The sequence below is a fragment of the Rhineura floridana genome, chromosome 4 (assembly GCF_030035675.1).
Source record: "Rhineura floridana isolate rRhiFlo1 chromosome 4, rRhiFlo1.hap2, whole genome shotgun sequence".
In the NCBI taxonomy this organism is placed as follows: Eukaryota; Metazoa; Chordata; class Lepidosauria; order Squamata; family Rhineuridae; genus Rhineura; species Rhineura floridana.
In genome coordinates this window covers 130,306,942-130,595,299 of record NC_084483.1, presented here as the reverse complement: position 1 = coordinate 130,595,299, position 288,358 = coordinate 130,306,942, and the positions used below count along the sequence as shown (strand labels likewise).

The following is a 288,358-nucleotide window of genomic DNA, read 5'->3' as shown; positions in this document are numbered from 1 at the left end:
TAGGGAGATGCTGTAAAGGGGCAGTTTTTTTCTTTTTAATGAATCATGTGACCTGCAGAAGCAGCCTGCTAATTGCACATATCCATATGGCTCCCCATGACTCTTACGAATGTCTGCTTATAGCCGAGGGTTGAAATAAATACACAACACAAAATAGGTGGGTTGAACTGAGGGCCACTTTATTAAACTTTAAACAAAACCCTTTAAACTACCCTGCAGAGGTAAAACATAGGTGTGGGAGCTAGGCTACGATGGAACTACCTAATTACAGCTATAGGGCAACCACCCCTGCTGGGGCAAGGCAAGCCATTCTGCTTACCCTCTGCCCTGCCACACCCAGAAGGTGAGTAGGGGGTCCTTCCCACATCACCAACCCCCGGGCCCCTACAATTCTGGGAGGATGAGGTAAGTTGGCCCCAATGGCAGCCTAAATCCTAACCTGGGCTCTATAGCCCTGAACTACAGGCCTCTGGAGCTGCCAATCACTCCCAAAGGTGCCTAAGGGGGTCACTTAGCTGTCACCTGCTTTCCTTCCCGCACCTTCCTTCAACAAAAGGATGACAAATCTCTATTTAGTTGCCCTTTCTCCCACTGTCGAGAATGTCTCACAAGCACCTCTGCAGGTCTAACAAAAAAATGTTCTCTGCATCCGTCAGGTGAATGCCATCTGCCCTGTATAGCTCAACCCTGGAGTGCCGTATATCGGTGATGCAATACCCAACCCCCAGCGAGAAGAGTGACCCAAAGCTGTTGGTTGACATAAGAACATAAGAACAGAAGAAGAGCCTGCTGGAACAGGCCAGTGGCCCATCTAGTCCAGCATCCTGTTCTCACAGTGGCCAACCAGGTGCCTGGGGGAAGCCCGCAAGCAGGACCCAAGTGCAAGAACACTCTCCCCTCCTGAGGCTTCCAGCAACTGGTTTTCAGAAGCATGCTGCCTCTGACTAGGGTGGCACAGCACAGCCATCATGGCTAGTAGCCATTGATAGCCCTGTCCTCCATGAATTTGTCTAATCTTCTTTTAAAGCCATCCGAGCTGGTGGCCATTACTGCATCTTGTGGGAGCAAATTCCATAGTTTAACTATGCGCTGAGTAAAGAAGTACTTCCTTTTGTCTGTCCTGAATCTTCCAACATTCAGCTTCTTTGAATGTCCACGAGTTCTAGTATTATGAGAGAGGGAGAAGAACTTTTCTCTATCCACTTTCTCAATGCCATGCATAATTTTATACACTTCTATCATGTCTCCTCTGACCCGCCTTTTCTCTAAACTAAAAAGCCCCAAATGCTGCAACCTTTCCTCGTAAGGGAGTCGCTCCATCCCCTTGATCATTCTGGTTGCCCTCTTCTGAACCTTTTCCAACTCTAGAATATCCTTTTTGAGATGAGGCGACCAGAACTGTACACAGTATTCCAAATGCGGCCGCACCATAGATTTATACAACGGCATTATGATATCGGCTGTTTTATTTTCAATACCTTTCCTAATTATTGCTAGCATGGAATTTGCCTTTTTCACAGCTGCCGCACACTGGGTCGACATTTTCATCGTGCTGTCCACTACAACCCCGAGGTCTCTCTCCTGGTCGGTCACCGCCAGTTCAGACCCCATGAGCGTATATGTGAAATTCAGATTTTTTGCTCCAATATGCATAATTTTACACTTGTTTATATTGAATTGCATTTGCCATTTTTCCGCCCATTCACTCAGTTTGGAGAGGTCTTTTTGGAGCTCTTCGCAATCCCTTTTTGTTTTAACAACCCTGAACAATTTAGTGTCGTCAGCAAACTTGGCCACTTGACTGCTCACTCCTAATTCTAGGTCATTAATGAACAAGTTGAAAAGTACAGGTCCCAATACCGATCCTTGAGGGACTCCACTTTCTACAGCCCTCCATTGGGAGAACTGTCCGTTTATTCCTACTCTCTGCTTTCTGCTTCTTAACCAATTCCTTATCCACAAGAGGACCTCTCCTCTTATTCCATGACTGCTAAGCTTCCTCAGAAGCCTTTGGTGAGGTACCTTGTCAAACGCTTTTTGAAAGTCTAAGTACACTATGTCCACTGGATCACCTCTATCTATATGCTTGTTGACACTCTCAAAGAATTCTAATAGGTTACTGAGACAGGACTTTCCCTTGCAGAAGCCATGCTGGCTCTGCTTCAGCAAGGCTTGTTCTTCTATGTGCTTAGTTAATCTAGCTTTAATAATACTTTCTACCAGTTTTCCAGGGACAGAAGTTAAGCTAACTGGCCTGTAATTTCCGGGATCCCCTCTGGATCCCTTTTTGAAGATTGGCGTTACATTTGCCACTTTCCAGTCCTCAGGCATGGAGGAGGACCCGAGGGACAAGTTACATATTTTAGTTAGCAGATCAGCAATTTCACCTTTGAGTTGTTTGAGAACTCTCGGGTGGATGCCATCCGGGCCCGGTGATTTGTCAGTTTTTATATTGTCCATTAAGCTTAGAACTTCCTCTCTCGTTACCACTATTTGTCTCAGTTCCTCAGAATCCCTTCCTGCAAATGTTAGTTCAGGTTCAGGGATCTGCCCTATATCTTCCACTGTGAAGACAGATGCAAAGAATTTATTTAGCTTCTCTGCAATCTCCTTATCGTTCTTTAGTACACCTTTGACTCCCTTATCATCCAAGGGTCCAATTGTCTCCCTAGATGGTCTCCTGCTTTGAATGTATTTATAGAATTTTTTGTTGTTGGTTTTTATGTTCTTAGCAATGTGCTCCTCAAATTATTTTTTAGCATCCCTTATTGTCTTCTTGCATTTCTTTTGCCAGAGTTTGTGTTCTTTTTTATTTTCTTCATTCGGACAAGACTTCCATTTTCTGAAGGAAGACTTTTTGCCTCTAAGAGCTTCCTTGACTTTGCTCGTTAACCATGCTGGCATCTTCTTGGCCCTGGCGGTACCTTTTCTGATCTGCGGTATGCACTCCAGTTGAGCTTCTAATATAGTGTTTTTAAACAACTTCCAAGCATTTTCGAGTGATGTGACCCTCTGGACTTTGTTTTTCAGCTTTCTTTTTACCAATCCCCTCATTTTTGTGAAGTTTCCTCTTTTGAAGTCAAATGTGACCGTGTTGGATTTTCTTGGCAATTGGCAGGCCCTATCGATACCACTCAGGTCACCCAAATGACGCCACACCCTACGAGGGAGTATGTCTGACCATATTAAGCACACATGAGACCAACACTGCTTAATAATCTGCAGGACCTGGCCTGCCTGTAAACTGAGGGCCTTGCCAGGTGAATGACCACAATGTGCAAAACCACCCACACCAAACTCTGCTGGAATAACATGGGTAGTAGCCCATCCCAGCACATCCCCTGGTGGCCAAAGCACCCTACTGCTGGCCCAGAAGATCATGTTATGGCCGCAGAGTAGGATGCGCATTTGCTCCAGTCCCATCTAGCAACCTGTTAACAGAGAAAAGACAAATTACAAGTCAAACTTCCAGGTCCTGAGCTTACAGAAAGGCTGGGAAGACTTGTAAGCCCTAGACCTCCACCTTCCAATGGCCTGAAGTCACTCTTGTAAAAAAACCAAGGTGAGAAGCGGTGGAGAAGCCCCAATCTGGAAAGAGTGGGTCCCAAAACCCATGGGATCCATCCCAAACCCTGAAGAGCAGACTTTGTGAGGACTCAGAACTGAAACTTCACGAGAGGGGAGCCCCCTTCATGAAAGAACAGATAACCAGATCTCAATCCACGAGCCAATAAAAAATGTTCCAGCACCCTATCAGGGCAAATGTTCACCTGGGAAGAAAGTGACAAAACCAATGTTTGACTGCTACCCTGTTGGTCGGTCTTGAACCAGAGCAGTCTAATATTAGCCCACCACCAACAAAATTAACATCTGAAATGATGAGGGCGCAAAAGGAAGCATCCACTTTAGAACTGGCGACCACTTCACCAACCCGGAAAGCTGCAAAAAACAATGTAAGAGCAGCAGCATGAAACAGATGCATCTTAAAAGGGGAGAAGCATAGGGCCTTCCATTGACTTAATAAACCGAGGAGAAGGTCAGGAGCAAAAGGCAGCCAGGGATCAGGGGCAGAGGGGTGCTCCCTAGCCCAGCCATCAAGCATACTCCAGACCCTAAAGTCCTTTGTCGCATTGGCAGAACCCTGGGCCTTCGCCAGAAACCAAAGACCAGTTAGCTCACCTCGAAGTGTTATAACCAATAGACTCCTCTGTCTGTCTTCCATGAGAAATTCCAGCGAATGATCCACTGGAATAGGCCATGACTGAGAATAGCCCCTGCTGGCTCTAAAATCCAGAAGCTCCCTACTTGCTCTGTTATAACTGGCAAGTGTGGTGGGGGCAAGTCTATGGCCCTCTCTGACTCAGCTCTCCAATCTCTCAAAGTGTAGGCAGTACGACATCCGGCTGAGCCCTGGCCAACAGTGCCAGCTGGCAAAACCTCTCCATCTGGTTCCATGACAGAGCAGCAGCAATGCTATTGTCAATGCCAGGGACAAAAAAAGAACATTAAAACAGAGACACTGAAGAATGGAAACTTGAACTAGACACATGATGTTGGAGTTCTTGGAAGTGAGGTAGTTGATAACCTAGAGAGTGGAGATGTTATCACACCAAAAATGTGCAGTGGAATTTTGTAGCCTAACCGCCCATAAATGTACAGCCACCACAATAGGAAAAAGTTCAAGAAAGGTTAAGTCTCTGGTTAACCCCTTCCGAACCCATGTCTGTGGCCATCTACCGTTACACCAAGAAGTGCCAAAGAACCCAGATGCATCCGAATGGACCTGCAATTCAGCCTCTAGGAGCCGATCCTCCCACCAGAAGGAGACTCCATTAAAGGCCTGAAGGAAGGAGAACCACATCTCCAAATCAGCATGAAGGGCAGCAGTAACCCAAAACCTGTGATAAGTCTGCAAAAGCCCAGCCATGGCATCATAGACATGCTGCAGAAAGGCCCTGCCCAGTACAATAGCCCTGCATGCAAAATTTAAGTGTCCTCCCAGCTCCTGGAGGTTGGCCAGGGAGACCTTCCTGGCATGAGCCACAGCTAAGATCTTATCCTGCAGTACATCAAGCTTTGCTCTGGGAAGCAGGCAACACTGAGCCCCAGAGTCAAATTCAATGCCGAAGAAGGTAAGCACAGGGGAAGGCCTTTTGGTTTTCTCAGTGGCTAATAGAACATCCAGCTCCTCAGTTAGGCTATAAAATTGGGACATTAAATAATGGCACTTGCCCCAACTGACTCATCCAGCAGATAAAAAATTATCCAGGTAATGCACTACTGTATCTAGCCTTGTTCGCCTCCTGGTAGCCCGTTCAAAATATGACCTGAAACACTCAAACACTGGGCAAGAACTTGAGCAGTCCATTGGCAAAGCATGATCAACAGAAAATTGACCTAAAAAGGCAAAGCCCAACAGCTCAAACAGATTTAATGTTGCCTTTGCCCATGAGGGCACCTCTACCACAAGCGTGCACCATGCTCACAGCAGAATCAAAAGTGGTATAGTGAACAGTGCATAAATCTTCTGGGATAAAGTTATTAACAGATTGGCCCCTGAGATAGGAAAGGTGGTGAATAAGGTGAAATTCACCAGCTGCCTTCTTGGGAATGATGCCCAGGGGGAAAACCCAGAGAGAAGGGGTGGGGGCGACAGGAAGGTGTCAAGAACCCTGCCAGCCTGAACCTCCTTATCATTCTTCTCCCTAACCAAACCTTCCAGACCTGCAACTGATTTAAGATTACATGAAGGCTATGTGTGGGCCTAAATATGGGATATGAAAACCAAATGTAAAACCTTGCAACAAAAACTGAGCCTCCTTGACTGAAGGATGGCCCACCAATAGTGTCTTGAGAACCTGCAGCTTACATTGGGAGGGCCCTCTTTCCTTGAGCTGTTGCAGTGGGGGGCTGTTTTCCCCCCATGGGGCTCCCTAACCCACCCTTAAAGGGACAGTCATGGGGGCAGCTAGTGCAGGAGTGGGAGCCACCACAGATTGAGCACTTGTGCTGAAAATGGCATGGATTCCGAGAGCAGAAGCCCTGGGAGCTAAACTCCCAATAGAGCAGGCAGTGCCCTGCAGCTGAGCGGGAAGGATTGGGAGCTGGCTGCTTAAGCAAAAGATGGCCACCTTCACTTGGGTCCCCTGTTACAGGCCGAGCAGCCACCATAAACTGGAGCCATAAGTCCGACTCCTTCTTGTCCCAGGGCAAAACTGTATCAAAGGCTGCCCTCATACAGAAGACCTCATCATATGACAGCCATGCCAAACCCATAAACTCAGCATGACTCCTATAAATGATGTCTAAGTATTTTAGAAGCAATGACTCCCTTTGGGGCTGCTTCTGCAGAATAACACCCACATAAATCAGGTAGGCAGGCAGACAGTTAGACCAAGTCCTATTCACTTTTATGCGCTTGGGCTGATCATGGTCCCTATCATCCCCTTTCTCCTTGTCCTTTTCAGGAGGCTCCCGATAGAGAAGGGAGAACAAATCAATGCATGCGCCCCACCAAATTTGATTGATTCAACAGCTCTCTGATTAGATCTCTTACTAACATGCTCCTTACGCGCATTAGCCCACTTAGATGGAAGCCTAGCAGGCACCCATGAAGCCTTAGCCAGGGTGTTGCTTTGCTCGAGGGCCTTAACCTCCTCACTACAGGGCACTGGGACTGAAGGGAGATGTTAAGGGGAGGGGGCCTGAAGGCCTTATCTTTACCATTACCCCCCCCAATTCCCTTCTTGGGCAGCATAGCCAGCCAAGTACCACTGAGAGAGAGAGATGAAAAAGAAAAGAAAAAAACACAATAATCTGATAGGCCTAAATATCCCAGGCCTGGAGAAGAAAGGCCAGAAGCCTAGTGTGCAATGGCCTGCAGAAACCCAGAGGCCTAGCACCTGCCTGGCCAAAGAAGACTGGTTAACGTATAAGCAATGACAATGCTCAAAACAGGGCTAGAACACAGCCCTGAATACTGCCAATATAGGCCTACTAGCCAAACTGACTGCAGGCCTCAGGGCTCCTGCAGGCCAACTGCAGGCCAGGCCTACTAAACAGGCAGTGGTGGCATCCACAGGCTGCCCCCCCATCTCGTTGTCCAGGTGATGCCCGAACTTATAAATGAAACACCAGAACTGCAATCACAACCATGGCTCAAGCAATGCCAGTCACATTGCAAAATGGTGCAAAAAATGGTGCTGAAGGGCAAGGAGAGCCGATCGCGGCTGCAGCTGAAGTGCTCCAGTTGCATCACCAACTGGTGCCAAAACAAAATGGTGCCAAAGGGCAAGGAGGCCTGTGACAGGAGAGAGGCAGGCTAACAATCCCACCTCTCAGCCACAGCAGGTTGATGGCGACCTCGGCTAAAGTGAGCTGCTAATGGCGCTGAAAGCCAAGGAAATCTGTGAAAGCAAAGAGGTGGGCCAACGATCCTTCCTCTCAGCCATCACAGGCCAAAAGAGGAAGGAGACTGGGCAATGTGGGCTTAAATAAGCTCAGCCGCCACACCCCCTTTGCAGCCACTCTCCACACACTAGTGTGTGACATGATCATGCCTGCCTTGCGCCAAAATGGTGGCTGGGGCTTCAAATCACAGGCCGCAAACACACCCCACTCCCCGATGTTTCACCCAGAAGCATGGAGCGGGAATATCAATATAATAAATTCAGATTTTTAGGTTTGTTGACAAAGTTTTAACAAGACCTTGTACAGCTATTTCAAGATTTGAATCCAACTTTTTCTTTGAATAAAGCATTCAACAATATTCCTTCCCTCCACTGTAAGGTATGGGCAGTTCACTTTCTAGTTAGATTTATAGCACAATCCTATATATGATTACTTAGAATTGAGACACACTGAGTTTAACAGGCCTTACCCCTAGGGGTACAAATAGGACTACAGCCTTAATCATTCTTCTGCCACAGGAAGTGGTGTCTTTGGGTGGTACATTTTATTTTGCTACCTCCAGCCACTCTGTTTCAGGATATGAAGAATAAGATTCAGTCCAAAAGGAGGGGGGATCATTTTGATTTTTTTTATTAAGGTGCAAAGCTGATATTAAGTGAAACGATTTTATAATATCTTTTAAATTAGGGGTGTGGAATCTGTGGCCATTCAGTCCAGCTTTCTTTTAAAAAATAGTGTGTTGCTCAAGAATCAGATCAGTCAGGTGTACTCCATCTATTGTAGTGAAGGAGCTAAATGTTTACCCAAAGCTTAATATAAATAGAAACATGAATATAAAGCACTCATTAACTAAAAGAAAAAAGCTGTAGAGAGGAGAAAAGGGAACTTACTAATATCTGCCACTCAAAAGAAGGATAGCAAATTATTTTGGCAGATTGTCACGGGGGCCATGACATATCCCCATGGATTTTCTGCTTATTGTATTTCATCTTACGAGTGGGAAAGATATTTTTGTGCAATTCTACATTATTCCAATAACCCTTTTACGTGTAGTTTTCAACTATCTCCTGATGTTCCAGAATGGCAACCTGTAACTCCTGGTGAAATCCTCCATTTGATTTTAGAGCTTAAACCTGGGAAAGGCCCTGGGCCAGATTCTGTATCCCCAGACCTTTTAAAATCTAACCCTGATTGGTGGGCTCCATGACTCTCAACTCTTTTTACTTTTATTAATAGAACTGGAAAAACCCCAGAGATCTGGGGAAAAGCTATTATAGTTCCTGTTTTCAAAAAAGGTGACAGGACCAACCCAGCTAATTATCACCCCATCAGCCTTCTCTCAACAATTGGGAAACTTTATGCTAGGTATCTGGAGGAAAACAGCATAATTGGTGAGGAACAGATTAGGTTTAAAGCCAGTTGTTCAGCCTTAGACCACTATTGCGTATTAGCCCATTTAGCTGAGAAATTTACTTCAGTTCCTGGTGGTAAGCTTTTTGCTGCCTTCATTAATCTCAAGTCCACTTTCGATCTGGCTTCAAGAGATCGGCTATGGTTTAAATTACAGAATAGCAGTATGGACAAGCATTTATTTTCTTATTAAATCTCTATATAATCAGACCTCCAGTCAAGCTGTGGGGAGCAGGGTCAAATTACTAATCTAATTTCTGTTACTGGGGGGGGGGGGTAAAACAGGGTTGTATTTTGGCCCCTTTTCTATTTAATTTATTTTAAAATGATGTGGCCCCTTTTCTTCATAATGTTGACTCTCATGCTGCTAAATTGTCTAATGTTAAAATACTATTGCTTTTGTATGCTGATGATGCTGTATTGTTATCCTTGTCCAGAATAGGGTTAAATTGTTTATTATCCACTTTTGGCACCTATTGCTCTAATAATCTGATTATTAATTACTGTAAATCTAAAGTTTTAGTGTTTTCTAAAGCCTGGAAACAATACAAATAGATTTTAAATGGTAATATTATTGAGCAAGTTTCTCATATAAAAGACTTAGGGATTCAAATGCAAAGTTCTGGGATTTGGTCTGAACAACGTAGACAGGCAATTGATTCAGAGAGTTTTAGTGAGCAACTTATCTTAAGATTCTTTTTAATGCAGGTGGTCAATACATTTCCTCTGCTATTCAAACTTATAAAGCAAAGACCATGGCCCAGCTTACTTAGGGTATTCCATTCTGGATCCTGGGTTTTAACTCTCAAATGGAAAGAGTTCCGTCTGTATTTCTTAGGAAATTACTGGGTCTCCCTCCTTGTGTGGGTAACGCTGCTATTTACTTGGAAGTAGGTATTAATTCAGTTGCTTGTAAAGTTTGGATTAATGCCCTTAAACGGTGGTTATGTTTGCACTTCTTAGCAGCTCCTGGTAGTTATCTTTCCTTACTGCTCTCAGACTCCTTTGTGAGTTGTTGGATGCGCGAGATGGAGAAGAAAATAGCTAAGATGGGCCTTTCTCCTGAAGTATTGGGTAATTATGGGCTTAAGAAGGCCCAGATCCCTGTTGTTCAAAGACTAATAGACCTAGATTTGCAGCATTTGAGAACTGCTGCTAATAAACCTTGCTCTCCACTATTCTATAATAATTTTAACAATTATGGAATCATTTCAGCTTCATATTTGTATTCACTTACTATTCCAAAGTACAGGAGAACATTTACTCTTGCCCGCTTTAATGTGTTGCCACTGGCATTGTTGAGAGGATGATTTAATAAGATCCCAATCAGAGAACAGACATGTTTTTGCAGAGCTGGTGTAAAGGAATCTGTTGAACATGTTCTACTGTCTTGCAATTTGTACAGTGAATACAGAAAAAAGCTGATTTTCCCTCTATCAACTGGTTTGCCTGGGAGTATTTCTGCAAATTTGGTATTGATCCGTTTAAGGGATGTGTCACCTCCTGTTACCGAAAGTGTCGCAAAGGTTTTTTTTTATCACAATGAAAATGAGGAAAAAATGCTGCCAGCCTTCTGACTAAGGAACTACTTAATTTGTATTTATTTGGTTTGTAATAATTATCAGCAGTTGTGTTTTATATGTATTTTAATTCTTGTTACTTTTTATATTGATTGTAATCTTTTGGTCTGTGACCGTAATAAATAATTCATCCATCCAAAAAAAGAGAGTGCATTTCTAGCATTTGTAGAACCTGAGATATGAGGCAAAATAAGCAATTTTTGCTTTTTTGTTTTGTTTTGTGAGAAACTAGCCTGCTCCCCCTTTCAGTGTCTGGGACATAGTAGTTAATTGGCTGTGCCAGTTTTATGAGGACATGTATGACAGGAGCAAATACGAGGCATGATCCAGTTAAACATTTTAAAGTCCTTTGATTTCAGTATAAGAGTTGTGCATACACTTAAAAATGTCTTCATCCAACTGGTGAGCTTTCCTACTGATACTAGTGCTTGAATTTGCCTGGATCACACACACTGTTCCTTCATCATTCTTTGATGTCGCTTCAAGCTAAGGGTGGGGATCTTCAGGCCTGGAGGCTGAATGAGGACCTCCAGGCGTCTCTATCTGACTCTCTCCAGGCCACACCCCTCAAAAGTCCTTTTCTGTGCCCACCTGAGTGTTTTTAACCTGGCTGGAATGAGTCCTTGAATTATGATAATGCCTCTTGCTTGCCAGAATGGGGTGTGTGTGTGCATGTGTTTAATGCTCTGACTTCTTACATAGCTGGAATGTTCCCTAGTTTACAAATATAAGAATCATATCATATGCTCCATCTACGTATGCCTCTTGTTCCAGCCAAAACTGGCATGCAGCCCCAGAGGGAATATGGGCCTCAGGCTGAAAAAGCTTCCCCACCCTGATTTAAGCAGTAATAGCATGTTTAGCATGTTTAATTGAAAATTCTCTCCTTAGGCCCTGAGTAAAAGCAGTGTTGTTTTTTTAAACCCACTTACATTCATATGTTCAAACTACTGCACTCAGGAGCTACCATTTGTATACTGAATAACACTGAACATTAAAGAAAGATTGCCAGGAACAGCTTCCCAGCAAGCATAATAAATGCGTGTAAAAGTGGGTCATTATATAAAAAAGCGCTACAAGGCTGCATTATAGAACCATGCATTACATGTCGGAAAGAGAGAGGTTCACAGTGCTTCTTTCATTCTGCAGTACTATGAAAGGAAGTTTTGAAAGGCAACAATCAAAATTATTATGTGCTATACCAAATTTACATGAAGTTTGATTTCCAACGCAAAAAAGGTCTACCAAAGATGCAACCCCCCATTAAAACACACACACACACACACACACAACTTATCTGGCATTTCACATTAATGGTGACTGTTTTCCAATCATGGTGCCATGTAACCCTCCTATTGACTTAATTCTTGGGATGGACGAATCAATTTTGTTTCTCTAAGTTTCTCATTCTTCCAGTCTTCCAATCTTAAATTCAGTTCCACACACACACACACACACACACACACACACACACACACACACACACACACACACACACACACACACACACACCTTATCAAAATTCATCCACATTATAGCACAAATTTATCCTAATAAACAATTTTGTATGCAGTTTTGACAAATTTACACATTTTTGCAAAAAAAATTATAATAATGCATTTGGTATGTTGTTCTCACCAATATTTTGATTTTTATGCACATTTCCCCTGATATATGCATTTTGTATATACTGTTTGGTTGGAAAATGATACTAAAATTCAGAGAAGTGTGAATTTTGAAGGATAGCAGTGTTTTGGTTCACAAATTGGTTCAAGAAGTGCAGATTAGGTAGCTTCTCATTAAAATGCAAACAAAATAAAATTTATCCTCTATTCCTAGAGGGGGGAGGGACTATGTATGGTACTCACTGTTTTTTGCCAGCAGTTTCATTGCTTGTTGAGTGCTACATTGCCAGACTTTTGAGATAATCTAGCACTTGTCATGCATCATTATGTATCCAAATGTACATACCATTGTAACGGCAAATGCCTAGACTTTACCAAGCACAAGACTATTGAGTTTGAGATTTCAAGAGGACCATGAATACAGCTGATAACGGAGAAATTGAAGACTTTATTACAGCAAAGAGATACAAACAGCTAAAATGGAGATAAATTGCTGTTAGAGCAGGATTACTAACAGCTAAAATAAAACTAAGTAGCTAACATGTTATCACACACAGATTAACCCTCCAGGGGCTGAAGAGTCTCTAAGTGCTCTTATCTCATGTCTATTTCCCTGCATACTGGAAATCTCCTAACAGCACAATGATAAATCTTGCCTGGAGGGGTTGAGTCTTCAATCTTCCTGATGTTGCTTCTTGATGGTACTTGAAGGCTATGTCAGCCCCCTGGAGGCTTAATCTTGATGGTATCTTGGGGCTTCTTCAGCCCCTGGAGGCTTAATCTCATTGATCTATTGGCCAGGTATTTATCCTTCAAAGACCCCCTGGGAGGGGGCACTTTACACCTATTAGATCATTATCTTCCCATCATTCAGGTAGCTGGTTTCCCCCTCAGGTGATGTCTCCTGATCCTGTACTTGTGACATCTCCAGCTTGAGAATGCAGCTGCATTCTCAAGGTTGCTTGCTTGTTTTGATTACCAGGCTACTTGTTTACATTAGCCAAGTAAGAACGTTCATAAGCCAATTTGCTCATCATCTCTTCAAACCTTGAGAAAGCCATAAACAAACCCACCTGACAGAGCAATAGTGTGGGACAAACTGCGTTGTTTCAGTTACTATGCAAAAACTTCTCAGACCCTGCATTGTTTTGAGCACAGAGGCATGGGAAAACTTCCCAAATGCTGTGATTGTGTCAGGGAGCCTGCATTTTGAGCTTCCCAGACTCCAATTCTAATCAGTAACAGAGTACAAAAGCAATCAGCACCCCCATAAATCAGGGGGTTGGGCAGAGCCTGGAAGATTACTTTTAAAAAGTAATAAGTTACAGTTACATGGCCCCAAAAGTAGTAATTACTGTTACAATTGCAGTTGCCCTGAAAGTAACTAATTACTTTACTTTTATTCAGTAATCACTACAATTACATTTTAGTTACTTTTTTTTAAAAAAAACTTGCCTACAAGGTGCTGGCTGGCCTTGGCTGCTGCACATCTAAGTAGCCTAAAACAACATTAAAAATAAGCATGGACACACACAGAGGGTAGTAGAATAAAAAAAAAATATCTGTAAGATTAACAGAATGGCATAACAGAATCTCACATCCCCCACCCCACCTCTAGCAATTATGATACTCCAACACACATATAAGTCACTTGAAATCAAATTTAACACTTGAAATGCTGCTTTTACAATACATTTCTGTTATGCTTCAAGAGAACTGGATGCTCAAAGAGCATGCCAGACAAGGAATGTCTTTTTACAGATTAGGTTGCCACCAGTACTGAACAGGCATTCTGTTGCAGCGCTTGAAGGCATGCCTGTGTTGTGCTGCAAAAAACAACGCAACATTAAACACTTTCAACTAAAACACATTTTGATCAATATGGCAATCCCCTATCATCAATGAAAAATGCAGACTTTAGTACTTTACTAGTTGCCTTTTTATTTTTTTTTGTCAACAGTATAACTTAGAAGTAACTTAATCCTGTACATACTTACCAGGAAGTAAGTCCCACTGAACTCACTGGGTAGACATGTATGCACAATTGAACTGTCAGAAGCAAAACTTAAAAGACATAAAGTAGGTAAACAGAAAATGCACATATCAAAAGTAATCTACCAGCACAAACGTTATCCCTTCTCCTGCAATTAAAAATGTGGTCTTGCCAAGCATATAGTGAAACTATGGAATTTACTACCACAAGAAGCAGTGATAGTCACCAGCTTGGATGGTTTTAAAAGAGGATTAGACAAATTCATGGAAAATTCACTAACAGGCAAAAAACCTTGCGGTTTAAGAATATACCTATAGCCCACAGATATTTCTATCAAACTTTTAAAAGCAGCAAAATTGGGCAGCTATAGTGAATGCACTAGGGGAGCAGGAGACCTCACCTCCTCTCTGAGATATTGGACTGCCCTACACATTTGTCAAAATGCAAACACAATTTGGGTTGGTCTATCACAGTCCAATCCACTTGCTGTGGAACTTGGAAGAATTTGGTAACATGTGCCTCTGAGCATATGGTGAGTGGTGGCAATACCTGCCAGCTCCAAAGATGGAGAATTACAGTTTTGTATGTTTGTTGGTGTTCTTACTTTGCTTCTTTCCTGTGTTACTAATGTTTCTACAGAGAATCTAAACTAGATAATTTTATTTCTCTCATTATTCATCCTAGAAATCTGTCAAATTTATTTTTATTAATTTCAATGCCTTTTTATTGGGCAATGTCATATGATGGTGAAGACAGCCTTTTGTAAATTGTTGGCTATGTTCTATTTCTGTTTTGAGTGCATTAACAGTTGAATCTGAAACTGCAGTTTGATGTAAAATCAGACTGATTACAATATGTTGCTACTTCAGCAATAACTCTAGCTGTTGGAAAAAAGAGTATGCATGTTTTCAGCCTGCTATGGTTAAACCACTTCATTTAAGGCAAGGGTGAATCATTTTCTTTTGTTTCTGTTTCTGTGAATATGTGAAGTACAGCAAAATTTGCACTAAAAAAACTCCAGACATAATTGTGGAATAATGGCACTGACTTCTGCAGAATAGTCTCCAGTGGACCTCAGGAGTGTCTCAATTTGCACAAGTTAAAACAGTGGGAGGTGAAATATATTCTAGCAAAATTCTATGTGTGTTCTATGTTTTTAATTGACCGTGCCCACCTTGCCTTAAATGAAGTGGTTGCAACATAGCAGGCTGAAAACATGCATTCTCTTTTTCCCCACAGCTAAGAGTCATTGCTGAGGTAGCAACATATTGTAATCAGTCTGATTTTACATCAAACTGCAGTTTCAGATTCAACTGTTAATGCACCCAAAATAGAAATAGAACATAACCTCCAATTTGAAACACAAAAGGCTGTCTTCACCATCATATCACATTGACCAATAAAAAGGCTTTGAAATTAATAAAAATAAATTTGACACAGGTTTCTAGGATGAATAATGAGAGAAATAAAATTTTCTAGTTTAGATTCTCTGTAGAAACATTAGTAACACAGGAAAGAAGCAAAGTAAGAAGAACACCAACAAACATACACAAATATAACATCTTTGGAGATGGCAGGTGTTGTCACTGCTCACCATATGCTCAGAGGCACATGTTACCAAATTCTTGCAAGCTACACAGCAAGTGAATTGGACTGTGATAGACCAACCCAAATTGTGTTTGCATTTCCCTGCTTTTTAAAGTTTGATAGAAATATCTGTGGGCTATAGGTATGTTCTTAAACCGCAAGGTTTTTTTGCCTATTAGTGAATATGAATTGTAACTGTTTCAAGAAAATGATAGCAGGTGTGTTTTTTTCATTACAGTAATGGTGGGACTAATGTAAATGCGATGTCACACCATCATGTGTGAAACATCTTCATCCTTTAAAAGAAGTTGTTTTTCTCGGTTGACTTAAGTTTTCTCTTTTGTTCACTCACATGTCTATTCTTGTTTATCTACAGTCAGCAGGCAATCTTGAGTTTTTGATCCCTAGAATTGGGCTCGTTTAGTGGTGAGTACCCTAAAGGCCCTTGATAGCTATACCCTGCCATGCCCAGTCACAGCTGTTGAGGGGAGTGTTCCCCTGGTTGCACCTGTGATTGTGGTAATAGGAAGGAGGTTTTCAAGAATAATATATACAAGAATGTTTTGCCTTGACAGCATTTTGGAAGTGGAACTTTGGATAACACATTCAATAATCATTTCTTTAATTGATTGAAGCCAGGTGCAGGGCAGGTAAATTGGTTCAGACAGAACAAGAAACAGCCTGTGTGCAACTCAAATATCAGCCTGCCCTAACTAGGTCTGAAATTCCAAAAACTGCCAATAAAAGAAGCTTGAGCAATAAGAAATCTAATCAGTTAGACTGAAGTACCTCATGTACTTCAAAAATCTCTTTGCCAGTTCTTTGTTTTGTAGTAAATTTCCTTGTCATAATATTCCAGGGTTGTTGTTTTTTGTTTAAGCTTGTGTAGCCAGCCAGTAGCCACTCACATGTCACACCCTATGCTGGCTCCTGATCATGACATTCCTCTGATGTAGGTAGAAGAGTCCTGAGTACCTCTCAGTTGCCATGCTTCAGCCATTGCTGTTGTTTCTTCTTGTCTTCCCTCATGGTCTCTCACTGACACAAAGGAGTGTGAGGTGAGAAATCACTGTCAAAACCAAGAGCAGAGAAGCATATGTCATGAGGCCTAGGCACATGCCCTGTAACACCTCAGCAGTTTCTCTTTTCCACAGCTCATCAAGCCTCAGGGGAAGCTTTGTGGCGAGCTTTCTGTAGCTTGGCCATCTCAATCATGCTGCCTAGTTATAAAGAAAATCTTAACACATAATAGATGCAGGCCTGAGGTAAAATATGTGATTGATTACTTTTACCACACATTCTACCTCATAAAATTGGTTCAGGCTGCTAACTCTCACAAGTTAACTGCTCACATCTAGGGTGCCTCCAGACTGTCAGTATTTTTCAGGAGGAATTCAAGGGGATACTGGAACTTTAGGTTTGTGCAGTTAAAGTGGATGAAAGGGCTCTGTCATCTTAGTGCAACAAATCCACTTTTTAAAAAATGGACTTTTTGTGGTTGGAAAAGGATGGGGGAAATGCACTGAAAAGTGTGAAATGAACAAATGACTAACAGAAAGATGTGTAAACACCCTGCAAGCAAATCAAGATGGAATGCTCATTGCCATATAACCTCTCCACATAGAAATCAGAACAAATGCTCAATAAAGACTGGGCGTAGTCTAACCACCATGTAAGCTTTGTGCAAGCAAATCAGTATGAATGCTGAATAAACAGGTCATCTGGAGGAGCCCCTATTTGTGTGAGCTGTGTAATGTTGGAGGAGATTATTTGTGTCATCAGAACTCTTTTGTCATTAGAAAAATCACAATTGATCTCACAACAGCCCCCTTTTCTGATGCTGTGCTACTTTCAATTGTAGACTACTCACATGGCGGTTATTTTCAGGTGTTTAGACAGTTCATTATTGTCTGCATTGACTCACAAAAACAATGCAGACAACCAACTCATTTGGAATTAAATGCTGGTTGTATTTTCATTAAAGGCAAAATACCATTGGCTTTGAGATGTTGATGACAGGACTGGAGAATTCTGTGAATATTTGAGGACTGTCTTTTGATGGTTTTGTTCATGCTTGATCAGGGAAGAACCAGAGGAAGACAGGCAGCTGTTCTTCATCACCCCCAGATATTTCCTACTTGGTACCACTGCCCTCAAATCTGCTCTGTCTCCTGTTCAACATATATATGATATTGTTTCTTAATGTTGTTGGTGATATAGAAATGTTTGCAAATAAATAAATGCATATGAAGCCACTGAGCATCTTCACTCAAAGAGGTGGAGTACAACACTATCTATGCACTTCTGACACCCAACTCTAATTTTTTTTTGCATCTGGCACTTGTAAAAATAAATAAACCATCAAGCACTTGAACAGAAATACAGCTTTAGATGCTTTTTAGCCACTGAAAAGAATGCTTACTTCTGCTTTGTTATGGGGTAAATTAAATATATAAAAGCAGCTTTATGAAGTATTACCCAGAGAACTAATCTGACCTAGTGTAGCCACTGTCAGAAGACTCAATGGCAGCAGGAACTTAATGTGAGTGAAAGCTTTTCAAAGCAAAGGGGGCACTATAGATACATGATACTCTGAACTTCCAAATCTTGAAGCATATGCTTTCTGTTCCTTGATCCTGTCCCCCCTCCCTGATATTGAGCTGGATGTTTAAATATGAGTACTAAGAGAGCAATGTGCAACATGTGCAGGCTCCAGTAAACTCTGGATTCATCCTCATCCCCTTCCATGTCTTGAGAGCTCTACAAGAAGATGCTAAAGTGCACAGTCCTCTTCAAACAGAACATGTGAGAACCCAAACTGGGAAGAGGGAGTGGATGTACCCCTGGGTCTGCCCCAGTGTCCCAGCATTGAGTGGGCAGGTCTGAAGGAGGCCTCTAAGAGCATTTGGCTGAATCAGGGCCAGCTCCAGGCATGCCGGGGCCCTTGGGCACCAGCCTACCCCGGGCCCATCCGCTCCCCTTCCGCGCAGGACAGGAGCATCCGAGCCACCTGCCATCCTCCCACTTCACCTACCTTTATCTGCTGTTTTTTGCAGCTGCACGCACTATGCTCGCAAGGTTGCCATACATCAAGATGGCGGCTGAGGTTTCCATAAGGGGCGGAAGCCTCTGCCGCCATCTTGGTTGATGGCATGCATGCACGAGCATTGCTGCCATCAACCAAGATGGCGGCTGAGGCTTCAGCCCCTTACGGAAACCTCGGCCACCATCTTGATTGATGGCAACCCTGTGCGCACTGCAAAAAACAGCAGAGAGAAAGGTAGGTGAAGTGGGGGGATGGCAGGCAGCTCGGAATCTCCTCCTGTCCTGCGATCTGTGGCTCCTGCCACGGATCACAGAAGGGGAGCAGAGGTGCCCCTCGGGGGCCTCTATAGCTTCTGGGGCCCTCAGGCCAGTGCTCCACTTGGCCGCCCTTTAGAACCGGCCCTGGGCTGAATGTACTTAGAAGCGATGGAGACTGGTGACTGTTGGTAGGGCAGAAGGCAAAGAGACCAACAGTAGGGGGAGCCAGAGTAAAATGACTAGTGGAGAAAAGCCAATGATAGGTGGGGCCAACAAATTGTGTTTTTCTCCCTGCTGAGTTGTCTAAAGGCAACAATGAGACTCAGGAAGAGAAGGGTGAGAGGCAGTGCCACCCACTAGACTGGTTCTAAGTAAGGAGATAGGCAGATGAGGGCTGGCTGAGCACAGATAAGCTTGATGAAGTAGTGCCTCACTTGTCCTAATGGACTAGTTTCCACTGCTTAGAAGTCTTTCCTGCCCATAATCATAAGCTCTGTATTATCAGGGTTCCTGATCATGAGGAAGCTAGGCACCCTCTTCACTCAACATGTCAGGAGTGGTGCAGACATGACTCGTATATTCACACCCCATCCCCAGTTTGAGCCGCATGCATTCTTTTGAAATACTGAGAGCAGCTTGTGTGAGAGTTGCAGGTGCTAAATCTGGCATTAAAGTAACCGCTGGCACCACTGCCAGGACAACACAGGTAAAATGGGATCTCTCTCTCCAGACATAAGACGCTGAAGAAGCCAAGCAGGTCCCTGGCGTAGATTGAAATGGGCGTGCATACAAGTATTCCTGGTTTCTCAGTTTTGTGACAAGCATTATAATGTCTCCTGATTTCCTCACACAGGCATTTTCTTGAGGCACAAGCTAGCCAAACTCATTTGGAGAGCAAACAGTCATTTTCTCTTTTGCTGACTTCTTTCATTTCCTCTGAATCCCCTTATTTGTTTGTTTTCCATTGTTTTAAAATATGATGCGAGCTGAACTCCCTGTGCACTGTTTACATTCCACTGACAATTTGTTCTCTCTGATTACTGTTTTACAGAATGAACATTTTATTAAGATATGTCTGTGTTCAGAAGGTTCTGTTCCTTCAGTCCACTAAAGTCTATGGGTAAGTCTGCTGACAGAGCAGAGGAGAATGGGATGATGCTTGTTTCTATGGATATTTGTTGGCATTATCCATCAATCCACTAAAACTCACTTTGACCAATAACTCACTTGCTAAATTTGTTCTTAAGCTATGCTACTGAAAACTCTAGCCTTAGAAAATATCTCCAAATCCAAACTTCTTAGTTTGCAAAGTCAGAATTTCCACATCAGCTGTGGGAAAACTGGTAAGGTGATTGTCCTGTTCAATGTAAGCATTTGTAACTCCATTTGCTGTTTCCAATTGCCTTAACAGAGCGGTCAGACAGCTGCTGCTGTTGCCTGTGGTGGTTAAAAAGCATCTTTCGAGGTTTGCATTCTTTCTCTCTAGTTGGTGCCAGTGGGAATTTACAATGCCTTTCTCCTGTAGATTTTTTTCTTCAGTAAAGAAGGAAAGGCTCCTTGGATAACAATACCTTCCATTTTCCTTAAAATTTGTCTCTCATACCCTGATCTTCAGTTTCACATCTGCAAAAGGGCTCAATATTAAGCACAACAGTGTACTATTCAGTTGGACTCATTGTTCTGGGTTCTTTGGAAGGAAACCACAGCAGGCAAAGCAGACAGAAAAAAATACCATGTTAGTAGCAAAATGACAGAGTCCTGTGGCTCCTTAAAGACTGACACAGTCCTTGTTGTATGGGCTTGCCCACTACATCAGACACATGTAGACAATTTAATTGTTGGTTCTTATGTACAAATATGGGTTTAGTGCTTGAGAGTGTGTGTGTTCATTATGCAAGGTCAGATTAGATATATTATTTTATTTATTTATTTATTTTATTACACTTGTATACCGCCCCATAGCCGAAGCTCTCTGGGCGGTTTACAGTAACTAAAAACATTAAAACAAATACAATTTAAAACAGATCTTATAAAAACAAATTAAAACACCATTTAAAAATTTAAACAGTATAATAAAGGCACATGTCTTAACAGTAGTAGGGTTGCCATATTCCAGTTCCACAAATCTGGGCAGGTTAATTTGCATATTATGCAAATATTTGCATATGAATATTTGGATTGTCCAGTTGTTTTGTTTTTGTGCCTAGGAATTACCACCAAAAACTGGGGAAAGATGTGAGAAATCTTTTTTTTTAAAGCAACATTTTCAGCCTTAAATGCCTAGACTCTAGTTTCCAACACTATGGAGTATTTATTGATTGATTAAGAGAATTTATATCCTGCCCTTTTGCTGTTAAAAACAGAGCTCAGCACAGCTTACAAATATAATAAAAACAATAAAAATACACAATCAATACAAAAACATAATAAAAACACAAAATAGCAACAAACATAAAGTAAGTCAGGGCAGCAGCACGGTTAACCATAACATATACAATATATTTCAGAGATGTGGTGGGTGGAGAAAAACAAGCCAAAATGTTAGGAAAAGGAGTCTTTCACACCACATGCTCAGTTCTAAATACTGTTGCAGCAAGTTTTACAAGTTCCTCCAGTATTCCACTGGTGCAGGCACTCAGACATTCAAAGTATCTGTATGTTTCTTAGGTTTTATAAAAGCAGAGCTTTGCTTAACTCAAAATTTCTCAACCACATCTACACAGGTTCCACCTCCATACTCAAAATGAAACTGGGCCTGGAAGTGTGCAACAACCCCACACATACCCAGAGCTTGGAAAAGTTACTTTTTTGAACTACAACTCCCATCAGTCCAATCCAATGGCCATGCTGCCTGGGGCTGATGGGAGTTGTAGTTCAAAAAAGTAACTTTTCCAAGACATACCTTGCTAATTAGATTACCAATGCCAGGATGTCTGTCTTATCGACTACTCTCCTGCTCCCCCACACACACCGGGCATCATGAAAGACCCAGTCCTGGGCTCAGAAAGAAAATAAATATCTGGTCCTCTTCAAAGTATTGATAAGCCTCTTGTTTTAATTGAAATAATAATTATAAATTCTTGTTCTTATCACTAATGGGAGTTAATTATCTTGCATATGCTGCTGTTGCTTCTATGGCTGTAACGGAGTGAGGTTAAAGATAAGTGAAATGCAAATAGGAAAAAAAACACAGAAGGCAGTAACACTTTCCTAAATGTAATACCATACCAACCACAACAAGATTCCTATGAGTAAGGCAAAAAACTAAGCATCTCACAACCAGTCAGGATTCCTAACCAAAAACCAAAAATATGATAAATGAAGAAATATGTATATAAGCATGACTATCAAATATATTTATTATTTACACAAACTGTAAAGATATTTATAGTGCAATCTTAAGTTTATTTATTCAGAAGCAAGTCCCAGCGTATTCAGTGGGGCTTACTCAAACAGGGACAGAACTGCAACCTCAAGTGATAAGCAACTTCATTCACACAACCCAAAATTCCGAATCATGCCACTTTACGCTGTTTTGCAACTGTTTATACTTGTTTTATGGTCATTGGATTTTAAATGGCTTTATTTCTTGTTGTGAGCTGCATTGGTTTCCAACCCTACCTCACAGGGGTGTTGGAAAGACTCCATGCACGCACACGCACACACAGCAGATGTATAAATACATACAGCCCATATAATAGTTTATTGTCAAACCAGTTGGTCATTGGAGAAAAATCAGTATTAGTTTAAAAAAAATCAGTATTACTTTCCTACAGAATAAAAACTGTAATACCTAAGTAAGCCCTGCCTACTTGCTTTAAAATTGGACTGGAGACAGAAAGAGTTAGAACACAAACATAATTCTTTTTTACATTCACTCCAAAGTCCCATTGATTTTCAGCACATTCATAACCATGTCTACTCAAAGTAAATTCTATTGAATTAAATGGGATTTACTTTGGGCATATGGGATTAGCATTACTTTTACAAAAAGCAAGTATTGGGAAGGTTTTCAAAACACTGCCCAGGATCTGACTCCTGCACACAAGAGGAAAAAAAACTGAAATGTATATACTTACCCAATTTATGAGATTTTCAGATAAACGGGGGGGAAGGGGGTGAAACCACCATTTTGTTTTCTAGACACTGCCTCAGCTCAATGAAACTGAAACACAATCCCTGATTGGCTGCAATGCTGAACGGGCGGGGTTAAAGCTACAAAGTGCTATAGTACAGTACTGTTTAAAGAAAGATTTAACAGTCGAGGGGGTGGCTGACGTTTTTATGTATATCTCGAGAACCGGACCACCTAGAAACTTAATTTTTTTTTAAATTAAAGTTGAGAATCCGGGCCACATAAGGGGCTAGCTGGGTGCTGGGCGGCATGCATAGAATCCGGGTAAAACCCGGCTATCCGGGCAATATGGCAACCCTAAACAGTAGAGGCACCATATATATCTGAAAGCCACTCACATGTTCTCCTCCATGTCTCCAGTGAATGTGTGTAGGGGAAAGTGGTACCATGCCTACAGACCCACTTCCCACTTTGGTGTGCCCACAGCATACCCGCCTGAGCTGCACGCATTCAGCTGAACAATATGAAAAGGCCCTCATGCACATATAGCTGTATGTATGGAGGAACTCCCATACAGTCAGCAACTGTGGAACTTGTGCCACTGCCTATACACTTTCAACTGAACTGAATATATTAATGAAAATAGAATACAAAAATGCATTATATTAAGAGAAATTGCTTACAAGATGTGTACATTAGTCAAACTGCATACAAAATGTGTTTAGTGGAAGAAATTCACACTAAAATGCTGAAGAATTTTCTGAGCCTTTTTTTTTAAAATGGCAAATTACTGAAGAACTAAATTTAAGTTTGGAAAAATGAGAAATGAACAGAAACAACATTGCCAGATCTTTCCATCCCTAATACACATAGCCCCAAAAATATTTGGCTAGCATCTTAAGGTATATGTGTGTGTGGGGAGAGAATCTCGTTTCTTCATGGGCTGGACCTAGACTGGATTTTTTTTATTGACAGAAGAGAGAGGAGATTTGTGGTGGGAAACTACCCCAAAAATGGACTGTGCTTGACTGGACCTTTTAAATTTATTTTTATTTATTTAAATTATCTGAAAATTTGATATGGGCTTATGTAAGATAATTAACTCCCGTTACGGATAAGAGCAAGAATTTATTATAATTATTTTAATTAAAACAAGAGAGCCAGTGTGCCGTAGTGGTTAGAGGGTTGGACTACAACCTAGGAGACCAGGGTTTGAATCCCCACGCAGCCATGAAGCTCACTGGGTGACCTTGGGCCAGTCACTGCTTCTCAGCCTCAGAGGAAGGCAATGATAAACCACCTCTGAATAATGCTTATCATGAAAACCCTATTGATAGGGTGGCCATAAGTCGGGATCGACTTAAAGGCAGTCCCTTTCCATTTTTAATTAAAACAAAAATGCTTAGCAGTACTTTGAAGAGGACCAGAATTTTTTTTCTTAGCCCAGGAATGTGTCTTTCATGATGGGGAGTGGGGGAGAAAATAGCAGGAGAGCAGTTGATAACACAGATATCCTGGCATTGGTAATCCAATTAGTAGCGCACGTGTGGGACTGCTGCACACTTCCAGTCCCAATTTTACTTTGAGTGGGGCTGTGGAATCTGTGTAGATGTGGCTGATCAAAAGCAGAAGGAATTCTGAGTTAAGCAAATCCCTACTTTTATAAAAACCAAGAAATTTAAAGTTACTTTGCGTGAATGTCTGAGTCCCTGTATTAAAAGAATACTGGAGGAACTTGTGGAACTTCCTACTACAGTATGTAGAACTGATCATACGGTGTGGAAGACCCCTTTTTCTAACTTTAGCTTATTTTTTTCTCCATTTGCCATAGCTTTTATTCTGAACAATAGAAGTTTACAGTTACAGGAAACTCTGGAGATCTGTAGCCAATTACTATTATAAATGATACTTGAAATACACTGCTCCAGGTCAGAGAGGTTCTTTCTGCATACAAGAGAATAAGCTAGGCATAGCTTAAATAAAGCATAATATTCAAGTGTTGTATTTGCTGTTTTCTCCGTAGAAATGATATAGTTTCTCACATATGTAATAGTTAGTTACTATAGTTGTATAATTTAGCTGTAGTAATTAATATAATCCTATTCATTTTACTTAGAAGTAAGCCTCACTGTGTTCATTTAAGTGGGTGTAGAATTGAATCCTAGTCTTCCATGTCCTCGTCAAACCCTCTAACTGTAACATTTATACAATTACATATGCTCATTTTAAATATGTTTTAATTTAAAAATATATTATCAAGTTGCCCAAATAAGTATTTTCTTTACTTTTTATTCTTTGAGTTCTTTGCATGGTTTAGGGTTGGCATTGGAGGAGAACAGCACTCTTGTGCTGTGTAACAGACAGAAATCAATTTAGGATTGCCAGGTCAGAAGCATCCCAAAGCCTGAGATTTCAGGAGTAGGCCCTAGTGATGTCAGGGAGCGGGCCCTAGCAATGTCACCAGATGGGCCCTAATGGTGTCATTAAGCTTGATACATTAAGCATCAACCACAGTTGCTTGGAGCATACCATTCAAACAAAAACATTTCTCTGACTGGAAATTAAGACAGAAATCTTAGCTAAAAGATGATGTTCCCAGGTCCAGCTGAACTAATGGGATCATCCCTTCTCACCTCCTTTAGGGAGCCTGGGTAGGGAACATTTAATCTAGCCTACCTGTTTCTGGTAAGAAGGATTTAAATGCCCTCAGGTCAGGCCTGTCACCAAGAGGCCATTGCAGGAAGAAAGGAGCCTAGGTTGTGGAGATGTTAGATGGGAGCACTCAGGAATAAAGATGGATGTCCTTGAAGGCTGCAATTCTAAACACACTTACTAAGGGACTAACCCCACAGAACTCATCAGGACTTACTTCTAAGTAGATATGGTTTGGATTGTGCTATTGGTAAAGCTTGGCTAGGGATCCTCTGCAAAGATATCCATATCCAGGCAGGGTGGCAACCCTCTGCCTGGAATTCCCTGCCTTTTAACAAGGCTGCTCCAAACTTCTTTACAGACTTGATCCTTCACTTCAGAAAGAGGTTTGAGAAATGAGTAAGATCAATCAGGTTTTATTACAGTCAACAGACCACTGAATCATCAGATAGGAAGAGATATTATTATTATTACAACCTCATTTAAAATATATATAAATGGAATATATATAAATAGGTGAAATAATACCAGCTGCCATTGTCCACCAGTGTTCCAAAGCATAAAGATATCTGGACTAATAAATAGTTATTTTAAAACTATTTATTCTACAAAGCCATTTTCAGGCCACAGGAGGTTGCTGGGGCATACCTAGACTTATAGCGAAATAAATTATTCAGCAAAGCAAGACCAGATGTTACAGTTACACACAGCAGACATTAGAAAGATAAGCACTCTTTAGACCTATTCACTTGTTTGCTGCAATTCATGGGAGAAGGCATGGATGAGCCTCTTCACCCCTCTTCCCTGTCACCTTTCCTGCTGCTCCCATGTTGTGGGCTGAATGTCTGCAGCAGAAGTCTGCTCTTCTTGGGAAGGCTTCCTGTATAATTAAGATCCTTTGGGAATGGTGACAGGAATGTGTGTGAGGGGGCAGGCCCAATGAGCTCATTCCTAGTCTCCCCGTTGGGGTGGGGGGAAGAATGAGTGAACAGGGTTTTTGTCACTAGCCAGTGTCACTTTTCTGATGGTGATCAGTTATATCCCATCACATTAATCCATGCTACCACCTACAGGAGTAAAAATAGGAGGTTGTGTCATTACAGCTAAAGCTGGATCCTGTGAATGGCAAGTGAAACAATGGCAACTGGTTTTTCAAACCTCCACCTCCATACTCCTACTTTTGGAAAAACCAGGCAGCCAATTGTGTTTCAGATCACAGCAGATGTCTTTTGTCATGGGAAGAAGAGATAAATGCCAGTAAGAGTTCAAATGGATGTTACTGCTCCTGCAATGGCACCAGTTATGACCTTGCTCCAGAGCCAATAACTATCTAATGGCTGGATCCTCTGGCTTAGTTCTGGCCAATAGGATCCAGCTATTTATGAAAGATATGGGAAAGGGTTACCCTAAAATGTTTTTTGCCGTAACACGCATTCATAGTAGGTGTTCCATTTCATAACTTATGTTTAAATGTTAAAAAGAATAAAAAGGGTTTGTCCATTAACTCCACCCCCATGCTCATCAAATCAAGGGTACGATAGCAATCAAACTTCAAGGTCCTGCCTGCCAATCTTTCTACTCTGTCTCTTGAACAAAGGGCCTTTCACCTCTGCCTGAATACTTTGCACAGTTGGAATGTAAATTATTGTTTTGGGTTTTGTCTGTATAATGTATTTTGATGGCATACAGAAACAAAAAGCATTTTTTTTAAAAAAAACAACACAAGCTAATATTCTCCTGGTTATTTTTATTGCTCTCCATTTCCTCTCCCCCCCCCCAATTTCTGATATTTGTAGCTCAGCAGTTGTGATGCTTGGGTCATTTGCTTTTTTCACTGCTTTACAGCCCCCCTCCCCAAGATAGCTGTCAGTGCACAAGAAACAAGAAACTGCAAATGCCTGTTCTGTGAATGATCCGATGTTACCAGCATGTGGTTCTCATTTGGCAGGACTGAGAAGCAGCAGTGTTCTCATAATACTTCCAAATAAAAACCATCTCCTTGAAAATGAAGGAGTCCAATGAGAGGTGATGTCCTCAGGATGTCTTTCAGCCAACACTGCTACAAAAAGATGCATTCATTTGCAGGCTTCACTGCCTTTGCTGGATAGAGCAGAAGAAGGCCCATTGCTCCTGATTTCTAAAGCACCACTTAAGATTCTGTGCATGAGAATGAGAGCATTTACATCAGGGAGTCGCTGGGGTCATGTTGAATCAGGACGATAAGTGAAGCTAAAGTGCATTTAAAACTTCAGTAATTCCAAAGGACTAATAAAGTGTAATAGTCTCCCAGATTTGCTGTCATGAACTGGGAAACTGTGCTCTGTTAATATAGAGATCTGAAGCCAAAAATCAAGTTACAACCTTTCCTAGGTTGTGGGTGAGGCTGTGAAATCTTAATTTATGTTGTCATCCCAGTATGAAGAGAGTGTTTTCTTCTCATCCTTGGCTCGGCTAGATGAATACTGGAAGCAGTCATAGTTCTTAACCCTAGCCAGCAGTTATCCTTTTCAGTAGGGTAGTTGTTCTGGAGTGTTTAAAATGTGAATTTCATGCACTTCTAGTGCATATAATTCTTTTTTCAGCATATGCACTTTGAAGTTGAGCCAGTTAATTTGTCAGTAGATATGCCACTTGGATATTTGATTCTGCTTCTAAAAGTTCAATTCTCAAAGTCAGCTAAATGTTTCTATTGTAGTGCTGATAGGATTGTTAAGGTGAGCTTCAGTTTCTTCTGACTTCTTGTTTTGAAAGAGTTCCCTCTTCAATCACCTTACAAAACATCTAGAAGACTCAAGTTGCAAATTCCTTTCCATTGTCCGGGGGATGTCAAGAAATGCACTGGAAAAATCTGTACCTATTTTTTGGTGTGTGTGTGTGTGTGTGTCCCTATTCTGCCCACCCATCTGTTCTTTCTCTTATACCTTCATCACTAATGGTAGGTCAACAAGCCAATAACAGTCATTCCTCTAATGACTGGATTTTGTTTGGCCATTGAGCACTGTTTGTGCCACTGCATCTAAAATAACACTTTAGGATCTAGAAGACTCAATCTGGGCCAAACAGAAGAGCTCTCACTTAGCCATTGGACATGAGAAAACTCCAATTCAGGCTAAACAAAAATCCCCAAACAATGTTCTGTGGCTTTCATATACGCAGGGAGGGGGGCACACTAATGCATCACAACAAGTGGGGCTGAAATGTGGACTGGAAAATTAAGCCACCATGTTGAATGTATTTACTATGCCTGTAGTAGCAGGGAGGCCTGTGATGCCCCTGTAAATGTTGTACAGTAATTTATGGTGTCAGTTTTGTAGGGTAAATGTGGTAAGTAGAGTGAGTGAGAGGGGGGGAGTACATGGGTTGGAATGATGAGGAATGCAGAGTTGTGATTGGCTGAGTGTCTGGGTGATTGAAGGTATAAATGAGAGAATGACATTGGAGAGTGGTTGGTTAGTTGGTTCTGGGTTTTGGGTTTTGGAGGGGTGGATTTGTGTTTAGGCGGGTAGTGAGGCAGGTTTTAGGACTGAGATATATAAAGAAAAAACTATTGTATGTAACCACACACATGTAGACTGAACTTAAAGTAATCTCGTTTATTCCTTGTGTTAATAAATAAATAGCTTTGGTTTAACAACACGCTTGATCCTTGGCTGGCATATTACAGACCAGAAGGGTAGGCAGAACAAATACCATAGCTGGGAACAGTATCAATGGTGGCAGCAGTGAAGGGATAGTGTAACAGCAGCAGGTATCCAAAGCAACCCAGGGCTGTAACCTTTAAAGTCAGAAAGATACAGGGGGGTTGTGGCCTGTAACTGCACCCAGACACTACATAGCAATCTGTGGAGGAGACTAAGGCACAGTCTCAGGGCAGTACTGCATTACAGAGTGTCAGGTGGTGGTGGCTAGTAGTGGGATCATGAGAGACCTGTGCTGGGGCCAGTGTGAGAGATCCATTACAAGACCAGACCCTGAGTAGGGGTCTGACAAGGCCCATGGAGAATTAATTGCCTCTCTCTCTCTCTCTCTTTCTGCCAATATATGGCTAGGAACATTATCCTAAAGGAAGGAACAAAGTCACACTGGGATTCCCTGATGTAGCCTGTGGTGTTATTGTTGCTGCCTGTGGTGTGTTGTTGTTGGTTTAATTTATTACCAGCCCTTTACCCTGAGGTGCCAGGGTGGGTTACAACAGTTTCAAATACATCATTAAAAACAATTAACAACAACAAAATCAGGGTGGGTCCCCAAAAAAATACATCTCAGATGTCAAAGATTGCAGTAAAGAGGTGCATTTTCAATATTCACCAAAACCTGTACGGTGAAGTTGCCAGACACACCTCTGTGTGGAGGGAGTTCCACAACTTAGGGGCTGCAACAGAAAATGCCCTCTCCTGGGCTACCACTCCCAGAGCTTCTGAGGGCAGCGGGACTATCAAGATGGCCCTTCTGCTGATGTCAACTCTTGAGAGGGCCTGGAGGGAAGGGTGTGGCCTTTCAGATATTTGGGACCTAAGTCATTTAGGGCTTTAAACGAGCATCTTGAATTAGGCTTGGAAATGGATTGGCATCCAATGCTACTGTTCTAAAATGGGTTATATGAGATCTACATGGAACTCCAGCCTGAAATCTAGCTGCTGGACCAAGCTGATGTTTCTAAATCGTCTTCAATGACAGCCCAATGTAGAGTGCCTTGCAATAATCCAGTCTGGTGGTTACCTGAGTATGTTGTACCATGGCTAAGTCATATCTGCCCCAAAGAGGCCATAGCTGGAAACCAGCCGTAGATGGAAAAATGACAGGAGTGGGGGAATTCCAGATGCATCGCCATTGCCCAAGAAGTATGGCCCCACCCTGACTGACTGGGTAAAGGAGATGGTGGGACACTAATGCTAATTGGATTACTGTGAAGTTACAGGGGAGATATCTGCCCATTGTTCTGAGACTGTGAAGTACCTCCAGTGTTAATCCTGGCCTAGCAGAAGCTCTTCTGCATACTCTTGTTGCTCCAGGTCTCCTAAATATAAATTAAACCCTGCTCTTCCTTTTCAGCCATGCTCCCAGGAGTAGCCCAAGGCATTTTGTTGCCTGAGGCAGAGCAGCAAATGGTGCCCCACCCTCATTGCCTATAGTACCCAAGACAGGTCAAGTTATTTTGCCACCTGAGGCACAGAATCTCACAAACACTTTCCCCTTCCCTGGAAGTAAAACAGGGCATTTTTAAAGGAATTGTAACTTGTTGTCCAGCTTTTCATTCAAATGGCTTGCACATGAAAGCCTCTCTACCATGCACAATCCTTGACATTTGGATTGAGGCAAAAGTGGCTCAAACTAAAAAAAAAAAGAGGGGGACTGGATACAGCCTTGCAAATGCATTTACACAAGTTTCTAGCCTTCCACAATTCTTACTAGCCTGCCCACCCACCAGTAAATATCTAGGAATGCAAGACTGTTTGTTTCACTGAATGGCATCAGAACTGCTGCTTATGATTCAGAATTCTTATTAAAAAAAGAGCAAAGATACAGAAAACCAGACATCACAGCATACAGGAAAAGAGATTTTGTTAAGTTTTTCAGAAAGACTGGTGGTTTGTAAGAACCCTAAGATTGTGTAATGTGCCCCTTTGTTATACTGTTTCTATTCAATTTCACTGAAATTTCATACCTCTAGAGTCTAATCAGTGTTTCTGTGGCTTCCAATCTGATTTAATGTTCTTGGACCATTGATTAAGTTTATGTGTCCATTTGTAGGGACACATAAGCTAGGACTGGGCATCCATTTGGACACACAACTATTATTTAAAAAATGCCTTGCCGTAAAAATACAAGAATAACAAAAAATAGGAGAAGAAAGTGCTGATGTTCACTTACTTGTCCCATGTCAGCAATGGAAATTGATCCACTGAATACAGTTCCTGACCTTTCATGACATGCAAACTTAGCTGCCTACGAGTACCTCCTCTTCCCTTCCCTCAGAGTAAAAACAATGGTGATAATAAATTAGCAGCACCATCTTTTGGGTGTTCATTCAGAAGCAAGGCTCACTGTGTTTCCTGGGCTTACTCCCAGGAAAGTGTGCATAGGATTTCGACATAAATAACTAACAATCTGCTATCCTTTCATGATACCTCACTATGCTCTGAGAGGAAATGATTAGCCATGCAATTTATTGACAAGGCAGTGCCATGTGCTGAGAAATAGGTGTGAGGAGCAGCGTGAGGGAGTGAAAAGAACAAGAAACAGGGTGGGGACTCTTGCTGTCACTATTAAGCTACCAGTAATCCCTACTTCCTGAAACTTCCAAAGACTAATTCACCAACATATAAATAAACATAACATTCTGCACACTCTCAAACTATCCACCAGTTCCTCGTTCCTTTAAAAGTCTATGTTGTTTTGCTAATAAGTACACTCTTGCGGCCCTGCTGTGTAGAATCCTATATGACAGTGTGAAGGAGTGGGTCTTGGGCTCACCTAAATATGTCACATGCCTGGGCCCTGCCCATGTGATCCATTTTGTACTTTTAGTAACATTGAACAAAACAACACAAGTGACTTCTGTGTTGCCATTGGGGATGGGGTTCCCTCGCCGGTTCCTATCTGTTTTAATTCCAATAGTCTGGCTTTCAGTACCAATCCGCCATTTTTTTGTTCCCGTTTATTTTCACAATTGCCAATCCACTGGTTTCTAATGAAAATGCTTATGAAAATTCTTAATCTGTAGGAGCTTGATCCACTTTTTTTCTATTTACATATCAATTAGGCAGATAATCACCTGGAACCCTTCAAATGTCATGCTTGTGTGACCTCTTGAATTACTTTATCAGTAGCACCACTACCTTGCATTTGTGTTTCTTTGATTGCTTATAAGATCCTAAATAAAACTATACATTAGCCACTCACAAGAAGACGCAACACTTCACGTGCCATATTAGATCAGCTTGGCTTGGGCCTTGGGCAGAGTAGGGGATATAGAAGTAAATCACTCGCTCATCCACAACACAATCTCTCTCTCTCTCTCTCTCTCTCTCTCTCTCTCACACACACACACACACACACACACACAGAGAGAGAGAGAGAGAGAGAGAGAGAGAGAGAGAGAGAGAGAGAGAGAGAGATTAAAAAGCCTGGGAGGGAAAAATCCTGTCCATGTCTGCTCTGTACTACAATTGAATGGGCAGGACAAAACAAAAGGATGGGTTGTTGGCCATTTCTGAGAATTAACATAACAAAGAGAAAATTGGAGTGATGTTAATGGATGTAAATAGGGGTCATTATCACCTAAAGAATTTTAAGAATGCATCAGCATAGAGGAAAGCCAGCTAGGAAGAGAATAATGTGAAATTCAGAGCAGATTTTTTTTTTAAAAGAAAAAAATCATGCTTATGACAGCCGCAACCCTCTGCAAGAAATCAATGCCAGTCGGAAAACACAGTGGATTGCCAGATTATGTCAAAATCCAGTAATAAATCCAATTTAGCGGATATGGTTCCCATCTCTAGGTGCCATTGAAACATCCATTGTGCATGAACTGGATGACAGAGCTATGGAAGCTGAAGAATTCTATCAGAAATGGGAGTGGAAATTGCTGATGTTCACTTATTTGTCTCATGTCTGGAATGAAAATCAATCCACTGAGTACAATCAGAATTTGCTTCTGCTGTTGTTTTCAGTTAGCAAATGATACAGAATTGATTAACTTCTTCCCCATATGCATTATGTTTCCTTTGCATTGAAATTAACGATGTGGAATAACATAACGATAATGTAATCAGTTATGTAAAATTCCACCACAGCGGAGAGCAAGGTGAATAATGTTTTTGAAGCTGAACAGTATCAGAAAGAAAGAGCGCTGTAAGCCACCAACACAGGTTGGAATGGAAACTGATGCTTTCTTACATCCCTAATTAGAGCACAGCTCTCCTTTCAAATGCATTTTGGGTACTTACTTTTAGTAGCATTGAACAAAACAACACAAGTGACTTCAGTGTTGCCATTGAAACATACATTGTGCATGCAGTTGGATGTTAGAGCTATGGATGTTGGAGAATTCCGACAGAAAGAGAAACGGAAGTGGAAATTTAATTATTAATAACCCAAAGCATGACTGATTGTTGACCATAATTTGGACTCATCTGAGAGTGCAGGAGTGTGTATAATTGATGGTGCATATTATCATCCTTGAAACTATAGGGAAGAAACCATGTGTTTCAGCTGGAAGGCAATTTGAAAAGTTGATTGCAAACATATGCTTACTTGCACACTCCTGCCTATTCATATTTGTGATGCAGTTGCAGGAGATCAGTAATTAGTATCTTTAAACATGGAGGCTTGGTCAGGTTAGATGTTGTATTAATGCTGACCTGATTTTACTTCTGGATACTCAAGGCATCCAAATCAGGGCCCTAAATTCAGGATAATAACAGTAATGGTGGATGATAATTAAGGGTCAGTGCAGTGCAGATGTTATCTGTGCTACAGGGATGCTGCTGAAAACAGTCTCCCTCTAGAAATGACTCCTACCCCATTCATAACCCATAGAAGTATTTAACATCAGGACCATCTTGACATCCAATGATGTCTGCCTGCTAGTGCAATAGAAATCTGTCTGCTCAATGGAACGTCTAGTTTTACTTCTCCCCCTCTCCAGCCCCCCTCATGCCTCCAAACCTGCTCCAGAAGTTCCTCAAACCCTCCACAGCAGATTGGGGGGGTATGTGCAGGGGTAGGAGAGGAAGGAGAACCCCCAGTTTTGGTAATACTGCTGGTTTTGGCAGTAGTGGCTGCTCAGCTCCAAATTTTCCTGGATGAACTGGATTATCTAGACCAGCCTTTCCCAACCAGTGTGCCTCCAGATGTTGTTGGACTACAATTCCCATCTTTCCATATCCACAATGTTGTGTTCTAAGCTGCACTGCACATTTGGAAAGTCAGGGTCAAATTTTAATAAACTCAATGAAAAGAATGAAAGACAGAATAAACGTAGGTCACTCTTTCCAGTCTGAACATCAGAGTTTTTATAGCTGTTGAAACATTCCTTCCATTCTTTGAAGTCCCATTCTTCTAATATTTAAAAAAATCCAAAAGAGTCTTGATGATGGTGGGGCTTTTTTGATACCATGAAATGTCAACAAGATACAATGAAAATGTTTTGTATGTCTCAGAAATCAAAAGAATTATATGTCTACATTTCCTTTTGAGAAGCCACAATCTAAGCAACGTGAGTTATGTCCAGCTATTCATTCAGCAATCCTAAATCCATTTACCTGGAAATAAGTTTTCATTGGTTTCAAAAATACTTCCAAGTGAATTTCTTTAGGATTACTACCATAGCAATACAGTTCCCACCATCGTCAGACCCCAGGGCTGTGGCAATGGTGGGCCTTTGCAGTCATGCTGGGGAAGATCTGGCATGGCTTCAAAAGCCCCTTACTTTTGGCGCAATGTGGCCACACACGCCTGTTGCGTAGGGGGTGGAGCAGGGTGGCTATTTAAGCCCTGCTCTGTCTCCCCTTGGCCTCTTTTCGGCCTCACGCGACAGCTAAGCGGGTCATTACCCACCTTCGGGTTTTCGGCCTGATCAGCTGGAGTGCAGGGTTTCAAAGGTCTGAGGTGCCAAGGCTGTGATCAGCTGGAGCTCAGGGCTTCAAAGGGCTGAATTGGCGAGGCTGCAATCAGCTGGAGCGCGGTCCAGCAGCCAGGCTGCAATCAGCTGGAGTGTGGGCTGTGACAGTGAGGCGAAGCTGAGTGGCAGTGGTGCGGCAGCAAGACTGGCAGCTGCTGTGTGTACGGAGTAGCAGCAGCAGCAGCAGCGAAGTGTTGGTGCGGGACTCCTTGTGGGTCTTCGGGCCTGGGTAGTTTGCAGACAGTGGTTGGGCCTAGGCCTGGGGGTTGCTGAGGGCAGTTGGGGCTTACCCGCATTCCTGAGGGGGCTAAGGGTGGTATTTGGCCCCTGTTAAGGGCTGGGGATTATTGGAGGTTGTCTTCTGCTACTCCTGGCAGGGTTGCAAGTTGCTATTTAGGCTATTCGGCTATTTCCCGCCAATTTGGGAAAGGGGAGTTGTCCTATCCTTGGAGGTGGCAGCCATTTTGGTTACATTTTGGAGCACATTTTGCTCCTTCATGAGTAGTCATTTTGAACATATTTTGTGTGGTGGCCATTTTGGAGCACATTTTGCTGCTTTGTGTGGGCAGCCATTTTGAACACATTTTGTGTGGTGGCCATTTTGGGACGCTATATTGATTTACCTAATATGCCTCCCAAGAAGGGCGCCAGGAGCTCGAAAGGGAAGGGGAAAGCTGTGAGTGGCCAGCTCCGAGGTCACCGATGCCACCTCAGGAATCCTCATCCTTGGAGGATGAGGGGCCTGATATGGCTTCCTTATTGGCTCGCATTGAGTCGCTGGAGAGGTGGAATAGGCGGCCTCAGGAAGTTAGTGGGGCTAGGGTTAAAGCAGCTAAGGGGCCTCAGAATAAGAAAAGTCAGAATGGCACTGATTGGGATTCTGTCTTAGGCTTATTGGTGGCACTGGAGGGTTTAGGAGCATAACTAGGCAGGCAGTGGAGCGCTGGCAAATGGGTGCTTCCCAGGCTTGTGTCAGGCCAGTCGAGGGCCCATGTGGATCGTTGCGCTAAAGAGCGTACTGTTAATTGTTGTTTCTGTTTTAACAGGTTGGAGGGTGCTGGAGAGAGTCAAGGTACTCCTGTGTGGCCACAGATGGAGTTCTGGGCCAAGAAGAGGGCATCGCAGATCAGGCTCGAAACCCAGTTGGGGCTCAGCCATTGCTCTTTGGTCCAGTGGCTGGGTAGACATGGTATGCTGTGGGAATGCCTCCTACCAATGCTGATGCATCGTTGGTGCAGCACCCTCCACAGGTTTTGGTTATCCGTTAGGGAGGCAATGACCTGGGAGTGTTGAAGGGGAAGAGCCCTTATCATTCAGGTTTGCCTGGACTTTAAGGCCATACATAGAGGGTGGCCTGGGCCTGGGACTGTTTGGTCTGATATCTTCCCCGGGAGGATTTGGTGGGGTAGGATTGACCCCAGGAGCCTGAACAAGGCTAGCTGAAAGGTAAATAGGGAAGTCTGGCTCGCCCTTGCTGAAAAGCAGGATGAGGTAATACACCATCCAGAGGTGAAGGGTGGCAGGGTTGATCTTTGCCAGCCAGCCAGGGTTCGTATGTCTGATCTGATCTGTTCTTTCTGATTTGCAGAGTGCCCTGTGTGAAATAATTTGCTGCAGGTGGGGGAAGAGAGACTAAGCTGAGGCTTTTCTGTGGTGGATATGTGCAGAATTTCACAAGGTAGGGTTTGGTGACCACCTTTAAGGTGATCGGTGGGTTCTGAGGCCTGCCTTCCAGGTTGTGCGGCCGGTTGTCAGGATAAGGCTCATCTTTGGGGCTAACCTTTAACACCCACTCAGAGTTGTGCAGCCCTGAGGGGGATGAAGCAGGAAGGCCTCTCTAACCACCCTGCAGGGATGGAACCCAGAGAAGGGGCTTGGACCACCCCCTTTCCCATGGCAGGGTGTCCTCGCCCAATTGGGTATGAGTTAGGTTCCGCACTTGTCTCTGCAGATCATTTTATTATGCAATCAAGCATGTAATTGGCTTTATTCCAATAAACGTGGTCCTTGATTTACCCACACTTCATCTTGTCTTGCCTCTTCATTTCCCGGCTATGTGCTGCAATAAGTGAGATCTAAATCACTATGCATAGCAAAGAATAAATCCAATCTCAGCAAGTGAGGTTACTGTTGTATTTGAAAGAATTGAATAGAAGCACCCTAAAATTAACTATTTAGTATTTTTATTAAATGTGCCATAATCCCTCAGCAGCATATTAGTAAAGCCTGATTAACTCTTTCATGCTCTGAACTGCATCCTTCATAAAAGCGAGGCACTGGACATTTGGAGATCCAGTGGGGAAAGCACAAAGTATGACTTGGGATCAATCAGAATTTAACTGGACTGAAATAGGACCGCAAGAGGAGCTTAGCTAAATAATTTTTTGTAGTGCAGAAGTTATGTAAAGTGGTAGTATTCACAAACGTCTAAGGCATCCAGGGATTATGCCAATAATGCCCAAATTACTTTTATTGCTGTGGCTTACATTTAATACATAAATAAATATTCCATAGTGTTGGAAACTAGAGCCTAGGCATTTAAGGCTGAAAATGTACATTAAAAATATTTTTTCTCACATCTTCCTTCAGTTTTTGTTGGCAATTTCTAGGTACAAAAACAAAACAACTGGATAATGCAACTATTAATATGCTTAATTTGCAAATTAGCAAATAATTTGCATAATATGCAAATTAGCCTGCTCAGATTTGTGTTACTGGAAAATGGCAACCCTAGGAATATCCCACCCCAAGAAGCCCGCTCTGCTCCCTCCCTGATGGTGTTCCGGAGACTTTTCAAAGCCATCTTGTTCTGGACAGCCTTTGGGAGGAACTGAAGGTTGAGCCTGAAACTGATTTTATTCCCCACCCCCTTTTTAGTTTTACCTCTTTAGTCCCCTTTTAATATCAGTACCCTAGATTTCTTAACTATTTTTATGTATTTTTATTTTAATGCTTTTTGTGTGTTTTTTATTGTGTATGATTTTATTGTGAGCTGCCCTGAGTGTCCTATTTTAGGGTAGAAGGGCAGGAGAGAAATATTTTAATTAATTAATTAAATAAATAATTAAATAATATCTGCAGAATTATCATGTTTCTACTTGGACCTCAACTATTATATAAAATTAAGACCCTGACAAAAATCTTTTTTTTAAAAAAATGAAACTGAATCAACTCTAACATGGCTGAAGAGAACATGCAATATGAAGAGAGAGGAACAGCATTGCTAGGAAATAATGGGTTTGATAAATCTGACAAATTGACCAGGATTGTTAATGTTTGACAAGCTTGACATTACTAGGTTTCTTCTTTCAAGGGGCCAAACTCCATTTTGATAGCCAGCAAAACAGACAGTCCTAACTTGTTTGGTAAATTTCCTGTGTTTATTTATTTATTTATTATTTGATTTATATCCCGCCCTTCCTCCCAGCAGGAGCCCAGTGTTGAGCCTCCTCTTTCACCCAATGGGCGCATGTTTGTGTTTTCAGTCTGCCTTCATAAGATTTTCAATTTAAAACAATTTAAAGTATGCTACTAACAAAAGTGTGGTTTCTCAGTTCTGATACATGATGTCGTTCATAACTTGTTCAGCTAGAATAGGCCCAAGGCCCTGGGTACATGGATCCTATGATCTTGTTGCACATATGAGGCAGTTTTAACTGAGTGAATTGCAGCAACAGCAGCAACAACCAATATATTTTTTTTACTTTTTAAAGTAATAATCTCTCTCTCTCTCTCTCTCTCTCTCTCTCTCTCTCTCTCTCTCTGGTATTTCAACAGTACATTTCCAGTTTTGTTTATGTAAAAATATGCCAAGAGCACAAACTGGCTTACACCTGATTCCGTATTGAGATTCTAAATGACAGTTCTTTGATTCACTAATAGGCAAATAACTTTGTGGTTTAAGAACATACCTATAGCCCACAGATATTTCTATCAAACTTTAAAAAGCAGAGAAATTGGGCAGCTATAGTGAATACACCAGGGGAGCAGGAGAGCTGATCTCCTCTTTGAGATATTGTACCCTACAAATCTGTAAAAATGCAAACACAATTTGCTCAGAGGCACATTACCAAATTCTTCCAAGCTACATAGGAAGCAGATTGGACTGTGAAAGAGGAAGAAGGGAGCAGGAAAGGAGAGGAGAGGGGAAGGAGGGGAAAGGCAGATCTGATCATTCGCATGCTTATTGAGTTCAGTGGGATTTACTATTGTGCAGTCATGGCTAGGATAGATAAAACTGACCATGGGGGGGAGGGGAAGGGGAAGGGGAAGGGGAGAGTAGACGGAAGGAGGAAGGGGGAGAGGGGAGCAGAAGGAGGGGGATGGGGAAGGAGGGATTGGAAGGGGAGGGGTGAAGGAAGGGGGAGAGGAGGGGCAAGAGGAAGGGGAAGAGAGGGAGGAGGAGAGATTTACTCCTGTGCAATCATGCTTAAGATAGGTAAAACTGACCTGAGGAGGAGAAGGGAGGGGAGGAGTTTGGATGTGTGGGCACTGGACAGAAGGGAAGCAACTTTCCTTTCCAAAAGGAAACTATTGTGAGCCATATCATTCTTTTTCAGGGTTTCCCCCGCCTTTTTCTTCTACAGCAGGCACATGTAGCCTCCCACCCAAATTTAAACCAAAGTTGTTCGTGGCCACATTTATTTATTTATTATATTTCTATACCGCCCAATAGCCGAAGCTCTCTGGGCGGTTTACAGCATAAAAACATCCAGTAGACAATTAAAAACATATATCAAACACATTGAAACAATATAACAAAATAACTAAACATAGTTAAACGCATGGACACGACAGACACAATCCTAAAATGTTAAGTATAAAAATGTATTAAATCAGTTAAAATATGAAGCTGTTTAAGATGTTAATGTTAAAATTACTAAAATTAAGATTGTGAGTGATAGATGTAGGTGTTAAAAGTAGATATTAAAATGTTAAAATGCCTGGGAGAACAAGAAGGTTTTTACCTGGTGCCAAAAGGATAACAATGTTGGCGCCAGGCGTACCTCATCAGGGAGAGAATTCCATAATTCAGGGGTCACCACAGAGAAAGCCCTTTTCCTTGTTGTCACCTTCCGGGCTTCTCTCTGGGTGGGTCCCCGAAGGAGAGCCTTTGATGTTGAACGTAGTGTACGGGTAGGTTCATATCGGGAGAGGTGCTCCATCAGGTATTGTGGTCCCAAGCCGTGTAAGGCTTTATAAGTCAAAACCAGCACTTTGAGTTGAGCCCGGAAGCGTATAGGCAGCCAGTGCAAGCGGGCCAGAATCGGTGTTATATGTTCACATCTCCGAGTTCCTGTTAACAATCTGGCCGCCGCGTTTTGCACGAGCTGCAGCTTCCGAACCGTCTTCAAAGGCAGCCCCATGTAGAGAGCATTGCAGTAGTCAATACTAGACCTTTATTTCACTTTAGACAGTCATGGCTTCTCCCAAAGAATCCTGAGAAGTGTAGTTAGCGAAGGGTGTTGAGAGTTGCTAGAAGTTCCCCTGTTCCCCTCACAGAGCTTCAATCAGAATGGCTAACTGTTAAACCAGTCTGGCCACTGGAGCTCTGTCAGTGGAATATGAGTCTCCTCTCAGCACCCTTCACAAACTACACTTTCTAGGATTCTTTGAGGGAAGCCATGTCTAAAGTGAAATAAAGGTCTGGTGTGTGTGTGGCCGCCTGATTAGACAAGCCCAGCAGCTGTGAGTCTGGCTTTTAGAACACTGACAGTTGGTTCTTACTGAGCATGCCCAGCCTTATCATTGAGTTCAATGCTAATTTTTAAAAATTAAAAATCAGCCAGGCATTTTTAAAAAACTTTTAAACGGCAGAAAATGATGGTCAGAGTATGGGGCAAGGTCAGTAATAGGATTACAGGTACTCTGTGAACATGGCTGATTTTTAATTAATTTCTACGGTTCTGACTTCTGGCTTGCTCCTCAGCCTCTTCAGTCCATACTGCTGTTCCTGCTCCAGCCCTGACAATGATCTTCCTGATTCTCTCATCTTTCTCTTCCATTCATCCTGATGAGAGAACCTGTAAAGAAATGGTGCATTTATACTAGGCAGATGCCTTCGTTGTATTGTTTGCCGCACTTGCTAAAAGCTTATTTATTTCGGCAAGCCTACCCAGACATGTAATTTTGACATGTATTAAAATTATGTATATTATATATATATATTAAAAGATAATCCATTTCACAATATATATATATATGTATATTTTATACAGTTTTGTGAAAACTCTTTAGCGATTTTGATGATTAAGCAGTATATAAATCTCTAAATAAATAAAATAAATAAAAATATCTCCCGGTCTGAGCCTGCTGTTTTCAACAGCTTGTTTCAACATCACTTTACCCCATGTGCGGGCTGCAGGACAGCCTTCACCCTGTTCTAGATGGGATCACACTCCCCTTGAAGGAACAGGTTCGTAGTCTGGGAGTTCTTTTCGATCCTTCCTTGTCTCTTGAGGCGCAAGTGGCCTCGGTGGCAAGGAATGCGTTCTACCACCTTCGGTTGGTAGCCCAGCTACGCCCCTATCTGGACAGGGATGACTTCGCCTCAATTGTTCATGCTCTGGTAACTTCTAGGCTGGATTACTGTAATGCGCTCTACGTAGGGCTGCCCTTGAAGACAGTTTGGAAGCTTCAGCTAGTGCAAAACGCAGCAGCCAGACTGCTAACAAGGACCAGCCGGTCAGCACATATAACACCTGTTCTGGCCCATTTGCACTGGCTACCTATTTGTTTCCGAGCCAGATTCAAGGTGCTGGTTTTGACCTATAAAGCCTTACACGGCGTGGGACCGCAATATCTTGTGGAACGCCTCTCCCGCTATGAACCTACCCGGTCACTTCGCTCAGCATCTAAGGCCCTCCTCCGGGTACCAACCCATCGAGAAGCCCAGAGGACAGTTACTCGATCTAGGGCCTTTTCTGTAGTGGCCCCCGAACTGTGGAACAGCCTCCCTGAAGAAGTACGCCTGGTGCCTACGCTTCTATCTTTTCGGCGCCAGGTTAAGACCTGGCTATGCTCCCAGGCATTTGAAGCGTTTATGTTTTAATTTAATTTTTTTATTTTTTATTTTTTTCTTTTGTTGCTGCTTGTGTTTATTGTTTGTTGTCTGATTTTATTGTTGATATTTTGTATTTTAACCTTTTTGTACACCGCCCAGAGAGCTATGGGCGGTCTATAAATGAAACAAATAAAATAAATAAAATAAATAAATTATTCTGAAGTTACACATTGGAAATTTAAGTTAATGGGTACATTAATACAGCAAAAAAAAAAAAGTATATCTGATAACCAGGTTTCTTGGAGAGAAACAATATCATACCGCAAAAGAAATTTACTAAACTTTTGGTCTACAGACTTATTCTGCCACCCAGCAATATTTCATGATAACACAGAAAGGGAAGAGTGTGGCTCCATCCTATCTAGTCAGGGAGATTGCCAAAATAGACATTGGTTGTTGACAGGGGGGACTCGAATTTTCTCCCTGCTTTTCTGAAACCCATGTCCATCGCCTGGATCTGAGAGGTTACTTGATCTTTTACTTATGTCATATCTAGCTCTGTCCAAGTTATAATTAGCTTGGGTACTCCTAACATAATTTCTGAGAGAACTAGACACAGGCCATCCCCATGACTCCGCCATGAAACAGGGATGTTATTTGGATAAGTTACATATGAAGGAAGACCTTTCTTAGATATCCTAAACTTATAGAAAAGCTTTTAAAGAGAATGAGCCCTTTTGTGTTGGTTGGAGAAAAGACAAGGGGCCTTCCTCTGTTGAACAGCTTCTTGGAGTGAATACATAAATATGGATCTTTGTCCCAATGTGTGCTTACCCCACTTAAAAGACACATTACTATTTTTAAAATAAGAGAGAAGAGTCCAAAAGGCTTGGCAATGCTCCAAGCAGGTGAAAGTCAGTTCAATTATATCCCTTATTCTCCCATGTTCCTGGGGGTACAGACATGTACAAGTCATTTCCCCTAAATCTTCCCTTAAGGTCCCAGCTGCAGGTAATAATTCTGACAACAGCTCTGCACCTTTTTTCCATGAACCATCCATCTGCTTCAGTGGCCAATTAAATATAGAAATTCAGAAATTGTACTTAACCTGAGGCTCTTTTATCTGAAAGGCCCTTGTTAGATCATTATCTGCCTGATTCGGCTTCTTCCTCAATTCCTCCCACTCATCTTCAAAATCATTCTGCCCCATAACATTGTCTAACCTATCAAATTCCATTACTGAGTTCCATTAATTTATGAATCCAAAACTAATTTTATATTATCAGTATTGGTAAGAGGGTATGTTACTGCTGAGCCCAAATGGGGAGGTGATAGTTTTACAAAAAAAAATTGTGAGACTTAAATCCTCACAAACACACACTTTTGGCAGCTTTTCAGGAATCACTGTGAAAGGGCTGTGAAACGGTTACAGTTTTGGAGTGAACACTGGTCAGCCATGTGACCAGTATATGAAGCATTGCTCTAGTTGGTTTCCACTAAATTTGATTGGCTACATAGAATTGTGACATCATCACACACAGTACATGATCCCTGATTGGCTGGGATCACTTGAGGAGGAATGAAATGGGGGGTGGGGATGAGCGGCCACCAAAGCAACAGCACATCAGCTAGCTGCATCAGAGACAGATCTCTACTTCTTCTTTTTGCTTTCAGTGATCCTTTGCTAAAGCTCAGATGCATGCCACAGGCAAAGGAGACAATGCCATGGCTCACAGCTGTGGTAGATTAAACACCTGGCATTCTTTACAGATGATGTGCTATCTTGTGGTGCTGTCAAAAGAGAGTAACTGTGATTTTCTGGTATGCAAGTTGATAGTAGGTGCTGGAAAATCAGGACTCCTGTTGGCATCCAACTCCCAAGCACATCTCTCTGTTTTTTATCCTCATTCCTCTTAGCTCAGGCACTTTTGTTTTGAACTGACATACAGAAAGATGCCACAGAGGTTTAAAATGGTTATGTAAGCATAGCTTTGAAAGTAGATCAGGAAAAAATATTTCCTGAAAAATCAATGTGATTTCAGTCCTTTCCCTTCAGCTTCCAAATCGGGGGTGGGGTTGAACTCATGAGTTACTTTGTTCTTGCTTTATTTATCTATTTATTAGCCTGCTATGTCTCAAAGGCTCAGGAAGATAAAAGGAGCTTAACCAAAATGGAGACAATAGTCAAGAAATCAGAAGAAGGCTAGGACTGGGGAGGACAGCTATGAGAGAACTAGAAAAGGTCCTCCAATGCAAAGATGTATCACTGAACACTAAAGTCAGGATCATTCAGACCATGGTATTCCCGATCTCTATGTATGGATGTGAAAGTTGGACAGTGAAAAAAACAGATAAGAGAAAAAACAACTCATTTGAAATGTGGTGATGGAGGAGAGCTTTGCACATGCTATGGACTGCAAAAAAGACAAATAATTGGGTGTTAGAACAAATTAAACCAGAACTATCACTGGAAGCTAAAATTATGAAATTGAGGTTATACTTTGGACACATCATGAGAAGACAGGATTCCCTAGAAAAGACAATAATGCTGGGAAAAACAGAAGGGAGTAGAAAAAGGGGAAGACCAAACAAGAGACAGATTGATTCCATAAAGGAAGCCACAGACCTGAACTTACAAGATCTGAACAGGGTGGTTTATAAAAAATGCTCTTGGAGGTCACTGATTCATAGGGTCGCCATAAGGCATAATAGACTTGAAGGCATAGAACAACAAAAGAACACATAAAGGGGAGAAAGGAAGTAGGACCTGGAAATAATATATAGAAACATATAAAGCCACAACAACCAAGTACAGAGTTTTGTGTACAAGTGTCATTGAAATAACTGACAGCTGAACCACCCCTAAAACTAGTGATGGTTTTATAATTTTATGATATCTAATGCTTTTATGCTACATTGCTATGTATGACTTGGCAGTTTAGAAATATTCTTATAAATAAAAATAGCACACCCTTATTGTGCTGCTGTTATGCTGCTCACTATATGATTAATCAGAAGGAAGAGAAACATTTTTTTGTCAAGGGTGGCAGACCCTGTGCAGCTCTGAGCATCAGTGAGCTGAGAGGAGGAGGAAAGAATATGCTCTTGAATCACATAGCCCAGGACACAGCAATCAGAAGATGCTTCTAGTCCACTGGCAATTGTTGATACTTATTTAGGGAGGCCTGCATCATGCAGATCTGCCACACAGCAGCCTTTTGATCGAGGAAGAAAAAAAGTTGTTCTGTTTGTTGAATGCTTTCCACATGTGCTTTTGCTTAATGGAAATGCAATAAAATAGTTAGGACAGCGTGCACAGTTTGCATCAGTCATTTACTGTAATCAGTCGAACATTTCAGGCATCAATAAAATTAACTGATTTGTATTTAATGTCAAAGTAATTACCCCCTAATTACATCAATTTGCCTTAAAAAGTAAATCCAAAGCAATAAACCTTTCATTCCCTCCATTAAAGGGGCTTTTTTGACACTGGTTTCTAATATAGGGAAACTAGTTACATAAAACCTTAGTGTAAATATGTCAGGTGTATATCTGAATCATCTTTGTCAAGGAAGTGTGTAATAACCTCAACTAATCCACTTTTTTTTTTTAGTTATGCCAAGCTGTGAGATCTCATCTGATTTAGCCATCTTTAAGAGATTTGCTTTTTTCCCCATTTTCCTATACAATAAATCTTAATTCAACATTGGCAATGGCACAGTGTTCTCCACTGTACCCGAAGGCAGCAGGCTAGCTTAGAGGGCATAGGGCAGGTCACATGGTACACACAGGTCTGTCCTCCAACATCTTGCCACAGCCACTCAGTGTCTTCTGCCTTAGGTGGCTGCCTCACTCAGTCTAATAGTAGGGGCAAACCTGGTTGCATCCCCTATTGCTTGCCAACTGGCCATTCCTTCTCTGTATTCCTCCAAACTCATTTCATTCATTTGCTTTTGCTCATATTTACAGTCTTCTAGCTGTACATCATCCAACAACTGTCTATAGCTAGGAATACAATATCTGATTTGCAGTGAGCCGATTTCAGACAGAGATCAAAGCTAGAATGTGATTATCATCACAGTCTATTCCATCATGTGTCTCATTTTCAATGGTGTAGTCATCCAGGGTTGTGGGGGGTTGTAGATCCATTACTTTTTTGGGAGCAGGGTCCCAGCCAGGTCTTGATGTATATATCAACATGAAAAGGGAGTGTGTTAGCCACGGAGAACAGTCCTTGTCCTATTGTGCTGATTGGAGCCAATCAGAGTAAAAGGAGGTGAGTCAGCCACTGAGAAGACTCTTCTCAGTAGCTATCCCACAGCCTCCCCTTTCATGCTGATTGGCTCCTAGGTATGTCTGTTGCAGTGGAGGATGGACTTGCAAGAGGACGGGGAGAACAAGGAAGACGAGGGAAAGTGGAGAAGGGGGCATGGCTGGAACAGAAGCATGGCATGACTATCATGAAGGGACTCTGCACTTCTGAATTTGCCACTACACTACTGCTGATTTTAATGAGCTGAAGAGATTGTTGCACTTTGTTCATACTGCCACATGTGACAACTGTGACAGCTTGGTGGTGTGAAATAACTTGTCAGCTAGCCTTGGTATGGTGTGAGTGTGAGACTGGTAAATGGAAGCAAGTTTATTATACAACTACGAGAGTGGCTGTATACAATAGCTACTGTGGATTTTTCACATTCCGCAATGTTAAGTTGAAAATATCCCCATGCCATTCTGATGCTTCTCATAAGCTCATTTGAAAACAAAACCTTACAAAACTTAAGAGTCCTGAACTCAGAAATGCTTGCTTAACAACCCTCTCAATTTTCATGACAATACACAAAACAGTCAGAGAGAATCGAGAGTTCAAAGTGTAAAAAGAGAGAGAGAGAAAACCCAGACCCCTTTTGGACATTTTTCTGTCAGAGTTCTCATAATTTGTTGAAATTAATTAAAAACTGGCCATGTTCACAGAGTACCTATAATCCTGTGACTGACCTTGCCCCATACTCTGACCTTCATCTTCTACAGTTTAAAAGTTAAAAAAATGCCTGGCTGATTTTTAATTAATTTAATAAATTTTGCATTGAACTGAATGATAGTGTCAGGCATGCTTAGTAAGAACCAACTTTCAGTGTTCTAAAACCCAGACACACAGCTGTTTGGCTTGGCTAATCAGAGGGCCAAACCCTCACCAGACTTTGAAATAATCCTGGGAAGTGTAGTTTCTGAAGGGTGCTGAGACTGGTTTAATAATCAGCCATTCTGATTGAAGCTCTGTCAGGGGAACAGGGCGTCTCCTAGCAACTCTCAGTACCCTTCACTAACTACACTTCCCAGGATTATTTAAGAGAAGCCATGACTGTCCAAAGTGAAATAAAGGCTGGTGTGGATGTGGCCGGAGACAGCTTTGGTTTAAATATGGGTGGGAGGCTACATGTGGCTGCTGTAGAATAAAAATGTGGGGAAAATGCTGAAAAGCAGTGATGCTGTTCACAATGTTTTCCTTTTGGAAAGGAAAGTTGCTTCCCCTCTGCCCAGTGCCCAGCCACCCAATCTCCTCCTTCACCCTACCTCTCTGCCCCTCCCCCAGGTTAGTGTTGGACTACGACCTGGGAGACCAGGGTTCAAATCCCCACACAGCCATGAAGCCTCTCAGCCTCAGAGGAAGGCATTGGTAAAACCACATCTGAATACCGTTTACCATGCAAACTCTATTCATAGGGTTGCCATAACTCGGGATCAACTTGAACGCAGTCAATTTCCATTTTCAAACATGATTGCACAGAAATAAATCCCACTGAACTAAAAAAGTATGCAAATGATCAAACCCACCCTCCCTTCTTCTCCCTCCTATCCCCACCCTCTTGCCCCTTCCCTCCCCCTTCCTTTGCCCCTCTCTCCCCATCCCCATCCCCTTCCAATCCCCTCCTTACCCCTCCCTTTCCTCCTCCCCATGGTCAGTTTTACCTATCTTAAACTGGATTGCACAGGAGTAAATACCATTGAACTCGATAAGCATGCAAATGATCAAACCTGCCCTCCTCTCCCCCTTTGTTCGCCCCCCTCCAATCTGCTCCTCCCCCTTCCCCCCTCCTCCCCCAAGGTCAGTTTTAGCTATCCTAACCATGATTGCATAGGAGTAAATCCCATTGAGCTCAATAAGCATGCAAATGATCAGACCTGCCTTTCCCCTCCTTCCCCTCTCCGGTCCCTTCATTCTTCCTCCTCCCCTGCCCACTCCAGGCCTCCCTTCCTCCCCCTGGTCAGTTTACCTATCCTAAGCATGATTGCTCAGGATTAAATTGCACTGAACTCAATAAACATGCAAATGATCAAACCTGTCCTTCTCTTCCTCTTCCCCTCCCCCTTCTGCCCGCCCCATCCCTTTCCTTCCCTCTGCTCCTCCTCCCCTTCCTCCCCTTCCCATGCCCTGTGGTCAGTTTCACCTACCCTAAGCATGATTGCAGGGGAGTAAATTCCACTGAACTCAATAAGCATGGAAATGATCAATCCATTCTCAGCAAACTTGCACAGGTTCCCATTTCTTACCTCCCAGATTAAAAAGCAGAGAAATTCACTAATAGGCAAAAAACCTTGCGGTTTAAGGATGTACCTATAGCCCACAGATATTTCTACAAACTTGAAAAAGCAGGGAAATTGGGCAGCTATAGAGAATGCACCAAGGGAGCAGGAGACCTCACCTCCTCTCTGAGATATTGTACTGCTCTGCACATTTGTCAAAATGCAAACACAATTTGGGTTGGTCTTTCACAGTCCAATCCACTTTCTGTGGAGCCTGGAAGAATTTGGTAAAATGTGCCTCTGAGCATATGGTGAGCGGTGGCAACACCTGCGATCAGCCCAAATAATATAAAGAAGACGTGCTGTGCTGATCTTGTTTTAGCAGGGAGGAAGCAACATTATTAAGACAGTTGATATAGTTCAGATGGTCACTTTAAATATGTCTGCAATTTTAGTGAAGTTTCCTATAGGAAATCATTTTCTTTTGTTTCTATTTCTGTGAATATGTGAAGTACAGCAACACACTGTAAAATTTACACTAAGAAAACTCCAAACATAATTGTGGAATAATGGCACTGACTATTCTACAGAATAGTCTCCAGTGGACATCAGGAGTGTCTCAGTTTGCACAAGATAAAACAGTTGGCAGTAAAATATATTCTAGCAAAATTCTAGGTGTGCTCTATGATTTTAACTGACCGTGCTCACCTTGCCTTAAATGAAGTGGTTTAAACATAGCAGGCTGAAAACATGCATCCTCTTTTTTCCAACAGCTAGAGTCACTGCTGAAGTAGCAACATACTGTAATCCGTCTTATTTTACATCAAACTGCAGTTTCAGATTCAGCTGTTAACGCACCCAAAATAGAAATAGAACATAACCTCCAATTTGAAACACAAAAGGCTGTCTTCACCCTCATATGACATTGCCCAATAAAAAGGCTTTGAAATTAATAAAAATAAATTTGACACAGATTTCTAGGATGAATAATGAGGGAAATAAAATTTTCTATATTAGATTCTCTTTAGAAACAATAGCAACCCAGGAATGAAGCAAAGTAAGAAGAACACCAACAAACATACAAAACTGTAATTCTCCATCTTAGGAGATGGCAGGTATTGCTACCACTCACCATATTCTCAGAGGCACATTTTACCAAATTCTTCCAAGCTACACAGGAAGTGGATTGGACTTTGAAAGACCAACCCAAATTGTGTTTGCATTTTGACAAATTTGTAGGGCAGTACAATAGCTCAGAGAGGAGGTCAGGTCTCCGGCTCCCCTGGTGCATTCACGATAGCTGCCCAGTTTCCCTGCTTTTTGAAGTTTGATAGAAATATCTGTGGGCTATAGGTACGTTCTTAAACTGCAAGGTTTTTTGCCTATTAGTGAATTACACAATAGGCTTCTCAGTGGGTTTAACATCTCTTCAGTCAATAGCATGATGTGTCCCTTAGTATGCACCTGTTCTCTTTCACTGGGTCTTGAGAATTCTGTGATTGTTTGTGGATAGGTATGAGGAACAAAAGTGTGAACTTACTAATCTGAAAGAACCAACAAATGTTGTGGCTATTTCTGTTCCACAGGGTAATAAACAAACAGATAAAGTTTCAGAGCATACTACATTTTTAATCTAAACAGATTAAATTCAAAGTTTAGCATTAATAAAAAAGATAGATAAATTTTGAGTAAAAATGTTTGTTTTTTAACACAAAGATAAGCATTTTTGTTCCTTTTTCCTTCCTCCTCATGCCTTTGGCCATAAGATTCATTTTCTTTTTCCCAAATCCAATGTGTACAAAATCATCCAGCAGTATATTATCATGCAGCTATAGATGCAGATATAAATGTGACAGAGACTGAGTCAGAACAGGATTAACCAAGTTATTCCATATACTGTTCAACATTATCTTGTTTTAAAGAACTAAAGAGATTTCTTCTCATTGTTAAAATCCCAACTGTCCACTTCACATTTTTTCCTCATGATGCACACACTTTGTCCATCATACCTGTTGATCTCTCTGGCTGCTTAGAATTTATCACTGTCCAGGGTGTGAATATCTATTATTATTATTGTTATTGTGATTATTATTATTTCAAATCTTTTGCCACGAAGTTCACATCTGTTCTTGTTCCCTTAAAGCATTCCAGGAAAGGGGTGAAAGAAAACACCCCTCCCTCCAAATGACAGGAAAGGTATGAAAACTTGTAAGAACATCTCCCATATGGCAAGAACAATGCCCTGAGGGAGAGTTGGGCTGATTGCACCTCTCTACCATAACTGTTCATAATTTGTTCAAGTGATAGTTTTACCTTTTGGTAGATCCTGGGGCACCACAAGTTGCATATCACGGTTCAGTCAAGTGTAAGGAAAAGAAAAAGACTGACAAGCCTGTTCTGCCTTCTTTGTCTTCTTATAATTAGATTTACAATACTGAACAAATGTGCCCCTTTATTGCCTTATTATGTGTATTCTAGGACTTGGCAGAATCCACTGTGAGTGATACAATAAACTTCTTGTCAGTTTGTTGGCTGACTAAACCAAAGCAAAAGCAAAGAAAAAAATAGAAAAAAAATATAAACATACACTGATGTCCTCTAAGAAAGAAAAGGATAGAAACAAATCTACAAAAGTTTTTTTATATATATAAATTAGTGGTTGCATTCTTGATGTACAATTGTGTTCTATAGAAAGTCAACACAATTTTTAAAACAACACCCTGAATGCAACAGAGAAAACTTCCCTCTGCTTATAAAAGGTACACAAGAAGTCACCATCAATCTCCAATTCTTGGTTTAGACTTAGGAACATGCAATCTCAAGCACATATTAAGTAACACTGTGAGCACAGTAGACTTCAAATTGAGCAGGTTTTCAGTATAACTTGATAAAAATTAATAGTTACGCAGAAAGCAAGCAAAGTTACTGAGAAGAAAAAACTACCAGACTAGTTTCTATGTTAATATCCAACAGCACATTTTTCTTTCAAAAAAGATTAAATGCAAACTTTTACACCTCCAACAAGTACAGATTTCAGACAACAATAAAAGACACATACATTGTATGTGATAATTGTTTAAAAACAAGCTGTTACTACATTTTCACAGATTTTCTTAAATGTCTGTTTAAATATCTCATTTCTACAAAGTGAATTTACATTTAAAGTACAAAGTGCAAATACTACAATTGTTTATTTATTTATTTATTAAAAATAGCCTTTTGGGGAGTGAGTCTCCCACATCTCCAAGAGGTCTGTCTTGGATATGAAGTGTTCAGCCTTGCTTCTTTGAAGTTTGCTGCCAAAGAAATTTTGAAAAATAGGATTACATATGCATTAATACAGTATGTGTGACTATATTACAGCAATAAACAACTTATATACTTTTACCATACACACAAACATACTGCTATCAACCTAGACCTGGGGTGCAGAACCTTTCCCTCTCCAGATATTGCTGAACTACAACTCCCTTCATCCCTGGCCATTGACTATGCTTGCTAGGGCTGATGGAAGTTGTAGTACAGCAACATATGGAAGTTCCCCACTCCTGACCTAGAACATGTTCAGTGGTATAGTCCTCCTGAGATCATTTCTGAACACAGGTGGGATACCACATGTTTGAATGCTCCTCTGTGTAAAACAAGGATGGGGAACATGTGAACCTTTTGATGTTGTTGGACTTGCAGCTCCCTTCAAACCCAGCCAGTAGGGTCAGGGATGATGAGAGCTGTAGTCCAACAACATATGAAGAGCCACAGGTCCAGTATATCTGCCTTTTTTTAAAAAAGCAAACCCCACCAAAACTCTTTATGCAATATACTAGGCTAAAGGCATAGCACATCAGAGTGAAGGGCTTAGCTTATTCCTCTCCAATGTGCTGCTTTACCACATGCAGTGAGCTTTTTCCATGTGGGAGCATTCAAAAAGCTGATTGTTCTCTTTGAGGTGGGTAGTTCCTTTTAAAACCCTTTCTTGTCAGGCATATTCCTTTCCAATGTCTTCCTTTCAAGTGTGAGCCCTTGTGATGAAAGCCACCTTTGGCATCTGTGAGGAACCTTTATAGCCTCACATTGCTACAGCAGTTAACTGCCAGCAGATGGTTCACACAACTAGGACCATTTCAAGGCTATCATCTCACAGCACCAGCTTTTAAAATAACTGAAACTGAGTCAGCAAAAAATATTGAAACAAATCATTTTTTTTAAAAAAAAGCACAAACCCAGAAATGATAGAACTGTTTCACTATATAAATTACATGTTGTTATCAGATTACAGGAAAGCAGGGGGAAGACAGAGGGAGAAAGAGAAAGGTATATGTTATGCTCTGAGTGCTGCATACAGCACATGCGGCAGCAATAGCTATTATATAATTAAAATTACCTTTTGAGAGGTTTTGGGTTCTACTGGAGTAATTGTTTTCAGACTGCCTTGTTTAAAATGTAAGTGATGTGCAGGGATTAAGCTTCACTTTCTTCAGCGGAGGAGAAACAGTTACTGAGCTATGAGATTCTACCAAAGGTGTGAAAATCTACACTATATTAACTGCTGGCTGTAGAAAGTGTAAGTGTAACATCAAGCAAATAAAGGCAGTAAATAAAGAATAAAGGCAGTAAATAATAAAGGCAGTAAATAAAGGCAGTAAATAAAGAATGGCTTCACATGGCTGTGTGGGATTTTTTTTTAATCCCTTTGAGAGGTGTTTTTTCTGTAGAAATGTGGCTAGAGCCAAAATAACCCCGAATACTATGTTCCTTTACTTCAGGTGGGAAAGGCCCCTAGGCTGTTCCAAATCAGGTAGCAGAATGTTTTGGGCTAGTCCTGCAAGCCATGCAGACTAGGTAAGGCTAGACAACAGCATTGAGAGAATGGAAAGGTTTCTTCCCTGCACTTACCTGCCTGTTGGAAGGAGTACTTTCACCATTATTTTTTGGAGCTGTCGGGGAAGAAAATAGATGGTATGTTAGTTGACATTAAGAATTATTGCTGTGCAAGGCCTTAAATAAATCTTTAAAATTGCCATGCAGTAAATGAGATAATAATTTTAAAATAACAAGAGTTACATATACAACCAATTTGATGGGCCCTTTCCCCCTAAATCCCCAGACGATTGCAAAGCTGAAAAAGGATAGCAGCAGCACCTATTTGTTTCAATCTGGATCTGTCAAATTACATATAAATGGGGGTGGAAGAGACACTAGAATGTATCCCAAGTGACAGAAAGGTGTTTGCAGTAATTGACTTGGGAGATAAGATACAGGATTGTGTCACCTGTGTGTCTCCTTTTGTTCCTTAAACCCCTCCCTTCCATCTCCACATGACTGGGGCAAACAAACTGATTTAAACAAACAGTTCTGCCACCTTCCTATCTAGCTTGATCCTAAGTTACCAGACTAAGTGACCCAAAGACACCTTCCTCATGCCTTGATTCAGAATTCTATGTCAATATTTTGTCACAGATGGGATTATTCCTGCTTTACAGAGGACAATCCTCTATTTGAAGGAGTTCTCTATTTTAAGGGCTGTGAAAAACAGTTTAGTTGAAGCTGTTTTCTGTTTGAAGGGCTGTTTGGTCCAAGACCAGCTTAAAGGGTTGTATTCAACATAGCACTATATCAAACTTTTTCTCAGCATGAGGATTATTCCTTGCACAATTAAGTGATCTCCCCCTTGCCTCATTATTATTATTATTACATTTATATACCACCTTTCCTCCAAGGAGTTCAGAGTGGTGTACATGTTTTTCCCCTCTCCATTTTATCCTCTCAACAACCTTATGAGGTAGGTTAGGCTGATAGGCAGTGACTGGCCCAAGGTCACCCAGTGAGCTTCATAGCTGAGTGGGAATTTGAACCCTGGTCTCCCAGGTCCCAGCCCAACTCTCTAACCACTACACCACACTGGTCCTGCATGCCCCGTAAATCTGTTCTGGGATTTCCCCCAACCCTCCAAAGCAGATTTGGGGAAATATAGGATGTGTGTGGGGGAAGGAGAAGGGGAAATCTACTTGCACTTGTTGTCATTATTGTTTAAATATATTACCTCCCATCCATCCTGAGGTCCCAGGGTGGGTTATAACAATTTTAAAGTAGTTGAAGTTGTTTTGCTCCTGCAAGGATTTACTTGAATACTGCCCAAAGAACCATAAGAAGGAAGAGGAGAAGTTGCCCATCAACAGTTAGTGCCTGGACAGCAGCTTGAGATCACCTACTCACAGTATTCCCCACTATGATATATAGGAATACAATGCATCTATGTAAACAATAGTAATTATTTCTAAATATACACCTATATACTATTGTAATAGTTACTGTCTAGAAATAGAAGAGGACAACAAAAAGGGAAGAACAAGAGCCCTATTCCAAAAGATTAGAGAAATGAAAGGGAAATTTAAAACAAGAGTAGGGATGTTGAATAATCAATAGGGGAACACACTGACTGACCGAGATGAAATAATAGGAAGATGGAAGCAGTACACTGAAGAACTCTATAAAAGAGATGCCCGGATGACAGATTCATTCATGGAGGAACTGTATGATGAAGAACCAGAAATTTTAGAACGTGAGTTGAAAGCTGCTATTAAAATACTTGGAAGAAACAAATCACCAGGAATAGATGGCATATCAATAGAACTGCTACAAGCTACTGAGACTGAATCTGTCCAAATTTTGACAAAAATCTGTCAAGAAATATGGAAAACTAAACAGTGGCCCACAGACTGGAAGCGTTCCATATACATCCCAATTCCAAAGAAAGGGGATCCCAGGGAATGCAGTAATTATTGAACTATTGCCTTAATATCCCATGCAAGTAAAGTAATGCTCAAAATTCTACAACAAAGGCTCTTACCATATATGGAGCAAGAAATGCCAGACGTCCAAGCTGGATTTAGAAAGGGAAGAGGCACCAGAGATCATATTGCAAACATACACTGGATAATGGAACGGACCAAGGAATTTCAGAAGAAAATCACCTTGTGCTTTATAGATTACAGCAAAGCCTTTGACTATGTAGATCACGAAAAACTATGGAATGCTTTAAAAGAAATGGAGGTGCCACAGCATCTGATTGTCCTGATGCGCACTCTGGAGAAGAGGCTACTGTAAGGACAGAATATGGAGAAACCGATTGGTTCCCAATCGGAAAGGATGTGAGACAGGGGTGTATTTTATCACCCTATTTGTTTAATCTATACACAGAACATATCATATGGAAAGCAGGATTGGACCAAGATGAAGGAGGTGTGAAAATTGGAGGGAGAAATATCAATAATTTAAGATATGCAGACGATGCCATACTACTAGCAGAAACCAGTAATGATTTGAAATGAATGCTGATTAAAGTTAAAGAGGAAAGCACAAAAGCAGGACTACAGCTGAACATCAAGAAGACTAAAGTAATGACAACAGAAGATTTATGCAACTTTAAAGTTGACAACGAGGACATTGAACTTGTCAAGGATTATCAATACCACGGCACAGTCATTAACCAAAATGGAGACAATAGTCAAGAAATCAGAAGAAGGCTAGGACTGGGGAGGGCAGCTGTGAGAGAACTAGAAAAGGTCCTCAAATGGAAAGATGTATCACTGAACACTAAAGTCAGGATCATTCAGACCATGGTATTCCCAATCTCTATGTATGGATGTGAAAGTTGGACAGTGAAAAACGCAGATAAGAGAAAAAACAACTCATTTGAAATGTGGTGATGGAGGAGAGCTTTGCACACGCTATGGACTGCGAAAAAGACAAATAATTGGGTCATAGAACAAATTAAACCAGAACTATCATTGGAAGCTAAAATTATGAAATTGAGGTTATACTTTGGACACATCATGAGAAGACAGGATTCCCTAGAAAAGACAATAATGCTGGGAAAAACAGAAGGGAGTAGAAAAAGGAAGGCCAAACAAGAGATGGATTGATTCCACAAAGGAAGCCAAAGACTTGGACTTACAAGATCTGAACAGGGTGGTTCATGACAGATGCTCTTGGAGGTCACTGATTCATAGGGTCACCATAAGGGGTAATCGACCTGAAGGCACATAACAACAACAACATACACCTATACATAGACATCTTATGCAGGCTGATGCCTTTTTGTGTGTGTCATGCATTTCCTTTTTTGGTTTTGGCAATGGAAAGGGCCCCTGTGATGTTCCTGTATTAATGTATATATGGTAAGTGCTGTTTGTATAGAAGATACATGGTAAGTAGAATGAAAGAGGAGGGGGGAGTAAATGAGCAGTAGAATGCTGGATGATTGGCTGAGTGTTTGGATGGCTGAGAGTATAAATGGAAGGATGACAGTTGAATCTGGGTGGACGTTAGTGGGTTGTTTGAGGTGTTTGGCGGACGTGAGTGGGTTGTTTGAGAGGTGTTTGGTGGACGTGAGTGGGTTGTTTGAGAGGTGTTAGGTGGACGTGAGTGGGTTGTTTTGGTGGAGTTTGGAGGTGGGTGTGAGTTGGTGTATGTCAGGAGAGTGTGGAGAAAGAGGGAGGTGGAGTTCGGATTAGTAATAAGTCAAATATCACAGTAATAGATGAAACCATAAGCTTGTAGATCATTATCAAAGTTATCTTGTTATTAATGTTATTTAATAAATACTATTTTGGTTTACCGAAGGCCTGATCCTTGGCTGGGGTTTCACAGACCAGAAGGGAGGGTAAGGTAATAACCAAGGCTGAAGGGAAACAGTAACAAATGGTGGCAGCGGTGAAGAGGAGAAGATAACATTATAAGTATCCAGAGCAACCCCGAGTTATGAGTTATCTGCATTGATACAAGGGGGTTGGGAACAGCATAGGCACGCAGTCACGAATGTAACCGGATAGAGAGACTCAGGCAAGGTCTCTGGGAACATTGGTTGTAGAACGTGACTGGTGGTGCTGCCTAGCAGGGGGATCTATTGAGATCTGTGCTAGAGCGGAGAGAGAAACCATAAAAAGGACAGTCCGGACTGGTGGAGTCCCTGGTGGTGCCTAGTGAAAGGCAGTAGCCACGAGCAGGTAGGAACCTGACAGGGAGAGCCAGGGAAGGGGGTCACAGGTGGTGGCTGTAGCGGTGGGATACGAACAAAAGAGAGTCCAGATACGAATACTAGAGAATCCCTAACAGTGGTGTGGCAAACAGATATAACAAATAAAGATTACTTGTGAGAGTGACTGGCAAAGAGTGTGTGGCAAAGAGTGAGTGAACTCCAACACCATGGCTGAATATATAAAGATGAAAAGAGAGGAGCTGGTGGAGAAGTGCATAACGTTCAATTTACCTCACGAGCGTAAAGGAGTAGACGAATTGAGGGTAGCACTAATAGGATTTACAACTGTCCAGCAAAAACAACCTGTCAGGGAAGAGACCCCAGAAGGATACTTAAGCAATCCCGCTTATATAGAGTATTTGAGAGAGAAGTTAAGATGGGAGGCTGATGAGAAAGACAAGCAGAGGGAGTTGGAAACTGAGAGATTGAGGAGGGAGGCGGATGAGAAAGAAAAGCAGAGGGAGTTGGAAATTGAGAGATTGAGGAGGGAAACGGATGAGAAAGACAAACAGGGGGAGTTGGAAATTGAGAGAATGAGAATGGGGTTTGAGGAGAGGGAGAAGCAACGAACATTGGATGCGGAGATACAGGTGGAAAAGTTAAAATTTGAAAGAGAGAAGTTTCATTCTGATGAAACAAGAAAGGACAGAAATGAAACAAAGATAAAGGTTGCACCAAAAGACTTTGCAGTGTTTGAGCCTGGACAAGATCCACAGATTTACCTCAGCACTTTTGAAAAGGCAGCTCAATTGTGGGGGCTACCGGAGGATAAATATATGCAATATTTATCAAACCTGATCAAAGGGGAATTGGCTGAGGTATACCTGTATTTCCCCTCAGACAGGCCCGTCACATATGCCGAGTTTAAAGAGGCAGTGTACAAGAGATTCAGACTGGGACCTCACTATTTTAGAAAATTATTCCGAAACTGTCAGATCCAAGCAGGGAGGTCTTTTGTGGAACTGGGAGCAAAGTTGATGGATATATTTGGAAAGTGGATGAGTAGTGCCAAAGCTCAGTCAGTGGAAGAGGTGAAAAGCCTCATGATACTGGATCAATTATTCCATCAGTTACCACCAGAAATAAGGCTCCTTGTCAAAGACCGTTCCCCTACATCGGTGCAGGAGGCCGCAGAGATGGCGGATCACTTTGCCTCCAACAGAACTGGCTGGGTGGGGAAAACATCAAGAGAGTTTAAACCCAGACCATATAATGGTGGCAAAAAGGATGTGGTGCCACAACGAGTGAGCCCTCCAATAAAATCTGAAGGGCACAGGACACCCCAGAGTGGATCTGTGTACCCTAAAATGGAGGAGAAGTTATGCTATAAATGTGGTAGACTGGGGCATCTACGTTTTCAATGTGAGGTTGCCAACCCCATTAGTAATCCTGCTCAGGCAAGGGCAGTAAAGACAGAACCAAAAGATCTAACAACGAAAAAGGTTCAGTTCTGCCAGATAAACTGGACGGAAGTAAAGACTTGGATTCGAGTCTGAGAGAGGAAGTGAGTGTACAAGGGGCAAATTATTGGGCATTGCTTGATACTGGTGCCGCTCAGACGTTACTGAGGCCAGATTTAATAAAATCTGAGGAAATATTACCTCAGGAGACGGTGACTATCCAAGGAGTGAGGGGTAAACCAGAAAGCTTACCCATGGCCCTAGTGAAAATGCAGTGGAGAGGCAGAGAGGGAAAATATAAAGTGGGTATTAATGCCCAACAACAAGAGCCAGTGATACTGGGAAGAGATGTAATGGGGGCACAAGGAAAGATATATGTGGTAACCAGACAACAACTTGGCAGAGAAACAGAAGCCATGTTAAAAGGGGCTGAAGGAAACAGGGTGGAACCTGTTTTTGAGCCTACGGTCACCATAGCAACCCCTGGAAGGCCTGCTGAAAGAAACAACTTGTATCAAATGGTCTCTAGTGAAGAGGCAGAGCAGTTCAGAGAAGAACTGAATAGGGATACAAGTTTGAAGCAAATAAAGGAGCAAGCCCTGACACAAAAGATTCCCTTTACTGACAATCTGAGGAATCAAATTGTGTGTGAGAATGGGATTTTATATAGACTGTGGATGCCTGCTGAGAGAAAGGATGAATGTGAACCAGTGAAGCAATTGATAGTACTTAGCAAATACAGAACCAGATTGCTAGAGGTAGCCCACGATGTCCCATGTGCAGGACATCTGGGAATAAAAAAGACCAAGAGGAGATTGGCTGCACACTATTATTGGCCAAATATCTCCAAAGATGTAAAACAACATTGTCTATCTTGTGGTATATGCCAAAAGGTGGGAAAAAGTGGAGTAAAGACTAAGGCACCCTTAAAGTCCCTTCCTATAATTGGACAACCCTTTTATAGAGTGGGAGTAGATTTGGTGGGCCCTTTTTCCAAACCCACAAGACATGGCAAGAAATATCTATTGGTGGTGGTGGATTTTGCCACCAGGTACCCAGACGCGGAAGCATCAAGATCCGTAGAAGCCCCTGTAGTGGCAGAGGCTTTGTTAAAAATCTTTATGAGGCTGGGTTTCCCTCATGAAGTGCTGACGGATCAAGGCAGTGTATTCATGGGAGAAGTGATCACAGCTTGGAAAAGTTACTTTCTTGAACTACAACTCCCATCAGCCCAATCTAGTGGCCATGCTGGCTGGGGCTGATGGGAGTTGTAGTTCAAAAAAGTAACTTTTCCAAGCTCTGGAAGTGATGCAATGTATGTGGAAGTGTTGTGGTCTAAAACATCTAAAGACCACCACTTACCATCCAGCCACTAACGGATTGACTAAGAGATTTAATGGGGTTCTGAAGGGCATGATAAGAAGTTATGTTCAAGATCACCCACAAGACTGGGATGAACGTTTGGGGTGCTTCTTATTCGCGTACAGAGAAGTCCCTCAGGAGTCAACAGGCTTCTCACCCTTTGAACTGATGTTCACTAGAAAAGTGAGGGGACCTTTGGAACTGTTAAAAAATTCATGGGAAGGAACCCTGGGAGAGTACAAAACATCTGTAGTTGATTTTGTATTAGACTTCCGCAGCAAATTAACATCGATGATGGAAGCTGTACAAAAGAATTTGAGTCAAGCTCAGGAGAAGCAAAGTTGCTGGTATGACAGAACAGCCAGGGAACGTGTGTATGATGTGGGAGATATGGTTATGGCATTCATACCCAGGAAACATGATAAATTACAGGCTAACTGGGAGGGACCATATACCATAAGGGAAAAGCTTGACACAGTGACGTATGTAATTACCACAAACCAATTAAACAAACACAAAGTGGTTCATGTAAATATGTTGAAACCTTACCATACCAGGGATGCAAAGGTGTTGCAAGTTACCTTATTCCCTGAGGGAAGTGGGCCTGAACTTCCAGATTTGGTACAGGAAAGCAAAGACAAAGGAGGGGTAGATCAAGTGGAATGGTCGGAGGAGGTGAAAGAAGAAGGAAGAGATTCTGAGAGTTTTGAAAAACTATGGAGATCTCTTTAGTAATAAACCTGGCCAAACCAGTATAGCCAGACATTCCATTGATACTGGAAATCATGCCCCAATCAGATCTGTTCCGTACCCTGTGAATGGGAAAGTTTTGAGTGAAATTAAAAAGGAGGTCGAAGAGATGCTGGAATTAGGAGTGATCAGGGAATCCATCAGTCCCTGGGCCTCAAGTATTGTCCTAGTTCCGAAAAAAGATGGAACTACAGGATTTTGTATTGATTATCGGTTAATCAATAAAATTACGGTCCCAGATGCGTATCCTATGCCTAGGGTGGACGCAATGTTAGAGTTATTGGGGGCAGCAACCATTATCTCTACGATAGAACTCTGTAAAGGATTTTGGCAGATGGAACTAGACGAACAATCCAGAGCCAAAACTGCCTTCAGTACACCAGATGGGTTATATGAGTTTGTGACTTTACCCATGGGACTAAGGAACTCACCAAGTTCGTTTCAGAGGCTAATCAATACTGTGTTGCGAGGCATGTCAGATTTTGCAGTGGCCTATATCGATGACGTGGCCATTTTTAGCAAGTCAGTGCCTGAGCATGTCCAACACCTGACCACAGTATTAGAGGCATTAAGAAAAGCCGGCCGCACAATAAAATCTAAGAAATGCCAGTTTGGGCTGAAGGAAGTAATCTATTTAGGACATAAGGTGGGGAGTGGGAAAATCACCCCCTTATGGAGCAAGGTGGAGGCAATACAATCGTGTCCTATCCCCTTAACTAAAAAACAAGTTAGGGCATTTCTAGGTGTGGCTGGTTTTTATAGAAAGTTTGTGAAAGATTTTGGGGAAATAACAACCCCCTTGCATGAGTTGACAAAGAAAAAGTGTTCTGAGCGTGTGGTATGGACGGATGAATGTCAGAAGGCTTTTGATCTGCTGCAGTAAGCCTTGTGCCAAGGACCCATATTAATAGCACCAGACTATGAACAACCATTCATCGTGGCTACGGATGTGTCGGACCTTGCGCTGGGAGTCGTCTTGCTGCAGGAGAGAGAAGGCACCAGACATCCAGTGGCGTATCTGAGTCGCAAGCTGACGTCGAGGGAGAAAAACTATTCATCGGTCCAAAAGGAGTGCCTAGCGGTCGTGTGGGGACTGAACAAGTTGCGCCCATATGTGTGGGGACGAAGATTTACGGTGACGACTGACCATCGGGCCTTGTTATGGTTACAGACTGTGAAAAACCATAACACTATGCTGCAGAGATGGTCCTGGGCCCTACAGGACTATCAAGTGGACTTCCAGTTCATAAAAGGCAAGGACAATGTATTGGCCGATGGACTGTCAAGGCAGGTGGCTGGGACTGCAGTGACGTGACGCAGACGTAGGAACAAAAAAGACATTTTCCCCATAAAGACTTGGCTTTATTGTTAACGCGGCGTATGAATCCTAGAGCAGGAATAATACTCTGCCATTATTTTTAAGGGGGGGGGAAATGTGATGTTCCTGTATTAATGTATATATGGTAAGTGCTGTTTGTATAGAAGATACATGGTAAGTAGAATGAAAGAGGAGGGGGAGTAAATGAGCAGTAGAATGCTGGATGATTGGCTGAGTGTTTGGATGGCTGAGAGTATAAATGGAAGGATGACAGTTGAATCTGGGTGGACGTTAGTGGGTTGTTTGAGGTGTTTGGCGGACGTGAGTGGGTTGTTTGAGAGGTGTTTGGTGGATGTGAGTGGGTTGTTTGAGAGGTGTTAGGTGGACGTGAGTGGGTTGTTTTGGTGGAGTTTGGAGGTGGGTGTGAGTTGGTGTATGTCAGGAGAGTGTGGAGAAAGAGGGAGGTGGAGTTCGGATTAGTAATAAGTCAAATATCACAGTAATAGATGAAACCATAAGCTTGTAGATCATTATCAAAGTTATCTTGTTATTAATGTTATTTAATAAATACTATTTTGGTTTACTGAAGGCCTGATCCTTGGCTGGGGTTTCACAGACCAGAAGGGAGGGTAAGGTAATAACCAAGGCTGAAGGGAAACAGTAACAAATGGTGGCAGCGGTGAAGAGGAGAAGATAACATAGCAAGTGTGAATACAGGATGGGAAGAGCCGACAGAATGTAGAAGAGACAAGTCCTTGGGAGTCCAAAATCAGGCTGACGTACTCCACTGTACCAACACTAGTTGGCGTCTCCTCTTTGCTGGGATTGGAATAACTTCTTGGTTGTTCTCTGAATCTGATAGGATGGCTCCGGCAGGATCTACTCCTCATCTGAGGATGAAGGGTTTTGAGCTGCCTCTCTGCTCATCCCTTTCCTTGGGTCTGAACTCTCCCATCCCTCTTCATCCTCGGATAAGTCCTCCAAGGAAGGCATGACAGTGACTACCCTACCAATTATGCTTTTTCCTTTGCTTATAGTTTACCCTTCTTGTTGTGAATATGTTGCCAATCACTTAACATGAGTACAAACTGTAGTAACCTTTACCTGTTGTTTTAGTTTTATTGCTGTTTTGATGTTGTGATACTTATATATTATGACTTTGTACATCGCTCAGAGTGGCTCGGTTTCCAGCCAGATGGGCGATAAATAAATCGCAGAAATAAATAAATAAACATTATAAGTATCCAGAGCAACCCCGAGTTATGAGTTATCTGCATTGATACAAGGGGGTTAGGAACAGCATAGGCACGCAGTCACGAATGTAACCAGATAGAGAGACTCAGGCAAAGTCTCTGGGAACATTGGTTATAGAACGTGACTGGTGGTGCTGCCTAGCAGGGGGATCTATTGAGATCTGTGCTAGAGTGGAGAGAGAAACCATAAAAAGGACAGTCCGGACTGGTGGAGTCCCTGGTGGTGCCTAGTGAAAGGCAGTAGCCACGAGCAGGTAGGAACCTGACAGGGAGAGCCAGGGAAGGGCGTCACAGCCCCCCATTCTGCTTCTGCAAGGTTTGTCTAATACAAGCAGTCAGTTCCATGACAGATCTGAGCTGCGAGGTCCCATGGACAGTGAAGTCCCTTCTAGAATGCAGAATAGTAAATCCAGCCATCTGCATTATTTTACATTAAAACAGCATATTTTGCATGTGTACATGCCTGCACAAAAGGAAAACAGAACCGGGTCTCTCTTTTCCTCTGCCCTCTTTTATTTCTTTCTCCATCCTAACTGCTGCCAGGTTTAGCTTTGATGTTTCCTCCCCTGAAACCTACTACTGTGAGATTTTTGTTGTTATCCAAAATCTGGTTTTGGTATCTGGCTTTAACATTATACCTCTATTTCTGATGATCAGGCTATAAATGCTACTTCTTATGTAGCCAAAGCAAGCACACCCCTACATAAAAAGAAGATATCAGCAAGAATGGGAGAGCCCTGAGATTTGTAGAAGTACAAAAAAAAAATATTCAGGGACGATGGGAAATACTGTTAATGGGAGTGGAAACCCACCCCCAAACAGTCTACTGAGAGTGACATGGAATGCATGTTGGGGGTGGGGTAGGATGGAAAACTGGAGGGAATGGTGTGGTCCTGAACAGGCTGCCCTTCACACTACAACATTTTGTTGCAGGTCTCATTTGTCACTTCGAAAGAAGCATTACTGGAAGTCTTTCATATAAGTCACAAACATATTATGAAAATCCAGGTGCAGTATCCTTTTCATAAAGATCCAACAACAATGACATGATAAAAGAGTTACTTAGGAAATCCTCTTACTATGGCGTTTTTTTGTGTCTGCCTTGTTATCTTCTTTTGTAACACCCAGACAACCCATTAGTTCTGGAACTGTTAAAGATTTGTCATTATTCACATCACAGTATTCCACAAACTTTTTCACACATTTCTTGGGCTTGGACTTTTTTCTCAGGAATCTCTTAAAAGGTTTGATTTCTTTTTTGCCAATATCACCACTAGCATTTTTATCCAGCTGTTTAAAATACCAGTGGACAACTCTTTCCTCCAGAGTGTGGTTGGGGTCTGGTTCTGAAAGCCTGCAAAAGACATAGATCATTCGGTGAGCATAAACCCTTGACTATCAATTTCCCCTCTTGAACTCTCTCAACTCCTCCATCATACAGTATTAGCTTATTCATAGCACTAGTTTTAATAAATCAACAAGGGCTATCACCAAAAAAATAATTACTGGGCACGAGGAATTATTCTGGAGTTCCCCAGAATCCTCAAATGTGTGTGTTATAAAACCACATCCACACAACTTATTCTGCACCAGCTCCTCCTTGTCATTGTCTCTCTAGTATCAGCCAGTCAGCATGCCTCTGAAGGCCAGTTGCTAGGAACAACAGTGGGAGAGGACTACTATCTTTGTGTCCTTCTAGTGAGCTTCCCATACACATCTGTTTGGCCATTGTGGGAAACAGGATGCTGAATTAAATAAGTCTTTGGTCTCAGCCAGTGGTGCCCAAACCTTTTCCCTCACGGACCACGGGAAAATTGCTGAGGATCTTGGTGGACCACTTAATTATTCTTCTGCCTCTTCTAGCAACTGTAACATGCTGTGATAGATGCTATATGAATTTTAATTGTATTTTTATGGCTTTTATTTCTTATATATTGTATTTTATTGTACTCCACAGAATTCAATTTGTAATATAATAAAATACAATATAAGAAATAAAAGAAGCAATAGAAATACAATTAAAAATCAATATGAATATTTAATGTGATGGATGTGTCATCTTTCATCTTCAGTCACAAATACACAGATGCATCACAGGCCACCTGAATGAACTCACAGACCACTGGGCTCCTGCTGGGAGGAAGGGCAGGATATAAATCAAATAATAAATAAATAATAATAAATAAATAGTCCACGGACCATAGTTTGGGAACCCCTGGTGTAAGCTATCCAGCAGCGCTCTTTTTATGTTCCATGCCAAGTGGGAGCACACCTCAGAAATTTACCTTCCTACCAATTATCTCATGAGCTACTGAGATAACAACAATCTCAAGTTCCCATCTCCCCAATTATCCCATTCAGGAAAAAGTGATGGCATATACAGTGAAATTGTCTCTTGTCCTCTGATCTGCCTCCATCTTCCTCATTGTAATTATAGTTCATTTATCATTCTGTCAGTATTAGGATATTAACAGCTAAGCTATGCTGGCCAGACCACAGGTTCAGCCTGTATGTGTTTGATAGGATGACCGTGAAATTCACTGTGTAACTGAGAGTGTAATGCCCATCTGTTAACAAAGCAGGCTACACATTTACCCAAGAGCAAGCCCCATTGAACTGAATGAGACTTAAGTTGGAGAAGATATGCATAAGACTGTATCATGAGTGTTATGAAAGCAAATGAGTGACAGATACATCCGTGCAGTGGATTTACACAGCGGAGGCATGTTCAGAACTAAATCAGATTTCTCAGTTAGGTCAGAACTCTGCTTCTTCATGTCTAAAATGCATCATTTTAATTAAATAACTTGGCACAATCCAGTCACAGTTGTGAATGTTAAATCCCTTTGGTTTTAATGGAAAAAAAACATTTAAGTGGACTTAAACATGCTTCATTTTGGGTGGAACATGGCCTTATTACTGCTAAAGAGCGAGGCTTTTTGAAAAACATTTTCCCAGTGTGATCCAAGCAGAGACAGGTAAGGAAAACAAATGTCTAGTGACTGAGCTGTAGCAACATAAGGCTGAAAACTTTAATGTATCTGAAATAGCTCTGGCTTTCCCAGTGGCAGAAGTAAATGTCACAGGACGAGCAAAGTGTGTTGCTGAAAATTATAACTTAGCTTTTACAGCGCCACGTTGCATTAGAAGAAAGGAAAGAGCGTTTCGCTTGGTACAAAATAAGCAACTTCCAGTGTCTCAATTGTAGCATGTAATATATTTGTATACATTTTATAGTGAGAAACAGAGGCTGTTTTCTTTTCCATGGGATATTTAAAATTGACCACTGCAGAAAAACAAATGAAATGCTTTATTGGATGGCTTTACTACCTTTGACTAACACCTTGGTGTTTTCTTTCCGTATGCAGGCTTTCATACAGCTAAAGTTAGTTATGTCTAAGTCCCAAGTTAGTCATGACCAGCTTAAGCCCCATTGCTTTCAATGGAATTTAGTTACAAACTAACTTTAGCTATTTTGGGGCTACTATCTGCTACAATTTCAAGAAGAAAACAGGTTCTTAACAACTGTTGTCGGGTAGGATTTAGCCACATACCAGCAAATTCAGGTTACACAATTAAAATTAATCCTAAATTCAGTTCACAACATTTTACAACAGTTCGAGTTTTTTCAAAAATAAGTCCTCATGAAAATGTATCAGCACTTTAGTGTACAGGTCTCCTAATATTTTCCCTAATATAATGAATATTTATATATTATTTTCATTAACATACCATTTTTGAACCCTGTTTTGCTGGCGAGCAGCACTGCAACATTCAGAGATTTTGTGTGGATTTTGCTGCATTTTGGTTCGTGTGCTGTTTTGGGAAGTGCAAATTAAAATGTGAACCAAACCAAATTCCCATCTCTTGTCCACATCTCCTAGTGTGGCAGCATCAGATGCTCTCACAACACTCACTGCACACTTTAACCCTCTTTTAAAAATATTGTGGATGCATTACAACTTGTTACTTTTATAAAAAGAGACACTTAAAAACAGTGAGTGATTAATTTCTAAGGAGGAAGAAAATTACTTGGCTCAAGCCTACCTACAGACGTTACGCCCTTCTCTTAATCCCCGATATGTGGGAACAGGTAATAGTTACTAGAAGTGGGGGAATTCACTCTGCACATATTCTTCAAGATCTTTTTTTCATTTAAAAGATCAGGACTGAGTTGTAGTTTAAATTATACTTGATAACAGCCATTAAGCTGTAGCTATCTTCCACAGAATTAAAAGAGTAAAGTGTTAAATCCAGATTGATTTCCTAAACAAGGTGATTTAATACCACTGGATCTAAACTAACCCACCTGCTGGAAGGATCAGAGACAGCATGCACCATATCTGTGGAAAGTGCATCCAGAACACTTGTCAGGAACTCATTCTTCTTAGGTCCTGGACAACCTAAAATAAAAACAGATTGTTTGCATTATTTAACTTCATGTTGCTAGGGGGAAACATCTGAATTAGAACTTGGGATACAAAATCACTTTTGCATTTCAGGAATGTTTGGGATCAAATATAGGCTAAATCATGCAGTGTCCAGAGCTATCTTCATAAGATAGAGCACAAGTTCTAAGCCAAATTTTATACATGTTTGAATTCCGGATATCAAGAATCCAGCAAAAGTTAAGCACTTGTAAGTTCCACTGATTTCAGTGGAAGATTATATACAATTCCTGAGTTCATACTAATTCCCAGCTCATTCAGCTGTTATGCCTGAACAGGAGATAGAAGCATGAATAAGGGGTATGCATTCCTGCCCTATCCCCAACATCCCTATGTGCCAACCCCCACATACGTCACCCCTGACCTTCCTGAATTGAGCAGATAGGCTGTGCTTTGCATTGCCAATTGATCCATGTGATCAGGAACCCTGTGATATTAATGCAGAAAGATAGGGGTGGAGTGTGTGGTGGCGGCTGGCACATACAGTGATATTGTGGGTAGGACTTACATACATGTCCCTGTGACCCCTACTTGTGTTTACATTCCATGACAGCGGAAATGGGGGGGCACAGGGTTATGCACGTGAGTCCCACCAACAATATCACTGCATAATGCCTGAATAGGGGTAGAATCTATGTTCTGGCTATTTGGAACATTCATCTGATTCTTTCTAATCTTGGAGAAGCTCAGCCTTTACATTTATTTATTTATTGCACTTGTATAACGCCCCATAGCCGAAGCTCTCTGGGTGGTTTACAGTAATCAAAAACATTAAAACAAATATACAATTTAAAACACATATTTTAAAAACAATTGAAAACACAATTTTAAAATTTAAATCAATATAAAAACAATTTAAAGCACATGCTAAAATGCCTGGGAGAAGAGGAAAGTCTTGACCTGGCGCAGAAAAGACGACAGTGTTGGCGCCAGGCACACCTTGTCAAGGAGATCATTCCATAACTTGGGGGCCACCACTGAGAAGGCCCTCCCTTGTTGCCACCCTCCGAGCTTCCCTTGGAGTAGGCACCCGGAGGAGGGCCTTTGATCTTGAACATAGTGTACAGGTGGGTTAGTATCAGGAGAGACATTCCATCAGGTATCAAGGTCCCAAGCCGTATAAGGCTTTATAGGTCAAAACCAGCACCTTGAATTGAGCTCGGAAACATACAGGCAGCCAATGCAAGCGGGTCAGAATCAGTTTTATATGTTCGAACCATCTGGTCCGTTACCAATCTGGCTGCTGCACTTTGCACAAGCTGCAGTTTCCGAACCATCTTCAAAGGCAGCCCCACGTAGAGCGCATTGCAGTAACCTAATTTGGAGGTTACCAGAGTATGGACAACTGAAGCCAGGTTATCCCTGTCCAGATAGGGACGTAGTTGGGCCATCAACCGAAGTTGGTAGAAGGCACTCCGTGCCACTGAGGCTACCTAAGTCTCAAGTGACAAAGATGGTTCTAGGAGAACCCCCAAGCTACAAACCTGCTCCTTCAGGGGAGTGCAACCCTATTCAGGACAAGTTGGACATCCACCACCCACTAGCAGCATCTCAGTCTTGTCTGGATTGAGCCTCAGTTTATTAGCCCTCATCCAGTCCATTGTCGCAGCCAGGCACCAGTTCAGCACATTGACAGCCTCACCTGAAGAAGATGAAAAGGACAAATAGAACTGCGTGTCATCAGCATACTGATGGCAACGCACTCCAAAGCTCCGGATGACCGCACCCAATTGCCAATTTATGCTCTAGGCTGTAGATATTTACAGTCTTTGCCCCTTTTTAAATAATGCAGTTAAGTGGCTAAGTGATTAATATAATAATTGGGAGGAATACGGCTCCAGAGCTAAGCAAGGGAACAGCTGCAGCACTGAGGGATTGGAGAAGACTTGCCCTGGGAGTGAGTACTTGAGCATCTGGGTGCTTGTTTGCTTACTCCTCTAGGTTGCTGTCTCTCAAGACAGCTGAGGTCCCTGGTACGTGCTGCCAGGACTGAGACCCCCTGCCTGACCCTGAATCCGGTCAAACTGGATTTGAACTTGTGGCCTCTTGCACCAGCTCTTAGCTGAGACAGGGAGCAAAAAAGCCCGGCTACCCTTCAGGCACCAAAAGGGGTTGTCCCTTGGGGACCCCCTTAGGGAGTCCCAAGGACGAGGGCGCTATCCCTTCTACTTTTTTAAACCAATCTAGAGGGGATTGGTAGTGGGGAGGGCATATGGCGCATGTGTAGTTTCTTAGCAGGGTTAGACCCTGTGCAGTGAACTGAATGATAGGAGAAAGTTGCCAGATGCCTTCAGAGTGAGAGTCTGCAACTGGCAGTCCCTGGATGTGAGATGGGGGGGGGAGTAGATTTTATTTATTTATTTATTATCATTATTTTTACCCCGCCCTTTTTCCAAAACTGGAACTCACAGTGGCTTCCAGATAAAAGAACACATATAATTAAAAACATACAAAATCTAGATTAAAACAGAATTAAACTATTTACAGTATTAAATTGGTCATAGATGTGCCCTATGTGAAAGATATAGAGTCGGTCTGACTGTTACCAATTCTCTCAGAGGCCTACTGATATAACTGGTTCAGACAGGTTTTGTTGGTGGGCTCCTGTGCCCATATCAGGTGTTCAGGAGGAGTCTTAGTAAGGAGGGACAGGGGTGATGCTATCCCAGTTTCAGTGATCATGGGTAGAGGAAGGTATAGCCATAGGGAGGTAGTGAGCTACCATAGAAGATGAAGGCAAGGCTATTTACACCTTGTTCCTTGCTTCCACTGCTCCCATGGATGGGTTCCTTGTTGCTCATTTGCTATGTCCACTGGTCTGATTTGATAATGGATGAGGGTGTGATTTGGTGTGCATTACTGAGAGCTGGGTGGGTGAGTTGGGAGGAGTTGATCTGACCTAACTTTGCCCATCTGGATACTCAGTGCAACACCAGCACAGGCAGCAGGGACAGGGTTGCTATGATCTACAGAACTTCCATCTCTGCCACCAGGAAACCACTCTGTCTTGGAGCTGGTTGTGAAGGCCTGCACCTGGTGGCGGGCCAAGGAGACAGTAAACTAGGGTTGCTACTGGTGTACCATCCACCCTGCTGCCCGGCAGCTTCTCTGACTGAGCTGGTAGAGGCCGTCTTGGGGCAGGGTATCACCAACATGTTACCCCGCTACTGAGAACTGCACTGGTTGCCCATCAGCTACCATGCCAAGGTCAAGGTTCTAGTTCTAGTTTCGATGTACAAAGCCCTATGCAGCTTGGGACCAAGTTACTTAAAAGATCATATTGCCCCTTATATACCCAGTCGATCACTGAGCTCTGCACATGAAGACCTCTTACAGATACAATTTTAACAGGAGGTCTGTTCTGCACAACATAGAAAGGGGATCTTTAGTGTTGTGGCACCTACCCTTTGGAATTCCTTCCCTTTAAATATTAGACACGTGGCATCTCTGTTATCTTTTCAGCACCTATTGAAGACCTTCATCTTTCATCAAGCCTTTTAAGTAGAGACCTTATCCCAGTCTGTGTTCGTGTTTTTAAGATGGTTTTCAAGTTGTTTTTTAAATACGTTTTCAAGATGTTTGATTTTTATATGTTTTTAAAGATGTTTGGCTTTAATATGTTTTAAAGTCTTCTGTTTTTAAGATTTTAAAAGTGCTTTTAGTGTTTTTGTTTGCCGCCCTGGGCTCCTTCTGGGAGGAAGGCTGGGATATAAAATAAATAAATATCTACCTAAACCCCAACCAAAGACACAACTCAACATTTATAATCTAAAAATAGAGCATAGTTCTCATATAAAAATTATTCGCTTTCCGGTTCCGGCTCTGACGAAGCAGGGTGAGATTCTTTCTGCGTCTTGGACTTTTTACTCCCTTTTACTCCCTTTTAACAAATAACCTCCAACCAGTAATAATAGCTTATTATCATCATGTTCTTAACATTATAGACGCTAATCAAGCTGTTAGATGTTTACAGCTTACTGCTGGTAATGTCCTTGAAAACTCTGGAAACCGCAGAAACTATCAGCTAGATTAACAACAAACAATCTCACTGCAAACACTACTGAACGTCTTGAGCCAGATGGTGTTAACTATGAAAGAGAGGAAAACTTTAGAATTTCCTCCCCCATTAGAGAGCCTACCTAATAAAAAAGGAAAAAAGGGAAAAAAGAGAAGACGAGATCCTCAACAGTCGGAATTGCCGTTAACATCTGGGCAGATTGAAAGCCCACTTAAAGATATCAAAGGGCAGCTGAAAATAACGAACTTTTTTTCCCCACTAACACATCAATGTGATGAATGGGATTCTCGACAAGCTGCCTCTACCCCACTGGAGTGGTCCCTCCCTATAAAGGCTTACCAACATAGCCTTAGGAATGATCCCCAGGAGATGGACCTGGCTACTGAATTAACATTGGCAGGTTACCAAAATCTACCTCACCTCCCATCTTCAAAAAGTCCCGACAATCAGGGGGCAGTGCAAGTCCAACAAGAAGCTTTATTGGATAATCATCTTCCTGAGACTTCTAACTTGCTTTTTAGATCCTCCCTGGAGCAAAACACTCAAACGTTTGAGCCCCCAGTGGTGAGTCTTAATACAGAAAATTCCTTGACTGAAACAAGAAAATCTGCTCAGGTTGAAGGCGTTTATGCACACCTGTCTAGAGATGAGTCTTTATTCGGTCTGATTTCTATGCTGGCGACAGATTTGGAGCATATTAAAACCTTCCTAACTGAATGCAACCTCCTTCTATCAACTCTAGTTGCCTTACATCGCAATATTCAAACTCTGCAACCAACCTATACTCAGACTCTTCCGACAATCCCTTCAAAAACTTCTAAAACTCTCAACCAAAAGAAAAGATGTAACAAGAAAAAAAGACCTCCGATCATTCAACAAAAAAAGTCAAAAAATATATAGTCCTCTAAGTATACCCCGAAATCCAGGATGAACTTTAAAAGACTCTTTCATTTATTGGACAATATAACAAAGGAGGGAGATAAAAAGACCAGCTCGATAAAAGGAAATAATACAAAGAAGGGAAATACCACAGTAGCCACCGATGTTGGCATATCCTCCTCTTTTCCTCGACCTACTGCCAAGGAAATTAATACAACTCACCTTATGAGCCCTATAAGAAATATTCCTTTCCAGGACCCGTGGCAGGATGTACTTGTGGGTATACATCCATCACAAAACTCACAATCCTTAGCATTAACGAATAAGTGGAATCTAATACTGAAAAGATGTAAATTGGTATTCGGAAATTTTCCAAAACCGTGGGGTCATATTTTTCCATCACATAGGAAACAACATTTTATTGACACCATAAATAAAGCTTTGGCATTCCCCTTACTCCCAGGTCAAATACAACACATGGAATATCTTTACTATAATAATATCAAAGCTCGTGCGGTGGTCACTTTTTGTTCCCTGGATGTAACGAAACAGGTGTGGTTACATAAGGACTCTTTGGCTAGGGCGGGTATTTTTATTTCAAGACTCTTTGAAAACTCAGCCCCTCCTATGAGTCTAGCCCCCTCCATCTCATACAGAACTGATTATCCCTCTCTTTTGCTAAATAACAAACCTTTGATAGAGCTAGACTCTCAAGACCACTTAAGAAGAGACCCTCCTGTAGTCCATGAACTCCTGGATCCGATGATTACTTTCAGTAATAATCCTAATCCTAAATCTGGTTTAACAATTACTAAGCCCTTTATTAATATGAACAACCCATTGTGTTGTCAGAATTCGAATAGGACCCCTTTTTTCACTTCAGAGGATGACTACATTTTAAGTCCCCCCCCCTTGTGTCAGGTCCACTCATCGGCTGGAGATGAAAATTGCCATGAACCCTGGAAGCTAGATTTGCCACTGGAGGAGGAACAAACTCTATTGCAGTCCTTCAATCTTCTGCCAGCCCCCGAAAGGAACAAAATCATTGACAGATTTCTGCAACTTATTTTGAGACTCTCTACTTCTCATGAACAATTAGTCAGAGACTTTCCTTCCGACAAAGTCGAAATCCAAGAGGAGAATACTGATTCAAACTTCCCTCTTCCAAAAGTCCAGCCTACCTACCAAATGAGGTCAATTCCTCAATTATCGATCGACCTTCCTACAGTCCCGCCGAGGACGTCTCCAACTACATTAAGCCGGAATCGTCATAGTAACCTCCGCCTTGATTCGGAAGTAATGAACTCCAACTGACAGTTGCAGCTTTTGTCATGGAATATAATGGGCTGGTTTAACAAATTTGCAGAGGACGATCCCTCTCTCTTCCTCCAGCAATTTAAGATTATATGCCTGCAGGAAACCTGGACGACATCAGATTCTCTAGTCTTTTTAAATGGTTATCGAGTTTTCACTCTTCCAGTGGCCAACGTCAATAATAGAGGGAGAGGTAGTGGGGGTCTTTGTATTTTTGTTTCTGTTGATCTCCCGGTTGATATACAGGTTCTCAATCCAAACTGTGGTCACTATATTCAAGGCATTCGATTACATGGCCCCATTTTGGGGGATCTTATTGTTATAAATGTTTATTTTCCCCCTCATATGGCCAAAAGGTTAGATTCAGGTTGTGTCTGGGATCATCTCTCGGAATACATAACATCGCTAGAACTTCGATTCCCCTCTCATAGAATTATACTATGTGGGGATTTCAATGCTAGACTGGGTTCTGGTCTTGTAGAAGGGCCTGAATCTAATCATGGTCAATTATTACTACCTGCTCAAATGGCCAGGGTCTCCCAAGATAAGGTTATTAACAAACAAGGTAGGAGACTTATTGAGCTCTCCCATAAACACCTCTTGGATTGCCTACATGGTTCAGTTATTGAGCAATCAAATGGAGCATATACTTACCTCTCCTCTAGGGGAGCCAGTGTGATAGACTACACACTGGTTTCAAGTACTTTAACTAAAGAGGTATGTAGATTCAACGTCTTAGATAGAATTGATAGTGACCATTTTCCTACCTCAATGACTTTGAATTTGCGCTCCCCCCTCCCTTCTCCTGTACTCCCTGATATGGATAGTCTCCAAATTGCAGACTGTAGAATACGATGGACCCCAAACTTACAAACGGAACTAATGCAATTATTAAACGACAGTACCTTGCATTCTGTTAATAATATTAATTATGAGATTGATGCACTTAATGCATATCAGAATATTATCTCTTTCTTTAAACCCTTGCTGTCTCGGAAGAATTCTTCTAAGTCTGCTCGATTAAGATCTAAGAGGTGGTATGATTATGAATGCAAAGCAGCTAAGAGAGTATTAGTAAATTATGCCCGCAGATCTAGAAGGGGATCATCTGCATTCTGTCATGAACATCTAGTACATCTTCATTCTTCATACAGATCCATGTTGAGGCAAAAAAAGGACAGGTTTGCGAGAGCTCAATGGGAACGACTCAGTCAAGCGCTACATGAGGGTAATGAACGATTATTTTGGGATTTGGTTGCTGGTGGTACGGGTGCGAACAGGTACCCTATTAACAACCAAATTTCTGCCAGGATATGGTATGAACACTTCTCTAAACTTTATGCAGCCCCATCTGTAAGTTCTGTGCTTTGGCCTATTAAAGAGTTAGATTTGCCCCCCTGGCCCCGGTTACAAAAACCCAAATTAAGTCCCTCATCTCCTCGTTAAAAAGGGGTAAGGCGCCAGGGGGTGATATGATTCCAGCTGAACTTTTTATCAACTTTCCAGATTGGTGGGCCCCCATTCTGGCTAATCTGTTTACTCAGATTAATGAAAGGGGCATTATGCCCGAGGGATGGAAACAAAGCACTGTCATCCCCATTTTTAAAAAAGGAGAGAGACAAGATCCTAATAATTATCAGCCCATTAGTTTACTTAACGTAGGTGCCAAATTATATAGCAAATTTCTCCTGCTCAAGTTAGAGGAGTGGGAAGCGGACAACCTACTCATTCACCCAGAACAAGCGGGTTTTCGGAAAGGGCAGAGCACTATCGATCATTGCGCCACTCTACATTTTATAGCTAGGCAGTCAATGATAGGCCCCACAAAACATCTTTATGCCGCCTTTATTGATCTGGCGGCAGCTTTTGACTCTATCGACAGAGACCGTCCATGGGCCAAGCTCGCTAACACCAATATAGACAAACGTCTATTACACCTAATCAGAGAAATCTACTCTGATAATTTCCTTCGAATTAGAATGGGTAACAATTTGTCGGATCCAATTATGGCAAATAAGGGTGTAAAGCAGGGTTGCCCTTTGGCTCCGGCTTTATTTAATCTGTATCTAAATGACATAGTTGTTGAACTGATGGGACCAAAAATTTTTCCACCTTCAATAGGTGGGAGAAAACTCTCAATCCTATTATATGCAGATGACATGATTCTCATGTCTCTTACTCCCATAGGCCTAAGGAGGCTTTTGTCCAAGCTGGACGATTTCTGTAAAAAAGAATCACTACAGATCAATTACCATAAAACAAAGACAATGGTCTTCGGGAAAAGATCTATTAAACATAGATGGGCCATAGGAGAACATCCAATAGCCCAGTGTCGCTCGTTTAAGTATTTAGGGATTTTATTCCAAGATTCTCTCTCTTGGAAAGAACATATTGCGGCCGTTAAACTTACAGCTTTAAAATCCCTTGGGATGATTCTTAGATTTTATAGAACTGAGGGGGGGTCACCTGATTGCTCCCGCCCTAAAAATATTCCAGAATAAAGTTCTTTCACAGATTACATATGGGGCTGCCATTTGGGGTTGGTCGATCCCTCTTTTCTCCACATTAGAAGCGGTCCAAAATAACTTTTTAAGACGGCTCTTGAGTTTACCTCCTGGCACTCCTTCAGCATTGATGAGAGCAGAAGTGGGCTTACTCCCTGTTAGCGCCCGTATACATGAAACTCTGCTGATATACTGGTCCTCCCTAACTAACGCAACTTCTAGGATACTAGTCAAGGCGTGCCATGAAATTGCTGTTAAGGATAGGTTTTGGAGCTCAAAACTTCAAGCGATTCAGCTCCATTATCATATCTCTAATCACTCAAATTTACTACTAGATAAGTCTGAACTTCGTAAACAGATACAAAACCACTGTATATGGATGGATAACCTGACAATTTTGAATTCCAACTTTTCGTCATGGTTTGGGGTATATAAAAAAGACCACTCCATTGCAAATTATCTCTTACTCCCCCTTCCGGTCCATTTACAACATGCCTTCACATCTCTGAGATTTCAGATGATGCCAAATGCCTTTATGTTTGGCCGTTATCTTCAGATTCCGAGAGATCAGAGGAAATGTGTATGCTGCTCCCAAAAGGTGGAAGATCTCTTGCATTACATATTGGACTGCCCCATTTATGCTCAACCAAGATCCCAGTTTCTTAATCCCCTTCCCAATTTCCAAGGGCCTGACCGGGCATCCCAAACTATTTTTTATCTTTTGTCCGATATGGACTATAGGGTTACTTACAGGGTGGCTCACTTTGCCCTCGCGGCTCAAAAAATGAGGGCTAAATATATTATTGACCAAGGTTTTTAAATCTTATATAGGCTCTATTGAAGAACGTATATTTAGTTTTATTATAGTTATATTGACTAAAGCTTTTAAATCTTGTATAGGCTCTCTCACTGAATGTTTTTCTTTCCTCCTTTTAACTTTTGTTTTAATTGGTCTTACATGATTTTATACTTTGTTATTATATATGTATGTTGTGATGGCCTATGGCCTGGCAATAAATTCTTGGATTGGTACTATAAAAATTATTCAAAATGGAGCATTTTGGATTTGCGGTGAGAGAAACAAGACACACAGTATTCAGTGAAGGACTGATATTGCAGGAAAAAGTTCAATTCTTAAAAATAAGAACAACGTAAGGCCTGTCTACGTTAGATATTGTACGGTTCAGAGAGCATGTTATGCTTATACTATGGAATAACTGGTGCAATCACACAAGCACTACTACAACAATATCCCTATGACTAATTCAGAAACAAGAAGTAACTTGACTGTATCTGCTGTTTCTCACTGGGCAGTTGCATCAGGCACTTACATGGTATTATACAAGAAACTCTATCCTGCACTGTGGAAAATCAATGACTGCAATCATAGTTGCCTACAGTGGTGGCACCACCAAGATGGCTGGACAGGGATTTTTGTTGCAGCTTCTGACAGCCTCCCTGCTTTCTAGGTTCAAGTGTGAGCAAGCAGGTTCTCAACCTTAAAGTGAAAAGTCAGCTCTTTAGAATCAACTTAGAGTCAAACAACGTTTGTTGACATTTGGCATTGGTATAGATGACATTTGAGGTCTATTCCAACTCTATGATTCTACTATTTTTGAGGTATGCAAATGACAAATTATTATTACTGTTATTTCTTGCCCTTCAAAAAGGGCAAGTAATGTTCAAAAAGGCTAAAGTAATGTTCTTTATTAATATACGGGCACACACCCATTCAAATAAAATAGTCAATAAAATGTCAGAATAGTTAAGATACAGAAATATAAAAGTACAACATAAAAGAAATAGCAGTTAAAAGAGAAGAATCCTCTTGCAACTCCTTTGTGCAGAGAAGAGGAACTTAGCCACTGACTCTGTTGCAGACTTATTAATATCAGCTAGAAAATATTTCAAAAACCAGACCAATAGCCTGCCAGGAAAGTTCCTCATAATTGGGCCAAGTAGTCTATCGCGATCCTCCCTATAAAAATTACATACAAAAAAGACGTGAGTCAGTGTTTCAACTTTGTCACCATAAGGACACAGCAGGTCCGCATAAGGGGTACCTTGGTATCGCCCTTCCAAGAGAGCGGAAGGGAGACAATTAAACCTGGCTCTGGAGAATACATGTTGATATGTATGTGAGAGAACTAGAAAAGGTCCTCAAATGCAAAGAGTTATCACTGAACACTAAAGTCAGGATCACTGAGACCATGGTATTCCTGATCGCTATGTATGGATGTGAAAGTTGGACAGTGAAAAAAGCGGATAAGAGAAAAATCAACTCATTTGGAATGTGGTGTTGAAGGAGAGCTTTGTGCATACCATGGACCGCGAAAAAGACAAATAATTTGGTGTCAGAACAAATTAAACCAGAACTAACACTGGAAGCTACAATGATGAAACTGAGGTTATCATACTTTGGACACATAATGAAAAAACATGATTCACTAGAAAAGACAATAATGCTGGGGAAAACAGAAGGGAGTAGAAAAAGGGGAAAACCGAACAAGAGATGGATTGATTCCATAAAGGAAGCCACAGACCTGAACTTACAAGATCTGAACAGGGTGGATTATAATTGATGCTATTGGAGGTCGCTGATTCATAGGATCGCCACAAGTCATAATTGACTTGAAGACATATAACAACAACAAAAAGCTGCTTCAGAACAAATGTTATGTGTGCTCGCTTTTACACAATGATGAAAGATGAATTCTTTCTTGCAACAACAGATAGTACATGAGAATTTGCAGTCTGCCAAGTTACAAATGAATAAGACAGATATTATGTTAATAGAAATAAGACAGATGAACTTAACCAAGATAAGAAGAGATCTAAGATAATGTCAAAGTGGATAATGATTAGATAAACCTGTCCAGGTTGCACCTAAATAACTAGAAAGAGGTTTAAGTTTCATATTTTAAGATGTTAGATCTTGCCTGAGTTGGCTATACTGAGATAGGTGCAATTTTCAGCTTCCTTCCATTATGGATGATCCAGGGAGTAACTTATCACAATGGCTACCTGCCCAGTGTTTGGACCCTTATATTTATTGGTCAGGATCTTAAAGGTAAACGTGTCCCCGCACTTATAGTACGAGTCGTTTCCGACTCTTAGGGTGACGTCTTGCGACGTTTACTAGGCAGACTGTATATATGGGGTGGGATTGCCAGTTCCTTCCCCGGCCTTTCTTTACCCCCCATTCTTCCCAGTCCTTGTGACGTGTAACCCATCACTTGCCAGCAGTCCATCTTCCAGGAAGCATAGCCCGTGGTCCTAGAATCCAAATCTTTTGCTCCGGCACCACCTTCGTAGGCATTGATTCACCTGGAATATTTTTCTTTCCCTTTCTACTCCTCTTCTACGTACTGGAAGGATGGATGAGAAAACTATCTGGGCCCCAAAGTCCTTGAGTTTCCTTCCTAGAGCTTCAAAGTCTGATGTGATTTCTTCGTAGCGCTGCCTGGCGGTATCATTAGTTCCCACACGGATGAGAAGAAAGGGATACATGTCAGTGGGCTTTTTGAGTGATGGCAACCCTTCAGTCCCATCTGTAATCCATCCTCCAGGAAGACAGCATGCCTGGCAAGTCCATGGGTCTTCTCGGCATACTTGAGTTTCAATGCCACACAAAAGGGAGTCTCCCACTACTACTTCTCTTCTTCTTGTCATGGGGCATGGTTTCATTGCCTCTGCTTGACTGAGCTTCAGCCCTCTCGCTTGATGTCATCTGGGGTGTCTCCTGTAATTCTTCCCCTGCAGTCCTCTAGTCTCATCCTCAAGTGCCTGGGAACGGTTCCATAGTTCCACCAGTGAAGCTGTCTTCTGGCTCTTCTACTCCTTACTGTCACCCTTTTCCATGGAGTTTCCTCCATTTCGTTGTTGCTCTCCACAACAATCTTCTCTTCTGCTTCAACTTGCTGCTGTTCTTCCACCTCCTGTACTTCTGTTTGCTGTTGTTCCAGCGTTCTATCTGAGAACTCTTTATCTTTGTTTATACTCTTCAGTGTGGCCACCCAGCATTCCAGGCCCCTCACTTTTTCTTTCAATACCGCAACCAGCTTGCACTTGTTGCATGTGTATGCCATGTTGTTCTCAGGCAAGAAAACAAACATTGCACATACCCTGCAGGTCACCACCACTGGAGTGTCCTTCCCGTCCATAGTCTTTACTGCCTTTTGTTTTTTTCTTTCTACTTGTATTGGAATGACCTGTGCTTTGTCCTGTCCACCTGTAGTTTGTTCTATCCCGCCTCCCCCCCCGGTCTGTATCAGGGCGGTGTGCCACAGTAAAACATAAAGCACCATTCAAAACAACTTTTTTAAAAGTATGTCGTGATTGTTCCAAGAGGTCAAGAGGTACATCAATATACAGGATTGTTTAGTAGCATCTCACAAGTGAAGAGGTCCTAGTAGTTGTATCTCATCAACAGAAATTCAGCTACTTGGAACTTGGAGTAGGACTTTTTCAGAAGTGAGATCCCAGCTATGGATTGAGCTTCCCCTTGAGATCAGGCAGGCAACTACAGTGGGTTCCGGTGACAGTTGGAAACGTATCGGTTTGGCCAGGCCTCCAGGCTTTGGTACTAACTATCCTTCATATGTAAGAAATAATGTGTTATGTTGGATTAATGTGACTGTTGGATTTAATGGATTAAGGGCGCAATCCAACTCGCATTTACACTGGGCTGAGGCAAGTTGTTATGGTGGACCTCCGGGCTATGCCAGGCTACCCTAGCATAAGTTCCTCATCCCAGCTCAGATGAAGGTCCACCAGGGAAGCCCAGCCTAGCATAAGAGGAACTGGTGGAAGCTGACGGAAGGTCTTCAAAAGGGATATTCTGGGGGCATGTCAGAGGAGGAGCCAAGGGGGGCACATACACGATATCCAGGTCTGATTTAGATCCCTCCATGGCCGTCCGTTATGGTAGCCAGAATGCCGGGAAAAGGGGTGGTGGAAGGAAACATGTATTTTGTTTCCTTCCGCTGTGCCCTGCCACCTTAGCCAGGTCCTCCCCCCTCATGAGGCCTCTGAGTGGCAGCTGGATGTGGTGGACCCTTCCGCCAGCTCCATCTCTGCCAGTGTTGTTCCCGCCAGCCTCCAGCAAGTTGGATTGCTCTGTTAGACATTTTAGGGATTTAGTTTGTGACTAATTATTGCCGTTTATGCCACATGGTGTTTTAACCCACCCTGTGATTTTAGGATGAAGGGCAGAATATTTATTTTAAAATATTCTAAAATATTCTAGAATATTTTATATAAAGAAATAGTTGGCCTGGGTAATATGTCAGCCATTTGTGGATATGGTCTTGAAACACATGTTTTATAAGGGCCTTGCTAACTGGCCTGAAGAGAGATTGGACTGAATAGAGCAAAGAACTTTAAAATCTTCACTATTAAAACCCACACATATGGAAAGAAAAACCTAAGTCAGATACCAAAGGGTGATGATATCACCAAGTTATGGTTCCAGTTTTCAGTAAGAACATAAGAAGAGCCTGCTGGATCAGGCCAGTGGCCCATCTAGTCCAGCATCCTGTTCTCACAGTGGCCAACCAGGTGCCTGGGGAAACCCGCAAGCAGGACCCGAGTGCAAGGACACTCTCCCCTCCTGAGGCTTCCGGCAACTGGTTTTCAGAAGCATGCTGCCTCTGACTAGGCTGGCAGAGCACAGCCATCATGGCTAGTAGCCATTGATAGCCCTGTTCTCCATGAATTTGTCTAATCTTTTAAAGCCACCCGAGCTGGTGGCCATTACTGCATCTTGTGGGAGCAATTTCCATAGTTTAACTATGCGCCGAGTAAAGAAGTACTTCCTTTTGTCTGTCCTGAATCTTCCAACATTCAGCTTCTTTGAATGTCCACGAGTTCTAGTATTATGAGAGAGGGAGAAGAACTTTTCTCTATCCACTTTCTCAATGCCATGCATAATTTTATACACTTCTATCATGTCTCCTCTGACCCGCCTTTTCTCTAAACTAAAAAGCCCCAAATGCTGCAACCTTTCCTCGTAAGGGAGTCGCTCCATCCCCTTGATCATTCTGGTTGCCCTCTTCTGAACCTTTTCCAACTCTAGAATATCCTTTTTGAGATGAGGCAACCAGAACTGTACACGGTATTCCAAATGCGGCCGCACCATAGATTTATACAATGGCATTATGATATCGGCTGTTTTATTTTCAATACCTTTCCTAATTATCGCTAGCATGGAATTTGCCTTTTTCACAGCTGCTGCACACTGGGTCGACATTTTCATTGTGCTGTCCACTACAACCCCGAGGTCTCTCTCCTGGTCGGTCACCGCCAGTTCAGACCCCATGAGCGTATATGTGAAATTAAGATTGTTTGCTCCAATATGCATAATTTTACACTTGTTTACATTGAATTGCATTTGCCATTTTTCCGCCCATTCACTCAGTTTGGAGAGGTCTTTTTGGAGCTCTTCGCAATCCCTTTTTGTTTCAACAACCCTGAACAATTTAGTGTCGTCAGCAAACTTGGCCACTTGACTGCTCACTCCTAATTCTAGGTCATTAATGAACAAGTTGAAAAGTACAGGTCCCAATACCGATCCTTGAGGGACTCCACTTTCTACAGCCCTCCATTGGGAGAACTGTCCGTTTATTCCTACTCTCTGCTTTCTGCTTCTTAACCAATTCCTTATCCACAAGAGGTCCTCTCCTCTTATTCCATGACTGCTAAGCTTCCTCAGAAGTCTTTGGTGAGGTACCTTGTCAAACGCTTTTTGAAAGTCTAAGTACACTATGTCCACTGGATCACCTCTATCTATATGCTTGTTGACACTCTCAAAGAATTCTAATAGGTTACTGAGACAGGACTTTCCCTTGCCGAAGCCATGCTGGCTCTGCTTTAGCAAGGCTTGTTCTTCTATGTGCTTAGTTAATCTAGCTTTAATAATACTTTCTACCGGTTTTCCAGGGACAGAAGTTAAGCTAACTGGCCTATAATTTCCGGGATCCCCTCTGGATCCCTTTTTGAAGATTGGCGTTACATTTGCCACTGTCCAGTCCTCAGGCACGGAGGAGGACCCGAGGGACAAGTTACATATTTTAGTTAGCAGATCAGCAATTACACATCTGAGTTCTTTGAGAACTCTCGGGTGGATGCCATCTGGGCCCGGTGATTTGTCAGTTTTTATATTGTCCATTAAGCCTAGAACTTCCTCTCTCGTTACCACTATTTGTCTCAGTTCCTCAGAATCCCTTCCTGCAAATGTTAGTTCAGGTTCAGGGATCTGCCCTATATCTTCCACTGTGAAGACAGATGCAAAGAATTTATTTAGCTTCTCTGCAATCTCCTTATCGTTCTTTAGGACACCTTTGACTCCCTTATCATCCAAGGGTCCAATCACCTCCCTAGATGGTCTCCTGCTTTGAATGTATTTACAGAATTTTTTGTTGTTGGTTTTTATGTTCTTAGCAATGTGCTCCTCAAATTATTTTTTAGCATCCCTTATTGTCTTCTTGCATTTCTTTTGCCAGAGTTTGTGTTCCTTTTTATTTTCTTCATTCGGACAAGACTTCCATTTTCTGAAGGAAGACTTTTTGCCTCTAAGAGCTTCCTTGACTTTGCTCGTTAACCATGCTGGCATCTTCTTGGCCCTGGCGGTACCTTTTCTCATCTGCGGTATGCACTCCAGTTGAGCTTCTAATATAGTGTTTTTAAACAACTTCCAAGCATTTTCGAGTGATGTGACCCTCTGGACTTTGTTTTTCAGCTTTCTTTTTACCAATCCCCTCATTTTTGTGAAGTTTCCTCTTTTGAAGTCAAATGTGACCGTGTTGGATTTTCTTGGCAATTGGCAGGCCCTATCGATACCACTCAGGTCACCCAAATGACGCCACACCCTACGAGGGAGTATGTCTGACCATATTAAGTCCAGGGTTGCCGTCCCTCTGGTCGGTTCCATGACCAACTGGTCTAGGGAATAGTCATTTAGTAATGGGGGACTTCAATTACCCCAATATTGGTTGGGAGATATTCTGCCAAACATGGCCCCACCAAGAAATTCCTGACTTATGATGCAGATAACTTTATCCTACAGAAAGCGGAGGAAGGAATTAGAGGATCAACTATCCTTGACTTAGTTCTAACCAATAAGGATGATTTGGTGGATGAAGTGACAGTTACAGGAACTCTGGGAGAAAGTGACCATGTTATACCTGAGTTCTTGATTTTAAAGGAAGCAAAAGCTGAGAACAGCCATACACGCACCCTGGACTTCAGGAAAACTGATTTTTATAAACACACAATGATAGTAAGTAAGATTCTGTGGCAAGCGACCCTAATGAGAAAAAGAGTCCAAGATGGGTGGGAGTTTCTAAAAAAGGAAATTCTAAAAGCACAATGGCAAACAATTTCATCAAGGAAACCAGGGGGAGGACAGCAGAAGAAGCTAATGTGGCTTCACAGAAAACTTAGAGATGACCTGAAAATAAAAAAGGACACATACAGGAAGTGGAATGAAGGCCAGGCCACAAAGGAAGAGTACAGACAGGTAGCATGGAATTGCAGGGATGGTGTCAGGAAGGCTAAAGCTGACAATGAGCTGTTAGTGAGAGATACCAAAAGCAACAAAAAGCTTTCTTCATGTATATCCATAGTAAAAGACAGAGAAAAGAAATGGTGGTACAGTTACTTATTGAGGATGGCAAAATAACAAAGAAAAGGCAGAAGGGCTCAGTTCCGACTTTGGCTCAGTCTTCTTCCAAAAGAAGGTCTATGACCCTCTTGGGAAACATGAAGTTGAAGGGGCAGGATTGCAGCTTGAAACGGATAGACAAATGGTCAAGGAATACCTAATCACTTTGAACCAGTTCAGATCTCCACTGCCTGATGAACCGCATCCTAGAGTATTGAAGGAACTGGCTGAAGAACTCGGAACCACTGTTTATTATCTTTACCAGCACTTACCAATGGTTCCTTCTCAAACTGGGGGGACGACGACAAAAAGCACAAACATAACCTGGGCTCGGTCCTGGGCCCAGTGCTCTTCAACATTTTTATTTAAGACTTGGTTGAGGAGGTGCAGGAAATGCTTATGAGATTTGCAGATGATACAAAATTGGGAGGAATAGCTAATACCTTGGAAGACAGAATAAAAATTCAAAGGGATCTTGATAGGCTGGGGAACTGGGCTTAAAACAACAGTATGAAATTTAACAGGGACAAGTGCAAAGTTCTACACCTAGGAAAAAGAAACGAAATGCACAGCTATAATATGGGAGATACATGGCTCAGCAATACGACACATGAGAAGGATCTTGGGATTGCTGATCACAAGCTGAATATGAGTGAATAGTTGATGTGGCTGCAAAAAAGGCAAATGCTATTTTAGGCTGCATTAACAGAAGTATAGTTTCCAAATGGTGTTAAGTATTGGTGAAATATTCAGCACTGGTTAGGCTTCATCTTGAGTACTGCATCCAGTTCTGGACACTGCACTTAAAGAAGGATGTAGACAAACTGGAACAGGTTCAGAGGAGGGCAATGAGGATGATCAGGGGACTAGATACAAAGCCCTATGAGGAGAAACTGAAAGAACTGGGCATGTTTAGCCTGGAGAAAAGAAGACTGAGGGGAGATAGGATAGCACTGTTCCAAGTACTTGAAAGGCTGCCACACAGAGGAGGGCTAAGATCTCTTCTCAATCGTCCTAGAGTGCAGGACACAGAATAATGGGCTCAAGCTGCAGGAAGCAAGATTTAAACTAAACTTCAGGGAAAAAAATCCTAGCTGTTAGTACAGTACGACAATGGAAACAATTACCTAGGGAGATGGTGGGCTCTCCAGTACTGGAGGCATTCAAGAGGCAGCTAGACAGCCACCTGTGAGGTATGCTTTAATTTGGATTCCTGCACTGAGCAGGGGGTTGGACTTGATGGCCTTATAGGCCGCTTCCAACTCTATGATTCTGTGATATGTATGATATGAAGGTATAGAAATACTTTTATAAATTAAAAAGCAAATAAATAAATAGCGTAGAACCTCCAGCCCGCAGGCCAAATTAGGCATAGCAGGTGTAATAATTTAGCCTGTGAGGCCATTTCCATCAAACCACACCCATTTGCCCCATTTGACACCAGCTGTGATGACAGGTGCGGGGTAGGTAAATGCATGGCTGCAAAGTAACAATCAGGAGCCTTAAGTGCACTCCTGACTGTTCACTGGCAGATGGGGATGGGGTTTGGTAGGTACTTCCTATCCATTTGAATTTTGACAGATCAGCGTTTCAGTACTGATCTGCCATCTTTTTGTTCTTGATTGATTTCACAGTTGCCGATTCACGGGGTTCTTTTCCAGAGAAAGAATAACATAATTGCTAATGAAAATGCTTATTCTGTAGGCACTTGTTCCACCAATTTGCATCACCACAGCCGGGAAAGAGCAGTGGTTCTTAACCTGGGATCCACGCACCCCTGGGGGTGCAAGACACTTTTTCTAGCAGTGCAACGCGTTGTTCAAAAGAACAACCAAAGATTTTGGAAAACTGTCATTTATCTTAGCTAAGTTAGGCTAAAACACACATTAAAATAAAATAAAATTAACATAAAATAAAAAATGAACAGTATTTTTTCAGGGGGTGTGAGGGCATATTTTTGAAATCCAAGGGGTACTGGCAGTGGAAAAGGTTAAGAACCACTGCCTTAGAGGGAAGCCGATTATGAAGACAATAACATAAAATTTGGAATGGATTTTTTTAAATAAAAAAACCATGCTGATGACAGTTATGAATTGTCAAATTATGTCAAAATATGGTAATAAATCCAATTTAGCGAACATTCTCCCCTATCCCTACTGGCAGTGCCTTTTAAATTAGATGCTAAATACAAGTATTTGGAATTAGTTCAGAGCTCACTGGAATTAGTTCAGAGCTCCTGAGTGCAGCCAATTCCTGCCGAAAGCCAGGGTTACAATCAGCTCTGATCAGCTGATTGATGCTGATTGAACCCCTACTGGGAAACCATTCAGTATAGTTGTCTGCCGGTCTCAGGGAGGAGCTCATTCCAGAGCTGGGGTGTCACTCTTGTGAAAGTCCTGCTCTGGGTTCCAATTAGCCAAACGGCCTTTGATTAGCTACAACTGGTAGGACTTTCACAGCTGTGGGATGCTACTAAATAACCCTGCCTACTAATGTATCTATTGGCACAATCTAAGTCATCATGGTATATACTACAGGATGCTAATGTCATCTGGTGGTGTAGCCCTGCTGCTCTGGTAGATTGGAAGAGGGCAAATGTGGAACATAAATATCCTTTGCCAATGCTGTGGGATCTGAGAAATGGGAGAAAACCCACAGACTGGGTGGGGTGAGACTGAGGAAAACAAAATGCTAGGAGGCGACATCGGAGTTCTGATACCTCATCTTTGTGGGATCAGCCAGTTCTGGGAACTACTATGGCAGGGATCCAGCCTGATCTACAGTACACAGTCCTCCAAGTCCCTTGCTAAGATCTCTGCACAGACGGAATCCATGGCGCCAAACATTTCTTCTCTACAATAGAAACTTGACAAATTTCTAGAATAGAAGCTTCAAAGGCATGGTGAATGTTTTTTGGCAAGTAGGGTGGAGGCAGTCATCTCTGCCCAACTTGCCAGAAACAGGACTGGAACTGGAGTACAATGGCACAAGTAACTGCATGCACCGTTGAACCTAAAGGAAAATCCATAGTATTCTATTGCCAAGTTCTCATAAATATTACAGCTCATGTAATGATCACCTATAGAATATAGTTGGGTTTTTCCCAACTTCTTTGGCTAGAGGCTCAGGTGATACCTGGATCCAACTCTTTCACCTGGAAATTTGCTGTTACTTTGTGCAGTATACGCTGCTGCCCACACAGCCAGGATTTAGTCAGGCTGTATAATTATTTACTAAAAATTCAGATATACGCATTGGGTACCAACCCTGAAGTTTCAGGGAGAAAACTATGAAATTGGCATATATCCTTTAATATATTAAAGTCCTCTTTCTTCCTTTTTTCTTTTGCCTGTCACAGCAGAGAGAGAGAGAGAGAGAGAGTCAGGCAAACTCTAGTTTCCCACAAGCCGTCCCTGTTTCTCTGGGACTGTCACCCAAGCTTCTTATGTCTGCCATTCCACTCTCCCTCTATAAGTCTCACAGAGTTCCCTTAAGGCAGGCTTCACCAACCTGATATCTGCTAGATGTTTTGTACTGCAAATCCCATCAGCCCTAGCCAGCACAAGGCATGCTTGCTGGAGCATGTGTAAGTTGTAGTCCAAAGCATCTGGAGGGCATGAAGTTGGTGAAGGCTGCCTTGGAGTTGACAATGACAGGCTGAAAATATCCTACAGAAATCAATATGTGAAAAGGCAGGTATGTAAAAAATACAACAGCACTTACAGAATTACTTAGAGTCTCAAGCAAATTGCTATGTTAGAAAAATACAAAAGTGAATACCGTTCCCTCCCCCCATTCTATCCTTTTCAAAATCTGGAAAGGTTTTTTTTCTTTTTGCCTAAAGTAAATCTATTATTTTCTCTCTGCTCTTCTTCTGAGTTCATGACGCCTCATTAACCTAACACGTGTGACTCCTGACATTTCTGTGAACACAACTGAAACTATAGATTTTTGATATCACAGGCATAAATGTAAATCAGACAAGGCTAGCTCCTAATCATCTTACATCTGGAAATATGCTAGATACAAAATATGGGAATGAGCCAGAACTTTCTAATGTTTGGTCAAGCTTTGGAAAGTCTTGCTAATATTCCCCTCCCCCAATATATATATATAATTTTAAAAGAGAACAGAAGGATATTGTTTCCTTCCTTCTGCTCTCTGGTGTTTACTGAGTCTTAGGGCAATTTAAGTCTTTCCAGATTCTGTAGATTAGGAATTATTGAGAGAGGAATCTATGAAACTACAGTAGGGTGTGGCAGTGGAAATTAGAGTTTATCATTCCAGTGCACTTACTGTGACACCCTAGTCCAGGCAAAGGGAGCCAAGCTATCCAGCTACCTTTCAGCCAGGAAAAGGCTTACAAAATACTTTATTTTTCACATGAGGCTGATACCAGATTGCATTCCATCCTCAACAAATTCATTGGATCTGAAAGGTCATGCCCTCTCTCCACAATGCCTTACTATACAATGTCAGAGGATGGGGCTGGACGACCATAACGGAAGGAGCTCCAATAGAGGCTGTAGGTCAGTGCCAGCCTATGCCATAAACATAAACTGTTGCACTGTACCAGCCCACAACCATTGAGTCCAGTCCTAGGAACAAAAGAGTGGCAATTTGGGTAGTTCACTTTGAATCATGGATTGCACCTAAAGTGTCTATCAGCAGCAACTGTAGTCTTCTCAGGGGTATGAGCAAAACATGAAATGTCTTGCCCCACTATCGATTTACCCATGGAGGGAGTAAATGGGCCTGGAGTAGTAGCTTATTTTTTATCATATACCAGGGATAGAACTATGGCTTTGAGGGGAAGTGGCTTTGAGGTCAATGGGCTTCAGTGTAACTACAGAAATATCTTTGAAGCTATAGCTGCAGTCTATAGGAAGTACAGAAGGGGCAATAAACTGGCATGAGCATCTAAGCGCAAACAATCACCGTGTATTTCTTTAGCATGGCAATTCTTAGATCATTGCCTATATAGGGCAGAGCATAGAAATGAAGAGCCCAGCCTTTCACTTCTCCTTTTATCACTTGCTGCTACCGGAAAGCTCAGAGGCTGCTGTGGTGAAAAGCCCCAGTGAGGTAAAAAGCCCCAGTCAACTGACTACAACCAGCTCCTTTTAGTTTCTGGAAGGGCATAGGTGAGTGGTCAAGTGGGCTAACTGGAGACCTCTGATTACTTACCACTGGCCTGTGGCGATGGTGGCGGAGGTGGTGGGGCCCGGTAAGGCTGTCAGTTACACAACATATTACAGAAAATAAATTTTAACTGATTAACCACTTTTGACAGTGAGTTTGACAGGCGAAAAAGAATGTTAAAGGGCAAATGAGGCAGTCTGCCTCTGAATACCAGTTTCATTGCTCTCCTGTCCTACTTGCGGGCTTCCCATAGGCAGTTGGCTGGCCAGTGGGGGAAACAGGATGCTGGACTTGGTGGTCCTCTGGTGTGATCCAGCAGAACTCTTCTAATGTTCCCATGACTCTACATTAAGTTATTTTCCAGATAATTGGCAAAATCTGGACCCATATTTTAGGTTATTTCATATTCCAGTTCATCCAAAATCTAAGTCTCAAGGACAATACTATAAACTTAAACACATTGTATATCACTGGATAGACCTTTGTGGGTACAGCATGTATTTGCATAATACTTTATGGCATGAGGCACATGCTGGTGAACAGGTCTGTGTAACTGAAGACTGCATGTTCCTGGCCTACAAGAGTTGATCCAATGAAAAATCTTTATTATTTATTTATTAATAAAATTTCTATCCCACCCTTCTACTCTATAATAGGGCACTCAGGGCAGCTTACAATAAAATTGAGCATGTACACAATAAAATTGTACAAAATAAAAATAACAAAAACATTAAAATAAATTAAAATATATAAAATGCAATTAAAATACATAAAATACACACACACACACACACATATATAGGGAGTGGTATAGGTATATTGGTCCAAGGCAGTTTAGGGCTTTAAAGGTCAGAACCAGCACTTTGAATTGGGCCCAGAAACAAATTGGGAGCCAGTGGCGTCAATCAAGCACAGGGGTGATATGCTCCCTGCGCCGTGCTCCAGTTAACATTCTGGCTGCTGCATTTTGAACCAACTGTAATTTCTGAACCGTTTTCAAAGGCAGCCCCACATAGAGTGCTTTACAGTAATCAAGCCTTGATGTCACCAATGCATGTGTCACTGTGGCCAAGTCAACTGCTTCCAGGAATGGATGCAGCTGGTAGACCAGTTTGAGTTGGCCAAAAGCACTCCTGGCTATTGCAGCCACCTGATATTCAAGCAGCAGGGCAGGATCCAGGAGGACTCCCAAACTGCGGACCTGCTCCTTCAAGGGGAGTGCAACCCCATCCAAAATAGGTTGCAACCCTATCCCTGTCTCAGTTTTCCCCTTGACCAGCAATACTTCGGTCTTGTCTGGATTAAGTTTCAGTTTGTTAGCCCACATCCAGCCCTTCCCAGCCTCCAGGCACCGGTTTAGGATGAGCACTCCATCCCTGCAATCAGGTGGTAGGGAGAGATAGAGCTGAGTGTCATCAGCATATTGATGACATTGTACTCCAAATCTCCTGATGACCTCTCCCAGTGGTTTCATATAAATGTTAAAGAGCATGGGAGACAGAATTGAACCCTGTGGTACCCTGTAGACCAATGGCCAGGGGGTCGAGCAGTAGTCTCCCAGCACCACTTTCTGGGTCTTGTCCATCAGGTAGGACTGGAGCCACTGTAAAACAGTGCCTCCCAATCCCATCCCAGCTAGACGGCCCAGAAGGATACCATGGTCGATCGTATCGAAGGCTGCTGAGAGGTCCAGCAGCACCAACAGGGATGCACTCCCCCTGTCTGATGCCTGGCATAGGTCATCAAGCAGGGTGACCAAGGCAGTCTCTGTCCCATGACCAGGCCTGAAGCCCAATTGAAAAGGGTCTAGATAGTCTGATTCATCCAGGAAAACTTGGAGCTCAGCAGATATTTACGTTATATTTACAAACTATGGGAGAAAACTATCTAATTTTTTCATAATAAGTAATAAAAATGCATAGTGGGGAAAATATTTGGTTATTAAAGTTCCATAAATACAATCATGTTACTATACTGAAGACTGAAATGTGATCTTGCTGGCATATGCATGTAGAAATTACCTTGCATCAGCCTTTCCCAACCTTTGGGTCCCCAGGTGTTGCTCGACTACAATTCCCATCATTCCTGGCCATGCTGGCTGAGCTGATGGGAGTTGTAGTCCAGCAACATCTGGGGATCCAAAGGTTGGGAAAGGCTGCCTTATATAATCACAAAGATGTATTTTTATTATTTAGCGCTACAAAGAACAGGAAAGCCACTGCTATTTTTCCATACATTGGGCTAAACCTAGATTAGATTTTAGGAAACGAACAAAAACTAAGCTAAAATTTCACAAGCTATGGGATCATTCTTTTACTGCTCTTTACCCCCTTGATTATAGAAGGAATCAATCCATGCAGGTGATCTGAGTTTCTGCCCCAGCATCACACTACAGACTGTGCTATGCCACAGACACAAGATTGCACCCTCATGCATTACATTAATCAAACCCAAACAGCCACTGTGTTCTGCACCAGCTGCAGCCTTCAGACCAACCTCAAGGGTAGTCCCACACACAGCGCATTGCTATAATCCAGTCTTGAGGTTATCAATGCATGGACAACTATCCCAACCCAGGAATGGCTGTAGCTGTCTCACTAGCTGAAGCTGGTAAAAGGCAGTCCTAGCCACGTAGGACACCTGTGCCTCCAGTGACAGAACTGGATCCAGGAGCTTCCCCAAACTACTGTACCTGCTCCTTAAGAAAAAGTGCAACTCCACTCAGGGCAGGCAACTTACTGACTTTCCAGACCCAGGAACCACTTATCCTGTCTTGCCAGGATTCAGACTCAGTTTATTGGCCCTCATTAAACCCAGACACAAAGGCCCACTCAATCATTCCAGATTCAGATTTTACAGAGAAATAGATGATACTGATGATGCCTCGCTCCAAATCTCCTAATTATCACTTCCAACAGCTTCATATAGATGCTAAGTAGTATTGGAGACAGTATAGTGCCCTGCGGCACCCCACAGCTCAAGAACCAGGAGGCTGGGAAATACTCATCGACTGCTACCTTCTGGCATCTGGAGATAAGATTGGAGCCACTGCAGAACAGTGCTCTCTATATCCATTTCCCATAGATGGTCCAGGAGGACACCATGGCTGATGTTATCAAAAGCTGATGAAAGATCTAGAAGAGCAATAGGATCACACTCCCCCACTCCTCTCCTGATAGAGGTTATCCATCAAGGCAACCAAGGTAGATTCAGGTGATGCTTCCCTTTTCAGAACCCTGATCTGTCTCGCTCCCATCTGCCCTTTAGCTGATGGGCCATTCAGAGGACATCTTCAATCCCTTCCGCACTTCTCCACAATGGGGGGGGGCATTTGAAGGAAATTGCGGAGGTGTGGAAGGGATTGAAGGTGTCCCCTGAATGGCCCATCAGCTGAAGGGCAGATGGCAGCGCACCTTCAAATGGTCCTCTCTATGCTACTCCTTCAGACCACAAAGGAGAAGGGTAGAGGGGATTGAAGGCATGCTCCCATCATGCCCCCCCCACCTCTGTGGTCTGATGAAAAAGCACAGAGGGGGTTTATTTATTTATTTTATTTATTGATTACATTTATATACCACCCCATAGCTGAAGCTCTCTGGGCAGTTTACAGCAATTAAAAACATTAAAAACAAATATACAAATTTTAAAACACAACAATTTAAAAACACAATTAAAAAAAATTAAAAACAATTTTAAAACAGATGCTAAAATGCCTGGGAGAAGAGGAAAGTCTTGACCTGGCGCCGAAAAGATAACAGGGTTGAAGGTGCAATCTGATCTGCCGATCTGCTGATGGGTGGGTGGGTGTGGTTTGGAGAAAATGGCCTTAGGGACCAAAGAGGACTCCTTGGGGGGGGCAAGATTGGGCTGGATGTTTCCCATCCCTGGTCTAGATAATCAGTTTTCTCCAGGAATGCCTGCAGCTGTGTCACCACACCTTGTGCAGTAGTATAGTGGCAAATTCAGAAGTGCAGGGTCCCTTCATGTTAGTCATAGCCATACCCCTCCCTTTTTTGCTGTGAGGTTGAGAATAAGATCCTTGTTAATGCCTTCTCCCACGACAGATGTCCCTAGGAGCCAATAAGCATGAAATGGGAGAGTGTTAGTTACAGAAAAGACTCTTCTCAGTGGCTGACATCTTTCACTCTGATTGCCTCCAATCAGCAGGAAAGGTCAAGGAAGCATGTTAGAAGATTCTTCTCAGTGGCTAGGACACTCCCCTTTCATGATGATTGGCTCACAGGATGCTGCAGGCACAGGGACCTTGCTGAGACCCTGCTCCTAAAAAAGTAAAGGATCTAAGACCCTGGACGACTACACCCCTGCTCTCGAGTACCTTTCCCAGAAAGGGGGTGTTTGCAACTGGACAGTAGTTGTTAAAAAAGATTGGATTTTTTTTATGAGCAGCTGCACTATCACCTTCTTCAAGGCAGAAGACATCACCCCCTCATGCAAAGTTGCATTCAACATATCCTGAACCCATCCAGCTTTGCCCCCCTCCGCCAGCTAGTTTTAACCACCCATGAACAGCAAGGGTCCAGAGGGCACATCCTTGGGTGCATACTCACAAACACTCTGTCAGTGTCATCAGGCTTCAAGAAGTTAAACTGATTCCACAAAACATGGCTTGATGGAGCACTGGAAATCTCACTCGGAGCTGCATCAATTGTGGCATCTAGTTCACTAAGGAGATGAATGACTTTGTCCTCAAAGTGCCCAGCAAACTGCTCACAGAGGGTTTCTGAGGTGTCCCAGGCTACACTCACCGATACAAATGTCAACAGCTTACAGACTACCTTGAAGAGCTCAGCTTGGTGATTACTCAAGGACATGATGGAAAATTTGCATTTAAATGTGTATTCCCCCCCACAAGATATGTATTTAAATGCATATTTTGATAATTTAAACAGCTGAGAACTGCATCACAACTTTAGGAAAAGTGTGAAATTCTGTAAATCCTTAGTGTAAGACTTGCAAATTGGCTTATTCCATATGGGAATTCATTAATGATCAAATTCCTCAAGAATCCCTAAATAGCTATCTCTGGGTGAATGTGTCATACCAGCATAGAAAGCCTGCCTGTGGTATTAAGATCAGTCTCCCATATGGCAGTCTTTATAATTTTGTAACAAATTAATAAATAAAATACATCTTAGAATGAATGGGAACTTTCCACTAAATTATCTATGGTTTCTGAAAATGCATGTCACATAAAACTGAAATAGTATTTAAGTAACAGAACTCTCTTTATGATAAAAAAATCTTGATATTTAAGCAAAACTCTGAACTTGTCACTGTGAATTTTATAACTCTGTTGCTTAACCTGATGTGAAATCACAGAAAGGCCAAACTCTAGAGCAAACACAAGGCAAATTTTCAACTTGCTCAGCTTCCAGTGTTGGTGAGTGAGTGTGCTTTAACATTTGCACAGAGGAATCACTGTTCTACACAGGTGTTATCAACACGGAAAAATTCTCCTGAGCTTCATGCTGCATTTAATTTCAGCAGGTTTAGGAATAAAATGGTTGACCTGAGGAAGGTTTAGCTGGATGTCATGACTAATTCACCTTCAGTGAATTCTTCTATACAGACAAGAAAAGGGCGGGTAGAGAACTTGACAAGAAACATTCCTAGCACAACTTAGTGCCTTGGTTTCTTTTCTTTTTTACTCAGCCACCTACATTGTGTGGCTTTGACAGATTACATTAATAATTTCTTGTTAACGGGTTGAAGTTGAAACCACATAATGTCACACTACAGGTTCAAAGACATAACACAGAATTAAGTGTTTACTTTAGAAATAGTTTTGCCCAGAAGTATGTTTTCTATTCAAACACAAATGAACCATGGGGATATTATGCCAATGAATGCATACCTCATGTGACAAGAATATACACAAACACTTCACCTTAGCTAGGAATTAAATACTATAAAGTTGTCCAGTATTAAACAGACTGTGTAACCCATAGGCCATTGGCTACATATCGGTTCCAAAGTGTGTGTGTACTCTTACTCATGTGAGAAACTCACAACACAGGAGACACATGCAAGGCCTGCCATGTGGGCCACTGTGGATACTCAAGTGGGCCATTTGGCGGGCTGTGGGAGTACTGTAGCTCAGTGGTTGAGCATCTGCCTTGCATGCAGAAGGTCCCAAGTTCAATCCCCATCATCTCCAATAAGGCTGGAGAGACTCCCTGCCGGAAACCCTGGAGAGCTGCTGCCAGTCAGTGCAGACAGCACTGAGCTAGACGGACCAATGGCCTGATTCAGTATAGGGCGGTTACCTATGTTCCTACTTACAATGGGGAAGAGGGCACAGCAAGAAAGTCATCCCTGCATGCTTTCCTCCACATTGCAATAGTGCTTCACTCAGCTGACCAAAAAGCTGTTTAGTCCACAGAGGAGAATTTGACTGCGACGGGAAGGAAAGTGCACAAGGCAAGTAATCCCTGTGCATCTTCTTCCCCATGTAAACCTCTCAGCCTGCCAAACTGCTGCATGATCTCTCCTATTGAGGAGCAGAGGGACTTCTTTGCTCCAGAGGGTGAGGATTGTTCAGATTGCAGGTGCAGCCACACTGACTGAATGTTTTTCTACAACAGCAAAAGGAACAAAAATAAACGAGGTTTACTTCTAAGTAAGCATGCAAAGGTTGGTGCTGTTAAAAGCTTAACAGCACAATCCTATGCATGTCTATTCAGAAGTTAGTTCCATTAGGTTCAATGAAGCTTCCTCCCAGGTACGTGTATATAACACTGCAGCCTCAAATAGCCCCCCCCAAAGTTCATATTATGGATAAAACGAACCAGTTTCTTACAAAACCTATAAAAGCCACCTGAGAATGTTTAATACTTACAAACCCATATAGCTGTTTAACTAGAAAAAGTTTCAGTTTAAAGATTAGAGGCTGAGAAGGTTTAAAAAGGCTCAAGAAAAGCAATGCATTTTCAGAAAATGTTTAAAAAACGTTATAGGGAAAGTGAGGTGCAGAGACAGTGAACATCAAGCAAATGGGGCAGCAGGAGACAAGGGATAATGCTCTGCTGAATGAAGTAGAGCTTACTTCTGAGTAAGCACCCATAGGACTGAGTAATAAAATTAAAGGTAGGGAACCATTTCTCTTTGCCTCCTTTGTCAATGCAGTGGGGACATGTTAAACATGTCCCACATCTGGTTTAAGGGTAGTGAAGAACTATATTATCTTTTATTGAATGATGATGATGATAGCTGTGCTGCTTTAACGCTGCAATCCTGTATCCATTTCCATGAGAGTAAGCCTCATTGAACTCAATGCGATTTCTGAGTAAACATGTATAGGATAACACTGTAAGTGTTCACAATTTGCTGTACAAATGGCTAGGATAAAGAACAAATTTGTAGGATGTAAAATTACAAGGATGATGAAGTAGCATGATTTGGCATGGGCCAGATAATTTGTATTATTGTTTTCCTGATACATGCCCTTGAAAACGTTTCTTTTAATTTCTCTGAATATGTAACATTATGTAACACAACTTGGTAACGCAACTTGATTGATACTGCAAAAAAATGGAGGAAGTTTTATAAAATGTCTCATTATCACTCTGTCACCGTGAATATCTCAGTGTCTCTGTAATGAGAATTTGTTTTGAACTCATGGAACATCTAGAATTGGTGGATACCTGGAGATATATAAATGATAATGCAAAGGAATTTACTTATTTTTCAGAAAGACATAAAACATTTTCGAGGATTGATATGATTTGGATGTCAAAAATTTTAGCGAAGGATATTTTTAAAATGGATATATTACCAAAAACTTTTTCGGACCATAATCCTGTGATATTAACTTTAAAAAAAAAAAATCTTGGATTTAGATGGAGACTAAATGAATCTTTATTACAGAATGATAAAGTAGTACAAGAATGTAAGAAGAAATTAAAGGAGTTCTTTGAATATAATTTACATAAAGGAACAAGTGAAAATATTGTTTGGGATACAAGTAAGGCATTTATGAGGGGATACTTTATTAAATGTAATTCTGAATTAAAAAAAAAGAAACAACAGAAAATGCAATTAATTTTGGAAGAAATAAAACAAAAAGAGGAAGAATTGAAAAAGAATCCAGCTAAAGTTTCTATTGTAAATCAAATTAAAATGTTACAGAAGCAAGTATCAATGTTGACAGTTAGAGAAATTGAAAGGAAATTAAATTTTGCTAAACAAAGGACTTTTGAATTTGCAAATAAACCTGGGAAATGGTTAGCATATAAATTAAGAAAAGAACGTCAAAAAAATATTATTTTAAAGATACAAGAAGGAGATGAGACGCTGACAGACAATGTAAAAATCAAAAAGATTTTTCATCAATATTACTCAACATTGTATAAGTGTCAAGAAATTCCATCTGAAAAAATAGAAGAGTATTTATTTAAACAGAATTTGCCTAAAATTACAGATTTTCAGAGACAAGTTATTAATGGCCCTATTACGTCAAGAGAGATATCTGAAGCTATAAATAAAATTAAATTAGGAAAGGCACCAGGACCAGATGGGCTATCTGCAATGTATTATAAATGTTTGGAGGAAGAACTCCTGCTACCTTTACAGTCTACAATGAATTCTATTTTGCAAGAGGGAAAGATACCGGATAGTTGGAAAAATGCTAATATAACATTAATACCTAAAGAGGACCAAGATTTAACTAAAACAAAAAATTATCGGCCAATATCTCTACTGAACAATGACTATAAAATTTTTACAATGATTTTGGCTGAAAGATTGAAAATAATATTGCAACAATTTATTCAGGAAGATCAATCAGGGTTTTTACCTAAAAGACAATTACGTGACAACGTCAGGAATGTTTTGAATGTGTTGGAATATTTAGAACAACGAAATGATAAACAAGCAGCTCTGATTTTTTTAGATGCTGAAAAAGCATTTGATAATTTGAATTGGAAATTTATGTTCCAGGTTTTGGAGCAAATGGATTTTGGAGACAACTTTATAAAATGGATCAGATCGATTTATACATCACAGAAGGCCCAGATAATTGTTAATGGAGACTTAACGGATTCATGTGAAATACAAAAGGGTACAAGACAGGGATGTCCATTATCTCCCCTTTTATTTATTCTGGTTTTAGAAGTGCTGCTTAGAGATATAAGGCAAGATAAAAGGATTTCGGGATTAAAAATAAAAAAAGAAGAATATAAATTGAGAGCATTTGCTGATGATTTGATAATTGTACTAGAAAACCCTTTGGAAGGAATTCATATACTGATGGACAAATTAAAAGAATTTGGACCTTTAGCAGGATTTAAGATCAACAATCAAAAAACAAAGATGTTGGTGAAAAATTTAACTTTAAGGGAACAGAAAGAGTTAATGGACAAGACAGATTTTACAATAGAAAAAAAGTTGAAATATCTAGGCATCATCATGACAAATAAAAACTCAAAGTTGTTTCACAATAATTACGAAAAATTATGGACAGAGATTAAGAAAGATTTGCTAAGATGGGATAAACTACAACTGTCATTAATGGGTAGAATATCTGTGATAAAAATGAATGTATTACCGAGAATGATGTTTTTGTTTCAAACAATACCTGTAATATCCTCTGATTTACCTTTTAAACAATGGCAAAAAGATATTTCTAAATTTGTATGGCAAGGAAAAAAACCAAGAGTTAAATTTAAATTACTTCAAGACGCTAAAGAAAGAGGAGGACTGGGATTACCAAATTTGAGACTTTATTTTGCTGCCTGCTGTTTAGTCTGGATAAAGGAATGGATCTTATTGAGGAATAAAAGACTATTGGATTTGGAGGGCCACAATTTGAAGTGGGGATGGCATGGATATCTATGGTATGACAAAGTAAAAGTAAATGTAGACTTTAATAATCATTTTATAAGACGTCCTCTGTTGAAAATATGGAATAGATACAAACCAAGGTTTTATTCGAAAATACCATTATGTGTCTCAAGTCAAGAAGCGTTTTATAGAAGAGAAATGTCTGGAAAAGAGAAATGGTTAACTTATCAAGAACTATTAGAAAATGTACATGGAGAACACATAATGAAAGAGAGAGAACAATTGATAAAGGAAGGATATAGTTTTCATTGGTTTGCCTATTTACAATTGTTAGAAAGATATAAAATGGACAAGAAAATGTATGGGTTTGAAATAAATAAATCTGATTTTGAAATAGGTTTGTGTACAAATGATGAAAACATAATTGCAAAAATGTATAAACTTTTATTGAAAATGGATATGGAGGAAGAACAAGTAAAAGAGTGCATGGTAAAGTGGGCAAAAAATTTTGGTCATAACATACAAATGGATCAATGGGAAAATATGTGGAAAAAAGGTTTGAAATTTACATTATGTTATAATCTTAAAGAAAACTTTTATAAAATGATGTACCGTTGGTACATGACTCCAGAAAAGCTGTCAAAAATGTATAGTAATGTCTCTAATGTTTGTTGGAAATGTAAACAACAAGAAGGATCTTTTTATCATATGTGGTGGTCATGTAAAAAGGCAAAATTATTCTGGGCACAGATAGGCAGGAAGATGCAAAAAATTTTAAAAATAAATATTCAGTCAAAACCAGAATTTTTTTTATTGGGCTTTATGGATAAACAAATAGAAAAGAAATATGGAAGAATAATATTATATATGATTACGGCAGCAAGATTATTATATGCACAAAAGTGGAAAATGGATTCAATACCAACAATGGAAGAATGGCTATTGAAATTAATGGACTTAGTAGAAATGGATAAATTGACGTGTTTACTTAGAGAAAAATCGACAGATACATTCCTTAAGGATTGGAAGCCTCTCTTAGACTTTTTGTCGAAAGATCAAAATAAAATGATGATACTGGGATTTGATGATTAATTAAGACAGCTTATGGAGAAAAGGGATTTTGTATGTATATATATTAAGGGACAGGTTTGATGTATATTATATACTTATAGCTGATCTGTGACAAATCGGAAGTCAACCATTTTATTTTCATTTTTTGTTGTAATATTGTTATGTTTTTTCTTACTTTGTTTTGTTTGTTTTTGGAAAAATTTGAATAAAAATTATATAAAAAAAAAAAAAAAAAAAAAAGAAAACGTTTCTTTTAATTTCTCTGAATATGTAACATTATGTAACACAACTTGGTAACGCAACTTGATTGATACTGCAAAAAAATGGAGGAAGTTTTATAAAATGTCTCATTATCACTCTGTCACCGTGAATATCTCAGTGTCTCTGTAATGAGAATTTACCCAAGTTTACATTTTATGTGTGAACTCTGCTTAAGAGAAGACATACTAATATTTGATAAGAATGTTGTCCCTGTTAAATTTGCATGTTTTTCTTAAAAAATATTTTAAATAAGTTACAAATATTGGATTTAACATGCCATTAATTTAAGCATATGACTAGTTAAGCATATGGTTAACTCTCCCATTGGAATCAATGAGACTTAGAAGTAATTTACACTGGTTGGATCCAGTAGCGGCCAATGGGGCTACATTGCTCTTCTGGCTTCCCAATACCATGCACTGCTGTCACTTACCAAGAGAGGGAGGCACAAGGAGCTCAGTGCAGTCACAGGAGCACGAGATTGGCTCTGCTGCTGCATGCCAAACTCCCCGCGCTTTGCTCCTCCATCTCTTGATCACTGGATCCTGCTCATACTTCCTTCTCTTTGACCTTGCATCACAGAGAAAGGGTCTAAGCATGAAGAAAACCTGCTGGATTGCACAGTTTTTGAAATATGTAATCTGAAGCATTGCTTTGTGGATGTATTTGTAGTAAGACATTTTCCTATGTGGTGCATAATCAAGAAAAATGTAAGCTACATGTGAAATTTAAACAATTTTACTGGGATCTAAAGATCTACTTTCTGCAGACCCAATAGCCACCTTCAGGTGTTACTAAACAGTGACAGTAAACATGTGAAGGACTATGTGGACAAGCACATTAGCTTTCTTCTCCAGTGCTATTTCTGTCACCTTCCAATAGGGATGGAAGAAATTCAATTGAATTTGTATTTAACTTACCTAATTTTCACTTTCCAAAACAGGAAGTGAACTGAAATGCAGTCAGCCTTTTAAATTCATACTTCTCTGAGTTTGGCTATGCAGTTCTCCAGCCAAGTAAGTAATGGGTACCAATATGTATATACTAAAGTGTGCATATAAATGCATATATTGGTGAAAATAACATACAAAAATGCATGCTGTTAGGGAAGATCACTTTGCAAAAATGTGTAGATTAGGAGAAATTTGCCCTAAAATGCTGATGAATTTTCATGAGGAATTTGAAGCAGGGAGTTTTTTTATATCCGTGGGGGCTCCCCACATGTTTTAGAACACTGCATAATCAGGAAGTACTAAAATGCATGGAGAGCCTTCATGTTTCAGGCTGTTGTCTTCCATGAGTTGGAAGGCAATAAGATTGGTGATGGGGAGGGGTGGATCTTGGGCACTCATTCATGCCCCACCCTTCACGTGTTTACTGTATTTAGTAACACCTGTAGAGGGCTAAAGGGTTGTGAAAATCCAGTAGGTTCCCCCCCACTCCAGCTGCAGAGTGTGGTCCTGCTCCCATGCTATATCACAAACTGCAGTTTGCTATGTGGCATAGGGTGAGGATGGGCACAGTGGTGGTCTTCAAGAAATACCACCTCAAAGCATGTCAAATGAGTAGGGCAGTTCTTTGGATCTGGGCCGTAACTTGCAAATGCTAAAATTAGGAACGCAGCATTTGCCCATATCTTCATAGGAGTTTAAAATAATAACAACAACCCTGGAAGTGGGCAAATATATTATGGACTCAATTTGAACCCAAAGTATGCTTTTACAACTTTGCTTAAAATAGGAGTTTATAAATGGAAATGCTGAAAGAAACTGTACTACAGTGATAGTTAGAGGGGATTACTAAAACATTACTTTACCACCATGGAATGGACTTAGCATGATAAAAAAATGTATCCTAATATAGGCTGGCTCTGGATTACTGTTGACATTACTTTTCCACGGCTGCATTCAGACATGGCATTTCTTTTCTTTGTTTTACTGATTATAATGGTATTGCTTCCATCCTGATTTCTAACACCCCTTTCATACTGCAGTACTTGTTGTGTTATGGAACTATGGCTTTTTGACCTATCACATGTTACGCTAAATTTCAATCACACCAGCGGGTGTGGTGTGACACAACAGTGAATGTCATTGGACATTCTCCTACTCACATACCTTTTCCGCACATGCACACTTCTGTTCCCCCATGAATCCGCAATGAAAATGGTAGGAAAGAACTGTAATGCCGGTATACAGCCCCAAATTCTGTCACTTTGCTCCCATGATCTTCTGGGGTAATGGGGTTGCAAACAGATTTTTTTCTGAAAGCAATTAACATGGAAATGACTGCTAAACTTCCACTATTTTCTGCTACATTTGCAGAAGTGGCTTTTACATCATGTGAAAGATCAACTAACATGCAGAAATTATTAGGTGAGGAAACGGGGAAATAGAATGTCTTCCACAAAAAGTGAGAGGCTAACATTGTAAACACGGTTATGACTGTTGTCCTCATTGGACAGTTGATAAGAAACTGCAAAATGCCTATCACTAAGGAGATAAAGAAAATGAAAAAAATGGACTGCCTTCAAGTCGATTCAGACTTATGGCGACCCTATGAATAGGGTTTTCATGGTAAGCGGTATTCAGAGGGGGTTTACCATTGCCCTCCTCTGAGGCTGAGAGGCAGTGACTGGTCCAAGGTCACCCAGTGACCTTCATGACTGTGTGGGGATTCGAACCCTAGTCTCCCAGGTCGTAGTCCAACACTAACCACTACACCACACTGGCTCTCTAAAGAGATAAAGAATTCACCTATAATTCTTGAGTGAAATGTCTTTATGTTTTCTCCCCTCCCTCCCCCTGCTCTAAGTGGAGAAAGTATGCAGAATACCTAATATCCTGATTCCTTTGGGAAGGCTTTGTGGAATTTTTTGCTGAGGGCACTTCAGCACCTTGTTCAAGTGGGGCCATAATTACCAGGCAGGAGTTATTTTTATTAAAACTGTCGATCCACCCGCATCTGAATCACTCCTCTAAGCCACTAATAGAGAGGTCTGTGTAACTGGGCTGTGCTTTCAAACCTACCTTTGGAAATTGGCATCAGCGTGGAATGGGTCCCTTGAGCCAAATATAATATAGTGTACTTTATTAAACCACAATAAGCTAATGCTCAAGTAGCTTTAAGAGTCTCTGTTAAACCCACAAGAAGTTGGGAAATTGAGACGTACATCTGACACTGTTCTTAATTTGTGCACTGCACAGTAAGTATCTAGGAAATGAGCAGTCCCTCCTTAGCTTCTAGAATATCCTGCAATGACAGATGCACAATGAGCTGTATTAAAGAGAAAGATGAAGGTAATTATGGTTCTAAAATGTCTGCCAGAAAGGATGGAGCGCAGCTGACTTCATATAAACTACTTTACTGAGTGCAGTTTGATTACTAATAGTCTCAGGTCCAGTTACAGTGTGGATATCCAGTTACATGACAGCAATCCATTATGGATTATTTGGTTGGTTTCTCCAGAAAGCCACAATGTTGGATGTTAGGTTAATTGAGCACAAGGTTGTTAGTGTCTCATATTCACTGATGCTGCTTATATGATCTTAGCAAGCAACGTAGATTTCTATAAGGGGAGTTTGCTTTTTGTCAACACTTTTATTGTCTTCTCTCAAAATATCCTAGAAGAGTTTCTTTTTAAGCATTTTTAATTGTAAATGAACCACCAGATATAAACCCTAGAACCATCTGCTGATGTGTGTGATGGAAAGCTTCCACTCCACTCCACAGTACATGGATCCATGGCAGCTTCAGATTCATCCCTTACCTCCTCCCCCACACTCCAACTTTAGAAGGAAGTACAGTCACATGCCCTACTTCATATCTTCTGGTCTATCATAGTGCCATTTATCTCACATTTCTGAGTGTATTTCTTCTAGAACATTCTCTATAGGACTTTCTGTAAGAGGAATTTCAAATAGAGCAGGATTAACCTAGCTTAGTTGTAATATCTGAATAGTAAATAGGGAAAGAAATACTGGACAGATACAACAACAAATCATGTTCAGGTAAAGGAATGGGTCAGCTAAATACAAGTAAGAAAGAGTGGATATGAGTTTATAGACACATACCTATGAGTCACCTTGTGCACCATCACTGAATTATGTCCAGAGAAGGGAATGATAGGGCACAGATATATTCCAAGTCACATAAGCTGCATCTAAAAGAGCCAAAACCATTCTATAACCCCTGTAAGGACTTCCATATCAGGTCTGCTTTCTTGGTCTTTAAGCAACAAAGGGATTCCCCCACATATGACACAACCTGTGATCTGAAGTGTATATCTGATCCACACAATCCTTCCACCTTCCCATCATATGCACAGTGGGGTGTAGGGTAACATATGGAATCACTAGAATTGTTAAGTATATGAGGCAGGCCTCCGTCTCACAGACATAAGCTTTATGAGGTGTTCTTAGCATTGCTTAGGTGAGAGCATTATGAGGCAATGGAAAAATGGGATGGGGAGGAATGGAAAGAAAAGAAATGCAATGGGCAACAGGAAGAGTACATAGAGCTGAACAAGAAAAACATAGAGGAAGGAAGCTTTCCTTTCAGGTGGACTGTCCCAGAAGAAACAAATCCTTTCGGAATTGAACCACAAGACATAAATCCCAGCAATCTGTGAAGAGACAATCTACCAGTTATTTAGCCCTGTAAGGTACAGCAGATTATCCCACGTGAGAGCCAGAAAACCCTAAGAAGAAATGTCTGCATTGTTAGGTATAAGCTCATCCACAGGGCCAGGTGGTTTTCTGGAACAGATAGTAGCATAGTCACCTATAAAACTAAAGCATCCTCAGTCCACAACCTTCCCCTTGTCTCCCCCAGCCTTCAATCATTTTGTTCATGTTTGTAAGGCTAGATCCAAAGCATCACAGTTTTGAAAATGAGTGTCCTTGGCTCAATTAAAAAAAGAAAAGAAAAGAAAAACATACATTTCTTATGGGCATATTCATTTAAATCAAAATATTATGGGAAGAAAAATATTTTTCTGTTTCGTTTTTTAAAAAAGAACTTTGGGTTTTTATCCTCTGATTTGCAGGAGTGTTTTGCAGGGGCTACATGTTCTCTGTCTGGCTGTAGCTAATTTGACCAATGGGCATCTGCTTGAGTTTTCTCTCCAGTCCTTAAAAAGAAGTGATTATTAAGTGAAGTCTGCCTCATGACACCCCACAGTTACAGATGAACGAGAGCTAGCAACAATGAAGCATTCACCCAAGTGCCTGCAGAAATCTCTGAGGCCAGAGCCCAGGCAGCTAAGGAATTCTACAAAACAAGGTTTTCACTGTGGAGTAAGTGGTGAGTTTTTAATCTCCCAAATGACCTTGGTTTCATCAATCTATCTGTCTGTCTCTGGGAAATTAATGACCTTCAAAAGTAAACATGACTTTAGACCAACAGCAAGTTTTGGTTTTATAAATGCTAGAAATGCTAGCTCCACAATTGAGCATTTTCCCCCCAAAAGAAGCAGCTTCAAAATCTTACAAGGCCTGCTCTTGTGAAGCATAGTATCTTTTGAATCAATCCAGAAATTCGAGCTGTACACCTGTTTAAGAGAGTCAGCTAATCAGCTTGAATGCTACACAAATGAGAGCGCTGTTTGAATGGAAGAGTCAAACACTGCTACACCTATTAAGGAGCATTTAGGATGGGGCTCAGTGACTGCTGTACTTATGCAACATCATGATGGGTTATTTATTTGGTGTATAAATAAATAAATAGAAAAGAAGAGTGATGGGAGCTGCACAGAAGCAGGAATGGGAACAACTCATACATCATCCTAATGATTTTGGCCATCATGAAGTCCTCTTTGGCTGCACACATGATTTGTGTGGTAGTAACCCAGTTATAAATGGGTTGTTATATTTATTCATCTCTGTGAGGAAAGATACTGATTTGAGCAAACATTTCAATGTTAAAATTAATGTTTTTGCATGGAAATGCTGAGTATTCATCAGCCTTCATGGTCAGTAAAAGGATGCCATATATTCCTAGTCCTTTATTGTTACACTGAGGTGACAGATGACATGAAGTGGAAAGCTCTGTTAATGTCCAGCAACTTGTGTATATAGTCCATGCAGAGACTAAGGACAGAGCCATGCACTTACTTTCGACATACAACACAAACTTATACTGGGTCTCACTCACAGTGACTCACCAAGGTATCAGTCACAGGTCTTTCCCTGGCAATACCAGCAATGGAACTCGAAGGCTTCTGCATGCAAGTATGTGCACTATTACTATACATGAGCTATAGCTGATGTATAGAACCAGTGATTTAATGGAGAGGGAGCATGGAGGAGCACTGTTTGGGGGCTTTTTTTCAGAGCAGCATAATGATGTCATCTCCTAGAGTGCCAGAATAATTGATGGAGCAGCCTTGCTCTGGCAAGTGAATGAGGTGATAATGAGGCTTTCAGGTTTGCTTGTGGGGATCTCTCAGTTTCACTTCATTTTTCCAATCTTAAATGCAGTCCTCCACATTTCCAAAGCAATTTGCGTTTTTTTTTAAAAAAACCAACTTTTTAATGCAAATTTCTCCTAAAACACACATTTTATGCAGTTTTGACTAATATACATGTTTTGCAAGGTCCCCTAATAGAATGCATTTTCTGTATGTTATTTTCATGGATGTATGCATTTTTATGCACACTTCCCTATAATATGTGCATTCTTGCACAAATAATTTTATAGAGAAATTGTATTGCAAAATTTGGAGAAGTGCCAGTTTTGATGGATAATGGTTTTGATTTGATTTAATAAAGGTTTTGATTTGCATATTGGTTTGAGAAGTGTGAATAAGGTAGCTTCTCATTAAAATGCAAACAAAATCGAATTTATCCTCCATCCCTATTTGCTTGATAGTAGCCTAGAGGAAATCAGAGAATGAGGAAAATAATCAAGCAGGAGCTGGATATTTCTTTTCTTTCTTCAACGGGGTTCCTACTTCATGCTAGCAGTTTAAAAGCTAAGACTTCTCTGCAAGATTGTTTGCATTTCTAATTAAAAGTTGAGTGTGTCACTTCAGCTGGAAGTTTTTTTTTATTAAAGCTCAATGCGGTTTACACGTTAAATTTATTCTTTACACACATCTATTTTGTGACTGTCAGCTGATCATAGGAAGTTGCCCTATACTGAGTCAGTCCATTGGTCCATTTAGCCCAGTATACACTGACTGGCAGTAACTCCCCAACAATTCAGACATTGGTTTCTCCCAGTCCTACCTTGAAATGGCAAGAAAACCAGTTTAGCTCTTTTGTCAAAAAGATAAATAAAGATAGGAAAAGCATCTCTCTGCATGGAGATGTTTCTGTAACGCTTGTTGCACCAGTTCCTGATAAAGAAATGAATGTAGTAAAAAATGCAGCAGATTGAATTCAGTCCAATAAAACAAAACAAAAAAGCCATTCTTTACTGACTTGATTCAGTCTGTGGATTTTCAAAATATGTATAGGATTCCAAAAATCTTCCCACGTTTGTGTGAACTGGGAAATACAACATGCTGTGTATATATGCATGGACAGAGGGGTACAAAACAATATGTAGATGATGTGATATGGGGGGCTTGAATATGTGAGCATCTCTGCTCAAATTAGCCCCAATTCAAGGTAAGGAGGAAGCCCTTCAAACTGGGGAATGGGGTAGCAATATGGAGGCAGCAGAAGCAAAAACTGGCAACAGACATGTCTACCTGCCTGATCTCTATGTTCCACTGAAGAATCACTATTAAGGATGCCACATGATGTGTGCCTTGCTTCTACAAGATAGACGGCATTTAGTGTGTCTGAACTTAGGGGATGGGGAACTCCTTGCCTACCCCTATTAAGCAAGTACCATCAGTGCTTAGAATTCTTCTGTTTACACAGGCCTTTTCCATTTACACAGTCCATCAGTTATTATGTATCACTGTTCAGATGCTGCTTAAGTATTTTTATTACTGTTTTATGGATGTGTTATGTTCACCACCTAGATAACTTTGTTTATTATGCTGCATTTCAGTCTATACAGAAATAAACTATCAATCACTCAAAATTGCCCTTTTAGAGTCTTTTTGAATGTTTCTCATAATGAGAAATGGCCAAAATCCTAAGTATCCTGGTACCAAAGAACTTGCTTCTTTTCTAAACATCTACAGTGTGCAATGAGTTTGCAAAGAAAGGATTGACAAGATTACCTAGCTGAAAACTCTCTACCTCTCCCAAGTCCACAGAATACAGAAGGATTTTTTATTTATTTACTTTTACTATAAGCAGGATGGGAAAAAATTAACTAGAAATGCTGATGTTCTTGCCAAAGTACAGAGAAACATTCCTGATTTTTTCTGATGTTTCCATATCAAGCTTCTCTTCCCTCAGGGCTCCCTAACGTGGAGTTTTCACATAATATTTTGATAAAGTGAAACACTGTACTGTCACTACCAAGTACCCCCCATACTGCCAGGATCTCTCCTCTTCTCTGGTGGCAGTCAGACAGTGCTTTCAGCCCCACGCTAACACTCCCTTCCATTGTGAGTGTCCTTCGTGTCCTTTTAAGCAGAGGATCAAACATGGAGAGGGAGAGTATGTGAGTCTTCAGAATATGGTGTCACCAGAAATGATGATGCTACCCAGCCCGGCACTACCTCACTAAATCCAAGTATGCAAAATAATCTGCATGCTTGGAATGCTTGGAATGATATGGCTCAAAGCCAATTGGCTTCAGTTTTTGCTAGGATAAAACAAAGGTGACAGTTATTGGCAAGAAAGAACATTTCAAAGAACTGGCAGAAACTCATTACAAATTAAGGCAAAGGTACCTCTACACTAAACAGTGGGTTTCTGCTAATGTAGATTTCTTCAATCTTTGGGACATTGCAAGTTGCATGGCAATAAGTTCTACATGGTAACTAATCTACAGCACAATCATGTGTATTTTCTTTCATAAGTAAGTCTCACTGTGTTCATTGGGACTTACTCCCAAATACCTGGCATAGGGTTGCAGCCTTAGTTTGGCATTCTAAAAGGAATATTGGGTGCTTGTGGTGGGAATCATGAACATTTGCAAAAACCAGAGCTTATTATTTTGTATTTTTGATAAATCATTATGTATGTGCTTGCAGAGAAATCCCGAGTGCTTGTGTCACCAGAGTGGTGCATAGGATTGGACAGTAACTTCACTGAGGAATGCAGTGCGACATTCCATCAAACCACAAACTGAGCAGCAGAACAGCACTGCCTTTGTATCTGCAGTGCCCTCAAGGGCCACATCAGGAGCTTCACGAAGGACACTCACAATGGAAGGGAGTGTTAGTGTGGGGCTGAAAGCACTGTCTGACTGCCACCAGAGAAGAGGAGAGATCCTGGCAGTATGGGGGGTACTTGGTAGTGACAGTACAGTGTTTCACTAGGGACTTGTGCATTCTTGTCTGTTCCATGGGGAAAGGGTAGAATATAAATGCAATAATTAAATCTTTAGGACACATGAATTTATCTAACAGGTCCCACAGACTGTTCTTGATTATTTATGTTTGTTTTAAATAAAAATGAAGTTTTAAATCTAGCTATATTTTTTATTAAATCTATATATGTTTTTGATTATTTATATTTATGTTTTATATAAAATGAAGTTTTAAATATATTTATCTGCCTACCCACCTGTCTAGATGAGCTGTCATTTTTTCCTTACAAAGATCCAATGGAAGCATTAACATTCTATACAGACAGACGGTTCCGTTACAGCTATGAAATCTACTTTGAGTATTCCTAACCTTTTCTTGAAGACATCCAACGGCAAAGATTTTATCATAATCTAAAATTGCTTGATCCTCTGTTTAACCATCTTTGTGACATCAGACTTGATTTCATTTTTCCCTCTTGTGGAACATATCCTTAAACTTATTCATTTGGAAAGAGAACATTAGCATTTTGTTCAGTATGGAGAACTATGTTAATTTTCTTTTGATCCCTATGTGATCAGCAGTTCATTCTAATGGCAGTTGGATTTTGCTTTCAGTTTGGGTGAAAACAGCAACAGGAAGAGTTTGGTATTCACAAGAAAAGGTTTACATGATACTTTCACTCCCACAGGCTTGCTGAGGAAAGGAGTGGTGGGTTGGGTGTTGGAGCCAATTTTTGCTGTCTCACGTTTTCATATGCATAACCACTTTCTATAAGCCGCCCTGAGTGCCCTATTATAAGGTAGAAGGGTGGGATAGAAATATTTTAAATAAATAAATAAACAAATAAATAAGTGCTTACAACACTTGTAGAATACCCACAATACCAGGGCTTTCCCAAGACATATTACTGCCTGCGGGGAAGGACAACACAGCCCCTTTTCCACTGCATGCAGAAGCTGAATGGACAGACAGTCTTGCTTCAACACTGGTGATGGGATAGCATACTTCACCACACCTGAAGGCAGCAGGCTAGGCGTGAGAACACACAACAGAGGAGAATGTCTGGTGGGTGGTTGCTGCCTCCATCCCCTGTCTGCTACCTAAGGTACCCTCTTCCTGATACTGTTAAATCAGGCTTGCAAATACCCATTTGTCTGGTCCCCTCTGGCAAGCAAGAATTGCAATCACACACAGAACCTTTCATAAAATGGAAGAGGATTTGTTCTTTTTCTTCTTCTTCTATGATATCAAGGCTTTATACACCCAAATGACTAATATGTATTGGGGTGTGTGTCTTGTAATATTTTTAAACACACACACACACAAACACACACACACCTTTGACAAAATGAAAAACAAACAAAATATTATTGCTGTTACTTTATACAGTGCCTAACATTTTCTATGTGGTACACACAGATTAAAAAATGACACAGGCCCTGAATCTTGAAAGACGTGACACACACACACAAAGTATGGGGAGGAAAACAAGCAGCTAGGTACCAAGACTTCCCAGTTATATAATGCCAGATTTTTTTCTAAACATACACACACAGATTTCATAGAATTGTAGCATTGGAAGGGGCTTATAAGGCCATTGTGTCCTTTTTAGCTTCCAGAGGTTTTTTAATTTCTCTATAGAAACACTCTTTGCAACTTTATGTCCATTTTTAATGCAACTGTGAACAAATGTAGTGCTCAGAAAAAAGGGATGTTTGTTGCCTTGAATTTTTAGATTCTGTCTCTTTAAAAACCACCAGTGAAAGCGAAATACAGCAGGCCTTCAGGAATCTGACACCCAAGGATCTCTGGCAGTCTTTGGTCATTCTTCATGAACCGAGGCACAGTAGTGCTCACTGGAAAACCATGCCAAGACCATGGAAGAGCGGAATCCAAGACTTCATTATATTAAATGGTACCTCTGGAGTCATTTCTCACTATTTCCTCTCCTATCCCTAGTTTTGGAAAAAATGACCTTTTAAAAATGTGTAGGTACCTTTTGTATTTCAGACAGACATCATTACAGGTCCTTTATGGTTATGGGATTCGTAAGCCACTACAAGCACTGAATTAAACAGCTGCATTTATATAGCCCTTCATGTAAGTTAGGTTCCTCTGGACCTTGCTCCTTATAGTCAGTGAGAAAGTCCTGACAATAATGCTTTTCTCATCTCAAGGAACTTGCCTTGGGGGGGAAAATCCACACATACAACTAATTCTGACAGAACGTTGCTGAAAAGCAGGGATGAATTTTGAAGCCCTCATCACTCCAGTTTGAGTACTTGATAATTACCTTAGTTCCCATCACTAATGAACTTTCCGAACCAATCATAGCCTACTTTCTTGCTACTGATGTTATTTGTTAGACTTGATCAACATGTCATTGTTAATGTTGTTGTTGGTGAATTGACTTGCTTTAAGTTGTCAATTTATCTGATGTAAGCTGCTATGAGCAAAAATCCTGGAAAGGTGCGATATGAATATTATTCATTCATTTCTTCAGTTAGGTTCTGTCTGTGGGCTTCCCACAGGCATCTGGTTGGCCACAGTGCGAACAGCCTTTGGTCTGATTCAGCAGAGCTCTCCTTATATCCTTATGGGTGTTTTATTTATATATGATGGAGAATAAATAACACTTGGATATGCTCCTTTAAGCAATTTCTTCATCAGACATTAACTATAGACACAGTCTAACCAAAAATAAGTGCTCTTTGAGTCCCCCAATTTCAGTAAGAGAGTTAAGTATATGTGTACTTATTTCCCATTGAAATCAATGAAGATGCATAGAGCTAAAGAAACATGTTTTACTGGTATTCTATGCTGTCGTCCAGCCTGTTTGTGATTCTATGCAGATCTCTTCTAACCTTGAAATATATTAATGTAAACATGGGGATAACATGAACAAAACCATGATTTATGGATTAGGGTGTTTTTTCAGAATCACAGTCTTTTGAGGAGAGTGGGAAAATTAACCCTTTTTAAAAGTCCACTTTTTCTCAAGTGATTATCCTGTAAATATAGAACAAGAAGACATTCATCCTTTTTCTCCCTTCCATTTCTCAGAGTAATTCATAAAATAATGCAGCTCTAGAGAAACTTCTGCAAACCATTTTTATTAGGGTATTAGTTTAATCTGATGCATTCCATTGTGTTCGCTCTGAGAAAAACTGGCATGTCTGTTGGAACAATGCTTGTTCTTCCCTACCCCCACTCTTACAGCCTAAATTTGCTTTTGTTTTTGCCCTTGTTTTCTTAAACCAAATATAAAAATAATTTCACCCAAGTACTCATGCAAAGCCAATCCTTAAGCTCTCTAATCTCTGAAATTAATATTGTACATAATATTTCCAAAAAAGGTCATCTCAGACTTAAAGGGCAACTTTAAGGCCCCCAGGATTTGCATAGTCACCTAAAACTGCAAAACTGTTTTTCCCTTCAAAAATATGAAGAGTAATATCTAAAACTCAGTAACATCAAAAATAATTTAAACATGTGATCATTCACTGATTGTAGTTAATTGGGTACACTGTAAAATATGTAATCCTCTTACTTTCACACATCTAAGCAGAGAGAAAAAATGTATGATGTGACAATGAGGCAATCGCTCTGACGTTCAAAGGCTCAAGGAAATACACTATTACGCTTGGACATATTCACATAATTAATGCCTTTAAAGTAGATGAAATATTAAAAAAGATTCTGTGGGTTTTAAGTTTGGCTGCCATTCAGGGACTCAAGTTCCTGCTATGCAAACAACACTAGCCTGTCCATCTGAAATAGGATGAAAATTGTAACATGTAAAATGAATACATTCTTAACTATGTTAGGCCTGCAACTAGGAAGCAACGGCTAAATTCTGTAATTTGGTGAGCTAACATCTTCAAAATTTCATAACTCATAATACAGTTTTTATGCATTTTCCTCCTTTGCTAGAACCTAAATATCTAGTCACAAAATATATATTTATCCATCCCTATCCAACCACGTTCTGCATAGAATTGTCTTATGAGGGTTAGGAAAAAAGTTCCCATTGCTGCCATTGGAAACAGTGGAAGAAAAGGGGGACGGAGAGATTAACAGCATACTCCTAACCATGTCTACTTAAGGTTGGATTCAGTCCTATTGAATATAGTGGGACTTACTACCAGGTAAGTAGGGTTAGGACTGTAGCCTTAGACACTCAGGAGCATGTCTAATTTCTCCACAGTTTGTGGGCAAGTTTGAGGACTGGACATACTCCCATGCTGCACCAACATGACGTCCCCCTTGGTTGTCATGCCTAGCCCTGACCTAGTACCACACAAGGAGTCCTAAGTGAACAAACCAGAAACTCCACAGGTCAAGGACCTTGAGGAGCAGGCAGAGTTCTCTGTAACTAGTGCTGAGGATCCCCTTGTGGTGGGGAGAGACCTACTGAAATAACCCTTGGAGCTGTCAGAATAGGAGGTGAAGCTGTGGTCAGGATATGGTCTAGGAGGCCAGAGTATATAAATCCTCTCTCCTGAGCCTTCCAGTTGCTGGAAACAACACAGGTCTCTGGCTTCATGTGGACTGGGAGACCAGGGTTCAAATCCCCACTTAGCCACAAAGTGCACTAGGTGACCTTGGGCCAGTCACTGTCTCTAAGCCTAACCTAACTCATAAGGTTATTGTGAGGATAAAATCGGGAGAACCATGCTTGTACACCACTTTGAGCTTCTTGTTGGGAAAGGTGGTATATATATATATATAAAGCTCCCTTCCTTGCTGTGTTGTACCTTGTCTGTTATACAGACCTACAACTATTGTCTGACTTGCTTCTGGGTCATGTCTTGAACCTGGAGTAATTCTCTGTGTTTGACCTTGCTTTGTTTGGACTGTGTTGCACTTGCAACCGCATCCTCATTGGTGAGTATTTTGGGAAGAGGCTTATACCTTCTGGGACTGGGACCCTATCCTCTGATGGCACCCACTGGAGTTTATTTAATCTATTTTGTATCTCTTAACGTTTTGCTCATTTCTCTAGTAAGTAACATGATGATGTATACTTTTTAAAAGTATGCAAATACTTTCATCAGTGGCTAAATGTAGAATTATTACCTCATTGGAAACATTTCATGTGGTCAGTGCATAGGTGTTCCTTGTAAATTATGGGGAATGGAGCACTGGTATCAGGCCTGTAAAGTCCTCTGTGTGGACTTACCCTGAGAAAAGTAAACTGTAAAATTGGCCTGTTCAAAGACTCACTGCAAATGTGAAGATTTGAAACTGCCCAGAGAGAAGGACTTAGAGTTTGTGTGTGTGTGTGTTTTAAGTCAGGAGAAAGAATATCATAATGATAATATCCTAGTATTAGATAGTTAATGAGAGGAAGAGGAGGAAAGGATGATCTTTCATAATTCAGTTTTCAAAACTATTATGCCATTGCAAGTTCAGTTGACTTGACCAAGCTTTGTACTGGTGAAACAATGAGGTTAACAAATTTTGGTGGCAGCCAGAAGTTATTTATTCAAGTGACCTCTTTTATGCAGCTTACCCTGGAACAAATGATTTCATGTTTGTGGCTTTTGAAGATAGCCAACAAACCACTCAGGGATGGAAGAACAATTAGGAACATGGCACATCTTATAATTTACTCAGGAAAATTTAAAGGTGTCTCTGTCTAAGAGAGAAAATGCCCACAGCCTCAGTTTATAAAAGGTTATATATAAATTTAAAGTATGTAACTCCTGGGCTTATTGCCCTACAATAACATGAAGAATGAAGTACTTGCAAGCCAGAGGTTGCTAAGGATAAGCAATGTAATTGAAGGAGAACTCAGATCCATGTTCCATTCACCACTTCATAGCAATTATAAGTTCATGTTGCAGCAGTGGTTAGGGAATGGTCTGATAATAATTGTAGTGCAAGCCCAGAAGGGAATAAGCACTGTCCTTCAAAAATTTAAAATTGAAACCCCCCAAAAATTACCAGGTAGGAACAGAGACCTTGGAAAACATTTGTTAATCATGCCTTTGGCAAAATATTTTCTGAATGTGGTTCCGCTATTACTGCTGCTCTAATAGAAGAATGCTTCTGGTGAAGTAGTATCAGGATGAGTGAAAAGAAGTGTGAAATATGGCAGCTTCTCAAGGCATTCTAAAAAAAGTCAGCATCAATATACTTAAGATGACGTTGGGACAGTGGAGGGTATTCTCCTATGAATGTCAGTCCAAGCCTGTTGGCCAATGATGTTTCATTGAACTCATTCATAGAACAACCCAAATGCCGGAAAGCCAGTGGAGGGGGGAGGCTGCAGAAAGCTCTGTGGGATGCATCAGGAGTTGTGTGCATGAGCCAGCCAGGAAGCACTGGCTCCGACAAACAGGCCTCCTGGGGAGTAAGCACTCCCTGTAGGCCATAATGGAGAATAAATAAAATTATTTTACTGCACCTGCCTTTCGGCCGATGGAGTCTGTCCTCCTCTGTGGGAGGGCTCAGAATGTGACAAGGATCTCATGTAAGTCCCTCCCACAAGCCCTCCCTGTCACATCCCCAGAACACCCCATTTTCAGGGCTTCCGCCAGACCTCCATGCACCGGGCTGATAGTTCCTGATGGACTCCAGGTGGTGCCGGCAGATTCCTAGTGGTGCCACAGCTCAACTGCAGCAGAAGGCTGCTGCCAGCTGAGGTGATTAGAGCCCGGTGCAGCTGGAGATCCGCGTTATCCAACTCACCCCAGCCCAACGGAAAGGTGAGTTGGATTGTGCCCTCAAGGACTTAAACACTTAAAGGTGTTGATAGCACTGAACTAGATGGAACAATGGTCTGACTTGGTATAATGTAGTTTCCTATGTTCCTAGATTAAGAATAGAGCCAATTTTTAAACATTACTCTTCAGAGTAGGACCTGTATACCAGCACAATTATTAGAGAGTTTTCTTATGTGAAGCGCCCAATATGAAGCTCCTTTTAAAGTGTCATTTCCTAGTTTGGAAGAGGCTAGTCCGGCCTCTCTTTTCACTGCTGAGTTCTTCCCATTGCAGCTGGGTGCTCCCTTCCAATTCTCAAATGGAAGGCCTTTTGTTTGGGAAGGGAGATCTGACAGGGAAAAGGGGGAGCATTCTAAGTCATTTGCTCCCCCACCCTCTTGGTTTCCTTCTGAATACTTGAAAAAACCTTTACTTTTCCCTCCCAGTGTTTTCAATGAAAACTAAAAAAAAAAAACCACCCGTCAAATGAAGTTCAAGGCAAACACATCTAATAACATAAAATAAGGTGAAGTATGCAATTTGTTCAAAATAAGTTTCACAGAAGATACATTTTTAAAAACACCCAAAGTTTGGTCATATACTGGTCTTCTTGGCAACAATAAATGCAGAGATTTTCTCACCTTCCTTTGAGTATGAACCAAGTTTGTTTGGCATTGTAATGTTGGTGCAAATCATTTTCTATGCTTGAAAAAACAAGAAGGCGTGCATTATTCTATGAAAAGTTTAGTTTTGCATAGATATGTGTAACATCCAAGCATATTGTTTATGTTCATGGAATCTCTGCTCTAGATGTTGTTATACATGTTCAATAAAATTCAGATTATGCTGTATTGCTATTAATTGCAAATTTCCATCTGATTTTCATGACAGTAGAATCAAGTTCCAGCACAGCCAATGTCAGTACACTTTCTCTTACATGCACCTTAATAAATGATGCCTGAACTGAAAATCAGCATAGCAATTATTCCAAATGTTTTTGCTTTGGGACTCTAGATAATGAAGTCTCTCCCCAGGTTAATTCAATGAACAAACACCCTAGCTAAACACCATTTATTATACACTGACCTTGAAGCTGGCGTCCTTTGAACAAATCTTTTGTTTTGCTTGGATGAGCTCTGGCACTGTTATCACACTTGGGTTGTTCATATCTGAAGGGAGAACAGGAAGAGGAAAAACAACAAGGTAAAATCAATTTAATTTGTAAAATCTATCACTTCAAAAATGATGTGATCACACTGACGCTTGGCAGAGCGCTGGGACACAGGCGTTCCTTTAAAATCATAGCCACACATGTGCACAAATGCCAAATAAAGCACATACTAGAAAACCATTAATTAAGACTCATGCCATTCCCTGAGATAAACATTGCTGAGCATTTTCAGAAAACTCTTTTCAAAAATGGGTTCAGAAAATGTTTGTGCTTGATCTCATAAGACTTTACAACAGTTTCCTCTTACTTAGGAAAATCTATGGTACAACCATATTTCCTTGTGGGTCCATAAGAAACTGTGGACTCACAGTTTGTCATTCATTCGCTGCTCTGTCCCTTTTAAAACTATCCTTTCCTGCTCTGCTTAAGGAAAGTTAACATGTCTGGTTCCTTCATGATTCTCAGCAACTCCCTTTTCAGATGTAAGGCTTTAATATAAGTGTACTCTTTGCTTGTCTTGAAGATGCCACAAAACCTTTTGTTGTCTACTACTCTGGATTTTGTTTTATTAGTTATCATACAGATCATATTAACATACAAACCCTGCATCTTTACAGGTATAAATGGCCATGCAAAAGAGATCCAGATATCCAGAATCTGGAACTCTACCATTGTATCATGGGATTTAATTTGTGTTACTCACGGATAAAAGTTGAGATAGAAGAGTTGAAAAGATACCTGAAGAGCTTGTGGAATATAAGAAATTCAGCCAATGAACAGAAATGGGAATTTAATCCAGCTATTGGCTGCAATTTGAGTATCGGTGTTATAGCTGAGCCACTTGCTGTGAGATTTACTTCTCCTTTGAAAATGTGTTAAGAAATAAGATTTGCAAAGAGAGTAACAGATGCTTTAACCATCAACTGATTATTAATTGATTAACTGGAAAGAAAGATGCCAAGCAACAAAGAGCAAAGCAATCCCTCAAAGGGAACAAGGTCACTGCAAATATTTTTTAAAAGAACCACTTCTCTCAAATACATAGTGAGTGCAGTGAGGAAAATACTTCACCTTCAGTATGGGGTTACAGAGCCTGTTGTTAAAACAAACACCAACTATATGGCGATGGAATTATAATAGTTTGGTGACCCATATTAGCTACACTGATGGCAAAAAGAAGTTCAAAGATACCTTGGGCATTAGAAAATCACCCATAAACAGCTCTATTGATTTTTATATTTATTGGTGGTGAACTTTCTTGGCAGATTCCTCCCAATTTTCAAGTGTAATATAGTATTTCAGATGTAATAATTATGGGAAAGGGAGATGGAAGATGTACTATGGATTTAGACAAACACCTTTTCCTATTGTGTAGTGACTTCTGGAGACACCACAAGATGAACTGTAGATGGAGCAATCTTTTCCACTGCTTTGGAACCACTGTATGATGGACTCCTTCTGGGCAAGGATTTTGCAGATGGATATGGCAATAAAAAGATTTGAGGTAGGTGTGTGTGTGCATGGGTGTGTGTGCTTTTCCCTGGCTTGGCTACATTTTCAGTGCTATTGAACTCAATAATATAAAGAACCTAGCACGTGAACATGATTAATCCGGTTTCTCCATTCTTTGATTTGGTACCACCCAGGTAATTGAGCTTTTTACCTTGTCATTTAATGGAGAGTGTAACTAACTGCTACATCCAAATTAAAAACTCATTTCAAAGCCATAATAACAAATCATAGAGTGCTTGAGTGCTAGCCCTGAGAATAGACTAGCTGGAATAAAATAAACAGTCCCTGCCTCCATTGTTTAATTTATCTTCTCACTGTCAGAGGAAATCTAGCATTTCTGGAACTGGACAGTAGCCCATCAGATACAGGTTGCTTCATGAAGGTGCAATGCAATTTCATGCTCAGATGAGTGTGTGTTCTATGGGTGAAAGAGACACCTTTAAAGTAAGAAGAACAGAAGCTGTTTTGATGGCAAGCTTTGGATGGAGTGGATAGTAATTGCTGATACACAACCTCTTTTAACCAGCCAAGTACAGAATGAAAGAGAAATCTTTGAACTGGATGCACTAATGTAGCATTTGGCAACTGGCCTGAACTCAGATTAATCTGATACCCCATCCTACATTCTTCCCTCCCTCCCACCTCCAGATTCCCCACTGCAACCAGCATTCCATGCTCAGACTTTCTGCGCTTTTTTACCCAATCCAGAGTTATGAGGAATTGCACTGTGTAGCACAGTAATTGTCCATGTCTTATACAAAATAGCACACTGCCACCAACCAGCTAGAAGAGGAGAAAGAAGTATGAGTTTTACTTATTTATTATAATCCCATCCCACTGTTTCTTCCCCTCTGGAAGCTCGGAGTGGCATTCATGTAGTTCCCATCCGGCAATGCTCAGAGCCAGACCCACTTCACATCAGCAGTGGAACCATATTGTGTGTCTTCAGATCATTCTCTGGGCCTTCTATGCATTCTGTTTGTGAGTAGGAGTCATGGTAGCTTCATCAGCAACTGTAGCAGGAGAACAAACTGCAGTGTATATTATGGCAGCTCGTCACAACCAGGGGAGCTAGAGATGTATTTTTAAAAAGCAAAGCTGATATAATCAAAATTCAGACAAGAGTGCAAAGGTATACACAAAAACATGCAGAAGGGAGGGAAAGAAGGCCAAGAAAATAAGAAGAGGGAGATTAGGGCTACTTTTTCTATGTTATGTTTAAGACAGCAGTCCTATGGCCCATGGGAGGGTGTTGTAGGGACCACAGAATACGCTTGATCTACCTCCCTGACAATGGAGAGGGAGATTTGATATCAGATCCCTTCTCACCACTGTTTTGGAACCAACGGCCCTGCCCCTACCAACTTCAGAGCTCCTAAGGACTGTACCCTATTCATAAGTATGAATTCCAGAGCAGTAGTCATATAAATTTGTTACAACAAAGCCATCCAAGAATTTTGTAGTACCTCAATTTAAAAAAAAAAGGTTTTGTGGTGCTACAAGACTCTTTATTGTTCACTCATGACTTGTAGACTTTCATACGCAGAAAGAAACTGCACTTTAAGGAAAGAACGCAGGAAGTTGCCTTATCCCAAGTCAGACCGTTGTCCATTCAGCTCAGTAGTGAGTACAATGCCTGGCTGTTCTCCAGGTTTTCGGACAGCGATCTTTTCCAGCCCTTTCTGGAGATGGCAGGAATCGAACCTGTGACCTCTTGCATGCAAAGTATGTGCTCTACCGCTCAGCAATGACCCCTCCCTTGATTGAAAGTTTGAAATTTGTCTCAAATAATGAATGCTTTTTCTGGCTTTCTAAGATTTATTCTCCCAAAACATTGTTTTGTATGGGAAAAAAATGATCGGTCTCAAACCACTTGTGCTTGAATCAAATGAAACACTCTGTCTTGGCTTTTGGTGAACTTCCACAGGAGCATTCCTAAAGAAGCCAAAGCCCACATTATTTCCTTTGGAAAGTGATACTTTGCCTGCCTGCATCTGTGAAACATGGCTCACAACTCTTTATTGTGTTTCTGGCACTGCTAAAATTCATGAAGTTCAACTTATTATTTAACAACATGTTAAAAATACATTTCTTCTTTCTAGTGATTCCAGCACTGTAGCATGTGAAATCATGTGAAAACGGGGTTCTGGGAAATAATGGAAACCTTTCTGAGGCTGCATTTCTTTTCTTACATGGATGTTGGCAGGTCTGATCCCCTCACCCTTTATTGCCAGGCAGCAAGCTAATGCGATTTCTCATTTATATGTCATGTTTTGCTACACACAATGCTTTACAATCTTATCTTATCATTTACAGAGAACGTTTTTGCTACCCAAATTACTTTATGATCTCGTGACTTCTTGCATTAACCCTGCGAAGTTTGTGAATGTTGATTCAGAAGGCCACACCCAGAGTCCAGGAGCAAGCTGACATTTTAAAATAAATATCCAAGTTGAAGTTTTCGTCACCACGGCATACACCACTGACATTGATACATACACTGGGAGGGCCTCTTGTTATGTTATTGCTATATCAAGATTTAATCCCTGCTGCCATTTTTCCATTTAATTTAAAGAGAAATGAATGAAAATAGTGGTTAAAATTAGGGAAAGCAATGAAAAGAATGACGATTCAATCAGAATCTGCAATTGGGCAGTAAGAGTGGAATGTCAGGGGCAATGTGGCCATTGATTTGAATGGTTCAATATTGTACCTTTAAATCTTAACCTCTTACCAATTTACACCAGTATAACCAAAATGATTTTGTTACATAAAAAAAATCTGCACTTCCAAATTTGAATTCAACTTTTCTAAAATTCCAGATTGCAATGTTAAGATTTAGTTCAGATGCTGTGAACATTTGAATGCACCAATTAAATTTTGAACCCTCGTAGTTTGGATGTGTGTTAAATGGTTATAGTGCTGGTTTGAGGCAGAATATTTATAGTGTATGCTATGTGGTGCTACTGTAATTTTGATAGTGCAAGCCAAACAAGTCTACTCAGAATTAAGCCCCACTGAGTTCAAAGAAAATTACATCCAGGCAAGTGTATGTAAGATAGCAGCACAGGAATCCCTTTTGTCATTCTATTGTAAGGCAATTAAATTGACAGTTGTTTGAAAGTTATGGTTTCTTAACATGATGACTTCTCAATACATTGTGCTACAATACTGTTAGTAAACCATGAAGTTCATGATTTACACATAGTTTACCATACCTTTTACAATCTTACCTCCCTCCCTCCTTCCCCCCCTTCTCTCTATTCCCTAGGAAATAAGACAATGAATGTTTACCTCCCTGGGCTCCTGCTGGGAGGAAGGGCAGGATATAAATCAAATAATAAATAAATAAATAAATGTTTTCAAATACCAATTACTTTCTACCTCCAAAATCCCTTACCTTGTTGATGTACCAGGGATGGGGCGTCCTGTATCCACGAGGACACACCAGCAGTATCCTGTGGAAGGATGGCACTGCACTGGCTTGTAAAGGCCACCACTGGCACACTCTGGAATGAACACATTGTCTTTTTGGGGTTGCTTAGCTTCTTCTAAAGCTGACTGAAGTTCTTGGTCACATGATGCTGCTGCTAGGAAGAAAAGAGCAACAAAGTGTGGAATCACCTACGGACGATTCAACTGACTGGTAGATTAGCCATGAAGCCAAAGTCAAATAATGTTTAAGGTGTGATAGTACCATTACACCTTCCTTCCATTGGTGTCCATCTATATAAGCATTCACTACTGCCATTAGAGGAGAATGTTTTCCCATTCTCTGCATGAAGATACAGAGATCCATCAGGGAGAAATGTTTGAGCATAACCTTCTCCCTGACATACTAGTTTCCTAAAGCTGGGGATATTTCTTTTTGCATGCCAGGACACTCAGTCATATGAACCTCCACCTGCAGTTTGATAAGGTACAACCTATTCAAAAGTCCTTATGAATTTAAAATATTTATTTACCACTTTTCCTTAAAACAATCACAAGGGATTTCATAATAATGTTATTTATTAAAAGTCTATCACCTCATCAGCTCTTTGTGAGGAATAGGCTTTCATCTGAGGTAGAAATGTTTTCCTTTCGCTTCACTGTAAAAGACTGAACATCCATATTTGTAGAGACAGTGGAGACTGATGGCTCCAATGTCAGTGGGGCAGTGAATCTGCTCTGGATTTCAGTCTGAACTGTCAAAGAGCTGTGCAAGGTGCTTTCAGCACCTTGGACGTATCCTTGAAAGTTCAGACTAAACTCTGGAGCACATTCACTGCCCCAATGAGATTGGGGCCACCAATCTCCACTGCATAGAGATTAGTATCCTTCGCAATAAATGCAATCCTACACAATTAGTAGTACGTCCCACCTAGTTCAACAGGACTTACTCCCAGTTAAGTGGGTATAGGATTATAGCCTAACGCTGCAGAAAATGACAAAGGCATCTGTGTGCTCCTTTAACATTTTCTACAACTATACCAATATTTCCTCTCATTTGCCCAAACCCCAGTAATGTGCACATGACAAACATGTTCAGAAGAAGGAAGAAATCCACTTGCTGTTAGTTCTCTTTTTTAATTAATATAATGGGCCATGAATGGACAATTAGAAAATGCTATTTTCTGCAACCAAAGAGCTTTAATTGAGCTTTGACATTCAACTCACTCATTCCACAAAAAGCCAGTAACAAGATACCAGGACTGTAAAGAAAAAAGTCCTGCAAAGTGGGACATGTCAACCACTCTCAATTAATGTAGTTTAAATATGTCCATTGTTTAAAAAAAATCAAAACAAAAATCTCCTGTAGGCTTCTTAGGACAAACTGATTATTAAATTCACCTCACAAATTATCATTTAATTGACATTCTTCCTTGTGACCCTTCTGTTTCAAGAAATTTCAGTTTCGTATCTTAAGCCTCCCAATCTTGTCTTAAAGCAAAATGTCTGATTACCTGTTCTATAAATCAAAGGGGAAAAATGGCTAGTGAATTGTTCAGCAGACAGATGGATGGACTTAGATGAAGAACTGGCTGGCTAGTTCAAATATTTGACATAGGCGCACGCAGCTGCTTAAGCCCCATTGCCCCCCAGAGACACTAGAAGGGACAACTGGCAGAATTCCTATGCCAAATTCTAAATGAGTGCACAAGCCTTGAGTGCAACCATGAGAGCATAAGCCTTGGTATTTGGTCCTGGTGGTAAAACATACTGCCTCTGTGCATGTACACATGCTGTACCAGGAATTTCAGGCCTGGGGCCAAAGGTGGCCAAACCTCTCTATGTGACCTTCTGAACTCTCCCCAGGACAGACCTCTCACTGGCCCAGCTTCACACCCCAAGTGTTTTGCCTGCTTAGAATCCACCTTGAGCATCTTTGCTGGGCTGGAATGTGTCCTTGAACTCTGATAATGCCTTTTGCTTACCTAGATAGAGAGAGGGCTGTGAGTGTGTGTAGAAACCAGCCTACTCTACTAAGGTAAAAATTACATTATTTGCTCTGCCCATTTTGGCCTCTGACTCTACCCACCACTAGGGATGGGTGAGAATTTTGACTCAGTTCACATTTCAAGCAGAATTTATCAAATTCGCACTTTCCGAAACAATATGAGAACCGAAACACAGCCGTCCTTCAAAATTCGCATTTATTAGAATTTCAGGTTGCAGTTCACCAACTATACAATATTTACAAAAGTGCATATATTAGGGGAAAGTGAGCATAAAAATGAATATAAGAGTGAAAATAATAAGCAAAAAGGCATGATGTGATGAGAAATGGCTTGCAAAAATGTGTACCTTTGTCAAAACTGCCTACAAAACTGTGTTTATTTGGAGAAATTCACAATAAAATAGTGGGGAATTCAAGAGGATTTTTTTAAAAAAACACACACACACAGATTGCAGCAGAAATGTAAAGGCTGAATTTAATATTAGAAAAGTGAGAAACTGAGAGAACCAAAATTGACAGATCTTTCCATCCCTACCAACCACTGGGTTGTAGTTCTTAGAAGGTTGCCCAGAAGGGAAAGTGGCCCTAAGGAAGAAAAAGGTCCCTCATCTCTGACATACACGATGGAAAGTGACATCAAAAAACTTTTTAAAAATTTGTGGTTTCTATAGGTCAACCATATGAATTGATATTATAAAATAGACATTACTACCTTAAGGCCTTTTTGCTGCTATCCTAAAAGACTACAGATTAGATCCTACAATGTATAGAATCATAGTACAGTAGAGTTGGAAGGGGCCTATAAGGCCATCAAGTCCGACCCCCTGCTCAATGCAGGAATCCAAATCAAAGCATTCCTGACAGATGGCTGTCCAGCTGCCTCTTGAATGCCTCCAGTGTCGGAGAGCCCACTACCTCTCTAGGTAATTGATTCCATTGTTGTATGACTCTAACAGCTAGGAAGTTTTTCCTGATGTTCAGTCGAAATCTGGCTTCCTGCAACTTGAGCCCATTATTCCGTGTCCTACACCCTGGAACAATTCAGAAGAGATCCCAGCCCTCCTCTGTGTGGCAGCCTTTCAGGTACTTGAAGAGTGCTATCATATCTCCCCTCAGTCTTCTCTTCTCCAGGCTAAACATGCCCAGTTCTTTCAGTCTCTCCTCATAGGGCTTGGTTTCCAGTGCCCTGATCATCCTTGTTGCCCTCCTCTGAAACTGTTTCTGTTTGTATGCATCCTTCTTGAAGTGCGGAGACCAGAACTGGATGCAGTACTCAAGATGAGGCCTAACCAGTGCTGAATAGAGGGGAACTAACACTTCACATGATTTGGAAATTATACTTCTGTTAATGCAGCCTAAAATAGCATTTGTCTTTTTTGCAGCCACATCACACTGTTGGCTCATATTCAGCTTGTGATCACCGACAATTCCAAGATCCTTCTCACATGTCGTATTGCTGAGCCAAGTATCCCCCATCTTATAACTGTGTGTTTTTTTTCCCTAGGTGTAGAACTTTGCATTTATCCCTGTTGAATTTCATTCTGTTGTCTTCAGCCCAATGCTCCAGCCTACCAAGGTCCCTTTGAAGTTTGTTTCTGTCTTCCATGGTATTAGCTGTGCCCCCAATTTTGCATCATCTGCAAATGTATAAATTAACTGACAGACGTACACAAAATACAGGTTTCCTATCCCTCCTACCCCTGACCCCCCCCAAAGCTTCTCTAGGGAGTCAGACCCTCCACTTGAACAATGTGGGATGAGGCATTGGGAAGTAAAGAATCACCCAATATTGGGTGGGCCTCTTCATCAGAAATAGATTTCAATTCAAGCCTGGAGCACAATAGATACTTTCCTATATCCATGCTTATTATCGTGTGTCAAAACATACAGGTATCAGAGAACCAAGAGGTTTTATTTCTTTGAGCTTGCAGAGAATGCCTAAAGTACAGCTGATCATCCAGTATTTAGCACTCTGGGGGTTTGGATACATTCTTGTGGCCTAACAAAATTATCATGACTCTAATGTACCTTCATTTACATATAATTTCTTGCTCAGCTGAATGAAAGAGGCTGTATTTATCAGATGTAATCATTTCTGCTATCATTCAGGCCTATGGGACTATAATGCTGTTCATAACAGTTGATCCTCTGGAAATGCATTATGAACAAAAAAAAAATACTAGAAACTGAATACTCCAAACCCAGGTTTACTTCTTCATTGAATTTTGGGGGGCATCTAAAATATTTGCAATTTTTTTTTGCAGTGTAATTTTTAAGTTCTCTCCACAAGCTGTCACCATAGTTATAAAACACAATTCACAATAAATGAATATATTAGTGTGGTTGATTTTTTTTTTTTTAAAGGGTATAGGTCTGATTTCACTATTGGGCATATTTAGTTTTAATAGAACTTTTTTCTGCAAATGCAATGTGTAATTTAAGTGAGCTTGCACCTGGGCTCATTCCCAGAAATATTTTCAGTTTCACACTTGATCCCAGAACATGCGAAGTCTCAAAAGCTAATACCACTGACAAGATGCATAGTGCTTTCCCCCTCATTAGTATATATCTACAACCAACTCCCACTTCACCATGACAAAGAGGGGGGGGGACAAAAAGTCTCATGGCACCTGAACGCAGGGGTAGTTGAGTGAGAGCCCTCCAGACGTTGTTGGATTACAACTCCCAGTCATCCCTGATTCTGACCACTGCGGCTGGAGCTCAAGGGTCTGCCACCCTTTCCTTAACCACTAACTAATATCTATTACTTTTATTTATATTTGTTATATGTTACATTTGTCGAAGGTGCCACAAGACTCTTGGTTGCTTTTGCTAGAAGAGACTAACATGGCTGCCCCCTAGTAGCTGACATCTGCTGAATTACTTCTCCTGTTAGGAAATGTTTCCTTGAGGCCATACACCTCTTGCACTGGCTGCAAGTTTGTTTCTGATATTCAGGGTCCTACAGCAGTCATATGGGATTACACTACAGGGAGGCAGCTTCAACGCTGTTATGGGTGCCCAGCAGCAATGCAGACAGGCTATTTATTTATTTGGAAATATTTTCAACCTGCCCTTTATTACCAGGTGATTCCAGGGCAGGTTACGGTAAAATAATGAAAAGACACATCAACAACATTAACAAAACAGGGCAGCTAAAACAATAACACTGACTGCCAATATAAGAACAAACCAATATGAGATAAGCCAATATAGCAACCAGTGCAGGACTAAAACTGTACAAAACACTGTGTGTACACGTGTGTAGGGATGTTGGAGAATTCCAACAAAAATTGCAACATGAGTGGAAATTGCAGATGTTCACTTGTTTGTCCTATTCTGTTCTACACCACAAACCAATCCAGTGAATACGATCGGATTTGTTGTTGTTGTTGCTTTTAGTCCACAAACAATACATAATTGATTACATTCTCCCCTGCCCCATTTGCATCATATTTCCTTTGCACTGAAATGAATGGGGTGGAATAATGTATTAATTGTGCAAATAATGCAAGTTATGTAATTTCACCACAGTGGACAGTGAGACAAATAACATAATTTTTGGAAGAAGATGAACTGCAGTGGAATGGAAACAGTACTGCATGTGACAAATATAGAGCAGAACAGAAAATGATGCCTCCTTACATCCCTACATGTGTGTACATCTCTTTACTTGGTGATTAAAGCTCAGACGTGCTGGCAACCACCCTATCTCTAAACAGAGGGCATTCCATAAGTGGGACACTGCTGCAGAGAATAAATATATAAATACACATACACCACACATGTACATTATCTACAGTATATCTATATACAGTAGGGCCCCGCTTTACAGCGCTTCGCTTTACAGCGTTCCGCTAATACAGCGATTGTGAATTGTAGAAAGGCCCCGCTTTACAGCGCTTGTTCCGCTTTTACGGTGGTTTTTTGCCGCCAGGCGCCATTTTGGTCAATGTAAGTCAATGGGATCTGCTTTACAGCGGTTTTCGTTTTACAGCGGGGGTCCGGAACATAACCCGCTGTATGAGCGGGGCCCTACTGTAATAATGAATGGATCACAGCTGCACAGATTCACAATTTCAATTTTACAAAGGAAGGCATTCTCTTTTGTATTGTCTACACCCCCCCCTTGAACATGCAGCTGTGGCTTCAGTCCTATTCAATCTACCTGGGAGAAAGTCTTAATTATCACAGTGGGACTCACTTCTGAATAAACATGCACAGAATCATGCTGTATGTCAGACAAATTCTTAGCAGACAATGGTTTGAAACAAATGTTATTCAAACTTAGACCCTAATAGAGATTTAGGCATTGACAGAAGTGGATCAGTTTTCTGAGACATGCCACAGCAAACATCTGCTGAAACAAGACTTCTGAGTATTTATTAAGAGAGCATGAAAATCACCATCTATTGATACTGATGTCTTTAGCACAAAGCAATATAGTGAGAAAAAGCAGTTCCCTTATTACTGAAGAAGGTACATGAAGTGTTGAAAGCTGTATTGTCAGACAAGGAGCCTACCTGAAGAACTCACCACTGTGTGATTGCCCATATCTGATAAATATAAACATAGCCCAATATACTGGTGGTGGTGGTAGCATGAAGAAGTTGACTATAGTTGACAGTTGGAAAACGTTCTGTATTTCCCAGGTCTCTAAAACTTGTGAATGCCCTTCCTTTTAAGAAGCCCTATACAGAAGTTACCTTACATGCACTCCCAATCACTCCGGCTCCCAGTTGCATGGAGGAGCCTGCACATGTTCAACCAAACATATGCAGGTTCCATCTTCAGACCTTCCACCCAGAAGTCTGGGGGTGGAGCTGGGGGGAATGAGAACATTGGGGACCAGTGCACGTGTCTCATTCACATTCTTGGACCACGTGCGTAGGTCTACAGTACTAGGCTGAGTACTCCATATCAGCTGCCTATGATTAAAAGTGAAAAAGCTCTGTGGAACTGAATGCAATTATTTGGGGTTTCCCTTGATGATCTCAATTGGTCATTCTGCCCTAGTAACTATTAAGACTTATGGTCACAAGGTTGAGAAATCTGGCCTTAGTTATTTTACTATCAGAAGTGCCAAGAAACATTAACTGTAATGGATGCTGTAATACGTCCATCACTGCACACTGCTAAAGTTTCTGGCACAGTTCATTCCCCCCCCAAGGTGTCTTGAGCATGAGATGCCTTCAGTTCTAGAAGGTGGCATTCTGTGTACCACTAACTGTTGTAAACCAGAAGATACAAATGTCTACATGGCTCTTCTGGACAACTAGCTTTTCTCTGAGTTGGATTCTTGCAAAGTTAAAAAACAATACTGAGTAAGGCTATCAATTGTGAATAAGCCTATCAATGTAGCTACGGATGGAAGGATCTGTCCATTTCAGTTCTCTCAGATTCTAATTTTTCCAATCTTAAATTCAGTTCTCCACATTTCTGCAGCAAATTGCGATTTTTTTTTAAAAAAAATCCTCATGAAAATTCTCCAGCATTTCAGTGTGATTTTCTTCTAATAAACACATTTTGTAATCAGTTTTGATTAATGTACACATTTTTGCAAGCTGTTTCTCATCATACAATGCATTATTACAGCCTTTCCCAACCAGTGTGCCTCCATATGCTGTTGGACCACAACTCCCATCTTCCTGACCTGATTGGCAATGCTGGCTGAGGCTGATGGGAGTTGTGGTCCAACGACATCTGGAGGCACACTGGTTGGGAAAGGCTGCATTATTATCACTCATATATTCATTTTTATGCACATTTCCCCCTAATACATGCATTTTTCTAAACATTGTTTGATTGGCCAATTGCATCAGAAAATTCAAATAAGTGCAAATTTTGAAGGATGGCCGTGTTTCGGTTCTCATATTGTTTCAGCAAGGGTGAATTTGATAGATTCTGCTCAAAATTTGAACTGAATAGAAATGCTTGTCCATCCCTAAATGGCTACTAGACTTGATGGCTATTCAAGATTAGACAGACTCCTTCCTTGTTGAACTTCAGGCACATGATGAAGACTTTCTTGTTCCAGCAGGCAGTTTAAGGTAGTGTTTGGTTTCGTGATAATTTTTTATTGTTTTATTGTTTCATTTTCTGTATGGTTTGTTTTTATGTACACTGCTTAGAAATGTGAACGATTAAGTGGTATATAAATGTATTAAATAAATGCATGTGCTACCTCTGGTGTTAAAAGCAACAAGCCGCTGAATACCAGCTGCTGGGAATCACAAGTTGGGGGAGTGCTGCTGCACTCAGGTTGCTGGCTTCCTGGGGCATTAGGTTAGCCACTGTGAGAACAGGATGCTGGTCTAGATGAGCCTTTGGCCCGATCCAGCAGGGCTCTTCTTATGTTCTTAATGGCATGGTGATGTCAGAGAGGACTTTACCGCATCAGAATCAAATTGTGAATTGGGCCTCAGAGGTAAAAAATCAATGAATGTGTCACAAGCAGTATTTCTGTTAAAAGAATGCTACTCTGCCATCTTGCTTTCTCTCCTTGCTTACACTTTCCAGCAGCAGAATGTTGCTGCACCTACTAGAAAGGGCTGTATAATACAAGTCTCAGTCTGAAGTCCAGCCTCAAGTGAATCATCTAAGCTAAAAGATTGCCTGCAGGGTACAGGCCGTGCAAGACTTCACTTGTTGTGGGCCACAAATGGTGGTCCAGAACCTGAAATAAATTAAATGGTGACCTCCATTATTAAAAGAAGGTTCTTCTGAGTCACTATACAGGGCTTTTGTTTGTTCCATGAGAGACACTATTAAGCAAGACGGATTTCAGTTTTTTGTTCAGGGTTAGCAAAAGACACTATTTTAGCTGTATTTTGAAAGAGTAAGACAGTGTACCACCCTTCTGCTGGCCCTCTCTACACCGAGATTTAACTATCCAGAACACACAGAATTGTCTTTCCTGAAGAAGCAGGGAAATTAATTTCAAAGAGCTGAAACCTCAGCTGATGGGTGGCTGGTTCTGGCACCATCCCCGATCCAGAAATAAGGATGAGCCAGGAAAGCAAAAGAAAGCCAATAAGAACACCATAGGATTATTTCCTTACAGCTCCAGCAAATTTTTAATATACTTCCATGAAGTTTACTTTTCATATGTTTATAGTCAGCTCCAGTGGCTCAGCTTTTATTTTGGCTCCCACAGCAAAGGCAGGCCCATGTCTTGGCTCTGTCATCAGCCTGTGAGCAAAACAAGGGCAATGTGAATGAAAAACACATCTACCCCACCTTCCCCTGTAACCCTGATAAAAAAAGAGAAACATTCTCTTATACTTTGGGTAATGTTTCACATGGTCTATCAATAAAAAATGACTCACATCCTGTTGAAGCAAGACAGGTCTTTGTGCTGTCAGTGACTTTGGCGCAAATCCTCTGATGATATATACTGATACAGCTCCTCTGAAAGGAATGCATCCCCAAGACTAACAAATATAACTTGTTATGTATTGGGGTGACCACAGAAGCCTTAAAATTACATACTAACGTTTTCATAAAGCCAAGGTGGCCATACATCTCTTTACATCCCTCACTTTCCATCCCTTGAGGCTCTCCCTCCACCCTTGTATTATGACATCTCTGTTCTCAGGGCCTCTCCAGACGTCCTTTTTATTGGGCTTTCCTAATGATTTGCATCCATGATGATATCAGAGTGGTTATATGCAATCCTGATTTCAACCCTGCTTGCACCTGCAAAAGTTTTGGAGTGGACATACTGCTTTGTTTGCAATCAGTGCTTGTCCCGTAACTTGCTGCAGAAATCTTATAACCTTTTATACCGCAAATGTTCCAGGTTGTTGTTGTTTGTCCTGCTTTTGTTTCTCTATAGTACAAAAGTGCCTCTCTAGATGGCAATAATCTGGTAACATTGGGGAAGCATCTCAGAACAACTAACGAAGTGGAATGATGTGTGGATGGTCCTGTACAAATCCACCACTAATGCAATATTATTGAGGTAATTAGTTGATGCAGAATACACCCTCCAAACCACTATCAGGAGACACCTTCAGTGTTCTACCGGAGTTCTCTTTCTCCCTCTCCACCCCCCCAGCAGCTCCTCACAGCTCTAACTCTGGTACCAAGACCATCCCTCCCACCTCAACAAGTCCTCCCCTTCCAACAACATCTCAAACAACTGGAGCATCTCCCTCTGTTTTTGCTGGCGGGATCCCCGGGCTAAGGTATGATGTAGTCTAGTATATGGTAAGGGAAGGTGGAAAGGTAGCTGGAGATTTTGGAAATCATGGCCAGCATACTGCCTTCCTTGACCATTGGCTGAGTTATTTATTATCTCTCTTCCCCCCCCCGATATACCACCTTTATAAAAAGAACACTACACAGTTCACAACAATCAGCATTCTTAAAAATTACAATTCAAAAATAAACCTTAAACGGAGTTTTAAAAAAACCCACTTCTTCCTTCTCTAGTAGTTTCCTATTCAAAGGATGAAACTCTTTCCTCATTCTAGCATATCCCCAACATTCCTCACAGAGAAGCACTGTTTAGACCATCCTGGGGGAGAGGGATCAACCTTGCTTACAATCAGTGGCGCTATCCCCATCCCCCATGCACACTTGGCAGAGCATCAAAAGAACCTATGTGCATATGAACTGCATGTGGTTTGTTTCTGTGTGATCACACAGATGGCAGGGCTGTGGAGTCGGTACGCCAGACCTTTGATTCCGACTCCTCTATTTTTCTACTGGCCGACTCCGACTCCTTCATAAATGGCAAATGTATATTAACTAGTAATAACAAATTTACTGTAGTAAAATGGTAGCACAAGGCATTTCATCACCACCACGTGAATCCAGAGCTTGGAAAAGTTACTTTTTAAAACTACAACTCCCATCAGCCCCAGGGATTGGGCTCGTGGGAGTTGTAGTTCAAAAAAGTAACTTTTCCAAGCTCTGGATTCACGTGGTGGTGATGAAATGCTTTGTGCTACCATTTTACTACAGTAAATTTGTTATTACTAGTTAATATACATTTGCCATTTATGAAGGAGTCAGAGTCGGAGTTGGAACATTTCTACCGACTCCGACTCCCCCCAAAATTGCTCCCGACTCCGACTCCACGACTCCGACTCCACAGCCCTGACAGATGGATCTTATACAAATACAGTTTGAAGCCTAGGCTACTTTAGACCTTCTCCCAAACACATGTATGGGGCAGGGGCAGCGCCCATAAGTGGTCATGATCCAACTCTACCCTGTACACATCTGAATTGGGGGTTGTGGAATCTTCTTCAGTTGCAATCCTACTTCAGTGGGAGCAGATTAGAGACTAGATGGCCCAGTATGCTGCTCCTACTGCTCTGGCCTCATGTGCTCTGATGGTACATGGGGTCCCCTTCTGCCAGACACAGCAATTATTTTTCTAGCCCCTGAGCAAGGATTAGCTGGTCTTCGTTTCAGCGGAAGTGACATAATGCTTTCTCCATAGGCCAACCCACAACTCTCAGAAAGATATTAAATCTGGTGGTCCTGCACATCATACAGGCACCCTCTCCCTTTCCTTCCTGACTTCTGTGCTCTGACTCCCAAGTTGTGGCTGTGACTTCAAAGTGGAAAGAGACAACAGGTCCATATGTCTCCATTGTAGTCCCAAGTCTCAAGATTCTTTCCTAACTTCCATCTGCTTCCCTGAACTGATGGGGACCCATGCTCACAAACTGCATGTAGCCCACAAACTAAGGTTTGGCCATCCCTTCTTATAGATAAAGAGCATTTCTTTATATTGGAGACATCAGAATCTGGCTTCATTTAAATCCTAAACTATTTCTATGCTTACTGATTTCACTCCAGCTACAGCAAGGCAAAACAAAGGGTTGTTTTTGTTGTTGGTTAAATCACATTATATAAAGTAGAACTGCTTCCCTTTATGCTTATAGCCCAAGTATCTGACATGATTCCATTATCTAACTTGGAACCAACACAGACACTTTTACATGTTTCGCTGGCCACAAAAACAATTTATACCAATGGAAATCACCCTACCTAAATAAACACTAATAGATCCATTGTGCTGAATGCTATGGCATAATGCTATGGAATTATGTTTTCCTAAGCTTTTTTTTTTTTTTTGCTTTTGCAATACATTTTAGCAATTCACTACAAATATTTGTCTATTCTGGCTCTCATCTTGTCTTGCCGTTAGGCTAACACGTTTAGTTTGAAGACTTTGGTGAGAAGGAGGAAAAATCCAAAGGCCTGTTTTTTTGGCAGGATGGTTCAAATAAAACAGATTCTAAATGTTTAACTTCTTCAGACAAGCAGTGTTGCAAGAAATAGTGGTGCTGGCATTCAGTCACCTAATAAGGCAATATTTTTTATTACAGTTTACATGAATTCAGCCCTGATGCTCTGCCTAGACACTTCTTTTTCTTCCTCTTTTTGTTATTTGAGCTGATGGAAGTTTCCCCCCATTATTTTTGGATGAAGAAAAAAGAAACATGGTATGCTGGGCCTTTAGCATATCGGGGGTGGGTGGGTTGTATTTTAATATTGAGGAGTCAGGCCAGAATTACAAGTCACTAATAAACTGCAACATATTTTAGCAATAGAAGCACACAGATTGATCAGAGATAAGAAAGTTGCTCAATAGCTGGCTATAATCTGGGCTTCTTGGGAAATCTGGAGGGTGGAGGTGAGGGCAAAATTAGATTGCTAATTTTTTTACTATAGATGATAGCATCTAAGGATCATCTCACACATTGTGCAGCAACAAATGTGGCCTGCTACCGAATATATTCTTGATAGGGCCATAGCTTAATGCTAGAGCATCTTCTCTGTATGCCAAATATCCTTGGTTCAATCCTTGGTGTCTCCAAGTAGGGCTGGGAGCGACCCTGGTCTGAAATCTTGAGGAGCTGCTGCCAGTCAGTGTAGACAGTTTTGAGCTGTATAACTCAATGGTCTGACTCAGTATAAGGCAGCTTCTTATGTTCCTATGACAGGGAGCTGCAACCAATCCTGGTTCCCTCAATGGCATGATACACATGGTTACAAATCCCACAGGAAAATTAATAGTACAAATTAGGCAACAATTCTATAGACACTTATTTGCGGCTGGGATTACAGCTGAACTCAGCAGGATTTACTTCTGAGTAGACACTGCGTGTCAGACTAATACATGCTATATAAGAGACACCTACCATTAGGATTGGAGAGAATTCTGATTTGCTCTGCATTTTGGAATGAACCTTCCTATTTCACCCCCCTCAGACCCATGTGTGGATCACCACATTGATCTGTGGATTAAGCTGCACCATAAGTGGACCAGATGGCACATGCCCCCATACTGTATATATGAGGTGGTCCGAGGTACGTGGGGGCAGCTATCGGGCATGGTGGGGTGGGACTGCACTACTTACCCTGCTTCCCAATGTGGGAGCCATTGCCAATTACCAAGAGGGGGAGGTGGGAGGCAGCAAGTTACAGGCACAAATTTGTTTATTTATTTATTAAATTTATATCCCGTCCTTTAATAATTTATTTATTAAATTTATATCCCGTCCTTTAATAATTTATTTATTAAATTTATATCCCGTCCTTTAATAATTTATTTATTAAATTTATATCCCGTCCTTTAATAATTTATTTATTAAATTTATATCCCGTCCTTTAATAATTTATTTATTAAATTTATATCCCAGGAAGGGACTGTGCAATTCGATGTAGGCCCCATCTGCACTACACATTGAAAGCAGTATCATGCCAAGGCCCGCCCTTAGCATGTGCGGGGCCCGGGGCAAAAGCATAGTTGCCCCCCCACACATTCTTTCTCTCTCTCTATTATATATATATTGAGAGAGAGAGAGAGAGAGAGAGAGAGAGAGAGAGAGAGAGAGAGAGAGAGAGAGAGAGACTTAATGTTTGTATAATGGCCTGTTTCCCAGCTCAGCTACAGCCAAGTCTCAGAAGAACCCTTCCCCAATACCAAAGCACCTTGACTCTTACACATTTTAAACAGAGCTTGGAAGATTACTTTTAAAAAGTAATAAATTACAGTTACATGGCCCAAAAAAGTAGTAATTACCGTGACAATTACAATTGCTCTGAAAGTAACTGATTACTTTACTTTTTCTCAAAAGTAATCACTACAATTACATTTCAGTTACTTTTTTAAAAAAATGCCTACAAGGTGCTGGCCTTGGCTGCTGCACATCTAAGTAGCCTAAAACAATATTAAAAATAAACAAACACATACAGAGGTAGTAGAATAATTATTTTTATTTATAAGATAGCAATGGTGGTCCCTCCGCTGGTAAGGGTGGTAGGGAGGGAGGCTGAGGCCACTACTCAGATCTTTGCACGTCATACCAAGTGCAACCCCACCCTCCACTCAGCCAGCCAGCATAATCTCTCTCACTTAAACACCTCACAGACCCTGCCCCCCCACCAACTAAGGGTCACTCACTCAAGCAAACATTTTCCCCTGAGATGCAAAACAGTTAAAATACTGCAAATGCAGCGCAGTAGCCACAGAGGGTGATGGAGGCCACTTTCTGTGCCAAGGGCAAACACAGTATATATTTTTTCTCTCTCTCTCCCTCTCCCTCCCTCCCTCTCCCCCCCCTCTCTCTCCCCCCCCCCATTCTTCACTACCACTATCTGGTTTTGTACATAATTGTTTTCTCCACTCCACCCCATCTCACTCTCCGCCTCCTCCCTCGTTGCCTCCTCCCCATCCACAAGGCATGAGGAAAGAGCGACGCTGCACAGAAGCCCAGTTTGAGGCGCATGATCTTCATCCACAAATCAAAGGAGCAGAAGACTTCCCCTGCTTCCCCCCCAAGTAATGCCCAAAGGTAATGCTGGAAACATTACAATTACTCCACAAAAGTAGTAAAATTACTCCTAGTTCTATTACAATCAAAATGTAAAGGAATTACCCACTTGTTACTCAAAAAAGTAATGAATTACAAGTAATTCGTTACTTGTAACTAGTTACTTCCAAGCTCTGATTTTAAACATAAAGATCCTGGTCCAACATCTTGTTACTTAGAAATAATTCCCACTGAGTATAATTTGTCTTACTTCCAGGTAAGTGTGATTAGGACTGCAGACATTGTTAACAACTGGCCAACACTTGGACTACCTGGCTGCTCCCTTCTCTGTCACATCTCTTCCCACCATCGGGACAAAGCCTCATCTGTCCCTAGGCCTTGTGCAGTTGACAGGGTTTCCCCCCCCAAAAAAACCTTCTGAGCAGTGAGAATGTTTACCCCTGAACAGCTGAACCAATGACTAGGAAGTGCTCATTTTAAAACACTAAATATAGCAGAGCTCTTCCAGCCAATCTCTATCAACATGTCAAAGACTCAAGCTTATTTTTTCTTTCTTTTGTTATGCTTATGCTTATTGGATTTGTTGGATAACTGGCAAACCATTATTTTTTTGCACAAATATAGTCAAGATCCAAGCCAGCATGCTAGAGCAATGGCTTGTAAGCAATCCTACTTCAAGTGGCAGCTTCCCTCATTTTGCAATAAGCTGTCTCAAAAGGTTGGGAAACCCAGGGGAGCAGCACCCCATAAAGCATGACGGGCAGCTGTTAGAATGAATGTCTGACCCTCCCACTTTCTGCTTCCCCCACACACATTGGGTGTTGTAGTCCCCACATATTAGTAACCGCCCCCAAATCTGTCGTTTAGAGCTATACACGATCTTGATAGGCGAGGTTTTCCCACTCCTTCATTTTCTAATGCAAAGCAATGAAGGCTTTCGCCATAGAGATGCCAAAAAGGCTAGAGCGGCAGATGTTTCAGCATCCACAGAGAACCACGGCCAAGAGCGACTTCCAATTGAATACGGGAAGTTCAGGCTGTGCGGCTCACAGAGAGACAAGGACCAGAAAGCGCCACTCATGATATGATGCCCAAGGACCACGATGCCACCTCCCCGGCCGCCTCTTTCACACCACCTCACAGGATTCCCGCACTCGCCCACCTGCCTGCTTGCACATCTTAAACAGAATCAGATCACCAAGTGCGGGTCCCCCAAAGCGTGGGCTCCCCAAAGTGTGGGGCTCCCCGAAGTGCAGGGCCCCCCAAAGCACGGGGCCGGGGACAACTGCCCTGCTTCCCAGTGCCTAGGGGCGGTACTGATCATGCCACTTTAAACAGTCAAGGATTCCCCCCAAAGAATCCTAGGAACTGTAGTTTATTAAAGGTGCTGAGAGTTGTTAGAGGATACCGATTCCCTTCATAGAGCTATAATTCCCAGACTTCCCTGGGAAGAGGGATTGACTGTTAAACCACTCTGAGAATTGTAGCTCTGTAGGGGAATGGGGGTCTCATCAGGGGTGTAGCGATGGAGGTAAAATAAGGGCCTCAAATGATAATTCTGTCCCCTCCAAATGAAATTTTCCTTCAGTCCCCAAATTTCTAGCACTGCAGTAGTTTAAAACTTCACTTGAGCTTTTCGAAATACAGTTTAGGCATCCAAAGAGAGGGGCAGGGCAAAGTAACCAAGGGAATGTGAAGATAGCAAATATAAGAGTTAAAAGTGTGCATGTAGTGAATATAAATCTTGATGCATGTGGGAGGGAGATGGCAAACCTAAGGATTTGCAATTGGAGAAAGGAAAGGTGGGAAGGACAGTGTTATGCACTGCAGAGCATCTCCCTCTGCCCTGTGGTGGTCAACCAGCCTCTGTAGGTGGTGGGTGTGATTAGTGCATCTGGTGCATCTGCCTACGCTTTTCGGCCTGGATTTTGCAGCAGCCTAGTCTAGCCCTGGTTAGGACCTGAGAAGAAGTAGGGAGATGAGTGAGCTGGCTCTCCAAGGCTCAGGAAGCCTAATGAAACCTTACTAACTTAGCCCAGGCAATGGGGAGCTGGAATATTGTTTGTGTGTGCGTATCTGGGGAGCATTTCTTCCCTAGTTTGTTTTAAAAGTTGAAAAAATATATCCTTTCAATCCTTTCAAGCTGGTTCCATTTCAAAATGGTTTTGAAGAGAATAATGCGGCTAGATCCTTAGTTGCGGTTTTAAATCTCCACGGCTATACGAATGATTATTATAAATAATTCACCTTATTTAAATTTTCTCATGCACACTTATGTACTACCAAAATATGTGAGATTTGCTGGTAGAGCCATCAGAAGCCATGTTAGCTGGCTGGCCCACAGCCTTTCTGTAGATGTCGTTCAGAGACACATATAGTTCCTATGTGATATGCGGTCAAACATTTCCTTATGAAAAGTGATGTTTATAAGTATTAATTTAATTTTTAAAGTGAAACTTCTCTTAATTGCTTTCCTGGCATGACAAAGGAGACTAGGCTAGTTAGTTCTGGGAAGCAGCTGCTTCAGGAGAACTGAACTCACAGATCACGAGCTTACTTTACTAAAACATTGTGCATGTACAAGGAAGCATTTCCATGCATGTACACTTTGTATGCTGCAGGAGTGGTGCAAATTCACTCTCAACTTTGACACATGCTGACACCATATTGGCGTTCAATGCTTCATTAATAACCTTGGCTTTTGAAAGAAACATATTGGAAGGAATTTCAAGTGAACAGTTCCTCTGCAAGTTTGTAGAGAAATCACGGCACACTAGACTTTATTGACAGTTCAGGTCATTTTGGTAGGATGAATTGCACAATATACATTCACTTCCTAGTCACTATTACTTAGCTTACACAACTAATTTGCATGTGGAAAATATTGTATTTTAAATTATTTGCTTTTTTGCAAACGTCACAAGCCATTGTCCCTTTCCTCCCAGAAGCCTCTTTTATAGTGACCAATGCCCCAACCCTTCTGCCTCTCCTTCAATTTTTGTCTGCCCACCCAATGAAAATTGTCTTGCTACACTCTTGGTTCTCCTAACAGCAAACAGCATTCTTAAAAAACTGAAAGTTCCTAGGATTCTTTGGGGTTTTGTTTAAAGTGGTATGATACCGCTTTAAATGTATAGTACAGATGGGACTGTGCAGTCACTTCCTGAAAGCATTTTAAAAGGGATTTTTTTTTACTGTATGACTATGGAACTGCCTTAAATTGTTTTTTTTAAAAAGTTTTTTAAAAAGTCAGCCCTCAGACCACCTTGTTACTACTACTTGTTTATATCAGTGGGCAGATTTTTTAGGATTTTTAGGGATGAAACAGGGGGGGCGGCACAGGAAATATGGCGACCCATCCATTGCTGCCTACCATACAAACCTTTTTCATTCAAATGCATACTAGTAATTTGGAGAAGCATTTGGACACATTTGGTGTTTATAGGTGTTGGCCTCATAGATCAAGGAGGGGAAGAACTACGGACAGAGCACAAATTTTGATGTGAACCAACCTAACTTACATGTGGATTGGAAACAGCTATCCATTAAATTACACACTTCTTGGATTTTTGTGATGTAGTTTCAGTGCAAAAAGTGCACACAAAAAATGTAGTTTACCTAAAAAGTATACAAACATATCTATTATGAAAATGCATACCAAAATGTGGATTTTAGAGAAAGAATGCACCTAAAGAGCATACACAATGCAAACAATTTAAATGTGATTTTGTTCATTTTTGGAAAAAGAAATCAGTAAAAGGCAGTATATCTGATGTATGATTAAGTGCACACAAAAATGGCATGGAACAGAAATAAGCTGATCTATTTATATCCATCTGGAAGAGCATATTTCCCATTTACATGAATTAGTGGCAAGACTGACAAGCGTAGTTGGGTGCCAACATAACTGACATTTAAATTTCCTCCTCCAACTTCTAGTAAATAAGGCATAGAATACAGTAGTAAAAGTGCTTTGGTTTCAACAGAAGGATAACTCCATGGATCATATGAAGCTGCAACTATGTCAACTTTATAAAGATCTGAGAGGAAACAATTTAGCATTTACTGGAGCAAACACTGGAGAATACTAATAAAGCTGGCAAGAACAGAGGTTGTCAAATTTATATGAGCCCTTTTCACCCTTACATGGCTGACACAGAATCGTTGCATGGGAAAGGTTGCTAATGACAGATAATGTCTTTGGGGGCAACATGTCTGCCATTAGCCATCTTTTCATGAAAGAACCCCTGATAAGCTTGCAAGGAACCCCCAGTGTTCTGCAGAAGAATGTTTGAAATCTACTGTGATAAAGCACAAATAACACGGGCCATGTTGCATTGCAACGCGAGTCCTTTCTTTCAAGATTTATTCAAAAAGAATAATGTGTTTGGTAGGACCAGACACCTTCTCCCATCATAGTGCATTGCATTTCAATGCGATTAAATCAGAGAAAACTGGGATTAATACTTGCATGGGCATCCAAAAGAGAGATGCCAATACTGCATACCAGTGAGTACCACCACACACAAAAAGCCTTGTTCATTATACCATAATAATGGAAGTTGCCTTATACTGAGTCAAACCACTATTCATCTCTCTCTGTACTGTGTACCCTGACTGGCAACAGCTCTGCAGGGTTTCAGACAGGAGTCTTTCCCAGCCCGCCCTGGGAGATGCAAGGGATTAAACCTGGGACCTTCTGTATGCAAAGCAGCTGCTCTAACATTGCCTCTTCCCAAAATCACATGACTGATTTGAGGCAGATTTCTGGAAATAGCTCTCTGGAGAAAGCTGATACTGATGTCAGAAAAACCCAGAATAAATCAGCCTCAAGAAATCTGTATTGTCCCCTTTAAGATTTAGTCATGGTTGCTTTATTAAATGATTTATTTTAAGACCATAAACAAAAGGGATGTGTGATTACTGAAATAGGCATCATTCATCCCTGTTAACTTTCAAACAAACATGAATGTGTTATTCAATGGGTATTCCCTACCGCATGGCACACACAGACATTTTTGCATCTTCCAACTTATTCACACAACTGACTTGCTCACAGTGCAATCCTATACCTGTCAACGCAGAAGTAATTCACATTTAATTCAATGGTACTTACTCCCATTGCAACCTGAAGGGGAGTAGCAAAAATACATATCAATCCCAATTCCAACCTCAATAAAACATAACAAGCCAAAACCACAAAAATAAATTTCTAAAACAACCATCAGGACTAAAATTTCAGAGATAAACCAGAACACGAAAAATAATTAACCGAAGGCCTTGCTGAACAGCGATGTCTTTGTCAGCCACCTAAAACAATACAGTGATGGGGCTTGAAGCACCTTCCTTGTCAAGGCATTCCACAGGGCAGGCACCACTCTAGAAAAGGCCCTTGCCCTGGTTATTACCAACTGTGCCTCATGGTGTGTGTGTGTATGGGAATCTGGAATGGGGCTTCAGATGATGACTGGAACAGACAGGAAGCAACAGTAGCAGAGGGCATGGTGTATGGTCGCATTCGACTTCCCAACAACTGAGTCACTGCTGCTTCTTGGAAGGGAAACGCAAGGTGGTAGGTGGAGGTGGGGATGGGGGTCAGTGCAGTACAAAACGCATTGGCAGAGTCAATCCAATGCTCCTGCCATTGCATGTGTCAACCTCCCCGCCATATCGGCCCTCCCCTACTTGATAAGCAGCATTGACTCAGCTGTTGGGAGCTCAGGTGGGTGCTGCCACTGCACAATGCTGTCCACTACTGGAGAGCAATATTTGGAGGAAAGCAGTCCTCAAGGTATTTAGGTATCAAGTTATTTAGAAATTTGAAGGTTAACAGCAGCATCTTGAACTGAGGTCAGGAAGAAACTAGCTACCAGTGCAGATCACAGGAAACTGGTACAATGGAGTGAAAATGCCTAGCATCCATCAGCACCTTGACTGCCACGTTTTGCACTAGTTTATTTATTTATTTATTAAACTCTTTCTAAGACACACTTGTCATAAAAGTGTATCAAGGTGGCATTACAACTTACTAAAATATAGTAGGATTAAAAACCAATAAAAGCATAGTTCAATAAAAAGAGCATCCGTAAGTGCTGCATTGGTTGGAAAAGAAAATTCATATTAAAAGGCCTGTTTTAAAAGTTCAATTTTCGGGAGATGCTTGAAAGAAAGAAGGGATGGTTCCTGCCGAACCTCTATTGGTAGGGAGTTTCACTGAGCAGGATCTGCCACACTAAAGGCTCGGTCCTTGGTGGCCAATCGAATCTCAGGGGCGTGAGGAACCACTAAGAGTGCCCCATCAGAAGATCTCAGTGACTGAGATGGAATTTAGCAAGTCAAGCAGTCCTTGAGGTACTTTGGGCCCAAGTCATTTAGGACTTTGAATTAACACAAGTACCTTGAATCTGACCCAGTAGGAAATTGGCAACCAGTGCAGCTCATTCAGCAGTGGGCTGACGTTACCAGTAATCTGCTCCTGTAAGCAGTCTGGCCAATGCTTTCTGCACTAGTTGCAGCTTCTGGACCAGATACAGGGGCAGCCTCACATAAAACAATTACAGTAATAGAGTCTTGAGGTTACCAATGCATGGGCCGCTGCAATCAGGTGATCACGGTTCAGGAACAGTCGCAGTTGGTGTACCAGCCGAAGCTAGCAGAAAGCACTCCTGGCCACAGAGCTTACCTGCGACTCTACTGACAAAGATGGATCGAGGAGTACCCCCAAACTGCATACATGCTCCTTCAGAGGGAGCGCAACCCCAACCAGGACAGGCAATTGACCTATCTCCTGGATATGGAACCACTACCCACAAGGCCTCTGTCTTTCCAGGATTCAGGGTCAGTTTATTGACCTTCATCCAGTTGTAGTTTTGGAACACTTTTCAAGGTCAACCCCACATACAGCACATTATAGAAGTCTAATCTGAAGGTTACTAGGGCATGAGTAACTGTGGCAAAGTCTGACTTTGTCAAGAAGGATTGTAGCTGGTGACTTAGGCTGCAATTCTAACCCCATTTACCTGGGAGTAAGCCTTACTGAAACAATAGTATTTACTTCTAAGTAGACATGGTTAGGATTGCACTAGAAGTTAGGAACGTTTTATTCAAGGAAACAACATACGTTTTATGTAGGTGCATTTATCTTTATGAATTTAACTTCCAAATGGGAGATCACCTTATATTATACTGATAGATGAATTTCTTTGGATATGATTGCATTTGTACATCATTTATCATTCATGTTCTTTGAACCATTGAAATGCAAACCTTTTCTCTGATTTGCCTCCGATTTACGATGCTTTCCTGGTTATTCAGTTTGCTGGCTTAATAAACTGTGGAGGACAAGCAGAGCCTCCTTATGAAAATTAAAAACGACTGTACTTTCATTCTGGAGTTGCAGAGATGTCATATAATGTAATTAAAAATACTTCAGTGAAGATTACTATCTTTTGGCATCAAATTAACATGTGCTATAAAATAAAATGACCAGCCTTGCAAAAAAAAAAAAAAGGCAGGCAAATGTTTCCACTGTGGGGGTTCCATAAAACAGTGGAACATCCTGAACACAAACGGTATCTCTTAGATGTTAAACAGAGCACTTTAAAAAAATGTTGTAAGGTGGGAGGGTCTTTAACCCTGGTGCGAGGCAGAGGCTAGAGATGCCGGAAGCCAGAGCTTATAAGTATTTTGAAGTAATATGTAAAATTAAAAGATAAATGAAAATGATCGTAAAATGGGATTTTTGAAGATAGGGTAAATACTGCAATATATATAGTCCAGCAGATTTGCAATGTAAGAAGCAATATATACAAGTGCTCCAGGGAGGTCTGCAAAGGCTTATCTCCTTAGGAAAGGCAAGGAGAGCAAGACATAAAGAACACCGCTTTTATTTTACCAAGTTCACGTTTAAAAGAACAAAATGAACCAGAGCAACCCACAAACTGTTGCCTACCTGGGCTAGGACAGTGAAGGATGCTTTTTTTAAATTTTCCATAGGAGAAACTGTGTGAAAGGAGACTGAAAGTGCAATCCTATACATACCTAATCTGAGTTCAATGGGACATAGTCCTATGAAAGTGGGTATCTTAGGCTGCAATCTTATGCACGCTTATCTGGGACTAAATCCCACTGAACACAATGAGATCTAGAGTAAAATCCTAAGTGGGGTGGGATGGACAACCTGCCCTTTCTAAACCCTTACCAGCATGTGCCCACTAGGGCAGGAGATGGGGGCAGCCTTACCTCCTACCCCAACAGAGTTCTTTTTAAAAAAATTCTCATTGGGAGGATTTAGTTATGCCAGCTCCAATCTACTGTGGATGGGGGAGTGCTTCTGGACCTCCCTGTTGATTAAAAGAGCCTCCACCCCTTTCCCAATCCACTCCGGAACACCCTGTTTTGGGGTCTAATGCTGGTTACTGCTGGCACGAATACTACCAGTGGTAGATCTATGCCCAAGGAGATTTCTGTCAGGGTTCCCCTTGCCAGTGAAGCTCTTTGGTGGATCTGTGGGTTAGGATTGCTCTGTTGTTTCTTTTTTATCTATATAAATTTTATTTTCAAAATAAACAAAATATAAACATAACCAACAAAATAAGCCCCAAATATTATTATTTATTTTATTTGTTTATTTATTATGTGATTTATATCCCGCCCTTCCTCCCAGCAGGAGCCCAGGGCGGCAACAAAAGCACTAAAAACATTAAAACATCATAAAAACAAACTTTAAAACACATTAAAACAAAACATCTTCAAAAACGTTTCTTAAAAAAAGCTTTCAAAACATCTTCTAAGATTAAAAACATTTTAAAATAAGGTTTAAGAACATATTAAAAAGCAATTCCAACACAGACGCAGACTGGGATAGGTCTCAACTTAAAAGGCTTGTTGAAAGAGGAAAGTCTTCAATAGATACAAAAAAGATAACAGAAATTAATATTATTCTATGTAGATCATAATCATATTGCTTGTGAAGATTACATTTTTATTATCCATAGCGATTAACACAATTATAATTCATACATTAATACTGTTCCCTTTCTTTTCCTTTCCTGCAGGATTTTTGAATATCATTCCTATCCTTTCATTTATTGGACCATTTAATAATAGTGCCATATCCATGTGTATGCCATTGGCATCAGGATCCTTATATCTTGTAGATTTATATAATTGATAAAATCATACCATACTGAAATGAAATTAGTCCCTTTACTTTGTCCTCTTGCTCTCTTTAAATTATGTTTTTTCGAGTAGAGCTATAACTCAAACTGTTTTATACCAAGAATCTATATTTGCTCCTTTAAGGTCTTTCCAAGATTGTACAACAGTAATCCTTGCTGCTGCTAACAAAAAACTTACCAACTTCTTATTTTTAATATCAAGATCTTAATTCAGAAATAAATTCAATATTGCTAATTGTGGTGTCAATGTAATTTTTGTTGGATTATCTGTTCAATCTCCTTAATCACAGATACCCAAAATCTGTGGGTTTTTTGACACTCCCACAACATATGTATATACATACCGATTCTTTGACACCCCCTCCAGCACATTGAAGATGCTCCTGGATTCATCAATGCTATCTTTCTAGGTGTCAGATACCACTGATATATGATTTTCAAAAACAATTCTCTGTGTTTAGCTGATATTGTTCGGTGTAGTGGCTTATTCCATTGTGTTACCACTCTTCCTTATCTATTTCAATTCCAAGTTCCCTTTCCCACCACAATTTTAGTTCTGATGTATCTCCTCCTATGTAATCCACCAAGATTTTATATGTATTGGATGTCAGGCCCTTTGAATCCCCTGAATATACTAATATTAATTTCTCAAATCTGATAAATCTGCATGTCACAGCTTCTTTTATTTCTGGATTATTCAAAAAAATTGATTTGCTCCCATAATAACCACAGGAATGGGATTTCCTGCTGTCGATTTTTTAACTTATCTTCTCCAGTGGGCATTCTGTTCTGATAAAAATCACAGGGATGATACAATCCCTTGGCACACCAGCCCTTAACATCATACATGCAATTTTTATTGAAACACATAGGGTGGTATGCCAAAGGAGTCAGAGGAGGTACTGTAGGGAGTAAAACTGTTACCTTTTCCTTCTAGACCTTAAACATTGTCCGTGTGAACCTATTTTCCATTTCATTCAAAGATTGGAGTTTATTTTTAAGAAAGGGGAAGGCATTTATTGGGATCCCATCTTTTGCATCATTTCTATTTGCACCCATTGCTTACTTGTATCTCCTAATATAAATGGGATAATATGGCCTATCTGATTTGCCAAATAATACATTTCTAAATTTGGAATTCGCCATCCTCCCACTTTGGAGCTAAAATATAAACCTTTTTTACTAACCCGTATTCTTTTTTGCCCCAAAATAAATTGATTTATCTGTTGCTGCCATAAATGTAATTGCTTTAAAGGAACCTTAATTGGAAGACTTTGAAATAAAAAGGTTTTGGTGTTATACTCATTTTTATCAGAGCCAATTTATCCATCAAAGTAAAGTTGGATTTTTCCATCTTTTCACATCTTTGTTAATACTCTGCCAGATATGACCATAATTTTCCTCATACATTTTGTTCAAATTTCTAGTGATCTGTACTCCCAAGTATTTCAGCTTGCTATGGCAAACTGGGATACTTAGGAGTCTTGAAAATGATTTTTGAACATTAGGAGGGACATTAAAGCATAGGGCCTCTGATTTTTGGAAATTCACTTGGAGGCCTGTAACTAGTTCAAAGGATTCAAATTCTCTTTTTAAAGCCATGGCTGTTTTCCAATGATCGGAAGTTGTAATTACAGTGTCATCTGCATAAAGCCCTATCACATACTTTCAATCTTTTATGTTTACCCCTACCACATCTCTGGCATGTCACAATCTAATTGCTAGGGGTTCTAATGCTAAAATAAACAAAAAACCGGACAAAGGACAGCCCTGCTTTGTCCCCGTTGAATTTCAAACAACTCTGAATCCAGATTATTTACCCTTATTTTAGCCTTAGAAATCAAGTATATATGTTCTATCAACCCTTTAAATTTCGGGCCAAACCCCATTCTTGTGATCACCTCAATCAGAACCCCCATTCCAGACAATCAAAGGCTTTAAATACATCTAGGGCTAATACTGCCAGTGGGGAGTAGGACATTTTGCTTTAATGAATAATATTTAACATTTTACTAATAGAACCTGCCATTTGTCTACAAGGGACAAAACCCATTTGGTCTAAGCCGATCATCTCTGTTAATAACTTCTTTAACCTATTAGCCATTACTGCGGCAAATATCTTATGGTCTTGATTAATTAATGAGATGAGATTAATGATCTCATTAATTTGTGAATAAAGTTACATATACTGTGAAACATTGTTTTGCAAAAGTGGGCATCAGGGATGTTTGATGTGACCAGCCACTGAACAGATTCCCCATGTACTGTACAAAACAATGGGATATATTTGCTCTGTTACGGACAACAGAAAGGGCTGCAATTGGGAAAACAGCTGAGGAGTCTTCCTCTGTCTTCCCCAACAACTTCTCATGACCCTGTGCTTTCACATTATCTCACACACAAGTCAGTGGGGTACATCCACTCCTTTAACTAGAATAGGACAGAAACGACTACCACAAGAAAAGTTAATGAAGGTAAGAAACACTTGTCTCTCCTCCTTCTTCATATCCTGGGATAAAAGGAACACTGTTGGCTCCTGGACTGGCTGGGCAGCTTTCAACTTGTCACATTGCAAGGTTATTTTGTAAGGGGAAAGGAAAGAGGAATTCTCAGGTGCACAGGGAAGTGATTTATTAGGCCCAGAGCTTTTTCAACAAAGGTCTTCAAGGGCCCTGTGAGAAAAGATTGCATCCACGCCATGCATTTAAAGCACATAGCTTCTCCCAAAAGAATCCTGAGAACTATAATTTACCCCTCCTCACAGAACTACAATTCCCAGCACCCTTAACAAACTACAGTTCTGAGGATTCTTTGGAGGAAGCCATGCGCTTTAAGTGTAAATTTGACAAAAATTGCAGATACAGCCAAACTACTGTGCTTTCCGCATGCTCCACTTTCAAGTGAGTACTTACAGTGCCCTTGAAGAAGTCCATTGTCAAAACACATTGGGTGAGGTGCAGTGGTAACCCTTAAAGTGTAGGAGCTCCTGACATCTCCCATAGCCACACACCCAAGGAGAGTCCAAACATGCAGGTAGCTGTGTCACTCTATTAAGTCTAATTGATTGCTTCCCTATGCACCTGAAGTTTCCTCTACTTTTTCATTAGAGGTAGATTTTTATGAACCCCCAAAGATTGCATTTAAACATGCCTCTAAAGAATGTCACTGGCATCTCTCAAAATCAGCAGTGACTGAATTTTGTGGTGCAATTTCCTCAAATCTGAATCCAACTTAGAAAAGAAATTCTGGCTTCCTCAACGTACCTGAACCCATACTTAACAAAAGACTGTCCTCTATTTGAATGTCTATCAGAGGACAGTCCTTTATTTGAAAGAGTCCTCTGTTTGAAGAGCTGCCTGGTCCAACTCCAGTTTAAAGAACCCAAAGAAGGGAGGGCAACTATCTTGAAGCTGCCCATCAACAATTAAAACCTATACAGCAGACTAAGCAGGCACACAGGTCACTTGGTCACAGTCTTCTCCACTATTGGTGAGATATATTGCATTTCTATTTAAATCATAATAATTATTTTAAAACAAATATAAATTAGCATATACAAATTTTATGCAAATCTGTGCCCTATTTTGTTTTGTAGTTTGGTGATTAATTTTTTTTATTTGGGACAATGTGGCCACTCTGAGAACAAATGTGAGTACCAAGGTTGGGGGAGCAGATATGCAAGCCAAGCCCCATGGTAACCTATACCCAAGAAGAACACAGTCACATCCATTACCAAGTATTAAAGTAGACAGAAACCTACAAAAATGATGTCCTGGTGAGGTTTACTTTCATTATACAAGGCCATGCTGGTGACTAAGGTTGCCATGTTCCTGGCCTGAGACTGATCCTGTATCTTTAGGAGAAGAGAAAGTCAGCCAAGTGCAGGTGTTATTGCAACACTGTAATGAGAAAAACCACAAGCTGGAATTCTCCCTTCCCCCTGCACAACTTTTAAAGATCCAGAAGACCACTTGGAGGCCGGGCCTGGCAACATATTTTACTGCTTGCAAAAGATACACACACCACGTAAAAGCACTCAATTTTGTCATAATTTTTGGACTAACTTTAAAGGATCATAAAAGTAGGTAATACCTAAGTATGAAACTTAGCTGATATTGTTTTATTTTTAGATTTATTAACTGCTTCAAAGTAATTATGCTTCACCAACTTACCAGAATTTTTATTGGTCTTATTCTGTCTGCTTTTTACTTGTTCAGTCCATAACGTAGGGTAACGAGAAGCTATATCTAGAGAATTAAGAAAAACAAAATGTTATCATTATAACGGAAAATATAACTGATGACAGACTAGATTTACCACAAGAAAATATTAAGTGATATGGAGTCCAGGAATATGTTTAGAAGAGGTGGCATAAGAGAATTTAAGATGAGATGAAATGCATATAACAAACAGAAATCATATCCACATGAAATGACCCTATATCACAATAATGGCAAATAGTGCTCCTGAAATCCACACTCACATTTCTTAGTACAAGTTTTAGGAATGTTCTAATTGAAAATGGAAATGAACTGCCTTCAAGTCGATCCTGACTTATGGTGACCCTATGAATAGGATTTTCATGGTAAGTGGTATTCAGAGGGGGTTTACCATTGCCTTCCTCTGAGGCTGAGAGGCAGTGACTGGCCCAAGGTCACCCAGTGAGCTTTGTGGCTGTGTGGGGATTCGAATCCTGGTCTCCCAGGTCGTAGTCCAACACGTTAACCACTACACCACACTGGCTCTCTGTGCTAATTACACAGTGTAAATAATTAACAGAGCAATCTTACCAGGTCAGGGTGGGCCCCTGGGGCAGATGAGCCACTAAAGCCACAACCCAGGGGTGGAAAGTGTTTTTCGTTTTTCTTTGCCTTTCATTGATCCCAATGGGAGGGAAAATGAGCACCCCAGACCCAAGGCTGTCATATTTTCTCTCTCCTACCCCACACTAATTCTAAGGGTGTAAGTGGAAGGCTTTGGATTCAGTGGATCCAAAGCCTCCCTTGATCTTCCACAACATGCAAATGTCTCTCTTCACTCCTGGAGTATTGATGATGGAGGATGGAAAGCCACAGAGCTTTCAGGAGGAAGCCTTTGTGGGCAAACCTCTTGCTCTGCACACGCACACAGAGAGAGAGAGAGGGAGGGAGGAAGAGAGAGAAAGATCCCCCAAATTCTATGACCTTTGAGATGTCCTCCTTGGAACCATAGGACTGCACCTTAAATTTCTGGCTGAATCAATTACTTCATTTGGCTCAGATTGCACCCAAATGCACACTAGACAGTGTTGCCCAAGACACTGATAAATGAGAAGATTCCAGGTAAGGAGTGAGGTGGACAAACAGTACCGTCCTATGCATGATTACTCAGAAGTGGGGATGGACAAATCTGTCAGTTTTGGTTCTCAGTTTCTCATTTTTTCAATCCTAAATTCAGTTCTCCACATTTCTGCAGCAGTTTGCAATTCTTTTTTTAAAAATCCTCATGAAAATTCTCCAGCATTTAAATGCAAATTTCTTCTGATAAAACACAATTTTACAGGCAGTTTTGACTAATGTACACATTTATCAAGCCATTTCTCATCATATAAAGCATTTTGTGTGTTATTATCACTCATGTGTTCATTTTATGCACACTTCCCCCTAACATATGCACTTTTGTAAACATTGTTTGGTTAACAACTGCACTGCAAAATTTGAATGTGTGAATTTTGAAGGCTGGCTATATTTAAGTTCTCATATTGTTTTGGAAAGTAAGAATTTGATAGATTTGGCTGGTAATGTGAACTGAATCAAATTTCTCACTCATCCCCGCTCAGAAGTAATCCCCACTGTGTTCAATAGGGCTTACTTCCAGGTATGTGCACTTAGAGATGCAGCTTTAGACTAAGATATAACTCTGTTGGTGGTATCTATAATATTTTTTAAAAAACCAACCAACAGGGAACCCAAGTAACGGAATCTATCTATCTATCTATCGATCGATCGATCGATCGATAATACATTTATATGTCATCTGATCTCTCTATCTATGTATTAAAACATTTATATGCCATCTTTATGTCAAATGATCCTTAAGATAGTTCACAACATCAAATATGGCTGCAGGCCTGGATTCAGGCGGCGTTAACTAGGTATTTCACTTTTCATTAACTCTTTTCCAGTGTGTTGGAGGTCGACTTATGGGCAAAGAGGCTTCAGAACTCTCCTGTCCATTTTAACATGATAACATGGCCATGGGCCAGGTTCGTAATTCCCTTATATCTAGGACCACTAGGGTTATGGCCCTTGTCTGTTCCTTTGTTCTCCAGTGCCTATGTTTAATGTTGGGGCATGGTATGTGCAGGGTATTGACAATAGTGTTATTGATGCGCTGTCATAGAATCAGTTGGAGAGGTTTCGGCAGTGCTGTGCAAACCGCACATTGGGAGATTGGGCAGCGGAGTCAGAGATGGCCATAAGCCTATCTGTCACCCCAGCATGCTCACCAGCTATCAGAATGCAGAAAGGGATTCCCAGGAATCCTGGGCCAGCAAGGGCTATGCAAAGGTGTGGCCTATTCCTGTGCATCGCGTGCTGGAATTCCTCGTGGATGGTAGGAGTGGAAGCCTGTCTGCCAGTGTGCTACGTGGTAAGTTGGCAGGGCTATCTTTTAAGGCCAAGGCAGGGGGCTTTCAGGACCACTCAAACAACTTTGGGATATGTCATGTGCTGGCCGGCTGGACTGGGAAACCCCCACATGCCCCTGATCCTCATCCCCCTTTTTCACTTGACCCACCTGGGATTATTAGTCAGGGGGTGCCCTGTGGTCATCACCTTTTGAAGCTCAGTAGCTGCATGCAGCAGCCCCGACCCTAATTTGAAGACTTTTGGATGGGGGCGGGGGTTGCTAGGTCCAGGTCAGACTCTTCCCTACGAGCCTTCCTGTGGTTCGAGGTTAGTTTTCAGGCAAACCTGTGATGCAATGGTCACACCATCATTTTATCCTGCCTAGGAGAGATCTCCCCTCACAAAGTTTCAGTTTATTACTGCAAGGCCTGGGAGTGGACCCCATGGGGGTTTGGGACATGCTCCTCCAGAATTTGAGTTGCCTATAAGGCAGTGGAGATGCCTACCCGGCACAGTGTATCTTGGGTTTTTGTAAATGCAGGTGCAGACCATCGGAAGGTGGTATTATGGGGCATATAGAATACATTCACCCCTGGGGCAAGTCTGGAGGTCCAGGACCCAACTGTTCACAACTGTTTGTTTTTGGCAGGTGGCTGGATGGGGAGCACACGTGCAGCCTACTCTGCAGCCATGGCATGATCTTATGGTCTGGTCTTGGGGCTGCAAACTCACATTGGTTCGCAGCTGGGCCTCAGATGGTGGGCCACGGTTAGGCGGCTGGGTTGACAGAGTATGTGCTGGGATGGACTCCTACCCGCATTGTTCCAGCAAGGTTTAGTGCGGGCAGTTCCGCAGGTTCTGGTCATCCACCTGGGGGAGAATGACCTTGGTCTGATGAAGGGCAAGGCCCTTAGTGTTCAGCCATGTAAGGACATGCAGTTGATAAGGCAACATTGGCCTTTGGTACGTCTGCTGTGGTCAGACATTCTTCCACGCAGGGTTTGGTGTGGTGTATGGGACCTGAAGGGGATAGACTGGGCATGGAAGAAGGTCAACCGGCAGATTCAGTTGGCTCTTCTTGAGCACGGGGGGTTGGCTATTCCACATCCCCACATACAGCATTTGAGGGTTGAGCTTTATAGGGCCGATAGTGTTTCACCTGTCAGATACAGGAAACGACAAATTTTTGGGAGACCTGCAGAAGTGTCTGCGAGAGGTGCTTCCCGGCAGTGGGATAAAGGGGGACTAAATAGAGACTTGTTCCCTTTTGTGGCACTAAGGTGGGGGAAGGGAAGTAGATAAGGACAGCTAGGTGGCCCCCTTAGGCACCTTTGGAGGTGATTGGTGGTTCCAGAGGCCTGTCTTTCAGGGCTTTACAGTCTGAGGGCAGGATATGGGCTGCTTCTGGGGCCAACTTACTCATCCACCCGGAGTTGAATGGCCTGGGGGGGTGATGTTGGAAGGCCCCCCTACTCACCTACAGGGTAAGTAGATGGGCTTGCCCTTGCCCTAGCAGGGGCTGGTCGCCCGAGAGCTGTATGCAAGCTGCTTGCTTATAGACAGTTCCCACACCTAGGTTTTCCCTCTGCAGGTCACTTTAAAAGGGGTTTTGTTATAGTTTAATAAAGTGGCCCTTTGTTCAACCCAAACTGCTATGTCTGTGTATTATTTTGCCCCTAAGCACCAACTCCCTATCTACGTATCAAAACATTTAATTGCCATCTTTAGTTCAATCAAATAAAAATGATCAATACAAACAAATTAGATAAAGTACAACCAACAAGAACAGAATTAAATGTTCAACAAGATTATTCCAGCCCAAATAAGGCCAAGGTTTGCTTTTTCTGTGAAGAGCAAGCAGCAAACGAGCCAACCAGGCCTTTCTAGGGAAGACATTCTACACCAGCCTTTCTCAACTAGTGGGCCACCAGATGTTGTTGAACCACAACTCCCACCAGCCTCAGCCAGCATTGCCAATGAAAGATGGGAATTGTGGTCCAACAACATCTGGTGGCCCATTAGTTGGGAAAGGCTGTTCTACACAGTCTCAAAAGCCCTATCTCATATCACCACCTCAGGCATATACGGCTTCAGTTCTAGAACAAAGGCACAAAGGTTTGTATGGAGAGATCCTGGTACACTTAAGGCAATTAAGGTTAAGACTAGCACTTGAACTGAAGTTGTGGGATAACTAACAAATAAAATAAATATGTCTGCAAATGGGAAAAAATAATAAATAGTATGATTTGGTAGAGCAACACTATCACCTTCCAATGTACTGTTGGACCCCACTTCCCAGCAAATCATTGGGGCTTTGAGATAAAGAAGCACATTTTTAAAATTTAAGATTTAGTTTTATCTTCCATCTCAATTTACCTTCTGAAAACATGTGGAAACCCACTATCTCCCCTACTTCTTTGTACAAACAGCAAAGAAGGCAGAGGGCTCAGGCGATATGCGTATACGATATGCGTATACCAAATACACATGGCAGCCCCAGACCATTATTTGATGTGAGATGTTTGGATCATATTGTTCCAGTGTTATTCTAAGGGTTTTTTTTTTTAAATGCAATTTCATTAAGAGAAAAAGAAAAGGAAAAAAAGAGAAAAACAAACAAAAACAAAAACCCTGTCAGCAAAAGTCCTGTCAGTCTTATTCAAAGTTGGCTGGCTGTTTCCAATCCCAGTTCAAAGCTTACTAAATTTAAGATTTAATGGCATAGTCAGTACAGTTCATACACTTCAGTCAAAAGGCCTGCTGTGCTTATCAGCTCTATCACTGTTCCTTATTGAGCTGTGTAACCCCAGTTAGCTTCAGAAACCAACAAAGATTTCTGTTTTGTCTTAAAGACTAATTAATGTGTTATACATTATGTTGACTATGTAAGACTATAGGAAAAGCCCTGCTGGATCAGACCAGCATCCAGTGGCAGCTGGTGGCTTCATGTCAGTGGGGCAGTGGAATCCGCTCCGGGTTTTAGTCTGAATTTTCAAGCAGCTGGCCAAAGTGCTGACGCAGATTCTACTCGGAGCGAATTCCACTCCCCCTCTGACATGGAGACAGCAGCCATCACCGCCAGCTTCCTGTTCTCGCTGCCAGCATCCTGTTTGTCAACCAGATAGATGCCCATGGGAAGTGTGCAAGCAGCACCAGAGTGCAACAGCATTCTTTCTATTTGTGATTCTCAGCAGCTGATATTCAGTGGCATACTGCCTTTGTCGTTGGAGGAAAAACACAGCCATTGTGGTGAGGAGCAACTGACAGTGCTATCCTCCATGAAAGATTCCGTTTCATCGGATGCAGGACATTATTTCCATCAAACATGTAAAAGTGCTATGTTCTTCTAGGAAGGTATTTCACAGTAATACAGCAAAATCAGGCATCCTTTTTATAATATATACTGTGGACAAATCTTTTATATAACATACAGCTATTGTTTCCATGGTCTTCATATCCCATTTCCAGAAATGCTCACCTTCTTCATCGCCTTGGGGCTGAGTCTCCAGTGCAGGAGCTGAAGCATCATCTGAATTCAGAATGGAAAAGGTTTGCAAGGAGACTACAATTATGAGAGTAAGCTAAATAAGTGCACATACTTGATTGAGACTAACAATTTGCCCATAGCCCCAGCCATTCAATAAATAAGCAAATAATATCGCTGTAATGATACACTATAAAAACTAAAATTTTACACATTTGAATGGTACAAGTGGGACAGGCAACAAAATGTTGCAGCACAGAGTGCTGCCTGTTCAGGATTCCAGTCACTCCATTCCATTCCCTCTTCCCCCATTGGCACTGTCCCTCCCACCAAACAGTCAGCATTCTGAGGCCCTGAGTGCACTCAGTCCTCTCTTGGGCTATTTGGAGGCTTTCTTCCCTTACTTTGGGGAGGGCAGGGTCCTGAAGGCTGCTGATACCTCCCTCTTGTGCATGGGTGGTACTAATTTGGCTATTGAAGCAATGGCAGTCATAGCCTGAAGATCAGGAATAGAGGGAATGAATTTTTATGCTCTCTCCAGTACATTCATTAAATCCAAAAGCACACACACACACACGCTATTGCAAGGCAATAAAGAAAGGCACCAGCACAGGCAAGAGGAACCCATGTTGTATATATATGTTCACAGGCCAACTGGGCCAATGAAATCAGCAGGATACATGTGGGCAAACAGGATGTCTGAATTATCTATCATGAGCACAAACTGCATTTTTTGAAATCACAAGCATTAGGGAGATATACGTATTCAGCTTGTACTCAGACCACATTATACAGACAAACCAGTCTCCCTGTACACAATCTGAAAGGAACACAGCAGGAAAAACCTGAAACAAACATGGATTCTGGCACAGCAAAATTCTTCTGCAGATTACATTAACAAGTTTTCAGGGCAAGTTTTGATTTGCTTTCTTTCTGCATATTTCTTATATTCAGTCTATCCAATAAAGAGAGATGTAGTAAAAATACAAAAAGATTGAGTCCTGTTGTTGTTGTTGTTATGTGCCTTCAAGTTGATTACGACTTATGGTGACCCTATGAATCAGCGACGTCCAATAGCATCTGTCATAAACCACCCTATTCAGATCTTGTAAGTTCAGGTCTGTGACTAAAACTCTCAAAGTAACCTAAGTGGGATTGCATCCACAATATAACAAGCTGAGAAACAGAATAGAGAATGAAGGAGAAATATAGAAAGAGGGAGGAGAGAGGAAGGAAAAAAGAAACAGAGAAAGTACAAAGGAAAGATAGCATGTCCAATAAGAGATTAAAGATAAACCCTATGCTGCAAGATGTATTTAAAAGAGGCTTCTGGGCCTGCACAGTTTGAAGGTCATTTGGAATAATGTAAGTCTAATTGTCTACATGTTTTACATAATAACACCTGTACAAGGTTTTATGCCAAGGCATATTCCGTAGGGACAAAGGAAGCACCCTTATACTGAGTCAAATCATTGGTCAATCTAGCTCAGTAATGTCAATGCTGACTGGCAGAATTTCTCCAGGATTTCATACAAGGTTCTCCCTTAGACCCACTTAGAGATGCTGGGCACTGGACCTGGGACCCTCAGCATACAAAGCAAATGCTCTGCCACTGAGCTACGGCCCTTCCGCAAAACATATTTTGCATGTTGATTCTCCCTGCCCCCATTCCCCAGTATAATATTGGGTCCTGTTGTTAGTTGCTGTTGCATATAATGACTTTTATGCTCAATAGTATGTTGGTGATGCAAGCCCATTCTGCAGTGCTGCCTCTTGGCTATACTGATGATGCACTACAAACAAGGAGGCTGCTGCATCAATGCATTTTGGCTAAGTATTGATCAAAATGCCTTCACGATATAGAGCAGGTGAGTCACCCCAGGACTCTGCCATCATCAAGTCCCAATTCTGTATAGTGATATTACACACTGCAACTAGGCTAGTTTGTCATCAGCAGTGGTCACTGCCAGAAAACATTCATAAGATGCCATGGGAATATTGACAGCCATCTGGGTGACGCCAGCTTGCTGAACTCAAGTAACAGCTTAAGAAACAGCTATCTCTGCATTTCATTCTAATAGCTTCTAATGGCTGGAAGTGTGTATGTGTGTGATTTTCTCTGAAAATCTTTAAGCAATGTTGCACAAGATGAGAGGATCATAGCATCTGGCAGATGAGAGAGGAAAAAGCAAGAAGCTGACAAGAGAAAGCCAAAATGTTTTGGAAAGAGGACAGCTACTCTTTTTTGTGCAAGATGGCTATGCTGCTGAGAAACTTGTTTGAATTTATTGAAACAAATAGCCTTCTGTATGCAATGGATTCCCAAAATGGTGCCATCGGGCCTTTTACAGCATACAAGCAACTTCATAAATCATCTCATGGCTGGTTTCAGATATTTAACTTAATTGATATCAATGCTGGAATCTGGTTGCCTGCAAATATTTCCCAAGTAAGAATCACAGAGGTGTTTGCTAGGATTAATGCTCATCAGAGAGAACATCATTATTATTATTATTATTATTATTATTATTATTATTGAAGCCAGTGAATGGAAGGAAACTAGAATATACTCAGCTTCAACCCTTGCACTCTGAACAGATTATCAGCGCTAACAGAGCTACTACTCTTCTCAGTTGTGTCGGTTACCCCTATTGCTGTGCATGTGGTGAGGTGCAACCACCCTACTATGTCACGCCTGCTTACCTAGGCAGGATTAGGATAGGGTAGGTCAAGGTTATCCAGTTGCACCAGCAGGAGCCCCTGACTGGCAGTAGCAGTCCTGCTGGTAAACTATCAAGTCCCAACCTGGCCTCTGCCTTATCCCAGCCCCATCCAGATAAACAGCAGCAACACTGGTGTCAGGAGGGTGTCTCTGCCTCACTACACGTGCCATTACTGGCTGTGCATATGTTAGCATCCACAGTAGCACATTAGCCATGGCCCATGGCTAAAGGAACATGGAAGTACACAAAAAGGGACTCTTGACCTGCCGTCCCCAAACACAGATGCACACATAGCATGAACATGTACATTTTTAAAATGGAGGCAACAGCAAAAGCATCAAGAACAGCAGGCAGTGGAAGAAGAAATATTGATATTTGTGTTCTCCAACGTGAGGATGGGGAGGTTGCAGGAGGAGGAGACCCACAAAATCCTAAATGCAAATAGCATCCATCTGAGTACTAATCTTAGCTACTATGTTCAACTTTAGTTTGACATTATAAAAAAAGTTCCTTTTTCCTTTTTTATTTTTTACTGAATGCCTTTTTCAAGGTCTGATAACATGACATGGAATACATATAGCTGTTCCCGCAAAACCTTTCAGTATAAAACATGCTGATCATACAAAACACATGTTGGCTCTGACCGGCAATTGGGATCCCAAGATACCCCTTAAGTATTATTCAAGACACCTACGTCATGAAGTATTAAAGCTTACAGCAATTTTGGCATGTTTATGAAAATAGGTTCTGGCAGCTGGTTGGCCTCAGAAGCAAATAGCAAGACACAGGAGTTTGCTTTATAAAGGATCCAGATTCACACCTGGTTTTGTTCCATGTACATCAGGCCTGGTCTGTAGCTGGAGGCAGGTGATAAAACTTATTCACTGCTGCACAGCCTCAAAATCCAGGGAACTTTTAAAGATGGGCAGCTATACAAAGTGACAAAACAACAAAATTTATGGTCTGTATAGAGTTTCTTCAGAAATATATGGACACCTGAAGCCTACACATTTGCCTGGCAAATGTATGAAAGAAAGATTGCCCTCAAGTAACATATATACATCTCATATTACCCAAGTTTAAACAGCTACTGATTCTTTTCATAGAAGTAAAATATAAAATGCGTATGATTGCTAAGGTTCCTGCAGGATGATAAATCAAGGATAGTTACATGATTTCCCCATCTGTCACATTTCCTTAGCTTGGGCACTTAGAGGGAAAAAGATAAACATATTAAATAAAGTTGAATATGCGTCTCCATTAATCTTGAAGCTAATTCCAATGACTACAGTGGGAGATAGTGGTCCAGACATATGAATGATTTTAGCACAGGCATACAAAAAGCTATAAGGATATATCATTAATAATAAGAGCAGCTGCTTGGCTCTGAATATGATCCATCAGTTTAACTCATTACAATAACTCATGGTAAGAGAATTTAACCTCAGTTGCCACAGGGATGGATGAAATAATGACACTGACTAGATCTCTACATTTTGGTCCTGAACAGAAAATGGCTTGCTATAAAAATATGCAGAATGGTCCAAGGAACCAGAATAAGGATTATTAGACACATTTTTAAAAAAATAATGCAACAACTTAATGGAGACTCTACTTCTGACAAGACTGATATTTGAAACTAGAAAAAAAATTAGTTGAAAATCCTGACCTTTAATATAGTTGTCCAGGCCCCAAAAGGGAAAACCACAGCTTTCAATGTACATAGCTGATGCAGGTGTACCAAATGTGCATGTGTGCACTCACATTTACATAGTAATACTCATTCAGGCTCCTCTGAACTGAGTTTAATGTGAACAGGAATATGCCACTAGTTGCTATGCAAGACCAGTTCTATGTGTCTAGAAAACTGCGACAATTGGGTTAGACATAAATCTCATGATTTCAAAGGAACAGTTAAATGTGGGAGTACTCAATATAAAGTTCACAAAGGGGAAATGTGAAAGTACAGGGTAATGCATTTTTGAACTGTGGTATGAGTCATGCCATCAGGAGTCTAGACCAAGAGGACAGACTCCTGGCACGGGCACCCAAGGTGGAATGGTCAAAGCTGATACACCAGACGAAGATGCATCCAAACTCAGAGGAAGGCAGTGGTAAACTACCTCTGAATACCTCTTACCACAAAAATCCTATGAACAGAGTATCCAAAATGCAACATGAGATAGTGCTGGAAGATGAGACCCCCAGGTCAGAAGGCACTCAACGAGCTACTGGGGAAGAACAAAGGACAAGTACAAATAGTGCTGTGACTAATGACACAGCTGGGTCAAAGCCAAAAGTAAGCCCAAAGGATAATGTGCACGGATGCGAGTCTGGAGTTGTATGACGCACACAACAGGAACATGGAATGTGAGAAGAATGAACCAGGGAGAGTTAGAAATTGTCAAGCAAAAAATGGAATGTATCAACATTACAATACTTGGCATGAGTGAATTAAAATGGACAGGAATGGGACATTTTGAATCAGGCTACTACAAAATATTTTATGCAGGAAATGAGAAATTAAGAAGAAACGGGGTTGCTTTAATAGTGAGATGTGATGTAGCAAAAACAATTAAGAGCTATAACACAAGGTCTGAGCGAGTTATATCAATGAGATTTAACGGGAAACCTATTGACATAACCATCATCCAAGTCTATGCTCCAACAGCAAATGCAGAAGAATTGGAGAGATTTTACACAGAAGTATAGGAAGAAATTGATCACACACCAAAACAAGATGTGCTGATAATCATGGGAGACTGGAATGCAAAAGCAGGGAACGGACAATAACTCGGAACTGTGGGAAAATGGGGCTTAGGAGATAGAAATGAAGCAGGAGAAAGACTTATCGAATTCTGTGAAGCCAATAATTTGTTTCTCACAAACACTTATTTTGAGCAACTGAAAATACGACTGTACATGTGGACATCACCAGATGGTCAATATAGGAACCAAATTGATTATATAATTGGTAGCAGAAGATGGAGAAGTTCCATACTTTCTGCGAAAACAAGACCAGGAGCAGACTGTGGTACAGATCATGAACTGGTCATATGGAAAATCAAAGTAAAGCTAAAGAAGAAGAACAAAGCAATCATAATGCCAAAATACAATTTAATAACATCCCGGGAGAATATAAATATCAAATAAGGAACAGATTTGAGGCTTTAAACTTAGCTGACAGAGAACCAGAAGAACTACGAAGTGAGGTCAGAGATATTATCAGGGAAGAATGCAAAAAGACAATACGTCTAGTTAAAAAGAGAGAAAGACCTCAATGGATCTGAAGAAACTCTTAAAATGGTTAAAAGAGAGAAGGAAAGCAAAAGGAGATAGAAACAAGGTTAGAACCCTAAATACAACTATACACTGACTAGTATGTAGGGACAAAGAGAATTATTACAATAGTTATTGTATAGAAATAGAAGAGGACAACAAAAAGGGTAGAACAAGAGCCCTATTCCAAAAAATTAGAGAAATTAAAGGGAAATTTAAACCAAGGGTAGGGATGTCGACGGCTAGATCGCAAGGGGAGAAAGACGTGCTGTGAGGCTGATTGGGCATGAGTAAAACATCATAACTGTGCCTACTGTGTGGTGGTGAGGGCGGCGAAGAAGGCCCACTTCTCTGCCTCCATCGCATCCTCAAGTAGCCATCCACTGGAACTTTTCCATATTGTCATGGGTCTGTTGATATCAACTCCAGGAAGTGGAGTCTTGGACCCTTCGGAGGCCCACTGTGAATTGTTTGCAAAGCACTTTGAGGGTAAAGTTGCTCGCCTCCGTAGCAGTCTTGATGCCCCATCCACATCTACTGTAGTCCCCAATGAGGTGTCCAGTGCAACGTTTGCTGCAATTTCTTGGGAACAATTTCAGTTGATGTGGCCTGATGATGTGGACAAGGTGCTTGCAACGATGCAGCCAGTAACGTGTCCTCTTGACCCTTGCCCTTCTTGGCTTATTAAAGCTTGCCGAGGGTTCTGACTGAGTGGATTCAGGGTGTGGTCAACGCATCATTGTGGGAGAGAGTGGTTCCAGCCACCTTGAAAGAGGCAGTGATCCGACCACTCCTGAAAAAGCCCACCCTGGACCCATTGGTTTGTGACAACTACCAACCAGTTGCAAATACCCCCTTCTTAGGGAAGGTGATTGAGAGGGTTGTGGTGCAGCAACTGCAAGTACTCTTGGATGAAACAGATTATCTTGACCCATCCCAGTCTGGGTTCAGGCCTGGTTATGGGACTGAATCGGCCTTGTTCGCCCTGACAGATGACCTTTATCAGGAGAAGGACAGAGGGAGTGCGACCCTGTTATTCTTACTTGATCTCTCAGCATGGTATCCTTCTGGGCCGACTTGGTGAGATGGGTATTGGAGGCACTGTCGCTCTCAGAGAATAGCATTGGGTGACTGTCTTTTGGCCCCCTGGCAGTTGTGCTGTGTGGTGCTGCAGGGTACCATCTTGTCCCCCATGCTGTTTAAAATCTATATGAAGCCCTTGGGAGCAGTCATCAGGAGATTTGAGGCAAGGTGTCAGAAGTATGCTGATGATACCCAGCTCTATTTCGCCGTCACATCTGAATCGGGAGAGGCCGTGCAAGCCATGGACCGTTGCCTGGACTTGGTGGTGGGCTGGATGAGGGCCAATAAACTGAGTCTGAATCCTAGCAAGACGGAGGCACTGTGGGTTGGTGGTTCCCGAGTTCGGATAATTGGTCAGTTGCCTGCTTTGGACAGGGTTGTACTCCCTCTGAAAGAGCAGGTCCGTAGTCTAGGGGTGCTCCTGGATCCATCTTTGTTGCTAGAGGCCCAAGTCACCTCAGTGGCTAGGAGTGTCTTTTACTAGCTTTGGCTGGTGGACTGGGATAGCCTGACCACTGTTGTCCACGCACTGGTAACCTCCAGGCTGGATTACTGTAATGCTCTCTATGTGGGGATGCCCTTGAGGTTGGTCCAGAAGCTGCAGCTGGTGAAAAATGCGGCAGCGAGACTGCTCACTGGGGCAGGGTATCACCAACATGTCACTCTGCTGCTGAAAGAATTGCACTGGCTGCCCATTTGCTACCGGGCCAAGTTCAAGGTTCTAGTTTTGGTGTACAAAGCCCTATACAGCTTGGGACCAGGATACCTGAAAGACCATCTTACCCCTTATACACCCAATCGATCACTGCACTCTGCAGGTGAGGGCCTCCTGCAGATACCATCTTATCAGGAGGTTCGTTCTGCACAATATAGGAAACGGACCTTCAGTGTGGCGGCACCTACCCTGTGGAATTCCCCCCCTTTGAATATTATGCAGGCGCCATCTCTGCTATCTTTTCGGTGCCTTTTGAAGACTTTCCTCTTTCAACAAGCCTTTTAGGTTGAGACCTATCCCAGTCTGTGTCTGTGTTAGAATTGCTTAATATGTTTTTTAATAATGTTTTTAACCCTTTTTAAAAGTTTTTTTAAAAAATGTTTTTAACGCTGTTTTGTTTTAACGTATTTTAAGATCTGTTTTTATGATGTTTTAAAGTGTTTTTAGCGCTTTGTTTGCTGCCCTGGGCTCCTGCTGGGAGGAAGGGTGGGATACAAATTAAATAATAAATAATAAAATAAATAAATAAATGTTGAATAATCAATAGGGGAACACACTGACTGACCGAGATGAAAGAAAAGGAAGATGGAAGCAATACACTGAAGAACTCTATATTATAGAGATGCAAGGATGACAGATTCATTCATGGAGGAACCGTATGATGAAGAACCAGAAATTTCAGAATGTGAGGTTAAAGCTGCTCTTAAAATACTTGGAAGAAACAAATCACCAGGAACAGATGGCATACCAATAGAGTTGCTTTGAGCTACTGAGACTGAATCTGTCCAAATTTTGACAAAAATGTGTCAACAAACTAAACAATGTCCCCCACACTGGAAGTGTTCAACATACATCCCAATTTCAAAGAAAGGGGATCCCAGGGGATGCAGTAATTTTGGCACTATTGCCTTAATATCCCATGCAAGTAAAATAATGCTCAAAATTCTACAATAAAGGCTCTTACCATATATGGAGCGAGAAATGCCAGATGTCCAAGCTGGATTTAGAAAGGGAAGAGGCACCAGAGATCATATCGCAAACATACTTTGGATAATGGAACGGAGCAAGGAATTTCAGAAGAAAATCACCCTGTGCTTTATAGATTACAGCAAAGCTTTTGATTGTGTAGATCATGAAAAACGATGGAATGCTTTAAAAGAAATGGGGGTGCCACAGCATCTGATTGTCCTGATGCACAACCTATACTCTGGACAAGAGGCTACTGTAAGGACACAATATGCAGAAACCGATTGGTTCCCCATTGGAAAGGGTGTGAGGCAGCGGTGTATTTTATCACCCTATTTGTTTAATCTATATGCAGAACATATCATACAGAAAGCAGGATTGGACCAAGATGAAGGAGGTGTGAAAACTGGAGGGAGAAATATCAACAATTTAAGACATGCAGATGATACCATACTACTAGCAGAAACCAGTAATGATTTGAAACAAATGTTGATGACAGTTAAAGAGGAAAGCACAAAAGCAGGACTACAGCTGAACATCAAGAAGAGTAAAGTAATGACAACAGAAGAGTTGACAACTTTAAAGTTGACAATGAGGACATTGAACTTGTCATCAATACCTTGGCAGTCATTAACCGAAATGGAGACAATAGTCAAGAAATCAGAAAAAGGCTACGACTGGGGAGGGCAGCTATGAGAGAACTAGAAAAGATCCTCAAATGCAAAGATGTATCACTGAACACTAAAGTCAGGATCATTCAGACCATGGTATTCCCAATCTCTATGTATGGATGTGAAAGTTGGACAGTGAAAAAAGCGGGTAAGAGAAAAATCAACTCATTTGAAATGTGGTGTTGGAGGAGAGCTTTGTTCATACAATGGACTGCAAAAAAAGACAACTAATTGGGTGTTGGAACAAATTAAACCAGACCTTTCACTTATCATATTTTGGACACACCATGAGAAGACATGATTCACTAGAAAAGACAATAATGCTGGGAAAAACAGAAGGGAGTAGAAAAAGAGGAAGACCGAACAAGAGATGGATTGATTCCATAAAGGAAGCCAGAGACCTGAACTAACAAGATCTGAAGAGGGTGGTTCATGAGAGATGCTTTTGGAGGTCGCTGATTCATAGGGTCAGCATAGGTCGTAATCGACTTGAAGACACATAACAACAACAACAAGGATGGGCAAATCTGTCAGCTTCAGTTTTCATTTCTCATTTTTTTCAATCTTAAATTCAGATTGCACATTTTCAAATCAATTTACATTTTTATGTAAATTCCTTGTGAAGATTCCATCAGCATTTTACTGCAATTTTTTTCAAATCTCACATTTTGTACGTAATTTTGCCGAATAGAATGCATTTTGTATGCTATTTTGTATGCTATATATGCATCGTTATGCATACTTTATCCTAGCATATGCATTGTTGTACACATTACTTAGCTGAAGAACTTCCTTGCAAAATTTGGTGAAGGGCACACTTGAAAGGACGGCTACGTTTCAGTTCATATATTGTTTTGAGAAGTGCGGATTAGGCAGGTTCATTTTTAAATGTGAATTGAACAGAATTTCTCGCCCATCATACTCACAAGTAAGCACTTGGCCTACCATGTCAAGAGAAAAGCAAAGGTAACAGTGGTCCCTTTTCATGCTTATCCAGACATGGCAAATAATATTGCAGGTAAATGAATCCCATTTTAATCAGGGAAGACTACCAGTTGTTTGTAGTGTGCGCATTCAGGATATATCTAGGAGAAAGCAGTTGATGCAGTGCCAGATATATCATTAAAGCAATGCCTCCATATTTTTCTAGGAATTAATGATTTCATGTCTAACAAAATCATTTCAGAGCCCCAGGCTTGACCTGGGCTGCTTTTATAAGGCAAAATAATAAAATAAAGGCTCATAGACAATGGAGAGGATATTCCATATTCCATTGTAAGATATTTACCTGTTTTTCCTGTACCTTCACGTTGTGGAAGTTTTTCATTTAGAGAACCTAAATGGTTAGGGGGAAAAAAGGTAAGTCAGAGTGGGAAAGCAGACCTGTGGGAAAGAGTCACATTTTGATAGGTTGCGGGATGGGGAGAGGGGACAAGCTACTTTGGTAAGGTTATTTTAATATATTAAAACTGAGAAGGAAAAGCCACTTAGTAATCACTACATAGATGTTAAATAGCATGCCTCAAAACAAATGATTATGTGAATCACCTACAGGATGCTGTTCACAACACTTAGAGTGCTAAGCACATAGTGGAGAAACTAAACAGAAGCAAAGAGTAATGCACAGAACTTAATGGGAAACATTAGTTAACAACAGTGTGTACATCACATTTCCCTGCAACAATTTAACACCTGTTTCTAAATTTCCGTTCCATCTCCCAAGGGTTCAGTGGCTCTGGAATTTCTTTTAACTTCCTAAATGTTGATATCTTGACTTAGGGAGCAGTAAAACTGTCGGTGTTGCATCTGGTACTTTTCAGAAGACAGTTTGTGGGGGATGGGAGCATTTATCTTTATGCTGTCAGGAGAGTACATATGATTTATTCTGTACCTCTCAAGTGGACCATTGCTCTCACAATATTAGGCTGATGGGGGCAAGCAGTGCACTGGAGAATGTACAAATTTTAATCATGCATGATGTCCATTATCTAAGACTGGGGCATACAAAGGTGATTTTAATGTTGGTAGGCTAACCTTTTTTTTTTTAAGGATCAATTACAGTAAACATAGTACAACCTCATTTATCCAAACAGCCTTGTCTGGAAAACAGTGGAAACATGCAGATAGCCAGAAGTTCAGATGCATAGGAATGTTGTTTCCATAGGATTATACTGTGTGATGTGAGCTCATATGGAAGGCACAGAGTAAGATAACAAATAATTGGAATGTCAGTCAATCTGAAGAATTCTGAACAGTGTTGGACTTGGACCAGAGAGATATGGGTTCAAATCTCCAATCAGCAGCTCTGAAGCTCACTGGGTGGCATAATGGACACAGACATGGGTGAGGATTCAGGTGGAACATCAGAAGGGTGTTCAGTTCAGCAAAAGACAATTTTAGGGCAATAGCCAAAGCCATAAAAACAACGGAAAGGCTAAGATATATGGGAAACCAGTCTAACATATCAGACCTAGTAATTAATTTATCTTCTAGGACACTTACACTGGAGAAATGTGAGATGTTAAATAAGTTTGCCACAAACCTGCATTAATAAACAGAGGTGAACATTTTAAACAAATTAAACTTGTAGGGTTTTTTTAATGGATCATGCCCCAGATTTATGAAAGAAACACAAAAAGGGGTGGGAAGGGAAGGATAAACCTCAAACTGATCTACTCTTTTTTGGTATACACACACAACCACCCAAGTAAAAAGTATGAGCTTCTATTATTTATTTATTAAATTTATATCCTGCCATTCCTCCTAGAAGGAACCTAGAGCAGCAAACAAAACACTAAAAGCACTTAAAAACATCTTAAAAACAAAAGACTTTAAAACATATTAAAACAAACCATCTTAAAAACATCTTTAAACAAGAACTTTAAAAACTTCTTTAACCACAGAAGCAGACTGGGATAAGGTCTCTACTTAAAAAAAGGTCTCTACTTATATACTAAATAATATATAAAACTGTTAGAATGAATTCCGTCTCATAAAAAGACCAACAGCAAATCCATCAGTCTGAGCTTTCTGTAAAGATTTTAGGCTTTGAGTTAGCTCCAAAGTTCAGTGCTCTCCACAGTTAAAAGCAGTGAACTTTAACTGGATTACATAAGGATTTAAATATAGTAATGTAAAATGCACTGAATTCACTGGAGTGCCATCATCCACATACATTTTTGTTGTTGTTGCCAGCTGTTAGATCTTGCAGTTATTTTCTGAGGGGGGGGGTTCAAATATGGAGAACAATTTTATTAAAAAATCAAAAGGAATGTTCTAGGTAACTTGTCTACTAGGGTGACCAAGGCAGTGTCTGCTCCCAAACCAAGCCAGAAACCCAACTAAAAGGGTTCTAGATAATAAAGAGACTATTTTATAATGGATTATAGCCATCAAAATCAGAGGGATCCCAGGATGGCTTTTTCTACCTCTTTCAATACCACTGGAACATGCCCCTCACTCAAAAATGTTCACCACCCCAGTTTCCAGGTATCCAGCCCCAGCAAGCTGACTTAGGAAGTCAAGACAGGCAAAGAGACAACCAACCACATGGTCAACTGTTGACACCTGTTCAAGAATCCTGTCCACATCTACAGGACAAACAAACTGAAAGGCATTTGACAAAACATGACAAGTACATTTGCCCTACTAGGCATTCTGGGGCTTCTAGTCAAGTTCCATTTCCTGGGAGAAAACTATGGGGGTCTATGGATTGCCTCACAATCTTCCTGTTCTTCAAGCTAAGGTTTGGGGTGGGTTTTTTTGGGTAAAGGGCAACAGCGGTTGATGGGGCAGGGCAGGGCATGGGTGGGTAGGCCACAGCAGTTTGCCATGGTCTCAAAAATGGAGGCCATTGCCAATTACCAAGAAGGGGAGGGTGGAGGCAGCAAGGTACAGGCCCAGCAGTGGTAGCATTGGATTTATTAAATTTATTTCTATCCCACCCTTCCTCCCAAATGCTCCACACTGCACCAATCTTCCAGAGGCCATACCCCCTCCCTCTCGGTGACTGGCAGAGCCCCCAGTGTTGGGCAGCCACGTAAGCAATGCACCACCACCCCTCCCTGCCCCATCGACTTCTACTGGGAGGGGGGGCACTCTACAGGTCTTTTTTGAGTGTTTGGGGTAATCAGGAGGGTAACCTCCCTCCCGCAGAATCTACTTGTGAGTCAGTTTTGAATTTGAATTCCAAAGTTTATGAACTTGAGTGTCGATCCATGAATGAACCATATCCCATTTAAGATTCCTTCTGAATGAACATTAAAAACAATGCCATTTGTTTGCAGCTCATCAGCTATACTCTGGCATTCTGCTCCTAGAGTTTATGTGTATAATCATCATTTTCTGATAGGATGTACAATGTAACATGATGTGCTTCTCTGAATACTTGAAAATCCCCATTGCCATTTCTAGTTTTTGAAATAACTGTTTTAAAGGATGCAATTTTTTTTTCTAAAGTGGCAATGCACATAATAGTAAAACACATATTGATTATTTTAGACTGTCTGCATGTGTGTTTAGGACCTACATGTATGTTTTCCCCCAGCTGGCAGAGTGAAAATGGTAGATGAGATTTGGAAATGCAACTTGGCTACGTAACGTACATCTGACATTACCCATCTCAGGTCTCATTCGTCTCAGGTCTCATTCATATAGACCCCTATGGGGTGTTTGCTGTTTCCATGTGGTCAGGATCCACACTACAGCGCTAACACCTAGAGCCAGGATGCACAAGGGGTAGGAAATGGCATGTTTCTGAGCAGAAACAACCTCCAAAATTGGGTCTCACATTATTTGAGAGAGATATTTTTATTCAGACATCAAGATTTGTTTTTATATAGGCAAGGTAGAAAGTCTTCCATAACACTTTGCAACTGGCACAAGAATTAAATGGGTGATAAATTTAACCGTGTGTTCATCCACTGCCTAGGAAGCACTATATATCTGGGGTATGTCACCCTATGACTAACAGCACATCGGTAAGGCAGGTTTTTGTGCTCCTGCCTCAGAACATCAGCACTAAAGTGGGAGCATTTCTTCACTCTCTCTCTTTTTTGTGAAGTAGAAATTTGGGCAAATTTCCATGCAGATGTTGTATAGAAAGTGTCTGTTTCTTGCCCATCACTTTTTTGTACAGTACATTAAAATTCAAACGTACTGCAAAATAGTAATACTGGAAAAGTCTGAAATTTACAAAACAGGTCACAATAAAATAAAGGACTCAATGGTATTTATTTATTTATTTACAGTATTTATAGCTTGTTTTTCATTACTAAAAAGACATCCTAAAGCAGGTTACAACAACATTAAATTCTTAAAACCAAACCTAAGAATACAAAAAAAAAAATTAGAGCAACTTATGAGCATCAGCTTTTAACAAAAATCTGAAATTAACTGCAGAATAACATTTCACACAAAGCAGGCCTTTCTTTCAGATATGATTGTGCATGTGTGTGAATGCATCCTTTGACCTTAACAGGGTTCATACAAGAGTGAATAGATAAGGATTACAGCCTGAATATCTGTCTGAGGTCTTTTGAGTTTTGCACTGACGATCTATAAAACTACACTCTTTTTAAATAATGTCAATAGGAGATTGGTTTATTGTTTAAAGTACTGTTGGCTATTACATTGGGACATGAGGTTCATCCAGTTCCAAAGTTCATAGCTCCACTCAAATGATAGCAAACCAAACCACACAGAATCCAAAAAGGAAAAAAGATCATCTAATCCAGTGTGAGGCTTAAAAGCCAACATTAGCAGAGAATTAGTGGAGAGCTCAGTTTTCCTGAAAAGCTGAATCTATGAGTATATCAAATTTCCATTTGTAGGTTCCTTAGCTGAACATGAAAACATCTGCTCATGGCCAGATTAAAACAGTCAGATAGATGGACATCAAGAGAAAAGTTGAACAGATTCTTTCAGTCATATATATGTTTTTACCTGGGCAACGTGGGGTTTTATGTGCAACTGCTGTACCACTGATTGGACGCCCATTAGAAGTGACACACCAACAGTATCCTGTGTAACTGTGGCACTGAACCTGTCAGAAAACAACACCAAGTATATGTAACTGAAGGACACATATTTTAGCATCTCAAATTTTCTTGAAATACATTGCATAGTTTTATTACCAATATATGTCAGGCCTAACTCCCAGAGTTTATCTAGTATCACATTAAAACACACATCCCTCATTTGTTTCTATAGGAAATATTAAATGGGATGATATCTAGGACTTACTTGAGAGGAGACACAACTTGATGCTTACCCCCAGACTCAACTGGAGTTGACTGGAAATCAACAAGGTCACGTTTAGTCCTTAACTAAGGGCAGCCCACCCAAAGAGCAATCATTTACTTTCTCCCATATGGAAACAGTGGAAGCTTCCAGACAGGAGCTTAATATTGCAAATGGGTCTTTGAGATATCATAAGTGGGCAGTTGGCAACATTTTTTCAACTTAAGAGACAATCCACAGTAAAGGGGAGGGATAAATACTATTATTTTTATGCCGACAATGTCGTGTGGACGTTGCAAAAAAAAAAGTGCATGCAGGCCAACTAACTACCAGTCCCACAATATAGACCCATCTGGAAGCACCCTGGATTCCAATTAGTGAGTTTTCCCCATCTTAGTTCAGAATTCAAGTCAAGTTGCAGCCTCTACAAAGTGGTATTTTATTGTGTACTGACATTAATTTGACTTGGAATAAAGAATACAACCCATAGTTTCTTGTTGATTTTGAGGAGCAGATGTGGTAAAAATACCTCCCCTCAATATAGTAATAATCATCAGGGGCTGAATGAAATCTAATAATTTGGGGAGGTGGGATGGCTCACATGAGCGAGGTGAGGTGCAGGAGTGAGCCTCACTCTCACACAGTCTCCTTCATGATGTAGAGCCTTTTAATGAGAGTGGGACCTTCTGCCTGTAAATGCTTTTGTGAGTGGACCTCAATTATGTGAGTCATGAAAAAACGGCTGTATCGTTGTGGGAATTAAAGTAATTGTGAAACACTTGATACATTCAAGTGCTATAGAAAAGTTAAGCACGTGTCTATTAATAAAAATTCATTCAAAGCTGGGATAAATGTTCTAATCTCTAAAGACAATGTTTTACATTATATTACACATGCATAATCTAACATTAGGTTTTGTTACTTGGTTTTAAAAAAACACTTGTAAGAAAGGAGGCAGGAAACAGCTGAAGACATGTAGCTTCATAATGTTGTTGGCTACAGTCAAACCAAGGGTGAGGCCTACACAGGGCCAGGGCCAGGCATGCGGGGGCATTAGTTTGCCCTGGCCCCCCGGTGGGTGGGTGTGCGCGCACGCTTATGCACGTGGCCCCCCGCGTGCCCCCCCACGGCCCCCCTACCTATCTAGTCTTTACCATTGCCCTTAATGAAGATGGCGGCCGCGGTTTCCCTAAGGGGAATGAAGCCTCCGCCGCCATCTCTGTTGATGGCACACGTGCGTGCTACACACACAAATCTCTGCCATCAACTAAGATGGCGGCAGCGGATTCAGTACCTTAGGGAAGCTGTGGCCGCCATCTTCATTAAGGGCAATGCTAAAAAGCCGGCTGACAGGTAAGTGGGGGGCGTGGATCGTGGAAGGGGAGCGGAGGGCCCCTCAGGGACTCCTGCAGCTCCAGGGCCTTTGGGCCAGTGCCCAACCTGGCCACCCTTTAGAACCGGCCCTGGGCCTACATCCCACTGAGCTCCCTGATCTGAGCTAAAAACTCAGCCTTGACTTTTCCAAGTTTATAAAGTTTGCTGTTTTAAAACATGAAGACTGAAATGTAACAACAGAACTAATTCAAGTTACTGAGTCAGACCTATTGCTACCAGATGCAACAAACACAAGTCTGAATTGATAGGTATGTCAAATAAAGAATCAAGAGTTTTCAGTCAACCTGGCTGTAAGTGCCGTCATCATTGCATTCAGGAATAAACACTTGCTGGAACTCCTTGCGAGCTTGTTCCTGGGTGTACTTCCTCTCTGCTACACATCTTGAAAGATCTAAAGAAAGGGAAAAGTGATAACATATTAATGCCTCTGTAAATTAGAATACTATAGAACAGAATAGATGTGAGTAACGTAGAGTCCATAGATTGGCTGAGCACATCTTGGGCCATCAGTTTTCCGCTATTATCTTGAGAGTGAGTTCTCCCAACTAGGGAATTTAGAAAATACCTACAAGAGATATTCTTTCCTATCCTACCTATCCCCTGGTCCAGAGGGCCACACAGTAAACTCTGGAAAAGGATCCTTACTCCACTCTTTCCCATGACAACAGCAGCACATGCTATGTGATTAATCTTTAGGTACAAGAAGATTCTGTTTTGTATGAACACAACTAAGCTACTAGAATATAGCTTTTTAAAAAACCTACCTTGCAGTTAATGTTTCCCTTTTACAAAATGTTTCATACATTTGGGGGGGGGGAATTTGAAATAGAAATTTGCAAATCTTGTAATACTCAGGCATACCTTGACTCAAGCACCATTCTTTCTCTTCCCATTGAGTTATTCTCTGTCTTGGATCTTAATTTTAATCAGCGAAGAACTCTCTGGCCCTGATTCCCCTCTCCACTTATCTGGCCTGGCCATGGCAGCTGCAGCAAGAACAGCAACAGAAAAAGCAACAGACAACCTAAAAAGCTTCTTTGCTATTGAAATATTAGCATCCCAAATGCCAGGGACACAGAGAAAAGCAATTTTCTAGGGTCACTAAGATACTAACATTCCAGACACCATGAAAGGGAGATCAGTTACTGAGGCCTCAGTATTTCTGCTGCTGCCTTTTCTGCAGCTGCCACCAGACCAGGGGAGTACCAAAAAAAATGGTCAAGGGGGACAGTATTTGGGGACTTGGGGGCATTCAGGACCCATGTTGTGCTCTTCTGATGCAATAAAAAGCACAACAAAATTCCTGAATGTTTAATGGGGCTTCAGAAAACCAAACTACGGTATATTTCCAGTTTTTCAGCAAAATAGCTGGCTTTACCATGACCGGGACTATAGGAGTTTGCCCAATGCTTAGACAGAAAATTTGTATGTAGTTCCAAATTCATTGTATTAAACAAACTCTTCTGTGGCCTGTTCTTGCTATAATCAGTATAACAAAAGTGTTACTATAATTATTCACTAATAGGCAAAAAAAACTTGCGATTTAAGAACGTACCTATAGCCAACAGATATTTCTATCAAACTTTAAAAAGCAGGGAAATTCGCCAGCTATAGTGCACCAGGGAAGCAGGAGACCTGACCTCCTCTCTGAGATATCATACTGCCCTACAAATTTGTCAAAATGCAAAAAATATCTCAGAAAGAAGGTCAGGTCTCTTGCTCCCCTGGTGCATTCACTATAGCTGCCCAATTTCCCTGCTTTTTCAAGTGTGATAGAAATATCTGTGGGCTATAGGTAGGTTCTTAAACTGCAAGGTTTTTTGCCTGTTAGTGAATTTCTCTGCTTTTTAATCTGGAGGTAAGAAATGGGATCCTGTGCAAGTTTGCTGAGAATAAATGGATCATTTGCATGCTTATTGAGTTCAGTGGGATTCACTCCCCTGCAATCATGCTTAGGATACGTAAAACTGACCATAGGGGATAGGGAGGGAAGGAGGGGGAAGGGAGCAGGCAGGAGGGGGAGGAGGAGGGCAGGTTTGATCATTTTCATGTTTATTAAATTCTGTGGGATTTACTCCCATGCTTAGGATAGGTAAAACTGACCATGGGGAGGGAGGCTTGGAGTGGGCAGGGGAGGAGGAAAAAGGAAGAGGGGAGAGGAGAAGGGAAGGAGGGGAAAGGCAGGTCTGATCACTTGCATGTTTATTGAGTTAAGTGGGATTTACTCCCATACAATCATGGCTAGGATAGGTAAAACTGACCATGGGGGAGGGGAGAGTAGAGGGAAGGAGGAAGGGGGAGGGGAAAGGAGGGGATTGGAAGGGGAGGGGGAGGGAAGGGGCAAAAGGGAGGTGATGGGAGGGTGGAGGAGGGGAGGGCAGGTTTGATCATTTGCATGCTTATTGAGTTCAATGGGATTTACTCCCATGCCATCATGCTTAGGATAGGTAAAACTGACCATGGGGGAGGGGAAGGGAGGGGTGAAGGAAGGGGGAAGAGGGAGGGGATAGGAAGGAGGAGGAGGGGAGGGCAGATTTGATCATTTGCATGCTTTTTGAGTTCAGTGGAATTTCCTCCTGTACAATCATGTTTAGGATAGGGGAAACTGACCTGGGGGAGGGGCAGGGAGGGGAGGAGGAGGGCAGGAATGGGAGGGAGAAAGTGGGAGGGGATGAGATTGGATGGATGGGCAGAGGTGAAGCCCCTTTCCTTTCTGAAAGGAAAACACTGTGCACAGTATCATTCTTTTTCAGAGTTCCCCCATTTCTTTATTCTACAGCACCCACATGTAGCCTCCCACCCAAATTTAAACCAAAGTTGTCCCTGGCCACATCCACACCAGACCTTTATTTCACTTTACAGAGTCATGGTTTCTCCCAAATAATCCTGGGAAGTGTAGTTAGTGTAGGGTGCTGAGACTTGCTAAGAGATGCCCCCTTCTCTTACATAGTTTTATCCAGAGTGGCTGTTAAACCACTCTGGTCACTGGAGCTCTGTCAGGAGAATAGGAGTCACCTCTCACCACCCTTCACAAATTACACTTCCCAGGATTCTTAGGGGGAAGCCATGACTGTCTCAAGTGAAATCAAGGTCCAGTGTAGGTGTGGCTCCCTAATTAGACAAGCCCAGCAGCTGTGAGTCTGGCTTTTAGAACACTGAAAGTTGGTTCTTACTGAGCATGCCCAGCCTTATCACTGAGTTCAATGCTAAATTTCTTAAATTAATTAAAAATCAGCCAAGCATTTTTTTTTAACTTTTAAACTGCAAAAGATGATGGTCAGAGCATGGGGCAAGGTCAGTAATAGGATTACAGGTACTCTGTGAACTTGGCTGATTTTTAATTAATTTCAACAGATTATCAGAACTTTGACAGAAGAAAGTCCACAAGGGGTCTGGGGTTTTTCTCTCTCTTTTTACACTCTGAACTCTCGATTCTCTCTGACTGTTTTGTGTATTGCCATGAAAATTTAGAGGGTTGTTAAGCAAGCATTTCTGAGTTCAGGACTATAGGTTTTGTAAGATTTTGTTTTGAAATGAGCTTAAGGGAAGCATCAGAATGGCATGGGGGTATTTTCAATTTAACATTGAGGAATGTGAAAAATCCATGCTGGCTATAGTATACAGCCACTCTTGTGGCTGTATAATACATAGAGATGTGAAGACCTGGAAAAAAACCCAGAAAAATTAGGGGGAAACCCAGTTTTTCCTGTTTTTTTCCAAAGCCTTTTTTATTTTTTTCCAAAAAAATTGAAAAATTGAAAAAAATGAAGAAACAATTGATTATGAAATGTTTTATTTTAGCATGATGAATAAAATGTTTCACTGAATCTTGGTTCCCCCCCCTTTTTCTCAGTTCTTTTTATGAGAATAGATGCTTTATGTCTGCTTGACACTGTGGAGGACTAGTGGAGACATACATAATTTTCTTTGTTTATTATTAATGTTATTATTAGATGGTTTCTTCTTTTTTTTTAGATTGTTTTTTGCCTGCTCCTCATAAACTGGCAATACTTAAGAGGTACCTTACAGTTCAGTATCTTGTAGATCCATTTGTTACAAAAAAAGTAAAAATTTAAAAAAGTAAATTCAATTTGTAACAATTGTTTGAATAAAATGTACCTCTAATATATCAAATGTGATAATTTTATGTCAAACCAACTTGTACATAACTATATTTGATGTTCCTGAAGGAACAAAGTGACTTTCAATGTGTAAAAAGTGCTAATATTGCATTTTTTCAATTTTTCTGAAAATTTTCGTTTTTTTCTGGACAAAAAACGGGTTTTTTCCATGGCTTCAAAATTTCTGGAAATTTTACATCTCTAAAAATACACTACCCTGTTAAAGTCCACTATGAATATCAAATCTGACCACAAAGTAGAAATCAGATAGATTCACAGATTCTAATCTAGCATCCATACTCAATTGATTCTGGAATAGGTTTTGAAAAGTATACGGCGTCTACCAAAAACAGCACACCTCTACTGAGTTCCCAGCTCGCCCCCCTACAATACAATACAATGCAACCTAACTTCATATCCTTATCCCAGCACATTAACTCTATGGGGCAGGGAAACGCTAGCATAAAATTCATCAGGACACAAGGTAAATTGAACTACACATGATGGAGGAGAAATTGAAAAGTTTGGATGTGGGGCTGCTATTTTCAGTAGCCGTGGTAGCCCTGTTCAATTATTAGTTACTCAAGGGTATTAAACTTGTGAAGAGGCTTCCAAAAGCACACTCAGCTAGCCCTGCCCACGAAACACCAGTGCATGTGCTGGCCATGCCCACCGGCCAAGCTGCAATCAGCATCAGTCCTGATGAAACTCACAAGTACAGAATACTGGCACCTCTTTTTGTTTGTGCTGCCCATGACAATGACTTGTGCTGGCACTCACAGCACAGTTTTATCAAGGTATGGGTACTGGTATCTCATTTTTTACAAAAAATAAAAAGCAGTGCATATGCTCATAGAACTCCATCAATGGTGATGCCAATCCTGTTCAAGTGTAGGGTTCCCTTCAGACTGATGCCAGTTGCACGTCAGCAGTGGGGGATGTGGCTAACACCTCTGTCCCTATCCAGAGGCAGGGCTAGCTAGGTGTGTCCTCAGAAACCTCTTCATTTGTTCAGGCCTCATGTTACAGATCACATGCAGTTACAGTATATGGTGTTTTCTTTCAATACTTGTTTATGTAAAATCTATACTTAGTTTTCTTTGGAATCTGCAGTCCTCATGGCTTCATACACATGACTTTTTTTAATGTGCACATATATGAAAGTTTTTACTCCTATGGCTGAAAACTGCAATGCTTTGGGGGAATTTGAAAAAAGTCAAATTTAAATATGGATAACATGTAATGACAATTTTCGGCTCTCCAAAAAGTAAAACTTCTTACTCACATTAGAAGTGCCTCTCGGTTTTTGGAGGGAACATATCCCTCATATATGAGGCATCTGATGAAGTGGGCTCTAGTCCGCCAAAGCATCTGCCTCAATAAATCCTTTAAGGTGCCACTAGGCTCCTTTTTGGTTTTGCTACAAAGGCCAGTTTCTTAAATTCACACCAAAGGCTCTTGCTGTAGTCAGGCTATGCTGTGGTAGTCAACTGCTAATGTTTTAAAAAGTAATAACAAACTACAACAGTTTCTTCCAGCTTTCATACCATATGCCTTATCCTAAGCTTATAAATTTGCTTATACTTTGTTTGCTAACATGTGGTTTTAATGTAGTAAGTGTTTTAACTGAAAATAAATCTGTCCTTTGGTATACTTCTGTCCTCATTTTTACTGCAGCATGTGGTTTAAATGTCAAAAGGAAAAGTGATCTAAATTCCAGCACATGAGGCTTCCAGTCCTCCACACACTTGTTCAGGAGTAAGCCTCATTAAGATGCATGGGACCTGGTCTCCCAAAGAATGAGTGAGGGATTGCATCCAATATCTCTCCTACAATTCTGATACTATTATAAATCAGTTCTTATATAGGAATTACCACTGAAGAATGCCAGAGAGATGGATTCCTATAGATTTCTTCTGACTGAAACATTCCTCTTTGCAGTATATCCAATATTCAGAGAGTTTATAGAAAGCTAAATCTGATGGAACATGACACCTGCAGTATTAAGTCTAATGTTTCTAAAGTTATTCAGGCACGGGAAGCTCATAATGTGCTTCTTTCTATGCCAAAAGTTATTGAAATGTATTTTTGACAGTTTAGGGCAGGGATGGGGGACCTGTGGCCCTCCAGATGCTGTTGGACAAAATTCCCATCATCCCTGACCATTGGCCATGCTGCCTGGACCTGGTGAAAGTTCAAGTCCATCAATGTCTAGCGAGCCACGGGTTCCCCAGTGGTTTTAAAATACAGGTGTCTCTTAGAGGTTTCTCAGAGAGAAGTTCAGTAATGGAAGACTAGCTTCCTGGAGATACAGCAGTTTGTCTACCGCCATTTATTTCCTACATATATATGCTGACCAATCACAACATTCTCTAGGTAACTTATGTTATCTTCCAGTGCAGTTAGGGTTGACAGTCTGGCAATCTGGATAACTTGTAGGAATTTAATTCTACCACCACTATGGATGGGAGGGAATTCTGCTGAAGCAGGATTTAGCACCAGAGTTTGCAATATTTTGCATATTTTCTGTCTTTGCATAGTGATCCCGTTTGCTCTGAACCTCAGCAGCTTTCTCCCAACCTTGGATTTAAAAAAAACCCTCAAACATCATCATCATCATCTTTATTGTTATGGTCAATGACCAGCATGAGGTAATCAGATAAAATTGTTAAAACACAATAATATAAAATAGAATTGTCAAAGACATAGTTATAAAATCCAAAAAAAACCCCAACCAACCAAGAATTACAAGGTAGCTAGAGTCAGTTCGTGGCAAATTTTGATTGCTACAGCACAAAATTTTCTGTCTTTGCACAGTGATCTTATTTGTGCTGAACCTCGGCAGCTTTCTCCCAACGCTGGATTTTAAAAAAAACCCTCAAACATAATGAAATTGGTCTTCGTTCTTGTATTGATTTTACTCACAGCATAGCAGTAATTTATGCAGGCTTCCCTCTCTTTCTCCCTCACTCTCCCTCTCTCTTTCTCTCTCCCTCTCTTTGCCACCCTCCCCTTCACACTCCAAATCAAGGCGTTTTTCAAGTAATAGTTGTGTGTCCACATGGACACCCAGTCCTAGCTTTTGGACATTCAGTGGACACATAAAATTGGATCAATAAACCAAGTGTCCAAGTCACTCAAATTTGAACGCTTCATATTGTCAGTGTTGTTCTTTAGATGCAGAATAAACCTGTAACCTTATCAGCTATGACTGCCTGGTGGATTCTTGGCAGGAAAGGGATGTTTATCCTAGAGGGGGAGATGGAAGAGTTTGAAGAGAAGAGTCAATACTTCTTTCATCCATAAGCAGCAGACTAGAGACAAAATCTTTATACTGTACAGCACAATATATCAACTAGCGCCATCTTTCAGCCGCTAGGGGAGCGCTCAGAAAACAGAAGACTTAACTTACTGGTTGAGCAGCAGCAGACTGGGCCTACAACTCTCTTGTAGTGGGTCTTTTGGTTGGATGTCTCTTTGATGGTCACCATCCCAAGCTGTAAGGTATTGTTTGTTTGATTAATGAGTGATTATCCGATCTGTGAAAAGTGGGCCAGAAAAAAATTATTCTACTCTACTCCCTGTGTTGTTGCTTTTTTCATTTTGGTTAGGGTTTCTTTCTGCCATGGTGGGAAGGAAATTCTGTATATGCTCAGAGACCAGGCCTTAATTCCTAAGAAAAGTGTTAGGGCTAAAAAATTTAAAGCTGCTATCATCACTGGAAACCCTGCTGCTTAATTTGATCTAATATGTAGGTCTACGGCTATTTAACTTGGAGGTGGAGAGGGACTGTCTTCCAAATATGCTTAGAGGGTCCAGAGGGAATTTATTACTAGTGACTCAATTTGGTATTGAAATTGCATTGCTCCAGGACTGAAATTTGACACAAATTAAGCCCATACATGTTCAGAGAAAAATAATATACACAGTATGTGTGTGTGCGCGCACGCACGCATGCGGGTATGTCCAGCTTCAAGTGCAAAGCCTTGCTCTTCTCAATAGCTGTTAGGGGCTGGGGCTGGGGAGAAAGAAAACCTCCTTTGCAGAGAGATAAAGCATTGCTCTTTTATTACAAGATATAAAAATGAAATAAATGTTTTGTGTTCAGTCCTGTCTAACCCCAGAACAATTCTTCTGGCATTAGAGGATTCAGTGTTTTCTGTTTTTATCGTGTGCTATGCAGTTTTTTAAATAACTTATTTAAGTTACTGCAAAACAAAAATAAAATTAATCCCCATATATATTTTGCAATGCCAGTAACAGTTGTAATTTAAGCAGTTTTTCTAAGTTCTGAAACTAGAGTTTTAGAGATTCTTCTTCTTTTTAATTCATGTATTTACTGGTGGGTGGGCAGGTTATTAAGAAATTTGCTAGCCTAGTAATTTGTGTAAATGAATTTGCTAGGGTGTATTAACGTCCTGGTTTTTTTTCCTTTTTAGTTTGAACCACTTTCTCCTCAATTTAAATGTTAGGGCTTTTACATGGAAGAGAGGTTTCTATGTAAAAACCATCTGAATTCTAAAAAATGGATACCCAGTAACAATTCCTTTGAAAATGCCCTGCTCCAAGTCCAAGTAGGAAAGGAGCAAGCCAAACATAGCCTCTCTATCTCTGCTTGGGGGGGGGGATCACCAACCCATCTGTCAGCTTGTAAAGGATTGATACTACAGACATAAAGAACATAAGAAGAGCCTGCTGGATCAGGCCAGTGGCATATCTAGTTCAGTATCCTGTTCTCACAGTAGCCAACCAGATGCCCATAGGAAGCCTGCAAGCATGACCTGAGCACAAGACCACTCTCCCCTCCTGCGATTTCCAACAACTGATAAAAGGCAAACCTAGAAAATCTCCTTTATGTGGGTGAGACTCTCTAGTCTTTCCTTTTAATTTCTAGTATGAACCCTTTTAATGTCTTGTTCCTTTCCCCTGCCCACTCATCTTATTTCAGATCTCTTGCCATGGGCTCAAGGAGAACCTTTGGCAAGATTGGGAGGATGAGGAGTGGGATGCAGATGTCGGGGAAAGGGCTGAGGAAATCCTGGGTAAGACACTTCCAAAACCCTCTGGCAGCTCCATTTCTAGTGAGGTTAATGTTGCCAGTCTCTTCCCCCCCCCAAATCTCTGATGACTGAGGAGGAATCCTCTCTGGCATGCATAGTTAGCCAATGAGCAAACAGAGCCAGGTCAGCGTGATAAGACAAATTCAGAGGGAGAGCTAATAATCTCGCCAAGGTAATGCCAGCTGGAGAAAAGAAGCTTACAGATAAACAGATTTATTTCTGCTCCTAGAAGGAGGTTCTGTCTTGCAGCACAAGCTACAAAGTGTCTGAGTAACTAGTGCCAAGTAGAGTGCCTGCCCACCTCTCTTATATTTAGAGTGGCTGTACATGATAAGGTCATTGTGACAAAGTCTGTTGTAGTCTCCACATGCCTAGTCTGTTCCTGTTCTGTATCCTGAATCATGCCGAGAGTGTGTGATGCTGTCGTCCTATACCAACTTCTGGAATGAAGCTTCTTGTGAAACCCAGTCTTCTGGTCCTGAGTATGCTTCTCTGGTTGGGAACAAGGACATCTCTCTCTCTCTCTCTCTCTCTCTCTCTCTCTCTCTCTCTCACACACACACACACACACACACACACACACACACACACACACACACACACACACACACACACACACACACTCTTAACATGGACCACATAAATGCAGAAGATAGCAGAAACAAATATAGAGAACGGCATTCCAGTTTGACAGAATGCAATTGGATTAGAATTAAAAAGTAGACTCCATCCCTAACCACCACTGAAACGAAAGCTGTGGCTGGGGAAGTGGGATGGGATGGGAAATAGTATACTCCTGTCTTTCTCAGTCATGGCTGAGGAACCTGTGGGCCTTCAGATGTTTTGGACTCCAATTCTCACAGCCCCAGACACCATGGCCAATGGTCAAGGATGACAGAAATTGCAGTTCAAGAATATATGGAGGGCCACAAGTTGCCCATTCTTGTTCTAAGCAATGACACAGAGAGATATGCCCTTATCAGTATCAAGACACCCAGTATTAAATACTAACCATATGCAAACTATACCTTTCGAAAAGGAGCAAGGTCAGGAGCAAGTTAGACTGGGCTGAATTGCTGAACCTGACCTTTACCAGTTTCTGCTGAAGACTAGCTTCAAAACATTACAATGTTAAAGGCTGTAATTCCAAACCTACTTGCCTGGGAACAAGCCCCATTGTACTCAGTGAGAATTTCTTGTGAATAGACATATAGAAGATTGCACATCAGTGTCATATTAAACTGACACACAAGGCAGAATTTGTGGGTGTTCAAAATGTGGATGGGGGCAGACGTGTACACACAAGCCCCATCCTCAAGATGCTCATGTTCATTGCCCTGCCTCTGACCCCAACCTTGCAAGGGGAATAAAAAGTATTCTTAAGGAAAAGACCACACAGAGGATATACAACAACAAGAACTTTACTATCACTAAAGATATGAAGAGAACAAAGGCCCACAGCATGGTGCTGCTTGTAGGCCAAACTCCAACTCAGAACTGAAACAAAACTGCCACAGCCCTGGGAAGACTCAGCAGTTCCTGATATGGCAAGCCTGGAGGGCCAATACACAACAGGGAAGGTTTGTGGAGGATTTCTACTCATATTTGCTTGAACGCAAGTAAACTCCTCCACGTGATCAGGAACCATGATTTATCATCATTCCCCATGACAAGGTGGGTTCTGCACACATTGTAACAAACACAACTAGAAGCCCCCTGCAGACCTGACCCATGCAACACAGAAAAGGCTGGGCACTGAGTAGGGGAGGGCATACAGGCACAGGACCGTTGCAGGGAGGAGACTTGCATGTGCTCCCCTGCCCTCATCCACACTTTGAGCATTTGTGTGTTCAGACAAACGCTTGAGCATGAACACAATGTAATCCTACACATGTTTATTCAGAAGTATGTTCCACTGTGTTCCACTGGGACTTACGCCATGGTAAATATGTATAAGACTGCAGCTCCAATTAATTTAATACATATGAAGAGAGAAATACTTGAAAGTCTGACATGTAGGCCATTGTACATGGAGGACATGTAGGTTAGTAGGCAGAGATATGGGTGCAGGCAGCACACTTCTGGCCTCCAGGGTTGTTTATGTTCATGGAAGACTGCACATCTTGTCCTCTTCATGAGCAAACAGTGGGCTGGATCATATGCCTTAGCTTTACAGTCCAGTATGGAGTTGGGCTTTTAACTCGTAAGTATGTCACTGAAAGGCAAATGTGTAAATACATATTTTTTAAATCCTCCTTTACACAACTGACTTGTTTTGAAGACAGTAGTATTTCTCCAATCCTTCAGCAACAAAATTCCTCATAGGACAGTCCTCATTTATATGGCGCAAAGCAAACTTACTTTGTTTAGCCCAGTGAATCTTCATGTGCAAAATATTGTACTCATTTGTGTGGTCATTTTTTATTTATTGTCTAAATGGAAACTCCTACTCAACAGATCAAAATAACATCACTTTGACAAGACAACTTAGAAAGTGATTAAATTGAACTATCTGAAGTAAAATCTACCCTCAGGGCAAGCCACAGATGCTTAGCTGTTCTTGAACCAAATGCAGAGCTTTCCTTAAATTCATAAAGATTTGAAGAGATGGGACTAATATTAAGTCACACAATCAGGATACTTCTAAGATTTCTCCCCACCACCTTGTCCCCACCTTGAATGGATGCTTTCCCCTTCTGGCTTCTGCAGTCTTTCTGGATGCTGCTCTGGTAATCTTACTGACATCTTTAAAAAGAATAGCCTGCTGGATCAGGCCAGTGGCCCATCTAGTCCAGCATTCTCTTCTCACAGTGGCCAACCAGTTGCCCATGGGAAGCCCGCAAGCAGGACCTGAATGCAAGAGCACTCTCCCCTCCAGCAGCTGGTATTCAGAAGCATACTGCTTCCAACTATGAAGGCAGAGCATAGCCATCATGACTAGCAGCCACTGATAGCTTTATCCCCCATTAATTTGTCTAATCCTCTTTTAAAGCCATCTAACTTGGTGGCCCTCACTGCCTCATGGGGGAGCAAATTCCATCGTTTAACTATGCGCTGCGTTAAGAAATACTTTCTTTTGCCTGTCCTGAATCTTTCAACATTCAGCTTTGTTGGATGTCAATGAGTTCTATGTTATGAGAGAGGAAGGAAAACAATTTCTGTCCGCTTTCTCCATGCTGTGCATACTTTTATACACTTCTATCATGTCACCTCTAACTCATCTTTTCTCTAAACTGAAAAGCCCCAAATGCTGCAACCTTTTTTTATTGGGAGTCGTTCCATCCCCTTGATCATTTTGGTTGTTCTTTTCTGAACATTTTCCAATTCTACAATCTGTTTTGAAGTGAGGCAACCAGTTCAGATCCCATTAACATATATGTGAAATTAAGATGTTTTTGCTCCAATATGCATATATTTACACTTGTTTACATTGAATTGCATTTGCTATTTTACCACCCATTCACTGAGTTTGGAGAGGTCCTTTTGAAGCTCTTTGCAATCCGTTTTTGTTTTATCAGCCCTGAACAACTTAGTATTATCAGCAAACTTGGCCACCCCACTGCTCACCCCTAACACTAGATCATTTATGAACATGTTAAAAAGCACAGGTCCCAATACAACCTTGGGGGACTCTACTTTCTATATCCCCCCATTAGGAGAACAGTCCATTTGTTCCTACTCTCTACTTTCTGTTTCATAGCCAGTTCCTGATCCACAAGAGAACCTCTCTTTTTATTCAATGACTGCTAAGCTTACTCAGGAGTCTTTGGTGAGGTACCTTCTCAAAAGCTTTTTGAAAGTCCAACTACACTATATCAACTGAATCAACTCTAGCTATATGTTTGTTGACACTCTCATATAACTCTACACTTGTGTAAGTATCTGCACAAACCTAGGTTGGTTTTATACCAGTTAAACTGGGAACAGGGAATCTGTGGCCCTCTGGATGCTGTTAAACTCCAGTTCCCATCAACCAGAAGGCCAATGGTCAGTGATTAGTGGAGCAGAAACTCAACCAACATCTAGAGGGCCACTGACCATCCCTGTGAGTTAAACTCTCTCTCACTCTCTCTGTCTCTCTCACACACACACTCCAAATCCTGAGAATTAAACTGAAATTAGAAACTGGTATGATGGAAAACTTTGTATTCAATTTTGCCTAACACATACATTTTTGCAATGCAATTTTACCTAATACAATGCATTTAAAAAGTTAGTTTTGCTAATACATGCATTTTATGCACATTATACTCTAGTATATGGTAAATTGAAACCTGCATTGCAAAATTTGGAGAAATTCCAAAGTATGGCTGTGTTTCAATTTGCATATTGTTTCAGAAAGCACGAATTAGGCATGTTTAAATGCCAACTGAATAGAATTTCTGTACATAAGGCCCTTTCTCTTGAAAAATGGCCACCAGGTGGGGTGACACACCCTGCGGGAGCAATCACACTCCCCTTGCTGAACACGTCCATAGCTCAAAGCCTTCCAACAACAATGTTTAACCTCAGACTTTCAGGCGTTTTTTTTTTTAACTGTTTCATATATAAAAACTAGCGGTGTTCAGCACTCAGCTAAAAGTACAGCATTTGCACACACGTGCATACCTACACAGAAGGGCTGTCGCCTAGCAGCAAGAAGCAGCTGATCATTTCTGTCTTTCTAAAAAACAAAATGCTGCCACAAAGAGAACAGTTATCTAAGCTGGAGCATTCTTCTGTTGGCATCTAAACAGAGCCTACCTCTGAGTAATTTCCATTTGCAACCACTCAGCAATTTAGATATTTACTAAATCTTTGTGATAAAATAAGGAATGTTCTACTGGAATCTTGCTTGGTGAGAAAATATTTTTCACCTTTTTTTGGCACCAGCATTAATTCTAGTGAGTCTTGACTCTTTTTGTTGTTTTAATGCTGTTTGAAAGCCATAGTTCCTCTTCTTTAATCCTCTGCTTTGTATTAGGGTCTCAATTCCATCAGAATCAGGAGAGGCTGTGCAAGTGTTGGGCCAGTGCCTAGAAATAGTGTTGGCTTGAGGGGGGCCAATAAACGGAACCTGAATCCTGAAAAGATGGCATTACTATGGACAGGTGTGGGTCCTGTGTCCGGGAATTAGGTGAACGGCCTGTTCTAAAAAGGGTTGCACTCCCCCTGAAGGAACAGGTTCATAGTCGGGGAGTGCTTCCAGATTCCAGTTTGTCACTTAAGTCCCAACTGGCTTCTGTGGCTAGGAGTGCTTATGCCCAGCTTGGGCTGATTTGCCAGCTATGGCCGTTCCTGGACCAAGATAGTCTGGCCTCCATTGTCTGTTCCTTAGTGACCTCCCAACTGGAACATTTCAGTGTTCTTTATGTGGGGCTGCCCTTGAAGATGGTCAGAAGGTGAGGCTAAGTGCAGAATGCAGTGGCTAGGCTGGAGAGGGTCACTGGTCCTGAAAGTACTGCACTGGCTGCCAAGTCCAATTCATGGTATAGGTACTAGTATACAAAGCCCTCAATGGCTTGGGATCCAAGCATCTAAGAGTGCTTCCCTCAACATCAATAATCTCGGGTCCTATGATTGTCATATGTATTGGTGCTACTTTAGGTGCTGCCTGGTACCCGTGACAGGACTTTCTTGGTAGCAGTTTATGAAACTTTTGGGAGGAAAGAGTGGGATGGAATAACTGCAATTATAATGATTAGGACTGTATATCCAACTGTCATATTCACCGTAAACCATTTAAATCAATGGACTTGAATTAGTTGTGTCTTCTCTGAGCATGACTAGGGCTGCATTCCACCACCCCCACACCGCTTTGTCCTAGGCTAGGGGAGATTCAGAGTGGGTGGAGGTCTCTGTCTGCCCAGCTCTGGCAGTCAATGCTGGCTTCCACCCATGGAATGATGTCAGCATCACTCTGCCAGTGCACAGCTCCTCATTCCGCCCATCAAACATGCAGGTGGAAGTACTTCTGGTGGTAACTCCACAGGCAAAAGTCTGCAGAAAGCATAAAAATGGAACGCTCTGCCACGGGAAGAGGTTGAGACGGTCTGGAATCTACTGGATCCAGAGCCATTTGGTTCACTTGACAACATTGGTCCTAATTTGGGTGCAGTGATTTGCCTTTCACCCAGCCTTCCACCTACCCAGTGTGAGTGACAGGGCTGTGGATGAGGTAGTGGCTCCGCTGCTCCATCATACCCTGCCAATGCCCAGTCAGAATTTGGATTGGCCTGTTAGTTGGATATGAATGAATGAATGAATGAATGAATGAATGAATGAGTCTTTATTTTTACCCCGCCCTTTTTCTAAAACTGGAACTCAGGGCGGCTTACAAATAAAAACTACACATAGGTAAAAAACATACAAAAATATACAATTAAAATAGAATTAAACTATTCGTAACATTAAAATCATGAAACATACACTTAAGATACTAAAACAATTTAAAACATTAAGAATAGGACCATAGATCAATACAACAGACCTTATGAGGCCCTATCTTAAACATCTTCTAGTCCAAAAGCCTGTCGGAATAAAAAAGTCTTTGCCTGCCGACGGAAGGATAGCAAGGAAGGGGCCATTCGTGCTTCCCTAGGAAGAGAGTTCCAGAACCTGGGGGCAGCCACCGAGAAGGCCCTATCTCGTGTCCCCACCAATCACGCTTGCGAAGGTGTTGGGACTGAGAGAAGGGCCTCTCCTGAAGATCTCAGGGCTCGGGCAGGCTCATATGGGGAGATACAGTCTGACAAATAGCCTGGACCTAGGCCGTATAGAGCTTTATAGGTCAAAACCAGCACTTTGAATTGTGACTGGAAACAAACTGGCAGCCAGTGGAGCTGTTGTAACAAGGGGGTTGTATGGTCCCTGTAACCAGCCCCAGTTAGCACTCTGGCTGCAGCTCTTTGTACCAGTTTAAGTTTCCGAACAGTCTTCAAAGGCAGCCCCACGTAGAGCACGTTACAGTAATCTAAATGGGATGTAACTAAGGCATGCATCACTGTAATCAAATCAGGCGTCTCCAGGAACGGGCACAGCTGGCGCACCAGTCTTAGCTGGGCAAAAGCACTCCTGGCCACTGCAGAGACCTGGGCCTCCAAGTTCAAAGCTGAGTCCAGGAGCACACCCAAACTGCGAACCTGTGTCTTCAGGGGGAGTGTAACCCCATCCAGCACAGGCTGAATCCCTATTCCCTGATTTGCCTTTCGACTAACCAGGAGCACCTCTGTCTTGTCTGGATTTAATTTCAATTTGTTCGCCCTCATCCAATCCATCACTGATGCCAGGCACCGGTTCAGGACCAGGACAGCTTCCTTGGCTTTAGGTGGAAAGGAAAAATAGAGTTGGGTGTCATCCGCATACTGATGACATCGAACCCCAAACCCCCGGACAACCTCACCCAGCGGTTTCATGTAGATGTTAAATAACATGGGGATATAACCCATAAGCTATAATGACAGGATGGCCTCTGCAGATCAACAGCGAGTCATAACAATACTGAACCCATTATATCTAATGCTGCAAAGAAATGAAGCAAACAGAACTAGTCTATATACCTACCATTCTGCTATCTTCTTTGACTAGTAATAGAAAGCATCCCTATCTTCCCCTTTCACCACATATGTAACGTAATGTGTAAGGCCCATATGCAGTTACACCCAATCCTTATGTGAAGAGTTGCGTGAATACAGCCCCACATAAAGCACCCAGGGCCAGCTCTAGATTTGAGGGGACCCTGAATGGTTAGTCAGGTTAGTCTGGTTAGTCCCCTCATCAGTTTGTGGACCCTAGGCTTACCTGGTGGTAGCAGGCAGCAGCTCTCTGAGCAGCACTAAAAGCAGGTGGCTGAAGCTAGCTACCATTTTATTTTCCCACAATGCTCCAAATGGTGGGGCATTGTGGGAAATTAATATGGCAGCTAGGTCTAGCACTGCTCAAAGTACTGGGCTAATTTTTTTTTAAAGGGGACTCAGACAGCTGATTAAAGATGCCTGGTTCTGATTATATATCTGTTGTGGACAGGGGTATTTACATGTCCTTCATTTAACACACTACAATGATTGTAGGCCCCGTAAGTGTATACTATACCAGCATGGATTTTTCACATTCTGCAATGTTACATTGAAAATACCCCCATGCCATTCTGATGCTTCCCATAAGCTCATTTCAAAACAAAACCTTACAAAACGTATATTCCTGAACTTAACAACCCTCTCAATTTTCATGGTAATACACAAAACAGAGAGAATAGAGAGTTCAAAGTCTAAAAAGAGAGAGAAAAAACCCCAGAGCCCTTTTAGACTTTTTTCTCTGAGAGTTCTCTGATGAAATTCATTAAAAATCAGCCATGTTCACAGAGTACCTGTAATCCTAATACTGACCTTGCCCCATACTCTGACTTTCATCTTCTGCAGTTTAAAAATTAAAAAAAAAATGCCTGTCTGATTTTTAATTAATTTAAGAAAGTTTGGCTGGAATCCTATGATAAGGCGGGGCATGCTCAGTAAGAACCAACTGTCAGAGTTCTAAAAGCCTCACAGCTGCTGGGCTTGCCTCATCAGGGGACCAAACCCACACCAGACTTTGATTTCAGGTAAGGCAGTCATGGCTTCCCTCAGAGAATCCTGGGAAGTGTAGTTTGTGAAGGGTGCTGAGAGGAGACTCCTACTCCACTGACAGAGCTCCAGTGGCCAGACTGGTTTAACAGTCAGCCACTCTGATTGAAGTCTGTGAGGGGAACAGGACATCTCCTAGCAACTCTCAGCACCCTTCACTGACTACACTTCCCAGGATTCTTTGAGAGAAGCCATGACTGTCCAAAGTGAAATAAAGGCCTGGTGTGGATGTAGCCAGGGACAGCTTTGGTTAAATTTGGTGGGGAGGTTACATGTGCCTGCTGTAGAATAAAAAGGCGAGGAAAACCCTGAAAAGCAATGATACTGTTCACAATGTTTTCCTTTTAGAAACGAAAGGGTTTTCTCCTCTGACCAGTGCCCACCCGCCCAATCTCCTCCTCTCCCCTTCCTCCTCCCCACCCCTGCCCCAGGTCAGTGTTGGACTAGGACCTGGGAGATCAGGGTTTGAATCCCCACACAGCCATGAAGCTCACTGGGTGACCTTGGGCCAGTCACTGCCTCTCAGCCTCATAGGAAGGCAATGATAAAACCACCTCTGAATACCATTTACCATAAAAATCTTATTCAAAGGGTTGCCATAATTTCGGTCGACTTGAAGGCAGTCCATTTCCATTTTCAAACATGATTGCACAGAAATAAATCCCATTGAACTCAAAACGTATGCAAATAATCAAACTAGAGTTGCCAGGCCCCGCCTCCAAAAGGTCTTTCTTCTGTATCTTTAAAAGTTGTGCAGGGGGAAGGGAGAATTTCACCTTGTGGTTTTTCCCATTACGGTGTTGCAAGAAAACCTGTACTTGGCTGAATTTTCTCTTCTCTTAAAGATACAGAATCATTCTCAGGCCCTGAGCCTGGCAACCCTAGGTCAAACCCACCCTCCCTTCTCCCTCCTATCCCCTCCCTCTTGCCCCTTCCATCCCCCTTCCTTTGCTCCTCCCTCCCCATCCCCTTCCAATCCCCCCTCCTCCTTCCCTTCCCCTTCCTCCTCCCCATGGTCAGTTTTACGTATCTTAAGTATGATTGTACGGACGTAAATACCATTGAACTCTATAAGCATGGAAATGATCAAACCTGCCCTCCCCCTTCCTTGGCCCCCTCCAATATGTCCCTTCTCCCTCCTCCACATGGTCACTTTTTCCTATCCTAACCATGATTGCATAGGAGTAAATCCCATTGAACTCAATAAGCATGCAAATGATCAGACCTGCTTTTCCCCTCCTTCCCCTCTCCTCTCCCTTCCTCCCCCCCTCTTCCTTCTTCCTCCTCCCCTGCCCACTCCAGCCCTCCGTCCCTTCCCCCCGGTCAGTTTTACCTATCCTAAGCATGATTGCACGGGAGTTAATTGCACTGAACTCAATAAACGTGCAAATGATCAAACCTGTCCTCCTCCCCTCGCCCTCCTGCCTGCTCCCATACCCCTCCTCCTCTCTGTCTTTCCTCCCCTCCATCCTCCTCCCCTCCCCATCTCCTGTGGTCAGTTTCACCTATCCCAAGCATGATTGCAGGGGAGTAAATCCCACTGAACTCAATAAGCATGGAAATGATCAATCCAGTCTCAGCAAGCTTTCACAGGATCCCATTTCTTACCTCCTGGATTAAAAAGCAGGGAAATTCACTAATAGGCAAAAAACCTTACGGTTTAAGAATGTACCTATAGCCCACAGATATTTCTAGCAAACTTTAAAAAGCAGGGAAATTGGGCAGCTATAGTGAATGCACCAGGGGAGCAGGAGACCTGACCTCCTCTCTGAGATATTGTACTGCCCTACAAATTTGTCAAAATGCAAACACCATTTGGGTTGGTCTTTCACAGTCCAATCCACTTCCTGTGGAGCTCGGAAGAATTTGGTAACATGTGCCTCTGAGCATTTGGTGAGTGGTGGCAACACCTGCAATCAGCCCAAATAATAGAAAGAAGAGATGTGCTGTGTGATCTTGTTTTAGCAGAGAGGAAGCAAGATTATTAAGACAGTTGATATAGTTCAGATGGTCACTTTAAATATGTCTGATTTACTTTAGTGAAGTTTCCTATAGGAAATCATTTTCTTTTGTTTCTATTTCTGTGAATATGTGAAGTACAGCAACACCATGCAAAATTTGCACTAAAAAAACTCCAAACATAATTGTGGAATAATGGCACTGACTTCTGCAGAATAGTCTCCAGTGGACCTCAGGAGTGTCTCAATTTGCACAAGATAAAACAGTGGGAGGTGAAATATATTCTAGCAAAATTCTAGGTGTGCTCTATGTTTTTAATTGACTGTGCCCACCTTGCCTTAAATGATGTAGTTTAAACATAGCAGGCTGAAAAATGCATCCTCTTTTTTCCAACAGCTAGATTCATTGCTGAAGTAGCAACATTTTGTAATCAGTCTGATTTTACATCAAACTGCAGTTTCAGATTCAACTGTTAATGCACTCAAGATAAAGATAGAACATAACCAACAATTTGAAATACAAAAGGCTGTCTTCACCATCATATGACATTGCCCAATAAAAAGGCTTTGAAATTAATAAAAATAAATTTGACACAGATTGCCATGATGAATAATGAGGGAAATAAAATTTTCTAGTTTAGATTCTCTGTAGAAACATTAGTAACACAGGAAAGAAGCAAAGTAAGAACACCAACAAACATACAAAACTGTAATTCTCCATCTTTGGAGATGGCAGGTATTGCCACCACTCACCATATGCTCAGAGGCACATGTTACCAAATTCTTCCAAGCTACACAGGAAGTGGATTGGACTGTGAAAGACCAACCCAAATGGTGTTTGCATTTTGACAAATTTGTAGGGCAGTACAATATCTCAGAGAGGAGGTCAGGTCTCCTGCTCCCCTGGTGCATTCACTACAGCTGCCCAATTTCCCTGCTTTTTAAAGTTTGATAGAAATATCTGTGGGCTATTGGTACATTCTTAAACCGCAAGGTTTTTTGCCTATTAGGGACTATATAGTTGTATGAATAGTTGATTCAAATACACAAATATTCCCATACATATGAAAGTATTTCTACAGCTAATCGTACCACAAAACACTTTTCAGGGTGTGATCAGAGTTCTCTCAGCACCACTGATGAAAAATCAAAACTGTAAGGATTGAAATTGCAGTACCACACGACTGAATTTAATAATATTTCAGAACAGAAACACACTGGCCAGTGTATACAATGAAGATCTCTTTTCAGTGGCCAACAGTGAACATTTTTGTTAGGATATACCCTAGGATTGCAATATTTATTCTTTATCCTAAAGGGCTGCTCCTTATTTGAAACATTGTAAGGCCACAAAGCATAAACAGGTCATTTACTCTAGAACATTAAGAGATAAACATAACATGTCCATAAGCAACACTGAAGAGCAATTAACAGGAAAACATTTATGGCACTGATTATTGAAAAACAAAGGATGCTTTAAGATCTGGCCCCTGCTATGAAAAGTATGTAGTAGTTGGCATCGTTTGGGAATTTACTGGCCTTGTAGAAAGCCCAAGCTGAAAGTTCCATTTTTGCCCAGAATCTGAAAGTAAACTTGGCATATACTGCTTGGCATTCAAGCTCTCTGAACCACCAAAAAACAAATTTATGGGCAGAAAGGCCAAAATACTTTGGGGGGAAAAACAGGTAAAATGGATCCAGCTTAAAATGCCACTCCTTCCAATCCATCCACTGAATCTGTTCAGCTGGGAAATGAGCTCCTGGCAACAGAACATTGTTCTCTTGACAGTGCACCAGAAAGAGAAATCTGTTTTTCCTCCACTAGACATGTCTGCTATAGATATTGCTCACACTGAAACAAGACACAGTAAGCTGGCAGTGATTGCAGGCTAGGGATTTGAAGATGCTGAGATGAAGAGATGCCACTCAAGCACTAAAACCCTCAACCTCAATTAACAGTTAGCAGTTGTGGGAGCTTGACCCCTTGCTTACGTATACAGAATGCTACACACAGAATCTGATCTTCTCTTGATTCTACAATAGCATGCAATATAATGGCAGTGCAAGGATGAGGATCCTGTGGCCCTCCTGATGTTGTTGAACTATAGCTCTCATCATCCCGGACCCAGACCATTGCCCAAGCTGTCTGAGACTTATGGGAGTCGTAGTCTACAACATAAGAGGGCATCATGTTGGCTCTGCCTTCATAGCAATTAGATATCTAAATAATGATATACTCATGATTTTCAAACTTCTGCTGTCAAGAAACCTTTCCCATATTGTCTGCTGAGGAACCCCAGGGATCTGGAACATTATGTATCACAGATAATCAGCACACACATAATAATGACCAGGGAGTGCATTCTGGAAGAAATCCTCTTTGCTGCAAGGGAAGACTAAAAGTGTTGAACACCTGTCATTCAGGCAAGTGTGTCCAACATAACTGATCTTCTAATTGAGGAACCCATGCTAAGCTTCCAAGGAACAACTGGGTGCCCCTGCTCCCAACACATAATTTTAAGCCCACTGATGGATACACAATAATATATTGTTCTATGAATATTGCCTATAGATCAGACTTGTATTTCCTTATTTTTCTATTCGTTTCATTCTGGGCAAATAACCTGCACTGGCAACTTAGAGTGCAATCCAAATCCTGGCCATTGCCCAACAGGGCTTAATGGAGCGACAAGGCCACCTCTGCATTAGCAGCCCTGCCATGCACACTGGCCAGGGTAGAAGGTGGGGAAAACAAGTAAATCACTTCACCAGCCTAGAGCTGGCACAGCATGTAGGCCCAAATCAGCTCTGATGCCATTATGTGATTGCAGTGTGGCCAACTCAGACTCCAGCAGAACCCAGACCATTGCAGCCCCTCCCCCAGAATGACACATTTTGGGACTTCTCACCAGTGGCCCATCCATCCATATATTCAGGAGGCAGAATGCCAGTGGAGTGGCAACAGAGTGGCAGCTGCGGAGACTAGCAGGACTGGGTAGAGGGACACCTCTGCCTAATCCATTCATCCTCCCCACAACCCGACACAAAGGGGTTTGGACTGCACCCTTAATTTCTGCCCAAAGGGAGGGAAATTCTAGAGAGGGCAGTGGTACTACTTTGTTGTGCCTACCAGTTCAGTTACCAACTGAAATTAGATAAGCACCTAGCACCATTTTTGTTTAAGAAGGCTTTCCCTGAAATGTGACCAAGTCATTTTATGGAATATTAATGATCTAATTGTAAAAATGGTTTTATTGATTTTAGGGATGGGACCCATTGGCCAGTGCCAGTGCGAACGCATTCCGTCAACCTAACAGGCCAGTATCGATTTGAGTTCATTCTTTGTCTGCTAGCTACTGCTTTTACCAATCCATTTTTTCCCTCGCAAAAAATATTGATATTAATATATATAGTTTTAAAGGAAACATTGATAATTTTAAAGAAAATATTTATATTTTGAAAGCAAATATTGACAAATGAAAAGAAATACTGGTAAATGAAAAGAAATATTCATAAAATTATCATGTTTAATATCGTATACCCTTGACCGAAGAACGGTACACTCCTTCTATCTGGGATGGCCGTCCTCTTCCACCGAGCGCGGAGCTTCGGGAGGGACGCACATGGAGCGGTGAGGGAGGAAGGGGACACCCGCCTAGCCAGCCAGATCAGCCGAATCAACCCTGGCGATCAATGGGGTGACAGATGTCATTTAGTATCAATATTTTAGAGGCGGATTTTTTTTAAAAAAAATCTGTTTTCGAAAATAGTCACGGAAAATCGCTACTTAAATAAAAATGCAATCTGCAACAATAGAGAATAAGCAATAGAGAATTAATCAAAAATTCAGTACCAAATCTGAATTGGGTGGAATTCTAGCACATCCCTAATTGATTTGAGTTTACTGAGTTCATGATCTTTGTATTTTATCTTATTTTTATCTCACTGTGCACCGCTTCAGTAGCTTTTGACTGTGAAGCATTTTATAAATGTGCAAATAAAAATAAAAATGTATCAATAAAATAAAAATAAAGACTGACAGCTCTGTTACGGCATAAGTTTTCAAGACCTGAAGGCCTTTGGTGGGAAATACATTTCCAGATCTAAACAACTTATTTATTCATACTTTATTCATACTATATGCCAAATTATATTAGGTGCTTTACATCAGTGTCTGGGAACATTATCACATTCCAGAACTATCCCACCCCTATATTTCAAGGTTTAAAACTATGCCCGAAAACAGAAGTCAGTGATTGTTTTTAATAAATAAATAACTATAATATACTAAAACTAGGTACCAGAACGAGAGCACTACAGTGATCTCATGGATAAGCACCAATCTAGCAATAACGCTTAAGATAGTTACAAGTCATGCTGTTTAAGTTCTTTCTGGCTCACCTCATAATTAGCTTGGGTTTTCCAAGCTTTCCCAGAAAACTTTTGGAGAAATCTTGGGATTTTACCAAGAGTTCTCTGAGAACTCTTGGGGGAGGGGGGAAGCATGGGAGAGCTCTCTGCCAGGTTTATCTACTGGTCATGTCCCTTTTCATAAACTTAACACTGTGAAGAAGGGGAACTGGAAGCAGGCAAGGCTTGTGTGGAAAGCTCCAGCAGCCTCCTTACTTTATAGCTTAGTCATTCATGGAGACAGTCTAGAGCTACTGGGAAGCTTGGAAAATGGACTTCCAAATGTCTCCTCCTGAAATAGAGAGGCAGCAGGAACAACATTTCTCAAGCTCCACAGTAATCACTGATGCTCTGCTACTGAAGAAGAATCCTCTTCCAACTAGCCCTACCTGGTTTGGCTTCTCTTCTCTGTAAGTGGTACATTTTAGGAAAGGGAGGAGGGGATCGGCCACAAAGATGGCTGTCTGGCAATGGAGAGTGCCAGGGGCAAACCCATTATGGTCCAGAGCCTGTGGGCGAATTAGGTCTTGGCTTGTGTGTCTACAGAACTGGGGGGAGGGGTTCTCTAATCCCCCTTCCCAATTCCAAATGTTGTCACCATCACTAGTCACAACCTTGTCCTATTGGTTTCAGTGAGATTTAGTCAATACCAGCATTAGTCAGATTGGGGCCCGTGGTATGTATCTGGGGCACACAAAATCAGACACAAAATCTCAAGCACAGATTCACAAATCAGTCTATTTCAGCCTTGGTTTGCCTGGACTTCTATTTATTTATTTATTTGAATTTAGGGTATTTGCATACTACCCTTTATGACACTTTATCCAACAGTGGTTTACAGTACAATGTTAAACATAAAAACAACAATAATAGAATAATATAAACAATAAAATACGGAAACATTAAAACAACAGAGAATACTCACCAAAACTTACCCCAGTGACTAATATATATATGTGTGTGTGCAATTATTAAAATGCTTGCAACAATAAAAACTTCTTAATCTGATATCTAATCTTTTTAGCTTTTTAATCTTGTATACTAAGTCTTTATTTTTATTTTCTGTTTAACTGTATTTGTTTTTATGTCATATATGTTTTTGTGATTTTATTATTGCCATGTATGTATTTTACCCTATGCTGTTTACCGCCCTGAGAGCTATTTGCTAAGGGCGGTATATAAATGTAACCAAATAAATATCTAAAAGATAATAATGTGGGCATCAGGCATCCTTCTGTAGGGAAGGAATTCTATAAGTAGGATGCCGCAGATGAAACTGCCCTCTCCCTGGTTGTCCTGCACCTTAAGCCTGATGATGCAGGCACCCAGAAGAGGGCCTCCGTGGAAGAACTGAGCATCCTGGAAGGTTGATGAAGGAGTAGGCATTCCTTATTGTCAAATCAGGGAAGCGAGGCACACAGGAAAGTGCATTAGATTGACTCAGGCTACTGGTCCATTTATCTCAGTATCGTCTCCACTGTCTGGCAGCAACTCTCCAGGGTTGCCGACAAGGCTTTCTCCCAGCTCTACCCGGTGATGTCAGGGACTGAACCTGGGACCTTCTGCACACAGAGTAGGTGCCCTGCCACTGAGCTGCAGCAGCAATTCCCCATTAACAGTGAAAGGATTAACAGTGGTGAAGAAGGGTCCCTTTTTCTACCCCTCACCTCACTGGATTTTGCTGGTCCCAATGCTTTTCAGATGTCATCACCATCTTTGCCAGTTCTGCACCTATACGGCAACTGATGCATCAGGTGTGTGTGGGATATTGGGTGGTATTCAGTGCTACTCCTACTCAGAGTAGATCAATTGAAGTTAAACAGACATGACTAACATAGGTTCATTAATTTAATTGGTCTACTATGAGTAGGATTTAGTCGAATACAACCCATTAGGTTTATAGTATTTAAAAACTGCTTTCTTCTGTGTCCCCCCCCCTTTACAGTAGAGGTGCTATCCCAAATAAAGATTTCTGGATCCTGAACACAGCTAGTCAGCGTTCTATTGTTTTAGTTGGAATCTTTTTGTGTGTGTGTGGAGTTATGCCAAGAACACCTTCTGTTATCCTTTTCTGTGAAATTACTTAATGCTTCTCTAACTGTATTATTGTTAAAGATAGTTATTGAATGCTCTCATTTATAGTCATCTGATAAGAGTGGCTGGTCTGAAAAAGATAGACAGAACAAAGTTGTTCTGCAAATAATTTTCATTGTTTTCAGTTATTACCAAGTCCTTAAGTAACAGTTCCCTTATATAATGTTATGAAATTCTATTCAGATATACATACCCCTGCTTTTTTTTAAGGAATACTGTATAATTAACAAACAGAACAAAAGTAATTTCCCCTCCTGGAATGGTATCTGACATTCTAGTCTTCTGAGCGTTAAGGGAATAAATATTCTGAAGAAAACAAAAGAATCACAGAGCTAGCTGGAACTCCCTTGATCATTAGGACCCACCCATTGTGTTGTGGCAGGAGTCACTAAATCTAAATGCTCTCTGACAGACTTTAGTTAAATATTGAAAACAGAGCGGAAAATGAAGTGGATTCCTCTGAATTCTTGGCTTTTATGTCTAATATATTTTGAAAAATGCCATATTTTTATGATTTTGACCTTATTGCATATATTGCATTATTAATTTCAAAAAGGTCCTGTGTTCTGTGCTTACACAGAGTTTGGCAGAAGGCTCTTCCTTTTTCATGAAGCATGCAAAACAGGAGAGGCGGGATCCGACGAGAAAGCCCACAACAAAACTGTGTGTGTATCTTTAATTATCATAATGTGTGCCAAGGGAAAAGGTGAGAACCTAGAAAAAGTATATTCTGCCCTCCATCCTAAAAACCCCAGGCAGGTTACAACAATAAATACATAAAACATGACAGCAATAAAATAACAACACTAATAAAATAAAAACAGCCCATCAGTTCCTGGGATCTAGGCATCCCTTAACATTAAAAAGCCTGGTGAAAAAGACTAGTCTTCAGCTGGCACCTAAAGCTGAATGTTGGCACCATTCAAACCTCTAGAGATTCAGAAAAGTAGTGGTATTCCTGAAAAAGCCCTCAGGCAGGCCATAAACCCCAGCAGGATTACCCTTAAGGCTGGAACCACCAGCAGGGCCTCCCCAGGAGATCTCAAGCAACAGGCAGTTTGATAAGGAGGCACTCCCTCAAATAATTGAGTCCAAAAAGCTCTTTAGGTCTTTGTACATCACCTTTGTAATTAACCTTTAATTAGGCTCAATAGTTAATTGACAGCCGGTGCAGCTCTTTGAGGACCGATATTATATGGCCCCTTGGCATTAGACGAAACAGGAGTCTGGCAGCTGCATTTTGCAGTTGTTCCTGCCGCTTACAGGGACAGTGCAGGGGCAAGGCAACAGGCAGTGCACCAGAATGGCTCTGCTGGAGAGCCCATGCTGTCCTGCCTTGCCCTCACCCATTTCCCAGTAAGCAGCAGTGACACCACTACCAGGAGGCTGGCTCCCCAGTGCTGCCCCACCAGCCTCCTCTGAAAAAAACAATGCAGGGGATAAGCCTGACCTCCTCCTACCTCCACCATTTGGCTGACATATGAGCACACCAGCCAGCTGAGCCATCCATCCATCCATTTATTTATTAATTAATCACTTCCTATGAGACATCTAGAAGTGGCTGAATGGTTTACCCAAACAGCTCATCTAAAAATATCCATTTAACCAATAATTTATTTGGGTTTTTTTTTAAAAAAAGTTTAAACCACACTTCTTTAAAAAAGGGGGCGAAATGGTTTCAGGGTAGGTTTCTGCATAACATTATGAGACCAAACAGTTATGCTTCCACTGCAATATGCCCCCACCCCCCGCTCCTGCCCCAAATCAAGCCCCTGGACAGGAAAGATCTATTTGGGTTGAACACAGTGAGGGAGCTTCCAATCAGGCTCAGTGTTCTAAACCAGGGATGGGGAACTTGTGGCCCTCCAGATGTTGTCAGCTTCCAACTCCCATCTTCACTGACCATTGGCCATGCTGGTCGAGGTGGAGCCCAACAACCTCTGGAGGGCCACAAGTTCTCCATCCCTGCTCTAAACTGTTTTCATCTTCACCCTAGGATAATTGCAAACCAAGATTTCTTTAACTAAGATCCAGAGAATAGTCTGAAGGAACGATGCAAGTCTCCTGCTGAGGTCCTAGATGCTGCCTGGATGGACTATCAGAACTATATGTATGCCTCCCTTCCACAGAAAGCTCTGAATACTACAATTAAACCACCACTAATTAATGAATTGATTGCACATATGCCTGGCTCTCAACAACTCAGAGAAAGAGCAGGAAAGAAGTCAGTGTAATTAATAAATAATAATTTCCTGAGACCTACAACATGGCTACCTTTCATCTTTTGTAGTCTAGGTGTCGCGTGTAAGGGTGAGCGGAGTCCTCAAAATATATTGTGGACTACAGAATTCCCAATGTATTATAAGGTCTCCTTTGTGTTGTCAAAAGGAATAACAGGAGTCTGGATTTCACAACTCAATTAAGTTTTCTTTGTCACCCTTGAACATATATGGAGGTAGAGCCAATTAAGACAATACAACAGAGCATTTTGAAAGAGACTAAGAGAACAAGCAAATTGTTTCATTTTGGACTGAACAGGAATGAGACAGAATGTCTCTTTAATGAATTCTTGGTGCTTTAGAAGCTTTTTGGAGCTAATAGAGATGAGGAATGTATGATGATGCGGAAAATTGTCTCCTGGAGGATGTCTCTGTGTGGTCTCTTGTTTTGGATAGCGTGTGAGCAAAGGTAAACCTTTTGTGATCATCAGTATTTATGCATAAAGAAGGAAAGCATTGTGCTGAAAATCAAACCCTGCATTTAAGCTGGGAAGCGTATCAAGATTTTCCCCCAAGCAAGCAATTCAAAAACCTGAATAGTTTCACACCAATTAGCCAAAACTAAATGTGAAGAAGAACACTAGATATCAGAACCGGGCAGGGAAGTGGGAAGATAACTAGCCAAGTAATAAGGAAAAAGGAAGGTATATTGAAGAGAACTGGTAGATACAATCAGGGCTTTTACTGTGATAGTACTCACCCTTACAGAGTCTGGCAACTCTTTTTGGTGCCCATGGCAACCATATTATGCTGGCACCCACAGCATTTTTATCAATATATGAGTACCAGCACTGGTTATAATATTTCAAACATTTTCACTGATTACAAATGCACACGAACCAGTTAAGATTCAGCAGTCCTTTTGTTTAGGTTGACTCCACTTTAGCCCCTTTCTATAGAATTCTATAGAATTATTTTTTCTAGACAATGCTGGTGTCACATTGTTGCAGTCCAGTGTTTTCTGTGATGTTTCCTCCCCCCCAAGCACACACACACATTTTTTTCCAGATCTGATTTGGAGTGATTTTTTCTGCAATAAAACACAATCGTAAGACTAGCCAATCCAACGTAGATAATCAAAGCACTACTGAGGTTTCTCAGGGTTCCTGTGTCTTTAATTAAAAGTTTCCTGTTTGCAAGTATTGCTTGTTTTATTGCTTCTTGTTGATTCCCGCTATGGGAGTAGTCATGAACGGCCTTCTTCAGTTGCCCAAGTGTCAATTTTGTTCCCCTCAATGAGAGGCTTTAATTGCTGATTTCTTCTCATGCTTTTCATTTTATAGCAACTTTTATTATTATTATTATTATTATTATTATTATTGTTGTTGTTGTTGTTGTTGTTATTGTTATTATTATTATTATTAAAATAGTAATGCAAGGAAACCAGTAATTAAGAGGCTATTCATCACTAATCTCCAAGCCCTGATGCACAGGAGCCAATAAATCATTCAGGATCTGCAAACAGGACACTTGGAACATTTAACTGGACCTTTCTAATAGTGCATAAGTCCTTTTGACACCAATGGGACTTGCTCGGAAGTGTTATAGAACTGCAGTCTTAATGGGACTTAACTTGTAAGTAAACATTATAGGAGGTTTTTGACTGGGGGAAAAGCATTGCTAGATAATATAGTGCTATGCAGAGTATATGCGGACCCTCAATTTTAATTCTACAAGTTAACCTAATTCTGGAAAAATACCTCAACAGTACTAAAGGGCTCAAGTGTAGAAACAACTGCTCAGTGAAGTCGATGAAATTGAGTGCAAGCATTAAATCACATCCAACAACATGCTGTTCAATATGAGCCATTAAGAGTGTATAACGTTAATGTCTTCCCAGTCTAATAATCCCATAATACCCCACAACAGCAGGGCACAATATGGTCCATGGCTTGCCAAGAGTTGGGCCCCCGGACATGTTTTGCACCCGCAAGTTAAGCCATGAAGCAAGTAAAACAACAATAAATAAAAGAGTACCTCTGACATGGGCACAGTATGAGCCTCTACAGACAACCATCTTACCACTTGCTTGCTGGTATGTGATTTGTAAGAAATGTGAGGCAAACTCTACTTAACACTTGACAGGTTGATACAGATGGACATGGTACTCTGCAGTGAGAATGCTCTGATCGTAGAACATGACTACAACTTGGTAAATTATTCAAACACTCATATTTGGACTATTTGGTTGCCTGTATGGGCTCAGTATTTTTGACACACTCTACTCCAGATTTGTATGTTTCTGTTCAGCAGATCTTTGAAGGACCTCAACTGTCCTTGGAGTCTGATCAAATATGCTAACTGCAATCTCAGTTCTCTGAGTGCTGGTTCTCATGAAGCCAAAACAGCACCATCCATGTCCAAGATGGAAGTATCGGCAGGATTGGGGGAGCCCAAGGTTTGCAGAAGTACAAAAAGGGGGGTAAGAAACTCCCAAAATAACCCAATGAAGAAAGCACACTCAGTGGCCATGGAATACTGACTGACTATCGGGGGGGGGATGAAAACCATGGAGATGGGGAATGGAATGGAGGGTCCTGCAACATTTCCACTTATGTTTAATTGAAGACACATTAAGGCATATGCTTAAAGTATGCATTCACAGCAGGCTGAGTTATGACTGTAGAAAGTCTTGGGGATTTCTTACCTTTGCAGTTGCCCTTGTGGGAAATTTCTAGCTGTGGATCTTTGCATTTTGCCCGTTGAAATTCACACCGGGACAGGAAAGTCCTGCCATCTGAAGCACACAATGACTTTTGGGGGGACCCTGTGCATTCCAGGCTGCATTCTTTGTCCTTGTCTTGCTCCACTCTTAAAAACTTGAACAAAAAGAAAAGGAGTGTGAGAGTGAGACTGAAGCATTAAAAGCTCTCAAATAATCTTTTTCCTGTCACACAGAAAACTGGTCTCTACTCCTCCAACCCCCCTCCCCCAGCAAGAATCCTGATAGTGGATTTTTCTGCAGTTAAGGAGAAATATTGTAAGAGAAAAGACAAGATTTTAAACAATCAGTGCTACCTTTCAACTAAGCCTATGCAATAGAACAATGACCAGGTGGCTCCTCATGGAAGAATATATAAGAGCACAGGAAGCTGCCTTATATCAAGTCAGACTATTGGCTCATCTAGCTCAGCACTGTCTACACTGACTGGCAATGGCTCTCCAGGGTCCAGCCCTACCTGAAGATGCTGAGTGTTGAACCTGGGACCATCTGAATGGGAAGCAATTGCTCTACCACTGAGCTATTATTTGTTATCCTACATTGATACATGAATATTAGGGATTAGCTGGATTCTTGCAAAATAGGATTCCAGAATAATAGCAAGGCGGGATTCAAACACAACTTTGACTTCATACAAAGATGCAAAATCTAAATTGTAAGCTGGCTGAGTCTTACTGCGTTAAGTCTCTTTTGGATTGAATTTTGTATGCAGCTGAGCTCAAGCATATCTGACGCAAACATGTATTTATTTATATCCATATCTGATAAACACTGAAGAGACTTGGGTTATTTTCTTTTCAAACAGACACAATGGCATACAGTGAAGAAGAGACTCGTTAGGATGATCCATTCTAGTCCTAGAACAGGCCAATCGCTTCTCGCTGAATGTTTTTGGAAGTGTGTTGCAAAGAATTTCATCATGTTGGTCATGATGAGAAATGCCAGCAAAGTTCACCCAAGCTGGGCTCAGATATGAACTTCAGTGGCTTGTACAAGCTTGCCTCAAATGTGAAGTAAGCTTTATAAGCCAGCAAATTCTGCTCCAGCTTGGAAAATAATTACCAGCTCCCCAGAGCTGTCAGGGTACACGATCTTTCTCACCTAAACAGTCTGTCTTTTGAAGTTGGTATCTGGAGCACTCACATGAGCTCCATACTTGAGTCCTTTGCAGCTATCAGTTGAGATAGTGGTACAAGCATTCTAGTCAACACAACCTCAAGCAGAAAAGAAGCCTATGTGCCCAGAGTCCAACTCTGAGAAAATCGTCAAAAAGGCAGCCAACCCTATGCAACAAAGGATAGCTCTCATTTCCCCAACCTTCTCAAATTAGCTAGAAAAACAATTCAAGTTCACCCAAACTTTTTTCAGAAGAACTCAAAGATGGCTGTGGCAAGCTTGGGAGAGCTTGTTATAAGAACATAAGACAAGCCCTCCTGGATCAGACCAAGGGCCAATCTACACCAGGACTCTCTTCTCACAGTGGCTAACCAGGCATCCCCATGGAAAGCCCACCAGCAGGACATGAGTGCAACAGCATTGTCCCCACCTGCGATTCACAGCAACTGGTATTCAGAGGCATGTCTCCTCCAACAAGTAAAGACAGAATATTACTATTGTATCTAGTAGCCATTGATGATAACATACAAGTCCATCATCTAAAAGTGAAGAGTACTTTTTGTTTCACGATTGCTTTTAATAATAGCCCTGATTATGATGATGATTCAAAACAGCTGGGTCTCAACTAGGAGTGGGTGAGAATTTTGATTCACATTGCATTTCAAGCAGAATTTATCAAATTTGCACCTTCCAAAACAATATGTGAACCGATACAATTCACATTTATTAGAATTTTGGAATGGAGTTCGCCAACTAAACAATATTTACAAAAATGCAGGTATTAGGGGAAAGTGTGCATAAAAAATGTATATATGAGTGAAAATAAAAGGCAAAAAGGCATGATGTGATGAGAAATGGCTTGCACAAATGTGTACCTTTGTCAAAACTGCCTACAAAAATGTGCTTATTTGAAGAAATTTGCACTAAAACTATGGAGAATTTTCATTAGGATTTTTTTTAAAAAAATCTCGTGATTGCTGCAGAAATGTAGAGAACTGAATTTAACATTGGAATAAAGAGAAACTGAGAAAACCAAAACTGACAGATCTTTCCATTCCTAGTCTCAACTGACTAAAAATCAGGTCCTAAACATCCCAGGCAGGGCTGGTTAATAAAGGCTGGCAATTTTAACACAAGTTTGCAAGGCAATCCATTTTGGCAGGCACAGCATGTAAGGGAAGCTGTTCCTTGCTACTGATATTTCCCCAGCAGGGAAGTGAATTCCTTTATTACCACAACAGGGCATGTCTAATTCAAACAGGAATGCACAAATGGAGTCTTCTCTGACCCATGAGGGGACTACAATTGCATATCTATAAATATTAACATGGGTGTGTTGGGACGGTATTCACAGTGTGATAGAGATGCGGGAATTGCTCTTCTGGATTACGTATGGGGAGAACATCAGGCACAGAATTTGTGTACATAAAATACCAATCAGATTTGTCTGATGCATTGAGAGTTCTCATTTTTTTGCATCTCTTGTCCATCTCTAATCATAAACATTTTAACTTAACAGCTCATTTTTACACTAACATACAGGACCAGCCTTGGCATGGGCAAGCTAGGTGGTTGCCTAAGGTGCTGAGCTGAGGGGGGCACCAAGCTGAGGTGAAAGGGGCACCAAGCGGATCTCAGTGGCTGTGTTTTTTGAATGTACTGTTTGCAGTGAGTGTAGGGATACAAAAAGCAAATGTCTGTAACTTTTCTGACACGTTTCCACAGGTTGTTTGGGTACTAACTACAAAATGATGTTCCTTCAAATTAGCTTTAAAGTATGTGCTTTTTCAATTTCCATTTTGATGTCATTTGCGCAAGTTAAAAATCTGTGGAACACAGCCTTACTTTGGGGGCAACGTTACCAAGCACTTAGCCCTTCGAATACTATAAACACTATAAGCACTATATAAATAATAAAATGAAGCTGTAAGAAGACAGTTGGAGACCTGTTTCCTTTATTCTTTTTAAACATAAGAATAATGGATATTCCAAAATAAAGAATGCTTACCAAAAAATGCTACAAAATAAAAAACATTCAAAGTAAAACCTCTGATGGTTCTGCTATATTGCAATGCTGGCAAGGAGGGACCACTGCAAGGGAGTCTTAACACAATCATGGTAAGGTTAAAACTTTCTTTATGTCTGGGCAGTGAGAGAGGAAAGATTGATCATACAGGCTTATGACTGGTCCAGATCAAGTAGCCCTGGTTACAGAGTCTGTTGGAAGGAAAGAAGAAAAACAGGGACGGCTTTAAGGAAGGACTCTGTGGCAAACCAGGCGGCCTCATTACAGAAAGGACTCCAGGCCTTCCAGGGAAAGAGTTCAGCTAGTGAGTGAATGAGTGAACACCACTTTCCAGGCAAGGTGCCACTGGAGAGTAGTTTTTTGTGGCAGTTACCATAGGGAATGGTGTAGGAGTGGTGTGAAACCAGGCCTTAAGGGAGGAATCCTTCCTGAGTAGTGGAAAAGGCCAGCAGCAGGCAAGAACAGGAAGATCTGTGAAACTGAGTCCCATGAAGCAGAAAGAACCTCTGCCAGAAGGAGTTTAGAACTGGGAGGAGGTATTCAGGAGAAGCACAAGCCGATCCCTATTCCCTTAGCCCCATGCAAGAAAAAAATGAAGCGCATTTATCATTTTCCCTGATTCTGGGGCAAGGAGGAGCTGCAGGCAAGGATTCTCACATGTAGTCTCTGTATGCTTTGTACACACATGCATGGGTCCTTGTAGGGGGTAGCAGCAGGGCCACCCCACCACGTCTGCACCAGAAAGGCTGGTGACATCTAGGATATAAGAGGTAAATTCTCTTACGTATTCAGGTAAATTGCTCTCTCATTTCACTGTTTTAACTAACAAAGATTATGAAGGCATGCAGTTACCAGTAGATAATCACTAAAAGGCAGTATGGAAAGGTTCTTTGAAAATGCTGTGAGGCAGCTGAAATGCTGCCTCACTTTTTCTAAAGTGTGCAATATTTCTCCAAAGCCATTAAGGCCACACATAGGAAAGCTGTAATACTGCTGCCAATTATGTTTTAATAATGCAGTTAGCATTTCTAATCTGCCGCAAGGTTTACAGTTGTAATTTTTCGTGTTCACCTGCATAGCCACTGCAGAGGCACTCTATTTTATTCCTGTTCCACAGATACGGAATGAAACGGATGAATGCGTCAGAAGCCAACAAATAAACTAATGCAGATATAAACAAAAGTATCAAACTCGTATGGATTGAAGGGACAAACTCCCTTCCAAATATGTGTCTAAGTGAGACACCCAGAAACCACACCAGTTGTGAAGGCCCAGTAAGACCTATCCTGCCAAATCCCTTCACCAACATTTGTGCTGACTCCAGCTGCTATCCCCTCTCCCTATGCCAGGCCTGATCACCCATCTAAGCTCTCTTCCTACATTCCAAAATTCAGTATCCCAAATTCTCTCAAATGCCAAGACCACTCTCCCATTATGCCAATCTATATATACCTGTCACCCAAGTCTCTTGACTAAAGCCAGCTATTTCCCCCAGGTTGCAAATGTTGGGAAATTTGCAGATTGCACATTCTCTACACTTCTGCATTGCCCCAGCTAATTTAAATGGAACAGGGGAGATGCTGGCATTAAAACATGCAGTACTAGCCACTGGTACCTCAGCCACTTTGCCCTGTTAACATTTATTTATTTTAAAATATTTCTATCCCGCCCTTCTACCCTATAATAGGGCACTCAAGGCAGCTTACAAAAATAAAATCAAACACATAATAAAATTGTAAACAGTAAAATCACAAAAGCATTAAAATAAGTTAAAATACATAAAATACAATTATACATACAATCATATATATGGTACTAAAGGGACTGCAAAAGTAAAATTTAATGTAGAAGGCATAAAATCAGTGTCAGGCTCTACCTTCAGTCCCTCGCAAAGGAATTCCGGAACGAGATCGTTTTCAGAAGTCTCCAGAAAACCAACAGGGAGGGAGCAGAGCGGACTTCTTGGGGTAGGGTATTCCAAAGCTTGGGGGCCACAGCTGAAAAAGCCTGTCAGTCTAACATCTTTTATTCCAGGCATGCAGAGGAGACCAGAGGCAGATGATCTTAAATCCCGGACAGGTACATATGGGCGTAAGCAGTCCCTCAGGTATGCTGGTCCAAGGCCGTTTAGGGCTTTAAAGGTCAGAACCAGCACTTTGAATTGGACACAGAAACAAATTGGGAGCCAGTGGAGTCGACAAAGCACAGGGATGATATGTTCCCTGCGCCGTGCTCCAGTTAACATTTTGGCTGCTGCATTTTGAACCAACTTCAATTTCTGAACCATTTTCAAAGGCAGCCCCACGTAGAGTGTGTTACAGTAATCAAGCCTCGATGTCACCAATGCATGTGTCACTGTGGCCAAGTCAACTGCCTTCAGGAAACTGTTTCCAAGGCCTGAAGATGATTCAGTAATCTATGAGAAGCATAGTAGGGGTGTTGCAAGTCACATCAGGGACCCCAGCCTGGTGGGAATCCTGGCACCTGGACCTAATTTTTGACTGCTCTGAGTGAAGGGTTCCGAAACAGGCCACAGAACTGCATGGCTATTCCTCAGGCTAGCCACAGAGCATATGGGTATCTCTGTAGGATTATGGTAGGGGGCAAGCTATTCCTTTCTTCAGGAGTGATGCAGCACTCTGATGTCACATTCCTACTTAAAGAAGACTGCTAGGTCCCATTTCTGTTTCAGCTTTTAAATTGTGAGCCTTTAAGTATCTTATAAACACATTAACAATGGCAATTATGTTGATAACCATTGTTCAGCACTGGCTCATAAGAATTTATGAAGTTATGAATTCATGCCAGTGCACAAATACTCATGAGAGACTGGCTTAAAAGCAGGGGGACTTAATCATTGCCATCTATGGCAGTCACAAGCTTTGTGTTAAATGTGAGTAGTTTTCCAAAGTAAGCATACAGAGCCTGTGAACTGTATCTAACTCTTTGGTGTGTTTTTATATGTGCAATAAATCCACTTAATTCTTGAGCTTCAACTGTGGTCTCTTTGCATTTCCTCTAATATAAGGAACTATAAAAGTCTTACAGTTAAGAAGTGATAATTATAATTTTCTGTAAAGGGTGCAACAAAATCATATATTTCATTATAGACACAATATTCATATCCTTAAAATTTGAGCACAAGTTTTAAAATAAAATGGAACAATAAGAACATTATCTTCCTAGTCTTCCTGCTTCACCAGGAACTTGTTTTTCCTTTTGAATAAATAAATACAGAAACAGACAAGTCAGCTCATGGAGAAAAATCCTTGATCCATTGCTAGGTTATTTTGCTACATGTTCTTCCACTGATAGTCAAGTTCTTTTATTTTCTTCCTGGGTTTAGTCTTGAAAATATGGGCATTTTAAAATGAAAAATATTGCACACACATACAAATGTGCATAGATTTTCAGTCCATGAAGTAACTTTTCTACATACTTCACTGTGGGCTGAAAATCTATCCAGCCACACAATTGCGGAATTTTGACAACAACATTACTACATGCCCAGATATACAGAGCATTAAACTCACTGAATATTCCACGATTGAATTTAGTAATGTGAAATTATCCTGTATAACCCTTATGTGTGTTCAGGAATGAGCATGATCATCCAGCAGAATGTGAAGGTTAAGACTGCAATCCCAGAAATCCTTATGAAGAAAACTCATTTAACTTAGTGAGGCTTGATTCCGAGTTAACATGCTCAGGATTGTGCTAGAAGCCTTCTCTGTATGTTGCTGCATAATGTCAAGTCCCAGTGAATGAAGCAAAAGGTGAAGCTAAAGCAACAACTGTTGGAGAAATAGCAAGATGCATTGAACACCACAGTAGACTGGGTCTCATTGATAGCAGGCTATACTATCTGAGGCTTAATATTGGACAAATATTGGGCTAATTAGGGATGTGGTGAGAATTCGAAGCTAGAATGTTCAACTTGCAAGCACCTCTGTTTGAGTTGTTGCACTACCCTGCCGCCATGCTGCTTGCATTCCAGTCAATGTGGAGCCCTTCAAATCACCTGATGTAATGGAGAAGATGTCTCCATTGGTTCACATACGGGGTGATGTGAAGTGCTGCTCAGAAAAACTTCAGTGGGGGGAATACTGTTGAGAGATTGGCCATGGAGGGAGGAGGGGCAAATCACCAACCCATAGTGGGCCCTTGGGGCATAAGGGTTCCCTGCAGACTTTTCTCCAGCAAGTTTTCCCATAAGCAGTTTAAGAGAGAGAACAATTCTATTGGCGGGGGGAGGGGGAGCAATCATTTTGAGTACTTACAAAACACCTCCAGCTTTTGCCAGTACATGTTGGGAACTGAATACTCACAAAAAAAACCCAAACCTCTTTATGAATTAAACTTGCAGCAGTAAGAGACCACATTCCAAAAAGGACAGAACATCTGAAGCAAGGTAACATTAAGTTGTTACAGTTTTCATCTTTGTTGTGGGTCCCTCTCTTGTTCTTTTCGTTCTTGGAAAAATGTCAAGGCAAAAATTAATTATAAAAAGTGGTCGTTCCAGACAGGAACCTAAATAAAATTTCAAGTGCCTAACATGCATAATCAGTTTTGGGAGCAGCAGACATGATCTTGCGCCAGATCAGAAAACACTGCATTTTTGCATGTCACAAACCCCTCACAATAGGCTGAATTCCACATTGGGCATCCAAGAATCATTAAGATTGCATAGTTATCTGCAAATGCATTTGCTAGCTTTCTAGCAGCAAGTACGTCTTTCAAACTACACTGCTTAGGAACAGGGTACCTTAAGAAACACCAATCTGCACATTAGCCTGTCCATATAACGAGATTGTCTAGAAACCTTTGCAGGGCTGGGCCACGAGCAGCAGTTGAGCGAGTCAGGACAGGAGTCCAAATCAAGAGTTTTATCATAGTTTTGATTATAAAATATTCAATCTAGAACAGGCGTTCTCAAACTTTCTTCCCCCAAACCCACTTATAATGGCTAACCATTATTGAGGCCCACCAGAAAATGGGCACAGCCAATTACAAAGTGGTGGCAGGTGGAGGCAGAGTTTGGCATAATCAGCTGCCAATTACTGACATAATTTTTTACTAATTTCTACACCATTTTTTGAAATTGCCACAGCGTTTCCTTTGTGTCAAGTAGTTCCATAGTTCAGCTTTTCCCAGGCTACATATAGACATTTGCTCTGGTGTTATGGTGGCATAGCTACCCCATTTTAAGCAGAACTTGCCAATCCAGACGCTCCTAAGTGGAGAAGGCTCTTTATTTTATATTTTTCCCTTCATACCTTCCACATGCCTGTCAAAGGTATTTTTCCCATCTCCTGTAATTTATTCTCCCATTCAGCATGCATCTTATCACCACCACCACCATCTGCCAGTTTCTTTCACCCCTCTTCCCTGGCCCTTTTACATTCACTTCTGCCTCCTATAACAGCTTTCCTCTCTTATCACCTTCATTTCTATTCCCAGTTTATCTATTCGTTACTATTACTACTAATAATATTACAAGTAAATGCATTAACCCTTTGTCTCATTTTCTAATTTCCTTCAACGCTTCCTCTGGCTGTTATCTCTCAAAGGAGAGAGACCTTCCTTTCCTTCTCCCCTCCAAACCTCTTGGTTTCCCATCCATCTTTACTCATCATGCAACAAGTTGCTCATCCTAGCATCAGTCCTTCCAAAAGGCTATTGCATGGCTTTAGAGGGCAGCACACGCAAGTGAGGAGTCACTGGGCACTGAGGCCTACCTGAAATTGGTCCAAGGCTTATTGGTGGGTCCTGGCCTACAGTATGAGCACCACTGCTCCAGACGTTAACCTTACAGGAAGTATTATGGTGGAACTGGTGATTTCAAATCTGGCTACTCAAAAATAATGGTTGGCAACCAAAACCAACCACAATTTGTTACAATTTATTTGTAACAATAAAATGCATGCAGTTCCCAGATGCATCGAAGTACTACTGTAAAAGGAATTAGAAAACTGATCAGGCTTATTTAGAGTGAAAATCTCCTTGTCATTAATGTCAGAGTTGGCTCCATCCCCAACTTCCTTCCAAAGCCAATGCTTTCTGGTTATGATCCTGTTCCAAACACGTACTAATGATTCGGTTACAAAATATTTTGGTGCTTGTATGAAAACATCTAACTCCAGACATAGCCTGCCTGCATCCTAGTGTGACTCAACAGCATCTTACAAAAACAAACTCTACTCTAGTACTATTCAGCACAGTTCCTTAAGTTAGATATTAAGATCTGCAAACTGGACCCAAGTTAAAGTAACTGCTTTGGGACAATTTCAAGAAGGTTGAATGCAGTACCTGCTCCTAGATACACACCTCAACAGCTACCCCATTGACCCTACACTTTCATTCGCAGTTCAAACTTGCTAAAAACAACAAGAATTGCACACCATATAATTATAATACCAATTATATCACCATCATTTCATAAACATTTATTGAAAAATGAGTTTCATTTGTATATCAGCAAGTAATTTTGAAGGTTATTGACCTTACAATCCAGATGCGCACAACAGACAATGACACATTATTATCAAATTAATTACTATTTACTGATTTTTTAATCTGCTTTACAGCAAGATGCCCCAAAAGGTCCACCAACTTCACCTGGTGAGATGGTGATCTGGCAACCATCAAATGTGGTGCAAAATGTGGCAGCGAGACTGCTCTCTGGGGCAGGGTATCGCCAACTTATCACCCCGCTGCTGGCTACCTATTAGCTACCAGGCTAAGTTCAAGGTTCTAGTTTTAGTTCTGTTTCTAGTACAACCAGGATAACTGAAAGACTGTCTTACCCCTTATATACCCAGCAGATCACTAAGCTCTGCAGGTGAAGCCCTCCTGCAGATACCACCTTATCAGGAGGTCCGTTCCACACAACATAGGAAACGGACCTTTAGTGGAGTGGCACCTACCCTTTGAAATTCTCTCCCCTTAAATATTAGACAGGAGCCATCTGTGTTATCTTTTCGGCGCCTACCAAAGACCTTCCTCTTTCAACAAGCCTTTTAAGCAGAGATCTTATCCCAATCTGTGTCTGTGTTGGAACTGTTTTTTAATATGTTTTAAAACCTTTTTTTAAAAGATATTTCTAAAGCTTTTTTAAAAATGCTTTTAAAGATGTTTTGTTTTAATATGTATTTAAGGATGTTTTTGTTTTAATATATTTAAAGTCTGTTTTTATTATGATTTAAAGTGTTTTAATGTTTTTGTTTGCCACCCTGGGCTGCTACTGGGACGAAGGGTGGGATATAAATTTAATAAATAAATAATAAATAAATAAATATGCCTTTTTATTACCCCAGTGCTAGACTATAGAATCCACTCCATGTGGGGCTGCCTTTTGAAGGCTGTTCTGGAGTTTCAGCTGACATAGGAGTACATTGTCCCAGTGCACCAAGGTCTGTCTTGACTTTTTGTTCTCTTCTGGGCACAATTCAAGGTGCAGGGTCATTACTTTCTAACATCACATGGCCATGTAATTACTATGGAAACACATATTCACTAATAGGCAAAAAACCCTTGTGGTTTAAGAACTTACCTATAGCCAGCATATATTTCTATCAAACTTTAAAAAGCAGGGAAATTGGGCAGCTATAGTGAATGCACCAGGGGAGCAGGAGACCTGACCTCCTCTCTGAGATATTGTATTGCCTTACAAATTTGTCAAAATGCAAACAAAATTTGGGTTGGTCTTTCACAGTCCAATGCACTTCCTGTGTAGCTTGGAAGAATTGGTAACATGTGCCTCTGAGCATATGGTGAGGGTGGTAACACCTGCCATCGCCAAAGATAATTACTTTTTTGAATGTTTGTTGGTGTTCTTCTTACTTTGCTTCTTTCCTGTGTTACTACTGTTTTTACAGAGAATCTAAACTAGAAAATTATATTTCTCTCATTCATCCTAGAAATCTGTGTCAAATTTATTTTTATTAATTTCAACGCCTTTTTATTGGTCAATGTCATATGATGGTGAAGACAGCCTTTTGTGTTTCAAACTGGAGGTTATGCTCCATTTCTATTTTGGGTGCATGAACATTTGAATCTGAAACTGCAGTTTGATGTAAAATCAGATTGATTACAATATGTTGCTACTTAAGCAATGACTCTAGCTGTTGGAAAAAACAAACTTGGCCTGCTCAAGATGCATGTTTTCCGCCTGCTATGCTTAAATTACTCCACTTAAGGAAAGGTGGGCATGGTCAATTAGAAACATAGAACACACCTAGAATTTTGCTAGAATATATTTCACCTCCCACTGTTTTATCTTGTGCAAACTGAGACACTCCTCATGTCCATTGGAAAATATTCTGCAGAACAGTCAGTGCCATTATTCCACAATTGTGCAAGTTTGCTGAGATTGGATTGATCATTTGCATGCTTACTGAGTTCAGTGCAATTTACTCCCCTGCAGTCATGCTTAGGATAGGGGAAACTGACAACAGGGGATGTGGAGGGGAGGAGGGGGATGGCAGGAGGAGGGCAGGTTTGATCATTTGCATGTTTATTGAGTTCAGTGGGATTTACTCCAATGCAATCATGCTTAGGATAGGTAAAACTGACCATGGGAAGGGAAGCCTGGAGTGGGTAGGGGAAGAGGAAGAAGGGAGGAGGAAGCGAGAGGAGAGGAGAAGGAGGAGAAAGGCAGGTCTGATTGTTTGCATGCTTATTGACTTCAGTGGGATTTACTCCCATGCAATCATGGCTAGGATAGGTAAAACTGACCATGGGGAGGAGAAGGGGAGAGTAGAGGGAAGGAGGAAGGGTGAGAGGGGGCAGAAGGAGAGGGTGGGGAAAGGAGGGGATTGGACGTGGAAGGGGGAGGGAAGGGGCAAAAGGGAGGTGATGGAAGGGAGGAGGGAAAAGGCAGGTTTGATCATTTGCATGCTTGTTGACTTAAATGGGATTTATTCCCATGTTGTTATGCTTAGGCTAGGTAGAACTGACCATGGGGGAGAAGGAGGGGGAGGGGTGAAGGGGAGGAGAAGGAGGGGTGAAGGGGAGGGGAAGGAGGAGCAGAGGAAAGGAGGGGATTGGAAGGGGATGTGGGAGGGGAAGGGAGGGGTGAAGCAAGGGGGAGGGGAGGGGCAAGAGGAAAGGGATAGGATAGGTGGGGGGAGGGCAGATTTGATTATTTGCATGCTTGAGTTCAGTGGGATTTACTCCTGTGCAGTCATGCTTAGGATAGGTGAAACTGACCAGGGGGAAGGGCAGGGAGGAGAGGAGGAGAGCAGGAAGGGGAGGGGGTGGGAGGAAGGGAGAGGGGAGGGGAGGACAGGAGATTGGGTGAGTGGGTTGGCACTGGTCAGAGAGGAAGTCCCTTTCCTTTCCAAATGGAAAACATTGTGAACAGTATTATTCTTTTTCAGCATTCCAAAGCCCCAAAGGGGTCTGGTTTCTCTCTCTCTCTTTTTACACTTTGAACTCTCAATTCTCTCTGACTGTTTTGTGTATTGCCATGAAAATTTAGAGGCTTGTTAAGCAAGTGTTTCTGAGTTCAGGACTATAAGCTTTGTAAGGTTCTGGTTTGAAATGAGCTTATGGGAATCATCAGAATGGTATGGGGGGTATTTTCCATTTAACATTGCTGAATGCAAAAAATCCTTGCTGACTATGGTATACAGCCACTCCTGTGGCTGTATAATAATAATCAAAACAAAATTCCAAAGCAAAAAGATGCATTAGCTAACAACAGTAATTTTGTTGTGGAAGCCACATTGGCTGCAATCCTGGGCACACTTATCTGACGGTAGGTAGGTTCTATTGAACACCAAGGTATTTTCTTCTGGTTAAACATGCATAGGATTCGGCTGCACACAACTTAGCCCAATGTACCTCAGATACTACCTTATGATGTTCCAGTTTCATCAGGGATGGGAAACTTGTGGCCCTCCAGATTTTGTTGGACTCCAGCACCCATCATCCTCAGTCAACATGGCCCATGTTCAGGGATGATGGGAGCTGTAGTCCAACAATAGCTGGAGGGCCAGCCACAGGTATCCCTGTTCTAAATAAACCTTTTAATGATACTATCCATGTTCATGATCTAGATAGCAAAAGTATCAGAGAGGCATTCTGGGTGGCTGCCTCTGTCTGAGATTTAAACTCCTTTCTCATAGAAACTAAATAAACTCAAAGCCTCAATTCTCTTTTGAGGGGAAACTGTGTAAGATCTATTACTTTGGGCTACCTTTTGAAGGGCTGGGGGACAGATTAATCGGGAAGACAGATGTCAGTTTTTACAACCCAGTCCTAACCACAGTTACTCACACATTAATCCCCTTGATTTTAAAGGAGCTTACTTTCAATTACATATGCTTAGGATTGCTGCTGGCTACTATAATGATGTTTTAAAATGCTGACATTTTATTCTGTGTAATGAAATATTTGCTCTTTTAAATTGTTGCTTACCCTATGTAGACTGAACATGGTGGGCTAGTATAATGTAAGGGGAAGATCTAATTGGTCTCCTAATACTGTTCCACCACCAGGAGGCATTTGCTAATAGAAAAGGGGGAGGGGATTTTCACTGATCTACCCCCCCTGCAGTTTCCCCCAGTTTTGGAGGGCTGGGTCCCTGCATGGGGAGGGCCTTCCACTGCAAGAAACATTCTTGCACATGGGGATGAGGCAGTGGCTCAGTAGTAGAGCATCTACTCCCCAGGCAGAAGGTTCCAGGTTCAGCTCCCCAACATCTCCAAGCAGGGCTGGGGAAGACCTCTCTGAAACTCTGGAGAGCTGCTGCAAGTCAGTGTAGATGGACCAATGGTCTGACTCAGAATAAGGACGCTTCCTTTGTTTCCTATGCCCTCCCACAAGGGTACTAATTATGGAATGAACTCCCTGATAAGGTGTGCCTGGCACCAACACTGTTATCTTTTCGGCACCAGGTCAAGACTTTCCTCTTCTCCCAGGCATTTTAGCATGTGTTTTTTAAAATTTTTAATTGTGTTTTTAATTTTTTTTAAAATGTGCTTTAAATTTATATATTTGTTTTTAATGTTTTAATTGCTGTAAACCACCCAGAGAGCTTTGGCTATGGGGCGATATATAAATGTAATAAATAAATAAATAATACTAATTGGATACAATCTAAATAAAGTTACCCTCATTCTTTAAAACAGTAAGTAAACTCTAGCTCACTTCTGTAACTTTGTAGTCTGAAGCTCTAATCAAACTATTTCTGCTACCCCTAGATCCATGAACTGGAAGACTCCAAAAGCTATACAGGACCCAGTTTCACAAAGAAATAGTCTAACACATTTCTTCTTGCCTTTGGCTCTGGAAAAAACCGCAAGAGGCCTGCAGCTTTAGATCAAAGGGGATAGTTGCGGCCTGATCTTTATTTAGCACAAATGTAGAACCTGGAATGCATTCTACATGTGGAAGGATGTTTGGGATTGGGCCTGCTGGTCCTGCCAACAAACTTTGCACACCTTAATTGTAACTTCTGAGCAAACCTACAAGCACAGGGTGGCCTGACACATTGCCAAAAAAGGAATGTGTCATGGGGGGAAAATTGGACACAGATTTGCATTCAGTATGCATATGCTGATGCACAGGTGCACAGTTAGAGGTAATTATGATCATATAAATAGACTAGGGACTCCACTCCTCCTCGCTTTGCTCGCCAGCCCTGCCTACTGTTGCCAGGGCTCCCTCCCATAGGTCACCAGCACTCCCCTCCCTCCCCCATAGATCACCAGCCCCTTCTCTCCCACTATGGACCTCCCTCCCACCCAACCACCGAGGGCCAGGGCCAGCCAGCACAGTTTCCTCTGCCCCTCTCACTTGCTCACCCACCCGTGTGCCATCGCCGCCGCCACCCCGCCTTGCCTCATCCCCAAACATTCATGGGTAGCGTGACGCTTAGAAAAATTATAATATAGTAAGAAACAAAATCTATCTCACCATAATGGGGAAGACTGTGACCCGGTAACGGTGCTAACTGTTGATCAGGAATGGCCGGTAGGGTGCGGTGGTGCTATGGAGGTGCCTCCCAACACTAATATCGTTGCTGCTGACCAGGATGGGGTGCAGCAGGGTGACAGAAATGTTGGGATTGTGTGGGTGCACCAGCAGAGCTAATCTGACATTTCTTCCAGTGCACCCACATGGTCCTGACTTGCCCTGTTCCCATCCTAATAAGTCAGAGTGAAGCCAGCATTGGAAGGGTGAATCTGTAGCATGCCCCATTGTGCCAGCCACTCCTGCTATTCACTGGACAACTTCAAGGCTGCCTTCAACTCTCCCTTCTTCAGGTTCCTTATTTTTAAATTGGACTTATTTATTACATCTATATCCCACCTTTCCTCCAAGGAGCTCAAAGCAGTGTACATAATTCTTCCCTTCCCATTTTATCCTCACAACAAACCTGTGAGGTAGGTTAAGCTGAGAAACAGTGATTGGCCCAAGGTCATCCAGTGAGCTTCATGGCTGCATGGGGATTCGAACCTTGATCTCCCAGGTCATAGTCCAACATCCTAACCATTACACCACACCAAGACTGCATAGCTCTTCAAACAGAGGGCTGTCCTTTGCAAAACAGGACATGTGATCACACCAAATGCTTCTGAAGAAGATCCAAGGACATGAGTAAGAGAATATACTGTATTCTGACATATGTTGTCCACACACATCCAAACCCTGAGGAAGATTATGTGTATTTATTTAATTAAATTTATATCCCACCCATCCTCCCAAAGGACCACTGGGTGGCAAACACAAAAGTGATAAAACAATTAAACATCTAAAAACAACTCAAATACAGATGCAGCCTGGGAAAGATCTCTCTTAAAAGGCTTGTTGAAAAAGGAAGGTCCTCAATTAGTGTTGAAAAGAAAAAGGTGGTGTCTGTCTAATATTTAACAAGAGGGAGTTCCAAAGAGTAGGTGCCACAACATTCAGGGCCCAATTCCTATACTGTATGGAACAAGCCTCCTGCAGAGCATAGTGATCAATTTGGTATATAAGGAGTGAGACAATCTTTCAGGTATCCTGGTCCCACGCTGTATAGGGTTTCATACACCAGCACCAGCACCTTGAACTTAGCCTGGTAGCTAATTGGCAGCCAGTGCAATTCTTTCAGCAGCAGCTTAACATGATGGCAATATCCTGCCTTAGTGAGCAGTCGAGTCACCCCTTTTTGCACTAGCGGCAGCTTCCAGACCAACCTCAAGAGCAGCCCCACATAGAGGGAGACAGAGCACACTGTAGTAATCCAACCCGGAGGTTACCAGTGCTTGGATGACAGTGCTCAGGCGATCCCTGTCAAGAAATGATAGTAGCTGTCATGCTAACCAAAGTGAGTAAAAGGCCATTGCCTCTTTCCTTTTTCCCCACACAAATGTTGCTTTTGAATTGGGAGGGGGACCTTCCTTATCTCTTTTCTCAGGGCTTAGAGGCCATGTTTTATTTGGGGAAACAAAGGACAGGGAAAAGTGTGGAGACTACCCCCCCATCCCTTGCTCTGCCTGAAGCAATAGCTGCAGTGATGGAAGAGAAGCAGGGAAAGGTTTGCAATACTTAATCCTTCTTCTCCCCAGCCCATCAACCTTGACAAGTCCCTAGTTACTATTATAAAGGTGACCCTTCTGCTCTTATCCACACACATCTGTAACTGTTGCATTTCTAATATAATCGAGTCCTCTTAAGCTTTTTATCCTAATTACACAATAACTCTTCAGAGGTTCTGTGACAACACACTCAGATTTAGATGCTATACTAACAAAAGAAAGTTAAATCTGGGTGTGGTTTGCTTTTTAAAGAGTTCAAACACTTTATATTTCTAAAGCAGAAGAGAAATATGTGACAGATTTTAGTCCTTAAAATGACCAATGTGTTGTTCTTTAGAAAATTTATCCTCATATGTATCTTTTTATGTTCTCAGGTCCACCTCCAAAATTGTACACATGGAAATATTTTGTAGGAACTGGCTGTTAAACACATTTTCCTAGATTGCCCATAAGTACGCACCTACATTATTTTAACCATAGATTTGGTTCTGGTAAAACTATGCTGACAACCTGTTTCATATAATATTTACTCATATTGCAGTGTGGAGTGTTCCTGTTTGGGGACAGCAAGACATATCCCTTCCCATACACTCCATTTCATGCCTCCCTCAGTATTCTCTGGCCACTGAGGATGCTTGGTCCTTCTGTGCTATTCTTGGAATTTCCCGCCCCTTTTAGGTTGTTTTCCTAAAACATTTTGTAGTTCTGCAAACCTTGAGGTCCCCCAAGCCTACTGATATTTATGTCTTTTGTGTGTATTGTGCTGTTTTGGCTACATAAAATTCTGTGCTCGGGTCATGCTATAATTATATAGGATGGATTTCTTTGCCCTGAGTAAAATTTCTAATGTTGCTTCTTCCCCACCTCACAAGACTTGACGTTTTTTATTTTCCTCTCAAATTACTCACAAGATCAGTTCAAGGTGCCTCCCAATCACATAGAACACTGAGGCCCCATCTGTACTATACTGTACATTTAAAGCAGTATTATGCCAATTTCAACAGTCATGGCTTCCTCCCAAAGATTCTTGAGAACTGTAGTTTGTTAAGGGTGCTGAGAGGTGTTCAATGTCAATGTACTGCCTTCAAGTCGATTCCGACTTATGGCGACCCTATGAATAGAGTTTTCATGAGGCTGAAAGGCAGTGACTGGCCCAAGGTCACCCAGTGAGCTTCATGGCTATGTGGGGATTCGAACCCTGGTCTCCTAGGTCGTAGTCCAACACCTTAACCACTACACCACACTGTTAGAAAACCCCTATTCCCCCTCACAGAGCTACAATTCCCAGAGTTCCCTGAGAAGAGGGATTTATTGTTAAACTACTCCTGAGAACTGTAGCTCTGTAGGGGCAATAAGAATCTCCTAACAACTCTCAGCTCCCTTAGCAACCTACAGTCCTCAGGATGCTTTGGGGAAGCCATGACTGTTTAAAGTGGTATAATACTGCTTTAAATATATCATGCAGAAAGGGCTTAATTCAATCTTGATCAGGAAGTTCTGTGTATCTTTTAGCAAGCTTGAAAAAACATCCAGCACCAATAATTTGGAGTTAGGTTCATGAACCCGACCCCATAAAGAAAAGTCCTCCTCCTCCTTTTTTGGTATGGTTTGCCTCTTTTGCACAGTTGTGGAATGGAAAACCAGGGAAGTTTTGGGTTCACTGATGTTTAAACTAGTCATGTATCCATCATTTTAGAATAACAGAATTCGCTTAAGCAAAAGCCAGTTAAAGCAATAAACCTTTAAAAAAATAACACACCAAAGTAAAATATATCAATCAAAGCAAAGTCATATTTGACAATCAATTTTCTGTGCTGTATCCTGTAGTTGTAACACATTTTCAAATTCAGCAGAAAGCAACTGAGTTGAACCTCCAGCACTGAGGGAGCAAAGCAAAATAAAGTCTAACTGACAGACCGCTTGGAATTGACCTTGGGAAGAAACTCAAAGGCATTCTGCATATTGCAGCTGACTCTTCCGCCATATTGTTGCAGTTCAGCTGGATTGGAGCTGAGGCAGGATGTAACACTTGAAGAGGTGGCAAGAAACACGAGATATCCATACATGGATATTTGAAGAGTTTTCCTTGCTTTATCAATTACTATGGCTAGTACCAGCATGTGGCATCCTTGGGCAGCTGCCAGGGTATCAATACTCTGGTAGGGCCACCACTGTCATTTATCCTAGTCTGCCCCTTTTTAAAAAAAAAATGCAGTCTCATGCTTCAAGTACTGTCAGGTGGCTAGATCTAGCTTCCCCCCCCATAATGCAGTGATGCTACATTAGAGATGTAGGAAATGAAAATGGTGGCTAGACTTGGCTACCTGGCACTGCTTGGAGTGTACAGCCACTGCAGGCTATCACCACAACAAGGTAAGCCTACTGGAGGACCTATTCATGCAGGAGGGCTGTGCCAAAGGTCACTTTGACCAGGACCCTATCAAACCTGGCACTGGCACTGTCAATGACTCATCATCACTCATCTCCCATATATACATCAGGACTTATCTCTTGATAAGGCACAGGGCTTACTGATGATTAAAGCATGTGACAGTGGGAGACCTTGTAGAATCCCACTGACAGCTCTTATATAACAAACACTGGTGTTAGGCCTTCCAGAGTGTTCAGTTCAAAATGGTGGAGAAAGACTCAACAAATGTAGGCCTGTCTTGTCTTTCTTCAATCCTTACCCTCCCTTCCCATATGCTATATGGTATAAGTTTCACTGCTATGTATGGACACATAGCATCCAATAAAGGTCATTAGTGCTGCTGACATTTGGACTCCACACAAACTAGCTGCACCCTGTAATACAATGCAACAGTCCTTTGCAGCTGTGGATTACAGAGGAAAAGTGGTGAGGGAAGAGGAGTTGTCTTTTGGGCAGCCTGTCATCATGACCATCTCACTGTGGAATTTCAAAATGGTTTCAAGGAAGCCCTTGGCACTCAAGTACACAGTTTGAAATTACTGTAATAAAGTATGCCACCTTGAACTGTTCTCACATTCAGGAATATCTTTGCAGAACTGAAACATGTCCAGTGTCTGCAAAACACACACCAAGGCAGCAGTTGTTTAACCACCAATATAAAGCACACCACTGCACAAATATTACGGTAACACACATGTGCGTGTTGAGGAATCCAAAAGATAGGGGAAAGGAAGGGTAGATAACAGGGACAATACTGATTCAGTAAAGCAACACAGTGCAGATTTCATTGAGTGTTTGTAATTCACATGTTTCATTGTAATTACTGTTGCTTTATTGAATCAGTATTGTCCCTGTTATCCATCCACACTTCTTTTCCCCTATCTTTTGGTTTCCTCAATACACATATCATTTGTTATTGTAATATTTATAGCAGTTGAGTGCTTTATTTCATTGGTTACATGTCCAGCACAGCCTGTCCATCCCACCACTCTACAATTTTAACCACCCAGATAACTCAAAGGAAATCTTACTCTACACCCATATTTTACCTGTACGAAGATGTTAAAGTTTTAATTGTCACTTCCAACATTACATCACAAACTTCATTACAATATTTTTTGCCTTGAGTTCCTCAACTTCAGCTATGTGAGTTCCTTGATTTCATTTGGCTGGGGCTGGTGGGAGTCAGTGTCCAACAACATCTGGAGGGTCCCACATTGCCTATCTCTGCCCAAAAGATGCTTATTAATACCATCCTAGTCTCAATACGAGCAACTTAAATTCCCCTTAATAATAGAAACAGCTAGATTGAAACCTTAGTTTATGCTAAGATCACTTGTAAGCAGAAGCTGATAACTACTGCTTTTCTTGTTCAGTAGAATGACTTTATTTGAGGAAGGTTGGTAGTTTAAAAGGGAAGGCAGAGTCAGAGGCAGGATGTGGTCTTGTGCCCCTCTACAGGAGCCAAACCAATTATGTTTGATGAGTCTTATATCCCTTAATTAGGGCTATAAGTGTTTCAATGGGACTACTAAAAATAAGTGGTTTAGAGTCTGTGGTCTAAGATGGATATAAAGATCTCAACACAAATAAGGAAAATATAAGATGTGTGTCATGTATACAAATTATGACACGCCAGGCATGTCCAGTGAGTTACTACAAACAATATTTTTTTCTGATGACTATAATAATAGCACAGTCAGGTAATAATTTCATGCCTGCACTTGAGACATTGGAAAATCTTTCTAATGGAGTAGAACATGGCTTGTGGCTATGGAAAAGCACATCCCAGACTAGCAAAGACCAGATGTGAGAGTCGTGAGAAGCATGAGATAAAAGAGGAAATGGAGAGATAAAGGAAGACAGGAAATGCACATGTCTAAGTGATCTTCTCCATGTAAAGAAGGGGTTCAGGTTTCTACAGTTTCATACTCTGATAGTTACTGCTACTACAAAAAAGTAAAATATCACCACTTTGTGAGCCCACAAAAGGAAGGGTGAATTAAAACCCAAACCGAGAACCTATAGCACAAGAGACAGCAAAGAAGTATATTTGACCTGTTCAGCACTGGCTGCTGATTAATCACTGGACCAAGTTCAAGGTGTTACTATGGTTTATAAACCCCTTAATGGGACCAGTTTACGTAAGGGGTCACCTTACCCCATACAGGCCTATTTGATCATTCTGATCTGCAAAACTTGCACTTTTGTAAGTGGCACACAATGTTTGCCCCACATTTGCAATAAGTCACTCCTTTAGTATGTGGGAGCACCTGTGCTCTGGAACTCCCTGCCTACTGAGATTAGGCAGGCATCTATACCATTTTAGATGCCCACTGAAAATTGTCCTGTTTCAGCAGGCCTATCCAGACACAAGATTTACTCACATTGTTTTAAATGTTTTATAGATTTTATCTTTGTTTTTCATTAAGGTTTTATACTTGTTTGTTTTTAATTGGATGTGTGTATTTTAGTCATGTTGTATATATAATTGGCCTTGTATACAACTTGGAGAATTTTGTTTAGCAAGTGGTCTACAAAGTTTCTAAATAAATAAAATATTGTGAAGGCTTATGGTAGGAAAACAGTAAAAAATATAGTTCTTTCATTATGTTAAGTAGGCAAGTTATGCTGAACTACATGTGGCTCTACAAACTCTATTCTTATAAAGAACTCACCATGTTTCATGCAAACATGATATTAACACACTTCCTGCTGTGCTGTCATACATACTTGACTGAGGGTGTGAATAAAACTACATAGTCTGTAGATATATCAAAAAATAAGAAGTGGAGAAAAATTGGTCCCAAAGTCCACCCCACAATTGACCAAAAAGCCTACCTTGGGAGGCAAATGACATGCACAGCTTCAGTTGATTGAAATGAACATGTGCACATTCTGCGTTTGTTCAGTGAGACAAAGCTGCGGAATTCTAAGCTGAGAGAGAGGTAAAATGTGAGAGATACAGTAATACAGAAACAAAAATGTCAACTGGCTTCCTGCCAGAATCCAGCAAGAGAAAACAAGAGAAACCAGCAACTATGTATTTAACTTCTCCACTGGTCATCATGGGTGACCACAAATTCCACACAGGTGTCTCCATGGAATTCCATCCAGGCGAGTGAGCAGGCTGGTAGAGATGGAATGCTCTCTCCCTTCTTTGCCCAGGCAATTTGATTTTCATGCTGGCTGCATAGAAAGTGCAGAGAAATGCAGCAGGCTGGAGAAAGAGGGACAGCAAAATTGCTCTGTCCCTTCTCCATCAGCTCACTTAGCTTCTATGTTGGTCATGGAGGAGCTTCTCTGATTCTCCGGCAAGTACAGCTTTCTGCTTTTACCACCAGCGTGATATGGAAACATTAATGCATGATAAACACTATTTTTATGTCATGAAAAGTTTCACATGTACATTTCTTCAGGTTGAGCTGGTGTTAACGATACAGGGGCAGGTCAGTTGAGAACTCTAGCTGTTATTAAATTTATGGGATTGTTACCTCCTGTGCAAATAATATAAATGGAGGACAAATTCCAGCACCACAACCTCCCACAGAGCTTTGACAAAATTTGGAAAAGATCCGGTGGAATTTCATATCTTAGAATCATCAAAACACACATAAAATCAGATGAACTGGGGTCAAGATTGTGTTCTTATCTCTGATAGCAATTCATTAGGGAGGCCCTAAAGAACAATGATATGTAACCCATTGGATAGTCATCCAGGTACTGTAAAGTGAAAGGGCTCACAGCAGAATTTTCTGAGGACTGAACGTGGAAGGTTTTACTATTTATTCCCTTCTTAAGATATTCTTTCACCACTAGGGCCAAATCCTTATTATATATGTAAAGTACTCCAATATCACTTTAACAGTCATGGTTTCCCCCAAAGAATCCTGGGAAGTGTAGTTTGTTAAGAGTCCTAAATGTTGTTAGGAGACCCCTATTCTCTGCACAGAGCTACAATTTCCTGTGTTCCCTCGGTAGAGGGATTGATTGTTAAACCACTCTGGGAATTGTAGCTCTGTGAGGGGAATACGGGTCTCCTAACAACTCTGAGCACCTATAATAAACTACTGCTTTAAATGTATAGTGCAGATGGTGCCTAGATCAATAGCTTTGAGTATTGAATTGAAATATTCACATTTTGTAATCTATATGTCATGAATTTTCCTTCCCCAACTAGTTAGATTAAATAGTACATCCTAAACATATATGTACTCAAAAGTACGTCCCTCTGAGTTCAGTTGGATTTACTGCCAAGTAAGTATGCACAGGATTGCAGCCCTAGTTTTGTTTTTTATTCCATGATCAAACTTGTCCCTTTTGCTAATTCATCTTGTTCCTTCTCAGTTTCAGAAAGCTGTATACAACGTGTTTATAATTACAAGGATATTAGTTACAAGAGGAGGATTATTGAGTTTACAGTAGTGATGGCCTGAAATGACAAGGATCAATTCAGAATCATTTCAACCACTAGAAATGGGATGGCCATGTATCTTACTTACAGAGAACACCTCTTACAGGTGGGCTGTCATGTCTGATTTAATGATAAAGAACCCTAGGAATGGAGAGCAGGGGCCTTGAAGTTGCTCATCAACCATTAGCAGCTGAACAGCAAATTGAGCTGTTCAGCTCAGGTCACCTGGTCACACTATGGTGAGATGAATTTGATTTCTATTTAAATTATAGTAATAATTTCTAAATCTGCACCTATACATATAAATTGACACATATAAATTTTATGCAAATCTGTGCCCTCTTTTGTCATTTTTCGTTATGTATTTCCCCTTTTTGATGGTGGGTAAGGTAGGGTTAACCCTAACCCAGACAGCCAGTGTGGTGTAGTGGTTAAGGTGCTGGACTACGACCTGGGAGACCAGGGTTCGAATCTCCGCACAGCCATGAAGCTCACTGGGTGATCTTGGGCCAGTCACTGCCTCTCAGCCTCAGAGAGAGGCAATGGTAAAACTACCTCTGAATACTGCTTACCATGAAAACCCTATTCATAGGGTCGCCATAAGTCAGAATCTACTTGAAGGCAGTCCATTTCCATTGGTAACCCTACATCGAAACATTTGTTGTTGTTGAATCACTGTTTCTCACCAGTTCTATTTTAACGGGGGATTAGATAGATTAAGATCTATTTGTGGCTATGACAGCTAAATGGAACCTCCATGTTTAGAATCAGTATACTGCTGAGTGCCAGTCACTGGGGGGCAAATAATCATACAGGGAAGGCTGCTTCCTTCATGGTCTACTTCGAGGGTTCCTACAAGTATCTGGCTGACCAGTGTTGGGAAAATGATGTGAAAACTCATTTGATCTGATCCTTCCAGTGGGGTTAATGCAATGCCCTTATCTTCTTACTAACCCAGCAAAGTTAATTGTGTCCATTTTGTAAACGGACAAACAACAGAGTGCAATATGTAACTGCTGTATTTTTCTTAGGTTCACTACAAGAAGAATGCAAGTGTAATGACATAGTTGCCACTTGTTCTCTAGTAATTTTTGCTAGGGCTATGCACCGAATTTGGCTGGATCCTGAACTGAATCAGGCCAATTCAGGGGGATCCAGGCATGGGCCAAATCAGGTTGAGACAGCCCTGGATCAGCCCGGGTTGAGTTGCCAGAAGCAATCCAGGACTGTCAGGGGCTAGGATTTTGAGTTGGAAGGCTGCAGGGGTTTGCTTCACCAATGTGTTCCCCGCAGGGAATGAGCCAGGGAAACAGATCCCAGAACACAGATCCTGTGAGCTGCAGGGTACTTCTTGCAAAACAGCATCCCGCAGGATTGAACCCACTTAATCTCAGTCGGGATGGGGTGCAGCATCTCCTTCCTTCACGCCCTCTTGAATGTAAATTTAATAAGGGTTTTTAAAACTCGAATTGAACATTAGCCTCATTCCCCAAATTTATTCAGGGATGGATCCGGGGCATGTGGTCCCTGGATCAGGTCAGGGGGGCTACGAATAGCTCCCCTGTTTATATTGAAGCTGCCATTCTAATAGCAGTTGGTTCTGACTCATACAGTCATTGTTTACATGCTAAACTGAAGGGAAATTTTGAGTGAATTTGGTATGCTGAAATGGCAAAAGGTAAGTGACAGATTCAGAGGGTAAATCAACAATTCCTAGTTATTGTCTTCCCAGTCAAAATTGTGACTGTGATGTGAATGATATAAATACCTTTGTTGATAATAATCCTGTGTGTACAAACACTATAATGAAGTGGAACAATTCATATATACCACTACTAATTGGAAGCATTCTTTATTTACAAATATGCAGCTACTGTTCTCTGGGTGAATCTGTTGACAAAATATCCATGCACGTAAACATTTCAGAGATCTGGAGACTTTGAGAATGAGCCAATCTTCTCCCAAAGAGAAAAAGTGCATTAATATGGGAGGGGGGGTTATTTGGCACACGTTTTGGGGCAAAAACACAGAATCACACTGATCAATGAAGTGCTAGAATGCTAAGGATAGCTCTAAGCAGGCACCTGATTCGTTGCTCATGATCACTAACATGATGGAAATAAATTCCATTATCACCAATGAAACTTACTACCAGGCTGTGTGTTAAGATTGGGGGGGGGGAGTAAACATTGAAAGATAGCATATGGTAGTTACAGATGAGCACAGATGAGCACAAAATTAACTGAGCACAGAACAGCAGCCACAGAAAAGCATATTGATACTCTACCTTAAAAATGAATTCATAATCAGGAGAGAAAGCCATGAAAACCAGAGTGTATTTTTATGTTCTGAAGCTCATTTGGATTGCTTGTCAAGGAGTAGCTAACTGTTGGAGACTCATGATTTAACTAAAGGCCCCTCCAGACTGTTGAGGGTTTTTTTTTGCAGATTTATGTAACTTTAAAGTTGACACTGAACTTGTCAAGGATTATCAATACCTTGACACAGTCATTAATCAAAATTGAGACAATTGTCAAGAAATTAAGCTAGGACTGGGGAGGGCAGCTATGAGAACTAGAAAAGGTCCTCAAATGCAAAGATGTATCACTGAACACTAAAGTCAGGATCATTCAGACCATGGTATTCCAGATCTCTATGTATGGATGTGAAAGTTGGACAATGAAAAAAGCAGATAAGAGAAAAATCAACTCATTTGAAATGTGGTGTTGGAGGAGAGCTTTGCGCATACCATGGACTGCAAAAAAGACAAATAATTGGGCGTTAGAACAAATTAAATGAGAACTATCACTAGAAACTAAAATGATGATACTGAGGTTGTACTTTGGACACATAATGAGAAGACATGATTCACAAGAAAAGACAATAATGCTGGGAAAAACAGAAGGGAGCAGAAAAAAGAGAAGACCAAACAAGAGATGGATTGATTCAATAAAGGAAGCCACAGATCTGAACTTACAAGATCTGAACAGGGTGGTTTACAACAGATGCTATTGGAGGTAGCTGATTCATAGGGTCACCATAAGTCATAATCGACTTGAAGGCACATAACAACAACATTCTGGAACATGTCATTGACACAATAAGAGTGCATTAGTGGTGAATTTATACTGGATCATCCACACATTATTCTGCTTTATTACTTGTTCTTCAATGCTTTCCCAATGTTTTCACATTATTGCCATCTGGAGGGGCACTCCTGGGCTATAGCACAACACAAGCAGGAGGAAAAAACCTCAGAACATTTGTGGGGGGAAAGTTCTGGGATTTCAGCAGGAAGTTATAGGATGTACATTGATTAGAAATGAAGCAGTATGTCCACCCTGAAACCTTTGCAGGCGTAAACAGTGTTTAAGAGGGATTGCCTATAACTGCCCCAATACAATCATGCACACAAATCATCATGAATGCACGATAAAAATAATGTCTGGAGGGGTCCTAACATGAACTAACAAGGCAAAAAGCCACACTGAGCTCTGTCCTGGATCAAGTTTTAAAACATCGCAGGGTATTAATGGCTGTAAAATCACATTGTTCCACAGTTCATCCTTGTTGGTCCCACCCTTCTCAGTCAACCAGCACTGAGCAGACAATCTCAAGGGTGGGACTGCTGCAGCAAAAAAACCCTGCAGAATGGGCCGCTGTAAGTCTGCCAGTAGTAATACTAGACCACCTCATGTCAAACCGCTACGCCACGCCCCTTTTGAGTTTGATGGGTGATGTCAGCGGAAGGCCCACCCCGGAAGGCCCATGCGCCATTTCCATTTCCCCTGGTGACCTCACTGGATATCCTGTCCCCCAGAAGCCCCAGCCCTCGTGCCCCACCCCGGAAACGGTAACCCTGTGACCCCCCAGGAGCACGTGGTCCTTGCTGGACCAATGGGCGTATTTTTACTCAAAATGGGGTCCCGGATTGGTCCCTATAGGGGCATGTGACCCCTCTATGAGCACGTGGTCTCCAGGGGACCAATCTGAAGAGGTTTAAAACCCCAAAGGTGAAAACAGGGTACCGGAATTGCACCCCAAAGGGGTGCATTTCTGCCCCCTCTCCAGACTGCTCCCTATAGGGGCATGTGACCCCTCTACGAGCACGTGGATGCCAGGAGACCAATCTGAAGAGGTTTAAAACCCCTAGGTGAAATTAGGGTGCCGGAATTGGACCCCAAAGGGGTCCATCTCCACCCCACCTCTCCAGAACAGCCCATTAGGGATAAGTAACCCCTCTACAGCTACGTCACCCAAGGGGGGGAGGTTTTGAATCCCTAACCAATCAGGAGAGGGGACGGAGAGACCTGGTACAGAAGTGCATTTTGCAAGCCCAGACACGCTCTGAGGATCGAACATGGAACCATCGTGCGAATCAGCATCGGGGCTAGTAGGTTTTTCCTATCCTCTAGCCCCTTTGAAAATGCGCTCAAAAAGGCGGGTAAAGCCTAGGAGGTTATCGTTTCCACCAGCAAGTATAAAAATTAGCAGTGGAAAGGAAGAATCAGAGCATTTTAGAAAAAAACGGTCTGTTTCAACCCCAAACTTACCTGTAGCGGTGTTCACTGCCGGACAATATCCAGACCCTGAAACCTCATTCCAGGCAAATTCTAGTGAATCCATGTCCGACACAGAGTGTGATTGTGGGTGTGATCTGAAGGCTCATTTCTTGAAGGAAGAACAACTTATGAAATCTGCTGAGGTTGTGGATGGAAGTGTACTTTTTAAACCCATGGTGGAAATGGAGGCTGAAGAAAACGAGTGGCTGGAAGATTTAAATGAAGGCATGGAGCAAGGGTGTCTACAGGTAGGTGCTTCTCAGCTGTATTTTTATTAGTGTGTTGTTTTTCCCAGATTGGTGCAACCCCAATGCTAAAGTGCCTCTCTTTTTTTTCTATAGGAAGATGTGACGCATGATGGTGATATGGAAAATCTACACATTGAGAGTTCGCAGGCTGTTAATATTTCCTGAATTTCATGTGTCTGTCCCAAGCCTGAACCCTAAAAGCTTGAAGCAGGAGTTTTTTTGTACCAATAAAAATAGTTTACTTTAACTATCGGTGTCCATACCTGTATCAACCAGCAATATGGGAGAGCATGATGAAATTCTAAAAACCACGTATTACACACCTGAGGAGGCTGGGAGCTTTGGGGGAGTGAACCATCTATTTCAGGAGGCAAAAAAGCACAGTAAAACACTAAGAAGGAAACATGTTATGACATGGCTTTCAGACCAAGATGCTTACACATTGCATAAGCCAGCCAGAATCCATTTTAAAAGAAACAAGACTATTGTGTCTGATATCAATGCCCAATGGCAGGCTGACTTAGTAGATATGCAACAATTTTCTAAGCACAACAAGAACGATAGGTACATTTTAACAGTCATAGATATTCTGTCTAAGTATGCATGGGCATTGCCTTTAAAAGACAAGACAGGCAAAGAGGTCTCTAAAGCTTTTAACGTTATATTCAGTCAGAGTGGAAGAAAGCCCCGAAAGCTCCAAACGGACCGAGGCAAAGAGTTTCTAAACAGAGTCGTAAACGGCTTGTTAAAGCAGCATGGAGTTCACCACTTTGTCAGCAATAATGAAGTAAAAGCTGCTATTGCTGAAAGATTTAACCGTACTCTGAAATCAAAAATGTGGAGGTATTTTACAGCTAACAATACCTATAGTTATATCGATATCTTACCACAACTCTTAAAAAGTTATAATCATAGTTTTCATAGAACTATCAGAGCAAGGCCTATTGATATTAACCATTCTAACGCCCTGGCAGTATGGAAAACCATTTATGGAGACTGTATTTACAGAAAAGAGGTATCAACGCTGTTCAGGAAAGGAGACCACGTAAGGATTTCTAAAAGCAAGGGGGCATTTGTCAAGGGGTATGAACAAAATTTCACCACAGAGCTGTTTATAGTGGATCAGGTCATCAGAAGAGGAAGGAAACCTGTCTTCCTGTTAAAAGATTATGCTGGGGAGCCTGTAATTGGTTCTTTCTATTCTGAAGAGTTGCAGAAGGTTAATAACAAACAGGACAAGTTGTACAGGATTGAATCAATTCTATCAACAAAAGGCAGGGGTAGGAAAAAGTATCATTTAGTGAAATGGTTAGGCTGGCCCAGTAAGTTCAACAGTTGGGTACTTGCTTCTGATCTTTGTGAACCTGCACAGAAGAATGGGGGATAGTGGTTTTTACATTATTCTGCCTAGCAATGCCTGTGTAACTGTTTTTCCGCAGAACACTAGCTCAGCTTTTACTATTCGTCTAGCAAGGCCCCTGGATCTACCAGGGGCGTGGGAAGTAGGTCTGGTTGAGATACAGTACCCACACAGTTGGAACAATCTAACATCTGATTCCCGATTTGAAATTGGTAATGGAGAAAAAACATGGTCCTATCGTCTGCGACGTGGTTATTACTCAAGCATCCCTGAACTGCTGGAAAACATGAACAGCCTTATACTAGACCAGAGCAGCGAGCACCCCGATATGGTCCTACACTATGACCAAGTGACTAGAATGGTTAGACTTAAATCAGATGATGGTTGCACGTTTAAAAGCAGCGAAGAACTAGCCCACATATTAGGGTTGTTTCCCAACATCCATGTACGCCAGCTGCCTTTTACAGCAGACATTACAGGAGGCTTCAACACTTTATACATTTACACCGACATCGTAGAGCATCAGATAGTTGGGGACTTCTATGTACCCTTATTGCGCTCTGTACCAGTGCGTGGACAGAATAACGATTGTGTCAACATTGTTTATGACAAACCACACTATATTCCTGTGAGTAAGCACCATATTGACACCATCAATGTTGAAATAAAGACGGATCAGAAAAAAACGTACCATTTCGTTTTGGAAAGGTGATTGTGAAGGTACACTTTCGCCCACGCAGAGGTTTGCTGTTTTAAAAATGGTGATACTGAAAACCTACGGTGACCCAACCCTTTACCGGAATTATTACAGGGCCCAGGCTGGAAATGCTCTTCCGGGGTACCATGGTACGCCTGTTATGTATGGGGCAGGAATCGGGGGGATATTCAGGAGCCTTTTTCGAAAAGCTGTACCACTTTTGAGAAGAGGCCTAGAGATTATTAAGCCACATGCTAAAACAGCTGCTAGGAATATCGCTAAAGATGTGGTAGGGCAGGTTACTCAGGCAGTTTTGAATAGAGTTAATCCACCAACCCTGTACTTGCTTGGGTAGCTGGCCCAAAAACAGATTCTCCTGATTGCTGACACGGCTTCCTCCAGGGATGCTAAACACTTTCATGCTGACACGATCCACAGGGTACTTGGCATTGGATGTCAACAATGCCTCTGCATGTCCTAACCGGACACCTGGTGCCACTCTCACCTTTACAAAAAGTGAAGCTGATAAAATTTGCAATTTGTGGCGGCTGTTTGCATCATTTTTCATCAGGCAGAAAGCGTCTTTGTTGCGTGTCAGTTTAATTTTCACATCCACACCGTTTAAAAGCAATTTTTCTTGAAAAAACAGATCAGCATGGAGATGTCCTAGGAGGTCTATTTTCTGGCTTTCAGCTGTCAGTGCAGCCCTTCTAACAAATCCTAAATTATCCCCATCCAGGGTTGCTGTTTCTTGTTCTCCAGGTGTGTCTTTGTAAAATAGCCCTGCAGAGAATTGTGTGGCTAGCGTATCATCACTGTAGTTCGGCACAGTTTCTAGGAAGGCTCTATAAGGGTAGCAGTTATTGCTTTGGCTGATGAGTCGGTCTCCCAGGGTCACATCCAGTTGACTAAAGATGGAGGCCAGCGGATAATTCACTAAACCCACATTAGCATCTCTGGCCAGGTTTGTTCCATCATGGTTCACAATTTTGCAGCACACATATAGCATTGTATTGTTTAAATCCATATAATCTTCGCCATTTCCAGCAATGTAGAATTCTAGTGGTGCAGTTTCCGTTAGCGCCGCCAAGGGAGGGACCTCGATAAATAGGCTTCTCTCAATACTGGTCTGGGTAGGCCCAATCTGGAATAGATCTAATTCAGATTTAGTGCATTCCTCAGAACTGCAATGGATGAAAGCCATGCTGATTTAAAATATATCTCTTTTTCGGGCCGGTACTGTTTGCCTCTTCTTTCTTGAAGCTTTCTGCTTCTGAGGCTTTTTCCTCAATGGCGGTGCTCTTTTAAAAGGTCGAGGAGGGCCTGTTAATTGTACCCGTGATGCTTTTCTTTTCAAGGCCTTTCTCCTTTCAATATACATCAGCCCTGAGCCCTCTTGTTGGGGTTGTGGATTAACTCTATTCAAAACTGCCTGAGTAACCTGCCCTACCACATCTTTAGCGATATTCCTAGCAGCTGTTTTAGCATGTGGCTTAATAATCTCTAGGCCTCTTCTCAAAAGTGGTACAGCTTTTCGAAAAAGGCTCCTGAATATCCCCCCGATTCCTGCCCCATACATAACAGGCGTACCATGGTACCCCGGAAGAGCATTTCCAGCCTGGGCCCTGTAATAATTCCGGTAAAGGGTTGGGCCACCGTAGGTTTTCAGTATCACCATTTTTAAAACAGCAAACCTCTGCGTGGGCGAAAGTGTACCTTCACAATCACCTTTCCAAAACGAAATGGTACGTTTTTTTCTGATCCGTCTTTATTTCAACATTGATGGTGTCAATATGATGCTTACTCACAGGAATATAGCGTGGTTTGTCATAAACAATGTTGACACAATCGTTATTCTGTCCACGCACTGGTACAGAGCGCAATAAGGGTACATAGAAGTCCCCAACTATCTGATGCTCTACGATGTCGGTGTAAATGTATAAAGTGTTGAAGCCTCCTGTAATGTCTGCTGTAAAACGCAGCTGGCGTACATGGATGTTGGGAAACAACCCTAATATGTGGGCTAGTTCTTCGCTGCTTTTAAACGTGCAACCATCATCTGATTTAAGTCTAACCATTCTAGTCACTTGGTCATAGTGTAGGACCATATCGGGGTGCTCGCTGCTCTGGTCTAAGGCTGTTCATGTTTTCCAGCAGTTCAGGGATGCTTGAGTAATAACCACGTCGCAGACGATAGGACCATGTTTTTTCTCCATTACCAATTTCAAATCGGGAATCAGATGTTAGATTGTTCCAACTGTGTGGGTACTGTATCTCAACCAGACCTACTTCCCACGCCCCTGGTAGATCCAGGGGCCTTGCTAGGCGAATAGTAAAAGCTGAGCTAGTGTTCTGCAGAAAAACAGTTACACAGGCATTGCTAGGCAGAATAATGTAAAAACCACTATCCCCCATTCTTCTGTGCAGGTTCACAAAGATCAGAAGCAAGTACCCAACTGTTGAACTTACTGGGCCAGCCTAACCATTTCACTAAATGATACTTTTTCCTACTCCTGCCTTTTGTTGATAGAATTGATTCAATCCTGTACAACTTGTCCTGTTTGTTATTAACCTTCTGCAACTCTTCAGAATAGAAAGAACCAATTACAGGCTCCCCAGCATAATCTTTTAACAGGAAGACAGGTTTCCTTCCTCTTCTGATGACCTGATCCACTATAAACAGCTCTGTGGTGAAATTTTGTTCATACCCCTTGACAAATGCCCCCTTGCTTTTAGAAATCCTTACGTGGTCTCCTTTCCTGAACAGCGTTGATACCTCTTTTCTGTAAATACAGTCTCCATAAATGGTTTTCCATACCGCCAGGGCGTTAGAATGGTTAATATCAATAGGCCTTGCTCTGATAGTTCTATGAAAACTATGATTATAACTTTTTAAGAGTTGTGGTAAGATATCGATATAACTATAGGTATTGTTAGCTGTAAAATACCTCCACATTTTTGATTTCACAGTACGGTTAAATCTTTCAACAATAGCAGCTTTTACTTCATTATTGCTGACAAAGTGGTGAACTCCATGCTGCTTTAACAAGCCGTTTACGACTCTGTTTAGAAACTCTTTGCCTCGGTCCGTTTGGAGCTTTCGGGGCTTTCTTCCACTCTGACTGAATATAACGTTAAAAGCTTTAGAGACCTCTTTGCCTGTCTTGTCTTTTAAAGGCAATGCCCATGCATACTTAGACAGAATATCTATGACTGTTAAAATGTACCTATCGTTCTTGTTGTGCTTAGAAAATTGTTGCATATCTACTAAGTCAGCCTGCCATTGGGCATTGATATCAGACACAATAGTCTTGTTTCTTTTAAAATGGATTCTGGCTGGCTTATGCAATGTGTAAGCATCTTGGTCTGAAAGCCATGTCATAACATGTTTCCTTCTTAGTGTTTTACTGTGCTTTTTTGCCTCCTGAAATAGATGGTTCACTCCCCCAAAGCTCCCAGCCTCCTCAGGTGTGTAATATGTGGTTTTTAGAATTTCATCATGCTCTCCCATATTGCTGGTTGATACAGGTATGGACACCGATGGTTAAAGTAAACTATTTTTATTGGTACAAAAAAACTCCTGCTTCAAGCTTTCAGGGTTCAGGCTTGGGACAGACACATGAAATTCAGGAAATATTAACAGCCTGCGAACACTCAATGTGTAGATTTTCCATATCACCATCATGCGTCACATCTTCCTATAGAAAAAAAAGAGAGGCACTTTAGCATTGGGGTTGCACCAATCTGGGAAAAACAACACACTAATAAAAATACAGCTCAGAAGCACCTACCTGTAGACACCCTTGCTCCATGCCTTCATTTAAATCTTCCAGCCACTCGTTTTCTTCAGCCTCCATTTCCACCATGGGTTTAAAAAGTACACTTCCATCCACAACCTCAGCAGATTTCAGAAGTTGTTCTTCCTTCAAGAAATGAGCCTTCAGATCACACCCACAATCACACTCTGTGTCAGACATGGATTCACTAGAATTTGCCTGGAATGAGGTTTCAGGGTCTGGATATTGTCCGGCAGTGAACACCGCTACAGGTAAGTTTGGGGTTGAAACAGACCGTTTTTTTCTAAAATGCTCTGATTCTTCCTTTCCACTGCTAATTTTTATACTCGCTGGTGGAAACGATAACCTCCTAGGCTTTACCCGCCTTTCTGAGCGCATTTTCAAAGGGGCTAGAGGATAGGAAAAACCTACTAGCCCCGATGCTGATTCGCACGATGGTTCCATGTTCGATCCTCAGAGCGTGTCTGGGCTTGCAAAATGCACTTCTGTACCAGGTCTCTCCGTCCCCTCTCCTGATTGGTTAGGGATTCAAAACCTCCCCCCCTTGGGTGACATAGCTGTAGAGGGGTTACTTATCCCTAATGGGCTGTTCTGGAGAGGTGGGGTGGAGATGGACCCCTTTGGGGTCCAATTCCGGCACCCTAATTTCACCTAGGGGTTTTAAACCTCTTCAGATTGGTCTCCTGGCATCCATGTGCTCGTAGAGGGGTCACATGCCCCTATAGGGAGCAGTCTGGAGAGGGGGAGGAAATGCACCCCTTCGGGGTGCAATTCCAGTACCCTGTTTTCACCTTTGGGGTTTTAAACCTCTTCAGATTGGTCCCCTGGAGACCACGTGCTCATAGAGGGGTCACATGCCCCTATAGGGACCAATCCGGGACCCCATTTTGAGTAAAAATATGCCCATTGGTCCAGCAAGGACCACGTGCTCCTGGGGGGGTCACAGGGTTACCGTTTCCGGGGTGGGGCATGAGGGCTGGGGCTTCTGGGGGACAGGATATCCGGTGAGGTCACCAGGGGAAACGGAAATGGCGCGTGGGCCTTCCGGGGTGGGCCTTCCGCTGACGTCACCCATCAAACTCAAAAGGGGCGTGGCGTAGCGGTTTGACATGAGGTGGTCTAGTATTACTACTGGCAGACTTACCAACAGCATCTTTCCCTACAAGGTCCCACAAGCCAAAAGCTGAAGAACTTTGCTTCTAAGAATGCAAGATATTAAAAAAAAAAATCAACAGCATCTTAAAAACTCACACATGTATTTCAGTATAAGGCTGCTTAAACAAGAGTCCACGTGGTAAGATATTTGATATGTGGAAGCAGTTTGGAAGCTAGTAGGTGCCCATACACATGTGTACCCACACAAAAAAAACAACAGGAAAAACAGCTTTATACTTTATGGCAAAATAATTGCAAGCAATTATACTGCATGATACAATAAAGGTTGGATGTCCCAAGACAAATATTCTATTTCAGCTGCTTAATAGCTTCAAAATCTTTAATTTCAAGGCATCTTCATATTCTCCAATGGCAGTCAATGTCCAAGACTCTCTGTAACTGTTCAGTGGCGCACACAATCCTGCCAGTGACCTCAGCCTTAAAGTTCCAGTGAAGAAGCATAAACTTTACAAATAATCCTCCTTCCAAGAAGTCACATCTGAGACCAAAGCACTAATGATGTATGGAACATCAATTTTAATAAATAATGAAAAGCACATGTTAGTGCACTCTCACTACATGATCATTCATAGGCCATTTATCTTATGCCTCATCCAGGCAATGACTGCATGCATGCTCCCCAATGGTTTGAAGTAGGGGTATGCACTGGATCCGGATAACTCCCAAGCCAAAGTGGGATGCCTCAAAGGGATTTTGGGCTTGACAGAGGTGAAGCAAGAGGTGTATGAAGAGGTACAAATTAAAAAAGGGACCCCCAAAGTGCTTAATATCTCCCTGGCAATCAAGACATAAAAAAAAAAATGCTGCACACAAGCATCTATTAAAAGTAATGTCTCTAAGCTGGTAAGGAATAACACTGGTTGGGATGATGGGGGAAGTAAGATCAAATAGTTGCTTACCAGGCCCAATTCAAGGTTGGTTTTGACCTTTAACACCCTATACGGTTTCAGCCCAGTCTATCTAAAGGAGCGCCTCCAGCATCATCAGCTATGCCGCCCAACAAGTTCAGCCTCAAAAGACCTTCTCTCCATCCCATCAGTCAAAACAGCCAAACTGGTGAGGACTAGAGAGAGGGCTTTTTCAATTGTGGCCCCCACCCTGTGGAACTCCCTCGCAAATGATCTCCGCCATGCCCCTTCCATGATGAGTTTCCGCCAGGGCTTGAAGACCTGGCTCTTCAGGCAGGCTTTTGGGGTGGGCTAGATTTTATCTTCATAGTTTTTAGATTTTCAATGTCTAGGTATTATATGCCTATGTTGTACGTCGCCCAGAGTGGCTGGACACCCAGCCAGATGGGCGACTAATAAATGCTATAAATAAAATAAATAATAAATAAATACCAAAGCTGGGAGAGGGCAGAGGGAGAGTGTCTGAAAGGTGACACGGCATTTTTATCAATATATGAGTACTGGCACCTCTCTTCTTTTTTTTACACACACACCACAAAATAGCGCTGAATACAATCATGTCCTTTGCAGCAATGCTAGGAAAACATTACCCTCAGCAAAGTGCAGCCTCTAAGAAAGATGTCTAAGGATTGTACACAACTAATAAAAACTGAGCATTTATTTACTTAATCTAAACAGGGCCTGTATGGCATGGAGGATCACTGTTTTTCTACACATGGAATAGAGTAAGAAATACATTTGATTCTTTGTTAATAGAATTCAGCACTTTGATTTCATGGAGGCACAGTGGAATGTCCCTGTGATTCCAGCTGAAAATAAGCAAATGATGTGAGTGAAACACCATGGAGTTGGAAAGGACAGCAGCAAAGGACATTTCTCTTTGTATTGATTGACAATCAAAAGTGAGAGATGTTTACAAATGAATGCTCTTTAACATGCTAGACAGTGCCAAGGTAGTGAAGCATCTCTGCATACCTAAAGAAGGAACATGGTGAAGTTCAAACACAAGAAGATGTTCATCAAACCCTGTTCACCCAAACTATCATGCCTATCTTAGTATCTAGTATCAAAATTAAGATACTAGATGATTGGCATGATTTTATACATTTACATGACCAGAAATGAAATTACAGGGCAGCCAAAGCACATGAGGTTGTCATGTCCTGCTATTTTTATTTTTATTCAAATTTATTTTGAAATTTTATTTAAGCTATTATAGGTTGCTGTGTTATGGTGGTGTTCTAATTTAATTTAATTTGGGTTTTTTATGTAACATAGCATATTTGTATGCTTTCTATGATATTTATGTGGCATATTTTTGTGATTTTAGTGTTCTTAGCCCCCCTCAAGAATCTTGTGGAGGCAGAAGGGTAAGATATTGATCTTTTATCAACCCTTATCTTTCCTAATTTGCTGGCTGCTGTACTGAAGGGCAGCCTAATAATTTTGCTAAATACGTAATAGCTTATAAAAGAGGGGGGAAAGGAAAAGAGACATATTTTTCACTGTGCCTAGATTAGCAACAAAGTTTAAGTCAGTTTCATTTCATTAAGTCAGCATTATCTGAAAGCACCACCTTGAAGGGCAACATGATTTATGTTTTTATTTCACATTAAACAGTATTATTCTTTCCCAATCTGCTTTTTAAAACACCTGGACACTTAATCAAGCTGTTATCAATAGTGTGTGTCCTAGAGTTTGCGGCCAATGTTCACTAATCACAATTGCTGGCACTGGAATAATAAACTCTACCTTATATGCAGATGGAAGATCCTGTACCACAAAAACTTCACATTCAAGCCAAGCAGAGAAAACCTTTCTCTGGCTGATGGAAGACTGTAGGGAGAACTCTGTTTCAGTTCTGGGTTCCAAGAAATCACAAGCAATATAAAATAGAACCAACAACTATAACCAGCTGGATTGTAGCTTATGGTTTAGGAACACATTGGACACGCCACTTCCTTATCCTTGTTCCCATCTGTAGCACATATGCAATTTTTATTAGGTATGTGACAACTGATGTGATGGGTGAAATCAGAGATCCAAAACTCTTGGAGATGGAAAGATTTGGAGGCTGGCTATTCAGAATGCCACAGTTCATAGTGAAGGGTAGCAGACGGCAATGCGTCAGGAGATGGGCTCTCTTTGTGCCTTGGAAATTATACACAGGCCTGTATTTTCTTCACAGTCAGCAAGGGTTTCCTCTTTGCAGAAAATACCACTAGTAGAGAGAAGCTCCAATGAATGGCTGAAAAATTATGGCTCTGGGTCTGTGGAAAGCGACAGCATGTGCGACATTAGGATTGCCAAATTTTACTGGCCCTCTTCCTGTGCCTGACACACAGCAGGAGAAATGCACTTATTTCTATGCCAGTAGAAGCATCACTCAGTTTAATTTCTAGTTGTTAAAGGCAAGACTCTATGTATGTTTAACATAAGTAGGCTAACGTAAGACAAAGGAAGTCAGAGATTCTGTACCTTTAACAGTGTAAGAGGGAATTCCAGCAAGAACATCTTTTTTCATTCCTACAGAACAAGTTTCATTTGCCAAAATTCCATCAGCTATATAGCCATTAAAGGTGTAGGGAGGCACATTTGCCTTTTCATCTGGTCATGCTAACCTCATGAATGTGTATTCAAATGCAGGTAGAGTTGCCTCTGAAACAGGCTCTGTGCCTTTTAAAATTATTCTCTTCAACTTTTTTTTGAAAACTGTTCACTGACATTCTGTTATCTATCCTCTCTTGTCTCCTTGCCATGCATTTTTCTTTGTTAGGACTTTCTCCTTCCTGGTGTAATCCCAGCCAATCAGGGATCACATAATTAATATGTTGACATCACAATGCTATGTGCTATAGACAGTTTGAGTTTGTTTTGTCCCACCAAGAAAATCTATGTTACAAAGATCGTTATTAGGGTTGGCATCAAGCAATATATGACTAGCTACTCTGTGGGCTCTCTTCTGTTATACTCTGCATCTTGCACGTTAAAAATCCAGATGAGGAAAGAGCCAGAAAAGATATTTTTATAACTCCAAAGGATGAAACGCAGCATGAGTGTTTTGAAACCTCTTCAAAAGTTGTCCAGAATTCATGCACTGCATACTCATATGTAACCTTCACAGCATTCCAGCAACTGGTATATTCTACCATTTACTTTTAAATGCAAGTGGGGAAATGACCATTTGGTGCATCAATAGCTATGCCAAATTACAATCCTTTCCACATTAAGAATTCTGTTGAATAAATACAAATGAACACAAGGCAAAACTAAAGATGACCGGGGGGGGGGGACAGAACTTTCCCCTTAAGAAGTAAGAGGTTTTTTCTTGTGTTATTTTGGTAGATAAACCTCACATAAAGATGATGTTGGCAAGAACATTGCTCAGCTAGTGTCCCACGGAGGTTAACAAAATCCAGTCTTTGACTCTATTGTTACATATTAGGCTTCCTCGGTGACTGAATATATATTTCCATGTATAAATTTTAAGATCTTGAACTGCCTTCCTCTCCACCATTTCCAAGCAGAAAACGTTGAATGCAGTTTATTGTATTGTGCAAATCTTTTGTAAACTGTTGTGAGAGCCTCTTGGGCCTATAAAGGGGCATATAAGTATTATAGATAAATAAACAAAATTTTATAAGATGTATGTATCTGTTTTATTGTTTAACCTTCATTTTCCTCTTGAGGTTTTGTACTGAAGTTGGTAAGATTATATGAAAAGTTTACTAGAGTTCTGCGGATATGCCTTTCAAGAAGCAAACCGGTCCCTTCTTCCACACTCTTCAAAAAATATCAGCATTGCTTGAGATATGCAATAGGCATAGTGAACTTGATCCAATACATTTAAAATTAAGGTTCAACAGTATTAAAATACCCTCAACTAATGGGCAATAGCCACAGGTTAATAGTTTAAGGACTAGTACACCTTATGGGTCACCCTTGATTTGCCTTTTTTCCAATTCTGATGTCTTAAAGTTCTTCCTGGCATCACATCCTTCATTCCACTGAGCAGCAAGGTAAATATGGTCACCACAGCCTGTAAAGTAAATGACTGTAATATTTCTCTGCAAGTATTTCAGGCACCAAGCTCTTCTTTTCTGAGCATCTGTCTCTCTACAATGCAGCAAAGTGCCCCTGGGGTGGCCTTGTAGATCCTCCATCTCTTTGACACTGAATTAATTGCAGCCAAACAAAAAGAAATGAAAATTTACGGTCCATATGATTAGGATATGGAAAGCTTTCAGCTGCTCGTAGTTCCTGCTCTACTGATAGCCAAGTGATTTGGAACTGAATGATGCATAAAAGGGAATTTCACTCTGTGGCTTTTGCCATGGGGTGCCATCCATGTTTTCCCTCCATAAGATGGTAAATCTCCTGATGTGATTTTAATACTTGCAGGGCCGGTTCTAAAGGGCTGCCAGGTTGGGCACTGGCCCAAGGGCCCCAGAGCTACAGGAGCCCCTGAGGGGCCCTCTGCTCCCCTTCCGTGATCCGTGCCCCCCCCACTTACCTGTCAGCCGGCTTTTTAGCATTGCCCTTAATGAAGATGGTGGCCGCAGCTTCTCTAAGGTACTGAAGCCACTGCTGCCATCTTAGTTGATGGCAGAGCACGCACATGTGCCATCAACAAAGATGGCAGCGGAGGCTTCATTCCCCTTAGGGAAACCGCGGTCGCCATCTTCATTAAGGGCAATGGTAAAGACTAGACAGGTAGGGGGGCCGTGCATGGGGGCCCCCACGTGCAAGCTTATGCATGCACACACACACACACACACACACACACACACACACACACACACCGGGGGGCCAGGGCAAGCGGATGCCCAAGGGCCCCCGCATGCCTGGAGCCGGCCCTGAATACTTGGAAGAACCTGGCATTTACCTCTCTCAGAAGTATAGGCCTCAGGCTGGGTCTACACATTCAGCAGAATGGGGTGGTAGAATCTTGAGGCAGTAGAGTGCCCCTACTACTTCAAACTGCAAGCGGGGAAGCACATATTGAAGATGTAAAATACATATTTAAAATCCTTTCCAAGAAGCATGGGAGGAAACTGGCAGATCAAGGAGAAAAGTTCTGGATTAATCCATTCCTTGCTATGCTAGTTTTCTATTCATCAGAATGTTTAGTTTTTTCTTTTAAATGCAGAGGAGCATTCAAAAATGTGTCACTCCCCCAGGGAGCCTGAGATGGTACAGTTCATTCTACATGAATGTAATACCTCAGGTTTCTACCATTTCCCACCAATCAGGATCACTTCTCATGTGTAGGAGATTGCCACACATACATCTGTACACATGGAGAACTCTTTCTGATGAACATCAAATAGACATTCATTGGGAAAGAGTGGTAGTAGTGTGCAGCAACAGCAGTGGACAGGGCTGGCCTGTGCAACCACAACAGCCCCTCTGTATATTCATTTACATCTATCCCCGTGTTCTGTTCTGTGTATGTGTGTAATATACAGGAGAATATGTTATGTAAACGATTTCACTTTTTTTTACCAGCTACATTCAAGCCTCCTAATACTTATACTTCAGCAGAATTTCTCAGATTTAGTTTACCTAACTTAAAATAAAACATCTTGGCTATCTTGGAGAAAATGATGAGATTTCCAGGTAGCCTTCTATCCACAAAATAAATAAATAAATAAATAATCAACCAGCTCAACTGGATTAAGTTTGAGTGGAAATTATTTTAAAATAACCGAATATAGCCATTTACTATTTTAAAAACTTTTTTGTATACTTTTTTGCTTAGCAAAAAATTGTGGTGGGCAGAACATTTCTCCCACTTTTTTAACCATTCTTCATTGATTAATGAGAAAAAATCCATCTAAAAATTATCAACGGTAGAGAAATTTTGGATGAATTCTCATAGATTGACTGCAAGGGTTCTTGCTGTTTTCCTTATTTTTGCAGAGGTTTTGTGAGCATTCTTCCTTTCATTCTATAAATCATGGTGTTGTATTCAGTTGAGTCCTACTCTGAGTAGACCCACTGAAATTAATGAACCTAAGTTGGTAATGTCTATTAACTTCAATGGATCTACTCTGACATCCCATCTCTCCATTGCTCTTAATTCTGCAGCCTTTCCAGTTGCCACAAACTTCCAGAAAACTCATAATTTCTTCATCTGAGCTTTTCTGTAAAGCACAGGAAACCTGGAGAGGCTGCCCACCATGCACCCTAACAGCTATTCATTGTTATTTTTTTTAAGTGAAGACTTTTTACTTTTAAAGAAATCAGGATGGAAAGATTTTTTTAAAAAATGTAAAAAAGAACTTCCCTTAAAAACTAAACCAGCCAGTGCACCAGTCTCAGGCACTCTGTAGCCTTCCTCCCCAGCTTCCCAGGGCAAGGTATTGTGAGGAAACTCCTCTTACTGTGCTTTTTTAGAGCAGGAAGCATAGGCAGCTGAGAGTTGCAGAGTGCTGGAGAAAATTTTAATGGAAAGAAAAATACACACACCATCACCAGCCATGTCATAATGATAAGGTAAACTCAACCTCACACCCACCAACATTCCAAACAGTACGAGAAGGAAGAAGAGAAGATAGAAACCTCTTTCACATGGGAAGAAAATTTGGGACAAATTGGAGGATGATTGTTCCCACAAATGTTTATGAGATTGGATCCCTACGCAGGGGTTGTTGATTTTAACCTCATGCTTTGGCAAGGAAAGAATAGATATTCATATCTGTACTGTGGCTTATAACAAAGCATGTCGGCATTGTTTTGAAGCATTGCAGAAACAAAAAGATATGTTTTAGTAGTAGTTACTATCTCAGGGTGATCAAATAGTGATCACTGATTGGGGGAAGGGAGAGAAATCAAACTCTCTGAAAATCAGGAAATTCCATAAGGGTCAGTGCGCAGGGCAAAGCAAAGTTCGTGTTGCATTTAGATCACACATAAGTCTTGGAAACAGTTTAAACAACACTGAGATAATGCATTAGAAATATTGTATCTGTCAAGCATCTGGAAATCTGGAGACAGGAACCAAAAACATCAAGGTTGACTTAAAATATGATTCCTTATTTTTGAAATCTGAGACTAAGCTCATATTTTCTAATATTGTTCTGGTACACAGTATGCTATGCAAAACATGATTTCTATTAAAGATGGGAATTGTTTAATACAAGTGAGCATCTGCCAAACTAATGATTCAAGCAACTTAACAGTTGACTATGAGTCACTCAAGGCCACTTCTCACGATACATTTCATGCTGTTCTAATCATCCCTGGGTATGAATCAGCTAATCACAGCTGTAGCCTGATCACATTGTTCATACCTTATATTTGTATATCTGAATGCAGATTTGGGGGTGATGGGAAATGGATTACTCACGTGGCAAGAACGTGTATTGTGTTAATTGGTCCTCAGAGTCACAGTTTAAGGGTATTGCCAGGCCTTCAGTTTCACAAGGAGATTCAGGTTTGCAGTAACACTAATTAAAATACTGTGACCTTTTCACACAGATCCTGATCCATCAGCTATCTGTCATACTTTTAAAACATCAAGACAAGACACTACACAGAACGTGTTTTTGGAAGGTACAGTTCATTTGGCTGCTGAGGTCATATTAGGGCCAAGCTCCAGGATCTGTAGCAACTTCCACATCACTTTTTGCAAAGCAACATGAAAGCACCAGGAAAAGAGTCCCACATTTATCTTTCCTGCCTTGTTTAAAAATAAGCATGGGGTTTCAGGTGGGTGCCGTCATTGAAATGCAGCATGTCCTGAATGTGCACACCAAATGTAATTGAAAGACATGTAAACTGAAATGAGCTAGGGTTCATACTTTGCATTCAAGGTCTACACCAGCTGATCTCTAGGGAGATAACACATTGTGTGGTTGTCTTTTGAATCTTTCCTGTCTCCTTTTGGAAATGGGTTTAAGAATCAGTCTGAGGTTCAGCCTCAAAATGCAGACTGTTGTCCTGAATGGACATACCAAATTTCATTCCAATGTCTCATTCCTCTAGTGAGAAATTAAACTGCATTATCTGGCAACTTCCCTACCCCCTCCTCAAAAACAGGTGTGAGGGACAATTTGAAATGTAGGCTTGTGCCTTCAGATTTCATTCCAGTGTCTCTGTTCAGTGAAGTTAATCCATGCAAAACAAATTGACATCAAACTTAATCAAGTTTAATCAAAAACATCACTTCACCTAGCCAATTACATGTCTGCCAAGGGCTATCAATGTGACACTACTATTCTAAATGAAATGCAATCCAAAAGAGTGAACTTCAAAAACCATATTAAAACTATCAGCACAAAAGTTCCTGTGTGTCCAAAAGACACTGTAAAGTGCTTCAGAAATAATGTGTCATAATACTTCAAAGGTTCTCTGGTACACTACAAGATTGCAGTCAATAACAAGTTTCACTGGTCACAGTCTCTAGCAACATTCAAAAGATGCATCAAATCAGCCAAATAAATGTTCTTATTCCTAGATATGGGAAATGTTTAATTAGTAGAGATAATTACAAATGCTTTTTGATTTTCTTTTCCATTTGAGAAATTGAAATGTATCTCCTTTCCTGGACAGTGATGGTCCCCTTCCTCCTGCAGGCACTGCACCCCTATCTGGACAAGGATAACCTGGCTTCAGTTGTCCATGCTCTGGTAACCTCCAAGACAGATTACTGCAATGCACTCTATGTGGGGCTGCCTTTGAAGACGGTTTGGAAACTGCAGCTTGTGCAAAATGCAGTGGCCAGATTGGTAGCAGGGACCAGACAGTCCGAACATATAAAACCAATTCTGACCCGCTTGCATTGGCTGCCTGTATGTTTCCGAGCTCGATTCAAGGTTCTGGGTTTAACCTATAAAGCCTTACATGGCTTGGGACCACAATACCTGATGGAACACCTCTTCCGATACGAACCCACCCGTACACTACGCTCAACATCTAAGCCCCTCCCCCGGGTGCCTACTCCGAGAGAAGCTTGGAGGGTGGCAACAAGGGAGAGGACCTTCTCAGTGGAGGCCCCCAAATTATGGAATGATCTTTCTCACAAGGTGCGCCTGGCACCATCACTGTTATCTTTTCGGCGCCACGTCAAGACTTTCCTCTTCTCCCAGGCATTTTAGCATGTGTTTTTTAAATTGTTTTAAATTTTTTAAATTGTGTTTTAAATTGTTTTTAAAAGATGTGTTTTAAATTTGCATGTTTGTTTTTGATGTTTTTAGTTGCTGTAAACCGCCCAGAGAGCTTTGGCTTTGGGGCGGTATACAAATACAATAAATAAATAATAGTTAACTGCCTGGCATTAAAGACCTACTTTCCCTATAAGGCTAACAATGCAATCCAATGAATGTCTACTCAGAAGTAGGTTTCACTGAGCTGAATGGGGTTTATCCCATGTAAATGTGTACAGGACTGCAGCTGAAGTTCCCTAGTGGCTTTTGTAGAAGTGGCATTTGATTTAAATTGGATTTAAAGAAATTTCATTCAGACTTGGCAAGCTATGAGGCTCACTTCTGACCAGCTCTGTCTTGCGCCTGTGTTTGTACCACATGACTGCAATGTTATGTGACTATATATATAGCAGACTACAGAGAAGATGGGTAAATGAAGTTCTAAACTCAGTTAAGACCATACTTGAGGATATCTCATGCTGGCTCGCCACAAAGCCAGGAAATTGGGATCTGCTAATACCTTAACAGGAATGCCCCATGATCAGCAATGTTGTTGTGCAATATCACAAATTATGCTTACTTACCATGTACCCACACTTTTCTTTGGTCTTTCAGGCCCAAATTCATATGGGGAGAATAGAATGCCAGGGGCAGCAATGATTTCCCACATTGTCTTGATCCTATATTACATTATAAAGCATCTGAGCTTTATTGTATTGTTAGCAATCCTTCTGTGAGTTGGCACATGTGTGACTATCAACAATTTTTCTAGTAGAGTTGGGGGAGGCAATGCAGCAAGAACAATCATGCATGGATGTGGGGTGTGTATGTGCAATTATGGAGTGTGGGCATGTGCATCTCTCTGTGCATGGTTGTGAGATACTGTGTGGTTGTGTGGTTTGTGTGGTTCATGGAGTGTAGTTGCAGTATGTGGATGTGGTTGCATGGGGTGTGTGGATGTGAGGGTAGCTATAGTTGTATGATTGAGTGGGTTGCTTCCACAGACTTTAATGGGTCAGGAAAACCTTAATAACGTTTGAATTGATGCTCAGAATTTCACCAAACCAATGCAGGATTGCTTTCCTCAACAAGCCTAAATAAAACACATCCGTAGTTTTTATCAAAACTGGAAATGAAAATAAGATGTGTCTGCTTAAAATTGGAATAAAAATGATATTTTAAGTACCAATTAACCTGCTTTACCTGTCACACTTCATACTGGAATGGTTTGAAATTTAGCACACCTGTAGACCTCAGTGGGTAGATACGAAGTTTCAAATAATTAGCTCAACAGGTGCCATTTTTTATAAGCTAAAGAATTTTTAGCCTTACAGTAGTGGAGCCTCTTTTTTACTACTAAGCTTAACTAAAGAAACACTCCTGTCCCTCTTTTAATGTATTCTGCCCTCAAAACTCCACTGCTATTAGAAATATGATTTCCGAAGATAAAATGCATTATTTGAAAATCAGACTTCCTGTTCAAAGTTCTTATTTGCAGCTAAAAAATTTTTTTAAATCATATGGGTAAAATCCATCATGTGGATAAGATCCATGACATACTTGAACAGCTACTCTCATGAGGTTAGTACTCAAAATAGAACTGTTACATTAATTTGAGGGGGTAAAATAAGCTACCTTACTTGTTTATGCCCCTGGGCAACTGAAGACTTACTTAGTGTTAGTGTCTGTCAAGACTAGCTTGTACTCTTATTCATTCATATCATATCTATTCCCATTTCCATGTGCAGGCATGAAGCAAAAATCACAGAAAGTGTTGGGTTTTATTTGTTTTAATACATTTATATCCCACCTTTCCTCTGTCATGGAACCCAAGATGGAGTACATGGTCCCGAGGCAGTTACCCGTCTAGGCACTGACCAGACCTCTACCTCTTCAGCACCCTCGTGTACCTTCAGACCATACTCTGGGAACATGCTCTCTGTATTGTCTGTTTGGCCATTCTTAAAGACAGGCTGAACAAAGGGACCATCCTGTGTTGCAGTATCCAGGTGGTGGACCTCCCTCCCTGGAGATGCAGCTTGGGCTCCCTCCCTGATGTCATTTCTGTGTTTCCTGGAGACTCTTCTTCTCCGTTCCGGCAAGCTTTCAAACTGAACAGAGTGTCATCCTGTCTGGTTGTTGCCTTTTGTTTGGTAACTTGTCTCTTCCATCTGTCCTGTTTTAAATCTTATCATTGTTATTGGTTGTTATTGTGGTGTGTTTTTTTAACATCAGCCACCTTGGACCTTTTGTGAAAATGGAAAGGCGGGAAATCCTTTGCAAATAAAATGGAATAAATAAAGAGCAGAAGCTGCAAATGTTAAAAATGAAGAAAGCTCTCTGGTACTTGAGTGCTTGGCGTAGCTCTCAAATGTCCCAAATTTTTCCATGTGCTTTTTCTTTTTCTTGCCCATGCTCTGAAACATTTGAGACTGACTTCATGCTCAGCAGTGATCAGTCATACATACCATCCCGGTTGGGCTGCCCTGGCATGACTTCAATCAGCCAGGCAGGGACAGGATGGAGTCGATTTTTCCCAGTGGTTGCCAAATATCTTCCTCTCTGAGGTTTTAGCTGTTCCTTGTCTTGTTTTACTTCTCTGCTGCTTTTCCCAAGCTTTTCTCTGTCTTGGAAATTTCTAAGCCATAGTTTTTGACTGATTTTGTGTTACCTGACTGCAGCACTTTCCGCTCTTGCAGGGTGACATTTGGTTTGGGGTGTGGTTACAATGAGTTTAATTTAGTGCAGCCCTATGGGGATAGCCCAGGAAGTTTTGAGTAAACCCAGTGGTTGTTATGTGCAACAGAACACACAGGACTCCCTACGGCTCTGAGACAACCTATGTGGCCCTTTCAGGGAATCTTCTACTGCTGCACCTCTGTGCAGTTGGAAATTCTCCAAAGCCTTCAGAAAAGTTATGCTGGTACCATCTAGTCTGTTGTTCTGACTCTGAAGAGTTCTATTTAATATTTCATGTTCTTAGGTCATTGAGCTTTAGTTGAAAGTCTCCTGTTTGCCAGGTTTGATGGTGGGTGATTGAGAATGGGAGACAGATGTTTTCAGCCCCTACTGATGAGTAGTAGGTCATGTTGTTCTCGGGCTCCCTCCAGTGGCTGATTCAAGCAACGTCACAGACATCAGTCACAATACATGTCCTGCCTATGTATACTCTTTTCAAAAGTTGAATTAATGACATATTATCCCTATTCTAAGGAACTGTGAAACACTGCTTAGAAATACTGCGTGAAGATGGCACTCTGACATTCAAACCCTTAGATAACTCCCATCACAAAATGTAGCAGAGATGATTAAAAATAATGCAGATAACTGTGTAAATAGTCTTTAAATGACAATATTAATTTAAAGTCTTCATTTTATGCATTATACCTAGCACTGATACACAAATTATATGATTATAGCAATAACACATCTCCAAACAGAGTTCCCAGGTCAGAAGCATCCCAAACCCTGAGATTTCAGGGGTGAGCCCTAGTGATGTCATGGGGTGGACCCTAGTGTTGTCATTAAGCATAATACATTAAGCATCAACCACAGCTGCTTGGAGCATACCACTCAAACAAACAAAAATCTCTGATTGGAAATTAAGGTAGAAATCTTAGCTAAATGAGGGTGTTTCCAAGTCCAGCTGAAGGGATGGGTTCATTCCTTCTCACCTGCTTAGAGAGCCGGGTAAGAAATATTTAATCTAGTCTACTTGCTTCTGACAAGAAGAGTTTAAGTGCCCTCAGGCCAGGCCAGTCGCCAGAAGGCCATTGTAGGAAGTAGGAAACCTAGTGCTGTGGAGATATTAGATGGGAGCACTCAGGAGCAAAATGAATGCCCCGAAGACTGCAATTCTAAACACACTTACTAAGCCCCATAGAACACAACAGGACTTACTTCTGAGTGGTTAGGATTGTGCTGTTAGTAAGGCTTGACTAAGAATACTCTGCAACGATATCAATGCTGGATGATATCATGCTTTTATCCATATCAAAGCAAAGTTGGCAACCCTTTGCCTGGAATGCCCTGCCTGCCTTTTAACATGGCTGCTCCAAACTTCTTTACAGACTTGAACTCTTCACTGCAGAGAGAGATTTGAGAAATGATTAAGAGTTAAGAAGATTCTCTACTCTTTCTTGCCTGTTCTGTGGGCTGCTATAAACTCACTTTGACAGCTAATCCGATTCCAGTGAGTAATAACTGACAGAGAGAAAACACATATGGTTTGAACCATAACCATCTCAAGGAAGGGCACACTTAAAATGTAGAGGAAATAATTTGTAAATAACAATTTACAACCATAGTGTGAAATCAGATACATATTAAGACATAGCGTAAATGTCAAAGATGTTTATTATTTACACAACCTGTAAATGTATTCAATGGGACTTACTCAAACAGGGAAGCATGCAAAGGACTGCAATTCAGTCATAAGGAACTTCACTCACCCAACACAAAATTCAGAATCATGCCACTTTAAGCTCTTTTGCAACTGTTTTATGGTTATGGGATTTTAAATGGCTTTATTTCTTGTTGTGAGCTGTCTTGGTTTCCAACCCTACATGACAGGGTTGTTGGAAATATTATTATTATTATTATTATTATTATTATTATTATTATTATTATTATTATTATTATTACATTTGTATACCGCCCCATAGCCAAAGCTCTCTGGGCGGTTTACAACAATTAAAAACATTAAAAACAAATATACAAATATACAAATTTAAAAACACTTAAAAAAAACAATTTAAAAACTCATGCTAAAATGCCTGAGAGAAGAGGAAAGTCTTGACCTGGCGCAGAAAAGATAACAGTGTTGGTACCAGGCACACCTCATCAGAAGATCATTCCATAATTTGGGGGCCACCACTGAGAAGGCCCTCTCCCTTGTTGCCAGACTCCCAGCTTCCCTCCGAGTAGGCACCCAGAGGAGGGCCTTTGATGTTGAGCATAGTGTATGGGTGGGTTTGTGTCGGGAGAGGCGTTCCATCAGGTATTGTGGTCCCAAGCCGTGTAAGGCGTTATAGGTTAAAACCAGCACTTTGAATCGAGCTCGGAAACATACAGGCAGCCAATGCAAGCGGGCCAGGATCGGTTTTAGGTGTTCGAACAGTCTGGTCCCTGTTACCAATCTGGCCACTGCATTTTGCACAAGCTGCAGTTTCCGAACCGTCTTCAAAGGCAGCCCCACGTAGAGTGCATTGCAATAATCTAACTTGGAGGTTACCAGAGCATGGACAACTGAAGCCAGGTTAACCCTGTCCAGATAGGGGCATAGCTGGGCCACCAACCAAAGTTGGTAGAAGGCAACTGATCCTCAAGTGACAGAGATGGTTCTAGGAGAACCCTCAAGCTACGAACCTGCTCCTTCAGGGGGAACTCAACCCCATCCAGGACAGGTTGAACATCCACCATCCAGTCAGAAGAACCACCCACTAGCAGCATCTTAGTCTTGTCTGGATTGAGCCTCAGTCTATTAGCCCTCATCCAGTCCATTGTCGCAGCGAGACACAGGTTCAGCACATTGATAGCCTCACCTGAAGAAGATGAAAAGGAGAAACAGAGCTGCGTGTCATCAGCATACTGATGGCAGCACACTCCAAAGCTCTGGATGACCGCACCCAATGGTTTCATGTAGATGTTGAACAGCATGGGGGACAGAACTGACGCCTGCAGAACCCCATACTGTCCAGGGTGCCAAACAATGCTCCCCAAGCACCACATTCTGGAGCCAACCCGCCAAGTAGGAGCGGAACCACTGCCATGCAGTCCCTCCCACTCCCAACTCAGTCGCCCCAGAAGGATACCATGGTTGAGGGTATCGAAAGCCGCTGAGAGATCAAGGAGAATCAACAGAGTCACACTCCCCCTGTCTCTCTCCCGACAGAGGTCATCATACAGGGCGATCAAGGCTGTTTCCGTGCTGAAACCAGGACTGAAACCTGACTGAAATGGATCCAGATAATCGGTCTCATCCAAGAGGGTCTGGAGCTGGCCTGCCACCACTCGTTCAAGGACCTTGCCCAGGAATGGAACATTTGCCACAGGCCTATAATTATTAAGATTTTCTGGGTCCAGGGAGAGTCTCTTCAGGAGTGGTCTCACTACCGCCTCTTTCAGGCAGCCAGGGACCACCTCCTCTTGCAGAGAGGCATTAATCACTTCCCTGGCCCAGCCGGCTGTTCCATCCCTGCTAGCTTTTATTAGCCTAGAAGGGCAAGGATCCAGCACAGAAGTGGTTGCACGAACCTGTCCAAACACCTTGTCAACGTCCTCAAGCTGCATCAACTGAAACTCATCCAAGAAATCAGGACAAGGCTGTGCTCTGGATACCTCGCTTGATTCACCTGTTATAACACTGGAGACTAAGTCCTGGCGGATGCTAAAGATTTTATCCTGGAAGTGCCTAGCAAATTCATTACAGCAGGCCTCAGATGGTTCTACCATGTCCTTGGGGCCAGCATGTAATAACCACTGGACAATTCTGAAGAGCTCCGCTGGGCGGCAGATTAATGATTTGATAGTGGCAGCAAAATATTGTTTTTTTGCTGCCCTCACTGCCCCTAAATACAGCTTACCATAGGCACTTACCAGTGTGTAATTGCATCCACTAGGAGTTCATCTCCATCTGCACTCAAGCCGTCTCCTATATTGTTTCATTGCTCTCAGCTCTGGGGTATACCATGGAGCCGCACGAGCTCTACACAGGAGAGGGCACTCAGGAGCAATCGTGTCAACACCCCGGGTCATTTCTGTATTCCACAGTTCAACCAGGGTTTTGACAGGAGTGCCAGCCCTATCAGCCAGAAAACTCCCCAGAGCCCTTTGTAAACCATCCAGATCCATTAGTCTCTGGGGGTGGACCAACTTAACAGGTCCCCCACCCTTGCAGAGGGGAAAAGACACTGTAAGTCTAAACTTCAGAAAGCAGTGATCTGTCCATGACAGAGGGACTGATGTAAGGACCCTCACATTCAGATCATCATCTCCATGTCCAGTTGCAAAAACCAAGTCTAGAGTATGCCCTGCTACATGTGTTGGGCCAATGGCATCTTGGGACAGTCCCATGGTTGTCATGGAGACCATGAAATCCTGAGCCGCCCCAGATAAGGTGGCCTCGGCATGGATGTTGACATCCCTCAGAACCAACAGTCTGGGGGATCACAACAGTACACCCGAGACCACCTCCGTCAGCTCAGCTAGGGAGTCTGTTGGGCAGCGGGGTGGGCAGTATACCAACAGAATCCCCAGTCTGTCCCGCTGACCCAACACAAGGTGCAAACACTCCAGACCAGTAGTCACATGGACAGGGTGCTTGCAGAGGGAGATGGAGCTCCTATAGACAACAGCAACTCCCTGAGTATTACTTTCCTGCCAAATAAAAGCAGTGACACCTAAGTAAGCCCTACCTAGCTGCTTTTTAAAAAAGGATTGGAGGGGGAGAGAAAGATTTACAACACAATCCTTTTCTATGTTCACTCAAAAGTCCCATTGATTTTCAGCACACTCCTAACCATGTCTACTCAGAAGTAAGTCTTACTGAATTCAATAGGGTTAACTCCCAGGTATGTGGAATTAGCACTGCAGTTTTACTCCCAGAAAAGCTTAATATTGGGAAGGTTTTCAAAACAGGTTATGAATAAGACAAATAAACTGCCCTCTTCAACAGTCCAGTAAAATTTAAACTTGTTTGACTCCTTAATTAGAAAAGTATAACACTGCAACTTGTACACTTTTTTAAAGTTGTGTTCAAAATTAATTGAAATATAACATGTATAATATGCCATTTTTTGCAAGTAATTAAAAAACCTGCATTCATACTTTTATTATAATTATAACTAAATTTATTTACTGTGTATGCCCCCCAAGATCCTGCTGTGATCTTCTGTTGTAATGCAATCCTATGCATGTTTACTCAGAAGCACGTCCCAATCCTGTACAGAGAAAGTACTCTTTATGCTACTGAAAGCTATATATTTACTGAATTCATGATGTGAGACAAGCAGGAAAAAGAAACTGTTCTCAGAACTTGAAATGGGGTTTAGGTATTGCCTGGGGGTCAACAAATCTTGTCAATCACAACCTTGACTTCATTTATTGGCTAAAAACTTGATTAGAGCAGGGATTAGAGCAGCCAGTACTAACAGAAATTGCAGGGGTGGGCTGACATTTTGGTTTATATCTTTTCAGCCAGACCACCTAGAAACTTTTTTTTTTTTTTTAAATGAAAGCTAAACGTCCGGAGATTAAGGTGACTCACCCAGAGACCCAGAGAGAACCCAAAAAAACTGGAGTCTCTGGGCAAAAACTGGAGACCTGGCAACCCTATCTCCAACTCTAATGCAATGCACACATCCAGACTTTGATCCAGAAAGAGTGTAACACACTGGTATTGTGCATTAATAGTAATGTGTGGATAATAAGGCACAGTGGCTCTGGACACCAGGTAGGAATATGCATTGCCATCAACATCACAAAACAGATGAGAAAGTGCATCCTATCAATGCTGTTTAATGCTGGTTGTGTTTCTTTATCTAATTTATCACAATCACACTCTGAATACTACATGGAAGGTTTCCAGTATGATTGCTGGGAACAGTTGCTGGATCTTAAACATTCAGCCAGGAAAGCCATGCTTGCAGCACCATGCTGAATAAAACAATCTCAATCCAGTCAGAACCATGCACAGAAGCCATCAGCCCCCCTATTATTGCAAATACTAGAAAAATGGCAGCTATGTGCACTCACACACACAGTTACATGGAGAAATTTGGCTGTATGACCTGCACCTAAGAAGTTACAATTGCACATATAAAAAGGCAATTATTTCTCAAACTGTTCATTGTATAACAAGCATCTGTCTCAAGAAGAACATATAATTTCTTGTTCTGAATAATGAAACTGAAGTGAAGAGCCCTATTATTTTTATATTTTACTCTTCATTGTAGTAAATTGTGTAAAATTTTAACATTGCCAGTCGAGACGGGGAGAAATTCAGTCAGTTCACATTTAAAGCTGAATCAATCAAATTCACACTTTCTGAAACAGTATTAGAAATAGCCATCCTTTGAAATCCACACTTATCTGGTTTGCAATGCAATTCTCCAACCAACCAATGTTTATCAAAATCCATATATTAGGAGGATGTGCACATAAAAATGAGAATATTAGCAAAAATAAGGTATAAAAATTCATTACATTAGAAGAAAACACTATGTACATTTGTCAAAACTACATACAAAATTGTGTTTATTAGGAGAAATTTGAAATAAAACACTGAAGAATTTTCATGAGGATTTTTTTATCTCAAATTGCTGCAGAAATGTCAAAAACCAACTTTAAGATTGGAAAAATGAGAAACGAAGAGAACCAAAACTGGCAGATCCGTCCATCCCTAATTGCCAACTTTGCGTAAAATTATTACCTTTATGCATACTCTCTTTTAAAAACTTTAGCTATGGTTGTACATGAGTATCTTCTGTATAGCACAACAGCATCAAGATAAGTCTATTGCATATTATGCACTTAAATGAAGCAACAACATTTATTACTGTTAGATGAACACTTCAAATATTTCAATTCCCTCTGTTGCAAAAAACACAATTCTTACTCCACCTCCCAATAGTATCTTTGTCGCACCCTGAAAACTAATACCGCTAGTCTCTAAAAAATCACACTCTAGCCTATACCAATGTACCTTGGCTTACACAAGAGATATATTGCAGCTAAGAAATGATTAAGTAAACTAAGTCACTGTTAATTTCTCACCTGAATCAATAAACAATACACTAAGTCTGCAATCCTATACCCACTTACCTAGGTGTAAATTTCATTGAACTCAATCTGACTTAGTGTAAATGTGTATGGATTACACTGCATGTGTGGTAAATTTGGGACAGAACAATGTGGTTTAAACAAATCACCATTTCCCTTATTCAGACTGAAGAGGAAACTGTACTTTGTTCCAAACTGCAAAGGGAAAATGGAAACATGCTCCCATCGTGTATGAAGAAGAAGGAAGAGTACAGAGCACACACAAAGCTCACTGGAGTATGTCCTTGTCTGTCATGGCTAAACCATGCCAATGTGCTTAATATCAGCACTGAAAACTACAGTCTTGATTGCTGATAACTAACAGTCTTCAAATTACCTTTTTTTTTTAGTTGTAGACCACTGAAGTCTTTGTTGTTGTTATGTGCCTTCAAGTCGATTATGACTTATGGCGACCCTATGAATCAGCGACCTCCAAGAGCATCTGTCATGAACCACCCTGTTCAGATCTTGTAAATTCAGGTCTGTGGCTTCCTTTCTGGAATCAATCCAACTCTTGTTTGGCCTTCCTCTTTTTCTACTTCCTTCTGTTTTTCCCAGAATTATTGTCTTTTCTAGTGAATCCTGTCTTCTCATTATGTGTCCAAAGTATGATAACCTCAGTTTCATCATTTTAGCTTCTAGTGACAGGTCTGGTTAAAACTCCCTTGAGGACTATTCCTCAATATCCATTTAAGATTGTAATGCAGTCATCTGCTTTAGAATACAACAGTAAAGGCCTGCTCTGTTATGTTCTCTCTGCAAAGTGTTCTGTTTTTAACGCTTAAATTACATTGATCAGCCTGAAATTTCCCATATATCATTTGATTCAGATGAGATCTTCATTTATTCTGGTGGCATACAGAAAAGATAGCACAGGAAATACCCAGGCAGGCAGTAAAGCTTATCTCAGCTTTGCTGAAACTACTTTGTCCAGCTCCCACTATTCTCATTCCAAGAAGTCCCAGCCAGAACTATTTACTGTTCTGTGTAATCCACACAAAGCCCCTCTCAGCTTTCTGTTGCATCCTCAATAAACTCTCTTTTCCTAAATTAGTGCATGTTGTGTTAGCGTCCCACTAGCCACTTTGTTCTTCTGAAAGCTTCTCCTTAAAAGTTAATCACTTCCATCTGTTTGGAAGGTGGTTTTTATTGCTGCAGGTAAAAAGAGAGAGAGAGAGAGAGAGAGAGAGAGAGAACACTGCAGGGCAAGAATAATGATTAAGAATGTGTGAACAAGTAGAGATAAGGACCCATTGATCTTAGCTAACCTTGTTGGCTGAATGCTCTTACAGGCTTAGGTTTTTCAGGCACTTCTGTTCTTCCTGTTCTCGGACAGAACTGGAAGCAGAAAAACCAAAATACTGAGAATGGTTGCTTTTGTGGTAATTCTGGCCTGGCCTGAATACTGGGAGCATAAGCACATTCATGATTCAGCCAGATCCCATGGAGATTTCCATCAAGATTTCCAAACCAATGTGATTCGGATAAAGTTTAAGTAAATATCTAACCTTTAAACTGAACCTGTCCTCCTGAGCCAAGTTCTAGCCAAACAGGACATAATGACATACTTTGTCACTGTTGAATAACAGCAAATAAAATCTCAGATATCAATGTTAAGGGATACAAATTTACTCAACAAAAGCCTTCTACCACCAACCCATGCTCTCATACTGTCTCTCATTCATTTACTAATATGCCAACAGAAGCATTGTAAAGTGACTGTGATCATTCACATGATCTCATTTCACGGTTGAGGTCAACTTGCACAGATCTCCCCCCCCCCCAATGGAACTGAATGTGTTGAGCCAGTCTTGTAAACGTTTCAGCCTGTGTACAGATGGTGAGACAACACATCCTGAAATGCCTTCCAAATATGGTCTGAATTCAGATTTTGTTTGTTGAAATGTTTACAAAATGAGCTCAGCTCATGTAAATCCACTGAAAATTAGTTATGTGAAATGGGCCAAGGAAGCAAGCTAGCTGGTGAGCTGGTTTATGAAAGGATGTCCTTCAGCCAGACATTTCAGAAATTCTGTGGTAGTGGGTATATAATACAGCCAGTAAAACATAAGCAATTTAGGGGATGGGGGTTGTAGGTGGTAATTCAGATGTGGGCAGTAAAGCTTTCTAATTACCAGGGACAAGTGCAGTGTGGAGAAATCACTGAATCACAGACTTGAAAAGGAGCTCAAAAGTCATACAGTCCAATCTGCTGCTAATGCAGGAAATCCACTGCGACAGCACTCCTGATTGGTGGCCAACCAATCTCTGCTTAAACTAACAGAATAGGGGGCTGGGGGTAACAGGCAGGGGAGAAACTTTCAGAATGCTGAACATTTTGTAGTTCGCTGTTCAGAAGCACTCATAACTTAGGTGCCCAGCATAAAAGAGGTAAGAACTGTATCTAAAATGCAGCCAGATCCATATTTTCTGTAGATACTCCCTGCTTTCCATATTAAAACTTTCTGGGTCTCCCCACAACCATATAAAAACCATCCTTCTCCTACATATGCACACAATTAATCATCTGCTGATACAACCATTTAGCTGTAACAGAAAGGTCGACCGGCATCCCTCACAGCAAATCATGCCACTGATATTTTTCAAAATGAGAAGTTTCATGGGAGTTTATTTTAGCAACAAGCCTCATTGAGAATGTTTCATTTTCAAGGTCCAAGTGCCCTTGGTCACACCAGTGCCCATTTGTTCTTACAGTGCTGCTGCCTGGAGGATCTGGAGCCACTTAGAGCTTTATTTATGGCCTTGGATTGAATCACAATTAAAGTTAGCTTTTCCCAATGTTTGGGTTTGTAGGCGCCATCCAAATGTGTCCCTAAAATTGGAAGGCTTTGATTGTGTTTCGTTTCCCTCTGTTCAGCTACCTCAGTGGTCTATCTGAACTGGTGTGTGCTGTGGAACCCATCCAGGGTATTAAAAGGCACACAAAGTATGTGCTGGGTGAAAAGACATGGAGAACACAACAAAACAAAAGTTCCCCCATATATTCACCATCTGGCAGGAAAAGAAATTAACAGAGAAAGAGGTGTTCATTTAATTTCTTCGGCTGTTAAAATGAACTTTCCCTTTTTGCTAGGGTTGCCTATCAGTCTTAGAAGAAACCAGAACGAAAAGCAAAGTCATAAACAGTATCTTGTTTTTACTCTTTTTTTGACAAAAATATCCAATGCCAAGTGCAAATTGCTAATTCTTCCAGAGCATAAGTAGAATAAGAAAGTGGGCAAGCAGGGTGGACCAAGACATTTAAGTACCCAAGGCAGAAAATCCAGTGGTGCATCCTGCAGTTTAAAAACAAAATAAATAAGTGACAAATTACCCCCTTTAATGAAGCCCCAGATCTACCACTTACAGCAGGCATTCCTAATGAAAAGGATGGCCCGACATACAGGATAATCTAAATCAAGGTTGGGCAGCATCTGCTCCAAGCCACACCCATTTTCCACACTACCAGTCATCACAGTACACATCCTCTGGATCCTTCGGGCCATGCTGCCTTCCTATTGGCAGCAGAATGGGATCAAAGGAAGCATGACAGGCTTCCCACATGAATGCAGGAGTGTGGGCATAAGTAGGAGATACTTAGGTTTTTCCCAGGGCACTCTGACAAACTGCAGGCATTGGGAAACAAACAGGCAGCCATAGCTCCATGGCAGAACACCCATTTTGCATGCAGAAAGCCACAAGTCCAGTCTCCAGCATCTTCAGTTGAAAGGACCAGGCAGCAGATGATGGCAAAGGCCCTCTGATTGAGACCCTGTAGAAGTGTTGCCTATCAGGGTAGACAATACTGGAGGAAGTAGACAAACAGCCTAGATGGTAAAAGGCTGCTTCCAATGTCTTTGAACTGACAAACTGTGTGGTGGGCCCCACTGCTGGAGCAAGAGCCCTAAAGGAAGGAACAATGGTAGGATCCTTGACCAAGGAGTGCCCTTCTTCCTGCACGTGCAAGGCATGGGTGGGTTGAATCCACTAAAGAAGGACCATCACTTATTCACAATTGGATTTGTGGGATAACTGTTCCTCCATCAACCTGATTTAGGAAAGAACTGTTGTGTTGATGTTGCCTTGTGCATGTTTTCAGAAGGGGTGGGGCAAAGATATCCTGTTCTAGCCCTTTTCTAATGCCAGTGCTGGATTCAAATAGGGCCACTGGCTATACAAAGTCCTTCCTGTTCAGCGTTCTCTCCACTGACTGGCAGCAACTCTTCATGATTTCAGCCCTATCTAGAATTACCAAGGATTGAACCTGGGACCTTCTCCAAGTAAAATGTGTTTTCTACTACTGAGCTACGGTCCTTCCCCAGATTTATGCAGCGATCTTCACATCTTTACATACATTAGCAGCAGGGGCGTCCCTACCGGGGTGCGGCCGGCACCCAGGTGTCACCATGAGGGGGGTGACACCCAGAGCCACCCCGCCCCACGCCGTTGCCCGGCAAGGCTGCGCCGATTCCTCCTCGGAGGCGGGCAGGCGGACGAGAGCAGGAGCGGGAGCAGCGTCGGCGGGGCGAGGGAGGCGCACTGGCATTCCCAGGCCTTCTGCGGCTGGGTGCCCCTCCGGCACGCGCCCTCCCAGGGGCATAGACAGGGTGGCTGGCCTCGAGTGCGCGTGCCCAGGCGTGCGCACGCAAGCCCAGCCACCTCAACCATGCCCCTGGGAGGGCACGTGCCGGAGGTCCGCACCCCCCTGCACTCCCGCTAGTGACGCCACTGATTAGCAGGCTGCACAAGCACCAATGCATGGAAGAATCTGTGCACCCTCCCTCACAGGATGGATGGTTAGTTAATAAAATGGGGGGGGCAAAAGGTAGAGTAAACTTCAAAGAGGAGCCCAAGTTTGAAAAGTACTGCCAGATTCTTACGCTGGTCCTTGTGTTCCTAGGCAGAATTCTTGGCAGGCGAAGCAGCGTTGCAAGCATGTTTGAAGATATGTGAAAATGTTACAGTACACAAGGCTGCCTTTGAAAAAAGAGAGAGCTTGAATAGTACAGGAGGACTCTTGCTCTACAATTGTTGTCTCTCTAAAATTGATACAAATGTTGCAACATTGTCCAGCTCCCATGAATGCACCCATATCTCTTGTCTAGTAATGTGAACAACAGCCCTCAGTTTTCACTTATTAAAATGTTTCAGGTCTCTGTGGTTGCACAGAAAGGTGAAGAGCAGATTATTCTGTGTATTTGTAATATTTATTTGTACTTATTTATAATATTTATGGATTTATTTGCAATATTTATGAGTTGTCTCTGCTAAAAATAAGAGGCCAACATATGTTTCTCAGTAGGCAGCCCATAGACCACATCAAGCCCCTTAAACCAGGGATGTGGGTCATATGACCTTCCAGAGGTAATTGGACTACAACTCCCATCATCCTTGATCATTGGCATGTTGGCTGGGGTTGATGAGAGCTGGAGTTGGTTTTAAGCCATCACACAAAAATAAACAAAGTGGTGAAGCCTATGGGCTTCCATGGCTATTGCCATGTTTGTTTATATGTTAAAAATAAAATGTGCATACCTGTTCATGTGGGAAGCAGCGTAACTCTGGGGTAGAGCACATACTTTGCATGCAAAAGGTCACAGGTTCAACCCTGCAATTTCTGGATACAGCTGGGAAAGACCTGTGATCTGAAATCCTAGAGAGCTGCTGTGTGTCAACATAGTCTGCATTATGCCCCGGGCTCCTGCTGAGAGGAAGGGCGGGATATAAATCAAATAATAAATAAATAAATAGTCAACATGGAGCTAGATAGACCAATGCTTTAAGTCAATGTGAGGCAGTTCCTATGTTCTACAGTGTCACATACCCAGATCTGAGCATCAGCAGCAGCCCAGTGTGGCAGATGGCCCACCCAACAGCTTAGACCAGTGATTCTCAAACGGTGCGCCGGAGCACACTGGTGCGCCGCAGGAGGTGGCTAGGTGTGCCGCAAATATTATGAAAGTATATTATTATTAATATATTTTTATTCATAGTTTAAATATATTAATATATTTTTAATTTTGTACACGAAGTGCGCCAGAAAATGTTTATATGTTTTACAGTGCGCCGTGAACCAAAAAAGATTGAGAACCACTGGCTTAGACTATACCTACTCACCTGAGTAAGCTACACTGAGCTCAAGGGGACTTGCCCCAGTTTAGTGGTAGAGCATCTGCTTTTCATGAAAAAGATTGATTCAGTTCCTGGTGTCTGCAGGTAGGACTGGGAATATCCCCTGCCTAAAACTCTGGAAAGCCACTGCCAGTCATTATAGACAACACTGTGCTAAATGGACCAATAGCCTGACTCAATACATGGCAGCTTCCTCCTATGTTTTTGAGTAGATATAGACAGGACTGCACTGTTAGTGATGTAATACAGATCCAGAGGCTTGGAGAGCAAAGGAAAAAAAACTCAAAATGTCTTCTTGTTTTTCCCAATCTTATTTTTTCTAAGCTAACCACATGAGTCTGAGAAGCTAATTCACGGGTGTAAGGTATGCTGAATTGGCAGTATTAAGCACCTTGTTCACTCCCACCTGGTCAGAAGACTGAATTATTAATTAGACCAGAGCTTGGAAAAGTTACTTTTTTGAACTACAACTCCCATCAGCCCCAGCCAGCATGGCCACTGGATTGGGCTGGTGGGAATTGTAGTTCAAAAATGTAACTTTTCCAAGCTCTGAATTAGACCATAGCATACTTCACAACTTCTCACAAGTCATAGTGAACTAGCTGAGATCTCAATTAACAAATCAGGAAAATGATTCTAGATTTGAAATAGTCTGTTGTCCATCATGTGCATGCATCTACTTTTAAAATTACAATTACTGCAGATAAATAAAATATTAATGATAGCTATAGTCCCTCTAGTTCCTGATATGCCTTGAGAGCTGCTAACAGCATACTCCTAGCCTCTCTCTCCATCTGTCTTCATCTCTGCTGAATGTGTCATTGTCCTGACTGGAAGAAGGCCAGTCTAACTCCATTCCTACATTTACAAATAATTATACACAGCAGATTTATAATGCTAAAAAAGTATCACATGCCATAACAAAGTAATATAGCATGAAAATATTCCAGCCAGTTATGCCAAGAGTTTTAGAATATTATCTGTCATACTATGAAGTTTCTTCCAGGGCCATGAATTGGCTCTTAAGAGACCCTGGTGGATTTCTTTTTTAAGCCAAAATTTTGTGTCTCTCTGTGTGTGTGTACGCATGCACATGTGTACAAATGTTTTGCCATAGAGAAGAGGAAGAAAAACCAATAGGAAGATAAACAGCTAGGATATCTTCAAATCTAGAGGCTCCTTATCTGAACAGACTTCTAATATAAAGTAACTCTGTGATAGGTTCTCATCTCCCTTCCAAAGAAGAATTCTGCTGCCAACATTTCTTCCCAAACTTTATTTTAGCCCAGTAGCCTCCAGAGAATTCATTGTTATTTTTGAATCTCTCTCTCTCTCTCTCTCTCTCTCTCTCACACACACACACACACACACACACACACACACACACACACACACACACACGCACGCACGCACGCACACAGAGAGTTCATTCTCCAGTGGCATACTATGCCAACTATTACAAAATTAGAAAAGATACTCTTTAGGATAAGAAAACAATATTGGGTAGTTCAATATCATTATTTTTTCCCATGGCCACCAGGATGTTTCCACTGAGGCTGGTGGATGCAGTGGGAAGCTGCAGCTAGTCAAAAAAAAAAAGAGATAATGGAACCAGAAACATTGTGATGACTTGGGACCTTTTGAAAACACTACATGAACCGAAACACAGCCATCTTTTGGAATTCACACTTCTCTGAATTTTTCAAGCAGTTCTCCAGCCAAGCAATGTGTACTAAAATGCAAATACTGGAATAAAGTATCCATAAAAATGCATATAATCATGAAAATAGCATAGAAAATGCTTTACATTAGGGAAAATTGCTTTGCAAAATAGTGCATGTTAGATAAAACTGCAAATATAAATGTGTGCATTAGGATAAATTCACACTAAAATTCTGATGAATTTTCACAAGAACTTTTTTTAAAAAAATTGCAAGTATGTGCTCATGCTGAGGACTTCAGGCTAGAAAACGAGAAGTGGAGAGAAAATTAAATTGACAGATTTGCCTGTCCCTATATGAGGATCCCCTTGTCTTGAACCCTGACAACAGTCAGCCACGTGCATTGCTTTCCATAACCACCCCTTCCAGTGTCTTCACACAAGTCAGCAGAGTAGTATTTGTCTCTTTGATTTTAACAGAAAAAGGGACAAGATGTGGAGAGGATACACCAAGGATGTTGCATGGCTACAGTGAAGGCCAGGTTGAGAACCATTTGTTCAGGGCTGATCTCCATATTTGGTCCTAATAGGCCACATACTTTCTCCTGACTGCGCTAACAGAAGCACAACTTGCCATGCATGCTAAAAGGAAGCTTTGGGATTGAATCAATCAGAAGTTGTTGATCCTACTTGCTTTAAAAGAGCTGCAAAAGCAAAGTTTGGAGCTCATCTGACACAGATCCAGAAAGAACATTTGCCCACATACACTGTTAAATGATCAACCCTATCTGAGCCATCTAAATCATTACAATTAGAAGACTAGACATATACATAAACTGGGCAAGGGCTTCAGGCCAATCACTGGAGATGCCCTTACCTTATGAGCCAAAACAAATCTGCCACAGGGATCTGCATGATTTCCAACAACACTTTGGAATGCCATCCACATGGGCAGCTAAATGTAATTCATATGAAATGACTTGCCACTCTGAATATGGTCGATCTGAACCTCCAACCATGTACCATTCCAGTTAAAGATCTTTTTTGGAAATTTACATTCTGGAGGCATATACATGCCCTTTACCAACACTCCAAAAGCACACACACGAGAGAGAGAGAGGGAGAGGGAGAGGGAGAGGGAGGGAGGGAGGGAGGGAGAGAGAGAGAGAGAGAGAGAGAGAGAGAGAGAGATATTTCAGATCTACTGTCCAAATCAGGCAACCACATTTCTAGATGTATTTGGGTTGATTCCACATAACTTATGCTACTGCCGCCCAACCCAAAACTTCTTTGAGATGATTCTCCATGGTGCTGAACAGTGACAATTTCTGCAGAGTTCAGCTATAGCAATTGGCACCCACCACATCTCATGAAAACCAAAAGCAAAGTGTTCCTGGTTTAGTGCCCCCACCAAAGTAGTCATTTGTCACAGATCATTTATGAAACATGTGTTAAATAATCACATCATAATATCTAGATTAGAGTATACCAGTGACAGTCTAGCAGTTCTCTCAGCACATGGACTGAGTGTCTTTCTTTTTCCTTTCTGCAATATCCATTAACAGCAAGTAGAGAATATATTCCTTTACATCATCTTTTTTCCTTTATAAAGCAATGAGAGGAAGAATTAATAAAGAGGGGTTATCTATCATTCTCCTACACGCTCTAATATTTCAGAAAATTAATTATAAGGGAGAACAGGTCATAATCATCGATATGAGTCCTACTTGCCATCATATGTCAACTTCTGGCACACAAAAGGAATGTGTCCAAATAATTCTGAGAAACAAAGCCACTTCTTGGCACCAAAAATTCAAGTGCTAAGGTTTCTTTTTCAATGAGAAATATTTTTACAGTATTTTCCCCAGACTGAGTACTTGTCTATGCGCAAGTTATTTTTCTAAACACACACACAAGATGTCAAAATACTGAGTATAGCTTTATGCGTTACAAATGCACATCTATTCCAGCTGGGAAGAAATGTGTGCAAAAGTAGCTCTTGTGCAAGGATCCCATTGCTGGACTGGGAAGGAACTGCACATGCAGATATATATTCAGACATAAAGCATCTGATGTGGTTTCACTTTCCACCAGGCAGGGTACATAGCAATGCATATTGTTGCTGGCTGGCACTGATGGAAATTACAGTTCAAAACATCTGGAGGGCACCAGGTTGGGGAAGGCTCATCAAAATTAATGCAGATAGGGATGCAATGCATATTCCTAGCCAATGCATATGATGTTGTACACACGTTACCCAGAATGGTACAGGTAAGCCAAGTACCTAAACCAAAACAGAATGACAACCTAAAAACACATCCATATAAATATAAAAAGGCAGGTCTAACATATCCTACCCTACTAAAAGAAGCCACAAATATCTAAAACTGTCATTATGAAAGTCCAAAAGTATGGGAAAAAGAAATGTTTTTGCCTAGTGCCTAAAATTAGGATAGTGATGGCACCAGGCATGCCTCCCTGGGGAGAGCATTTCACAAGCTGAGAGCCACCAGTGAAAAACCCCATTCTCATGTTGCCACTCTCCGCACCTTCCTCAGAAGGGAAACATGGAAAAGGGCCTCAGCTGATACTAGAGGTCTGAAAATACAGTTGCATGGGACTGACTAGCAATATTTGGACAAAACCCCTTCATTGGGCCACTAGATAAGACTGAGAATTTATCTAGGCACTGTTTGACATAAATGAATGCAGGCTGGTAATATTACCAGAAGTGAAACAGCTCATTAAAGTCCCATATTTACCCTGATATTCTGCATCACTTCAGGGAGAATATACTGGAAGCAAGGAAATCAGTGGAGGCTGCTCCTTTAAGGAGACGGGGATGCTGTCCCGCCAACCTCATTCAGTCCTCAGCCAGACCCACCAGCCTGCCTTCTTTCTTACAACTGGACCATGGGATGGCCCTGCCTATCAGCTTCCTCCTCCTCAGTCCCAATGTTCTCCTTGTAGAACTCAGTAGGGAGGAGGATGGGGGCAAAACCAGAATGCATTGGCTTGGTTTCTCATTGGCTCTGGCTCCACCTACTGTTGGCCTCCCTGCCTTCCGCCCACCAGTCTCAAAACAGCACCAGCCACCATTTAGGGAAATACACTTTCTTGGGAAACAATGGAGTTCTTCAAACACAAAGAGTTACTTTGTTATGTTACCGTTTAGGAAGTGCACTGTGGGTACACAATGTACCTTTACAGTTTCCCATAACGTGTAAGGTGAATATCATTTTTTACAATGTGCACACATAGCATACATGCCGCAAGAAGAAGCACAGTTGGCACCAGCTGCCTGCCACATGTGCACCAATGAAACAAACCATGTGCTCACCCAACATGCAAGTGCATATATGGGGATACCACAGTGTCTGTGGTTCATTTGTGGTGCACACAATGTAGTGTGGCATGATTAGTGTATTTTACATTTAACCTAAGGAGAACGCAACAATCTCATTCACCCTCTTCACCATGGTGAGAAGTTAAGCAAGCTCTGGTGAGGCAGACAAGCCTGAGGGTTCCTCCCAATGCTGGAGCTGCAGGGAAGGGGGGGATGATTCCCGCTGCTTCCCTAACAAAAAACCTGGGTGGAATCTTGTCTATGGGCATTTGGAGCTCAAACCACCCAGCAGGCAGAAAAGGCCCACATGCTTCCATTGCCCTTCACCAGCTCTAAGCAGGTAGGGAGCAGCAGAGATGTGCTGGCTTGCCTCTGCACCTACTAGGAATTTGAAGATCCAGCCACCCAGCAGGTGCCAAGACAGAGCAAGCCCACATGACTACGAAACCCTTCTCTGGTTCTGCGTCAGTTTTGTTCATGACCTCATGCTGCGTTTCAAAGAGGCAGCACAAAATCAGGGACAAGACCCTCATCCCTTGGATAGGGTAGAGGCATGCCCTAGCGACAACCCATTTGTTGCTGACTATCAAACCAATCCAAAATTTGTCAATCCCTGAATCTAAGACTCAAAACTACAGAGCTTTGTGTTCCTCCCAGCTAGTGCTTTTCACAATTGCATGTCCTGTAACAGATTAGTAAAAATTAAATGGAAATGGTCTGCCTTCAAGTCGACTCTGACTTATGGCGACCCTATGAATAGGGTTTTCATGGTAAGCAGTATTCAGAGGTGGTTTTACTATTGCCTTCTGAGGCTGAGAGGCAGTGACTGGCCCAAGGTCACCCAGTGAGCTTCAGGGCTGCGTGGGGATTCGAACCCTGGTCTCCCAGGTTGTTGTCCAACACCTTAACCACTACACCACACTGGCTCTCAACAGATTAGTAAACACTCGTACTTATATCAGTAGATGTATACTATATAGGACTTTTATCATGCAACATGTTTCACAACCTTTTTCTTGCTTGCCTTTGTATCACTACAAGCCTGAAGTGCAAGGTCATTATATCCCTCCTTATTGTTAAAATGGCAATTTGGCCTGTGTCTTTGGCCAAAACGTCTCCCCCACATCACCACTAACACTCGCATCACGTTGGGTGTTATCCCCCAGGACAGAAGAGGCTGGATTCCAAGCATGTTATATATAGCTAACTGTAAAACCCTCTGGGCCATTTGGAAATAAAAGCGTTAGAAGCTATAAGACGATATGGCTACCATGGAACAGCTAAAAATTGGTTAACTTTTCAATAAAATGTGTGTATATACATATCTCAACACATGTAATGTGGCAGCAGCAGTGAAATGTGCCCGGGATATGACTGCAAGAGCAAGTAGATAAGTCAGGGATGGAATTTAGCTTGTGCTAAAAACATTCCTTTTTTAAAAAAGAAAAGAAACTCTATTTGCTCCCCAAGAACACTTTAAGCCAAGCTTTAAAGGTGGTATTATAGCCCACTGAGGATGAAAACTGACAAAATTCATTTGACTTAATGTGATCTGCACTTGCAGAAGTCACACACTATAAAACTTCTTGGAAGTGAATGGTTTCTTTTAAGGTTTTCAATTAGTTGCTTTTAATCAGCATATCATTTCCAGGAAGCAGCACAGGGGGAACAGGACCCCATCTGAAGAATTTCAGGTATGAGTGACCCAGCTGCTCTCACTTTCACCCCCACGAAAATTATTGCAGGGGAACATTTACTGTTCTGTAGAAACATTCATTTACTGAAAGGCTAAGATAAATATGTCCCACTTTACTGCTGCCATAAGCTATATGCATGTAATAAAGTTCTTCCAAAGAGCACAGCCCTCCACCTCAAACACTTTAAACAAGCCAGCTCTGAGGGGCCTTATGGGTATTTCAGCTATCTTCAACTTAGTTTCAAGGAAAATGTTGATTCCTCAATGATCATTTTCAGATAATCCAAAGTCACCAAAAAGTCTGTGCTGAACTTGTTAGTTGAAAGATTTGGTTAGGCAAGTGTGGTTATAGCTTAGTTGGTTTTCCTAATGAATGGACTCACCTGCCCGTTAGCCAGTGAAATGTTACAAACGGTCATTGGTTGATCTTATCTATTCATGTATTTATTTGAGATGTTTATATCCTGCTGTTCTGCAGGCTTTAGGCAGCTCACAACAAAACCGCAAGAGTTAAAACAAAACCCAGTAAAAACACATTATACTGTCCCCAGCAAATCCCATTATCCAGGTGAGCAGCACTCATTATTGACCAAATAATCTCCCAAACAGCCCCTGCTGAAAGCCAGATCAACCAGACCTCTTCTGAGATGGTGTTTCATAAGCGTGGGGCTATAGCAGCAGAGACCATGTTCTATTCTGAGAAAGGACTTTATTTCATGCAACAAAAGTATTCAGAGCAGATCCACTGAAGATTCTAATAGAGAAGTGGACCCATATGGAGAAATCCAAAAGATTAGTCAAGCAAATATTGTATAGATTTCCAAAATCACTCATCATTATGTTTTAATTACTGTATATTTCCAATAGGGCTGCAAACTCCTATTGGTCTATTCAGGAGATTAATCAGCTAAAGCATATGCTGATTAATTAGTGGGATCCAATTTTAAAAAGGACAAATTTTAACTAAGGACACACTGATTTTACATTGTAATAGGGAATGAAAAGATAATAGATAAGAAGTTCAATAATTTAACAGTCACTCAGTTCATGCTAAGCCATGGTTTGGGGTAGCTGTAGTTTACAATTCAAATCCCAGTTTTGAGTTTCCCAACATACAACAAGCAAACTATGGTTTAGAGCTGCTTGTCTGCTTTCATTGGGGTTACGTTTGCACATCATGCTAAAAAATGGTTCAGAAGAGGGGCAGCTAAACATTTATGATCTGGGTCTGGCAGCCACATGCACAACTGGCCAACAATTTATCACCCTACACTCACTCACTCTCTCTCTCTCTCTCTCTCTCTCTCTCTCTCTCACTCACACACACACACACACACACACACAACACCCCAAGGAAACATACAATCTCCCCTTCTCTACTGATCCATGCCAACTAGCAGAGGAGTAGAGACAATTTTCCTCCCAACCACAGTACTGGGCTGAGAAAAGAAAGAACCTGTATTCCCAGAGCCCAACATTGCAAGGAGGTATTTGCTTTTTAAGATGTTTTTAAAGCTGTTTATTTTAATATATTTTAAAGGCTGTTTTTATGATGTTTTAGGGGTGTTTTTAGTTATTTTGTTTGCTGCCCTGGGCTCCTACTAAGAGGAAGGGTGGGATATAAATTTAATAAATAAATAAAGAGCAGATTTCCCATCACAGTGCTGAGCTGGGAGCAGAGAAATCTCTTCTTCCATCCCAGCACTGATGCAAGAAAGATCTCTTGCATAAGCCCCTCTTCCTGGCCTTGCAAGTGCACCTCTTCTTCCTCTTGTGTGCTGCTACTACTTACAGGTTGGAGGTGTTCAGGAAACCAGAGCACTCTGATTTTCTAGAAATGGTGGCACACAAGAGGAAGATTAGGAAAAGGTGCCATTGCAAGGTATCAATTTTGCTGTGGGCTGGCGGGACACTTCACATGGCTTGGTGGTCCGACCTGGGCCATCAGCTGTGGGCTCACCATCCCTGGTACAGCATTATGTGTGAACATGTAGTTTTCAATTCTTTCAGCACTCAGAATAAGTTCATAAATTAATTCCCATCTCCGTAGTACCTCAGCCCATGAAACTGAAGTGACAGCCACAATGATGGTTTGTTAATTCAGATATTATCACAGCACAAACCACGGTTTACAAGCCCGCTTCAAACCAACAATTCTGATTCTGGTTTCCTGTTTGATTGTAAACCATGGCTTGTCAGTTCAGACATCCTGAGAAACCAGTTAAGTGTTCTTTTACCATGGTTTGGTGTAATTTCTGAAATGGAGATTTGTTAGATTTTAATTTACCATTTATCAAAATGGCACCTATATTACAGTTTGGGTTATACAATTTTATTTACATGTAATCAATTAATTAGTTAAAAGGCAGACGAATAGTCAGTTTAATTCCATTCCTATTTTATTAATATTTATGAAGGCTTAACTCTTCAATATGACAAAATCTACATCAGTTAACAAAGAAATTTTGCCTTTTAGCAAACCATATATCTTACTTGCTTAAATTTGCAGCTCTAAGTTGAGACAGTGTGTCACACTTTGGTCTGATGTGCATAACAAACAAGTTGTGAAATGCATCAAATGCCAAAATAAATAAGAACTGTCTAAATCAAAGCCCCCCTTTAAGCTTGAAGCCCAGGCCAAATGGCCCTCCTGCCTCCCCACCTCCACCATTAACCCTGGCTTCAGGATAACATCAGGATGCAGATCTGCCGGCTCTGTGTCAAAAAGATTGTTTTAAATTCTTGTGACACTAGAACTGTTTTCAAGTGAGTCCTTTTTTAATAGCAGCTCTTCCCCCAGATAACCAGGACCAAGCAAACAAGCGTACACTATCATGTCGCTTCTTCTGGCAAATCTCCCTGCCGAGCGCTTCTTTTGCAGACTAGGTGAATGCCCTTGATGTGTATATTTCTCCAAGTTATTACAAGCCAGTTTCCCAAATACTGAGCAGAAGAGATTGCCAGCTGGGAAGAACAGCGTGCTGGCAACCTCCAGAGCAAAGACTTGTCTTTACCCTTTAAATGGCATATCCAGATGTCTCTAATTTAGTGGGGGCTGTTTCAGCACTCTTGATCGCCTCTGCCCACATATGTGGATGGGCAAAGGGACTGCCAGCCCACATCCTGGCAAGGGCTAGAGCAGGGCCATGAGCCCACACATCCTGCCTTCCCACAGGCAGCACTGCAGTGTCCTCCTGTGGGGAAACATCTTCCCACCACCACCACCAATGCTGCCAGCTGCAACATTCAGCCAGCACTTGCAAAGCTGCCATCCAGACATGCCCTCCAGTTACAATCCTGTGTCCAGTTTTGTACACTTGAGCCTCACTGAAATGCATAGGATGTAAGCTGGGATGCTGCGCACAGATTGAGTTGGTTGTACACCCATTCTGCTATATACTTCGGGTGCTGATTTTACTCCTGGGCACCTGCCCTTATTTATTATTGCTTATTTATTAAATGTATCCACCCTTCCTCCCAGAAGGAGCCCACAGCAGCAAACATAAACACTAAAAGCACTCTAAAACATCTTAAAAACAAAAGACTTTAAAACATATTAAACAAAACACCTTTTAAAAAACAGCTTTAAAAATATCTTTAAAAGCAACCCCAACACAGACACAGCCCGTCTGCATTTCTGCAGTGGCTGGAGAGGTAGCTAAGAATCCACTGGGGAACTAGTGTAGCTTTTCCCTAGTGCAGGCATGGGGAGCCTATGGCCCTCCAGTCACTGGACCATAACTCCCATAAGTCCCAGCCAGTATGGCAAATGCTCAGGGATCATGAGAGTTGTAGTCCAGCAACATCTGGAAGGCCACAGGTCCCCCATCCCTGCTTTAGTGTAATATGGGGCAAGATGAAAAACATCTCCAGGAGAATCAAATACCACAAAAAGAGTAGTATAACAAAAGCAGTCAAGGATTCGCTGCAATTAGTCACCCTTATGCAAAGTGTTATTGTTGTTATATGCCTTCAAGTCGATTATGTCTTACGGCAACCCTATGAACCTTTTTTATATATATGTTCATAGGCTTTTCATGGTAAGAGGTATTCAGAGGTGGTTTACCATTGCCTTCCTCTAAGCCTACAGCACCTGGTATTCCCAGGCAGTCTCCCATCCAAGTACTAACCAGCAGGCCTGCGCAGCAGAGGGGGCCTGCCTGGGAGCTCCATCCCACCCTAAGGAGGGGCCCTTCAGGGACACGTAGGTGGGGCATGCGTGCATGTGTGCGCCAGGGCCTAGGGCAGGCTGGTGCCCAAGGGCCCCGGCATGCCTGGCCCCGGCTCTGCTAACCGGGCCTGATCCTGCTTAGCTTCCGGGATCAGATGAGATCGGGGGTGTTCAGGGTATTATGGCCATATGGGCTAGGTTTGTTTTATTTATTACAAAATACACCCAGAAGGCTCTTTGGAGTGGGATGGGAGTAAGGATTCAGGCAAGTTTCTCTTTGAAACGGCTCACATTGTTTTAAGGAAGGAAGGGCTGACTCATGTTTTGAGAAATGTATTGGTACACCACTCAGTCCTGTGCCATCTACACTCTGCTATTCATCCTGCACTTTAAAATGACTTAAGAGGTGAAAGAGATCAGGTAGACAATTCAAGATTTTTTCTCTTTTATTTATCCTCACAAAAGCCCAGGCATTTTACATGGAAGAAAAGGAAATCATCAGGCTATGATGTAAAAGAAAGATAAGCTATCACACTTAAAATTATGTGCAGCACACTCCCATGTATGTTTACTCAGAAGCAAGTCCCTCCAAGTTCAGTGGGTCTTATCCCCAGGTAAATGTGTAGCACATTGGGGCCTTAGTTTGTTATCTCTGCATGATATATCTGGACAGAGAAGCTTAACTGAAGTTGGTTCTATTTTCTCTCTTTGGCTATGAGTGATTAACAATGTGTGAACAGGTATACTACTAAAATAGTAATAATTGTAGCCGAATAACTTATTTCAGAAGACTGCTTCCAACAGACTGTACTGAGACTATGGGTACAGACACACTTGTGGTTTTGATGGCTTCAATGTATCTTCACATCGGAAGTTGCGGCTCCAGCATGTTTTATTTTGAAGTCAGCTTCACAAAGATTTCAAAACTGATTGGCCATCAACTCCATTGCCACTCCAGGTGTGTCCAATGAAAATGCTTTTCTGTAGGCTCGGGCAAACATAATGATTGGCCCAAAACTTTGCTGTGGGTGGTCCTAATCAGCAGCGGGCAAGGGAGATGTCTCCAGCCATGGGCAAATGCATTTTAAACTGAAGCCAGAAAAAAAGTTCTGGCTGCTTTTGAAGCAGCTAGTATGTATGCAGCTTACAGCTACATGCAAGCTAGTTGTTTCAAAAGCAGCCAGAATGTTTTGTCTGGCTGCAATTCCAAACGTATTTGCCCATCTTCCTTCTCCACTTCTGATTTGGACCGCCCACAGCAAAGCATTTGGCCAATCACTGTGTCTGTCTGAGCCTACAGCAAAATGCTTTCATTTGACACACTTGGAGTGGCAACAAGGTTGATGGTCAATCAGTTTTGAACTATGTGTAAAGCTGACTTCAAGGTAAAATGTAATCTGAGCTGCAACTTCTGAGGTTTTAGAGTAAAAGGGGGTGGAGTTTGACTAGCGTCATGTGTCCCCGTTTAAATAACAGAGGCGGAGGCACACTGAAGCCAGTGCAACTGAAATGTGTCTCTACCCTATATTTTAATCAAGTTCATATACTTGATCCTAGCAACATGGCTGATGGCAGGGACCCAAACTTAGAGATGGGGTGAGTAACTGAAAAAGGGGGGGTCTCAAAAGACAATCTCTCCTCTACTCAAATAGGTTGGGCATGTTTTGAACTTGGTCCATTCCATTTTGAGCTGGCTCCAAAGTGAACTGTGGCTCAGGGCTATTCCGTGCTCCACACATCATTTCCTGTCAGAAATGGTCCCCAACAGGAAATGATGTAATTATCTATTACTCCCCCCTTTCCCCAAAGTAAGTCTTTTTTCTTTGGGAAAGGAGAGCGGGTGGTAGAGGGCAGAGGCATGGAAGATCCAAGACAGCTTGGGGAAGGGGAGAAGGTTGAGTTTTGTAAAAAAAAAAAAAAAAAAATCATGACAGACACCTTAAAAAAACTCCTCAAGGTTTTTTTCAAGTGTTTGACCTGGACACTTGAACAGAACAATAAATTCTGGAGGCAAGTTAGGAGTGGGTCACCCATCCGCCTCTGAATCACATTTATGCTGTTTGTATGAAGGGCTAGTTCAAACCCATTGCAAACCCACTGAGTGTGTCTTTTATTATTAGTGAAGGTTGCCGAAATCACTTTGGCAGTCTTTCACATTAAACACACACACACACACACAATTGGATGCCTACATTCTGCTTCCTGGCTGCATGGCTGCGGCATGGCTAAAGCATGAACTGAACATAAAACATAATTAAAAAGTGGTTAGAGAAAATGCAGCAATCAGGAGCGAGCCTGTGCTCCCTTAAGCGCATCTGCTTGGGAGTATACATCCCTGGGATCACAGAACCCTGTCTCAATGGACTGCATCTCAGTTAAATGGCAACCCTAAGACCATTGACTGAATGCCAGCTTCAGTGAAGTCAATGAAACTAGATGAAATGTCTGGAGAGTTGGTATTTAAAGCAATAGAGCAGAGAAAATGAGACTAAAGTGGTCATGAATAACACACCGGATGTAATCCAGAGATAGGCACTAATTGCTTTAGTCACATTAAAATTAGTAGGAACAGCTCACAGTTAATGCTTACGTTCCATTGATTTCAATGGAATACATACAAGCGTGGCCAGATTCCAGTGGATTGTTCCCATCAGCTATATGATCCAGCAATTCTGAAGCCCTTACTGAACTCTTACATGCAGGCTTCCTTGTTCTCTTTCATGGGCAGGGAAACACACAGCCCTGAAGCAGTTAGAGATCCCTGTGCATGCACAGAGAAGTTCCTCTAATAGAACCAAGCAGGTTCGGGATGCCTCTGTACTGGTAGGACTTTGGATAGACCTCGAAAATGAAGTGAATCCCATTGATTGCCATGAAGTTTTCTTCCAAGTAAAGTGTTCAAGTTTGCTGTCAGGCTGAAATTTCAAGTACGCTTCGTGAGGAATAAACTGCACTGAAGTCTCTAAGATTTGCTTCTGTTCTATTGACGATCAGTGTGCAAAACTCTTACATCTATAGCTCACACTCTCCCTTTTTCAAAAGGCATTTGGGTGTCTAATCCCCCATTGACTGCCAGCAGTTTGTAGGCTGCCAAACACAAACCATTTAAACCACTTTACTTACATTTAGACTTGCTCTGCCCAAGTGCCTTCAGCAGAACAAAACTGGATTAAGTGAAGATATGGTAACTCAAGTGCTTCCTGCGCCCAACTGTAACCTCCATTAGCTTGTTACTCCACGTGCCCCAGGTTGCCTACTCACAAAACACAGACTTTTACTCCAAATACATTAATCAGATAAATTAATCTAGCTAATACTCCTTGGACCTCTCATAACACACACTGTAAAATTGTCATTGTAAATATAAGGTTGTATTAAGGGTGGGGAAGTATTAATTTCCCCAGAATTGTGTGAACAAAACCAGTTGTGTGAGCTCACTTGCACTAATTTGGTGGAGATTATCTTTTACCAGGTAAGCAAACATGCACAGCCTTCCTGATACGAGACATCAGTACACACATACACCAGCCCCAAAACACTCATCCAGGGATTTCTTCAATAAAACTATATTGAGTCTCAAGCAAAGCATACAGAGTTGCCTGTTTTATACTTCATGGAGGAAAGCAGCAAAGGATGATGAAGATCTACAAAGCATGACTGGACACATTTTAATGCAATACTGAGGACTAGAAGCTTGCTTTTGAAAAACAAAGTGACAGTTCCTCGCTTTTACTCCAGGGGGTAGGAATTTCATCAAGGTGTGAAGCTGCCCTGTGTGTGTGATACGAACATGTGTGTAAGGATAGTGGACAGGAGGGAGGGTGAGCTACCTAGTTCATGAAACGTGATTGCAAAGTAAGAAGCCAAGTTGTGTCCCCCCCCCCCGGTTGCCGATCCCGGCTTGGCCAACCGCGCTCAGCAAGTGTCTTTGTGGGTGGGAAGACAATGGCAACACAAGACGAACGGCCTCGGGAAAGGGCAGCAGGAGGGCGCTTTGCTGCCACAGCGCGGTGACGGCGGGGAACGAGCCGAGCCTGCCTTACCGTGAGCGCTGAGAACTTCTGAGCCGGCAGTAGGAGCGCCAGCTCCGGCAGCAAGAGCCACAGCGGGAGCAACAGCATCCTCGAGTGCTGCCGAATCCGGCCTTCAGCAGGAGCAGCGCGCGGGCTGGCTGGCGGGCAGGCAACGGAGAGCCTCCCTGGGCTGGCCTTCTCCCTTGCGGGGTTCAAGCTCTCTTTCCTGCCGGGAATAACCCTCGCCGGGTCTTTTTCCCGCACGCCCTCTTCAGGTTTGGAAAGAGGAGCGGGCAGCTGAGAAAGGAACGCTTGGCTGCCGCTGCCGCTCCTTTGCCTCTCGGTCTCACCCGGCGCTCGTGAGTGGCCCCTCCAAAGCCTCGTGTCCCGAACTCGCCGCTTGCTGCACTCCGGCTTTTCGCTCTTTCTCGACGATCACTTTTTTGGGGAAGCTGCCGCTGCGTCCTGCAGATCCTGTCTGCTGGTGGCAAGGCAGCTTGGTTTTCCCTCCCTCGGTGTAGAGCTGTCATCTGATGCTCGCCCGGTGAGAGAAAAAGAAATCACACAGAGCAAAGAAGAAACTTTTTTTAAAAAGCCACCTTCCTAGGCCTCCCGTTGTTTCGCTTTTCTCTCGTTATGCAAGTAGTCGTGTCTAAACCCTGCAGGAAATTCGGATGATTTGAAGGAGGCGGCCAGAGAGATGGGGAAGGTGCAGCATGAACCTCCCAAAGTCTTATATACACACCCCTCTTCTCTCTCTCTCTCTCTCGTCTCGGCCCAGCCTCCAATTCCTCCTCCCAGACCTGCAGATCCTCGTTGATTGATCGATTAACCCTCCTGACACCAGTTTTAGCTCTAGGGAGCCCACAGACAGATCACCGCCCCCCCTTGAGTGAGATTCTCTAGCAGTTCTTTCGGAAATCATAGCTAACTTAAGAGAGAGCGAAAAGGGGAAACGGCCGTTTGTGGTGGTCACCGTGCACCGGCGTTTGCTTGCAACCGTTTGCAGGCGGTCAACATGTGCAAACACGTAAGCGTGCATTTGTTTATAGTCACGCTGGGGTTTTCTTCACCTTTCTTTTTCTGCAGATTGCATTGCAGAATGGTTTAAAAGATGAGCACCGGGCAGCTGGTGAGCTTCCTCGGCGTTTAGCTTTCCAGCTCCGGTGACATTTGGGGCTCTTGCTCGGGAACTCTCGCATTTAAGAGTAAGCGAGAGGATTTTGTGTGTGCGTGCATCCGAACGCTTCAGTCAGCCTCTCTCGCGCTCTTTCAAACACAGCATTGTTGGAATATTTCAACCTTGGCTGGCAACTTGGCATAATTCTGCTGACATAAAACTGAGTTTACGGTATTTGCGAGAATAAAGCAGTTGGCTGGCATGTTTTCAAGTGACTTTATCACAGAGAATGGGGGGGAAGAGAGCTAAAGAAAAATAACATTTGTGGCTAGATGATTGGTTTTTAAAGGCTTATTTGCTGAATCGGGTATAACTAAATTCCAATATTTCAGAGGCCTTGCTTCATATTACACAGGAACATAGAAAGCCGCCTTATGCCAAGTCAGAGCATTCTTCTATCTAGCAAGCTCAGTATTGTCTACAGCGCAGTTGGCTTTCTTGGATTTCAGACAGAGATGCTGGAGACTGAAGCTGGGCCCATCTGGATGCAAGATAGATGCTCTACCACTGAGCTACAGCCTCTCACATTACAATGTCTTGGGCATATTTGCATCTTTCCCCTCCTAAAAAGGAAGATGGGAGGTCAAGCTAGTGTTTGAATTTCACATGAGGAACTGTGTCCTAAACATACATACCAAGTTTTATTCCGATATCTCGATCTTCGTGACAGATGTTGCATTACAGTGCTTTTTACAATTTTCCTGACCCTCCCCCTCCCCTGAAAACAAATGGAAAGGTTCAGCTATTATTTGAACTTGAAACTTAGAACTGGATCTTGAACATGCATACCAAATTCTATTCTGATAGCTATGTGTTGGAGGGAAAGATGGTGTTACCGGCTTACATACCAAATGAATTAAAACAAAGGCATCAGTTTTCTCAGCCAGTCAATGATTAATCCTACACGTACAGTATTAGTAACCAAATAAACGGGTCTATATTTTTATTCCCATCTTTTGGATAGGGATTGAGGCTCAGAAACAGCAATATTCCTAAGAGAGGGGTGGGAAACTAGTAGCCCACCAAATGTTGCTGGATTCCACCTTCCATCATTCCTGACCATTACTATGCTGGCTGGTGCTAATGGGAGTTGGAGTCCAACAAGATCTGGAGGGCCAGAGGTACCCCACCCCTGGGCTAAAACCAGTTAGCAAATTCAGAACTGACCTTTGAACTCGGGATTTATGGGCTCACTCTTAGACAATGGTTCACAGCTCTCTTACAAGAGCTTCTAGAATCATAAAGGTGTGAAGCACCAAAGTGAGAATACGGTCCAATCTCCTGTACAAAAGCAGACTTTCCTCTTACACCTCTTGTACAGTTCAGACCACTTTGTGCCACATGGAAATAGGGTGTACCATTCTAATTGCTTCCATACATTTAACAGTTCCCCCTCAGCAGCTGAATAGGTGGGTGTTTTTACACACTGCTGTAGCAGGGGAAAGACAGGCAGGTAATACACAGCTCATCCGGTTTGTGAGAGGCAACCAACAGGCTTCCAGGGCCAGTCTGACATTAGGCAGCTGATATTGGGTGTCGTGATAGGGCAGCAAATAGTTAATTATGTAATTTGTTGTTTTTCTACCAGGGAGGGAGGTGCTGATGGGATATTCTCCCTCAAGTGCCAAAAGAACTTAGCTGACTTTGCATACTAGGTACCTTCACTTATGGAGGGGACACCATTTGCTGCTCCACTCAGGCAGCAACATATCTTGGGCCAGCCCTAGGAGGCTGGCTAGTGAAGTCAGAAGCCCTTTCTGATGGCACAACCCCACTTTTAGCTCAGCAGCACCCACCTACTCTTCCATTTATTGCCATATGGGACTAGCCAGTCACCTGATACAAACGGAAAAGATTACAGGACAGTTCTTTCTCATCTGACACAATGGCTACAGCAGTGACTACTCTCTCTCTCTCTTTGGGTAGAGACACACGGCAACTGTTGTGCCGGTTCCAGTGCATCTCCACCTCTCTTTTCTGAAACAGGCACACAACACTAGTCAAACTCTGCCCCTTCTTACTCTAAAACCTGATCAGATCAGCTCAAGTGCATTTATTAAAATTCAGCTTCAGACAGATTTTGCAACTGATTGGTAGGTGAACCCGTTGCCCTTCCAGGTGTGGCCAATGGAAAAGCTTTGCAGTGGGCTCAGGCAGAGATAATGATTGGCCCAGCACTTTGCTGTGGGTAGTCCTGAAGGATCTGAAGTCAGCAGTGAGGAAGGTAGATGTGTCAGGTCAAGGGCAGAGTCACTTCAAAATGCAGCCAGAAAAACCATTCTCGCTGCCTTTGAAGCAACTAGTGTGCCCACAACCTTTGCCACCTTTACACTTCAGTAATAGAGGGCATCCCAATGTGATGTGAATCAGCTTCATTAGATAGGGTGTTTCCAGACCATTGCTATTCTTGGATAGGGGTCAATCACATACCAGCAAATTCAGGTTTGCACAATTATGGTAGATGGAGGTCTTGCACTAGAAACCCACTTTCCAAAAAGATTAAAAGAAAGCGATGGGAAAATGCATTGAGGAATGTGGGACAACACTTGTTTGACACATAGTCTAAACTCTCCTCAAATGAATCAGAATGAATTCTCATGAAATTGTCAATGTTGTCTAATCTCCCTGCACCATAAATGAGGATGAATGTGCAATAAATGGAAAGTGATCTTAGACCCACTATAATTGGTCACACCTGGAGGGAAGAAAGTGGGCAATAGGGAACACTGGAGAGCTGTTTGAGGCATCATTTGGAAGGTGACCAATCTTGTAGGGCCACTTGGGGAAACGGACAAGAATTCTAATGGGGGCATGTGCACCTCACTGACCCAAAGCCTCTGGAACTGTGACTTAGTCAGGCCTCCATCAGCATATCTTTGAATATGTCATCTATGAGAACTGAAGAAAAGCGCATAGTCAAACTATGGAATTTGCTCCCACAAGATGCAGTAATGGCCACCAGCTTGGATGGCTTTAAAATAAGATTAGACAAATTCATGGAGGACAGGGCTATCAATGGCTACTAGCCATGATGGCTGTGCTCTGCCACCCTAGTCAGAGGCAGCATGCTTCTGAAAACCAGTTGCCAGAAGCCTCAGGAGGGGAGAGTGTTCTTGCACTCGGGTCCTGCTTGCGGGCTTCCCCCAGGCACCTGGTTGGCCACTGTGAGAACAGGATGCTGGACTAGATGGGCCACTGGCCTGATCCAGCAGGCTCTTCTTATGTTCTTAAGAACAGGTGGCTGAGACATACAAATGAGTCAGGCAGAGGCTGCCTATCACTGCCTCATCCCTGGTGGAAAGAGGAATCAAGATGATAATAGTTCCACGTTGTCATGTTGCAGATCCTGTGGTACTTTATTTGGCCACAAATGTGCATCTGGTCCCTTTGTTGGGTGCTCATGACCAATCTAAGCACTGCATAGCACTCTTCTGTCTTTGGAAGCTGAATACAGAAGAGTCATTTATGGTACAGTAGAGGAATAGCAGAAAAATATCCTCCCTGAAACATCTTTTGTTGTGGTATAATCTCTCAGCTGGCAGAAAATTATGAGTTCCTGAAGTGCTATCCTGTACCCCAAAGATGGCTCAGCGCAGGCCCAGGGGCCAAATGCAGCTCTCCAACCTTCTAACCTTCAGGACTCTCCATAGGACACACCCCCTCTCTACAAGCCACACCTCTCACTTGCCCTTGATCTGCACCTTGAGCAGCTGAAATGTGTCCTTGAACTCTGATAATGCATTTTTCTTTCCTGGATGGACAGAGACGGGTGTGTGTAAAACTACCCTACTGTACAAAGGTAAAATTGGCATTTATTGCTCCTCCCACTTTTGCCACTGGCCCCACCCACCACAGGCAAGTGGTCCCTAGCTGGAAAAGGTTCCCCGCTCCTCCCCCAGAGGAGGACTAGGATTCAAGTTGTGGCAGACTGGACAGGGAGCAGAAGTGCAGCCCACTTCTGAGAGTCTTGCAGTGGCTGAAGTCAGGGTGGAGTAACTAATTGTGGGGACGGAGTCGGACATATGTCGAAACAATCACACACATTCATAATTTCTACATGCTGATCTTTTCTCAGGTATGATGCCCACACTCATCTTCCATCCTGCTTTGCATCTGTGTCAAATTAGACAAGACATCAGGAGAGAGACACATACATACCCAAACTGGATCTCCGGAAGGATTTTTTAAAGTTTAAAGCACCCTTCGGGCAGGTTGGGCCACAGCACTTTGGGAGGAGGAGTCAGCCACTTTCATGCCATTTTCTGGATTTAAATCACCTTCTCCAAGGGTGGTTATTTGCCCAATAGGGGGAAATAGTCAACCA

General features: G+C 41.6%; 1 protein-coding gene across 4 annotated transcripts; it reads right to left on the bottom strand.

The window, feature by feature from the left end:
* Positions 1-50,396: 50,396 nt before the first annotated feature.
* On the bottom strand, positions 50,397-283,581 carry SMOC2 (SPARC related modular calcium binding 2). 4 transcript variants are annotated; one of them, XM_061624416.1, is made up of 13 exons: positions 282,885-283,580; positions 206,533-206,704; positions 175,651-175,757; positions 173,675-173,774; positions 169,020-169,067; positions 158,289-158,339; positions 152,375-152,449; positions 124,184-124,370; positions 119,187-119,269; positions 68,218-68,311; positions 64,988-65,262; positions 53,682-53,722; positions 50,397-52,084 (listed from the first exon to the last, which is right to left on the bottom strand). In XM_061624416.1, the coding sequence occupies exons 1-13, from the start codon at positions 282,960-282,962 to the stop codon at positions 52,061-52,063; spliced, it is 1,335 nt and encodes a 444-aa protein (XP_061480400.1). In that variant the 5' UTR covers positions 282,963-283,580; the 3' UTR covers positions 50,397-52,060. The 4 variants fall into 4 exon arrangements, with proteins under 4 accessions (XP_061480400.1, XP_061480399.1, XP_061480402.1 ...); XM_061624415.1 differs by having other exon boundaries at positions 124,184-124,373; positions 282,885-283,579; XM_061624418.1 differs by lacking the exon at positions 169,020-169,067 and having other exon boundaries at positions 124,184-124,373.
* Positions 283,582-288,358: the final 4,777 nt, after the last annotated feature.

Excerpts from the sequence above, each read along its gene's own strand:
- SMOC2 (XM_061624415.1), bottom strand. The coding sequence starts at position 282,962 with ATGCTGTTGCTCCCGCTGTGGCTCTTGCTGCCGGAGCTGGCGCTCCTA. Across the intron at positions 175,758-206,532 it reads CCACAAGGGCAACTGCAAAG|ATCTTTCAAGATGTGTAGCA; the intron begins GTAAGAAATCCC and ends CCCTTTCTTTAG. Across the intron at positions 173,775-175,650 it reads ATGACGGCACTTACAGCCAG|GTTCAGTGCCACAGTTACAC; the intron begins GTTGACTGAAAA and ends GTTTTCTGACAG.